Here is a 288358-nt window from a genome sequence, read left to right on the forward strand (position 1 = left end):
CAGAGGCAGAGCCCTGAGGGAGACTTGTCCCACCTCAGTGAGCAATGCATCTCCTCTGCCAGCATCCGCAGGGACAGCCAGCCAGCGCCATCACACATGGGTGCTTATTTGTTGGCTAGAACACAGCACAGGAAACCCTTGGCTAGCACAGAGAAAAGGAAGTGACAGCAATGTCCAGCCTGGTCAGCACAGAACCCAAAGCCCTGTCACTCGTCTGTCCCTGTTCAGATGTGTGCCCAGAATCCCTCAGCAGCCAACTCTAAATGGCCCCTTGGCACCTCCCCAGTCCTTGGTGCTCCAGCTGGGCAAACGCTGCTTGGCTTTCTGCTAAGAGTGGGCCATCCATGATCACTGGTACCAAAGTTCAGGGACTGGGTTTGTCATTGTCTTCTCAAGAACTCCATTGGCACAAGCTAAGCCCCAGACAGCTAGGAGTCATTCACACAGGAGTCTCTGAGCCTCTGCAAAGAGCAAACCACACTTTTTACCCCCTAGGATAACCCTGCAGCTCATAGGGGAAATTGAGGTGCCATAACAAATATTACAGAAAATTCCTACTTTGTCATAGTCTCACCTATAGGATTGTGGGCACGTCTGTGTCAGACGCAACCAGCCTTGTTCCTGTGCCTTTGACCAATTCCATCTCTGAACTGCAGACAGCTCTGTAGTTTTCTTTCTGTTCTCCTTCTCTGTATGGCATACGGTGCACCACCCCCCATTCCAGCCAAATGTTGAATAGTCACTTACTGTCTATCAGTGGTGGTAGGGGGTGGCATTTATTTCAATTGCAATTAACTCTAGTGGGAAACAGCTACCTTTCTCTAGTGCAGTAACTGGGAGACTGCCTATTACTGCAGTTCTGTAAAAGCACTTCAGTATTTCTCAATCGTCGCCAAGGGAATGTTCTTTGCAGCCCCCTGAATGACCAAGACATACCCCTCCCCTGTCTCAAGCCATTGCCAACATCACAGATTTCCCTTTGAATTAGGGTAATGAGGGAGATGATGCATCCAACACTATGTCATTGCCACCTTTACCCTTTGAGGTGGCCTCCAACCCAACGGGGCGAGGTTATTTTCAGATTTGGGTGCATTTTTCTTTGTGGAACCAAACAGAGCAAGCTCCATGGCTCCTTCTCCTGGCAGTTTCTTGGTATATACAACATTCAACAGTGTCCCTCTTCATGCAGGATGTTTACTCAAACTGAAAATTGTAGTAGGGTCACCAATGTAGTAGGTCAGGATTTACTGTTGTGGTGTCCTGACAGGTCTCCTGCTCCATTGATGATGATAACCAGAAGGCTGTGTGCGTGTGTGCTCAGTGATATGAGCCATGTGCCATGTTAACTTGTGCAATTAGTCAACACAGCAGACTCCAGGAGAGCCCCCAAAGACTACAAACCAGATAAGAATCAAAGGTGCCTGGCCCGGTTTATTATTAAGCAAAGTACAGTAATAGTTGTCAGACTCTACTGAACCACTACGCATATATACCTGTAACCAGGGTGCCCAGGCCAGCGGTGCCCTAGGCAGCTGCGTAGCTCGCCAAGGCTCACAGGCCGCCCTGCCTGTAGCAATGGACTCAGCTCAGTCAGTGGGAGGTCCCACTACCCCCTCAGCTGGACAAAGACTGTCCCCCAAGACACTACTTTATATGCAGGTACAAACAAGTTACACATCACTCCTGACGTGTCAGGTTACTACTCTCTGATGCTACTTAGACGCTACCCATCCCCCTGTACCTTGTGGTTCGATCAGAACATTTCTATCCATAATGCTGTCATTGTAGACCCTTTCCTGAACCTGGGTTGGTAGCTGTGGAGCGTGTGGGTACCAAAGTATTTCTTAATTAGCTGGTGGTACCATCCTTTTGGAATGTACCTTTCAACTTATAACCAGTACCAATTACTCTTCTACCCCAGGCCTATTACCACTTACTGTTTTACACTCTCAGCCCTGTTCCTGCCAAGTTCTGTGAGCAGGGGCCACCTCTTGCTCACAGTTTTGCTTTGCTTTATATTAGCCAAGTTTTGTTCATTGTTAGCTAGGCCTCAAACCAGGCCTGTGCTACATGGACTTTGGTTACAGGCCCTCATCTTACTACATCCTCCAATTTGTCTAGGTCACTCTGGACCCTATCTCTACCCTCCAGTGTACCTACTTCTCCCCCTAGCTTAGTGTCATCTGCAAACTTGCTCGTACCCAAATCCAGCTCCTTCAGCCAGCAGGGGCTGTTATGCTTTTCCCGCCCACTCTGAGTAGCCATGTTGCTCTCCTAGTGCCAGCGAACTGTCTGCTCCCCAGCTCTGGGCATCCTTGCAGCCGGACTGGGGAGAACTTCTGCTAGGGAGCTGCCTCCCTCTCCTAGCTTCTCCGGACCCCTCTCAGAGTGCAGGTGGGAAGAGAGACAGATGGGGTTGAGTGCTAGGAGGGCAGGGGCCTGTACAAGGGTACAGAGGGGATGAAGGGTGGGCTCAGAAGAGGGAAATAAGTGGAGTGTGAACAGGGCAGGGTGGGTGTGCAGGGAGGCAAGTAGTGCTCAGGGGTCTCTCCCACCCTGGGACTCAAGGAGTCTCCTCTGAGGAACCAGCTGTGTTTCTGGAGTGCATTTTGAACCCCAGATGATCATAGATAGTCTGGGGCCGATGGGTCCCTGCTGTAGGCTGAACCCTGGGGAGCAATGTGGGGTTCCCCAAGGAGGATCTGGGGCTAGCTTCCAAAACTTTGCTCTGTTTCTTTTCAAAATGGCCACCACCTCCCACTGTAGTGAGACTGTCCTCATCTAAGATAGCCACCATTTCCCTACATCCTTTGCAGGAAGTGAAGAGGACACTCCTAGTGAACACGGACATTACCAGTGGGATGGAAGCCAGACTGCCATCAGCGGTGATGAGAGCAGGTGATTCTAGGGTCAGGATAAGGGCTTGATCTGATATGTGGGGAGAAAGGATTGTGAGGGTGGGGCAGAGCGTCAGACTGGGGCTATCAGAAAATGGTGCCAAAGAAAAGAACCTGGGAGCAGACAAGGCAGCTGTGGGGATAAGAAAAATGAAGTGGGAGGAATGAGATGATTATGAGACCAAGAGGACGGGATAAATTGGAATATTGAGGTAGGTCAGGACTGGAGAGATTCCAGCCTCAAGGGCTAGTGAATATATAATGGGAGCAGCCACAGGCTTTGTGCATGCATTTCAGATTGAATGTTCACCCTTCAGTGATTGTGGGGTAGGCTGCTTCCTGAAGGATAAAGAATCAGAAATCAGATCTAAATCTGTATTTATTAAACAGGCTGATTACATCCTGTACAAACCCAGACTGGCAGATGGGCCATGCCAAACTAAACAGACACTGGCAGCTGCAGGGTGGGGAAGAGGCAGAACACCCCCTACCTGCAGGATTACTAACAGGATGGCAGCAGGTGTCCTGGTACTTCCATGATTGATTGATTGAGGGCAGCAGGGTCTTATTTAGAGTCTGTTAGAAGTGAATCAGCTAAATGGAAAGGTAAGGGGGGGGGGGTGAGATGGACAGGACAGGGGAGTAGATGTAGGTATGGAGTAATGCTTGAGATGGAGAGACAAGGGGAGTAGGAACAAACAGCCAGTCTGAGCGAGGCAGAGAAAGTCTAGTCACAACTGTAGGATGCTCTCTGAGGGTAAGTCTACACAGCAGGGCTAAAGCTGAAATAAGTTATGCAACTTCAGCTACATTAGTTATGTAGCTTAAGTTGAAATAGCTTATTTTGGTGTTTGGTGCTGTCTACACAGCAGGAAATCCAAGGAAGAGCACTCTTCCTCTGACTTCCCTTACTCCTTGTAAAATGAGAATTACAGAAGTCAGAGTAAGAAGTCCTCCAGCTTGACATTATTTTGACATTGTCAGAATAACTGCTTGTAGTATAGATGTAGACTATGTTATTTTGGGATAACATCAGTTATTCTGAAATAACAGTGTGTGCAGATATACACTGAATGTCCAAAGTGCCAAAGGTCCTTGCACTGGCTACTTCTGCCCCAACTGGCTAGTGCTGAGCAGTAAAGGTGATGCTTACTGGATAACCAGTTAGCCAGTTACCCGTTCACATCCCTAATATATATCCACTGACTAGAGCCAGTTACCTTGTCATAGAAGCTAATCAAGGTGGTCAGGCATGACTTGCCCTTAGAGAATCTATGTTGACTATTCCTGATCGCTTTCCCCAGTTCCAAGAGCCTCATAATGGATTCCTTGAGGATACCCTCTATGATTTTTCTGGGGACTGAGGTGAGGCTCACTGGTCTATAGTTTCTTGGATTGCCCTTCTTCCCTTTTTAAAGATGGGCACTGCATTTATCTTTTCCCAATCATCTGTGATCTCTCCTGATCTCCACGATTTTTCAAAGATAATGGCCAAAAGCTCTACAATGATATTTGCCAACTCCCTCAGGACCCTTGGATGTATTAAATCTGGAACCATGGTTTTATGTATATCTAGCTTTTCTAAATGGTTCTTAACCTGTTCTTTCTCCACTGAGGGCTGCCCACCTCCTTAGTATCATAGAATCCTAGGTCTGGAAGAGACCTCAGGAGGTCAAGTCCAGCCCCCTGCCCAAAGCAGGAGTAACCCTAACTAAATCAACCCAGGCAGGGCTTTGTCAAGCCAGGACTTAAAAACCTCTAGGGATGGAGATTCCACCACTTCCCTAGGTAACCCATTTCAGTACTTCACCACCCTTTTAGTGAAATAGTTTTTCCTAATATCCAACCTAGATATTATCCTTCCCATACTGTGCTGCCTAGTGCAGTAGTCTGGGAGATGACCTTGTCTGTGAAGACAGGCAAGAAAAGCATTGAGTACATCAACTTTTCCCACATCATCTGTCAGAGGGTTACCGCCCTCATCCAGTAAGGGTCCCACACCTTCACTGATAACCCTCTTTTTGCTAACATGCCTGTAGAAACCTTTCTTGTTACCTTCACCTCCCTTTGCTAGCTGCAATTTCAATTGCACTTTTGCCTTCCTTGCTCCCCTGCATTCTGGAGCAATATATTTATACTCCTCCCTAGTCACCTGTCCAAGTTTCCACTTCTTGTAAACTTCCTTTGTGTGTTTTAAGCTTACCATGGATTTCTCTGGTAAGCCACCTTGGTTGCCTACCATATTTGCTTTTCTTACTGCACATTGGGATTGTTTGTTCCTGTGCCTTCAATAAGGCTTCTTGAAAACACAGCCAGCTTTCCTATAGAGAGAAAATATCTAACAATGCTATTTGTGCATTACTAGGTGAAAATGTTAGTACTCTCAGTAATAATGGAAAAAAGAAAATAGTATTCAATAAATATTTCTGTTCAGTAGTTGGGGAAAAACAGATGACATAATTTCATCCTGTGGTGAAAATCACATTCTTTCCATTCCACTACTATTGCCAGAGGATGTTAAACAGAATCTCATATCAGACATTTTTAAAATCAGCAGGTCCAGAGAACTGGCATCCAAGAGTTTTAAAAGATTTGTCTAATAAGCTCACTGGCCCATTAACATTAATTTTGAATGTTTTACAATGTTGGAGAAATTCCAGAAAACAGGAAAAAAGCTAATGCTGTATCAGTTTTTAAAAATGCTTGGGATCTAGGATCCCCCGTGAACAGAGGCTACTGTTGTAGAGCAGCCTTTGTCTTCAGGGTGCTTGGCCTGCCATGGACAGAGGCTACTTTGCTGTGATTCCCCCACCCAACCCTCACTGCTGCCTTTTAAGCTGGCTCCACCCCAGCACCAGCTCCTGCTCCCCCCCGCCCCCCCTGATAGTGGCAGCAAGGGGGGGGAAATGCGTGTAGTTGAGAAGATTAACTGATAAGTCTAGGCTAATCAGTTAATCATATAGTCGACTACACGTTGACATCCATAGTAACTGATACAACTTAGTATGGATTTATGAAAAATAGATCCTGCCAACCTGATTTTATAACTTTTTGATGAGATTACAAGTTTGGTTGATAAAAGTAATAGTGTTGATAAATTATACTTAGTCAAATGCCTTACAGAAGATTTGGTGTCACACATTTGGATTAAAATACAAGAATATAAAATTAACATGGCACACATTAAATTGATTAAAATTGATTAATGGATTGGTCTCAACATGTAATTGTAAATTAGAAATTATCAATTGGGTGCATTACTGGTAGGGTCATATGGGGATTGGTTCTTTGTCTTATGGTATTTAAATTTTTTATCAATTACCTAGAAGAAAACATATAATCATCACTGATAAAATTTGCAGATGACATAAAAATTTAGGGAGTAGCAAATAAGGAAGAGGACAGGTCACTGATTCAATATGATACAGATCACTTGATAAACTGGGCATAAGCAAACTATGAGTTTTAATATGGCTAAACTTAAATGTAAATTAAGAATAAAGAACATAAGCTATTCTTACAAGATGGGCGGGGGGGGGGGGGGGGGGGTTCTGTCTTGGGAAGAAGGGACCCTGAGAGAAGTTTGGGTGTTGTGGTGGATAATCCGGTGAACATGAGCTCCCAATGTGACCCAGTGGCTAAATGAGCTTATACAATCCTGTGATGCACAAACAGAAGAATCTCAAGTAGGACTAGACAGTTGGTACTGGTGTGACCATTGCTGGAATCCTGTCTCCAGTTCTGGTGTCTAAGATTCAAGGATGTTGATAAATTGGAGACAGATTGGAGAGGAGCCACAAGAATGAAGTAAAGGATTAGAAAACATGCCTTAGGGTAATAGACCTCAATTTATTTAGTTTAACAAAGAAGAGGTAAAGGGAGGATTTAAGTACCTAAATGGGTAAGAACTTTTTAAACTAGCAGGCTACGTCTACACTGGCATGATTTTCCGAAAATGCTTTTCACGGAAAAGTTTTCCGTTAAAAGCATTTTCCGAAAAATCACGTCTAGATTGGCAGGATGCTTTTCCACAAAAGCACTTTTTGCAGAAAAGCGTCCGTGACCAATCTAGACACGGTTTTCCGCAAAAAAGCCCCAATCGCCATTTTCATGATCGGGGCTTTTTTGCGGAAAACGCTACTTTGCTGTCTACACTGGCCCTTTTGCACAAAAGTCTTTCGGAAAAAGACTTTTGCCTGAACGGGAGCAGCATAGTATTTCCAGAAAAGCACTGATGATTTTACAGGAGATTGTCAGTGCTTTTCCGGGAATTCAAGCGGCCAGTGTAGACAGCTGGCAAGTTTTTCCGCAAAATCAAATGATTTTGCAGAAAAACTTTCCAGTCTAGACACAGCCACAGAGAAAGAGATAACATGATCCAATGGCTGGAAGTTGAAATTCAAATTGAAAATAAAGTGTAAATTTTTAACAGTAAGGGTAATTTACCGCTGGAAAAAATTGCTAACGGTGATCACTGACAATTTTGAAATCAAAACGGGATAATTTTCTAAAAAAACCATGCTGTAGGAATTGTTTTAGGGATCTTCAATATTCTGTGTTATACCGGAGGTCAGATTAGAGGATCATACTGGTCCCCTTTTGTTTTAGAATTATTATGAAGTGTGCAATATAATTAATATAATCCCATCTCGACATTAGTGGATTCTTGATCACATGACCACACTAGTGCTCCATTACCTGGTTCCTGTTTGTGGTTTCTAACACTTCACGTTGTCAGGCTGACAGAGTGTTCCTTCTTTCAGCAGAATTCTGAGTCTCTTTAACAAGAAATTAAGGATGTAAAATCCTGATTAACCAGTTAACTGGCTAAATGTTAGGTTAACCTAACATTTAACCAGTTAACCAACTAAGCAGGATCCCAGGCAGGAGAATGCTCCAGCCTGGCTTGAGCAGGGGCTCCCACTCCCAGCAGGGCTGACTGCTGGCCTTTGGCTACAGGCTGGCTGCTTGTGCAGGGCTGACATCAGGGGACAGAGCCGCGCACTGCGGGCGGGGCCTGTTCCTGGGGAACCAGTTAACTATTACCCAGTAAGCATCAGCTGGTAAGGGTGATGTTTACTGGGAAATCTGTTAACTGGTTACCTGTTCACGTTCTTACAAGACAGGGGTCAGCAACCTATGGCTCTTGGACCATGCATTTCCCCAGCACCGCTTACTAGTAATTTTTTTAGCAGGCTGGCCAGCAGCCTAGCTCAGTCCCGGCCTGCACCTACCCCTGCTGCGGTTCTACATTGAAAGGATATTAGGAGGCAGACGGGTAGGCAGCCTGGCTCATGCTGGGTCTGGGTGCTCAGACCCCTCCCCCCAGACAGGGGCTGCCCGGTGACTACAGAACAGTCTGCTACCCAGTAAGAATTCATGAGAGTAATTGACTAGTCAGTTAACCGATATTTAACATCCCTGTAGGGACCCCAAAGCAGGATTCGCAGGGCTGACAGACTTTCTCAGGACCAAGCTGAAACTTTTGGGGCCAAAGCCTTAGCACCACTGCCTATGGCTGAAGACAGCCCCGGGGGAGGGGAGGAGGTGCAAGGCGTCCACGTCTTCTAGAGCCTCCCAGTCAAACGCGGAATTGGCCTCCCCTGCCTCTTCTAAGATGGCGGCACTGAGCAGTCGTCGCACCCCGATGGCGCATACACCTGCGCCACGACCATGGGGCGTGGCACCCCAAGAGGGTGCAGGCTGTGATATCATGCTGCGGGTGACGTAATCCAGCCGTGCCGCTGGGAGGAATCCACCCATGGCCTTGGCAAATGCCTCTCTCAACATGGCAGCCGCCAGGCCCGGTACTTGCCTCCCCTGCCTCTCCCAAGATGTCGCCGGCTGCAATGTCGCGCGCTCTGTGACGCGCTCCGGGCCGCCGAGGGAAGAGGGGCGGGGGAGCGGCCGAAGCGGCTCAGGCAGCGGCAGCAGCGGGACTGGCCGGGCCCCCGGAGGGGGGGGGGGGATTTAAAGGGACCATGTCCCCGGCGCTGCTGCTGCTGCGGAGGCCGGAGCCGGGCAGGAGGCGGCGGGGGCGGCGGCTGCAGCCGGGCCGCTGAGGAGCCCTGCGGGCCCGGCCCCCTGGGCTCCCGGGAGGCGGGGACGGCGCGTGACCGGGTGAGTGCCCGCGGGGAGCCTGGCCGGCCGGGAGACAAAGCGGAGCCGCGACAGGGACTCGGCACCCGTCCCGGCCTTGCGGGGAAGGCGGTGCGGAGCCCGGGGAGCGGCCCCGTCCGGGGTGCTGAAACCTGGCAGTGTGGGCGGGGACAGGGGCCCAGGCGGCCGGGCTGTCGAGGGGCGGGGGTAGGGCCCAGGCGGCCGGGGTGGGGACAGGGGCCCAGGCGGCGGGGCGGGGAGCGAGGGGAGATGCTGGGGGCCAGGTGTCCGGGGCGCAGAACAGCGGGTGCTGCGAGCAGGGACCCAGGTGTAAGTCGAGAGGTGTAAGAAAGGAGTCTGGGGGCCAGGGGAGATGAGAGAGGGGGGCAGGGACCAGGTGTCTGGTGAGGGGTCCAGGTGTCGGGTGGGAAGGGGAGATGCCAGGGATAAGGTACCCAGGTGTCTGGTGAGGGCAGCAAGGAGGGATGCTCGGGGTCCAGGTGTCGGGTGGGAAGGGGAGATGCCAGGGATAAGGTACCCAGGTGTCTGGTGAGGGTAGTTCTGGGTTTGGGGTCGCAGGTGTTCGAGGTAGGGAAAGGGGACAGTGAGGCAGGGAGGGGAACAAAGGAGGATGTGGAAGGGACAGTGGAGTGAATGCTATGGGGTGAAGTCCCACATGCCTGGAGGCTTGTGTCAGGGGCAAGGATGGAGGATGGCCTAGGCCTGGGAGCCCAGTGTCAGGGATTGCTGAGGTGACTGGGAACCAGGTTTCCCTTAGGAGGGTAGGTAGAACGGGGAATTGGTAGGTGTTCTGCAGTCGATGGTGCCCAGTAGTTGGGAAAATTATGGTGCTCCACAGAGTGAAGAAGCAGCAAGGCTGGTGCCCAGATATGAAGCAAGGAATGCTGCAGTGATAGAAGACAGGCACAGGAGTGAGGGGTAGACTGCTGAGCCAGGGAGGCTGGTACCTGGGAATGGATGCCAGGCATGCTGTGGTGCCAGAAGACAGGTTGGGGGCAGATTTCTGGGGTAGGAAGGGTAAGGAATAGTGGGCTGATACCACTCCAGGAAAGGAAACAAGAGGGAAGCTGATGTAAGCGCTCTCTTCCTGAGGAAGGGAGGCATGGGAGAGAGCCTCCCCTGACACCTATTATGAGCTGTCTAGGGCAGGGTTTGTTTGCCTTGTTACTTGTCCATATGGCTCCTTGTTTGGGCATCCTAGACCTTAACATAATGCCAAAAAGGATGAATATCACCCTACCAGGCAGCAAGTGCTTGGCATAAGGAGGGCTCTGGGATGTGATGGCTTGATACTGACAGGCCTAGCCCATACTTGGATTTTCTCTCTTGAGTTTTCTTCCATTGCTGCTACTGGTTCAACTCCACCAGTGGAAGCATTAGCATGGATACTGTGCCAGCAGCTGTTGGCATTCTAAACATAGCATAATCTAGAGCTGTACTGAGTAGGGTGCTTGAAATGCTGGGGGCTGTCATGACTGCATGCAGTAATGCTCCCAGTTCCTATGGATGGAGCACAGCTGTTGGTAACAAGGGTGAGAATTTAAAGGTGAGCCAAGACAGTTCCAAATCATTTGGCATTAGGTGCAGACCCCTTAAAGTAACACACCAGTGATGGGAGGAGAGAATCTCCCTGTTCAAGTTCTCATGCCTGTCACCATGCTGACTGAACTAGGGATGTGAATGACTAGTCGACTAGTCACTTGCCCCCCACCTTGCTACCTCTCTCAGAAAGAGGCAGCAATGGGGGACGGGGAGAGGAAAGGGTGCTTCAAAGTGGCAGTGCCGTGTGGAGCCCAGGGCCAGACCCCGGGCTCCATGCAGTGTTGCCGCTTTGAAACGCCGCAGGGAGCACAGGGCTGGTGGGGGACCGCTTGAGTCCCCCCTGCTGGCCCCATGCTCCCTGCAGCACTTTTGTCTTTGAAGTGTAGCAACAGCCCGGGGCTGTTGCTACACTTCAAAGGCGGAGGCGCCCTTACCAACTAATCCAATAGTTGATGCAAATTGCATCAACTATTTGATTAGCCAATTAATTTAAATTTAACATCCTTAGTCTGAACATCTTCCAGAAGGCACTAAGTGACAGACTTATCTGTTGGAAGCTTCTTCCTAGCCAGTGACTGGTTGGGTCATATCAGGCTTGCTGATGCAGCCTGTTATAAAGCAGCTTTCAGGGTTGCTGATGGTGCCTGAATGATTAAGTAGGGATGCTGATGTTGGGGATGAGTTGAGAGGGAGGCTGGTAATGCCCAAAAACTGAAGGCTTCTTGTGATGTAGTCAGGGGAAGTGATGAGGATCCTGGCAGGCTTGGTCAAAGAGGGCAACAGTTGGATGTACTTTTAAGGATGTGATGCTAGCAGGGTCCCATGGAGGGAGGTGGCCTCTCTGGTGTTGACAGGAATGCAGTGGGCATGCTCATCATCCTGAGAGGATGAAATAGCTGAATTATTTTGCTTTGTGCAGCCCTCTCCCCCTCATGAGTATAGGAATCTTCATTGTAGTTTGTTATGCAGCCTCCAAACGTGTTAGTTTTCTGCAAGCCTTGGATTTCTGTGTTGAGAGCCAGCAACTGCTTTGGCTGGAATTGGTGGGCTGGCAGAGAGGGAGAAGCTGGAGGGCTTTGGCAGCTGGTACGAGACAGTTGCAGGTTTTGGCATAGAAGGTCATGTTGGGTTTTAGTCCCAGATGTATTTCCTTTTTCTGGGTAACTTGACACTTGGCGGGGAAAAAGGGACAAATTCCTGCTTCTTCACCCCAGTAACTCTTGTCAGCCATTATTTGTCCCAGTGCCTGGCACTGCATGTGGCACTGACAATTGGCATGTTTGGATGTTTCTGCTAAGCTGATCAGCAGTGAAATAATTTGACAGAGTGTAGGAGTTTAAGTAGCAGAGTATAGCCCAATATAGTGAATAGGCCAATTCATTTACCCAGTATCCCTCCAGAGCAATTGTTTCAGGCTGTCTGCAGACTTGGGCATTGCTTATGCTTGGGATGTGTTATGAAGGCTTGGGATGTGTTATGAAGGCTTGGAACCAGAAGGGCTGGAATATTTTTTTATCTGGAGATTGAGGAGAAACTGACTGTAATTACGTAGCAACTTTAAAAAATAGTCTTCTGTTGTGCAGAAATGTTCATGGCCATGGAACCATAGAACCCTCTGGATAGTGGGAAGGTAATGTTGGCATCCTGAGAGGGACAGAGGTGCTTTGGGGGTAACTTTCACAGATAATGTTGTTGAAGTCCCTGAATACTTCTATCTCTGCTTATCCTACTGTAGCATGAAATCTTGAGAGAAGAAATCGCTCCCTGCCAAATTCTTCAGTAAGTTCATTGTCATGGAAGACCTCTGGAGCCAAATTCCCCAAGATCTTTGCACCAAAGAAGCTCAGATAATCCAAATATCAGCAAAGCCACTTACAGCTAAATGCTCAATGTTAGATTAGCCAGCCTGCCTAGCCTCAGTACTTGGATTGTAAGCAAAAGAGAAGAACTGTATCCTTTGGGGGTACATCCCTCTCCAGTTCCAGCTTTGGGGAGTGAAAAGCCTCTTGTCTGCTAAATTCTCTCATTAGTGTGATTTCCGAGAAAGTTTCATGCCATTTAGGGGGTAGGGGAGATGTCTTGCTGCTCATTTGATGTTTCTCTGCGGAAGGAAGTCTTATGGGATCCTGTCTGACTTGACTTTAGCCCCTGATGTGGCTTTGCCATTAAGGGGAGTGGGGAATTGTATTAGGAGCTTCCCAAGTTCCCTGAATTCTCATTAGGTTTGATTCCAGAATAATTTCTCTTATTTTCAACCTCCCTTCATTGACTCATCAATGGCTGCTTTGCATGTAATGTTACATTGCACAGGTTAAGTAATCCAGCTGATGCAAAAGTTAGAGTTCATTGACATTTAAATTGGCATGGGTCTGTGCCCACCTCTCTTATTAAAGGCTATTTTAAACTGTTTGGTGGTGTTAAGTCTGTACCAGGTTGTCACTTGTTCCCAGTATGGAGTGTGTCTTTGGGAAGAAGTGTGTCTAAGAGAAATTCATGAGCCCCTTGATGATCATGCAGCATCTCTATAGCAACTACAGCAAATCTTTCATGGCAGAGTAACATCAGGAAAGTGTTTGTGCCTATTTGTCCTAATTAAAAATAAGTTTAGCACCCTGTCTCCTGCTCCCCTTCCATGTCCAGCTGCTACCTCTTTCCTCCTGCTTTCTTCCATAGACTTTTCTTTCCACCTGGCAGCTTTGGATCTGGTGGTGACTTGCATGTCAGACCTGCTGTTGGCTCTGGGAGCAACCCTTATGCTGATTGTAGGCCATGTCTACACTACAACGCCTATGTTAGCTATGGTTGTAGGACCCTAGTGTAGACACAGCATAAATTGAGAGAAATCCTGTTCCTGGTACATACACTCTGATTCTTTGAACATTAGCTGCATTGACAGGAGTGCTGTTCTCTCAAAATCACTGCACTATTGTTTTTATTGGCATAGCTAAGTTAGGGATCTCATTTTTTTTCTACCTCTCCTACCCCATCATAGCTATCCCAGTTTAAGTTTTAAGTACCTGAGATGGCAGCATCAGTGTCCTGTGTTCTTATGTGCATAGGCCCTCAGAAAAGAACCTGGGTGCCTGAAGAAGCAATTGGAAAGACCTTAGTTCCATGTGACCTCTTGGCTCTCTGGACCAGCAGTATGTGCCTAGTGGATTCCACCATAGAGTATGCAGGGTGGGCAGCATGGGTGAAAAACTTTTCAGATGCGTAAAGGTGCATCTGTAACATTCCACTTACTAAGGTCTGGCATGGAAAAGCCATGTTTGGCTTTTAGGAAAGGAGGTGACTGTCCATACTTAATCATTTCATTGTGGGCATCCCACATGTCCAAGGCCCCTGCCAGCAGGGCATGAATCTTAACATCATTGCCCCGGGCCCTTGGGTTGTCTGCCAATGGTGACTTAACCATTTTAGCATTAAAATTCTCCCAGTTCTGAAGGTGAACGTGGCTGGAAAGAGGGTCCTGATGCTACCATTTGGCAAGAGGTGTTTTGTTGCAAATCTGGGACAAATGTACATCTGTTTGCATGGCTGGGGTGGGCTCTGTCTTGGCAAAAAGGGAAGATAGAAACATTTTTAAATGAAAGCATAGAATTTTCAAAATGCTACAAAAATTGAGTGGTGGCCCTGCAATTGAGGGGTGAGAGACCCCTTGATTCTTAGTTAGGCAAATGTGAGCTTAGAGGATTGTGTTGTATGTTTATGAACTTTCTCATGCAGATTTTCTGGGGAGCTGGTTAGATACTGAATTTTAAAGAGGTGTGGAGGTCACCATATCAACTTCCCACTCCTCATGATACAATTTAAAAACAACTGTAAAGGTGTTTGAGAAGGAAAAATAGTGACTCTCTATAGACACTGGTTTACAAGGAGAGTTTTTGACAAGACCAAGAGGGGAGGAAAATATTTATTTCCAACTAAACAATTATTTCTTGATTAAATGCTAGTTTCTGTGTTCTCCAGAGACCAAATATGGAAAACTTCAGGACAAGCATAGAATTTGTGCAGAGATGGATGAATTAAATAAGAGGTCATGTCTGAAATTGTTTTGCAGCCTTTACAGTAGCAGGAGTTCACCAGAAAGGGATATGTAAGAGACTGGAATGGGAAGACCCATTGCACTCCCAATTTGGCCATCTAGAAACCCAGACTCAAATTCTGTTACCAAGATAGCCCTGTTGATTTTTATGTAGCCATAGTCCTAGAGTGGCTTGGGCTTATCTATGTCCATGGGTGGTTTTTTGTTGTTGTTTGTTTGGGGTTTTTTGGCACTGATACTGCTATCCCAACACAAGTCACACTGGTGCAGTTTGTCTGCGCAGCAGGTTTGCACTAGCACAGCTCTCACTAAGTAGCTACCCTACTGGAAAATCCTGAATGTGAACATGCCCTTGGTTTCCTCCTCCTTTCAGAGGAAACATTTGTTTGGGTTCTTTATGGCTTTTGTGTCACTTGAGTGGATGAAACACGAACAAATTGGGGAGTGTAGACTGGACCTCTTTGGTAGCAGTCCTGTGTTCCCTGTATGCTGTGTGCTTGTACAGCTGCACAGCAGAAGTTCAGATGCCACCCAGCTGATTTGCAGACTGCCCACAACTGGGTTTTTGTTTCTCCTGGTTGTGTACATTTGCACATGTCTCGGTGCACACAAAAAGCTTTATTCCACACATCTGGGAAAAATTAGAGGGAAAATTGGGTAGCACCCCAGCTAAATTTGTCCCATGGCTCTGCACCATATAGAATTGAACATTGACCGGTTGACTTGGAGCAGTAGCACCAGGGAAAGGTTAGGTCTAAACACAGAGGCTACATCTACACTACACGTTTTTGCGGCAAAACATATTAGCATAAGTTGCGACATCATTAGCATATCTTCTGCCGTTCCTTTTTGCGCAAGGGGTTTTTGCGCCAAAATGGAAATGGGTACACTGCTTCTTTTTGTGCAAAAACCCCTTGTGCAAAAAGAAATGGCAGAGAATAGGCTAATGATATTGTGACTTATGCTAATGAATCCTTCATTAGCATATTTTCTGCCACAAAGGGTGTGTCTAGACTACATGGCTGTGTCAACAGAGCCATGTAAAGTAGTTTACGTGACATAGTCAATGAAGCGGGGATTTAAATAATCCCCGCTTCATTTAAAATAAATATGGCCGCCGCGCTGTGCTGACAGTCAGCTGATCCAGCAGTCTGGCTGTCTAGACGCGGCACGGTCGATAAGGAAAGCCTTTGTTGACCGTTCCGGTAAACGAGGCATACTGGAGCGGTTGACAAAGGCTTCCCTTGTCGACCGCGTCTAGACTGCTGTGCTATGCCTGATCAGCTGATTGTCGGCACAGCACGGCAGCCATTTTTATTTTAAATGACTGTCGAGTAAACTACTTTAAATGGCTCCAACGATGGAGCCATGTAATCTAGACACGCCCAAAAACTCTGTGTAGACAAAACCACACTTGCCGCAGTACAACCAGGACCTGACAAACAACGGCGAAATCTACTCACCAGCCCCGCACTGCTCATGCGCAAGACCTGCATTGCGCATGTGCACGCATCCGGTGAACGGCGTGACCAGCTGAAATCTACTCGCCCATGGCGAGTAGATTCAGTGATTTGTTGAGCCCTGAGTATAACTGAAGGTGTGATGCTTGACAGGTGCAATTCTGTGTTTGTGGAAGCTCTTCATGTTTGTCTCTTAATTGACATAAATTAAAATGATAGGAGAGCTATACAGCTGGTGCCTCTGCTGTGTCAAGGAGCTTTGGGTTCATTTGGTTACTTGGGAAGGGAGTACAAGAGGGATTTTGCCATGTAGCAGTGTCACATACTCTCTATTGTTCAACTGACTGATGTGATGTCCGTCGATCATTGCTATGAAATAAAATGAAGTAGCTATTTACAAGTGTATCCCTCTGCCCTTTGAGGAAATACTAACAGAGAACATGATTGCAGTACAAAAGTGAAAATAATTGTTTTCTGAACTTGAAACTACAGTAACTAGTATTTGTTTTCTGGGAAGTTTCAGGACATAAATCATTGTGGACGCAGTTTCTCTGTCTGATCAGTGATTGGTGCATACAATCCTTTCACCCCAAATTTTCACCCCAAATCCTTGGCTTTTATTAAGTGTAAAGCACATATCTCAAATTGTTTAAGCCCCTCAGATATCTGAGATGGTGTTGAGTGGCCAGTAGCAGGTTTCCAGGGGCCAGCCTTTCTCTTAGCCACTGAAGAGGTGGATGTTGAACCCCTAATTTGTCAAAATTCCTTCAGAACAACATCAAATTGCACATACAAACGAATCTCTAACTCAACCAGCAAGCCACTGCTGTCGTCTCTGTCCCTTAGCATCTGCGTGGGGAGGAGACTGTTTTCCTCTGTATACCACGGGATTGGCAGGACTTCTGCAGGTCTTTTTCTTCAGCATGCTGAAAGCAGAGAAAGTGGTGTGTGGGGTGTGCATTGCCAAGCTCCACTGCACAGTGGGTTGCTCAGGGAAAATCCAGTGTACATTGGGAGTAGTTGTCAACGAAACTGGGCAGGTCTATAGGCCATTTTCTCCTAATCAGATTCATAATCTTGGCTCCCGATGTCTATAATTTAAGACCCCTCTGATGTATAATGCTGCAAGTGCATCTTGCCTACTTGCCACCCGTGTCAGAAAATATACTCTGCTATGTCTATTTCATTGTAAGACTCTTGGAAAACCCTCCTACACATTTATATGCTCTAGTGCTATCCAGGATTTCTGATTCAGAAACACAAGATTAGGGCCACTACAGGGATGCCAAATCATTTTGTAAGCTAATGACACTGATGCTCATGTCCTGAATGTTCTTCCAGGAGCTAATTTACCACTGGGCTGCTTAGGGTCAGGAAAACTGTTGACTTGCACATGAAGTGGCCAGGTATCATATATAGGCTTAGAAAAGAACATGTGCCCTGCCTGTGATCCTGCTGCACAAACTAGAACTGGAGCTGTCAAGTTGTTGGTGAGCTCAAATACAGTTTCAGTGACAAAGGAATGGGAAGATACCAGCAAAAAAAAAATCTTATGTTGTCCTAAGTTCCAGAAAGAACAGGGCAGCAGAAATTCACTGATAGATTTTAAGGCTAGAAGGAATCACAATGACTACCCAGTCTCACTTCTTGCATAACACAGGCTAGAGAATCCCACCTACTAATTTCTATATCAAGGCCATAACTTCTTTTTGACAGAGTGTACATATTAGAAGGAGACATCGAGTCTTGATTTAGAGACTGTAAGTGGTAGATTATCCATTACAAGTCCTAGATCAGTTATGGCAAGGATTAATTGCCCTTTGTTGTTTCTTTAAGTGCTTTATTTTTCAGTCTAACTTCAGCTTTTCTGTCTTTGAGAAATTAAAGAGCCCCCAGCTAGTAGACATCTCCCCTGTGGGTACAATCGACTATGCTCGATTTACCTTTTAACCTTCAGGACAAGCTGGTGTCCTGAGTAAATTTCCTAGACTTGCTGGCCTGTTTGGTTTGTTGTTTAACCACTTCCTTGTTCTGGGTTTTTCACTTTCTTAACATGCTGTTTGTATGAGCGCAGGGATTCTCAGGCTTTCTGTAGAGTGGGCACTCCTTAACAAGAGTGCTGGGGATGTATCTCAGTCAGGTGTACCAGGAGGCAAATGGATGGTCTGGCTCAGCACCACAAACAAGCCCATTCATGTTCTCACAACATCTGAATAGCAATTCCAGAACCCCTGTTTTCTGGTTCTCTTGGTAGCACTGGTTGTGTCCACACACTTGCTAGGGAAATAAAATCTTTGGTAAACATAACATTTAACTAGTTAACAGCTTAAAAAAGGGGCAGGTGGGCTGGAGCGCTCCTGCCCACGGTGCGCTGCTTCAGCCGGTCTGGCCTGCTGTGGATGAGGCCTGCTGCCGATTAACTGTAACCAGTAAGCATCACCCAGTAAGGGTGATGTTACCAGTTAACCATTCACATCCCTAAAACTTGCCCTCTCCTGCTGCTCAGGATCTTTGCTGCGGACCACATTCCCAACCACTTTTCCTCTGTGCGTGTGGCACTGATAGAAGGTTATATGTGACTTCCCACAGAAAACAAACTAGCCCTTCCCAAGAAGGAAGGAAACCCACAAGAACTCGCACAGATCCTAGTTATAAACTGAAATTAAAATTGCCCTAACACACATTTTCTCATAACGGGATGTGTGTACATCATGATAGCATGTTTAGTTGATCTCTCTTTTTAATCAGTGCTATTGCAGTTCATTGTTTGTAAAGCACTTTGAAAATTAGGCTGGTTTTATTATGCTCTTTGAGTTAACATCACCATGGAGAATATTTTTAGGGTTGTCTAGAATCTGGGTAATGAAACTTTTTTACATTTTTGGTACAGCCCAATCTCTAGGGGTATGTCTACACTACAGCACTAATTCGAACTAACTTAGTTCGAACTAGTTAATTCGAACTAAGCTAATTCAAATTAGCGCATCTAGACTTAAAAACTAGTTCGAATTAGCGTTTTGCTAATTCGAACTAGTATGTCCACACTGAGTGGACCCTGAACTGAGGTTAAGGCTGGCCGGAAGCAGTGCTGGCAGGGCATCAGATTAGGACTTAAGAGTGTGGAGCTGCTGCCGAGGCTAGCCGAGGGCTGTGCTTAAAGGGACCCGACCCCCACCGCGGACAGACAGTTCTCAGGGGTTCCCTGCCTGCAAAGCAGTCCTGGCTTGGAGTGCCCTGAGTGCCAGCACTCGGCCATCAGCCTTGCTGCACTTGCTGCAGGCTGCCATCCGGAGGGGGGGTCAATCAAGGGGCTTCAGGAGAGCTTCCACTCCGAGAAGCCCACAGAGCCACCCCAGTCCTCCCCATCAGGGGCTCATACCCCAGTCCTCCCTCACCTCCTTCCACTGACCCCTCCCTAGCCCCCCTTCCTGATGTACAAAATAAAGGACACGTGTGTTCAAAAATAGAAACTCTCTTTATTGAACAAAACTTGGGGAGACTGGGAAAAGGAGGTGAGAGAGGGTGGGAGAGGGGAGGGCAACTAAAATGATCAGGGGTATGGAACAGGTCCCATATGAATAGAGGCTAAAGAGACTGGGAGTTCTCAGCTTAGAAAAGAGGAGACTGAGGGGGGGATATGATAGAGGTCTATAAAAGCATGAGTGGTGTGGCGAGGGTGCATAAAGAAAAGTTCTTCATTAGTTCCCATAATAGAAGGACTAGAGGACACCAAATGAAATGAATGGGTAGCAGGCTTAAAAACAGAAAGTTGTTCTTCACAAAGCAAATAGTCAACCTGTGGAACTCCTTGCTGCAGGAGGCTGCGAAGGCTACAACTAGAACAGAGTTTAAAGAGAAGTTAGATCAAGTCATGGAGGTTGGGTCCATTGAGTGCTATTAGCCAGGGGATAGAAATGGTGTCCCTAGCCTCTGTTTGTGGAAGGCTGGAGATGGATGGCACGAGACAAATGGCTTGGTCATTGTTTCAGTCCATTCCCTCCAGGGTCCCTAGTGTTGGTCACTGTCGGCAGACAGGCTATTGGGCTAGATGGACCTTTGGTCTGACCCAGTACGGACATTCTAAGCTCAGGGTTGGGGGTCTCAGTGGACCACCTTGATTTTCATGCAAACCTGCTCCCGGGTGGCCAGGCTGGCAGCTATCCTGCCCTAGACGGCCACTTTCCTGTGCCTAGTGCGGAGGTCGTGGTTGAGGTCCACGATGTCCCCACGAGATCAGGCGGACACCCGCCTCTTGCGGACCCGGGCAGGCTCCTGGGAGCCGCCAGCCTGGTCCTGGGAAGAGGTGGAGGGCTGGGTGGCGGCGGGTGGCTGGCTCGAGCCGTGCCAGGTGCAGGGTCTGCTGGCTGGGTGCTGGCAGGCTTGCACCTGGCATAGGCGCCGTAGCCAGCCTGTGCCCCTTTAAGGGCTCCGGGGCTGGGGGGGGGAGGGGCAGACGAGTTTCCCTGGTGGTGCCCAGAGTGGCCACCAGGGAAATCTGGGGAGGGCTAGCCTCCCACTAGTTCGAATTAAGGGGCTACACAGCTCTTAATTCGAACTAGGCGTTAGTCTTCGTAAAATGAGGTTTACCTAGTTCGAATTAAGCGCTCCGCTAGTTCGAATTAAGTTCGAACTGGCGGAGCGCTAGTGTAGCACCTATCAAAGTTAATTCGAACTAACCTCTGTTAGTTTGAATTAACTTTGTAGTGTAGACATACCCTAGGAAACCTCTTCTGTAGTCAGAGCTGTAAGAGTTCTTGATGTGTAGCCATGTTGGCCACAGGGTAGTGATAATAGGTGGGCGAGATAATATCTTTCCTTGGAGCAGCTTCTTTCTTTGATAGTTGTTCTATTTCAGCAAAAAACCCAGAGGTAGGTCCAACGAAAGGTATTGCCTCACCTACCTTGTCTGTCTAGAGGTCTGAAGAGATGTGCTAGAAATTAGAACTTGAAAACCTTACCTCTTGTTTAAGCTATATGGCTTTTTGTGGCTCTGTGGTGCCATGCACACAGCATGGAGCAAAGGTGCTGGATCGCTGGCTAGTGTGGAACATGGCGTGGCACAATGGGTCAATTAATTAGGTCTCTAGGCAAGGGGTTTGTTTGCTTTTCTTTTCAGAGGCATTGAGTGTTCTCCACTCCAGGTGAAATTGATGGGAGCTGCAGGGACTCTGCATTAAGAGGTTCTTGTCACATACCCTGAACTAGAGGATGTTCTGTATTTATTGTGGTGTCCTTATTTGTGAAACTGGAGTAACTGAAGTGCTGGGGATCCTTGGGTGGAAGGTGCTTGAGAAGCATGAGTCACCCTTCTCTCTCTACTGCACTTTTATAAATACAGCCACTCCCCAACTTATGAACACACCGACTTATGACCATCTGTACTTACGACCATCCTTCCATTAACCCCATTATAATATTTTTGAGTTGAGAACCATGTACGTCAAGTTTTTCGAACAGCGTGTGCAACACGTTTAGGAGTATTTTCAATTTATGATCAAATTGAGTTACGACCAGGTGTTCAGAATGTAACCCGTTTGTAAGCTGGAGACTGCCTGTAGTGACAAGAACTGCTGGTTGCACAGAAATTAGCACTCTAGTCTTCATATGGCAGCCCAATGTCCAGTGTGAAGACTGTTCTCTCCCTCTGTTGGGCTGACAGGTGCTAGAGATGGAAGGCATGATCCCTTGGCAGAGGGGGTGGGGTACATATGTTGTGTCACCTGGCAGTGGCCTCCTCTTACCATTCAAGTGAATCCTTGGTGTTCATGTCCTGTCCTTCAGGGGCAGAGTGTGGGCACTGCCATGTGAGACCCTGAGGACTGGGCTTCAGGGCTCCAGTGAGTGAGAAGGTCCCTTGTGTGTCAGTCTTTGAAGTACTAGGACATGCACAAATCCAGACTGACCTCCCCCTGGGGTTCACAGTATGTGGTGATATGTATGTTCCCGAGGGCCTGGTACAGAGTCTGAAGCACTGAAAATGTGCAGCTCCATCTAGACTTGACTGGCAAGAGCCCAATGGAATCTTAAACATAGGGAAAATACTTCAACAGGTCATTACTGCCAGTATTTCCAGTTTAGTGCTGCACTAGCACACTGTGCATGGGCTCCTAATGGAGTCCAGGAACCTTCTCTGGGTGTCTTGACTCTGGGTGGAATGAGCCTTGCTGCTAAAGACCGCTCTTGGCAAGCAAAGCCAGCTGGTAGAAAAAGGGCAAACATATTGGAAGCCATTTTTTGTATCTTGCTGAGGGTGAAGCTAGACTAGGCAGGAGGAGTGGTTAATCAGACCTGGAGCCTTGCCTCCATGACAGCATTGATTGGGCTCTTCTACTGGAATGCCCTCCGTGTCTGAATGCCTGGTTCTGCGAGTGCTGTAGTACATGAAGACCAAGGATGCAAGAACCAGAAGAGCTGAGACTTAAATAAACACAAGGCATCTCTGTTGTTGGGTGGCTGTCTTCCCCCAGTGTAGGGAAGGAGGGAGCATTCCTCAGTGTGAGTCCTCTCCAGAAAGCTGTGAAAGATACACATGCATGTGTTATTGTTGTGCTAGTATGTGGTTGGTTGGTTGGTTCAGGATTTTTATCCTCCCCTTTTGTAGCTTTTGTATAGCAGCTGGCACATTAGTGTGCAAGGGACAGAGAATCCTAGGGAAACAAGCCAGATCCCATTATATGTTTGTTCAGTTTGATTTCCTCAGCTCCCCACATCCATAGCTCACAGGACTGACGCTTCTTTACATTATTTGACACTTGGTCTCTGCTCATTCCTGGCTCTCAGCTTTGATGGAGACTCTGTCTCCTACCACTTCTTCTAGGGCTCCAGTGCTTTCATGGTTCAGAACTTTTTTTATGTAAATAGCTCCAGGCCATTGTTCCTTGTATGATAATAGCCTCTTAGGAGATGGTGAATAATTCCCTCCCTTCATTTACATTGGTACCTTGAAGGTATTATAGACTTGTGTCTTTCTTTGACTACATAAATTTAGCTCCCTTGTTCCCTCTACTCATGCCTATTCTCTAGCCCTCTGGCACATTTGGTCTCTGTCACTTGTGCTCTCTCTAGCATTCTTTCTGGCTTGTGGAATCATGGTTGTTTGAAGCATAGCCATATGAGAGTTATATATGGCAACCGTATCTCCTCCTCGTTTATGTATGTGATTTCCCCCCTTATATGCAGTAACAACTTTGCCTACAGCACACCATGACAGTAGAGGTGGTGGATGTGATTCTGGGAGCCGTGGTTGTCACTGCTTTTCCCTGAGTGTAGCTCAGGGTCTCTTCATACCCGCTCTGAATGTTTTGTTCATTTTACTGGTAATCAGAGTTGGTTATACAATAACTTTATCTCCAGGGTGATTGATTTGGCTTGGGATCAGTAATCCTCTTCACTACTTCAATATGGATGTCCTCTCATATTGTTTCATGTTGTCGTTGTCTGCACTCTGATCATCAAGGTGGTAAGCCACCCAAGGACCACCCCCCAATAGCAAGTGATGCTAAAAGTGCTTTCTTGTACCTGTGGCTGACCAGGAAGGTGAGTTTCATTGGGACAGATACAAACATAGGCATGGTTATGAATTGAAGGAAAGATCTTGTCACTCCCACTGGTTCAACATATAGTTCCCATTCTGCTAAGCAACACAGGAACCACCAGGAAGGCTGTGGCACTCGAACAGTCAGGACGGATGATGCTCAAGGGAACTGGGGAACACGAACATTCTCAGTAGCTGGTCCATAGCTAGGGAACTTTCTCTCTGTGAGAGATTAGAACAGTCCTCAACAAGTTGCCATCTAGCAAACCTCTTACCCCAGGGGTACACAGAACTTCTGCTGCTGTGCCTGCTTAGGGAGAACTAATCTGTTGATGTGGTGCACCTTTCACCAGCATGAAATGCTATTAAATTGTAACTGCAGGTATTAGTAGCCTCCAGTGATATAAAGGGTGGGAGTGTAGAACATAAAAATACCGGAACCTGTAACAGATGTAGTTATATGGGCTATAGAAAGTTTTGTGCTTTACGTTTTTAGGAGAGTTTACATGCATTGGGTAAACACTAAACAAGAAACTTGAAGATAGCAAATCCTCAGAGGATAACAATGAGTTATAGGAAGTGTGGTGGAAATGAAGAGCAACAATATGTAAAGGAAATGTGCAGTGTTAGCCTGTGAGGGAGGGTCGGGGGAGAACGCATAGTGGGGACCAGTGGAACACACCTGCTCTGCATTACAGCTCATGATAAACACGAGTCGTGTGTATACATACATGTGTCTGTCTGTCACATCAGCAGTGGGTAGCTTGTATCTTCCCCTTTGTCTCCTCCAGCAAAGAGGACCAAGGTGTAGGCAAGATACAGAGGTACAGATATCAGACAATTTCCCAGTCTCTATGTTGGCCATCTGGAGATTTCTTCCACGTCTCTTGTACTGACCTGCCCTTCTCACTCATTAGCCTTTCTTTTCCTTGCTCTGTGTTAACCCTGAGGTCAGGGAATGATGTAGAATCTTGGTAAGCAGGTCAGTCTCTAACAGAGTCCTGTGGTGCTTTGGGCCACTAGTGTGCTGCACTGTTCTTCGCTTCCCCAGCCCTTCTGCATCTTACAATGCTCCTAGGCTCAACAAGCTCTTGAGATAGAAGCATCCATGCTCCAGCGTGGTGCTAGGGAGTACTGTGCTGCCGGAGATGCCACGTTCACAGCTGGAAATGTAAAACAAAGATCCTGACCAGTTGCCTTCTGAAATCTCAGAACACTTAGGGCATGGAGCCAAGAGTCCTGGTTAAATCCCAAATATGGGATGTAGCTGGGTATAGATATTTTCACCTCACGACTGAAACTGCTGCTTTGCCCCACTTGAAGCCAGTCATGTAGACTGTAAAGATGGTGTGCTGAAAGGCACAGTAAGATTCTTTGTCACTATATGATGTTCCAGGTCATGCTCTCGAGCCTGAAGAGAGCCAGGGAAAGTGGAAAAATGTCTCTGCAATTGAAAAATCCTCATCACTTTCTTTTTCTTTTTCTTTTTTAAGACTTTTCTGGCTACAGTTGCCTGTGAATCTGAAGTCCTGATGTTTGTGTTTTCCTGAGTGACACAACAGAATCTGCAAGGAATGGAGAAAGCTGTCTCTACTTCTTCATCGGAGCAACAGAGAGCACATCGGTGTGATGGAGGCAAAGCCGTGTTAATGACATTGGAGTCAAACAAAGAAGATTTTGATGTCCTTGAGTGCCCCCAAGGTGAACAGAGAATAGCTGCCTTTGTTAAAGATGCAAAAATGCCTCTGGAGAGTGCAGCTCTATTGGGAACATCGGTGGAAGGGGGGATAGATCTCAAGGAAGCTGCCTTCTGTGCTTCCGAACACATGGCAGCCAGGAGCAGAGAGGGGAAAGGGAATTCAGGTGCTGATGACATGTACAGCCAGAGGAAGGATCCCACTTTTTTCTTGCCTCTAACCCGCCAGGAGCCAGATGTTGCTTTGGAAGCAAACAATGTGGCAGGTAAGTTCCACACCCTAAAGAGATGGGTGGGACTCAGATACCATTGGCCAGTCAGATCCTCCTTCCCGGGGTCTAGAACGGAGGCCAAAAACCTAGATTGCTGCAGTGTTTAATTTTCATTTAAAAAATGCCCTTGGAATTTTGGTGGTGGTGGTAGCTTTCTAAATGTCAGCACAGCAGCAAGTCTTCCTGAGTCTGCAGACTGCTGCTCATTTTTAGAGTGAGTTGAGGAGACCCTACTTAGTGCAGCTGCTGCTAGTCAGGGCACTGCAGGCTGCAGATTAGAATCCCTGCCACTTTGCTTTGCTGCTGCTCTGTGCAGTATGAGAGCCAGACACAGGTCATGTATGCAGAAGAGGAGGGAGGAGTCTATCAGGAAGCTGTGGGGGAAGTCGAGAGAGTTCCAGCAGGGGAGGCATTCCGATTTATCAAGTATCTGAGCCAGAGTTGCTTAGAAATGAAGCAAAGTCCAGAGACAGCCTCCTTTTCCTCTCCTACTGCCACATCCATTCTGAGAATCTGATGGTTGTGTGTGTGGGAGGAAGGAATATGAGCTTCTCACCTGGCTTGGACCATGTTGGGAAGGGACCTCCTCATTTTTCGTTTTGGCCTCTGGCCAGCTGATGTGTTTTTGACAGTGGACTGTCCCTGGTGATCACCCTGCCTACAGTGGCCATGTTAGTGCCTTAGTGTTACCAGGAGCAGCACGCCCAGTTGATGAAAGCTCCTAGGCATTAGGCCTTTCACTGCTGTTTTCCCTTCTCCCCCATCTCTCCTAGGTTCAATTTCTCCAGAGTCCAGCAACTAGTGGGGTTTACACTGAGCTCTCCTATTTGTAGCTAGGCTGTAGATGCGAGTGCAGCACTGGGCTTCCTTCCTTCCTTGGTGACTAGCTCCAAGATCTTTCCCCTTTGAAGCTGAGTGTTTTGGAAGGGGGAGGGGAGCATGATGACCACACAGCCAAGCTGAATAGGTTTTAGGTTTTCTCAGCTCATGTATTTGTTCAGGCAGCCAGAAGAGAGTCCAAATGTAACATGCTAATTGGCCATTTAGCAACATGGTCATGATCTTCAATTCAGCACCACAGACAGGGAAATAAAATCCAGTGGCACAGTCATGAGCTGAGAGCTCTTGGGAGTTTTGCTTGCCACAGACAAGACTAGCTGCTCGATGTATGACTGTTAGACTTGTCAACCCCATTAATTGGTGCCAGTTGTATGTTGAAATGCTTGTGGCACTTAGCCCCGCTGTCTAGATGTAGCCATTTTGGGATACTGGAAGTATCCCAAAATAGCAATTCTGTGTCTTTAAACATGCCCTTTATTTCAAAATAATAGGTGCGCAGTTCCAGCATCCCTGTAACCCTTGTTCCACGAGGGTTAAGGGACTTGTCAAAATAGTGGTTTATGTCAAAAAAGTGCCAAATTTCAAAATAAGCTGCGTAGTTTGCATAGCACAAATTGCGTAGCTTATTTCAAGGTAAGGGTGATGTTTGCTTAGTGTAGTAAACCTTCTATGCAGGAGGTATCTTTAATTGCAGTGTTTCTGTATAAATCATGTGCTAACAATCCTGAACTGGGAGACCTAATCAGGTTCTTTGCACATCTGTGAATTGCTCTACCTCCCACTGGTTCTCCTTACCTGATTCCAGAACTGGGAGGATAGGCTCCTTTGCCAGCAGGAGGCACTACGAACCTCCGAGAACTTGGAGTGATTTTCTTCCTTTAAATGGAGTTCACAGGCACAACATATTCTGTTGGTTTCAGTCTCCTTGTCACTGTGAAAAGCTGTATGTTCTGGGAACCTGTGGCTTGCCAATTCTCTTTGGGCACTGTGTGATGCCCTCTCACTGTTCAGTTTTGCCTCTCCGATTGCCTGTTTCTATATTAACAACTAAGGAGAGAAGTTCTCTACCTGGGAAAAGGTTCATAGCTAATCATCTGGCCTGGATGTGTGTTATCAAAGAGGTTTCATTCCCTGCCCACCACAATTGACACAGCTCCATTCTTTCCTGGCACAGAAGTTAAGCTTACTGGTCTGTAGTTTCCTGGGTGGTTCTTATTTCCCTTTTTATAGATGGGCACTATATTTGCACTTTTCCAGTCTGGAATCTCCCCTGTCTTCCATGACTTTTCAAATATGGTAGCTAAAGGCTCAGATGCATCCTAGAATACTCAAGGAGCTAAAAGAGGAGGTATTTCATCAGGCCCTGGTGACTTGCAGACATCTAATTTTTCTAAGTGATTTTTAACTTGTTCATTGTTTTTTATTTTATCTTCTAAACCTACCCCCTTCCCACTAGCATTCACTATGTTGAGCATTCCTTCATCATCAGACTTCTTGGTGAAGACCAAAACAGAAGTCATTAAGCACCTCTGCCATTTCCAGGTTTCCTGTTACTGTTTCTCCTTCCTCACTTAGCATGGGGCCTACCCTGTCTGTTACCTGCACCAATTTCTCTATTCCTTCCACACTTTAGGGGTGCATACCTTTACCCAGTTCCTAGGGCTCGAGGTGCAACCCTGTTAATTTAAACACCCACCCTTACCCAATTCCTATGGCTCAGGGCGTAACTTCCAGCAGATTCAGTGGTAAAAGATCCTGCAAAAGAGCCTTACACAGTAATATTTTTATTCTTTATTTATTTACAATTCCCAAGCAAGCAAAATACGCATGCTAAGCATACAGCGTCATGCTCACCAATCCTGATAAAAGCAGGCAGACTTCCCCTGTTGGCCCGGCAAGGTCAGTCTCTCAGGATCTTAGCTGCTGCATGTCACAGTCATGCAGAGGAGGCTGTGTCTTGGAGGTGAATTCTTTCAAGTCTTGCTTGCTTGCTTGCTTGTCATCTTCTTGGACCCCAGTTTATATAGTCCTGCTTAGCTATACCTTAACCCAGTGGTCTCCAACCTTTTGGGGCAGCCGGGGGCGGGGCTGCCGTGCTGCACACCTGGGGGTGGGGCTGCCTGGGTCTGGTGCCGGCCCCAGGTGTGTGGGTGGCCCAGATCATTTGACGGGCGCGCACAAATGCCCAGGCGGGCGCCATGGCGCCTGCGGGCACTGCGTTGGGACCACTGCCTTAACCAATTATTTTAGTATAATTTTACTAACCAATCATAACATAACCAATCATACCCCATCACCTTAGTTGATTTATACCTAGCAAAATTAATTATACAGCAGACAGAAACTGTTACAAACCAGACAGAGATCACACAGACAAACAATAGGAAAGAGGACAATAGTCATAGAATGTGGATTCCACATCCACAGCTATTGATAAGCAGTTTCTTGCCAGACGAAATGCTGTTAACTATGTTTTCCCTAACCATCTTGCTCTGGTTTTTTTTGTTGTTGTTTTTGTTTTTAAATCTGGTGACAGTGGGTGCCATTAGGACAAGGTTGGCTTCTCACAGCTTAGTGTGACACTATTTTAATACTCACATTCCATCTAAATTGCATGTGACTCCAGGCTTTACAGCTTATGGCTGCTGCTCTTCTGTCTGGTTGCAGAAGAAGGCTTTAGTTTAGGCCTTCCAATATGGCTACAGAAAAACCATATTGTTATATGTGGTTGGTCTTCCTCTTGCTTCTAATATATTTATAGAAAGTCTTCTTGTTTCCCTTTATGTCTGTAGTTAGCAAGCTCGTTTTGTACCTTTGCCTTTCTAATCTTGCCCCTGCATACCTGTATTGTTTGCGTATATTCATCCTTTGTAGTTTGTCCTAGTTTCCACTTTTTATATGACTCCTTTTTGATTTTTAGATCATGCAAGATCTCCTGGTTAAGCCAAGGCGGTCTTTTGCCATACTTTCTATTTTTCCTATGCAGCGGAATAGCTTGCTTTTGGGCCCTTAATAATGTCCCTTTGAAAAACTGCCAACTCTCTTCAGTTGTTTTTCCCCTTAGGGTATGTCTACGCTGCATTCTTCTTTCAAGAGAGGAATGCAAATGCAGCTGAGCGAAATTGCAAGTGAAGTGTGGGTTTGAATTTCCTGTGCTTCATTTGCATAATTGCGTCCGGCCACTATTTCAAAATGCCCTATTTCGAAATAAACGCTGTGTAGATGTGGTTATTTTGAGAACTAACCCTTTTGAAATAACCGTTATAATGAGATTTAACGGTTATTTCAAAAGAAGGGTTTGTTCTCGAAATAACCACGTCTACACAGCGTTTTATATTTCAAAATAGGGTATCTTGAAATAGCGGCTGTACGCAATTATACAAATGAAGCCTGGGAAATTCAAATTTGCACTTCATTTGCAATTTCGCTTGGCTGCATTTGCATTCCTCTCTCGAAAGAAGAATGCAGAGTAGACATACCCTATGTCTTGCTTCCCGTGGGACCTTACCTACCAGCTCTCTGAGCTTACCAACTCTCTACCTTTCATGAGGCATACTGGAGCGGTCGACAAAGGCTTCCCTTGTTGACTGCGGTGCATCTAGACTGCCCCGCTGTACCAGATCAGCTTATCGTCAGCACAGCGCGGCAGCCATTTTTATGTAAATGAAGTGCGATTATTTAAATCGCCGTTTCATTTTGCTATGTCTAGTAAACTCATCTACATAGCTCCGTCGACAGAGCCATGTAGTCTAGACACACCCTATGACTTCATTATCACTTTCACCCAAGATGCCTTACACTTCCAAATTCTCAACCAGTTCCTCCCTGTTTATTATAATCAAATCTAGAACAGTTTTCCCCCAGTAGCTTTTTCTGAAATAAAAAGTTGTCTTCAGTGCAGTCCAAGAACTTATTGGATAGTCTGTGCCCTGCTGCGTTAGTTTCCCAACATATGTCTGGATAGTTGGAAGTCCTCATGACCACCAAATCCTGCGCTTTGGATGATTTTGTTAGTTGTTTTAAAAAAAAGCCTTATACACCTCTTCTACCTGGGTAGGTGGTCTGTAGTAGATGCCTAGTGTGACATCACCCTTGCTTTTTACCCCTTTAAATCTAACCCAGAGACTCTCAACATGTCTCTCTCCTGCATCCAGCTCCACCTCAGTCCAAGTATATACCTCCTCCCTTTTTCCCCTGCCTATCCTTCCTGAAAAAAACATAAACAACAAATAGTCTAGTAGCACCTTAAAGACTAACGAAATATGTAGATGGTATCATGCGCTTTCATGGGCAAAACCCACTTCTTCAGATGACTGATTTTGCCCATGAGAGCTTATGATACCATCTACTACCATGTTTTGTTAGTCTTTAAGGTGCTACTAGACTATTTTTTTTTAAGTTTTTCCTGTTACAGATTAACTCAGCTAACCCTCTGAAGCTTTTGAATATTCTTCTTGAGTAAGCTATGTCCTTCTATATCAATATTCCAATCGTGTGTATTATCCCACCAAGTCTCTGTGATACCAATGATGTCATAGTTCTGTTTGTTTATTAGCACTTCAAGTTCTTCCTGCTTATTACCCATACTTCTTGCATTTGTATATAGGCATCTAAGATACTGATTTGATCTTGCCTCCAAGTTCTGCCTTTTCTCTCCTTTTTCTCTGTTGTTATAGCCTACGCTCCCTCCCATTTCCTTGTTAATGATCAGCTTCCTCGTCTAGGGATTGGGATCCTTATTAATGTTAAAAATGTCACATTGTTGATTTTTCTCTAGGAGTATGCGTGCGTGTGTGTGTGTGTGTGTGTGTGTGTGTGTCTCTTTCTCTCTCTTTTCTAGGAAAGGAGCTCAACTTCTTTGAGTGTCATAATTTAAGATCAAGTCTTACTGATGATAATTTTGGATAAGATCTTCCCTTGTGACAATTCAGACTATATATAATTTTTTTATCTGCTTCAGCAGCAATTTGTGTCCAGTTTTCTCCTGGGTGCAAAGGCTGGGAAAGGTGTGGTGCAGTGCTGATTGGATCTGGCCTGGCTAAGGCAGGTGCCCAGGGTTTGATTTGTATCCATTAGGTGTGTGGTGAGAGTTGGAATGGTGCTGGTACACAGACAGCCCTGTAACCACTTGGAATGGCTGAATTCTTGTCCAGCCTGGCATTGCACTTGCCTCTGCTGAATGATAGCCCTGTAAGGCTGCTTTGGATCTCATGTCCTAGATAACAGACCTAGAAGGTCAGCTCTCTCCCAGAAGATTGTATTCTGTCTTTCAAAAAACTATCCACAAAGACTCCAAGATCTTTGGTAACAGCTAGTTTAGTCCCTGTCATTTTATATGTATACAGGCAGTCCCCGGGTTATGTACAAGATAGGGACAGTAGGTTTGTTCTTAAGTTGAATCTGTATGTAAGTCGGAACTGGCGTCCAGATTCAGCCGCTGCTGAAACTGACCAGCGGCTGACTACAGGAAGCCCGAGACAGAGTTGCTCTGCCCGGGCTTCCTGGAATCAGCCGCTGATCAGTTTCAACAGGCTGAATCTGGACTCCAGTTCTGACTTACATACAGATTCAACTTAAGAACCCCAGGCAACTCTGCCTCGGGCTTCCTGTAGTCAGCGCTGGTCAGTTTCACCAGCGGCTGACTTGGGGACGCCTGGGGCAGAGCAGCTGGGGTGCTGCCAGGTTGGTCCAGTAGCGCCCAGAGCGGCGCTGCAGGACCAACCGGCAGCGCCCCAGCTACTCTACCACAGGCGTCCGGAGAAAAGCCTGGTCTGCTGGGGGGGAGGGCACTAGCTGCACCCCCCTCCCGCAGCAGACCAGGGAGACGCGGGCGGCAGACCGAGACGCACCGCGGTCCTGCCGCCCAGGTCCTCCGCGACTTTGCTCCGCGTCTCCCTGGTCTGCTGGGAGGGCCCCTCCCAGCAGACCAGGGAGACGCGGAACAGCTTTTCTCGCCCCATCGGATGCGGGCGGCGGGACCGCGGCGCATCTGGGCGTCCCGCCGCTCCCGTCCTCCAGGGCGAGGAAAAACCCCGTTCGTAACTGCGGATCCGACATAAGTCGGATCCGCGTAACTCGGGGACTGCCTGTAGTTGGGAATGTTTTCCAATGCACATTACTTTGCATTTATCAACACTAAATTTCATCTGCCATTTGGTTGCCCTGTCAGCCAGCTTTGAGAGATACTTTTTGTAGTTCTTGAGTAGTTTTTTGTATCATCTGCAAATTTTTCCCCCTTTTCCTGATCATTTTTGAAAACTTTGAATAGGACTAGTTCCAGTATGGACCTCTGGGGGACACTGCTAGGTACCTCTCTCCATTACTGTAGGATTATTCTATGCTTTTTAGATGAGCTTCACCTCACAGGTCCTGACGTCCATCTTCCTCCAGCAGGGTTCCTCTACCTCCCCTGCCATAGAGCTTTGGCAGCCTCTTTCAGGGAACTCCTTGTTGCTTCTCCTCCCCCTTCTTTACTGTCAGGTTGCCTCTTTATGGTCTCCAAGGGGTTGCCCCACCCTTTTAATCTGCCAGACAGGGAGCACTAGTTCTGGCCAGGTGCAGCTCGTGCATACAGTCAGACTCGCCAGTTGCCTGGGGCGCCGCATTAAATGGGGTGCCCAATGATGACACACTGCCGTTGAGGGCTTTGAATGTGGGGGCACCGATCACGCTTTCTGCCTAGGGCTCCAGTTGCTGGCAGCTTGTCTTGGAGGCGGGAGCGCTGATCGTGCATTCCGCCTGGGGTGCTAGTTGCTGGCGGCTCGTCTCAGGCCATCCCTGGTTCTAGCACTGTGCAAGCTGGACCTGTCCCATTTAATGGGGCTAGCCACCCTGTGACAGAGCTTGTTTAAATACCCCTTGAGACCTTGTCTTCTATACTGTGTGCTCTCTGGAACTGGTACTGTCACGTACTGGGCAGCGTGGGGCCTCTGGTTTCTCCTGTAGGGCTGTGTCCAGATTCAGGGTTTTTTTTTCGAAAAAAGTAGCCTTTTTTCGAAAAAACTTCACCTGCGTCTAGACTGCAGTCACGTTCTTTCGAAATTAAATCAAAAGAACGCAGCTTTTCTTTCGACGGCGGTAAACCTCATTTCACGAGGAAGAATGCCTTTTTTCGAAAGTGCTCTTTCGAAAAAAGGCATTCTTGAAAGCAAACAGGGCATTTTAGAAAGAGAGCATCCAGACTCACTTGCTGCTTTCTTTCGAAAAAGCGGCTTGCTTTTTTGAAAGTTCCGCGTGCAGTCTAGACACTCTCTTTCGAAAGAGGCTTGCAGTCTAGACATAGCCTAGGTAAATGACTGACAGTTTGCAGGCTACATGAAAGCAGGATAAACTCAGTCTTCTGAGTCCTATCCAGAGTCTCACTTGGAGATAAGTTATGGGTCCTCAGCAGTTCCCACCAGACCTTGGTCCCCCATGGCTGTTGCAGAATACACATCAGGGAGTTGTACTCATTAGGAATGTTAACTGGTAACCGGTTACCTGGTAAGTATTACTTTTAAGTTACTGAGTATCTGTTAACTGGTATCCCAGGAGTAGCTGCCCAGCCGCAGGGGGAGGGCTGCTCTAGCCCTGCCAGCCCCCTGCATAAGGGGTGGGAGCTGAGGGCCAGGAGCCATAGCGGCACCCCCCAGCCTTAATCAGCTAAATGCAGTACTAACACTGCATTTAGCTGTTTAACCAATTAAACAGGATCTTACATCGCATACTGATACGTGCTATGTCCTCTGTGCTCTGAATGAATGGTTGCGGTCTGTTCCTCTGCCCTGATAGACTGATGCCATCAGAAATCCCCATCTAGACATGGCCAGCTGAATGCCTGTCCCCCAGGCTTTCCCCTGGTGCTTGCTCTGTTCCCATGAAAGCAGCCCAATTCCTCCCCTGGGGAGGAATTCCTTTTTATATCTGTTATTGGGTAGGAATGGTGTCTGGAATGTGTGTGGCTAGGGACAGGGAGATGTAAGGGCAATAGCCAATTGAAGGGAAGGGATTTACATAATCTGGTGTGTTTAAAAACAAAAACAAACAAACAAACAAACCACCTTTTTGGAAAACTGTACAGCTGTAAATCAATCATAGGTTAGCATCCCAGCCTTCTGGTAGGTTTAGGCGGTGTAACCCTTTCCTATTTTCCAGCAGGGTTGTGGGGTTTGGTTAATGTTTGTAAAGTGCTCTGAGACCTTTGGAAGAAGTAAAGAAAGGGTGATGCGTGCACACGCTTTGGTTTATTATTGTAGGGTTGCTTATAACTAAGGTTAAGATTTTCAGTTATTTTAGTAAAAGTCATGGATGGATCACAGGAAATACACACAAATTTACAGGAGCCTATGACTTATCCATGACACTTACTAAAAATAACTGAGACAAAATGGAGCTGGGCGGGAGGGAAGAGAGTAACACACACTCTTCCCTCCCCACTCTAGCCACTGTTGCCTGTGGCAGCTGAGAGCTGTGTGGTCCCCACTGTCTGACAGTTCCTGTCCCACCACCCTGGGGCTGAAGTGGAAAATGTCATGAAGGTCTCCTGAAAGTCACATAATTCATGACACCATAATGTAATCTTAGCCTAACTCATAACTGCTGGCATTGGTTTTTATTTCAGAAATGTGTGAACTAGGGATGTAAGCAAGTAGTCAACTACATGATAAGCCTAGGTGACTACTCGCATTTCCACCACGAAAGGGGGGGGAGTAAGAGCCGGTGCTTGGGGGGGAGCTGGCTGAAAAGCCAGTTCCGCCCCAGCACCATCTTTGCGGTGCTGCCTGCCTCCCACCTTGCTGCTGCCTAGCGAGAGGGCATGGGAGGCTGCTGCAAAGCAGCCTCTGCCTGCGATGGGCCCAGGCTGGATGATTTTCCAAAAGACCTGCCCTAGGAATTATTTGGAGACCATTTCCCTGGCCTGTATTTGAACAGAAGGTCAGACTGGTCTTACCTGGCCTTGAAATTGATGAAAACCTCCCAGGGTTGAGCCTCCATTCCTGCTGACTTCAATGACAATCGCAGGTGTTCAGCCCTCTGCAGAATCAATCCAGTGTTTGCATTTCCTAGGCAGTTCGTTTTGTTTTCCTTTGGTTGAGCTGGAAGCCACAGGAGTGGGATGTGTATGTTTGGGGCTCTTCTGCTTCTCCGCCCCTTGATTTGCTAAAACTAGGTTTTCTCCTGTTGGAGTGAACTCCTGGTAAAGACCAAGTAGGCTACAAGGACTTTCCTGCCTAATGAGGATAGGTCACTTACATTATTAATGACCTCAGTGAATTGGCAGTGTGGTACAGTTTAAAAAGCCATAGTATTTATTGAATCTCTGGCTTCAGTTATGGCTGTCTGCTAAAGCTTATTTTCCATGATGAGTGTTTATCTTATGAGCTTAGCACTTGTTGCATTAGGATCTTATCTATTGAAGCAGACAGTGCACCACATGAATAAGAACTGGTGTCTAGCAACTATGCACCGTTGGGAGAGTGTGGTGGATTTGTTGAGCCACCAGTACCTTCCATGCTTGAAATTCTGTTTTGTCTTTGGAGGTGTGCAGCAAAAGAAAGAAAGAACACCCTTTAAAATTAGTCTCATTACTAATACATGCTCTGTTAATTTCCAAGGCAGTTTTTACCGTGTTTAATCCTCTGTGTTAAAAACTAAAGGTGGAATTCAAAATAGTGTCATCTAAAGTAGGGATGTGAAAGTATAACCATTTACAAGGTTTAACCAATGAACCTGATAGAGAGGCAGCAGTGCTGCGGTGGCAGACAGGAGCTGCCTCTTCCTGCTCCCTCCCCCTTCCCCACGTGCAGCCATGTAACCAGGGAGTTTTCCACAGTTACACGATTACATAATGCACTTTAACGTCCCTAATCCAAAGACCATCACTGCAAGGAACAAAACTGACAAATTACTGGCATAAACTTGAGTGATTTATGATCACAACGTGTCTCTTACCCCCAAATGCTTTACAAACTTGGGGTTTAAACCTGCTGTCCTGATGAATTTTGAGAACTCCTGAACACCCACTTGCTCAAATCTATGAAATTACTCATGTGAGTAAGGATGGTGGAATCATCCCCTTTATGTATTGGGATTATCTCTGACAGCCAGTGGAATGGGAAAGTCCAAGGCTTCAACATACTAGCAGTGCACATCTCTTTAGGACAGGAAGTGAAGCGGAATGCCAAAGCATAATCCAGTTTGGAGTGTGCCTGAGGATTCCATGAGTTATATTTATGCTCTAACAAAAAGGGCTGAATAGAAGTAGTCAAAACATAGATCGGGAGAGTAAATATGTTTACATGGGCTGACTCTGACCTTGTTGATGCCAAGGGTTTGAAGACCCTAGAAGAGGAAATGGTGGGCTTGTTAGCCATAATTTCCACAAATCACTAAACCAGGGGCATTGCCAGGGATGATGGAGAACATCAGTGAGCAGAGCCTTCAAGAGGAGGAATGATGTGTTAGCTGAGCTTCCTGTGGTAATGAGGAAGATTTAAACATGTAAATGATAATAGTTTGGCTTGGAGGATCCAAACTAGAAGATTCCAATCTAGATGATTCCAAACCTGATTCCATTTTTTGATAAAGCTATAAGCAATAGATTGTCTTGGCAGCAAGGTGCTATAAAGGAGGAGCAGGAAAGAAGTCACCAGGATCTATTGTGTTTAGACCAGTTAAATCTGGGTAACTGTGATGTGATATTTTTCAGCCAGTTTTGTTACATTTCTGTCAGCTGTGTGCAGATGCTCTAAAAACAATCTAAATTGACATAAGCATATCCACATGCATTTACACCACATGGGTTTACACTGTTTGTTTAAACCAGGACAAATTTGTATGTTGCTTGGATAGGATGGAAAGAAAATCTTGTGTATCCCCTTCATGTAGTGGCACACACATAGGCATGGACCATCTCTCTCTACGCAGTGTGTTTAATGGGCTGTGTCACGTTGTACAATAAAGGGTTCTGTGAAGTCAGCTGGACTGAGATTGGAGCATGTGATTGAATGGTAGGAGTGACAACAACTTGGGTTCCTAGGCAAGATAGGAATACAAATAATGATAATTTGATTAGCTCAAGTAGTTCAAGAAGTTTTATTGGTATAACTGTTCCCACATGAGGAAGGTAATAAGCTATATAGTATAAGGCTCCTTTATACCAGTATAAGAGTTCACACTAGGGGTTGTGCTGATATAAGGCCACTGATTTAAAAAAAAAAAAAAAAAAAAAAAGACAGGCCACACCCTAACTGACAGTTATACTGGCACAAAAACTGTGTGCTGCCTGAGGATATGCACACATGGGATGCTCCCTTGTCACTAGTAAAGCTGCAGTCAGGTCCAGTGTTGAGATCTGGGTTCCAGATCTGAGATCTGGTGGAGCAGAGAGGGTGCCCAAAGAAGGCTGAATGGCTCACAAAGGCACATCTTGTAGCTGGCCAGAAGGAACTGGATGCTATAACTAGTAGAGAGCTGGGAAAGGCAAGTGTTCTGTAAGTATGAACTCTTCATAGTGCCTTTTAATAAATACAATCAAATGCAGCATCACATTTGTGTTAAATGCTTCAACAGACTCCATTTTGGGGGAATACAGCAGTTGTGTTTTCCATAGTCAAAGCATTCTGTTACTTAGACAAAATCCAGGCCTGAAAATCTTTTAATTTCAGTTATTGGCATCTAACCACCTCCCATGACACCATGATCTAAGGAGCAGATCTGGGAAGATGTGAGGTTCTACCCATCTCAGTGAGAACTGAGGGTGCTTGGCAACTGGCAGGATCTAGCCCTGATGGATAAAATTTGTGCTCCAGCTGAGTCTAGTCCCTTTTCTGAATGGTTACCATTGGGTGTAACAAGGTTTACAGAAACGGTTGACAAAGGCATTCCCTGTCGACCAATCCATGTCTTGACTGCCATGCTGTGCTGACGATCAGCTGAGCCAGCACAGCATGGCGGCCATTTTTATTTTAATGAAGCCGGGGATATTTAAATCCCGGCTTCATTGACTATGTCGGGTAGTCTAATTTACATGCCTCTGGCGACAGAGGCATGTAGTCTAGACATACCCTTAGTTTCACCCTTCATGGATACCATGGCAGTAAAGCAATGAGCAGGCATCGCTACAAGACTCCATTCACTCACACTTTATTCTGTAACTCTCCTGTACTTTCTAAGACCTATTAAAACATCTTGAATGCAATCCCGTCAGTCTGGGCTTGCCCCCTTTTGAGAGTCCTAGTTTTGGCTGGAGTCAGAGGGGTGGCAAAATTCTACACAGTTGCACTCTCTTGCACAAATACTTTTAACGGAAAAACTCTTCCGTTAAAAGTATTTGTGCAAAATCATGCCAGTGTAGGCGCAGCCATGCAGTGCAGAAGAGGAAGGTGATCGAGCAAGTTCACTCTTCCTACTTAATGTCTCATGCCATCTGATTGCATGTACCCTGGCCAGCCTGCTGTGGCTTCCAGGAGTTCCACTCAGCATGCAGGCGAGGATGGAGCTTTAGGGAGGGTGCCAGGTCAGGCCTGGACAGAGTTTCTCCAAATGACTTGCCCTGCATTACAGCAAAGTGCCTCCCCAGGAGTCTGCATATTATAGGTGATCTGTGCCAAAGGTGCTCGGGCATTAACCCTTTGTTCTGGTGAGAGCAGGGCACAGTTGTGGTGTGGGCAGTTTTCTCCTCTCCAGGTGGGATGGATTGCTCTGAGGATCCATCTATGCTTCAAAAATAGATGTCCTGTAGCAGCATGTTTCAGAGCCTGGGTCCACTGACGTCAGGCTCATGGGGGTTCATGCACAGGGCTAAAAATAAGCCGTGCAAACATTGGGCTTAGGCAGGAGCCCAGACTTAGGGACCCATCCCCCTTGCTGGATTTCAAAGCCAGGGCTCCAGTCCTAGCCTGAACAACTACACTGCCTATTTAGCCCCCTGGAGTGAACCCTTACAGCTAAAGTAAGTTGATCTGGACTCTCAGACTTGCTACCACAGGTGTTTTTTACAGTGTAGACGTGCATTGAGTTCCTGGACTAGGAATGGGACAGACATGTGGATCTTGGTGAGAAGCTGAAAAGATTCTTGCTCTGTCCACTTGTTTAGTGCAAAGCTGGGAGTCCTAAGTGTGGCAGGGACACTGTGGATAGATGCTTGGGTTGTCCTCCTTACCCTCCCTTCCCCCAGCCCTCTCCCAGCAACCCCCTTGCCACTCATTGTCCAATGTCAAGCTCCATCCAGAAGTCCTTGGCAAGAAAAAGGGTGCCTGCAATGTATAACTTTTGGGGGATGGTGTTTGGGGGGCACTGCAGGGAGAAGTTAAAATAGTGGAGGAGATGGAAGAGTGCTGTGGAATACTGTGCTGCCCAGACGAGTGCTAACACATAGATGATTTAGGGAGATGACTACACATGCTTGAGGATGCGTATGAGGCTTATTAGTGTCTGAGGCTCACTTCAGATCCTGTGAATGGGCTTGTTGCCGTAGGAGTAGTATGCGGATCTCTATCAAGCAGCTGCTGCTTGGCTCTGACTTTGAGCATCAGGAGTAGGAAATTCTGAAATGAAGGTTGTCACTGAGGGAGTTCCTGGCCCTCTGAACCCAGATGTGACTTGGCACCTACTCTCAAGTATCGGAGGAATTCCTAAGTCCTCTGTGACCCTCTGTGGCTGCAATGTCAATAGTGTAGGTGAGAAGTAATCTGTAAAATCTTCTGAGTTTGCAGAGTGGTGTGTGCTGCAACCAGTCCTACAGACCAGAATCCACAGGACTCCATCAGGGACAGGGAACATCTGAAAGGACCTGGAGTGTGGTTAGGGAGCACTCGGGGGGGGGGGGCAGAAACAACAGGTTAGATACCAGCTTTAATTTCACCTTTCAGCTCCTTGCTTGTTCCTGTTCACTCGTTTCACCTTCTGCCTCTAGTTTGAATAGTAGCATCTGGCTTGTCTGTGGGCCATGTGGCACATCTTGGGATTTCACTCTGGGTGCTTTACCAAGGGCCACCTTTTCGCTGCTCTCAGCTGGAGGGGACCATCTAAAATGTAGTTTGCGAGATCTGGAGCTTAAAAAAAGGTTTAGGAAGATAGACCCAGAGACTGAAATCGTTCGAGCAACCTAGCCTTCCTGCCATGGATCACAGTAGCTTTGCAATTCTACAGTGAGTGGTGTCCCTGTGGATGCTCCACTCAGGTCTCAGTGCATGCCTGGACCGGGAATCAGATTTTTTTTGTGAGCAGTGCCCCTCGTGCCATGCGTGCGCACTTAGCACCCCACCCCTACCCCCGGAGCCTGTGGAGTGCATGCCTGGCATGAGTCCCATCAGTTCCTTTCAACTGTCCCTGGTGAAGATGGAGTTCAGAGCAGTGCTCTTCTTCCTGACAGAAAAACAGAAATCCTCTATTAGTTTTAAGTTTTTACCTCACAGTTTTACTTAGGTCAAGCTTTCTCAATGTTTACTTGGTGGGGGGGCTAGGGGGCGCTCAACTTTTCTTCTTCGCAGCAATGCCAGGTTCCCCTGGCTTCAAAAAATGCTATTCATGCAGTGACTTAATGCCTACCTCTGATGGCCATGCCTCATGTGTCAAATGCCTGGGAGAGTCTCATGTGGCACAGAAGTGCCCTCATTGCCTGAATATGATGGCAAGGGCCAGAAAAGACGTCGAAATGCTGCTTAAAACTGTTCTCTGGGAAAAGTCTCTTAAGTTATCAAGGGACAAACCAGAGGCGGTGCAGGCACAGCAAAAGCCTTTGGGTAGAGCAGCTTCATCACCCCGCAAAGGCTCTCAAGCTGCAAGGGCTTCCCCGGCATGCTTCCTGTCTGAGCTGCCTAGAGCCTCTCATTCCCCAATGCCATCAGTCTCTGGCATCGCGGAGAAATGCAAGTCCCTGCCAGCCAGGAGAGCTGAGGCACAAACTAAAACCGCCACGTCAACTGGCACCACTGAGGCAGCAGCTTCAGATAAACCACATATGCTTCCTCCATCAGCTCTGGTGAGCTCTCCCTCTGCACCCAATCTAACCGTGCAGAGCGATTTTGACCACCCCGTGGCACCGCAGCACAAGAAAGCGCTGCGCGAAATGCAGCACCTTTAAAAATCTCCTCAGTCTGATTAAAGAGGAATAACTGGCTCACCACGCTCCACAGCACAGGGGCACACTAACACTTCAAAGAGTGGCCCCCACTCGCCTACACTGCTATCCCCAAGATCTGATTATGGAATTGGGCATAGGAGCAGGCTCTCATCAGGCCACTCCTCTCCTTCTCCATCACTAGCTTTCTGGCATTCATACAGGGACCACTCCCTTCAACATCCCATTTGGCCCAGCCACCCATGGATGTATCCCCCACATCAGCTCCTGCCTCAGTGGAGCCCATGGAATACATGGCAAGGGTACTATCATGACTCCTTCCCTATTCTGGCATGATAAATGCAGGCGTGGGGGCCAGCAAAAGTTCCCCAAAAGCTGATCTACCAAGCTTTGGTATAAAACTGCCCCCCAAAATCTTAACCTAGATTTTGGGGATAGAATCTCCGCTACCACTACCCAAGTATTAATACAAAAATCAGGAGAAAGATCACTAGGGAAATCTCATCCCTAAAGTACAAACCAGGACATACCTGCATTTCTATTGGCTGCCTGCCGCCTGGTTTAGGTAAGGGACTTTAACCAATACTAGGTTAATAAAAAGGAAAGAGAAAGAACTTTTATTATCACCACAATATTCCTGTTGCAAGCATAATGACTAAATGGAAAAGTAACAAAATAATATGCTCATGGAAGAGAAATTTACCATGGGCCAGGAACTTAGTTACAAAGGAAAGCAAAACCCAGTTTTAAATGCACAGACATCAGATCCCATTTCCCAAACCATAAAACAATAAAACCTAATGGATTTATCTGAACTTTATCCTACTCTCCTTTCTTCCTTTGCTTAGGATCCTGAACTCAACCATCTCATGATCACTGCTGCCAGGTTGCCATCCACATCTACTTCCCCTACCAATTCGTCCTTGTCTGTGAGCAGTAGGTCAAGCTGCGCATGGCCTCTGGTTGGTTGCTTCAGCGCTTACACCAAGAAGTTGTCCCCAACATTCTCAAAGTTTCTGGATTGTCTGTGTACTGGTGTATTGGTCTCCCAGCAGATGTCGGGGTGATTGAAGTTCCCTAGAAGATCCAGGGCCTGTGATCTGGAAGCTTCTGTTTAGTTGTCTGATGAAAGCCTCTTCTACCTCATGCACCCGATCTGGTGGTTTATAGGAGACACCCACCATGACATCCCTCCTTAGAGGCTGGAGCAACAGGCTTTTCTCCCTTTTCTATACTGGAGCTCTGAGCCATCATACTGCTCTCTTCCATACAGTGCAACTCCTCCACTTTTTGTCTCCTACCTATCCTTTCTGAACAGCTTATACCCTTCCATGACAGTGATCTAGTCATGTAAGTTGTCCCACCAAGTCTTATTCCAATCACATCATAGTTGTTGACTGTCCCAGGACTTCTAATTCTTCTTGCTTGTTTCCCAGACTTCTTGTGTTCATCTACAGACATCTAAGATAACTAGCTGATTGCCCTACTTTCTCAGTATGAATCAGGGGTCCTTCTTTTGTTTCTTCTAGGTATCCTGCTTACCTCAGGGCTTAAGTCACTGCCCCTGATGAACCTAGTTTAAAGCTGCCCTCACTGGCTACGTCTAGACTGACACGATTTTCCGCAAATGCTTTTAACGGAAAAGTTTTCCATTAAAAGCATTTGCGGAAAAGAGCATTTAGATTGGCACGGATGCTTTTCCGCAAAAGCACTTTTTGCGGAAAAGCATCTGTGCCAATCTAAACGCGCTTTTCCACAAAAAAGCCCCAATCACCATTTTCACGATCAGGACTTTTTTGTGCAAAACAAATCTGAGCTGTCTACACTGGCCCTTTTGCGCAAAAGCTTTGCGCAAAAGGACTTTGCCCGAACAGTAGCAGCATAGTATTTCTGCAAGAAGCACTGATTTCAGACAGTAGGAAGTCAGTGTTCTTGCAGAAATTCAAGCGGCCAGTGTAAACAGCTGGCAAGCTTTTCCGCAAAAGCAGCTGCTTTTGCAGAAAAACTTGCCAGTCTAGACACAACCACTAGGTTTGCAAGCCTCTCTTTGTTAGGTGGATCCCATCTCTTCCTAGCAATCCTTGTGCCTGGAACATCATGCTATGGTCAAAATCCAAATCCCTCTCTCTGACACCACCTGCGCAATCACACATTTATTTCCAAAATTCTACAATACCTACCTTGGGCCTTTTCTTTCAACAGAGAGGATGGATAAGAACATAACTTCTTTGAGTGGTGTCCCCGTGGGTGCTCCACTGTAGATGTTGGGTCATTCTGGTGCCGCAGTTTTGAGTTTTCTTGAGCAGTGGTCAGCTGAACCATGCTTGCACGGCACATGCCTCACACCATTTGCACTCTTTTGATCTCTTGTGTGGTCCAGTTCCTTCTTTGCTGCCCACGGTTGCAGACGGAGCAAGCCATCTCTCCTCAGAGAAATCCTGGCAGGAATAGAATAGTTAGCTGTTTAGTCTTGTAGTCAGTTACAGGTTTTTTTTCTAATTCTAGTTGTTATAATTCATTTTATTACTTAAAAAAAAAAAAAAAAAAAAAGAAGAGTTCATTAGTTAGTAAATCGTGCACTTATCCATGCCGGGCTCTCTCGGGTTTTAGAAGTGTGCCACATGCCGTGATGCTGTGCCAGCTTTGGACAGTCATGCCGAGTATATCAAGTGCCTCGGCGAGGTTCATGTGCCTAAAATATGTGTCCACTGTGCCACGTTGACCGTTAGGGCACGTAAGGACAGGGAGATAAGATTAAAAAATTATTTTATTTGACAAAACATTTCAGCTGCCAGAGTATTCTCATAAAGTTTCCGCTCTGCAGTCTCCTAAAGCGGAGAAAAGAAAGGCCGTTTCACCATAGTCCGCTCCAGCTCGAAAAAGAGCCTCGCCAGCTCGGTCTTTACCTTCAGCCAAGGGAGTATCGGTGATAAGTCAGGCTCAGTGGCGTCCAAACCTAAGTCGTGTTCGGAGCTGAAATCGCAACAAAAATCTGCAATGGTGCTGTCAATGGTCGTAACCGTCACCGCTCGGTGGCGACAGCACCTGTGTACAGCGGTACCAACAACATCGGCACCTTCAGCGTCAGAACTGTCAACAAACATATCAACAGCCTTGGTGCTGGCCACTCACGTGCCGATGACCTCAGCACCAATCTTCAGCACCATATGCCTCGTCCAGCCCTCTGGTGCCGAAGAAAGTACCTCAAATCTGCCTCTGTCAGATTGGCGAGCCCGGAACTGCTGATGCTCTCACCAGCGCCGTCTTCTGCACCACCTTCTTCATATTCTCCTCAAATAACGGATGACAGCGGCACATCCCACATGAACAAGCTAGCCACCATTTGCCTAGGTACCGTTTAGCACTGTCCCCTTATACAAGATACCTACCTCATTCTTCTTCAAGGGGATCACCGCGCTCACCCTGTTCCCCGTACCTACCGCCACAGAAGCGGTATGTCATCTCGGCATGTTTCACCAGTCCAATTTTACCACAGACGACATAGCCCAAGATACTATAGATATCAATCTTGGCATGACTCAACCCATCATTGCTATCATCATTTTGAATACGACAATCCTTGCTGCCACAGTCACCTGATCTCCCGTGCTCCCTCAGTTTCCCCACAACACTCACATAGTCAGGGAGTAGCAATGTCACCATCTAATGCTCCCTCTTACAGCTTATCATTCAGAACCCAAGGAAGGTCAACTCTCCGAAGTCGAAGAGCACCCACCAGGTGTATCACCAACCAATCAGTCACTGTCATACCCTGACAAAGTGGTCATACATGGTGACCACTCCCCTCCTGACGACTTGAAGCAGTTTCAGGAGCTTTTTGAAAGGGTGGCTGCATCTCAGTTAATGTGATGTCCTGAGGTACCTGAGAAACAACACAGGCTCCTTAAAATCTCCAGTCCTCGCAACAGGGAAAAGTTGCAATCCCCATAGATGATGACGACATGGAGGCTGCCGATGAGATATGGCAGACCCCAGCTGCAGCAACTCCAACTCACAAAAGAGCTGACAAACGATATTTCATCCATCCAAAGTGACTTGATTTCTTATTTTCCTACCCTCAACCAAATTGTTAGTCCTCAACACTGCTCAACACAGAGCCAAATTACCATAATATAAAAACATGATGGATAAGGATAATAAACATATGGATCTGTATGGGAGAAAGCTTTATTCTTTGGCCACCTTACTCCTGCATATTGCAAACTACGTAGCACTACTCTCCATCCCCTTTACCTCACTTCCCCCCATCTCACCCTCTCCTTCCCTCTTCAGGGACCCCTCTCACGAAGACGTATTTAAACAGGAAGTACAATGACTGCTCAGTATAGGAGCAATGGAAATAGTATCAGAGGACTTCAGAGGCAAGGGGTTTTACTCCCATTACTTTCTTACACCAAAAAAGAGGGAGGATGGCGGCCTATTTTGGATCTCTGCAAATTGAATCGGTATCTTCAAAAGCAACGATTCAAAATGGTTACCCTAGCTTCAATAATCCCAGCATTAGAGAAGGGAGACTGGTTTGCAGCCCTCAACCTGCAGGCTGCCTATTTTCACAACTGTTCACCCCGTGCACAGACGGTTCCTACATTTCGTGGTGGGTACAGATCACTATCAATACTGAGTACTACCGTTCAGCCTTTCGTCAGCACCAAGAGTGTTTTCCTTGTAGACAGCGGCTGATATAGGGCAGGCCGTCTGCTGAAGGGCTTGCTGGCGGCTGCTGGAGGAGGAGGGGGATTGTGATGGGGTGCTACAGCCCCTCACTTTAAATTACCCGGCGCCGACCAGTACGGGCCATGTGGGGCCAAGGGAGCACATGCACGGCTTGCTGAAACACCGTACAACAGCTGAGAGGAGAGACTCCCAGGCATGGTGTGACGTCACGTCATGGACCGGGACTTTAAAACCGTGTGGCCCAGCTTTGCACCACTTGGTTTGGCACGTGGTCTGGAGCCTGGCTGGGATTGAAGCCGCCCTGCAAACTGGAAGGCAGAAGGTGGATGGCAGAGGAAGGGGCTTATGCTGAGGGGAGGGGGGCAGGTCAAGAGAAGAAAGGGGAAGGCACCAAGGGACAGGGTGCAGGAGAGACAAATGCCAGGGGGCCAAGTGGAGACAATGAGAAAAAGGTCAGGAGGGGAGGTGTCTGTGGGAGGGGGAGACAGGGTGATGCTGGGAGAGGAGAGAGTAAGGGCATTAGGGGCTAAAGTGTGGAGTGGGAGGGTCTGGGAGAAGGCTTGAAAGGAGGGGTGGACATGAGGAAGGTGGGGATGGAGCAAGGCATGTATGAGGGCACAGGGGCATGAGGGGAACGGACAGAGGGTGGTAAGGGGATGGGCATCAGGGAAAAAGAGGGCAAAGGGCGCAGGGGCAGTGAGGGAAGGGGGAGGCACCAGGAGGGTACAGGGGTAAGGGAAGATGCAGGTGCCAGGGTATTCTGGGGGTGAAGCAGAATGGCAGACAGCTGCAGGGGAGGGACCAGCACCAGAGGAGAGAGGCAGGACAGGTGTGTAGAGGGAAGTGTTAGGAGAGGGGATGAGCAGGGGTAGCTCACATGATCAGAGTGGGGCTACTGCAGGAGTAGGCACAGGGGGACCCCTTTTTTCTATTTTTTCTCCAAAGGGGGGCCCTGTGAAATTGTGCTGCCCTGGGCCCCACAAAACCCTCATCTGCCCCTGTTCTCAGGCAAGCCATGATTACTTTTCCATTCCTCGATGATTGTTTGGTAAAAGGTCCATCAGAAGTGGAGACACAGTGAATGGTGGCAACAACCAGGGAAACATTCAATCTCTTGGGTCTTATACTCAATGTACAGAAGTCAACGCTACAACCTACACAAACTCTAGAATTCGTAGGTGCCAAGCTAGATTCCGTATCGGCAAGAGCATACCTTCCTATGCAAAGATTCTAAGCAATCCAAGAACTGGTTACTACTGTTACTCTCAGCCCCACAGTTCCCATACTTACCTGTCTTCAGCTTATGGGTAACATGGCTGCTACAATCTATGTAGTCAACCACACCGGTTTACATCTTCAATGTCTTCAACACTGGCTTACGACACTATACGCCCATCACAAGAGACAAGTACACAGACTGGTCTCCCCTTCTCTTCACATCTTAAACTCTCTCATATGGTGCACCAATCCCTGCAATCTTCTAGCAGGCTTACCATTTCATCGGGGCCAACTATCCGTTCATATAACTACCAACGCATCCCTCATCGGATGGGGAGCCCACGAGTGCTATATCAATGCAAGGACAATGGACCATACAAAAGACTATTTTTCATATCAATTTATTGGAACTCAGAGTTGTGTTCAATGCATGCAAGCATTTCGTTATACGCATTCTAGGCAAAAGTGTCAGAATATTGACCGACAGTATATCACCAGTGTATCACTTCTACATAAATCACCAGGGAGGTGCCCATTCTCATGCTTTATGAACAGAGGCGGTCCAATTATGGAACTGGTGCATATGAAACAAAATCACTCTCATAGCTTCATACTTACCAGGAGTAAACAATATCACAGCAGACAACATTAGACACGAATGGGAACTGCACCCTCAGGTCCTCCGGTCCATCTTCCAATGATGGGGTACACCAGAAATCGACTTATTCGCTTCCTACATAAACAAGAAGTGTTGCCGTTACTGCTCCTGAGCAGGCATCAGACCGGAGTCTCTAGGCGATGCCTTCTCAGTTGGAAGGGTCCCCTCTCATACACGTTTCCCCCTATCCCGCTCATTCCCAAGGTGTTGGAGAAGATCGCCAGAGGCAGAGCGACAGTTATTCTCATAGTACTGTTTTGGGCACAACAGATATGGTTTCCTTGTCTGTTTTTGATGTCTCCTCAGCCTCTCTACCACCTTTCAATTCAGTACGATCTTCTGACTCAGAACAGGGGATCCTTACTTCACCCGCAGCCACATCTTCTCCACCTAATAGCATGACTCATTGTTGGTTCCACCAGGAAGAACTACAGTGCATGAACCAAGTAAAACAGGTACTCTTACACAGCAGAAAACAATCCACCCGAATCACTTACCTTCAAAAGTGGCATAGATTCCTCTCTTGGTGCTCTAACAAGCATTTAGACCCCAGAACAGCACCATTATGTACAGTTTTGGATTACATATTGTCCCTCAAGGACACTGGATTACCCCTCTCCTCTTTAAAGGTGCATTTATCAACGATCACTGCCTTGCACAAGCCAGTTGAGGGGTGGATAGTTTTCACTCACCCCATCACAAAGTTATTTATAAAGGGCCTTTCCAACCTATACCCACCATGCAGGCTACCACCACCATCATGGAACTTAGAAATGGTTCTGGACGCCCTTTGAACATCTAGCTACTTGTCCACTCTCTATGATGATGCTAAAGGTACTTTTTCTGCTGGCAATCACTTCTGTTCGCAGTGTCGGTGAGTTGGCAACCTTAATGGCGGTTCCACCATACACTATTTTTAATAGAGACAGTTAGTACTACATCCACATCGTTCCATCATTCCTAAGGTTTGTTCTGACTTTCACATAAACTAACCCATTGTACTCCCTTCGTTTTACCCTAAGCCACACTCAACTACAAAGGATGCAATATCTCATTCATTCAATGTACACAGAGCTCTTGCATTCTATATAGAAAAGACCCAATCTTTCCGGAAGTCAGATCATTTACATGTTTCTATAGCGGAACACAATAAGGGATATCTGCTATCGTCACAACGTGCCCCCAAACTCTGTCTCCTGCATTACGCAATGTTATATGTTAGGGAATAAACTTTACCTCAAACACCTAGAGCACACTCTACAAGGGTGGTGACGACTTCTACAGCCTTTCTTCATGGGGTTCCTCTCAAGGACATCTGCAGAGTGACTACTTGGTATACCAATGACACTTTTATGAAGTACTTTGCAATCTTGAAGGCTCTGGCGAAAGACACTATTGTGGCCTCCGTGGTCCTATTGACCACTGTCAAACCATAAATCCAAGGCCCACCCACTGCTTATACTGAGTACTGCTACACATTCACCTACAGTGGCGCACCTATGGGGACACCACTCGAAGAAGAAGAGGAAGTTACTCACCTTGGTGCAGTAATGACGGTTCTTTGGGATGTGTGTCCACGTGAGTGCTCCACTACCCACCCTCCTCCCTGTCTCAGATTCTTTTTCCTTAATATCTTCCAGATTTTGGGGTGGGCTTGAGGAAGTGGCAGGAGCCGGACCGCGCAAGAGATCAAAAGAGTGCGAATGACATGAGCGGTGCAAGGTGCATGCCGTGAATGTGTGGTCCGGTTGACCACTGCTCAAGAAAACTCCGATCTGCGGCGCTGGGATGATCTAACACCTACAGTGGAGCACCCATGGGGACACACATCTCGAAGAACCATCATTACTGCACCAACGTAACTTCCTCTTGCTCCTCAAACTCCTTGATCTTTCTTCCCAGAACCATGTAATCTGCAGTCACCCACTTAAGGTCATTCTTGGCAGTATTGTTGGCTCCTATGTGAAGAAGTAAGAAGGGGTAGTGGTCCGAGCACATTAAACTTTGAATTTTGCTTTCATCTCAGATGTGGAAACTTTCATTTCTGAACATAATTCTGCTCTGTCCCTATGTTCTACATTATTATCCTTATTGAAAACTGAAGTAAAATTATTAATTTGGTTTTGGGGCCATACCTAGATTCTTTAATCTCTGCCCTCCTTGCTCTATAGCAGCCTGACTTTTTTTTTCTCTCTCTCTCTCTCTCTCTAAATATATCTGGATTACTTCTTACTATTCTGTTTTTAATTTCCTTTACAAATTCTAAGCCAGCTTGATTGGCAATTTTCACTTTCTTTCTAGACTTTCTGATCTCCACGATTGTAGTTATCTTTGCAGGTCAGTTGGTTCCTTCTTCTGTTCCTTGTAGGCTGTCTGCTTACACCTATGAGCTTCTGTAGCCCCACTCTGCCGAATTTCAAGTTCCTGCTCATCAGGGTACTAGGGATTCTCGATGATGTAATTGTAAGGATGATTTTAACATGGGAAAACTGTATTTTCCAAAAGATCAGAAACAACTAATATGGTTTGGCTGAAACTTTCCAAAATAATTCAGTCTGAGGTAGACAGTGGGCATGGGAAATTTCAACCCAAACAGTTAAGTTGCAAAATTATAAGCCACTGAAAACAGGATCTTGTAATGGGAAGTGTTGAAAAGCCTTAATAATGCTTCTCTGTCAAGAGATCATTAAAATTACATTGCTAAGAATTGTAGTGTTGCTTGCAGAACCTTAATCTGTCTCCTTTTAGCCTATGCATTATGATAGTCTCTTTCTCTTTCAAGAACAGCACACAATTTCCCAAATATTACGGTGTGACCATGACAAGCTTCTTCCTCCAGTCTTAGTTATCTTGAAGTATTCATTCGGTCTCAACGCTCTCATTGTCAAGCACCTTAAGAGATTTGTCTCCCACCACAAAAGATTCAGATTCTGCAAGTGAGGCCCTGATCCTGTGATTTACATTAAACAGATGGTTTGCAGTAGTGCTCTGTATACACGTTATAATTGGCAAATTGGGCCCAAAGTTTCAGTTTTAAAACTGCATCAAACATTCCAGGTGTTCAGAGTTCTCTTCCCAGATTGTCTGATGGATTAAAACATGACACTGGAATTACGAATGTCTATTGAGTAAGGTGTTGACTCTTAAATCTAATGTAATTCAGCCAGACATTTTTATAATGTGAGTATTCAATTTTCAAACCAATTTGTATTTTGTTATGGCAATGCTGTGTGCAAATGACCATAGCAGCAAAGGGCAGAAATAGTACTGGTCATTTTTGTCCAGAATAGTGCCCGTTTAATTATTACCCTCGGGCCATATTGTGCCCTCAATCTCTTCTGCTGTTATTGGTAGAAGAGCCTCAGTATGAGTTCAGCCATAATTGCTTGTATCATTTGGTCCTCCCTTCAGGCTGAGTCTGACACCCCTTATCAATGTGAATGTAATTATTCTAGTGCATGAGTATATTACATGAATTGTGTGTCTCTTTCAGAGGCTTATAACTTTAGCCAACATCCAATTTTGGGTGTGGGGAGGGGGAGGCTGGAACAGTCCATTGTTCAAATCTGTCTTGAAGGCACTGAATTTCTTAAACATTGAGGGTGTGTCTAGACTACATCCCTCTGTCAGCAGAGAGATGTAAATAAGACACTTGGAAAGTGCAAATGAAGCTGGGATTTAAATATCCCGTGTTTCATTTGCATAATCACGTAATGGCGCTCTCTCGAAAAAGTGCTATTTTGAAATTGGAACCGCAGTCTAGATGCGGTTCTTTGGAAAATAGAAGCCTTTTTTGAAAGATCCTGTACTCCTCTAAAAATGTGCTTGTGCTGAGGAGAACTGGATTTTAAACCATCTCCCCCCAGCACCAGCTCCTGCTTCCCCTCCCTTGGGGGGTGGCGGGAAATGCAAGTAGTTGACTCGACTAACCAGTAAGCCTAGGCTTATCCATTAGTTGACTTCTTGCTTACCTCTGGCACAGTGAGTATGCTTATTAAGTTTCCAGATGTTGCAAGTGCTTCGGAGGATAGGGTCAAAATTCACAATGATCTGGAGAAATGGACTGAGGTCAGTAGGATGAAGTTTATTAAGGACAAATGCAAAGTACTCCACTTAGAAAGGAACAATCAGTTTCATACATACAGAATGAGAAGTGACTGTCTAGGAAGGAGTACTGCAGAAAGGGATCTAGAGGTTATAGTGGACCACAAGCTAAATATGATTCAACAGAGTAACACTGTTGTGAAAAAAAACAATCATGATTCTGGGATGCATTAACAGGAGTGTTGTGAGCAAGACACAAGAAGTCATTCTTCTGCTCTACTCTGTGCAGATAAGGCCTCAGCTGGAGTATTGTATCCAGTTCTGGGCACCACATTTCAAGAAAGATGTGGAGAAATTGGAGAGGGTCCAGAGAAGAGCAGCAAGAATGATGAAAGGTCTAGAGAACATGACTAATGAGGAAAGACTGAAAGAATTGTGATTTTTTTAGTTTAGAAAACAGAAGACTGAGGGTATGTCTACACTTGCCCCCTAGTTCGGACTAGAGAGGCAAATGAAGCATACCAAAGTTGCTAGTGAAGCATGGGATTTAAATATCCCGCGCTTGATTAGCATATTTGCGTCCGGTCGCCATTTTAAAATGCCGGTAGCCCGAATTAACTCGCCTTATGTAAACGCGGTAGTCCAATCCAAAACCCTTCCCTCGAATTAACTGTTAATGAGGAGTAACAGTTAATTCGAAGGAAGGGTTTTGGATTGGACTACCGCATCTACACGTGGCGAGTTAATTTGGGCTACCAGCATTTTAAAATGGCGACCAGCTGCGAATATGCTAATCAAGTGCGGGATATTTAAATCCCATGCTTCACTAGCAACTTTGGTATGCTTCATTTGCCTCTCTAGTCCGAACTAGGGGGCAAGTGTAGACATATCCTGAGAGGTTTTCCAGGTATCTAAAAGGGTGTTATAAGGAGGAGGGAGAAAAATTGTTCTTCTTGTCCTATCATCAGAGGCCAAGACACAATGGAGGTTTGGACAGCAAGGGAGGTTTAGATTGGACATTAGGAAAACTTCCTAACTGTCAGGGTGGTTAAACAATGGAATAAATTGCTAATGGAGGTTGTGGAATCTACATCACAAGAGGTATTTAAGAGCAGGTTAGGTAGACATCTATCAGGGATGATCTTCTAGACCAGGGCAGCCTGCGGCCTGTTTGTTTGTAGCCTGCAGTGCAGTTTGAGTTTACGTGGGGCTCAAGACACGGTCCACGGGTGGGATCCTTTGAACATGGCCTCCACTGGGAACATGCTCCACAATCGTGAGTCAATATAATGGTTTTCTGTTGATATGCGTTTTAGTAGTTAAATTCCTGGACTGTCATTGCTCATTGTCATATGGGTAGAAATCGGGTAAATATTGCATTGTATTAATATCAGTGGAACAGATTTAAATGGGGCCTGGGTGTTCATGCCCCAAAGTGTGAAATAAGCTATTTGCATATATTTGCATGTATGTGCACCCACACTTAAGTCTCAGCCCTCAGCATGTGCTGTGAGTATGGAAGCACTGGGGGCTACCGTGAAAGTTGAGTAGCCCTGTTCTAGACCGTGTTTGGTCCTGCCGTAAGGGCAGGGACTCGATGACCTCTTGAGGTCCCTTCTAGTTCTATGATTGTATCCCTAATCCAACATGGAGCTGGGGATTAGATTTAGCCTGTATTCTATTGTTTTCTTTTTTTTTCTTACCTCTCCATCTGTGCTTTCTCTCTTTTTATCTCTCCTTTTCGTCTCCCTGACTCATTCACACTCTCTCTCCTGACTTTGTAAGGAAAGATGCCAGCATTATGAGAGGATCTTGTGATTCATCCAAGGGATCTCTCCTGAGTTGTTTCAGGGGCTTGCCGTTGTAGCTAAGAGTGCTTATCTCCTCTCCTGTGGCTCTGGAGAGACCACTAACCCTACGGGGTCTCTTGGATATATAACCCTGCATTCCCCCAGTGGAGGAAGGAAGGGACCCACTCTTGGAATGTTCTCTGTAGTGCTGCCTGTGTAGACAGCTGTTGAGAATTTGAGAGAATGCAGTCCCCTCCAGTGCTGCATCATCTCCTGAGTTGGAACTGTATGTTAAGGCTCTCTGCTTTGCACAGGAATTCTCACACCTCAGCTTGCCAGGGCTGAAGATGTTGCTAGAGGCAGCCCAAGCCCAGTGGGTTGCCAAAGCGGCTCCCTCAGCCAGGATCACTGACACCCAGATCACTCTCTGGGATCCCTAGGCCTCTCTGAGCCAGCAGGACCAGTGCAGGGATGGGGCTGGGACCACTGCAGATCCGAGGGAGTGAGGTGATCTAGATTGCTTTGTACCTTTATCCTTATAGCTTTGACACTAGGGATTTTTGTTTTGCTGTGTGAGGTTAACCAGAATACATAGCTTTTCAAAATCAAAATATTTTAAAAAGCCTACATTGAAGTCCTCTCTCTCAAGAGCTAAAGCCCCATGTTTTGTGAATCCCTTTTTGGGGAAGAAAAGGTGTGTGGGGGGGGGGGGGGGGGAAGGAAGTCCCATAATGGTCATTGCAGTGGAACCCAGAATACCTGTATTGGACAGCACTGCATCGTAGTGTCAGAAAATTACTTATAAATTGTGATAAAGGAGTTCTATAGCCCTTGCCTGGTGACTGCTTTGCAATAATGTCTGAGTTACTGGCAGAATAAACAGATCTCTTTAATTCCCAGATTTCTGCTGTCGCTGTTGTCGCTTGTGACATGTCTCCTTGCTACTTGGAACAGGAATGTGAACACTCCTCTCTTGCTTCACTCAGTTTCCAAATGAAGAAAATATTCTCTCTGCTTCTGTAGGTCTCTTCTATGCAGTGTCTTATGCTGGGGTCTCTGAATTCCTTCCAGGCCACCATGAGAAGTGACAAGATAGCATCTCTTGTGTCTTTCTCCTCAGGGTGGGGAAATTGCTTGTGATGGTTTTTTTTTATTTAATTTTATTTTTTTGGTGTATCTGCTGTGCTCTGTGCTTTTAACTAACAAGGGCAGGTCAAAAATATGCACCTTGCACTTGGAGGTGAGGTTCCTAGATTGCATCAGAATTTGTCCCATAGTTTTGGACAGCCCTGAGAGAGTTCCATTCTCCTGCATAGATGAGTCTCCACCATGGAGTGGTGCCAGAGAGTGAGGTGGGGCAGGGCTGTTATCCCCATTGCACAGAGATGGAAAATGGAGGCAAGGGGAGACAGAGTCTGTGACAAAGCAGGGAACTGAATCTGGATCTCCCAAATCTTAGGTTAGTGCCTGAACCACGGGACCAGCCTTCCTGCCCCGCTGGGATAGCCTGCACCACTGAGTCCTTGGGGACTCAAGCTAATGTTGGGTTTGGGACACCATCCGTGGAGTTGTAGGGACTTTCACTGTTTGTGAGGTTGCTGATTTGGAAGTTCTCTCGTTATCCTTACTGTACTGTGGGCAGCTTATCACAGAATGAGACCATTTAGGTGGGCAAGGGGCCTCAGCGGGCCAGATTCGGCCCACCAAGCAGATGGAGCTGGCCTGCAGAGGCCCTGGGAATGCGCAAAGCCTCCTCCTGTCCTGCCAGGAGCATGTGATGCTTTGAAACGCCGTGAGTTGCTCACAGGGCGGGGGGAAGAGCAGAGGAGGCTTCACGTGCTCCCCGCCCCCAGGCCCTGATTGGCCTGGGGGTGGGGGAGCTTATCAAGCCTCTTCCAGGGTATGGGTGCCTAGTGGGAAGTGGGGCAAAGGGGTTCCCCCACCCCCAAACCAATCATGGTCTGGGGGCAGGGTAGCCCTGCCCCTTCCGTTTAGGCACTGCCCCTTCCGGGGTGGTCCGAGGCTATTTAAAAAATGTTTGAAGTGGCCCCCGGGCAAAAATTATTGCCCATCCCTGATTTAGCCAGTGGCTTTTTCTGTGCCCAGAAGAGATCGTCTCTACTGATGGAATCTCTTCTCTCACCAGCTAGTTCCTCTCAGCCTTCAGAAGCAGCACAGTCTAACTCTAGGTCCTGGCACACTAGGTTTCTGCTTCCCCTAATTAGAAGGAAAAGGGAGAATAGGCTCTCTACACTACAGAGGGATCCTGGAATCTGGCTCCCAGGACCTCTGCTTTAGGGAAGTTTGAAGCCGTGTTGTGTGCCTGTGCTTTGGCAAAGCCCTGTCTCCCACAAGCCTAAATACACAAAGTTGTCTACCTGAACTACGGTCATAGGTGAAGAACCTTAGTATTGCCTCTTAAAGTCTCCCTTCTCCACATATGCGCACACAGGACTGCTCCAGCTTTCTGGCTTTGGAAAAAGACCCTGTTACTGATATGGCTGATGTCTTGTCACCTGGCTCCTTTCTACTGGGCACTGTAATAAGGACCATTCTCTATTGTTCAAAACATGGATCAAGTGGGCTCCAGTTTGCTCTTAAAGTGATTGGCCTCGGTGCCAGAATCTTTAGGTGGAATTCTATGGCCTTTGTGATACAGAAGGTCTTTAAAACCTGTGTTGCTCTTGAGAGCACCAAAAGTAGCTGAATTTGCTTCTATGTGCATATTCCTAAATGGATCATCAGCATAATTCACTGAGCTGCCTAATTCTCTTATATTGGACACAAGCCACTGGTGACTTCTTTTTTCTCTAAGAAAAGCATCTTTCCCTGCCTTTCAGCAACTGGAACATTTTAATCAGGTATCTCATTCCCTGGTCTGCTAGAAAACCGACATTCATGGCATATTAACATGGAAATATTTTTGTTTGCCTTATGTCAGAGTTCCTCTTCATGTTCCAGAATAAGACAGAAGAAAATGGAGGATGATTTTTTGCAGTGGTGACAGCTTTATTTTAAAGGTTGCAGCTCTGTTTCCATTCTAACCCTCATCATCCCATGGTAATATATTTATAAACACATTTATCCTTTTGTTCTTGGTCTTGACGTGGTGATTTTCCTTTTTTAATTTGTTTTCCTCTATAGAATGTTTGAACATAATCCTTAAAGAAGGGGGAGATTTGTTTGGATAAGTGTGAGAGAGATTGAGGGCTGTTTTTTACAGAATTACATGTCACATTGGAGCTAGTTTTCAAACTTCTCTTCCTCACTGAAAAGCTCTTTAAAAGTAATAAGTTTTATAAAAAATACCTAGTATAGTATGGTGCAGTGATTTTAAAAGTTCACTCTCTTATGCATGAGCAAAAACCTGAGGTTTTTGTATCAGTATTGCCTTGGCATTGTGAATTTGGAACTCTACACTTACAGATTTTTACAGAGTACAGCTAGGCACTATCCAAACATATAGTTGGTCCAGTTTACCTCAAGATATGATGCAGTGATTTTTGTTGAATTGGCACATTGTATGTGGACACGTCCTTCTTCAGTTTAAACCTAGCTTGTATTGGTTTGGTTGGTCCCTCTTGTCCCAGTTTAAATAAGTGTAATTTATCCACATGAAAAATTGCCCCAGTTTAACTAAATTGGTGCTGTAATATGATGATGGGTACTGGGGAAAGAGGGAACCATTTCAGGAGGGAACCATTTTGTATAATCAGGGCTCAAGAATACAAGTCAAGGCAGTTTGTTGGTACTCAAACATGGGAGCCTCAGCTAATAATGCCAGCAAATCAACTTGCATAATAAAGGTCTCTTTCTTACAGTGCTGCTTGCCTAATGTATCTCTTTTATTAGTAATGAAACGTATGGTATTGGGCCTGGTGCCACTTGTGTATGTAGACAAGCCCTAGTGTTTTTAGTGAGTCTGTCGTGGGGATGGCTCTAATTCTTAGCTTCCTAGAACATACCGAGAACTTCATGTAGATAAGGAGCCATAACTTGGTTCAGGGACTTGTGCAAAACCAGTTTGTGCCTTTTTATTTGTTTTCTTTTGGTTTTATGAAAAAATATATAATGAGCCCAAATCTCTCTTGCTCTGCACTTTGTATGATTACTTATACCAGAGCATGCCACTATCTATTCTGTTCATGTACTGTCTTTTTGTGCAATTTGCACAGGTGAAAATAAATGCATTGGGTTTTGAGTAATGGCGAATCACACCCAGAGAAAGTAAGAAAGGAAAATCAAGATCCTTGAAGGAACTACTACAATGCAGTGTTAAGGCTATCTACTTGGACAAATATAAATGTTCAGTTTCTGACTGAAATGACCCACATGCCCCTACCGCTAAGCAGTACAAGAGATCTCTTTTTTTCCTGAGATTACAGGTTTGGCTGAAAAAAGGGACTAGTGTTGATGTAATAGATTTAGACTCCTGTAAGGCCTCTGATGTGGTGGTGCATGACATTTTGATTAAGAAACCAGAACAACACAAAATCAATACTTCAAGCATTTAAATTTGATTGAAAACTGGCTTCTGACAAGACTCAGAGTGTAACTATAAACTGGAATTTATCACAAGAAGGGTGTATTTCTATTACAGCTCTATACCTGTAGAGATGAATTTTTTGCCTTTTGCTATAATATTTTTAAAAACCTTTTTGTCAATGATCTGGAAGAAAACATATAAAATAATCTTTGTTAACGTTCACCTTTCGAGAAAGGGAAAGACCGTATTTGGATACAGACTGGCTAACCTAGTGAGGAGAGCTTTAAACTAGATTCGACAGGGACAGGTGACCAAAGCCCACGGGTAAGTGAAGAACGTGGAGACCTGGGAGATGGGTCAGAAATGGGAAGGAGTGTGGGCTATAATAGCAGAGAGAAAGGAAGGAAAAGGCAGAACTGGGAAGCAAGATCAAATCAGTATCTTAGATGCCTATATACAAGTACAAGAAGTATGGATAATAAGCAGGAAGAACCGGAAGTGCTAATAAATAAATACAACTATGACATCGGCATCACAGAGACTTAGTGGGATAATACACATGATTGGAATATTGGTATAGAAGGGTACAGCTTACTCAGGAAGGGCAGGTGGGGGGGGGAAAGGGAGGAGGTGGTGTTTTGTATATTAAAAATGTACACGCTTGGACTGAGGTGGAGATGGACATAGGAGATGGACATGTTGAGAGTCTCTGGGGTAGGCTAAAAGGGATAAAAAACAAGGGTGATGTCATGGTTCTACTACAGGCCACCTACCCAGGCAAAAGAGGTGGATGAGGCTTTTTTAAAACAACTAACAAAATCATCCAAAGTGCAGGATTTGGTGGTGATGGGGGACTTCAACTACCAGATATATGTAGGGAAATTAACACAGCAGGGCATAGACTATCCAATAAGTTCTTTGACTACATTGAAGACAACTTTTTCTTTCAGAAGGTTGAAAAGCGAGGAAGCTGTTCTAGATTTTATTTTAACAAATAGGAACTGGTTCAGCATTTGAAAGTGGAAGGTTAAAGGGATCATGAAATTATAGAGTTCATTATTTTAAGGAATGATAGAAAGGAGAACAGCAAAATAGACAATGGATTTCAAAAAGGCAGATTTTGGTAAACTCAGAGAGCTGGTAGATAAGGTCCCATAGGAAGCAAGACTGAGGGGAAAAACAACTGAAGAGAGTTGGCAGCTTTTCAAAGGGATATTACTAAGGGCCCAAAAGCAAGCTATTCTGCTGCGTAGGAAAGATAGAAAATATGGCAAAAGGCCGCCTTGGCTTAACCAGGAGATCTTGCATGATCTAAAAATCAAAAGGAGCCCTATAAAAAACGGAAACTATGACAAATTACAAAGGATGAATAGAGGCTAACAATAGAGAAATGCAGGGGCAAGATTAGAAAGGCAAAAGCACAAAATGAGCTCAAACTAGCTACAGGCATAAAGGGAAACAAGAAGACATTCTATAAATATATTAGAAGCAAGAGAAAGACTAAGGACATGGTAGGCCCACTGCTAGTGAGGAGGGAGAAACAGTAACAGGAAACTTGGAAATGGCAGAGAAGATTAATGACTTCTTTGTTTCGGTCTTCACCGAGAAGTCTGATGAAGGAATGCCTAACATAGTGAATGCTAGTGGGAAGGGGGTAGGTTTAGAAGATAAAATTTAAAAAGAACAAATTAAAAATCACTTAGGAAAGTTAGATGTTTGCAAGTCACCAGGGCCTGATGAAATGCATCCTAGAATACTCAAGGAGCTGATAGCTAAAGGCTCAGATACCTCCTCTATCATCATTGGAAAATCATGGAAGACAGGAGAGATTCCAGAAGACTGGAAAAGGGCAAATCTAGTACCCATCCATAAAAAGGGAAATAAGAAGAAACCAGGAAACTACAGACCAGTCAGTTTAACTTCTGTGCCAGGAAAGACAATGGAGCGAGTAATTAAGGAATTCATCTGCAAACATCTAGAAGAAAATAAGATGATAGGTAACAGCCAGCGTGGATTTGTAAAGAACAAATCATGTCAAACCAATCTGATAGCTTTCTTTGAAAGGATAACGAGTCTTGCGGATAAGGGAGAAGCGGTGGATGTGGCATACCTAGACTTTAGTAAGGCGTTTGATACGGTCTCACGTGATATTCTTATCAATAAACCAGGCAAATACAACTTAGATGGGGCTACTATAAGGTGGGTGTATTATGTGGCTGGTTAACCATTCTCAGAGAGTAGTTATTAATGATTCACAATGATTCTGCTGGAAAGGTATAACAAGTGGGGTTCTGCAGGAGTCTGTTTTGGGACCAGTTCTGTTCAATATCTTCATCAACGATTTAGATGTCGGCATAGGGAGTACGCTTATTAAGTTTGCAGATGATACCAAGCTGGGAGGGATTGCAACTGCGTTGGAGGATAGGGTCATAATTCAAAATGATTTGGACAAATTGAAGAAATGGTCCGAGGTAAATAGGATGAAGTTTAATAAGGACAAATGCAAAGTCCACCACTTAGGAAGGTACAATCAGTTTCACACATACAGAATGAGAACTGACTGTCTAGGAAGGAGTACGGCAGAAAGGGATCTAGGGGTTATAGTGGACCACAAGCTAAATATGAATCAACAGTGTGATGCTGTTGCAAAAAAAGCAATCCTGTTTCTAGGATGCATTAATATGTGTGTTGGGAGCCAGACACAAGAAGTCATTCTTCTGCTCTACTCTCTGCTAATTAGGCCTCAGTTGTAGTAATGTGTCCAGTTCTGGGCACCACGTTTCAAGGAAGACATGGAGAAATTGAAGAAGGTCCAGAGAAGAGCAACAAGAATGATTAAAGGTCTAGAGAACATGACTTATGAAGGAAGACTGAAAGAATTGGGCTTGTTTAGTTTAGAAAAGAGAAGATTGGGAGGGGGCATGATAGCAGTTTTCAGGTATCTAAAAGGGTGTCACAAGGAAGAGGGAGAAAAATTGTTCTTCCTGACCTTTGAGGATAGAACAAGAAGCAATGGGCTTAAATTTCAGCAAGGGAGGTTTAGGTTGAACATTAGGAAAAACTTCCTAACTGTCAGGGTGGTTTAAACACTGGAATAAATTTCTTAGGGAAGTTGTGGAATCTCCATCTCTGGAGATATTTAAGAGTAAGTTAGAAAAATGTCTGTGAGGGATCGTTTAGACAGTACTGGGTGCTGCCAGGAGGGCAGGGGACTGGACTTGATGACCTTCTAGTCCTAGTATTCTGTACACAGAAATGTACGTTTACATATGACACACAGACTACAGGAGGGATAAATAATAGAGATACAAATCACTTGGGGTATGTCTACACTACCCTCCTAATTCGAACTAGGAGGGTAATATAGGCATACCGCACTTGCAAATGAAGCCCGGGATTTGACTTTCCCGGGCTTCATTTGCATAAGCCGGGCGCCGCCATTTTTAAATCCCGGCTAGTTCGAACCCTGTGCCGTGCGGCTACACGCGGCACGGAGTAGCTAGTTCGGCTTAGGCTTCCACATGGAATGAGGAGTACAGCTAGTTCGGATTAGGAAGCCTAATCCGAACTAGCTACTCCGTGCCGCGTGTAGCCGCGCGGCACAGGGTTCGAACTAGCCGGGATTTAAAAATGGCGGCGCCCGGCTTATGCAAATGAAGCCCGGGAAATTCAAATCCCGGGCTTCATTTGCAAGTGCGGTATGCCTACATTACCCCGCTAGTTCGAACTAGCGGGGTAGTGCAGACATAGCCTTGGTGAGACAGGCACAAGTAAACAAATGTGCATTGTAATACAGCTCAGTATACATACATGCATCTTGGAACAAAGAATTAAGGCCATACTTACTGCCCTTGCCTTTCTGTTTCCTGGGAAGCAGGGAATCTGAAATGGTTTTGGTGGTAATGGTGGATATTCAGCTGAACACAAGTTCCTAATGGGAACTAATGAGATTCTTGGATTCATAAACTGGGAAATGCAAGGTAGAAGCAGAGAGGTTATGTCCACTCTGTATTTGGCACTCATAGGACCACTGCTGAAATCTTGTCTAGCTTTGGTAGCCACAATTGAAGAATGATGTTGATAAATTGGAGAAGATTAAGTAAAGAGCCATAAAATGAGCTTGAATTACAGCACAGGAGGTTTAGGTTGCACATTAGGAAAAACTTCCTAACTGTCAGGGTAGTTAAGCACTGGAATAAATTGCCTAGGGAGGTTGTGAAATCATCACTGGAGATATTTAAGAGCAGGTTGGATTGACATCTATCAAGGATGATCTAGAAAGTGCCTGGTCCTGCCATGAGGACAGCCAACTGGACTTGATGACCTCTTGAGGTCCCTTCCAGTTCTGGTATTCTATGAGTCTATGAAAAAAAAATGATTAAAAAACTTTCTGGCAGTGAGATTCAAAGAGCTCAGCTTAACAAATATAAGGTTAAGGAGGTACTTTGATCATGGTTTATAAGTCCAGGTTGAACCTCTCTAGTCCAGCACATTCAGGATCTTACCAGTGGCGAACCAGCAAATATGCCAAACCATGGCGGTCAAAGTTTTCTAACAATATTACCAGCAATTCCACTACTTACTGAGCTCTTTAAAGACATTAAGACATTCTGTGCTAAATAGCAGCACAGATAACTGACCAGAGCTGGTGGCTGTAAACAAACTTCGAGACTGCAGGAAACTTGGCTACACCTGGACATGTGGCTAACTAAAATCATGCCAGACAACGGATGTTGTTGAACTAGAAAGGTTCAACCTGTACCTACATGAGGAACAAATACTTGATAAGAGTGCTCTTCAGTCTAGCAGAGAGAGGTCTAACATGATCCAATGGCTGGAAGGTGAAACTAGACATGTTATTTCTAGTTTAAATTTGCAGATTTTCAAAAGTGAGGATAATTAAGCTTTGGAACAACTTACCATGAGTTGTGGTGCATTCTGTCCCTGGAAATCTTCTAAATGGCTTTTAAAGGCACATCCTATTTCAAAGAGGAATTAATTCAGGGAAATCTTGTAATATGCAGGTGGTCATACTAGACCAGTGGTTTCAAACTGTGGGTTGGGGACCCTAAAGTGGTCAGTGCCAGTGTTGGTTTTTAGACTTGCTGGGGTCTGGGACCAAAGCTGAAGCCCTAGGGCTCCATCCCTAGGTGGCAGAGCTTAGGTTATAACCGCCACCCCCAGCCTGGACACCAGGGTTTGGGCAGGCTCTGGCTTCAATTCCCCATCTGGAGTTGTGTCGTAACTTTTGTTGGCAGAAGAGGGTTGTGACTCAATGAAGTTTGGAAACCTGTGGAGTAGGTGATCATGGTGCTCCTCTCTGAAGTTATTCTGTGGCTATATTTACTATATGCTGGGCCGGGCCTTCAAGTCGTGTAATGCAACATAGCTTCACTGAACTACACCTGCTCATACTTGTTGAGGTTTGGCCAAGCATGTGCAGTGTAAACACTTTGCCATTGTTTTCCGAGTCTGTGTTTGGATCACGGTCACATTAATGAAGGGTTTGCATGTAACAGATGTTTGGAGAGGGGGGAAAAAAACACAAAACTTCATAGCAGTAGTGGCAACCTGTGGCCCCCTGGGGCTGTGTGTGTAGCTCATGAGACATTTTGTTTACCATTGTGCATACGCCGGTTTGCCAGATTCCACTAGTTTCCATCTGCATAGATTTTTTTTTCCTACTGGTATTACTAAAGCAACACGCACATACATTAAGAGCACCAGAAGTGAGGTGTGTGCTGATTGCACACAATATGGACTGTGAGAGCCATGTGCTCCCTCTGCATCCAATCAAAGCAGAGTATAGGTGTGATGTGCCCCTCAGAGGTGGTAGAATGACTGATCCTTGCATGACTGGCAAGAGCTCTGGGGAATGTTAGATTAATGGTGCTTTATAAATGTATTTGTATTATTTGATTCATCTACATTGATTTTATTAAATTTACAGTAGTATTAGTATGTTGGCTGTTCTAGTAGCTTGATTTTAATTTTAAGTCTAATAGCAGTCTACAGTTTCTTATGAATAATAAGCCAATCTTGTAAATATCAAATATACTATTCATTAACACTTCTCTTATCCTAACACAAATTTTGTTGTTTTTGTGTAACTTTTTATGCTGGGCCATCTTAGAATCATAGAGCTGGAAGAGACCTCAGGAGGTCAAGTCCGGCCCCCTGCCCAAGGCAGGACCAATCCCAACTAAATCAACCCACCCAGGGCTTTGTCAAGCTGAGACTTAACCACCTCTAGGGATGGAGATTCCACCACCTCCCTAGGGAACCCATCCCAGGGCTTCACCACCCGCCTAATGAAATAGTTTTTCCTAATATCCAACCTAGACCTCCCCCACTGTAACTTGAGACCATTGCTCCTTGTTCTGCCATCCGTCACTACTGTGAACAGCCTTCCTCCATCCTCTTTGGAACCTCTGTTCAGGAAGTTGAAGGTTGCTATCAAATCCCCCCTCACTCTTCTCTTCTGCAGACTAAACAAATCCAATTCCTTCAGTCTCTCCTCATAGGTCATGAGCTCCAGCCCCCTAATCATTTTGGTCGCCCTCTGCTGAACCTCTCCAATGCGTCCACATCCTTTCTATAGTAGGGGGCCCAGAACTGGACACAGTATTCCAGATGTGGTGTCACCAGAGCCAAATAAAGAGGAGTAATCGCTTCTCTGGATCTGCTGGCAATGCTCCTTCTAATGCACCCTAATATGCCATTAGCCTTCTTGGCTACAAGGGCACACTGTTGATTCATATCCAGCTTCTCATCCACTGTAATCCCCAGGTCCTTTTCTGCTGAACTGTTATTTAGCCATTCAGTTCCCAACCTGTAACAATGTTTGGGATTCTTCTGTAGCAAGTGCAGGACTCTGCACTTGTCTTTGTTGAACCTCATCAGATTTATTTTGGCCCAATCCTCTAATCGGTCCAGGTCACTCTGAACCCTATCCCTGCCCTCCAGTGTATCTACCTCTCCCCCTAGCTTAGTGTCATCTGCAAATTTGCTGAGGGTGCAATCCATCCCCTCATATAGGTCATTAATAAAGATGTTGAACCAAACTCACCCAAGAACCAATCCTTGGGGCAATCCGCTAGAAACCAACCACCAACCTGACATTGAGCCATTGATCACTACCCATTGGGCCTGACAATCTAACCAGCTTTCTATCCATCTTACCATCCATTTATCCAATATATATTCCCTTAACTTGCTGGCAATAATATTGTGGGAGACTGTATCAAAAGCTTTGCTCAAGTCAAGGTATATCACATCCACGGACTTTCCCATGTCCACCGAGCCAGTTACCTCATCATAGAAGCTAATCAGATTGGTCAGGCACGACTTGCCCTTTGTGAATCCATGTTGACTATTCCTGATCACTTTCCCCTCTTCCAAGTGCTTCAAAATGGATTCCTTGAGGATCCCCTCCATGATTTTTCTGGAGACTGAGGTAAGGCTGACCGGCCTATAGTTCCCTGGATTGTCCTTCTTCCCATTTTTAAAGATGGGCACTACATTTGCCTTTTCCCAATCATCCGGGATCTCTCCTGATCTCCTTGAGTTTTCAAAGGCTCCGCAATAACACTTGCCAACTCCCTCAGTACTCTCGGATATATTAAATCTGGACCCAAGGATTTGTGTATGTTTAGCTTTTCTAAATAGTTCGTAACTTGTTCTTTCCCCACCAAGGGCTGTCCACCTCCTTCCCATACTGCATTGCCTAGTGCATTTGTCTGGGAGCTGACCTAGTCTGTGAAGACAGAGACAAATAAAGCATTGAGTACTTCAGCTTTTCCCACATCATCTTTCACTAGGTTACCTCCCTCATCCAGTAAGGGTCTGTCACTCTCTCTGATCACCCTCTTATTGCTAACATGACTGTAGAAACCTTTCTTGTTATCCTTTACATCCCTTGCTAGCTGCAATTCCAGTTGCGCTTTCACCTTCCTGATAACTCCCCTGTCTTCTCGAGCAATATATTTATACTCCTCCCTAGTCATCTGTCCAAGATTCTGCTTCTTGTAAGCTTCCTTTTTGTGTTTAATCAAGCTTAAGCTCACCATGGATGTCCCCGGTAAGCCAATCTGCTCACCTACCATATTTGCTTTTCTTTCTGTGCATTGGGATGGTTTCTTCCTGTGCCTTTTAATAAGGCTTTTTTAAAATACTACCAGCTCTCCAGGACACCTTTCCCCTTCATGTAAGCATTCCAGGGAATCCTGCCCATCAGTTCTCTGAGGGGGTCAAAGTCTGCTCTTCTGAAGTCTAGGGTGTATATTTTGCTACTCTCCTTTCTTCCTTTGGTCAGGATCCTGAAATCTACCATCTCATGATCACTGCTTCCCAGGTTGTCATCCACCTCAACTTCCCTTACTAGTTCCTCCCTGTTTGTGAGCAGCAGGTCAAGCTGCGCATGGCCCCTGGTTGGTTCCTTCAGCACTTGTACCAAGAAGTTATCCCCAACATTCTCCAAAAACTTCCTGGATTGTCTGTGTACTGCTGTATTGGTCTCCCAACAGATGTCAAGGTGATTAAAGTCGCCCATGAGAACCAGGACCTGCGATCTGGAAACTTCTCTCAGTTGTCCAAAGAAAGCTTCGTCTACCTCATCCACCTGATCCTGTGGTCTATAGCAGACACCAACCACAACATCACCCCTGTTGCTTCCACCTCTAAATTTAACCCATAGTCTCTCAACAGTCTTTTCTCCCTCTAAATACTGGAGTTCCGAGCAATCCTACTGCTCTCTTGTATACAATACAACTCCTCCTTTTCTTGTTTCAGCAGAGGTATTTTTGACTTTCATGTCATTTAGAATGTAATCCACTTATCTTTCTTAGTATCTGTAGTCCAGTAAGAAAATGTCTATATAGGATCTTTCATATGGAACATCCTAAAGCATTTTACTGATCTGAGTATAATTTTGCTTCCTACCCTGCAAATGCAGCCATCTCCAGAGTGAGGAAGTAGCAGCTAGTTTAATGGCAACACTTACACAATCTGTTTTGGAAAAGAAATGAAGAATCCAACTTCCAGTAGAAGATCCAGTATAGGGTTTAGTTGTGACCCATGACGAATAGAGCTTTGGCCATGATGCACAGCGGCATTAATATCTGTTATGGCAAAAAGTGCCACAAGATCTGTGACAATGGGCAAAGAGTTTTGCTGATTTTAACTGACTGTTCCCTAGACCTGATTATTGATGCAGAGCTCCTGATTGCCTTAATTTAAAATACATCTGTGTCTAGCAAATAGGATGCCTGGGGGGATGGCTGGAAAGGAAGCGTGCAACATGCATGCCACCAGCAGAACCATGCAGCAGTTGGTAAAATGCTTATTCATCACAATGGCATTCTTTGGCTAAGTTACTTGGAAGTGGGGTGAGTACTTGGGCTTGTCAGCTCACCCTGCTTATGGGGGATGCCTTCCCAAACTCTTTTCTCTTCCTCTTGATTAGCAGCCGAGCATGCACACCGCCAGGATGGTCCCTGATGCGGAGGAAAGTGTTTTAATCGTGCTACTGGTAGCAATTATCCAAACTCCCTAAACACCTGCCATGCCAGTCTTTCAGCATCTAAAAATAGCCTCCTGTCCCAACCACAGCACTGAAGAGCAAGTGCATACCTCATGCTGTCATTCGCGCTAACCAGGATGCATTTTAAAAATAGTCTGGTGGGGGCATTCCAGGCAGAGGCTCTTGCCACCTTCCCTCTTTAGAGCCTCAAAGTAGGATGTTCCCAGCTCTCTCGGCCAGCAGTGCCACATTACAAGGCTATTCAGCGATGTTACACAATCGCTCTATTCCTCTTCAAAAGCCCTTGTAGGAAGATGCCTGCAGGCCAAAAAGGAGCTGTGCATGTCACTTACAGCTCAGCATAAAGCAGGAGGCTAGAATGTGGCATTAGCCATTCTAGATCAGACCACTGGCCTATGCAAGCACATCTTGCCTCTGTTAGTGACCCACACCAGATGCTCCCCAGAAGGGCAAACAATTCCCCAATCCAAACCCAGTTGAGTGTGTAAGATTGTGGGGAGATAGTAGGGAACATGGAGTAACTTTCTTCTAACCCATGCAATGAAGTTAATGCCTGAAGTGCAAAATTAGATTAATCCTGTATGTGTCACTTTGCAAGATGTTCTTGCTGTAATATTTTACCTCTTCTTAAAATTTTGCTGCAACTAGTCTTGGGGGAATTCTGCACTTTTACTATGACTCTAAATGCAACAATTGCAGAATTCCCTCAGGACTAGCTGCAACATTGCTCTCTGAAGTCCTGGAGTGCTGGGAAGAGTTCTCTAGATAATTTTGTTATGACAAACTGCATAAAGTTATCTAGAGCCTGTACTGAACAATTATTAGATGGAAAAAGAGAGGCGTTTCTAAATATTTAACAATAATTCAGCAATTAGAACATGGTGCAGTATATCCCATAGGGTATGTCTACACTTGCTCTCTCTCTCGAGATAGGGATGCAAATATAGTGTACCGAAATTGCTAATGAAGGGCAGGATTTAAATATCCCGGGCTTAATTGGCATAATTGCGTCCAACCGCCTTTTTGAAAAAGCATTAATGCGAAATAAAACGCCCTGTGTAGCAGCTTTGTTTTGAGAGAGAACCCTTCTCTCGAAATAACTGTTACTCCTCATACAATGAGGTTTAACAGTTATTTCGAGAGAAGGGTTTTCTCTCTAAATAACGCTGCTATACAGGGCGTTTTATTTCGCAATAATGCAATTTCAAAATGGCGGCTGGACGCGATTATGATAATTAAGCGCGGGATATTTAAATCCCGCACTTCATTAGCAATTTTGGTACAGTACATTTGCATTCCTTTCTCGAGAGCGGGAGCAAGTGTAGAACATACCCTTATTGTTTCTACCATTTATCTCATTCACCTTAAGTAATTTTTATGTCTGTCTGCTATTCACTATAAAGTGTTTTTTGATTGGAACTATGGAAGGCATTATAGCTCCTTACACTGTAATCAAACTATGCTCTCCTTTGTATCCCGTATAGATTATGTCAGTCACTATGTCCTCTTGTCACACTGTGTATACTGCTCCCTGAGTAAAGGCCAAAATCCCCTCTTTCCTTTCCTTGCCTGGTCAGGTGCCATGTTTTGGCAACATAGAAGGGAGATATCATCATGGAGCCAGGAAAGCAATTGTCTCTGAGGCTTGTAAACCTACTGGGTCCATCTGGAAGACAGAGGAAGATGACGCAACCTGCAGTTCATAGGCACCCCCTGCAGCTCTGGGAAGAGATTTTACCCCATTTATACTCTGATGAAGGATGAGCACCCTAAGAACCTGCATACATACACTTGGCAACAGCCAAATGAAATCACTGTTTTATGGCAGCCCTTCCAGATGATTATAACCAAAATGACATTTCACAATAAGTCACTTCTTGGAAGTTAGTCAATTGTGACTATCCTACCATTTATAAGGCACAGCAGACTTACCTAGTGTTGACTAGGTCCTTCAGGGCAGGACTGTTTGAATGGGGACAGGGAAGGGTGCAAGAGGATGAGCGCGAAAGGATGTGAAAGTGATGGTGGGGTGTGTGGAGAGTCTCAGGGTGGTGGGTATTTGTCCGCCAGGGGCATGTTCTCTCCTTAACTTCACTGGAACATCACTAGGCAGGTTAACAGCCATAAAAAGAACACATGCATGCCCTTGTATGTGGATTTTGGGAGAGAGATGTAAATGGGGAAATTACTTGGGAGAAATGGGGAAAATGCCACTGACTTTTTCTGTTATGGAAGATTATCCAATATGGGAGGAGACGGTATAGTTATTTTTTTAAAAAAAGAAAAGCATGTTTAAATCCTGCAAATACATAAGAACTGCCATACTGGGTCAGACCAAAGGTCCATCTAGCCCAGTGTCCTGTCTGCCAACAGTGGCCAAATACCAGATGCCCCAGAAGGAGAGAATACAATAAGTAATTCTCACGTGATCCCTCCCCTGTCACCCATTTACAGACAAACAGAGGCTAGGGACACCATTCCTACCCAACCTGGCTAATAGCCATTGAAGGACCTAACCCAATGAATCTCTTTAGCTCTTTGTTTTTTTAACCCTGTTAAGGTCCTAGTCTTCACAGCATCCTCTGACAAGGAGGCCTATAGTGCACTGTGTGAAGAAAAACTTCCTTTTGTTTGTTCTAAACCTGCTGCTTATTAATTTCATTTGGTGATCCCTATTTCTTATATTGTGGGAATAAGTAAATCACTTTTCCTTATTCTCTTTTTCCACACCAGTCATGATTTTATAGACCTCTGTCATATCCCCCCTCTTAGTCTCCTCTTTTCTAAGATGAAAAGTCCAAGTCTTTTTAATCTCTCTTCATATGGGACCTCCCCCCTCACTCTGTGGTCTCCCTACAGATACATTAACTTTAAATAATTTTTAAATTTTAGGATCAGATTTGCCAACATGCTCTGACTGTCTTATGGCATGTTGAAGTAGCACAAAGAACCAGTATGTACTGGCTAGTTCTTGCATCTACTATGTATAACTAAAGCAGTGCAGAGCACCCCAACTTTTCCTCCACCTCCTCCCCTGCATCACTCTGATCCTTAGCAAACACAGCCCTCTGTGTACACATTTTGACAAAGCCCTGGTTGGGTTGATTTAGTTTGGACTGGTCCTGCCTTGGGCAGGGGGCTGGACTTGATGACCTCCTGAAGTCTCTTCTAGTCCTATGATTCTATGATCTCATCCTAAAATTGCCCTCTGTTTTGCACTGCCCCCATGCCTGTTCACATCAACTCTCTCATTTCCCCTCCTTCCTGCACTCCACATTGACTTCATGCAATGGGTAGGTTTTTTAAGAAAATATTTAGGATTAATGGTCATTTAACTCCATAAGGGGAAAGTTTCATTGGCAGCTGAGGCTGAAGACAAATTCTGTACTTCAGAAAACTTGATGGGGAAGTTAAAAATGAGAGTGAAGCTATTGCTGGGTCAGTTGAGCAACTTTCTTCAAAATGGCCACCCCCTGACTTGCCATTCTTCTTAATGGGAGTGGTGGTGGACCCAACAGCACAGGAGTAACTATCTTTGCTGAGGGCAGTGTGGCTTCACTGCAGGGAACATGTCAGCATTTTGGAAGAAGGAAGTTCTTCATGGAATTCTCTGTGGGAACATACTGTTCTTCAGCCTCTGTGGGAAACATGAACAGTCTGATCTTTTATTACTGAGAATATAAGAATGTCCATACTGGGTCAGATGAAAGGTCCATCTAGCCTACACTATCCTGTCTTCTGACAGTGGCCAATGCCAGGTGCTTCAGGGAATGAACAGAACAGATAATCAAGTGACCCATCCCTTGTTGCCCATTCCCATTCCTGTTGTCTAGCAGACAAAAGTTAGAATAGTGATAGAAATGTAGCCGTGTTAGTCTGGGGTAGCTGAAGCAAAATGCAGGACAATGTAGCACTTTAAAGACTAACAAGATGGTTTATTAGATGATGAGCTTTCGTGGGCCAGACCCACTTCCTCAGATCAAATAGTGGAAGAAAGTAGTCACAACCATATATACCAAAGGATACAATTAAAAAAAATGAACAAATATGAAAAGGACAAATCACATTGCAGAACAGGAGGGGGATGCGGGGGGGGGGGGGAGGAAGGAAGGTAAGTGTCTGTGAATTGATGATATTAGAGGTAGGGAGAGTGGGATGTTTGTGAGTTAATGGTATTAGAGGTGATAATTGGGGAAACTATCTTGGTAATGGGTGAGATAGTTCAAATGTTTGTTGAGTCCATCTCACCCATTACCAAGATAGTTTCCCCAATTATCACCTCTAATACCATTAACTCACAAACATCCCACTCTCCCTACCTCTAATATCATCAATTCACAGACACTTACAGTGAACCCTCGTTTATCGCGGTAGATAGGTTCCAAACCCGACCGCGATAGATGAAAATCCGCGAAGTAGGATCCTCAAAGCCTCGGGGGAAGGCTTTGAAAGCCGCGGAGGGGCTCCGGCGGGGGCGCAGCCCAGGCGCGCCTGGGATGCCCCCCCGCCGGCTTCCCCGGAGGCTTTGAAAGCCGCGGAGGGGCTCCGGCGGGGGAGCAGCCCAGGCGCGCCTGGGATGCCCCCCCGCCGGCTTCCCCGGAGGCTTTGAAAGCCGCGGAGGGGCTCCGGCGGGGGAGCAGCCCAGGCGCGCCTGGGATGCCCCCCCGCCGGCTTCCCCCGAGGCTTTTTAAAGTTTTGGTAAGGATCAATTTTATGTTCACAGTACAGTGAACCCTCGCTACTTCGCGGTTCGACCATCGCGGATTCACGTATATACATAATGTAATGAAAAAAGTCCGCGAAGTCGTGAATCCGCGATGGTCGAACCGCGAAGTAGCGAGGGTTCACTGTACCTTCCTTCCTTCTCCCCCCCCCCCCCCCCGCATTCCCCTCCTGTTCTGCAATGTGATTTGTCCTTTTCATATTTGTTCTTTTTTTTTTAATTGTATCCTTTGGTATATATGGTTGTGACTACTTTCTTCCACTATTTGATCTGAGGAAGTGGGTCTGGCCCACGAAAGCTCATCATCTAATAAACCATCTTGTTAGTCTTTAAAGTGCTACATTGTCCTGCATTTTACAAAAGTTAGAGACACTTCAGAGCATATTTTTGTATTCTAGCTTTTGATGGATTGAGCCATTGGTGGACCTACCCTCCATGAAATTATCTGTTGATTGTTTTAAACTGTCTTATAGTCTTGCCCTTCAAAGCATCCTTTGACAAGGAGTTTCATCCTTTGGCAAGTATGTTGTGTGAAGAAATACAGTACTTCCTTTTCGTTTTTAAATCTGCTGCCTATTAATTTTATTTGTTTTTAAATCTGCTGCCTAGCTCTTGTATTATGAGAAGAAAATAACACTTCCTTATTTACTTTCTCCACACCATTCATGATTTTATAGACCTTTATCATATCCCTCCATCTTTTTCCAAGCTGAAGTGTTCCAGTTTTATTAATCTCTTCTCATATGGAAGCTATTTCCCTTTTCTGTATCTTTCCCAATTCTAATGTATCTTTAAAAATAAGGCTACTGTATCTTCACATATCTTCAAGATGTGAGCACATCATGGGTTTAGAGCAGTAGTCTCCAACTTTTTTAAGCATAAGATCACTTTTTTAATTTAAGTGCAATCCAGGATCTAACTCAAACAAATACCCTTGCCTCACCTCCTTCCCCCTCTTTCTCCTGAGGGCCCCCCCTGCTCCTCTGTCCTCCAATTCTCACTTTCATCAGGCTGGGGCAGGAGGTTGTGGGGGTTAGGGGATTTCAGGCTCTGATCTTTAGTCATGAGGTTTGGACTGTGGGAGGGGCTCCAGGCTGAACCTAGAGCAGAGGGTTTGGGTATAGGAGGGGACTCAGGGCTGAGTCAGGGCTTCAGGATGCAGGCTGTGGCTGGGCACTGCTTATGTCAGGTGGCTCCCAAGTGATGGTGCAATGAGGCTAAGGCAGGTTTTTGCCCACTCCTGAAAGCGGCTGTGCAATTATTCCTAAGGGGAGGGGTAGATGGCAGGCACTATCCATCTGCAGGCTCTATCACCACACTGTCCATTCCCCATTTCTGGCCAATGGCAGCTGCAGAGCCAGTACCTGCAGGCAAGGGCAGCATGTGGAGAACCCATGTGCCACTGCTCCTGGGGACAGAGGGATGTACCAGCCAATTCTGGGAGTCACAGTTTGTGTTAGTCCCACTAAGCTGCTGGACTGTTAGCAGCTGATCTCCTGATTTTGCTGCAGGGGCTTCCAGGAAACTGAGCCCAATTCCAGGAGACTCCTAGACAGTGTCCTGCACATGGGTAGATAAAATTAGAGGGAATGAATTTTGTTATGTGCACCAATAACGAGTCAATATGAAGATGTGGACCACCAGTAGAAACCATAATCCTAGATATAATATTTTTTTAAATTACCATTGTGATAATTACTCAAGCCATAACAAGTTAAGCATTTTAGAACTCACTACTCAAAGAATTAAATTTTCTTATGAGAGAGAAATAAAAATTACGAAATGCACAAACCAGTGAAAAACCTAAAATAACACACTTAGAAAGAAATAACACAAGTATGTGTTGGGTCGGGAAGTGAGTGTGAAAGTCAGAGTGTGTTTCTCAGTCTCAGAGTTACATATTTGTCTGCAACTTTAAAAACAGGGAGTAGTCCTGTGACATCTTAGAGACTAACATTATATAGTATCATGAGCTTTTGTGGGCAAAACTCTCTTCTTCATATCATCTCATCTGAAGAAGTGGATTTTGCCCAGGAAAGCTCAGGAAACTATTTATATGTTTTTGTTAGTCTCTATGGTGCCACAGGACTCCTTGTTGTTTTTAGAGTGCGTTTGAGTGAGTGACAGAGATTCACATTGCCCCTTTAAGTACGCCAAGCACATTCAGACATGGGAACTTGCTGACTGCTGCTCCCACCCGAGCCCTGTCATATCCCCCCACTATATGGAAATAGAGTATGTGGGTGAGCGTGAGGGGACACCCTGACATCAGCTTCTCCCTCTGCTACCTCCCTTACCCTGCACAGCAAGAAGGAGGTTTGTGGGGAATAGCTGTAAGGCAGAGGGCAGGAGCAGCTGAAGTGCCAGCGCATTTGATGGCCTCCTAGCCAGACCAGTCAGGATCCCTTATCAGAGGTTCCAGGACTGACCACTGGTTTAGAGGCAATACGATATTTTCCATCTTATTCTCTATCCCGTTCCAAACATTTTGTTAGCTTTTTTGACTGCAGCTGCACATTCAGTGGCTGTTTTCAGAGAACTATCCACAGCGACTACAAGATCTCTGTCTTGATGGGTAATAGCTAATTTAGACCCCATTACTTTGCATTTATCAACATTACATTTCATCTACCATTGTGTTGCCCAGTAATCCAGTTTCATGAGATTCCTTTAGAACTCTGCAGTTTAGTTAAATTTAACTATCTTGAGTTGTTTTCTATCATCTTTAAATTTTATCACTTCATTGTTTACATTTTGCCACCGAGTGCTGCAGCTGCCCATCACATGGTCCTGCCAGCCGGGTGGCTGCCAGAGCTGGAACCAGGGCCATGATGAGGCTGCCCTAGTAGGGTTAGTCTCACTGCGGCTCCAGCTCCAGCCGCAGCACACCCCATTGCCCACTGGTCCACAATGCAAGTTGGTTTTTAAACTGGCTCCCCTCGCAGACCAGGTCCTGCCTGGCACCCTGTGCTGCTGCCTCTGATACAGAAGCAGCAGTACGGAGTAGCAGGGGGCTCCTCGGGAGTGGGGCCGGAGTGCACTGGCTGCTGGCCTCACCCCCGGGAACTATAGAATAATCAAGTAACTGATAAGAATGAATTAGGTTAACTGACTTTTCAGTTAACCGATATTTAACATCCCTATTAGCTATAGTAGTACTTGCTTGGTCCTCTTACTATATATGTTTTTAATTTGGAGTATTCATTTAAATTGAGCTTCTATTATGGTGTCTATAAAAAGTTTCCATTCTGCTTGCAGGGATTTCACTTTCAGCACTGTACCTTTTTGCCTCCTATTTAACTTCCTCATTTTTGTGTCATTCTCCTCTCTGAAATTTAAATGTTACTGTGGTGTGCTGCTGTCATGTTCCCTCCAGGGATGTTAAATCTTATGTTATGGTCATTATTACAAAGTTGTTCAGGTACAGATTGAACCTCTCTAATCCAGCGCTCTCTGGTCCGACAACATCCATGGTGTGACATGCTTTTACTTAGCCAAAAGTCCACTTGTCATGGGTGTGGCCAAGTTTCCCACAGCCACCAGTCCTGGCTCTCGTTGTTCTGTACTGTTATTTAGCTCTACTTTACCCCCTGAATGTCTGCTAAGAGCCCAGTAAACAATGGTAGTGTTGACAATGCTGCCAGACAATGTTGATCTTCTGTGGTTTAGTAAATTCTCTGGTTTGGCTTCGGTCAGATCCTGATGGTGCCGGACTGGAGAGGTTCAACCTGAATATTCATCTCTTGGACTAAGAATGTTAAAAAGTGGGTAATTGGCTAATCGTGTAGTTGATACAATTTGTATCGACTACATGATTAGTCAATAAGGGAAGGCACTCTGTCCTGGCTCACGATGGGTCCAGGGGCTACCCCTGCTGCGGCTCTGCAGTTTAAATGTAGTAGGAGCTGGGCTGCCTGCCTGCCCGTCCGGCTCCTACTACATTTAAACTGCAGAGCCGCAGCAGGATTAGGTCCCAAGCCCTGCTCACTTCCAGATCTGGGACCACCTACTGCTGCAGCTCTGCATTTTAGTGGAGGTAGCTGCCGCAATGGGTGTAGCTCCTGGACCTGGCACAAGCTGGGACTGAGCTAGACTTGCTCAGCCCCATCTCATGCTGTCCACCAGGGTGCAGCCCCTGTCCACCAGGGGGTCCCAGCAGGGAACTGGGACCCCCCCTTCCCCCTCCCCCGCAGACAGGGCTCCTGCCGGAGCAGACTGTGTTTGCAGCCAGCGTGCTTCGTCAGCAGCCCCTGTCCACAGCAGTCGGGGCTGGCCATGGACAGGGGGTGATTCATGGGATACGGAGCAGCCTCTGCTTGCAGTGAGCCTGAGGCCTCCGCAGGCAGAGGCTAAGAGGCTGCTTCGTGGCAGCCTCCCCTACCTTCCCTGCCCCCTTCCCCCCCCCCCACTGTTGCCTCTAATGGAGGCAGCGCGGTGGTGGAAGGGAGGTGGCAGGCAGCATTGCAGAGATGGTGCTGGAAAGAACTAGCTTTTGAGCTGGATCCTCACAGCACTGGGTCTGGTTTCCCCCCACCCCTGCTGCAGAGACAGCAAGGGGGGGAATTTGAATTCCTGTTCTTCATTTAGAATTAAATCAAGAATTGCCTCTCCTCTTGTGAATTCTAGGACACTGACCTGGAAGCCACAAGGAGAGAGAAAATTCTCAAAATTTGTTTCACATGGGATTAAATCAAGGATTAACTGCTCCAAGATCTAATTGTTTAAGGTGTCAAGAAACTTTATCCCTACTGTCCTGAGGTGACATGTACCCCGTCAATAGGGGCATAGTCTAAATTGCCATTATTATTATTATTATTACTCTCATTTTATTATAGCTTGTCTAATCTGCCTGACCATTTCACAGTTACTATCACTATTCTGATCCCTACTGCTATGTTCTTATTAATTAAGTATGGAATTACAATCTAAAGAGAGTCTATGGTACAGTTTGGTTCATTTAAAAATTTTACCTGACAACACTTTCTTTGACATATAATGCCACTTCTCTACCAGCATGATCTGTTTTGTTCTTCCAATATATACTGTCCCATTGACTGTCCTCATTCCACCAAGTTTCTGTAGTGTCTTTTATATCAATATCCTCCTGTAATATGAGGCACTCCGGTTCACCCACCTTAGTATTTAAATTTCTAGCGTTTGTGTTTTAAGCACTTAGAAATTGCCACTTTTTAGCTGTCTGCCATTGTGATGTGATTGAATGGAAATCTTCCTTTTTTGTTTGATTGTTTCTCATCAGATCCTACTTGTGTCTTATCACCCATCCTCTCTTCTTTATTGGAATTGGAGAATCTACATTAATAGATCGTACCCTAAAGAAAATTTCTGTCCGAACCACATGCTGCTCTGCACCTATCAGCTTTCACCCAGACCTTAGTTTAAGAACTGCTCTATCATCTTTTTAATTTTATGCACTAGGAGTCCAGTTCCATTTTGGTAACTGGGATGGTACTTGGTCCTGATGTGAAAGCAGGGGACTAGACTCGATGACCTTTCAAGGTCCCTTCCAGTTCTATGAGATAGGTATATCTCCATATATTTTTTTATATTATTATTATTATTATTTATTATTTGGTAGGTGAAGCCCATTTTCCCCATATAGACTCCCCCTTTACCTAAAAGTTCCCCAGACCTAAATCCATCCTCTGCACACCATTATTTCATCCACACGTTGAGAACATGCAGTTCTGTCCATCTAACTGGCCGTGTGTGTGGAACTGGAAGTATTTCAGAGAACGCTACCATGGAGGTCCTGGACTTCAGTTTCTTACTTAGCAGCCTAAATTTGCCCTCCAGGCAAAAAGGGACAAAATCGCTGCCTCAGTGTCAAATTTCTTGAAAGACCTGTTCTTTAGTTAATTTTAACTCATGGTGAGAATAATGACACCTTACTATGTGGGAAAAAAGCCACAATCCTACAGCTGAGGACAAAGGCTGTCTTGATTAAAAAGCCAACCTGTTAAAGGAAGTGAAGGCAGTTATGTTTATATAAAACATAATGAATACAAGATACATTTGAGAGCTTATGGAAATGAGGGTTCCTCTTCCCCTGTCCGGTGTGAGGTCTCTAAGTCAGATAACATTTATAACACTTTGTACTCCAACAGCTAACAAACTGCATTAATTGAATTTTGGGACAATCAAAGGCACATCTCAATTACACTACATCACCTCTTCTAGTTTTGGACAAGGCAGCAGTATCTCTTCTGCTATGGGTGACCCTAAGGGTATGTCTAGACTACATGGCTCTGTTGACAGAGCCATGTAGATGAGTTTACTAGACAGAGGAAAATGAAGCGGCGATTTAAATAATCATCGCTTCATTTCCATCAAAATGGCCACCGTGCTGTGCCAGTCAGCTGTTTGGCAGCACTGTGGGGCACTCTGGACGCTCCGCGGTCGACAACGGAAGCCTTTGTCGACCGCTCCGTTATGCCTCGTGAAATGAGGTTTACCGGAGTGGTCAACAAAGGCTTCCGTTGTCGACCGCAGAGCATCCAGACTGCCCCGCTGTGCCGCCAAACAGCTGATCGGCACAGCGCAGTGGCCATTTTGATGTAAATGAAGCGGCGATTATTTAAATCGCTGCTTCATTTTCCTATGTCTAGTGAGTACATGACTCAGGCTGCGTCACTTTTGGGGGGGGGGTCATTGGAACGCGCAAGCCTCTCCACCACTACACTCTTCTGTCCTGCTCAGGTTGTACAAAGAGGTCAAGAACTAACAAGATCTCAAGTATTTTTTACTTCTGTGCCATGGCGTGCATGCAAACTTCACTTCTGGCTGGCTTTGTAAGCAATTATCTCTGTCTGCCTGACGATTCCAGTGAAGAGAACAGCTTTCTAAGGCCTCAGTAGCAGCTAGCAATACCAAGAGGAGGAAGCTGAGAGGGATCTTTCAAGCATACCACAGCAAGCAGGCGTGTTGAAATCTCAACTGAACCACAGAGTCTGTCACAGGTTGATCCTTGTGAATGATTCAAGCCAAGTTAGCGTCCGGAAGCCTAACACTACTTCCAAGGGCCTGCTTTCACTGCAGCCATTGGCAAGACAGAAGGGTGTCACTGACATGCAGGATCCCATACCTGATAAGAGAGATGATGAAATTTGGAGAGAAAGGAAATAGAAGTCCGCATGTGCTACATTCAGTGCCAGTATAATCTGAGCAACAGCTTCCGCAGAGCAATGACCATGCTGTGAAAGCTGATGAAAACTTCAGAGATGAAACCAAACAAGATAAGCCTGTGCTGAGTCTATATGCCTTTTGACTCGCATGACTGGAGCGCTGTCATGGAAGGGTATAGGCAGTTCAGGAAGAACAGGCAGGGGAGGAAAAAGGAGGAAGAGTTGCACTATATGTAAGAGAGCACTATGATTGCTCTGAACTCCAGTATGAAGAGGGAGAAAAACCTGTTGAGAGTCTATGAGTTAAGTTTAAAGGAGCAAACAACAGCAGTGATGTTGTGGTTGGTGTTTGCTACAGGCCATCGAATCAGGTGGATGAGGTAGATGAGGCTTTCTTCGGACAACTGAGAGAAGCTTCCAGATCGCAGGCCCTAGTTCTTGTGGGGGACTTTAATCACCCTGACATCTGTTGGGAAACCAATACGGCAGTACACAGGCAATCCAGGATGTTTTGGAGAATGTTGGGGATAACTTCTTGACACAAGTGCTGAAGGATCCGACCAGGGGCCGTGCGCAGCTTGACCTTCTGCTCACAAACAGGGAGGAACTAATAGGGGAAGTAGAGGTGGGTGACAACCTGGGAAGCAGAGATCATGAGATGGTAGATTTCAGGATCCTGACCAAAGAAAGAAAAAAGAGTAGTAAAATACACACCTTGGACTTCAAAACAGCAGATTTTGACTCCCTCAGAGACCTGATGGGCAGAATCCCCTGGGATGCTAACATGAAGGGGAAAGGAGTCCAGGACAGCTGGCAGTATTTTAAAGAAGCCTTAGTGAAGGCATAGAAAGAAACCATCCCGACGTGTAGAGAGAGAGGCAAACATGGCAGGAGACCGGATTAACTTACAGAGGAAATCCTTGGTGAACTTAAGCACAAAAAGGAAGCTTACAAAAAATGGAAACTTGGACAAATGACCAGGGAGGGGTATAAATGTATAGCTCGAGAATGCCAGGGGGTTATCAGGAAGGCGAAAGCACAAATGGAATTGCGACTGGCTAAGGATGTGAAGGATAACAAGAAGGGTTTCTACAGGCATGTTAACAAGAAGAAGGTGACCAGAGAGGGTGTGCGACCCCTACTGGATGAAGGAGGTAACCTAGTGACAGATGATGTGGGGAAAGCCGAAGTACTCAATGCTTTCTTTGCCTCTGTATTCACGGACAAGGTCGGCTCCTGGACTTCTGAGCTAAGTGACACAAGATGGGATGAAGATGGACAGCCCGTGGTGGGTAAAGAACAGGTTAGGAACTATTTAGAAAAGCTAAACGTACACAAATCCATGGGTCTGAGGGTACTGAGGGAGTTGGCAAATGTCATTGAGGAGCTTTTGGCCATTATCTTTGAAAAGTCATGGAGATTGGGAGAAATCCTGGATGATTGGAAAAAGGCAAATGTAGTGCCCATCTTGAAAAAAGGGAAGAAGGACGATCCAGAGAACTATAGGCCGGTCAGTCTTACCTCGGTTCCTGGAAAAATCATGGAAGGGATCCTTAAGGAATCCATTTTGAGGCACTTGGAAGAGAGGAAAATGATTAGGAATAGTCAGCATGGATTCACCAAGGACAAGTAATGCCTGACCAATCTGATTAGCTTCTGTGATGAGGTAACTGGCTCTGTGGACGTGGCAAAGTCAGTGGATGTGATATATACCTTGACTTTAGCAAGGCTTTTGATACAGTCTCCCACAATATTCTTGCCAGCAAGTTAAGGGAATGTGGATTGGATAAATGGATGGTAAGATGGATAGAAAGATGGCTAGAAGGCCGGGCCCAGCAGGTAGTGATTAACGGCTCGATGTCAGGATGGCGGTCTGTTTCTAGCGGAGTGCCCCAAGGTTCAGTTCTAGGATTAATATCTTTATTAATGACCTGGATGAGGGGATGGATTGCAGATGACATTAAGCTAGGGGGAGAGGTAGATATGTTTAAGGGCAGACATAGGGTCCAAAGTGACTTAGACAGATTGGAGGATTGGGCCACAAGAAATCTGATGAGGTTCAACAAGGACAAGTGCAGAGTCCTGCACTTGGGACGGAAGAATCCCAAGCATAGTTACAAGCTGGGGATCAACCAGTTAAGTAGTAGTTCTGCAGAAAAGGACCTGGAGGTTACAGTGGATGAGAAGCTAGATATGAGTCAACAGTGTGCCCTTGTAGCCAAGAAGGCTAATGGCATATTAGGTTGCATTAAGAGGAGCATTGCCAGCAGATCCAGAGATGTCATTATTCCCCTTTACTCGGCTTTGGTGAGGCCACATCTGGAGTATTGTGTCCTGTTCTGGGCCCCCCACTACAAAAAGAATGTGGACACATTGGAGAGGGTCCAGCGGAGGGTAACCAAAATGATTAGGGGGCTGGGACATATGACTTATGAGGAGAGGCTGAGGGAGTTGAGTCTGTTTAGTCTGCAGAAGTGAAGAGTGAGGGGGGATTTGATAGCAGCCTTCAACTTCCTGAAGGGAGGATCCAAAGAGGAGGGAGAGAGGCTGTTCTCAGTAGTGACAGATGGCAGAACAAGGAGCAATGGTCTCAAGTTGTGGTGGGAGAGGTCCAGGTTGGATATTAGGAAAAACTATTTCACTAGGAGGGTAGTGAAGCACTGGAATGGGTTACCTAGGATAGTAGTGGAGTCTCCAGCCCTAGAGGTGTTTAAGTCTCAGCTTGACAAAGCCCTGGCTGGGTTGATTTAGTTGGGATTGGTCCTGCTTAGAGTAGGGGGCTGGACTTGATGACCTTCTGAGGTCTCTTCTAGCTCTGTGGTTCTATGATTGACACATTGGGTAGAAAATGTCAGCCTCTACTAAAAAGACAATGGACTCTTCTGCCACTTGTCATTTAAAGGTTTTTTAACATTGGATGGAACAATTCAGTATTCCAGGGCTGAATGTGATACCTTACAATGTGGTTGCTGAAAAACAATTAGCTAGGAATAAGATCAAAATGACATGTTCCTGCACTCTGTATTGTATTACCAGATAGAAATACCAAAGACTGGATAGAGAGGGCCTATGAGGTGTGGTGAAGGAAGACCCAGGTTTGTGGTGAGAGAGAGAGAGCATAAGTGGAAGACTGAATGGCTATGCAATCTAAAATCAAGTTTGTGTAAGCATGAAGTAATTGCAGACCTCATTACCGATACCAGTGGAAGGAGCTGCTGAAGTGTTAACATCATTCTACATGTGTAAGTTTGTCTTGAGTCTGCACTGAGATTGCAGGTTGACTCTTCCCTCTAGCACAAATACTCATGAAATGAGCATATTTAACTTTTGGCCAGGACATCTTGATATTTGTTTATTTAATTAAAAAAATGTAAGTTTTAGGCTAAGGATTTGGTTTCAAAGGAGCTGATGGGAATGAACCATCTAACTTCTGGATTTTAAAGGGATTTGAATATCACATCTCATAGGCTGCTTGTAAAAAAAACCCATGTGAGAATTTGTCAGCACATTCCATAGAAACAGTGTGAACCTTGTGCTTGGTTTTGTACAATACACAAATAAGCCAATTAGGGATTTAAAATCCCATTTAATTTGTTAAGCAGGTAAACATTAGAGCATCCCTCCACGCACAGAGAGCCACCTGTGGTGGGTGGGAGGCTGCTTCAACCCTCTCTGGTTAACCTTAACTGGTAAGCATCACTGGTTAACCAGTCACATCCCTAGAGCCAATCCCATCTCCAGAGAGCCAAACACTAGGGTCACCCTACCCATCCTGGCTAATAGCCACTGATGGATCTAATCTCCATGAATTTATCTAGTTCTTTCTTGAACCCTGTTACAGATCTGGTCTTCACAATCTCCTCTGGCAAGGAGTTCCACAGGCCGACCATGTGCTGTGTGAAGAAAAACTTCCTTTTGTTTTAAACCTGCTACGTATTAAATTTCATTTGGTGACCCCAAGTTCTGACATTATGGGAACAAGTAAATAACTTTTCCCTATTCACTATCTCCATACCAGTCATGACTTCTATCATATCCCCCCCTTAGTCTCCTTTTTTTCTAAGATGAAAAGTCCAAGTCTTTTTAATCTCTGTTCATATGGGATGTGTTCCAAACCCCTAATCATTTTTGTTGCCCTTTTCTAAACCTTTTCCAATGCCAGTGTATCTCTTGCAATCACATCTGTACGCAGTATTCAAGATGTAGGCATACCATGGTTTTATATAGAGGCCTCTGTCTTATTCTCTGTCCTTTTTTTAATGATTCCTAACATTCTGTTTGCTTTTTTGACTGCCACTGCACATCATTGAGTGGATGTTTGCAGAGAACTATCCACAACAATTCCCAAGATTCCAGAAGACTGGAAAAGGGCAAATCTAGTGCCCATCTATAAAAAGGGAAATAAGAACAACCTAGGAAACTACAGACCAGTCAGTTTAACTTCTGTGCCAGGAAAAATAATGGAACATCTGGAAGAAAATAAGGTGGTAGGTAACAATCAGGGTGGATTTGTAAAGCACAAATCATGTCAAATCAATCTGATAGCTTTCTTTGGTAGGATATCAAGTTTTTTGGATAAGGGAGTGTGAAAGGGTCCGTCCCCCTATCTTGGGGGTCCCCCTTTCTTCTTGGTCCTTGTCTCGGCTCTCCCGACCGTGCTCCCTCAATCAGCGTAGCCGTGACCTCCTTACACGATCACCCTGCTCCGGGGTTGAGGGGGGCCTGGGCCTGCCCTCTCTCCAGGCCCCAGCCCAGGGCCCTAGGGTGCGGGGAGGGGGGGGTGTCCTTTCTGTACGCCACCCACCTGGCTGACAGGGCTAACCGCCTCAACGCATCAGCCCGCAAGCAGTTCTCCGTCCGCCTGCCCTGGGCTGCTTCCTCACCCCCGAGCATCCTGGCTCTCCCTTAGCCCTCCGCTCCTTTAGTCCATGGTCCTTCCCCTTCGATCCTCGACTCCCGCCCCCTCCTCCGCCTCTTCCCTTTTATGGCTGCCGGGCCCTCTCTTGTGCCAGCGCCGGCGTCCGGGGCCGGCTGTCCTTCCCCACCCTCAGTGGCGCCCTGCCTGACCTGCTCCTCACTGTGCCTGTGTCCGCGCTACAGCTCCCAGAGTCCTAGGTGCATGTGCAGCCCGGGGACGAGCTGCCACCCGCCGGCTCCACTTCTGCTGCTGGCTTTGCTCTCGCTGTGGAAGGGGGTGGGAGCGACTCGCCTGGCTCCTGGAGGGGGTCTAGTGGCAGGGGCGCACTCAGTTCCATGACCCCATCACAGGGAGAAGCAGTGGACGTGAAATACCTAGACTTTAGTTAGGCATTTAACATGGTCTCTCTCAACCTTCTTATCAATAAACTAGGGAAATGCAGCCTAGATGGGGTGGCTGTAAGGTGTATAACTGGCTGGATAACTGTTCTCAGAGAGAAGTTATTAATAGTTCACAGTCATGCTGGAAGTGGGGTTTTGTGGGCCCCTCTACGCTCTGAGGTGGGGCCAAAAATGAGGGATCCAGTGTGTGGGACCAGGCTGTCAGTAAGTGAGATAGGGATGGTAGTGCAGAATCTGAAGGGAAAGAAGTGTACAGGAGCAAACTGGGGGTAGGTGTCTGGTATCTGGCCAGGGTGCTGGTGGGGGGTCAGACCAGAGGGCAGCAGTAGGGTCCTGGTGAGTATCTGGCCTGGGGCCACAGGCCAGGGTGTTAATGGGGGGTCTGGCCTGGGGCTAGGTGACAGAGTGCTGGTGGGGGTCTGGCTAGGGGACAGGGTGCTGGTGAGGGTCTGGCCAGGTGGGAGGGAGCAAGGTGCTGGTGAGTGTCTGGCCAGGGGGCAGGTGTCAGGGTGTGGGGGTTGACCGCGGGAGAGGGAGCAGGGTATTGATGGGGGTCTGGCCAGGGGGAGGGGGCAGGGTGCTGGTGAAGTGTCTGGGCAGGGAGCACAGTGCTGGTGGGGGTCTGGACAGGGGAGAGGGGGCAGGAGCAGCTCGGCTGGTACCTAGGGGTCTCCAGGGTTGTGGATCTCTGAGTCAGGATCTGCAAGTAGCACTAGAAGAAGTGCACATGCAGCTCTTTTAAGAAATCCAGCCGCTCTGGGTCCTGGGGAGGGGGTAAGCCAAGCATGGAAGCAATACTGTGTTGCCATTTAGATTGTCATTTAACAACTTTGTTTGCCAAAAATGCTTGCTAACAATCCTGAATCCAATTTCAATATTTTTTTTCAAAAAAAAAATCAATATCTTAGCCAAAAACAGAAAATTAAGTTGACAGTTATTTGTGACAAGTTTGGTTTGGGGCAGGGAGTGGGCCAGTTTTTATCAAGAAAAAAAAAATGTTGACGGCTTTCCTATAGCCCTGTTACTGCTAAATAGAGTCCTCCAACAACTGTAATATGCTCATCTGCTTACTAGTGTATAGAGTGACCATATGTTGTACTAAGATTCTCTTGCTTTTGTTCCCAGTGAGTCAGTATAGCTTTTGCCAGCCCAGAGGTTGGGCAGCCAATGTCTTGCATTTTCACAATGTTTTGTCCAACTTTCATAAAGTAAATACATGGTTAATATGAGTTTAAAAAGGCCAGGGACACTTCCTTGTGAAGAGTCTGTGCAGCAGATCATGCTAGAGCTGTGAAAATGTCAGTTTTTGATGGAACTTTAGATGCAGTGATTTATCATGTATTTCTGGCAGTGCCCAAAATGTGCTGTTATTGCTAACGTATTTCCAAACAAAAATAAGGCAGGACTTCTGTAACATTTCTGTGCTACCTTAATCTAGATGAGATGATTCTGTACTGACTTCATTTTGGTCACTTTGTGCTATACTTAGGAATAAAACTAGGGTTATATTTTCCCACTGTTTGGAAGCCCAGCTTATTAAACTGGATAATGCTATTGATCTATTTACAGTATAAGGTTGATATAGATTTGTAACTAACATTGAGACTGATGCCCACTATACATTTAAAACTGAAAAGTGGCTTTGTAAAAATGACATGGGTTTCCAACTCTACTGTGTCTCAGTCAGGGTGGAGCACCTTGTGAGGTGTCTTCATACTAGCTCAAGGTCACAGACTCACAGCTATCCTATATTAGTTATTTTAAATAATATTTCTGATAATCTGACAATAATTTAAAGTTATTTCTTTAAAAAACACCCTTACAAGTTATGTCGCATCGAAAACAACTTTCTGGGTCATAAAAAAGAAAACTGAAAGATGAAAGGATTAGCTATCCAAGCACAGAAGGGTTCTATACTTAAGTTTGTACGCCATGAAAACAATGGAGTTGATCAAGATCATCAAGTAAGTGGCCAAGAAAATTTTTATGCACACGAAGCTCAAAAAACGCAACACACAGAACAATCATTTGAAACAGATGCAGACACAAAACAAGAAATTACAACAGTTGAAACTGTACTAGCATGGGATATAGAGTACATTGGCACATGGCTGCAATCTTTAAACAACAAATTCCGTGCCCTTATACTTGAGAGAAGCCCTGTGAGAATAAAAGGTTTTGAATATCCTAAAGACATTAGAGGTAGGAAATTCACAATTTTAAGATCGCAATCATGGGTATTAATGATTGGAAAAATCTTAGTCACATATTACCGCAACATGAAAAGGCACAACACCACATTGAAAGTATGGACAAATGAGTGTAAGGTTAAAAAATCAGACCACTCTTGATGCCCAAAATCAAAGATTGCTGGAGTCAGAGAAGCAGCATTGGTGTCGTGTTCTTGAATGTCTATTATGTATTGTTGAATATCTATCAGCAGACAATCTTGCTTTTAGAGGAAGCATTGAAAAATTATTCCAGCCCAAAAATGGCAATTTTTTGGGCCTTGTATAACTGCTGGGAAAATTTGACACAGTGATGAGTGAACATCTCCGAAGAGTAACTGAAAATGAAATACATGACCAGTGTTTGGGACCAAGAATTCAAAATGAGTGATCATGCTAATGAGTGATAAAGTGACAGAGAAAATTGTTTCATTGGTTACCTTGGCAAAATATTTTGCCATAATTCTAGATTGCACTTCGGACATAAGTCATCAAGAATAGATGTCGTTAGTAGTGAGATTTGTCGACATTTGTGATTCAGCACAGATTACAGTTAAGGAATCGTTTATCACATTTTTAGAAGTAGAAGACACTACAGGTTTTGGACTTCTTCAAGCTCTCCTTGATGAACTAAAATGAATGGGATGTCCATAATGAACATTAGAGGACAAGGCTATGATAATGGTGCCAATATGAGAGGATGCATTTCTGGCGTGCAAGCTAGATTGCTGGCAGAAAATCCACTAACCTTTTTTGTTCCATGTGCATGCCACAGCCTTAATTTGATTTTGTGTGATATGGCCAAGTCTTCTGTAGAAGCTATATCTTTTTTTGGTTTGCTGCAACACATTTACGTGCTATTTTCAGCTTCCACTCAACGATGGCAAATATTGAAAGCACATGTCAGTGGTATTACCGTTAAGCCTTTATCTGAGACATGCTGGGGAAAGCAAAGTAGAAAGTGCAAAAACATTGATATCTCAATCTGAGGAAGTTTACGAAGCACTGATTGCTATTTTGGAAGAAGCCAGAGATCCAAAAGCTAAAAGTGAAGCACAGTCTTTGGCCTCTGAAATATCCATCTTCAAGTTTCTAACATTTGTCATAATCTGGTATGACATTCTTGTTAAAATCTCAAGTGTAAGCAAAATAATGCAGAGTCCAATGATGCAGCTTGATTCAACACTTACCTTACTAAACAACACATGAGACTTTTTAGTGAAATACAGAGAAAATGGATTCAAAGAAGCATAGGTTACAGCAAGAGAGCACTTTAAAGACTAACAATATAGTTTATTAGATGATGAGCTTTCGTGGGGCAGACCCACTTCTTCATATCATATTCTGAAAGTGAATTGTCATGACCATATATAACAAAGGAATACAATGAAGAAAGTAAACATATTATAAACTAACAAATCAGATATTAGAACAGAAGTGGGGGCGGGGGGCAAGGAAGAGATAAGGAAGGAGGAAATAGCTTATTGTAAGTCAATAAGTGGCTAATCTGGAGTTAGTATGACTATCAATAGGTGGGGAAGCTGTCTTTGTAATTTGTAATGTGTAAGGTGATTAGCATCTTTATTAAGGCCCATGCGCAATGTGTTGAGTTTAAGCATGAATACAAGTTCTGAAGTCTCTCTCTGTAATCTGGTGTTAAAGTCTCTCTGAAGTAAAAACAAAAAACAGGGCTATGTAGCACTTTAAAGACTAACAAGATGGTTTATTAGGTGATGAGCTTTCGTGGGCCAGACCCACTGCCTCAGATCAAAAGGAAGTGGGTCTGGCCCACAAAAGCTCATCACCTAATAAACCATCTTGTTAGTCTTTAAAGTGCTACATAGTCCTGTTTTTTGTTTCAGCTACACCAGACTAACACGGCTACATTTCTATCACTATTCTTTGAAGTAAGTTGCACATTGTCAGGTCTTTAAGGGAATGGCCAGTTAGATTACAATGTTGACTAACAGCTTTTTCTGTGTGGAGATGTCCAATGTCTGATTTGTGGGCATTAATTCTTTGGCAAAGTGACTGAGCAGTTTGTCCAATATACATCGCAGAGGGACATTGCTGGTACGTTGCATAAATCACATTGCTGGACATACAGGAATATGAGCCCTTGATAGTATAACTGACATGGTTAGGAACAGTGATGGTGTATCGAGAGTAAATATGTGGACAAACTTGGCAACAGGGTTTGTTGCAAGGGAAAGTTCCAGGGTTAGTATTGATGTGGTATGCCCTGTGGTTGTTAGTAAGAATCTTCCTGAGGTTAGGTGGTTGTTTATAGGAGAGTATAGGTCTGTCATCATCTCGGAGTGTAGTACAGGCAGTCCCCGAGTTACGCGGATCCGACTTATGTCGGATCCACAGTTACGAACAGGGATTTTCTCGCCCCAGACGACGGGAGCGGCGGGACACCCGGTCCCGCCGCCCGCATCCTCCGGGGCGAGAAAAGCTGCTCTGCGTCTCCCTGGTCTGCTGAGGCGGGGGAGAGGAGCCAGATCAGCGCCGCGGTTCCGCCCGGGTCCTCCGCGGCTTTGCTCAGCGTCTCCCTGGTCTGGAGACCAGGGAGACGCTGAGCAAAGCCGCAGAGGACCCGGGCGGGACCGCGGCGCTTCCAGATCAGCGCCTAGGTCTCGCCTGGGTCCTCCGCCGCTTTGCTCAGCGTCTCCCTGGTCTGCTGGGCGGGGGACGCAGCTAGTGCGCTCCCCCTCCCCCAGCAGACCACGGAGACGTGGAGCAAAGCCCCAGGCCTGTGGTAGAGCAGGTGGGGCACTGCCGGTTGGTCCCGCAGCACTGCTCCTTGGCGCTACTGGACCAACCCAGCAGCACCCCAGCTGCTCTGCCCCAGGCGTCTCCAAGTCAGCCGCTGCTGAAACTGACCAGCGGCTGACTACAGGAAGCCCCTGCCCCGGGCTTCCTGGAATCAGCTGCTGATCAGTTTCAGCAGCAGCTGACTTGGGGATGCCTGGGGTTCTTAAGTTGAATCTGTATGTAAGTCGGAACTGGCGTCCAGATTCAGCCGCTGTTGAAACTGATCAGTTTCAGCAGTGGCTGAATCTGGACGCCAGTTCCGACTTACATACAGATTCAACTTAAGAACAAACCTACAGTCCCTATTTGTAGCTCATCACCTAATAAACTATATTGTTAAAACTATATTGAAAGCTCATCACCTAATAAACTATATTGTTAGTCTTTAAAGTGCTACATATTTTTTCCTTTTGTTTTTCCAAGATCAGACTAACGTGGCTACCTCTCTGTTACTTTACTGTATATGTTATGTACACATCCATAGTGATAAGTTTTGGTATCCTGCAGAGGATCTTTCATTTGGCTGTTCAAATTCTATGAAATCATGGCAGATTTCAGTGACCAGAAACATCACAGGGAGTTCAGCCAATATCCAGAGATGTGTCATGCTTCCTATATGTCTGTGTTCCAGTGGTAAACAGGGCTTCCTGATCTCTGCTAACTGGGGCAGCCAAGTGCTAGTCCATGTGGGTGAGCCAGCAGACACTGTTTACTTAGGATTGTGCTCTGCTGTGGACAGCATGCTAAAACTCCAATTCTACCTGTAACGGTGCTGCCATGCCTCACCCTCCTCTGGGGAGGACCCTGGCTAGAATCTCAGTAAAACTTGGTCAGAATCTCTCAAGAATAAAGAGTGGAAGAAGATGGACTTGTCTCTCCAGTGTTCCAAATACAACAGGATTGCTGGGAAAACACAAACTCATGCTTAGGTACTGCAGGGACCGTTTATGAGCGATTTTGTTCCTTCTGTCACTTTACCTGAGTTGCTGGAGATGTGAAAGAGATGCTTTAGAAAATGAGCTTGAGAGGTGCCAAAGGCTGTATTGAATAAGTCTTGATGGGGACAAAATGGAAGAGCAATGAATGACTTTGTAGGGTGGAGAGGGGCACTAGATGAATGGGAAAACTTAACATTGGCTCTTTAGGGAGTCAAAGAGTATGGGACTGTTTTGCTGTGGCTGCAGTTGGAGTCTGCTGGGTATTGATACCACTCTGCTACCTAGATCAGTGTTTCTCAACCAGTGGTACCCTTAGAGGTATTGCAGAGAACTCTGGGGGGTACATCAACACAACTGAAATTTAGAGAGAACTGATTTTTTCTTTTTAAGTTTTACAGCGCTTTATTTTTTTTTTACATTTTACTTCCAAAAATTTTATCGCCCGCCTGGCTAAGATTAAGTTGTTTAAAAAAAGGTGTTGCAATGGTAGAAAAAAAAATTGTGTCTGGTACTTATAATGTGTGTGTGAGTGAGAGTGAGAGAGAGAGAACTACTTTATAAAAAAAAGGTTGAGAAACCCTGACCTAGATCGTTTACAGCTAAGCATCTCACAGATGTGTGATAAAAGACAGTGATACATCTAGGCCAGCTAGTACTGTTAACCTGCATAGATTTCTATGTGCTTGGGAGAAACTGTGAAGGCTGGGAATAGTCAGCAGGGCTGACTGCCACCATGGGCCCTGGTGCAAGGTGTGCAGGAGCCTATCTCCATGCCTTCAGAAGGGGCGGAGCCTTGGGGGGGAAGGGGCAAGGCTAGGGCAGTCATCCCTGAGCGCTGCCTGGAGTGCAGCACTGCCCCCCCACCCCTCCCCCATTCTCAGAAGGCAGCAGAGCAGTGCTCCCATAACAATTCACTGGCCACAGTGGCAGCAGCCAGGAACTCCAGGCCCCTTTGAAATGCCAGGCCCCTGTGCAATTGCCCCCTTCCCTCCTCAGTCAGCAGGCCTGAGAATAATCTAAGCAGTGGCTAAATGATCATGAGTCACTAAAACCACATCCTGTGTGCTCATTGTCTGCAGAGATTTGAACCAAGAACCTCATGACTGAAAAGCAGGAGTTCTTGTTGCTGTAGCTAACCCCGGGGGCAGTAGCAAACTCATTACTCTCAGGATGTAGTTTGGCTACTAGAGGGGGACAGCTCCATCCATTGTAAGTCTGAGTGACACAAACACTGATTAGAAATAAAATTATACTCAAACACTGGACTCCTCCGGGGGATTGGACAATTAAGTGCTTATTTTGCTGCCAAGTTGACATAGAATCATGGAAGATGAGGCTTGGAAGGAACCTCAGGAGGCCATCGAATCCAGCCCCCTGCTCGAAGAACCAGCCCCAACTAAATCATCCCAGCCAGGACTTTAAGTCTGCCTGGCCTTAAAATTCTCTAAAGATGAATATTCCACCATCTCTTTAGATAATCCATTCCAGTGCTTCAGTGGAATAGTTTTTCCTAATATCCAACCTAGAGCTCCCCCACTGCAACTTGAGACCATTGCTCCTTGATCTGTCATCACTGAAAACAGCCTTTCTCCATCTTCTTTGGACACCCCAACCCCCTTCAGGTAGTTAAAGGCTGCTATCAAATCCCCCTCACTCTTCTGCAGACTAAATAAGCCCTGAGCCTCTCCTCATGTGTCATGTTCCCCAGCCTTCTAGTCATTTTTGCTACCCTCCGCTGGACACACTCTCTAATTTTATGGGAGGCCCAAAACTGGATGCAATACTCCAGATGTAGCCTCACCAGAGCTGAATAAAGGGAAATAACCACTTCCCTATATCTACTAGCAATGCTCCTACTAATGCAGCCCAGTATGCCATTAGCCTGCTTGGTACAAGGGCTCACTCTTGACTCCTGTCCAGCGTCTCATCAGTTGTAATCCCCAGGTCCTTTTCTGCTGCCTAGCCAATCGATCCCTGGCCTATAACAGTGCTTCAGATTCTTCCATTCTAAGTGCAGGACTTGTCCTTGTTGAACCTCATCAGATTTCTTTTGGCTCAGTCCCCCAAATTGTATGGGTCACTCTGGAACCTGTCCCTACTCACCAGCGAAGCTACTTCTTCCCCCACATCCAACACCACCTCACTTCTTCTTTTAGCATAAACTCCATCTGTTCTTGCTATATGTTGCTGAAACCACTCCATGAGAAGTCTCTACCTCAAAGTGCTCAGAGGGTGCAAAGGAGAGCAAGTGTGGAACATATGAATGGTTCAGGTCTCTGTCCAAGGCAGGATCCCACAGCAGCTGGGTTTCTGAGGTGGAATATGGGTTTAGAGGAGCACATGCACTGTTTACAATACAGCGGAAGGTGGGATACTGAGGTAGAGGTCTCCCCTGGCAAGGCAGCGGCTAGGCACCATGGTGATGATCTGTTTCAGCATGGCAGTTCTTGGTGGAGAATGCTCAGGCAGGCATCAGACACAAACCTCGTGCCTTCTTACTCTTAATATAGCACCCCAAGAGGAGAGGAGTAGTAGTTCAGTAGTGCACTGAGAGGGGCTCCTCCTACCGCAGGCTGTGAATAGCCGGCTAAGCAATAATACTGTGTGCAGGAAGAGGAAGGCTGTGATTTCAGGAGAGGCAGAAAACAGCTACTGTCTGATGGCACACTTGCTACTGCCTGCCCTCTGGCCAGAGCCACTAGTCAGGAAGTCTGAATTCAGCAGCCAAAGTGCCGAAGAGTTAGGTCACAGGTTCCCTCCATGCTTGTTTAAACCCAGTGAGACCTTAGTGTGTGTGCTTCTGGAGAGGAGTGTGGCTAGGCAGCTTCACAGAGCTGTAAGACATAGGCTACACTAACTTGTTTTTTGGGTAGTCCCTTTGTTACTGTCCTTTATCAATTTGTTTGATGCTTTACACAATAATATGTAAACAGGTCAGGGTAGATCCAGAGTTCTCATTGGAACTCCTGGGGCCAAGCACTGTATGGAGCCAGAGAGAATCCCTGCTGTGGAGGTCTGGGGCCCAAGGTGCCAGGTACTGTACAGACTGAGAGATGATTCCTGGCCCATCGGAATTGCCATCAAAACCAGATTTTTAATCATTTATAAAGCTACTAGCACACTTACCCAGCATTGCTTGGGTCCTTAAGGCTCAGGGCTGGTGGTATGGGGTGCAGAAGTCATGGTTGGGGGGGGGTGAGGAGGAGCTCTGGACAGGGGACTATGTGTGTAGGGGAGGGCAGACCGAGAGTCATACCAGGGCTACTTTGCTCTTTCCCCTTCCTGTCCCTGTCAAGGAGCAAGAGCAAAGTGCACAGCTCATCTGACCCTTGTGCTCCCCAGAGTGAGGAATACAGCAAACTGTGCACTTTCTCCTTGCTTCCTCACTAAGGGGAACAGCGAACAATGCTCCTGTACAAATCTGAGGTGGGGCGCTTCAGCCCCCCTCCCCTCCCATAGGCCACTGAGGCGGGTGGAGGCTCAGGCAATGGGCATTCCCAAACCTGGGCAGCGGGGTGCCTCTAGCCAGCTCTTTTCACCTGCCTGGTGATTCTGTCTTTTTTTTTCTATATAGTTCTATGAAAACCAGTCCCATTCCAGGCACATCCCATTGTCCTGGCACAACCAAACCCTTATCTGGCTTTAAGTTATGATAAGAGGATGCTATGTACCAAATTTGGTGGTCCTAGCTTTTACCGTTCATGAGGTGTTCTTGAACAGACAGACAAACAGACATATTCTCTGTTATATAGTGGACTGTGAAGCTGAAAACAGCAACAGCTAATCTTCTGTCTTCCCAAAGTTATTGCTGGGGGAGGGCAGCAGCCCTACTTGCTGTCTGATAGAGAGGGAGGTATCCAGGGCAGATGCTGGAACTAGAAGAGGGCTAATGAAATAAGCACTGTAGTAGCCCCCTCTAGGTTGCATTTCCCTAGTTTATTGATAAGAAGGTCGTGCGAGACAGTGTCAAATGACTTACTAAAGTCTAGGTATTCCACATCCTCTGCTTCTCCCTTATCCACAAGGCTTGATATCCTATCAAAGAAAGCTATCAGATTGATTTGACGTGATTTGTTCTTTACAAATCCATGCTGGCTTTTACCTATCACATTATTACCTTCCAGAGGTTTGCAGATGGATTCCTTAATTACTTGGTCTCTTATCTTCCCTGGCACAGAAGTTAAACTGACTGGTATGTGGTTTCCTGAGTGGTTCTTATTTCCCTTTTTATAGATGGGCACTATATTTGCCCTTTTCCAGTCTTCTGGAATCTCTCCTGACTCCCATGACTCTTCAAAGATGATCGCTAAAGGCTCAGATAATTAGCTCCTTGAGTATTCTAGGATGCATTTCATCAGGCCTGGTGACTTGCAGACATCTAACTTTTCTAAGTAATTTTTAACTTGTTCTTTTATATTAACTTCTAACACTATCCCATTTCCACTAGCATTCACCATGTTAGGCATCCTGTCACCATCCATCTTCTTGATGAAAATCGAAACAAAGAAATCATTAAGCAGCTCTACCATTTCCAAGTTTCCTGTTATTGTTTCTCCCTCTTCACTAAGCAGTGGGCCAACCCTGTCCTATGATAATGCAAATATTCTCCTGGTGCAAAATTTCAATGCACTTTGCCCTTAATTAGTTCCCACCTCCCAGGAGCATTGAGAGGCAATGCCCATGTAAGAGATGTGGAAGTGAGGAGGCAGAAAGTAGAACAGAACCCAGGGATCCTGACCCATAGAGCACTGCCCCAGCCATTAAATAAGACTGCCTGAAGTTATACCATGCTGAGAGATGGTTTTATTTTATAAACATGTTCCTTCTCCCATGGTCTCTAGTCATTGTACGGCATTGGGTCAGTGTCAGCATTGAAAGCCTCTTGCAATTGACACTGTTGTTGGCGTGCTTCAGAGAAGATCATCCTACAGACATGCTGCCAACTGGCCTGAGTCTGCCTTGTGGGTTCAGGCATCCACCTGAGGCAAGGAGGAGAGATGTTAGCTAGTTGGCTGTTGCATACATGCCCTAGTGTGTGACTGGGTGGCAGAGCAACTAGGGCATTGCCAATAACAGTGCCAGGAGACAATAAAGGGGCTGCAGGTTCCGTAACATGAGGCCCAGTATGGCAGCAGTTTGTCTTATTCAGCCAGGAAATGTGCCCTGTTTACAAAGTGCATGTCTGAATCCTAGGGACTCCACCCCATCTGGCATAGGAACAGCTTGCAGCTTAGACATTAGAGGAGGTGCTAAACAAACCAGAGCAAAGAAGAGCAGGTGGTGCCTGGTATGTTGCTGTTATCTCAAGATTTCTTTGGTGGATCTAGCACCTTGGCATGGCTACAGAAGCAACAGATGAGCCTATTTGGAGGTGGAAGAATAAGTGGAGGAAGGGCTCTCTACAGCAGGTACACAGCGCTTCCCATATCCTGGTAGAACGTCTATCCCACCTTTTTTAATTGTTGTATCTGAGTTGTAATGTATTCTTAGCCATTGTAGCTCAAGGAGAGAGAGACTTCTAAGTTGGCACTGGAATGCAGGCCTGACTTGGAATCTCTGCTTTCATGGTGTTCGTGGATATTGCAAAGAGAGGATAGGAGACTGCTAGTAATTCAACCATTTGTTTTACATTATCATGTCCACTCTTGCAATCCAAATGATCCAGAGCCAACAGAGAGATAGGCAAATGTATATCTGCAGACACTGAAACCTACATCATGAGGGCCAGGGAAACGGAAGAGCAGAGAGAGTCTGTTCCTGGAAATGAACAGAGACCCAAATAGACACTCTGAGTAGATGTGCCAGTTGTACAAGCACAAATGAGAATCACTATGAAAAGACAGGCTAAGGCACTGATGCAGGAATGTGTTAAGGATGAGAGGGAGATGTGCAGGGGGCGTAAACTGATCCAGTAGGAATTATTTAAAGGAACACAGAAAATTCATGCTGCTTTGTCCCAGAATCTGTATGTGTCATGCTCTTATCATATATGTAGTAGCCCAATGTCTATGACTCTGTAACGCTGAAATGCTGGCTGTTTCCTCTGTGGGGCGCTGTTGCCTCCCGCCATGGTGCTCAGCTGACTTCTGCGCCACTCAGCCAAGCCGCCGCGGGGGAGCAAGCAGCCGTTTGGGCTCCCCCGTGTTGGCCCGGCTGAGCGGAGCAGAAGTGAGCCGAGTGCCACGGCGGGAGGCAAAGTGGGGCGGGGCAGTGATGTACGGCATGACAGTGGTTCCAGGCCCCGCCCCCTGGCCGGGGAGAGGGCGGGGGAATGAGAGGGAGAGGGAGGGGGAGGACAACTGGGAGGCTGCAGGATCAGTGCTGGGGTGAAGGGAAACTGTGCAGGGCGGCAGCTGGAGCTCATACGCAGCCGGGCTGCCGCGTGGGAGCAAGTGGTGCAAACAGCTGCTAGGGCTCCACGCTCCCCATGGAGGAGGAGGAGGAGGAGAAGAGAGAATGAGAGGCAGGAGGGGGAGAAGAGAAAGAGAGATGGAGAGAGAGGCAGGAGACGGAGGAGAGCTGAGAGATAGGGAGGCAGTAGCAGGAGGAGGAGGAGGAGGAGGAGGAGGGAGAGGGAGAGGGAGAGACACAGAGAGAGAGAGAGAGAGAGAGAGACACAGAGAGAGAGACAGACAGACAGACCGGAGGCTCAGGAGAGAAGACCGAGAAAGAAAGGGAATAGGACGTGGAGGAGAGACCTGAAAATTATGTTTTGTGACGGGCTAATTGGCTAGTACTGATAGAATCATAGAATACTAGGATTGGAAGGGACCTCGAGGTCATCGAGTCCAGGCCCCTACCCTCATGGCAGGACCTACTACTGTGTAGAGCATCCCTGATAGACATTTATCTAACCTACTCTTAAAGGGTATGTCTACACTACAAAGTTAATTTGAATTAACAGCTGTTAGTTCGAATTAACTTTCATAGCTTCTATACATACAAACCGCTAGTTCGAACTTAATTTGAACTAGCGGAGCACTTAATTTGAACTAGGTAAACCTCATTCTACAAGGACTAACGCCTAGTTCAAATTAAGTAATACAAATTAAGGGCTGTGTAGCCACTTAATTTGAACTAGTTGGAGGCTAGCCCTTCCCAGGTTGCCCTGGTGGCCACTCTGGGCCAAACCAAGGAAACTCTTCTGCCCCCCTCCCGGCCCCAGAGCCCTTAAAGGGGCACAGTCTGGCTACAGTGCTTGTGCTAGTTGCAAGCCTGCCAGCACCCAGCCAGCAGACTCTGTACCTGGCACGGCATGAGCCAGCCACCCACTGCCATCCAGCCCTCTGCCTCTTCCCAGGACCACGCTGGCAGCTCCCAGGAGCCTGCCCGGGACCGCAAGAGGTGGGCGCCCGCCTGGTCTAGTGCAGAGATCGTCGACCTCATCGAGGTTTCTGGGGAGGCCTCCAACGTCCACGACCACCACACTAGGCACAGGAATGAGGCTGTCTAGGGCAGGATAGCTGCCAGCCTGGCCACCAAAGGCCACATGTGAACCCAGGAGCAGGTTTGCATGAAAATTAAGTTGGTCCAGTGAGATCCCCAACCCTGAGCCCTGAGCTTAGAACATAAGAATGGCCGTACTGGGTCAGACCAAAGGTCCATCTAGCCCAGTAGCTTGGCTGCCGACAGCGGCCAGCACCAGGTACCCCGGAGGGGATGGACCGAAGACAATGACCAAGTGATTTGTCTCGTGCCATCCATCTCCAGCCTTCCACAAACAGAGGCCAGGGACACCGTTCCTATCCCTTGGCTAATAGCACTCCATGGACTCAACCTCCACGAATTTATCTAACTTCTCTTTAAACTCTGTTATAGTTCTAGCCTTAACAGCCTCCTGTGGCAAGGAGTTCCACAGGTTGACTATGTGCTGTGTGAAGAACTTTCTTTTATTAGTTTGAAACCCGCTGTCCATTCATTTCATTTGGTGTCCTCTAGTCCTTATATTATGGGAACTAATGAAGAACTTTTCTTTATTCACCCTCTCCACGCCACTCATGCTTTTATAGACCTCTATCATATCCCCCCTCGGTCTCCTCTTTTCTAAACTGAAAAGTCCCAGTCTCTTTAGCCTCTCTTCATATGGGACCTGTTCCAAACCCTTAATCATTGTGGTTGCCCTTTTCTGAGCCCTTTCCAAGACCAAAATATCTTTTTTGAGGTGAGGAGACCACATCTGTACACAGTACTGAAGATAAGGCGTACTATAGTTTTATACTTCCCCTCCTTCTTCCCCTGGCTTCCTCCTTCCAGCTCCCTCCTCCCAGGTTTCCCCCTCCCCTCTCCCACCTCCTTTTCCCAGTCTCCCCAGAGGTTAATCCCCCTCCCTTCCAGTTTTGTTAAATAAAAAGAGTTTCTATTTTTGAACACGTGTCCTTTATTTTTTACATCAGGAAAGGGGGGCTAGGAAAGGGTAAGTGGAAGGAGGTGAGGGACGAATGGGGCATGAGCCCCCAATGGGGAGGACTGGGGTGGCTCTGCAGGCTCCTTGCGGTGGAAGCTCTCCTGCAGAGCCTCCTGGTTCCTGACAACCCCCCTGATTGACACCACCCTCCCTTCAGGACTGCTTTGCTGTCCCTCATTGAGTTAGACAAGCAAGCAGGGAACCCTGAGAACTGTCTGTCCGGGGTGGGGATCGGGTCCCTTTAAGCACAGCCCTCGGCTAGCCTGAGGCAGCAGCTCCACGCTCTAAGTCCTAACCTGATGCCCTGCCGGCACTGGTTCCAGCCAGCCTTAACTTTGGTTCAGGGTCCACTCAGTGTGGACATGCTATTTCGAAATAGCAAAACGCTAATTCGAATTAATTTTTAGGTCTAGATGCACTAATTCGAATTAGCTTAGTTCAAATTAATTAATTCGAATTAAGTTATTTCGAATTGGTGCTTTAGTGTAGACATACCCAAATATCTCCAGAGATGGAGATTCCACAACCTCCCTAGGAAATTTATTCCAGTGTTTAACCACCCTGACAGTTAGGAACTTTTCCTAATGTCCAACTTAAACCTCCCTTGCTGCACTTTAAGCCCATTGCTTCTTGTTCTATCCTCAAAGGTCAGGAAGAACAATTTTTCTCCCTCCTCCTTGTGACAGCGTTTTTCAGGTATCTAAAAGGGTATCATGTCCCCCCTCAATCTTTTTTTTTTCCAAACTAAACAAGACCAATTCTTTCAGACTTCCTTCATAGGTCATGTTCTCTAGACCTGTAATCATTCTGATTGCTCTTCTCTGGACCTTCTCCAGTTTCTCCACATCTTTCTTGAAATGTGGTGCCCATAACTGGACACGGTACTCCAGCTGAGCCCTAACCAGCGCAGAGTAGAGTGAAAGAATGACTTCTCGTGTCTTGCTCACAACACCCTAGAATCACGTTTGGGTTTTTTGCAACAGCATCACACTATTGACTCATATGTAGCTTGTGGTCCACTGTAACCCCTAAATCCCTTTCTGCCGTACTCCTTCCTAGACAGTCGCTTCCTATTCTGTATGAGTGAAACTGATTGGTCCTTCCTAAGTGGAGCACTTTATAGTCGTCCTTATTAAACTTCATCCTATTTACCTCAGACCATTTCTCCAATTTGTCCAAATGATTTTGAATTATGACCCTATCCTTCAAAGCAGTTGCAATCCCTCCCAGTTTGGTATCATCTGTAAACTTAATAAGCGTACTCTCTATGCCGATATCTAAATTGTTGATGAAGATATTGAAGAGAACCAGTTCCAAACCAGACCCCTATGGAACCCTACTTGTTATACCTTTCCAGCAGGATTGTGAATTGTTAATAACTACTCCCTGAGAATGGTTATCCAGCCTTTTATGCACCCACCTTATATCAGCCCCATCCAAGTTGTATTTGTCTAGTTTATTGATAAGAATATCATGTGAGACTGTATCAAATGCCTTACTAAAGTCTAGGTAGATACCTTGTCCACCGCTTCTCCCTTATCCACAAGACTCGTTATCCTATCAAAGAAAGCTATCAGATTGGTTTGACAGGATTTGTTCTTTACAAATCCATGCTGGCTGTTCCCTATCACCTTATTATCTACCAAGCGATTTCCTTAATTACTTGCTCCATTATCTTTCCTGGCACAGAAGTTAAACTAACTGGTCTGTAGTTTCCTGGGTTCTTCTTCTTTCCCTTTTTATAGATGGACACTAGATTTGTCCTTTTCCAGTCTTCTGGAATCTCTCCTGTCTTCCATGATTTTCCAAAGATGATCACTAAAGGCTCAGCTACCTCCTCTATCAGCGCCTTGTGTATTCTAAGATGCATTTCATCAGGCCTGGTGACTTGCAGACATCTAACTTTCCTAAGTGATTTTTAATTTGTTCCTTTTTATTTTATCTTTTAAACCTACCCCCTTCTCACTAGCATTCACTGTATTAGGCATTCCTTCATCAGACTTCTCGGTGAATGCTGAAACAAAGAAGTCATTAAACATCTCTGCCATTTCCAAGTTTCCTTTTACTGTTTCTCCCTCCTAACTAGCAGTGGGCCTACCCTGTCCTTGGTCTTCCTCTTGCTTCTAATATATTTATAGTATGTCGTCTTCTTTCCCTTTATGCCTGTAGCTAGTTGAGGTGCAATAATAGCTGATAAGGAGGTGCAATAATTTAGAGCAATGGCCATTTTGTGACTGTCCTATTAAGCTCCTATTTCTTCCTAACCTTTTCTCAGGCATCTTTTCTGCAAGAATAGGGAAGGAAAATGAGTCCAAATGAGAGGCACTCACAGGAAAATTCCTCCCATGCCCTACTCTGATTGGTATATTAGAACTTAGTGCAGCTTGTTGCTGTGTAATAAAGTTTATCCTTTGTGTACTTTGCAAAGGAGCAATACTGCCCGTAAACAACTACTCACCTGTTTTTTTGTTATTGTCGTTTTTTCACCTTAGACTGGTTTAATTTTTATAGTTCTCATGCCTAAAAAGTCTCCATGGCCTAGAAAGGAAAGTGTTAACATCTTCTGTAACCTCATATCCTCTGTGTTCCTGTAGTGGGGCACTGTGTGAAACCATGGGGGGGGGAGGGGCGGGGCGGGCCGGCCGGGGGAGGGGCGACTAGACCCAGGCTCAACTGATCACAGGGGACAAATAATGAAAAAAAGGTCAGGGTGTGTGGGTCAAAGGTTCAACATAAGGGAATCGGATGGGGACACTGAGCAGAGAACCCTGGACAGCGCCCTCAAAGCTGTCAGTGGCACCAGTGGACACTGCCCAGTGGAACTCTGCCTGGATACATGACACTAGGGAGTAACAGAAGTAGGCCCCACAGTCACAGAGAACCCCCTCATCCAGCATTCTCCTCCTGGTATTGTCTATAGCGGCTTTCACCAGGGCCAGGAGGAGGTTGATGAGGAGGTCTCGCGACGCATGATTGGAATATTGGTATGGAAGGGTACGGCTTGCTCAGGAAGGACAGACAGGGAAAAAAGGGAGGAGGGGTTGCCTTGTATATTAAAAATGTACACACTTGGACTGAAGTGGAGATGAACGTAGGAGATAGCTGTGTAGAGAGTCTCTGGGTTAAGCTAAAAGGGGTAAAAAACGAGGGTGATATCATGCTAGGAGTCTACTACAGGCCACCTAGCCAGGTGGAAGAGGTGGATGAGGCCTTTTTTAAACAATTAACAAAACTATCCAAAGCCCAAGATTTGGTGGTGATGGGGGACTTCAACTATCCAGACATATGTTGGGAAACTAACACAGCGAGGCACAGGCTATCCAATAAGTTTCTGGACTGCATTGGAGACAACTTTCTGTTTCAGAAGGTTGAAAAAGCTACCAGAGGAGAAGCTGTTCTGGATTTGGTTTTAACAAATAGGGAGGAACTAGTTGAGAACTTGAAAGTGGAAGACAGTATAGGGGACAGTGATCACGAAATAATAGAGTTCATGATCTTAAGGAAAGGTAGAAGGGAGACCAGCACAATTGAGGTTATGGATTTCAGGAAGGCAGATTTTGATAAGCTCAGAGAACTTGTAGGTAAGGTCCCATGGGAAGCAAGACTGAAGGGAAAAACAACTGAGGAGAGTTGGAAGTATTTCAAAGGGACGTTGTTAAGGGCCCAAAAGCAAACAATTCCGCTGTGTAGGAAAGATAGAAAATATGGCAAAAGACCAGCTTGGCTTAACAAGGAGATCTTGCATGATCTCAAAATAAAAAAGGAGTCATATAAAAAATGGAAACTAGGACAACTAACAAAGGATGAATATAGGCAAGCAACACGGGAATGCAGGGGCAAGATTAGAAAGGCAAAGGCACAAAATGAGATCAAACTAGCTACAGGCATAAAGGGAAACAAGAAGATCTTTTATAAATACATTAAAAGCAAGAGGAAGACCAAGGACAGGGTAGGCCCACTGCTTAGTGAGGAGGGAGAATCAGTAACAGGAAACTTGGAAATGGTGGAGATGCTCAATGACTTCTTTGTTTCGGTCTTCACCGAGAAGTCTGGAGGTGTGCCTAATGTAGTGAATACAAGCAGAGAGAGGGTAAGTTTAGAAGATAGGATACACAAAGAACAAGTTAAAAATCACTTAGGAAACTTAGATGTCAGCAAGTCACCAGGTCCTGGAGGTATCTGAGCCTTTAGCTATGATCTTTGAAAAATCATGGCAGACAGGGGAGATTCCAGAAGACTGGAAAAGGGCAAATATTGTGCCCATCTATAAAAAGGGGAATAAGAACAACCCAGGAAACTACAGACCGGTCAGTTTAACGTCTGTCCCAGGGAAGATAATGGAGCAGGTAATTAAGGAAATCATATGCAAACACTTGGAAGGTAAGAAAGTGATAGGGAATAGCCAGCATGGGTTTCTGAAGAACAAGTCATGCCAAACTAATCTGATAGCTTTCTTTGATAAGATAATGAGCCTTGTGGATAAGGGAGAAGCGGTGGATGTCATATACCTAGACTTTAGTAAGGCATTTGATACGGTCTCGCATGATATTCTTATTGATAAACTAGGCAAATATAACTTAGATAGGGCCACGATAAGGTGGGTGCATAATTGGCTGGATAACCGTAGTCAGAGAGTTGTTGTTAATGGTTCTAAATCCTGCTGGAAAGGGATAACAAGTGGAGTTCCTCAAGGGTCTGTTTTGGGACCCGTACTGTTCAATATCTTCATCAATGATGTAGATATTGGGATAGAGAGTACGCTTATTAAGTTTGCAGATGATACCAAACTGGGTGGGGTTGCAACTTCTTTGGAGGATAGGGACATAATTCAAAATGACCTTAGCAAGTTAGAGAAATGGTCAGAGGTAAACAGGATGAGGTTTAATAAAGAGAAATGCAAAGTGCTCCACTTAGGAAGGAACAATCAGTTCCATACATACAAGATGGGAAGCGACTGTCTAGGAAGGAGCATGGCGGAAAGTGATCTAGGGGTCATAGTGGACCACAAGTTGAATATGAGCCAACAGTGTGATGCTGTTGCAAAAAAAGCAAATATGATTCTAGGTTGTATCAACAGGTGTGTTGTAAGCAAAACTCGTGAAGTCATTCTGCCGCTCTACTCTGCACTAGTTAGGCCTCAGCTGGAGTACTGTGTCCAGTTCTGGGCACCACATTTCAAGAAAGATGTGGAGAAATTGGAAAGGGTACAGAGAAGAGCGACAAGAATGATTAAAGGTTTAGAGAACATGACCTATGAAGCCAGGCTTCATGAACTGGGCTTGTTTAGTTTGGAAAAAAGAAGATTAAGGGGGGACATGATAGCGGTTTTCAAATATCTAAAAGGGTGTCACAAGGAGGAAGGCGAAAATTTGTTCCTCTTGGTTTCTGAGGACAGGACAAGGAGTAATGGGCTTAAAGTGCAGCAGGGGAGGTTTAGATTGGACATTAGGAAAAAATTCCTAACTGTCAGGGTGGTCAAATATTGGAATAAATTGCCAAGGGAGGTGGTGGAATCTCCCTCTCTGGAGATATTTAAGAACAGGTTAGATAGACATCTGTCAGGGATGGTGTAGACGGAGCTTGGTCCTGCCTTGAGGGCGGGGGACTGGACTCGATGACCTCTCGAGGTCCCTTCCAGTCCTATTATTCTATGATTCTATGACTTTGTGGGGCCACGGATAGTGTGCGCAAAGATAAAAAGGTGTGGGGGAAAGTGCAGCCAGAACCTCAGTAAGAGGTGGAATAGGGGCTGCAACCTGGCGCATTCCAGGTACGTGTGCACCAGGTTTTCCCTCACGCTGCAAAAGGGGCAAGTATCAGTGATAGGGGTGAACCGCGCCAATTACACGCCTGTGCTCACAGCTCCGTGAAGGAGCTGCCAACTGATGTCCCCGATTGGCTGTGGATTAGGGTAGAGAATACACTGGCCCATTGGGGTTCCCCACCCTCCACAGGTCTTAAATAATCCCGCCACTTGGTTTTAGGGCAGGACACAAGGGTGAAGAAATGCAATGTGGAGCACCAGCGTGTACAGATGGTTCCTAGAAGCAGTTCAGAAGCAGACCGGCTGCAAATCTGGCAGCCAGATGGGAGTCCAGGGATGGGGAAACCAGAGGGGTCCACAGAACAGGGGCCTGATAAGGAGAGATGGAGGGCCTGCAGTAAGGGGGAGTGGGGCGTACCCTCTTACAGGGCTCACTGCAGGAAATCCAGAGCAGGCTGTGACAAAGCCGCTTTCACCTCCTGGAGTACACGCAGAGAAGTCTGTGGGATGGAGAGCCCCATGCACTGAGCCAGCGCTTGGGGATCCACCCAGTCCTCCCTGTCATAGCCCAGGAGGTCTCTGACCTTGGTGGTTTCTGCCAGGATCAGCCTCCGGCGCACCAAGGGAGACTCCACCACTGCACACACGTGCCTGGATTGTGGAACAGGGACTCTACGAGGAGGTCTGCTCCCTTGGTGGCCACAATGGCCCTGGTCACTGAGAACAGCTTCCAGGTCTGGAGGAGTTCCTGGTAGGATTCCAGCAGCTCTGAGAGGTCTTGCGGAAGCCCCTCGGATGGATGAAAAAGAGCTGCCGATCATATCCGAGCCCCTGGAGGCGGTGGACGAAGGTGTGCGCCAAAAGGCTCCACGCCGGACTACCTGCACTATACAGGAGTCTCTGCAGGGCCTGTAGGTGGAAGCTCCGGACCTGGCTGCACATGCAGACCAGGTCTTGGCCCCCCTCCTCCTCCAGGGGAAGACACAGGACCCCTGCAGAGACCCAGTGCATTCCTGGCCAGAAAAACTCCAGGGCTATCCTCTGGCCAGGAGTCTGGAGTCTGTCCAGGACCTCCAGGGCCAGGCTCAAGGTGTTGAGCCTGTGCCAGAGCATGGACGGGACTGTTGTAAGGATACAACCTCAGTCAGAATATACCTCTGACCCCACAGCAATCCCCTCCTTCAGGAGCTTCTTTGCTGGGCCAATAAAAGGAATTGGCTAATTAAGAGAGGTTGCTTTTAAAAATGAAGTTCTGTTCACTTCACTTGATCAAGACCTGCTTCTTGAGTGTATGCACAGATCATTCTTTATTTGCACATAAGCTGTTTGTGGGTTTGCTGTCAGTCTGGCTGCCTTAGTGTGCCACTGTTCACTTGCTTTCACATGTTATGCAAAGTGCAGCTTGCAGATAAATTAGTGGCTATTCAATGTTATGCAAAGTTCCAGCTCAGCAGACACATCCATCTAGCTTTCAGTCTTCTGAGCATAAGCTTCACCATCTCCCCCCACCTAGTGAATATATCGCTCAATCTGTGTATCTGCTGTGGCAAGGAGAAATACAAAGTCATCTCCAAGCTAAAAGGGAAGCGTGTCCATGCTCTTGCTGCCTGACACCTCTGCAATATTTCATGTTGATCACCAAGCTCTCCTGCCTTGTGCTCTCTCCCTCCAGCAGGGCTAGGTGGAAAGGTCCTGAAATGGCTCAGGACTTTCCTTGCACAAAACTGAAGCAGCAGTTTTAGACCTGTTCAGTATTCATACAGTGCCTTTCTGGGAGAGCAAGTGAGGCAGAGCAAGCTGACGTTATTTTGAAATAACATAGTCTGCATCTACACTACAAAAAGTTATCGTGACGTAATGTTGAAATAATGTTGAGCTGGAGGACTGCTTACTCCGACTCCTGTAACCCTCATTGTACGAGTACGGGAAGTCAGGGGAAGAGTGCTCTGTCTCGAAATAAGTGCTGTGTAGACAGCGCCAAAGTCTAAATAAGCTATTTCGACTTAAGCTACAGAATTAGCGTAGCTCAAGTTGAGTAGCTTATTTAGAGTTTAACCCTGCTGTGTAGATGTGCCCTTAATGTCCCAGCTAGCATGATTGAACTTCCCTAATGCAATATGGCAGTATAGCGAAGACCCGTGTCTGTGTAATGGCATTTTCACTCTTGAATCTTCCTGTAATTAATAGAAAGAACATAAACTTGAGAGCTACTGTTGCTGTTGAGAGCAGCATGTAAAGTCTGCATTCAGTCTCTCCTGTAAAAATACACAGACCCTATTCTTATAGCTTATAGAAGTTCTCCTTGGATTACCATAGAGGGTAAAACTGAACCTCCTAAATCCAAGACATTAAACTCCCTTGTCTCTTACTGTTTCCAAGAAACCAGAGTTTGCAGGGAGTGCAGCCACATGCTCATCCAGAGGAAGATAAATCACTGCATGTTTTCCTCTAAAGGACAGTTTCTATAAATAGGAGCCACGCTGGAGTTACCAAGAACAATTGGGAACCACCTCTGCCATTGTCCTTCTCTCTTAATCCGTGTGCTCTCTGTTGCTCCATACCTACGTGCCTGTCTCCCAAATGCCGTCTATGCTCCGTATATTTTGAAAGTCTTTAAATCTGCCATTTGGAGCATCAGATTTTAAAGATTGCAGCTTCTGTCCCCTCCCCTGGATGTTTCAAACTGGGCCAGTTGGTGACTCAGTTTCCCGAAGGCTGCCCATCTAACATGATCTGCAGTTTGTTACTGGGCTCTCCTGTTGTTCCACTTAGACCAAAAAAAAAAAAAGTATTTGAAACATATTCTCTCTAGTTAGTTCCTAGGAACATTATCTTGTTGGTGTTGCATTCTCAAGCCAGACTTGATCACAGAATGGAGCAAATCCAGAGTGAGCCCAGAGACTTCACTGGGGCCACTCTGGTTTTAGACTGGAGTAAATGAGATCAGAATTCAGTATTCACTCTGGGAGATGCTTTTGAATTACAGGCAGGATTTTTAGGGCTGAGCTTTTCAAAGTGGTCTAGAGGGTTTGGGACTCTGGACATGTAAGCTCCATTAATCCAATATCCTCCTGAGGCTTTAAGTAAAAATTATTTTCTTTGAATGACCACAGCATCTGTGCTCCTCGCTTTCCTACAACAGCATTCTGGACTCTGCAGCAGCTTGGGGTGTCCTGTTGCTAAGTTGTTTTATTGCACAGTAAATGTAAATGGCACTTCATGAAACACATGCAAGATCTTTGAAAGTTACAAGCTTGCAGCTTTTGGGTTTGCTGTCCTGCTAACAGAAGAAAGCAAACTACAGGCACTAAAAATACAGACACAACATCAATGAGAAGGGTTGGAAAGATCCAAATTACTCTCTTTCATGGAACAAGAGGAAGGAGGCTGCACCCCGTTAAAGGTCTAAAGTAGCTCTACGAGGTCTGAGCCTGCATCTGCACAGGGTGCTCTGACTCCTCTGTAGTGCCACCTTTGCTGAGAGGCATCATACCTCTGCCAGGCTGGCAGCTTCCCGTTTCTCGCTGTAACATGGCTTAAAGCTAAATATTAAAGGATCTATCACTAGTAATGGCCCAACTCCCTTGTATAGTCAGTGTTAGTGGTTGCTGCAACCTGTGGTTGGTGGTTGTTTCATTTCTGTTTGCATTGTTAGATGGTCAGTAAATCCTCTGGTTACTATGTAAGAGTCCTCTTCTGATTAACTGGGTAATCCAGAGACATAGTTGGCTTCCTTGTTAGAGCCAGGTAGTTACAGGAGACTGTGATGGACAAAGGCAGCACTGTAGCTGCTAGGAGAACTGTGAACTGAGACGATAATGACCCAACCAAGCTCATGAGTTGTTGATTTACCATAACAAGGATATAAAACCTTTTCCCTTTGGTGACAGAGATCAAACAGGGGTGCTAGGATGGGATCCTGAAACTAAACAGGAAGTGAGGCAGGTTTAACTAACTACTCTTCTGACTCCTTGAGCCAGCCGCATCACAGGGTAATTCTGGCAAAGTGAAGACTGGTATGACCTGGACACTGGGGCCTTGGATCACCCTTGCCCTGCATCTTGGATAGCCCTGACTCCAGGACAAAATGGCTGTCAAACGCTATTAGCTCAGAATGGTGGCATTTTCCCCCTTTGCAGTGGTGTAAGTGGCAGCAGGGCTATGGAGAAACAGGCTCTGGAATTCTGCACTGCATTCTACATATAAGACAGCCCTTGCTTTGTGAAAGCTTCAACATTTGTTTCAGAGGGGATTTAGGCCTGGAGCATGTCTCACCTATGCTCCATAGAATGTACCGGCCTCTAGCTAGGATTTGCAGAGCCTTGCGGGTAGCGTAGGTCTGCACTGTCTAAGCCCCTGTCTGTATACTGGTTCTGCCATCACCAGTGGAGCTACATTGTGTGTCCTAATGTGGATGGGGTGCTGGTGCCATTGTTAAGATCATAAGAGCTGTCACACTGGGTCAGACCAATGGCCCATCTAGCCCAGCCTCCTGTCTGACAGTAGCTTTTGCCAGAGCTTGGTAGGGAAAGTACAGAATGAGGCAGTTGGAATGATACACCCAGCCTTCCCCTCTTAATGTCTGGCAGTCAGACAGGCCCACCAACGGGGGAAGAGGGAACAGGACAGTTGCCCTGAGGCTCAGCAACTCAAAGGGGCCTGGGACTCCTGGCTGCTGCTGCTGTGGCAGTGGTGACAGCTGGAGCCCTGGGCCTTTAAAATCGCCGCCAAAGTGCTACATCGCATGGCTCTATGGGCAATAAGGGGCAGCGCTTCACCCCATGTGGTGTTGAGGGCTGGCTGCCCTGGCTTTACCCATTCCAGGAACACAAAGCCCCTGCCCCACACCTTGCCCAGGGGCCCAAAGAGGCTGCCGATGCCCCTGCAGTCAGAAGTTTAGGGTTGTCCCAAGCATGAGTTGCACCCCTTACCATCTTGGTTAATAGCCACTGATCTGTCCTCCATGAACTTATTAGGGATGTTAGTATATAGCCATTTAAATGATTGATTAATAAGCCCAGCCTTATCGGTTAACCCATATGACTACATGTGCATACGCACGCACACCGTTGATGCCTCTATTAAGGCACTTCTCAGCTGACCCTGGGTCCTGGGGAAATGCCATATGGAACCCAGGGTCAGCTGGGGATCCCGGATTCCTCTGGGGAGTCCCTAGCTGACTCCGGGCTCCGCTGCGCTGCCACTTTGAAATGCCAAGGCAGCATTTCAAAGGGGCAGCCGCTATACAGCTGAGCCCGAGATCAAAGGACATTCAAAGGGGCACCGCTGTGGAGCCCAGGGTCAGCTAGGGACTCACCAATTGATCCTGGGCTCTCCATGGCATTTCAGCAGAACCCAGGATCAGCTGAGGAGTGCCTAGCTGACCCCGGGTTCTGGGGAAGTGCCGCACGGGGCCTGGAGTCAGCTGGGCAGTCCCCAGTTGACCCCAAGCTCCACGTGGCATGCAATGCAGCATGGAGCCCGGGGTTAGCAGGGGACTGAGAGCAACAAAAATGATTAAAGGTCTAGAAAACATGACGTATGAGGGAAGACTGAAAGAACTGGGCTTCTTTAGTTTAGAAAAGAGAAAACTGAGAGGCGACATGATAGCAGTTTTCAAGAATCTAAAATAGTGTTACAAAGAAGAGGGAGAAAAATTGTTCTCCTTAGCCTCTGAGGATAGGACAAGAAGTAATAGGCTTAAATTGCAGCACGGGAGATTTAGGTTGGACATTAGGAAAAAGTTCCTAACTGACAGGGTGGTTAAATACTGGAATACGTTGCCTAGGGAGGTTGTGGAATCTCCATCACTGGAGATATTTAAGAGCAGGTTGGATAGACATCTATCAGGGAAAGTCATGGTGCTTAGTCCTGCCATGAGGTCAAGGGACTGGACTTGATGATCTCTCGAGGTCCCTTCCAGCTGTAGGATTCTATGATTCTATCACTTTTTCCACACTCGTTCATAATTTTATAGACCTCTATCATATTTCTCCCAACCTCCTTAGTTACCTCTCTTGAAAGATGAACAGCCCTAATCTTTGTAGTGTCTCCTGATATGAAAGCCTCAGGCATCTTTGTTGCCCTTCTTTGAACCTTTTCCAATTCCATTCTATCCTTTTTGAGTTGCGGGGGTGGGGGCATCATGAATTCATATGGCACTATAGCCTCTTATTTTCTATCACTTTCTTAATAGTTCCTAACATTGTTAGCCTTTGTGACCTGGGTGGGGAGAAGGATTGTCCAGGGATTAGGATACTGGGACTTGGGAGAGCTGGATTCAATTCTCTATTCAGTTACAGATTTCTAGTGTGTCCTGGGGCAGGTCATTCACTCTCTGTGCCTCAGTTCCCTTCTTTGGCTATGTCTAGACTGCAAGCCTCTTTCAAAAAAGCCTCTTTCGAAAAAGAGCATCTAGACTGCAAGCAGTACTTTCGAAAAAGCAAGCCGCTTTTTCGAAAGAAAGCAGTGAGTGAGTCTGGATTCTCTCTTTCTAAAAAGCCCTGTTGGCATTCAAGAACGCCTTTTTTCGAAAGAGCACTTTCGAAAAAAGGCGTTCTTCCTCGTGAAATGAGGTTTACCACCGTCGAAAGAAAAGCCGCGTTGTTTCGATTTAATTTCGAAAGAACGCGGCTGCAGTCTAGACGCAGGTGATGTTTTTTCGAAAAAAGGCTACTTTTTTTGAAAAAAACCCTGAGTCTGGACACAGCCTTTGAAATAGGGATAGCAGTGCCATCCTGCCTTCCATGGGTTTTGTGAGGGGATTGTGAGATGACCAGGTAGGATGCTATTGGAAGGAGAGGAGGCAGATGTGTACCAAAGATTGAATGGGCATGTTGTGAGGCCTTACTATGGTTTTCTCTGAGTTACCTTTGCTCATCTGAAGTTCTCTTGAACTTACAGCACTTTGATCCCTGCTTGCAGTAGGCATGTTTGGTAAAATGGGACCCATGTATTGGGATGTACAATAGCAGGGCACTGCACTGATGACTCCTAAGCCCACAGTAAGATGGGGTTGGCAAAACAGCCTCTGGAAGTTCAATATATAACACCCATTAAAGTTAGTCATTTGAGCATCTAATTCCTTTGAGCCCTTGGACATCCCAGCCTTAAAGGCTGCTCACATTGTCCATATCTCCACCAGGCACAGCCTCCATGGCCTGGCACACCCGTGATTTATTGTGGATGCTCATGAAATAGTTTGAACAGCTTCATCCTGTGGCTGGCTTTTGTGCTCTTGGGTTAAATGTTCATCCCCATAGGCTGCATTTGGAAATCAAGTGAGAAGGCTGTGAAGGAAGCCAGGCATTGAGTATATGCATTTTTTTATTTTAAATTGCTTGCTTCGGGAATTATTATAATGTATATATCAGACCATTGGTGCATGGGATTAAACTCTCGTTAGTGTGAGTTTATAAGTGTTCCAGGAATCACAGCCTGGCTGCTGGAGGGGAGAAGATACGGCAGAAGGAGGGGGTGGTTATCTGCCAGGAAAGCTTTTAAACACAAAATGGCATTATTCAAAATGGCAGCAAAGAAAGCAAGATTTGGTCCTGATTCCTTCTCTCTGTTGCAGATGAGCCCGATCCTGCCCTCTGTGGTGCTATCCCGACCACAGCTCACAGGAACGAACTCTGGTAAGTGCTGATGCTCCTGGGATAAGTTGCATATTCGTGTCATTGCTGCTGAACTGATCCTGAGGACTTTCAGGAGGTAGTAAGAGCCCTGAGCAGACCCACACCACCATTCTCCTTCCTGGCCAAAGAGGCACTTCCCTTTGGAGCCAGCCAGTGCCATTCCTTGCTGTTGAAAAACATCTGGCATCTTATTCTCATTCTTGCCAAGCCAGGGCTGAATGAACGTCCAACCCAGATGTCCTGCTTGATGGCATCATTGGGCCTCCAAGCCCTGCCTTTGAACCAAGTATGAGAGACTAGGGTGAGGAATCAAACCCAACTCTCCTGATTACATCTCACAAATGACCTGTGTTTCCCATGCTGATCTGCTATCAAGTGGCTTTGGGGTGGGAATGAGGGTGCATGTCTTGCCATTCAGTCTCTTGCTTTTTCTTGTTTTTTTTTCATCCCCCCCCCCCCATCCAGCAGCTGCCTGCATGCATATTACCTCCTGCGGAGTTCTCTGAGGCCAGATGGTGTACCATTCCTCTCCATCCCATGCTATGATTACCACAGGAGGGCTGCCTGCAGCCATTATCGCCTGAGGCTGGCAGTGGTAACAGAGATTTAAGATTGATGGAGGGATGTTCAAGGAGCATCTGTGGAACACTATGGAGAAAGCATGTCAGATATTGTGTGTCACACTGTGGCACTGAGGATATGGCTACACTACAAGCTTTTTCCAGAAGAGGAAATGCAAATGGAGTGCTCATTTGCATATGTCACTCTCATTTGCATTTTCTCTTCCAATCCTTTTTGCAGAAGAGGTTTTTGCGCAAAAAAGTGCTGTATAGACCATGCATTTTTTGAGGAAGAATGGCTCTTGCGCAAAAGGGAGATTTTGCGCAAAAACCTCTTCCGCAAAAACGATCAGACGAGAAAATGCAAATGAGAGCACGACATATACAAATGAGCACTCCATTTCCATTTCCTCTTCCGGAAAAAGCTTTTAGTGTAGCTGTAGCGGGAGTGATAATTCTGAAGGCTAGTACAGACCACTGACCATTTAGAATCTCCCTCTTACCCTGCTTAAGCATCGTAATTGGTGCCCAGCACATTTTAATGGGTTTATTTTAGTATCCAGTATTACTCAGTGTCCTAATCCTTCCTGAGCTAGGAGTTTCCTTAGTGAGTTATTCTTGATCATGTACATGGGGTTTGCAGTGCATATGGTACTCACCTTTTCTTAGTGACTGTGAAGAAACTTTCTCTTCCAACCAGCTGTTACTTTATTTTATTCAAGCAAAGTATCTTACTGAGTTGGAAGAATGGATGTGAATTTGTGCCGAGGGCAGGTTTCTTAAAGAAAATAGCAGTGCTGTGTGGGATTCCTAAGTGCTTGGCTAGGGATGTTGAATATTGGTTAATTGAATAGTCAATTAACCTCATGAATTTTTATCAGTTATTCAACTATTCTATAGTCCCAAGGAGTGGGGCTGGCAGCCAGTGCACTTTAGGTGCACTCCCAAGGAGCCCCCTGTCACTCCGCGTTGCTGTCTCTATCAGAGGCAGCAGTGCGGGATGCCAGGCAGGAGATGGTTTGTGAGGGGAGCTAGTTTAAAAACCAGCTCTCCTTGAGGACCAGCTGCCTGTCACCCCATGCTGCTGCCTCTGGTATGCCAACATCTTGAATACTGCATACAGATGTGATCACCTCATCTCAAAAAAGGTATATTGGCATTAGAAAAGGTTCAACAAAAATGATTTGGGGTTTGGAATGGCTCCCATATGAAGAGAGATTTAAAAGACTTGGACTTTTCAGCTTTGAAAGGAGGAGACTAGGGGAGGATATGATAGAGGTCTATAAAATCATGATTGGTGTGGAAAAAGTTAATAAGGAAAATTATTTACTTGTTCCTATAATATAAGAACTAGGGGTCACCAAATGAAATTAATAGGTAGCAGGTTTAAAACAAAAGAAAGGAAGCTTTTCTTCACACAGCACATAGTCAACCTGTGAAACTCCTTGCCAGAGGATTTTGTGAAGAACAGGACTTTAACATTGTTCAAAAAATAACTAGATAAATTAGTGGAGATTAGGTTCACCAATGGCTATTAGGATGGGTAGGAATGGTGTCCTTAGCTTCTGTTTGTCTGGAAATAGTGACTGGAGAAAGATCATGTGACGATTACCTGTTGTGTTCAATCCCTCTGGAGCATCTAGCATTGGTCACTGTTGGCAGTGCTGGTATGACTGTTCTTATATTCTTACAGAGGCAGCAGCACGGAGTGGAAGCAGCTCCTGTCCGGAGCAGGGTCTGAGCTCCCAAACCCAGTGTGAGCCAGAACTGAGCTGAGTTGCCTGCCCTCCTGGCTCCTAGTACAGTTTAAATGCAGAGCTGCAGTGGGGGTAGGTCCCGGTCCCAGCGCAAGTCGGGACTAAGCCATGCTGCTGGCTAGACTGCTAAAAAATTTACTGGCAGGGGGAGTGGGAAAGAAATGCATGTAGCCTGTAGCATTAACCTATAAGCTTTTGCATGTCAGTTAATTGATTAATCAACTATACTATTACATCCCTAGACTTGGCAGCTGTTCTATTCTTCTCCCTTCATAGAATCATAGAATACTAGGACTGGAAGGGACCTCGAGAGGTCATCGAGTCCAGTCCCCTGCCCTCATGGCAGGACCCAGTACTGTCTAGACCATCCCAGTTAGACATTTATCTAACCTGCTCTTAAATATCTCCAGAGATAGAGATTCTACAACCTCCCTGAGCAATTTATTCCAGTGTCTCACTACCCTGACAGGAACTTTTTCCTAATGTCAAACCTAAACTCCCTTGCTGCAATTTAAGCCCATTGCTTCTTGTTCTATCCTCAGAGGCCAAGATGTACAAGTATTCTCCCTCCTCCTTGTAACACCCTTTTAGATATTTGAAAACTGATGTCTTGTCCCCGCTCAGTCTTCTTCTATAAACTAAACAAGCTCAATTCGTTCAGTCTTCCTTCATAGGTCATATTTTTGAAACCTTCATTTTTGCTATTCTTCTCTGGACCTTCCTCAGAGGCCAAGATGAACAAGTTTTCTCCCTCCTCCTTATAACACCCTTTTATATATCTGAAAACGGCTATTATGTCTTCTCTTTTCTAAACTAAACAAACCCAATTCCTTCAGTTTTCCCTCATAGGTCATGTTCTCTAGACCTTTTAATCATTCTCATTGCTCTTCTCTGGACCCTCTCCAATTTCTCCACATCTTTCTTGAAATGCAGTGCCCAGAACTGGACACAATACTCCAACTGAGGCCTAACCAGCACAGAGTAGAGTGGAAGAATGACTTCTCGTATCTTGCTCACAACACACCTGTTAATGCATCCCAGAATCATGTTTGCTTTCTTTGCAACAGCATCACACTGCTGACTCATATTCAACTTGTGGTCCACTATAACCCCTAGATCCCTTTCTGCCATACTACTTCCAAGACAGTCGCTTCCCATTCTGTATGTATGAAACTGATTGTTCCTTCCTAAGTGGAGCACTTTGCATTTGGCTTTATTAAACTTCATCCTATTTACCTCAGACCATTTCTCCAATTTGGCCAGATCATTTTAAATTATTACCCTATCCTCCAGATTAGTCACAACCCCTCCCAGCTTGGTATCATCTGCAGACTTAATAAGCGTACTTTCTATACCAATATCTAAATCGTTGAAGATATTGAAGAGAGCCGGTCCCAAAACAGACCCCTGCGGAACCTCGCTTGTTATGCCTTTCCAGCAGGATTGTGAACTGTTAATAACTACTCTCTGAGTACGGTTATCCAGCCAGTTATGCACCCACCTTATAGTAGCCCCATCTAGGTTGTATTTACCTAGTTTATTGATAAGAATATCATGCGAGACCGTATCAAACGCCTTACTAAAGTCTAGGTATATCACATCCACAGCTTCTCCCTTATCCACAAGACTCGTTATCCTATTAAAGAAAGCTATCGGATTGGTTTGACATGATTTGTTCTTTACAAATCCATGCTGGCTGTTCCCTATCACCTTGCCACATTCCAAGTGTTTACAGATGATTTCCTTAATTACTTGCTCCATTATCTTCCCTGGCACAGAAGTTAAACTAACTAGTCTGTAGTTTTCTGGGTTGTTCTTATTTCCCTTTTTATAAATGGGCACTATATTTGCTCTTTTCCAGTCTTCTGGAATCTCTCCTGTCTCCCATGATTTTTCAAAGATGACAGCTAGAGGCTCAGATACCTCCTCTATCAGCTCCCTTGAGTATTCTAGGATGCATTTCATCAGGCCCTGGTGACTTGAAGGCATCTAACTTTTCTAGGTGATTTTTGACTTGTTCTTTTTTTATTTTACCTTCTAAAACTACCCCCTTCCCACTAGCATTCACTATGTCAGGCATTCCTACAGACTTTTTGGTGAAGACCGAAACAAAGAAGTCATTGAGCATCTCTGCCATTTCCAAGTTTCCTGTTATGGTTTCTCCCTCCTCACTGACCAGTGGGCCTACCCTCTCCTTGGTCTTCCTCTTGCTTCTAATGTATTTATAAAAGGTCTTCTTGTTTCCCTTTATTCCCGTAGCTAGTTTGATCTCATTCTGTGCCTTTGCCTTTCTAATCTTGCCCCTGCATTCCTGTGCTGTTTGCCTATATTCATCCTTTGTAATTTGTCCTACTTTCCATTTTTTATATGACTCCTTTTTTTATTTTTAGATCATGCAAGATCTCGTGGTCAAGCCAAGGCGGTCTTTTGCCATATTTCCTGTTAGATAATGCTATCCTTTCTCATAGTCCTTGTCCTCGCTATGAGATAAGGTCATATTTATTAAGGTTAAATTTTAGCGCTTGATTTTGTAACATCGAAGGTACACATCCCCACTGTGCATAAGAGTTTGATGTAGTGCATCCCCAGTAGGCTGGCTACCATCAACTCTGACGGCAATGCATAGTGGGTAGCTATCCCACAGTTCCTGCCACCCCTTTGCATTGTAGGATAGGCTCCCAGTGTCCAATGGGACCAAAACAGTGCAGCAGGTGGTTCTGAGTTTACATATCAGCATAAATAATCTGGAGAAAGGTGTAAACAGTGAGGTAGCAAAATTTGCAGATGATATTAAACTGCTCAAGATAGTTAGGACCAAAGCAGTCTGTGAAGAGCTTCAAAAAGATCTCACAACTAGGTGATTGGGCAACAAAGTGACAAACAAATTTTAATGTTGATAAATGCAAATTAATGCACATTGGAAATATAATCCCAGCTACACACACAAAATGATGGGGACTTTGGAGTCATTGAATGAATGTTTTCAGAGAATTATCCACAATATGCAGCAGCAGTCATAAAAGCCAACAGAAGATTAGGAATCATTAAAAAAGTGATAGAGAATAAGACAGAGAATATCTTACTACCGCTATATAAATTCATGGTACCAGGAGCGGCCCTAGACGAGCTGCTGGCAACTGGTGCCCTAGGCAGAACACGCGATCGGCACGCAATTGGTGCCCCCGCCTCCAAACCCCTCAACGACCGTTTAACTTGGCACTCTAGGCAACCACCTAGTTCGCGCCTATGGACAGGCCGCCGCTGCATGGTACGCCCACATCTTGAATACTGTATACATATATGATTGCCTCATCTTAAAAAAAAGATATATTGGCATCAGAAAAAGTTCAGAAAAAGGCAACAAACTTTATTAGGGATTTGGAATGGGTGCCATATGAAGAGAAATTAAAAAGACCGGGACTTTTCAGCTTAGAAAAGAGGAGCTAAAGGATGATAAAAGAGAGGTCTATAAAGTCATGACCAGCATGGAGAAAGTAAATAAAGAAAAATTATTTACTTGTTCACATAACAAAAGAACTAGGGGTCACCAAATGAAATTAATAGGTAGCAGATTTAAAACAAGCAAAAGGAAGTTTTTCTTCATGCAGTGTACAGTAGCTGTGGAACTCCTTTGCTAGAAGATGTTCTGAACACCAGGACTTTAACAGGGTTCAAAAAAGAACTAGATAAATTCACAGAGGTTAGGTCCAGCAATACTTATTAGCTGGGCTCGTCGAACCGCCGCTCGCCCCGCTCGCCAGCCGCGCTGTCCGGCGATCTGCACAGATCGCCCGAACCCGACTCTTCCAGGTTACAATCTACTCACCACGGGCGAGTAGATTGTATAATTTGTCGAGCCCTCCTTATTACCCAGGAAGGGTAGGAAAGGTGTCCCTAGCCTCTGTCAGAGGCTGGAAATGGATGACAGGAGTGGGATCACTTGATGATTACCTGTTCTGTTGCCCCTCTGGGGCACCTGGCATTGGCCACAGTTGGAAGACAGAATACTGGGGTAAATGGGACTTTTGTCTGATCCAGTCTGGGCATTCTTATGTTTCATAATGCACTAATCTCCTCCTTTCCCGCATGCTTGAAAGCAACAGCAAACAATCTTTCTGTGTCCTGTTTTCCTTGATTATCCATGCAGATGCCATAGCAGGGCAAGCATGGACCCTGTTTAGCAGCAAAGTGCTATGGCAGTCAGCAAACATCATGCCCTTTATGCTGTAGTATGTTTAGAGCCTATCCAGGGCCCTCCAGAGCAAGGAAGAATGTGAAGAGAACATGAACAAATACTTGTGTGAAGTACTTGAGTAGCTAGCAGATGCTGCCAGCATTCGATCCTCTGGACACAGTGGAACACTGGTTCTGGTACTGTGAAACAAACACAAACTGGTGGGACCACATAGTGATGCAGCTATGGGATGATCAGCAGTGGCTGCAAAACTTATGCATATGGCCACTTTAATGGAACATTGCAAATTGCTTTCCCCTGCCCTGAAGCACAGGAATACCAGAATGAGCCATGGTCTGACAGTAGAGAAGCGAGGCGGCAATAGACCTGTGGAAGCTTGCAGTGCCAGACAGCTACTGGTCAGTTGGGAATCAGTTCGGAGTGGGAAAATCTACAGTGGGGGTGGCTGTGAGCCAAGTAGCCAAGGCGATCAATACCCTTCTGTTGCAGAAGGCAGTGACTCTGGGAAACATGCAGGATAGTGGAGGGCTTTGCCATGATGCAGTTCCCTGACTGTGGTGGGGCAACTGATGGAACACACATCTCTGTCTTGACACCTGACAACTTTGCCAAAGAGTACATTACCCACAAGGGGCACTTCTCGATGGTGTTGCAGGCACTGGTGGATCACAAGGGCCATTTTACCAATATCAATGTAGGATGTAGGGAAAGATGCGTGATGGTGCATCTTTAGGAACTCTGGTCTCTTCAGAATGCTGCAAGATGGAACTTTCTTCCCAGACCAGAAAATTACCATCAGAGACACTGAAATAGTGATGTAGACTGGGTCTCCAAGAATCACTATCCCATGCTTCCATGGCTCATGAAGTCGTACAGAGGCAGCCTTGACTGCCATAAGAAGCAGTTCAACTATAAGGTGAGCAAGTGCAGAATGGTGGTAGAATGATGCTTTTGGACATTTAAAGAGGTTTTGCAGTTTATTGACTAGAACTCAGTGAAAGGAATGTTCCCATTGTTGTGGGAGCCTGCTGTGTGCTCCATAACATTTGTGAGTCAGGAGGCAATTTTTATGGCCAGGTTGGGGGTCGAGGCAGAGCACCTAGCTACTAATTATGAGCAGCCAGAGACCAGGGCAATAAGGAGATCACATCAAGGAGCACTGCAAATCAGAGAGGCTTTGAAAAACAGCTTTGTGAACGACCAGACAGCAATATGACAGTCACATATGTTACTCTTGAGGCACCCCCTGCATTAAGTGTGCTTGCCTGTAAACTTATAAGCCCCTATGCAACACAAGTAATGATACTGTTGTTGAGAAATCATTTATATTTAGGGAACACAAGGAAGCAGGGACAGACAAAAGCAGTTCAGGGTGAGAGCTTCGGGCAGGGGGAGGGAGGCAAAGCAGCATATTACAGTCCCCCTTTTCAGCAATCACACGGGGTGAGAATGATAGCTTTTTGTTCTGGGGCACAGCCCTGGGGGTTGAGAGTACGGCTGCCCTGGACTCCCCCATGTTCTAGGGTATCTTGGGGTATGTCTACACTACCCTCCTAATTTGAAGTAGGAGGGTAATGTAGGCATACCGCACTTGCAAATGAAGCCCGGGATTTGAATTTCCCGGGCTTCATTTGCATAAAGCCGGCCGGCGCCATTTTTAAATGCCGGCAGTTCGAACCCCGTGCCGCGCGGCTACACGCGGCACGGGGTTCAAACTGCCGGCATTTAAAAATGGCGCCGGCCGGCTTTATGCAAATGAAGCCCGGGAAATTCAAATCCCGGGCTTCATTTGCAAGTGCGGTATGCCTACATTACCCTCCTACTTCGAATTAGGAGGGTAGTGTAGACATACCCTTGGAAAGGAGGCATTGGAACTTGGAGAGAAGTTAATGTAGTTCAGCATCAGCCAGAGGGGGTCTCTGTGCATCTGATACTTCTTGAATCTATTAGGCACGACACCAGCTCTGCCATGATCCTCAAGACGGTCTCCTATGTCTGCATTTTGCGTACCCTGCATGCTTTCCTGTCCTTACGCTCCACTTGCATCTCCTTCAGCGGTGTTCTCCTCCGCCTGTTTAATTGCACCCTGTCCAAGCAGTTGGATTGCATTTGCTCATCCTCATTACATTGTGTTAGCCGAACAGCCGGAGGCTGCTGCTGTTGCACTTGCTGAAATGAAAAAAGTGAAGGCCAGACTTTACAGGAGATACATTGTGGAATGTAGAACCTAATCTCTTAGCATAAATGAAGGTCTGACCAAGACCATAGGCATGTGTTATGTACAAGGCTAAAGTTATGTTTTTAAGCACCCTAAGTAGCTGGACTCAGTCTGGTGGTAGGCATGGTATGGGACAGGTTGGGGCTCACTCTTTTGCTTCTGCTTTGAAAGCATGAAAGCATTTGAAAGCACAGTGCTTGCAAATAGCGGCTCCCGCAGCTATGTAAGCATCTTCGTTTGCAAAGAGCAGCCATGGTGGCGCAACAGCAAGTATGTTAAGCACCCTCCATGTGCCAAGGGAATGCAAATTTCCCTTCTCACAAGAGCCTGCAGGTGAGAGTGGAAGGTGGCAGGGTAGAGGCTCAAGCTATGCTTTGTTGGGGATGAGCAAACAGAGGTGTACTGGTGTAGTACCAGTTACACAGCTTCCCCTGTTTCTTCCAGGCTGCTACAGGCGATATCACATAGGCTCCATCTAAATTATCAGGGTTTTGTGGAAGAAGAAATGCAAATGAAGCTCTCATTAGCATTTCTTGCACTCCCATTTGCATATTCTCTTCCGTTACTTTTTACAGAAAAAAACGCAGTGTAGACAGGGCCATTTTGCACATAAAAACCCTTTTGTGCAAGAACCCTTATTCCTCATTTTTGGAGGAATAAGGGTTCTTGCACAAAAGGTTTTTTTTGTGCTAAATGTCCCTGTCTACACTGTGTTTTTCCCCACAAAAACCTCTTCTGCAAAAAGGATTGGAAGAGAATATGCAAATGAGAGCATGAGAAATGCTAATGAGTGCTTCATTTGCATTTCCTGTTCCGCAAAAACCTGACAGTGTAGACAGAGCCATAGAGTGCTAGGGAGCAGATGTTTACTGAATGTGGCCAGAAACCACAATGTTGCAATGCTTTGTACTGCAGTGATGCCAGAGCACTCACTGCTGGCTTGGTGAGAGAAGGTGTCCTGCCATGGAGAATGGATAAAGCAGCTTCCCCAGAAACCTTGGGAGAAGGCTGAAAGAGTTCCTCTGTGAGAGCTTTATGGAGATGCATAGGGAGGATTCCCACTCTGTCTACAGACACAATAACAAGCTGTTCCGGGAGCTCCTGCTATGTGGGCAGAGTGGCTGCCACAGTTCACACCCAATTGCCTTAACCCACTTGTAGCATGATTAAAATTGTGAACTCACCAGAAGCACCCTCCCCACTATCAGGACCAGCAGCAAGACGTCCTGGGAGGAGGGGGATTGTCTCCAGTTAAAAAGATCCTGGTTACTGGTGAGACTGGATGGTCCACTTGCCTGCTGACCATTCTCCTCTTCATCAACTGTCTCCCAAGCTGTTGCCAGAGGAGTGTCTTGAGAGGAATCCATGAACTGGGTTGGGACTTTGGTTGGGTTCCCCCCCAGACTTTTCACATGGCACTTCTTGGTTTCCCTGGTGTATCCTTTTTCCACCATGCTCTGTGCGTTCTTGGCATAGATACCAGCATTTCTTTTGCTGCTTTATAGTTCTGCCTGTATTTGCAGAGGGAGCAGGAGTGGTTCAGAGAGTTGAGCAGCTAGACACTGGCAGAGGGGAAACAGGAGCTTGATCTGATCCATAGCTGCCCTTGTGTGGTGTCCACAGGCACCTCTTTTTAGATTTCCGCATTTCCTCTGCCCCCAGGGTTCAAACTTTAGCCATGGCTGACCTATGGGATATTCTTCTCAAAGCCTAGTCCCTTTGAGCATCTGCTCCCCTTCTGCCCCTTCCTACCAACAGCTATATTGGCAATAAAAAGCCTTTGACCCTTCCAAAATTGGTACAACCACCAGTTGTAGGCCATAGGGATCATCTGTGAATGATGGAGATTGTTAATGTGTCCCCGCAAGACTGCCACTGCCTTGGCAGCAGTGCCTTCGTGTTCACTTAATACAGATGGGATATGGCCCTCAATATCCTGGCAGGTGGTTAGCCCTGTTCTGTAATGTGCCTCAGTGTAAAAAGAGAATGTGTGTGCCCTCTTTAGGGCATAGTCTCTCTACTTTGAGTCCCCACCAAGATGTGAAGGGATGAAAATAACCAAGAATTTATCTGTAAACCAGCCACCAAGAGAGCTTTCCTCTGAACAAGCACTGGCAAGAAGTGTCTGGATTCAGAGATGGTTAAAGGGTGATTTGATTACTCTGTAAATACCTACATCTTCAATCTAGCAGAGAAAGGTCTAAGCATGCTCCAGTGGTGGCAGTTGAAGCTAGACTAATTTAGACTGGAAATAAGGTGTAAATTTTTAACAGTGAGAAATAACTACTCAAGTAACTTACCAAGGATCTTGGTGGATTCTCCATCACTTACCTTTTTGAAATCAAGATTGAATATTTGGACTTGTCTCCACTATGCCCAAGGATCAATGCTGCAGTGATCAATTCATCAGCTGTCGCTCTATCATATCTGCTTAGACCTGATAAATCGATCTCTGAGTGCCCTCCCATCAATGCTGGTTCTCCACAGGATGAGAAGAGTAGCTAGTGTTGATGGGAGAACAACCCCTACCAGCTTTACCGCGCATAAGATGCAGCAGTGAGTATGTTGACTTCAGCTATGCTGTTTGCACAACTGAAGTCACATAGATTAGATGGCAGGGGGCTAGTGTAGATAAGGCCTCTGTCTAAAAACTCTGCACTAGGAATTATTGTGGTGCAGATCTCTGGCCTGTGTTACGCAGGCTGTCAGTCTAGATTATCGTAACCATCCTTCTGATCCAAAAGGCAAGGTGCTAAGTGTAGTACTTCAGGACAGTAAATGCAGGAATTACTGGTGTGGCATCCTGACATGTTTTTCAGGTTCTTTTTTTCCCTACATTAAGGACCACGTCTGCACTATCCATTGAGCCTCACTAGTTCCTGTCTGGCCTCGTAATAAAATATCTGTCCTCCCACAACAGCAAATATCCATGGGCAGCTTTGGTGGAGAAAGGGATAGAACTGTCTAGAGACCCTCTCTGCAGAGGGTGGGATGGATTTTTGAGCAGGGAAAGGGAAAATTTTGTTTGGATGGGTTGAGGCAGGAATCCAGGAAGTGATGATGGTAATGTTCAGCTTGATTTCAGGAAACCCTTTCTCGCAGGGCCTCTTTTATTCTGTGGGTCAGCCTCTCTAGAGGAGCTGCTAATGCTCTTGGAGTAGTTTGAAATGAAACTGAACCAACCCCTTGAGACTATGCAGAAGAGATTCATTTTGCACATGGCATTGGGAGGAGGTGGAATAGGAATCCGTCCTTAGTATCTTTGATTAACAGATCAGACTTGTTAATTTTAAATGGACTACATACAGGGCAATCCTGGTGATATTTTCTGGATTTTATTATGCAGGACCTCAGACTAGATCGGAGTGGGCTAAAGGGTCTCCGCGGGCTTCATCCGGCCCGGTTTATCTAGCTTGCAGGGGTCCTGCTGCTCCCCCGCCCCAGGACAATCAGGGAGCACAATCAAGTGGTTGACTCTGAGCTGTGCGCCAGAGGGTAGGGAGCAAGAGACTTCATGCTTCCCCTGCCCCCAGACCAATCAGGGCCTGTGGGTGGGGGAAGCATACACAGTCTCCTCCCACTCTGCAAGGGGCTCAGCAGTTAGTCAACCACCAGATGCTGCTCAACTGGCTGGTGACTCTAAACGCAATGCTTCCTTGCAGGGAAGGGGCAGATTTCATGTTCTCCCCCTGCCCTCAGGCCCTGATTGACCTGGGTTTGGGGGAGGGAGGAGGTGGGGGAGGGGGTATGCGAAGTCTCCTCCCACCTCCAGGGGCATGGGCACCTAGAGGGAACCGCCAGCTGTTCAGACCCAATCAGGGTCTGTGGGTGAGAGAGCACAGAACTGTCCTGGCCCCTTCCCTTCCTCCTGAGGCTCTGCCCCTTCCTGGGTGACCCAGGGCCACTTCAAAAATTTCTGAAGTGGTCTCGGGTCAAAAATTATTGCCCACCCCTGGACTAGATCTAATACTTTCTTCTGATTTTAACAGCTATGAAAATGCAGTGGTATGTTTTATATAAGCAGAAGTGTTTGCACCCATCCTTTAACTAGCTAATAAATGTCAAAAATTATTTGCAGCACCGGGAATGAAGAACACGTAGAATTCAAGAAAGGGTTTTACAGAGCAGATTCCAGGGGTTCAGCAGAGCTAAGAAGCATGACTGTGTCTGGCAGCACATCATGGGATTGTTCCACTCTAGAGACAAGAGGAGGTGACTTAAGCGAAGAAAGCACTTTAGAAAGACTCTCGGGTTTGAAGGACTCAGCAGGCTCCAAGGAAGGACAGAATGTAAATCCTTCACACCCAAGGGAGTCCACGTTTGCAGTGGAGTCCGAGAGAGTGAATACTTTGCAGATGGACACTGATCAACTGGAGAGTGACTCTGAGGCCTTGAGCACTCACAAGGCCACAGCAGAAACTTCCATACCCTGTGCTGGAGTATGTTCTGTTAGCGGAGAGGGAAAATATCATAAAAATGAACCAAAGCAACTTGAAGCCTTCAGCAAAGAGCACTTAGATAAAAAAAAGAAGGGCATTCAGAGGTTTGACTGGATTTCAGGGCACAATGAGAGTCGAAGTCCTCACTATAAAGATATAAATAAGCCATCAGATGTAGCAACTAACTTATCCACCAGAGGACAGGCTATTCACGAAGTGCCTAGTCCATTGATTCTGCCAGTATTCAGAAAAACGCTAAACCCAGCCTTGAGCAAGTTGAAAACTGTGGAGAGTGCATCCTTGCACAGGAGGGGTCTGGCAATGGAGGCCCATTTGAGTGACCTGAGTTCTCGTAATGCTGCAGAGTGGACATTGCAAAAGCCAAGTCTCCAGATAAATGCAGATCTTACTGTTAGCAAACAGTCATGGACAGTAAATGCAGAAGACTCTGTGGAGCGAATCCCAGTGATGTCTCTAGAACAGACTCCCTGCAGCTCCTATGACATTGAGATGAGGCCATACATGTGCAATGTCTTGCTAGAGGAGCAGGGCAAGGACGAGCTTGGCCCAGAGGAGGATCCCACTGTGTACACATGCATTGAATGCAGCATTTACTTTAAGAAAAAGGAACACTTGATGGATCACATGCTTCAGCATAACCGGGGACCAGGGCAGGACCAACACAGAGATGCAGTTGGAGGTCAGTGTCAGTTCTCCTGTAATGAATGTGGATGGGCATTTGGGGACTCTGGCTCTCTGGAGCAGCACAAGAGGCTTCATCAGGAGTCCAGGGAGAAAATAATTGAAGAAATCCAGAAGCTCAATGAGTTTCCAGATGAAGGTCGGGAAGCCCGGCTGCAGTGCCCCAAATGTGTCTTTGGAACCAACTCCTCTAAAATTTTCGTCCAGCATGCCAAGATGCACGTCAAGGAGAGGAAGGACCAAGGCATGAAGAATGTGAATCTCTTTGGCAGTGGAGAAATGCATGACAGCCCGGTGCACAACATCTACAAACACTTCACACCAAATAAACACCCCCCTGTGCAGGTGCAGCCACACAGCAGCAGTAAAGGACTCAGCACCTGCATGCTCTGCAGCTTCCCTGCCCCCAATGAAAATATCCTAAAGGAACACATGAAATATGCCCATTCCCATCTTTCTTGGGACACAGAGTCTTTTGAAGAGGATTCTAATCAGCCTGGAACTAGCCGAGATGCCTACAGCCCTGCTAAGCCAGGCCGATTTTCAGACACGGATTATTTTGGAAAAGCAGAAAGACTGTTTCCCCAGCCTCACCGAGAAAGCACATCCCATTATGAATCTGTCCATAACTTTGCCATGGGTCACCAGAGACTTAGTAAAAGCAATGGGGCTAATAAAAAGGACTTCCAGACGTCAGGGTTTCATGCAAGGAAAGCAGGTCCATACAGTGCCCTGCATAAAAATTTAGGGCTGTCCACCCTTACCTCAGCAAAAATGTATTCTCCTTTTGCCTTGCAGCAAATAAAAAAAAGAAGCACAGTACACCACCTTGAGATTGAGGGGGGCAATGTCAGGAGCCCTCCTGGGGGACTGGAGGAGCTCAAATGGAGGCACAAATGGGCATCAGCAAATGATGTTGGGAGCATGGAAGAAGAAATTTCTTTAACCACAGAAATAGATCTAACTGAAAATAGAAGCTTCAAACCTTTTGCAATTCCTCAGTCTGCTTTGGACCTGAAGAGAACTTTCAGAGACACCTTGAAAGTAACAGACTCTTCTATAGCATCAGAAGAACAGCAGTATCAGCTACGGAAGATGGTCCCCATTGTCCTTCTGGAGGAAATGAACCTTCATCCCCAAAATGCAAAGCAGCCAAAGGGGAAGCTGTACAAGAAGAAAATAGTTCCTTCCAAGGAGTTCCTGATGGATGAGGCCCTCCCCTTAGATATACTCCTGCTTGACTCCCCTCTAGAGGGTTCCCTAGAGCTAGATGACCTCTTGGATACAGACTCACCCATGCTGAAGAACGAAGAGAGGAAATGCCCATACTGTCCTGACAGGTTCCACAATGGGATTGGCTTAGCCAACCATGTGCGGGGCCACCTGAACAGGGTGGGTGTGAGCTACAATGTCCGTCATTTCATCTCAGCAGAAGAAGTGAAAGCTATTGAGCAAAAATTTTCCTTCCAAAAGAAGAAGAAAAAAGGTAGTATGTATTCAATTTATTATTATTATTTTCTTTTTTTCCCCCACGATTTTTTAATTCCTCCCACTGAGGATGGGTATGTATATTATAGTAGCTGTCCTGAATCTTGGAATCTCCCATCACAATACAGCATCCACTCATGGCTTTTTGATCTGGTTAAGCTTTTCTGTTTTGGCATTACTACCTGGCTATGGCTTTTACCATGTTATGTGCAGTCAAGTCCTGCCTCAGGCTTCCTACATCTGGAAATATTTGTTAGCTGCTTTTAATATTGGTTAGCTGTTCCTGGATGATACTGACAAATTGTCCTTCTTTTTGCAGTTGCCAACTTTGACCCAAGTACTTTCAGTTTAATGCGATGCGAGTTCTGTGGGGCTGGTTTTGACACACGTGCCGGTCTGTCCAGCCATGCCAGAGCCCACCTGAGGGACTTCGGTATCACCAACTGGGAGCTGACCATCTCCCCAATTAACATCTTAAAGGAGTTGTTGGCCAAATCATCCGAACACCCTATGCTGCAGTCTGCATTAGGAATGGAGCCTTCATCCCCAAACCGAGAGAGGGAGATGCATGGGTTTGGACACCGAAAAAACATGACTTCTATGTCTGAATGCAGCATTCCACGGTCTCCTTTATCCCCGTTCCCACCTGCCTGGGGAGATGAGTCCATGCAGTCCTTCCGAGATGGTAAGCAAATTTTGAACTTGCCTTATAAGCCAAAAAGTGTATTTACTGCTAATTTAAGGCCAGATCTTTACATTGAGTAGAACTTGGAAGGAGGGGATGATTTGCAATGCAAGGTTCTGCTCAGCATGAGTAAAAGTGGCAAAACTGGGCCCCTTGTTGTTAATCTCCACCGATAGGTTGTTATCTGTGTGTCTTGAGATAGACAAAAGCTTGAGTTGTGCTAATGAAATCTGACACTAGCTTTGAAGCAGGCAGGGAGATCTGTGGTGGTGGAGCAATAGACATAAGAGAGTCTGCCTTTCTCTTCATACACAGCACAGCATCCTTGAAAGCTCTTGTGGAGAGACCCAGGTCTTACCACCTAGGAGCTGTCAACTGTATTTGAAAGGGAATTAATTTTTTTTATTAGAAGGACCAGTCTCCTTAGGTTTCTGTCACTGAAACCTAGAACCCTGGAATGAAAGTTGGCCAAGGGGTTTTTTTTCCCCTCACTAGGTAGAACTTTGATAGTAGGGGAAATGGCAAAGTTGAAGCCATTGAGACAGTTCGGTGCCTTCCAGTTATGTATGTATTCTGCTAGCATTCAGCTGTGTGCAGGGTCCATGGCCTGAGAAGCTGAGCATTTGGGCTGCTTCCCATCTCCTTGAGTCTACCATAATTCTGAGGGACAGGTAAGAGTTCAAAGTACCTATCAGCCACCCCCCCAGAAAACCATATTGCTGGTCAGCCCAGCCTGATGAACTTGATTCTCTAGATTGGTGGATGCACAGGTGAGAGAAACCCAATGCCTTGATTTTTAAAAATATCAATCTGAAACTGGGGGTGCATTAATCTAGACCTGTCATTCCCATTAACATACGAATGGGTTATTTTGGATGTATATTCCAATCTTAATTCCAGAATTCTGGCTGTAGGGAACCAGTGGCTACCCAACAAATCTCAATCCCTGTAATCTCATGTTCAGTAGTGCAGTCCAAAATGTAGCAGAATTTTTCTGTACATTCCTGTAGCAAAATGGCTCCCAGGGTTGCAGCCTCCAAGCGTCTTGCAAACACTGATTTATCCTGGTGACCTGCCTTTCATATTGGCAAGGATCACTATGCCTGTTTTACAGCTAGAGAAATCAAGGCGCAGAAGTACTAAGAGATTCCACTAAAGGCTCGCATGGCATCTATAGCCAAGTCTGGAACTGAACCGAAGCCTCCCAAATCTCCATCCAGTGCCTTAAGTAGAGACCAGAGAGTGGGGTAGCTGCCTGGCTACTTCAATAGGATTCCTGGATACAGAAACAGAGTATGTCAGTGCTGTCGCCCTGTGGAGTTTTGCCATCCTCTCAAGGTTACATATTGGTGTGAACTAGAGTAAATGGTGGATTTGAACTTGAAATCTTTAAATCAAGATTGGAGGACTTCAGTAACTCAGATGTTATGGGTCTATTACAGGACTGGGTTGAGAAGGTTCTGTGGTGTTCAATATTCAAATCAGACTATATGAGTGCATGAACTTCTGGGTATCTGTAGACTGCCTAAGATTTCCAAAGGGTTCCGCGCCTTCCATTTGAAATTTTTTAGGGATCCGCACATGGAAAAAGGTTGAAAATCACTGCTAAATGACCATGATGATCCCTTCTGGCCTTAAAGTCAGTGAATCTGACCCCTCAGCATGTAGCCCTTCTGCTGAATGGTGGCAGAATTCTGGACCTTGCAAATCTGCTTCCTAGTAGAGGATAAACTACTGATACAGAGTTTGGATCTCTCCTAAGTATGACTTGCTTTATCTACCCACGCACACCAGTTCTGGGGCAGAGGCAGTCATAGACAGCACACAGGGAAATCTCTTATTTGAGAATCCTCAGCTCACCTGCTGATATCCAGTTTTCAGGAAACTTCCCTGTGAGGGCGGGGGACTGGACTTGATGATCTCTCGAGGTCCCTTCCAGTTCTAGTGTTCTATGATTCTCTGTCCCAAGAATTTGTTCCAGATGCAGAGAATAAAACAGAGAAACTCTCTTCTATGCTACAGCTTCTCTCCAAGGATGACAAAAACTAACAATAATACATTTCTTCGCAGATTTGAAAACTCAGTAAGAGATACTGTGTATGACAGCATTCTCTGATGACTCTTGCCACAGCAATAGTACCCTGGCAACTTTCTCAAAGTTCTTGAAACAGATAAAAAAGGATGGTCCCTGGCACTCCAAACTAGCAGTTACCTTAGTTGTCTTTGGTTAAAATAAGGAATGTGCAATGTGGGGTGTCTGGGCATGCTTCTCATGCCCTATCTGTATATAAACAGGGATGGGCAATCATTTCTGATGGGGGAGCACTCTTAAGTATTTAGTAAGTGATCAAGGGCCACACTCTTAATGGAGGAGCTGCGGATTCTGGGATGGAGGTTGGATGCAGAAGGAGTTGTGACATGGGGCAGGAGACTTGGGTGCAGCATCTGGGAGGGAGTATGGGTGAAGGAGAGGATTCTGACCTGAAAGAGGGGATGTGGACTCTGGGAGAAGGTTGTGACCTAAGGCAGGAGTGTAGGGATTTGGGTTGTGATTTGTGGTAGGGGATTGGGATGCAAGGTCTGGGAGGGGTTTGTAACACGGAGGAGGGATGTAGAAGGGGGTGTAGGTGCAGGAGCAGGGCTGGAGAGGGTTTGGGTTATATGGGATGGGGTACAGGAGGGGGGCAGAAGGCTTGGGGGAGAGAGGAGCTAGGGTGCCAGAGGTAGGCTCTGGCCAGGAGACACTTACCTGGGTGGATCCCAGCCAGCAGCCCAGCTGGTTCCTCAGCCAGGGTTCCTGCCTTGCATGGCTGCAGGGGCCATGTGTGACTCTGAATGCTGGGAGACCAGCAGGGGAAGGGTACTTCACACTCTGCCTGTCTTGCAAACAAGCAGCTGCCATTGGCTGGTTTCTGGAATGGCAAGATTGTGCTGTGGCTGGGGGCAACGCATGAAGTCCCCTCTTCAGTCCCCCAGGCTTGCAGTATTCAGAGAGCTGCTCTGAGAACAGGCAGGGAGCCTGGCGGAGGTTCTTGGGGGCCAGATCTGGCAGCTTGATGGGCCAGACTCAGACTGTGGGCCATATTTTGCCCATCCATGATATAGGTTTCTTTAAGATGAATATAAATGAATTATCTGAAAAATACAGATCTACTTGACAAGTGGAAACACTAGATACATATAGGCTTGTGACTGGCTGCTAGTAAGATGTGAGCCACGGGCTTGTCGTAGACACAGTGCTATGATCCACTGCTTAGGTGTACCTCCAACAAACGTTTGTAAGCAGTTTGGTGTCTTAGAAATGTCATTGTCAAGTCACATGTTCCATGAAAAACTGCAGAGATGCTTTTCTAGTAAGTGAGGTTGACTTGCCTAGAATGCTGTGATGATCTTATTTAAAAGTTACTTCCACTCCCAGAATGTACGTGTTCTAATTAATAAATTAAATGAATGGAAAGGGAAGATGCCTCAGTTAGTTCAGTCGCAATCATTCTCAATGAAGAGAAATTTTAAAAAATGGGAGACCCTGATCCTCACTTTGACTTTTCAGTGTAGTTCTAAGTTATCCAGATTCCCCTTCTCCAAAAATTCTAGTTATCCAAAACAAGTAGCCTGAAGTAGCCCGATGTTAGTTAATAGGGTTTCTGCTTATTCAATCACCCAGTTAACCAAAACTTTCAGATGTCCCCAAGCAATTCCCATGATCAGGAATGTAATATAAATGCAAACAATGCTAGAGCCTGAGCTCTCCTGAGCTTTTATTAAAGCTCTGATCCGCTTGTTAACTCCAAAGTGGTGTGGCTAGGAGAAAGTGAATGTTAAGTGATACAGCTGTGGTCAAAATCCAGCAATAAGCCTTGTTGCTCTGAAATCAGGGCAAGAGGATGACAGATCCTTACGTCTTGGATTTAAATATTGCTTACTTTATTCTGCTTTATAGTCTTACTAGCAGACTTACCCAGCATTGCCTGGGCCCTTCAGGGCAGGACCTTGGGGATGTGGGGGTGGTGCAGGAGGCTGGGGGCCAGAGGCATGTTCTATCCCCTCTCTTCTCTCCCCAGGCCAAATTATGGGCTGGAGGCAAGAATTACTGGGTGCTGTTTTCAGGCAGGGTTATGTAGAAGGTCAGACCAAATGATCATAATTGTCCTTTCTGTCTTAAAATCTGTTTTATTGTAAAGTCATCTGAACAAATAAATATAAAGGGGAGTGGAAATAACTGATCAGACCCATGGCAAGAGTTTTAAGTTGGATCCAATCAATAAGCACTAGGGACATGCATTTGGATGGAAGAACATGAGGTATAAATAGGATAAGAACATAAGAACGGCCATACTGGGTCAAACCAAAGGTCCATCTAGCCCAGTATCCTGTCTGCCGACAGTGGCCAGCACCAGGTGCCCCAGAGAGGGTGGACTGAAGACAGTGATCAAGCAATTTGTCTCCTGCCATCCTTCTCCAGCCTCTGACAAACAGAGGCCAGGGACACCAATTCTATCCCCTGGCTAATAGCCTTTTATGGACCTAACCTCCAGGAAATTATCTAGCTTCTCTTTAAACTCTGTTATAGTCCTAGCCTTCACAGCCTCCTCTGGCAAGGAGTTCCACAGGTTGACTACATGCTGTGTGAAGAAGAACTTTCTCTTATTAATTTTAAACCTGCTACCCGTTAATTTCATTTGGTGCCTTCTAGTTCTTCTATTATGGGAACTAATAAATAACTTTTCTTTATCCGCTCTCTCCACACCACTCATGATTTTATATACCTCTATCATATCCCCCCTCAGTCTCCTCTTTTCTAAGCTGAAAAGTCCCAGTCACTTTAACCTCTCCTCATATGGGACCCGTTCCAAACCCCTAATCATTTTAGTTGCCCTTTTCTGAACCCTTTCCAAGGCCAAAATATATTTTTTGAGGTGAGGAGACCACATCTGTACACGGTATTCAAGATGTGGGCGTACCATAGTTTTATACAGGGACAGTAAGATAGTCTGTGTCTTATTTTCTATCCCTTTCTTAATAATTCCTAGCATCCTAATTTGCCTTTTTGACCACCGCTGCACACTGTGTGGAAGTTTTAGAGAACTGTCCACGATAACTCCAATATCTCTTTCCTGATTTGTCATAGCCAAATTAGCCCCTATCAAACTGTACGTAGAGTTGGGGTTATTTTTCCTGATGTGCATTACTTTACACTTATCCACATTAAATTTCATTTTCTGTTTTGTTGCCCAATCACTCAGTTTGGTGAGATCTTTTTGGAGTCCCTCACAGTCTGCTTCTGTCTTGACTATCCTAAACAGTTTGGTATCATCTGCAAACTTTACCACCTCACTGCTTACCCCTTTCTCCAGATCATTTATGAATAAGTTGAAAAGGATTAGTCCCAGGACTGACCCTTGGGGGGATACCACTCGTTACCCCTCTCCAATCTGAAAATTTACCATTTATTCCTACCCTTTGTTTTCTGTCTCTTAACCTGTTCTCAATCCAAGAAAGGACCTTCCCTCTTATCCCATGGCCACGTAATTTACACAATTACATGTGTAATGTAATTACGTGATGGTGCAAAATATGATATGTTCTGAGTCAGGATTGAACCAATGGTTCAAAGGGAGAATTGTGCTGCTGGAGTTCTCATTTTTGCATGAAATATAAAAGGGCTTGGCCATGGTGATAACTTTAAACCGCACAGTGCCTTTTCTGAGTAAGGACATTACCCTGAGTGCCAGGTCAAATTCCAACTGAGAAATTATTCTGCATCCCTGAGTTTCCCCCACTCCATTTTCAAGTGGCTATTGTATTTTTTCACTTCCTACCATAGCCTTTTGTGCTCTGTTAAATAGTTGCCATGTATCACCTGACAGCAGATTATGTTTAAGTGAAAAAACTACGAATTGTCCTGCAGCAACTTAGAGACTAACAAAAAAATGTACATGGTGGTATGAGCTTTTGTAGGCACAACCCACAGATGAATGGAGTTAAGGGGTCAAAGTTGCAAATAAATAGCAGAGAGAGGGCATGGGGACGGAAAAAGAAGAAAAAGGGAATAATATTGTCAGTTAGAGTGTCCATGCTAAATGAAGCTGAAGCTATGTCTACACCAAGAGGTTTTTTCTGGGATACCAGAGGTATCCCTGAAAAACTCCTCCACGTCCAGGGAACGTGTCTGCTCTTCCGCTTTTTTTTTGTGGAAGAGCAGATGCGCTCTTTCAGAAGCCCTGTCTTCCTCCTCTCACGATGAAGAAGGGCTCTTTCAAAAGAGGGGTTTTTCCGAAATTTGGCTCAGTGTAGATGGGCCAAATTTTGGAAAAGCCTCTTCCGAAAAAACTATCCGAAAAAGGTAGGCAAATTATGGAGCGCATGAGCACACACTAGACTCTCCCTGCAGGCTTCATACTGAACTGCCTTAACCAGAAGGCAGAAGGGTCCACCATCTTCCATTATGACTTTGCTGTTGGCCCACCCCAGCTTGTCTATCTGAAGCTCTTTATCTCTTTTTTTGTAAGCCTTTCCATCCTCTCAGATGCCACCTGCAGGCTTAATTTTAAGCTCTTCTATCCTACTGCTTCTGTTCACAGGCATGTGTGAGCACCACTGCTGCCATCATCTAATGCAGTCAAAAGCCTGCCCTTGCTGACTTTGCTAGCATTACAGAGTCTGTTCTGCTAGGCATCCAACATTCCCTAACACAGTGAGATCAGAAGGGATCCTTTTCAGTAGTTTCACTCAATAGTGGAGTGCAGTCATTCATGACATCTGCAGCACATCCATGGGAAGATAGCTCATGAGTTAGCATTGACTCAGTGCTAGCTCTCGTGCACCTATTTCTGTTAATGCTTCATGCTCTTCCTCCATGGTTTCCCTCATGCAGGAGGCAGAAGTCCAGCTTCCCGCTCTTTCTCTCTGTGAGGAATGAAAAGTTACTCATGAGGGCAGGGAGTGATCAGCACTGCTGTGCCTATCCAGAGTTTGTTTAAACAGGGTGTGCAGTGACCTTTCACAGCAAGTGTGTGCACATGAAATCCAAGATGGCAACTGTGAAGGGAGAATGCTAACCTGGGCCCCTTCCCTCTGAAATGAATTACTTCCACTGATTTGGATTTCCAGATATCAGATATACCCTACACTCTGGAGAACTTGACTCTTAAGAGGACCCTGTGAATTTATGGTCAGCAGATCCCAGACAATTCACTTCCTCCAAAGCCCGTACATTAGATTAGATTTCTTAATCTAAAGTAATAGAACTTATTCCTGGCTCCATATCTCCCAGTTCACTTAGGCCAGGTCCACACTCCAGGAGAAGGATGGCTAAAGGTATGCAATTCCAGCTATGTAAAAAACATAGCTGGAGTAGACCTACCTTAAGCTGTGCTTCAGTGCCATCCTCACAGTGGAAAGTCAATGGGAGAAACTCTCCCAGGCTATGTCTACACTGCAGTTATTTTTCGGAAAAAGGTACACAAATTATGAACAGTAATTTGTGTACCTTTTTCTGATTCAAAAAAAAAAAAAAGAAAGAAAGAGGCTTTTCTGACATTTGGCCCATCTTCATGGGGCCAAATGTGGGAAAAACCTCCTCTTTTGGAAGAACCCTTATTCCTCATTTAAAAAAAAAAGTGGATGCATTCGGGTTACCTTTGGTATCCCAGAAAAACTGTGTAGTGTAGACATAGCCCCATTGACTTCCCTTACTCCTCGTGAGATGTAAGAGTTCTGGCATTGACAGGGGCACCTTCAGCATTTGATTTTAGTAGGTCTTTACCAGACTTGCTAAATTGAATTCCTGAAGATCGATCACTGCAGCATTAATCTTCCAGGAAGTGAAGATGTGGCTGGGGACACCAGTGGCAGAGTGCCAGCTAATTCCATGATAGGTCTGTTGCTGTTACCTGCACAGCATGTGCCATGTTTGTCTTCCTCCCAGAAGAAAGAATGGATTTCATCTGCACTAAGTGCAAGCTGGTCGCCATTTCAGAAGAAAAAATTAGAGGACTTGAGGCCCAAGTATCGACCCTACATTCTATCAGAGAGGATGAAGACTTCCTCGATAGAAGGCAGCATTTAATCCTGCAGGCACAGCATGCTGAAGAGCCAGTTAGGGCAGTACAGGACAAGGAAGAGAACTGGCAGCATGTAACCTCTAGAAGGAGAAGGCCAGCTCAGGTATCCCCCATTCCTGTAGAGGTAAATAATCGCTATCAGGCTCTCTCCGCAGGCACTGCGGTGGAGAATGCTTTGGCAGGGACCTCTCAGGGAAGAAATCAGAAGGGAACACCATCTACCGGAAGGCATGGGATTCAAAGTCTTAGGGATGGGGGTTCCACAACCACTACCCCCAAAAGAAGAAGACGGGTGGTGGTGGTCAGAGACTCCCTCCTAAGACAGACTGAGTCATCCATGTGCCATCCAGACTTGCAATCTTGAGAAGTGCGCTACCTATCAGGAGTTCGTATTCAGGATGTGACTGAGAGTCTTCCCAAAGTGATTAAATCTTTGGATCACTACCCGTCTCTCCATGTAAGAACTAATGATATGTCCAAGAATGACCTTAAGTGAGTCACGGCACATTACGTAGCACTGGGAAGAAGGATCAAGGAATTTGAAGCGCAAGTGGTATTCTCGTCCATCCTTTCAGTTGAAGGAAGAGGTCTGGGTAGGGATCGTCGAATTGAGAAAGTAAATGCATGGTTGCGACCGTGGTGTTGGAGAGAGCGCTTTGGTTTCTTTGACCATGGGACACTGTTCCGGGCACAAGGATTGTTAGGAAGAGATGGGATCCACCTAACCAAGAGAAGAAAGAGCATCTTCGCGGGCAGGCTACCAAACCTAATGAGGAGGGCTTTAAACTAGGTTCGTTGGGGGATGGTGACCAAAGCCCTGAGGTAAGTGAGGACACTGGGAAGAATCACAAGGAGTGTGATTCATCCAATATGGCCTCTTTTACCTTATAATAGTGAAAGGCGTCTTTACTGCTGAGGCCTTGATATATGAGCTGGGCTTGGCCTGTCAAGTACGGCGCCACGAGGGTGGCCCAATGGGCTTTGGGCCACTGTGGCCACCCGCTCGAATGTCACTAGGAACGTCTCAGGGTCATCCTCGGCCGACATCTTGGCTAACCTAATTGGTAGCTGCCTGCTGGGTCCCTCGTCTTCTTCGTCTGTGGGCCCACTGTCCCATCTTCCCCAGTCTGCCTTTCTGGCTTGTTGCCACCATTTCTCTTGTTGCTCCGTCAATTCCGGAATTAATTGCCGTTGCTGCTCCTGATGCTAGGAGGAGAGCTGCTGCACCAGCTGCTTCTGGCTTTCCAGGGTATTTGTGGTCTCCATCCTGGTCCCTCTGCCTGGGAGTACAACCTGTTAGTCCTCACCCCGTTACCCTCAAGGGGTGTACTGCACCCGCATTCTACACCACATGTCTGGGGCCCAGCCACAGGAGCACCCCCCCAAGGCTGGGGCTCCCCTTCTTGGCCCGGACCCCATGCTTACTCTGGCCCCCACGGGGCCCTGATCAGGATCCTTACCCAGGGCCAATCGCTCCCGGGTCACCAGGGCACGGTGTTGAGCCCCCTCGTGCCCTCTCCATGCACCGGGTTAACAGTCAGTCAACAGAGAAGGGGGGTTTGGGCCCTCCCACTCTCCAAACTCCAGCCCAGGACTCTTTCCCGTGTCCTATCTGGCAGGGCTGCAGCCCGAAACGTGCCAGCCCTCAGGCTTCCCAGGCCCGTCCTGGACTGCTTCCTCCCTCACTGATCTTCCCAGGCGCCTTCCTCTGCCCAACTCCTTCAACTCACCCGAGGTGTTACGCCACACTCTCGGTTGTCTGCCGACCTCTCGGTCGGGTCTTGCCTCCAGGAAGGGAGAGGGGTGCTGGCCTCGCCCCTTCTATGACGGCTCCCACTGCCTCCCCCTTCCCAGGCGTCCATCCGCCCTCTTTATAGTCAGCCCCTCCGGGCCCTTGCCAACTCTCCCAGGTGCAGCCCATCCGGCCCTTTGCTCAGTGCCGGCTGCCGCTCTGTTGGCCCGCCAATCAGCTGTTCAGCCGGCTGCTGCACAGCTGATCGCGCTTGTGTTGCTGGCTCACTCCCCATCCCCCGGCGTGCTAGTGCGGGGCTGTGTCGCTCCGTCACAGGGTGATGTTGTGGTTGGTGTCTGCTATAGACCACCAGATCACATGGATGAGGTAGACGAGGCTTTCTTTGAATAATTGAGAGAAGCTTCCAAATTGCAGGCCCTGGTTCTCACTGGCAACTTTAATCACCTTGATATCTGTTGGCAGACCAATACAGCTATACACAGACAATCCAGGAAGTTTTTGGAGAATGTTGGGGATAACTTCTTGGTACAAGTGCTGAAGGAACCAACCAAGGGCCATGCGCAGCTTGACCTGCCGCTCACAAACAGGGAGGAACTAGTATGGGAAGTAGAGGTGGATAACAACTTGAGAAGCAGTGATCATGAGATGGTAGATTTCAGGATCCTGACCAAAGGAAGAAAAGAGAGTAACAAAATACACAACCTGGACTTCAGAACAGCAGCCTTTGACTCCCGCAGAGAACTGATGGGCAGGATTCCCTGGGATGCTTACATGAAGGGGAAAGGAGTCCAGGAGAGCTGGCAGTATTTTAAAGAAGCCGTATTAAAGGCACAGGAAGAAACCATCCTACTGCGCAGCAAGAAAAGCATATATGGTAGGCGACCAGATTGGCTTACTGGGGACATTCTTGGTAAGATTAAACACAAGAAGGAAGCTTACAAGAAGCAGAAACTTGGACAGATGACTAGGGAGGAGTATAAATATATTGCTCGAGAATGCAGGGGAGTTATCAGGAAGGCGAAAGCGCAATGGGAATTGCAGCTAGCAATGGATGTGAAGGATAACAAGACCGGTTTCTACAGGCATGTTAGCAATAAGAAGGTGATCAGAGAGGGTGTGGAGCCCTTACTGGATGAGGGAGGTAACCTAGTGACAGATGATGTGGGAAAAGCTGAAGTACTCAATGCTTTCTTTGCCTCTGTCTTCACGGACAAGGTCAGCTTCCAGACAAATGCACTACACAACGCAGTGTGGGGAAAGAACAAGTTAGGAACTATTTAGAAATGCTAAACATACACAAATCCATGGGCCCGGATTAATGCATCGGAAGGTACTGAGGGAGTTGGCAAGTGTTATTGCAGAGCCTTTGGCCATTATCTTTGAAAACTCGTGGAGATCGGGAGAGATCCCGGATGATTGGAAAAAGGCAAATGTAGTGCCCATATTTAAAAAAGGGAAGGACAATCCAAGAAACTACAGACCTGTCAGCCTTACCTCAGTCCCTGGAAAAATCATGGAGGGGATCATCAAGGAATCCATTTTGAAGCACTTGGAAGAGGGGAAAATGATCAGGAATCGTAAACATGAATTCACGAAGGGCAAATCATGCCTGACCAATCTGATTAGCTTCCATGATGAGGTAACTGGTTCTGTGGATATAGGAAAGTCAGTGGATGTGATATACCTTGACGTTAGCCAAGCTTTTGATACGGTCTCCCACAATATTCTTGCCAGCAAGTTAAGGGAATATAGATTGGATAATGGACTGTAAGATGGATAGAAAGCTGGCTAGACTGTCGGGCCCAACGGGTAGCGATCAATGGCTCGATGTCAGGTTGGTGTTTGGTTTTTGCGGCGTTCCCCAAGGATCTGTTCTTGGACTGGTTTTGTTCAACATCTTTATTAATGACCTGCATGAGGGGATGGATTGCCCCCTCAGCAAGTTTGCAGATGACATTAAGCTAGGAGGAGAGGTAGATATGCTGGAGGGCGGGGATAGGGTACAGAGTGACCTGAACAGATTAGAGGATTGGGCCAAAAGAAATCTGATGAGGTTCAACAAGGACAAGTATAGAGTCCTGCACTTGGGATGGAAGACTCCCAAGCATTGTTATAGGCTGGGGACCGAATGGTTAAGTAGCAGTTCTGCAGAAAAAGACCTGGGGATTACAGTGGATGAGAAGCTGGATATGAGTCAACAGTGTGCCCTTGTAGCCAAGAAGGCTAATGGCATATTGGGGTACATTAGGAGGAAAGATCCAGAGAAGTGATTATTCCCCTTTATTCAGTGCTGGTGAGGCCACATCTAGAATATTGTGTCCAGTTCTGGGCCCCCCATTATAGAAAGGATGTGGACGCATTGGAGAGGGTCCATCAGAGGGCGACCAAAATGATTAGTGGGCTGGAGCACATGACCTTTGAGGAGCGACTGAAGGATTTGGATTTGTTTAGTCTGCAGAAGCGAAGAGTGAGGGGGGATTTGATAGCAGCCTTCAACATCCTGAAGGGAGGTTTCAAGGAGGATGGAGAAAGGCTGTTCACAGTAGTGACAGATGGCAGAACAAGGAGCAATGGTCTCAAGTTACAGTGGGAGAGGTTGGATATTAGGAAATACTATTTCCCTAGGAGGGTGGTGAAGCACTGGGATGGGTTACCTAGGGAGGTGGTGGAATCTCCATCCCTAGAGGTTTTTAAGTCTCGGCTTGACAAAGCCCTGGCTGGGCTGATTTAGTTGGGATTGGTCCTGCCTTGGGCAGGGGGCTGGACTTGATGACCTCCTAAGGTCTCTTCCAGCTCTATGATTTAAGACCGCTGAACAAGTTTATAAAGCCTGAAAAGCATGATGGTGAGTCCAGCAACCTTTAGTGGAGGAATGGGATTTGTTTCAGCCTTCACTCTACAAAACACCTACTTCCATGTAACTATTCCCCCACTGCACAAGAAATGCGTGTGTGTGATGGGGTGGACTAGATCTAGAGGCTTCACCTTGCCCCAGAAAAGAACAGAGGAGTAGTCCTCTGGGCAGCCTAGAGTGGCTATTGGGTAGCAGCCAATCAGAGGAGCTGCTGGAGCAACCAATCAAGGGCTGGAAGGGCCATATGAAAGGAAGCAGGAGGGACAGAGCACGCAGTTGCTGTGTGGAACTTGAAGAGCAAGGATGGCAGACAGCTCATTACAGGCAGCACTGAACTCAAGGAAGGCTGCTGAAGGCTAGGTGCCTGGCTAGCTAGAAGAGCAGCAGAACCATGGACAGGTAAGTGTAAGTAAGCTGAGCCCAGGGGACTGATCCTAGAACCTTGTCAGATCAGGCAAGGGTACCGTGATGGGCCCTGCTGGTTTGGTTGAAAACTGAGCCTAGAGAGGACTTCTAGAAAGAACACCAATTGAAGCTACTAAGAGGGGCCCCTATTGGGCTGTTAAAGAAGGCTGTATCTCAAGGGAAGAAGCATTGCTGCTATGGCCCCATACCAGGGCTGAGCGAGAACTAGACACTGTATACCCCAGAAGAGGGAGGGGGAGAGGGACAGTGTGATTTGGCCCAAAAGATGAATCACTGAAGACATGCTGATGAACTGAGAGCCAGGAGAAACCTGTGAGAGGTAGTGCCACCCCATTGTAAAAACTGAAAGAAAAGCAGGCTCACACTCAACCAGAAACGGGGCACCCACAAGAAGTGGGTGCAGCCCCATTCAGAAGCGAACGATTGCAGGCATTCGTGGCCAGAGAATAGCCACTTGTGAAAGGAAAATGCCAATGCCTTTTACGATTCACCATAGGCCAAGATAACTTTCAGTATCAAGTGTTCCCCTTTGGCCTACCTTCAGTCCCAAGTAGTGATAGCTTACCTTGAGCAGAAGGTAAACCTGGTCTTCCTGTACCTAAATAGCAGTGCTAACTTCCACCCAGAACCTTGCTCTGTTCCAGGAGTTTGGTCTACTACTGTAAAGAAATCCATGCTGGTACCAGTTGAAAGGATATGGTTTGTAAAGGCATACTTAGACGTCTTGACAGTCAGAGTGTCTTTACATGGATTTGTGACCTTGTCAGGTGGGATGGGACAGTTCAGGGAAACTTTCACACCATAGTAAGGAACTATCTTCTGTTTGCATATGGCAGATTACACATTTTGTGGCCAGTCACTGCTTCCAGATTGGCTCCAAACAACATACTTTCCAAGCAGGGACACAAGCAGGTGATGGTGCCCTTGCATGTTAAAAAGAAAGAGGGGCATCAATTGGTGGAAGGAGCAACTCAACATTTGTCATCTAACCCCATCAGTGACTTTAACAACTGACACATCCCAATTAGGATAGGGAGCCCACTCTTCTTTTCGTGAGGTGGAGGCGTTGGAGTTGCCACTTCTTTACTGACACCTTTCTTCTTCCATGGAAGAAGACTATGTCTATATCTTTCCCCCAGAACCCCTAATTCTGAATGAGATCAGACAGGATGAAGCCGAAGTTATCCTCACAGAACCAAGCTAGCCAAGATCAAATCGGGTACCTTTACCTACTTCAACTGCATGCAACTGCCAAGTTCCCAACCATTCCTCCTTTCCTATCTTAGGGCACAGGTCATATGCTTCACTCCATCCTAGTGATTCTGTGCTTCAGGGCCTGGCTCCTGAATGGTTTTGAGGAATAAAGGCTTCTTGTTCTACAGCTGTACAGGAGATGTTATTAAACAGTAAAATCATCAAACCAAACTGCTTACCTGCAGAAATGGAAGAGATTTGTCCAGTAGTGTAGTTGTTGCTTCCTCCAGCCTGAACTGGTTTCCCTTTTCCACTTCCTAGATTGCCTGCTGGATAGAATCATAGAATAATAGGACTGGAAGGGACCTCAAGAGGTCATCGAGTCCAGCCCCCCGCCCTCAAGGCAGGACCAAGCTCCATCTACACCATCCCTGACAGATGTCTATCTAACCTGTTCTTAAATATCTCCAGAGAGGGAGATTCCACCACCTCCCTTGGCAATTTATTCCAATATTTGACCACCCTGACAGTTAGGAATTTTTTCCTAATGTCCAATCTAAACCTCCCCTGCTGCACTTTAAGCCCATTACTCCTTGTCCTGTCCTCAGAAACCAAGAGGAACAAATTTTCGCCTTCCTCCTTGTGACACCCTTTTAGATATTTGAAAACCGCTATCATGTCCCCCCTTAATCTTCTTTTTTCCAAACTAAACAAGCCCAGTTCATGAAGCCTGGCTTCATAGGTCATGTTCTCTAAACCTTTAATCATTCTTGTCGCTCTTCTCTGTACCCTTTCCAATTTCTCCACATCTTTCTTGAAATGTGGCGCCCAAAACTGGACACAGTACTCCAGCTGATGCCTAACTAGTGCAGAGTAGAGCAGCAGAATGACTTCACGAGTTTTGCTTACAACACACCTGTTGATACAACCTAGAATCATATTTGCTTTTTTTGCAACAGCATCACACTGTTGACTCATATTCAACTTGTGGTCCACTATGACCCCTAGATCCCATATCAAAATGTGATATGAAGACATCTGGATTATCCATCAGTTCAGTCAAAGTACACCAGCAACCATATCAGCCTTTCATCCCTCAGTTAAAGAATTCTCCCATTTTATGTTTTGCGTCACCCAGTATCATCCAGATTTACTAAAAGTCTGGGTAATCCCTCCCCCTACATCAGACATTCTACCCATCTTGAGACCTCAGTATGGTTCACCACCACCTCACCAGAGCTCCATTCAGACCAATGGCAATTTGTTACCCCTTTAATTAACTATGAAGGCAACCTTCTTAGTTGCTATCACATCAGCCTGTTAGGATTACAGTGACTGGAACCTTGTCGGTAGTTCCCCGCTGACCCTTTATAGTGTTCTTTAACGGTAAGGTCGTCTTATGTGCATATCCTAAGTTCCTCCCAAGAGTTACATTGGACTTTGACCTTAACCAGTCTATCTGCCAGTATTTTTTTTAACCTCATAGTCTCAGCAGAAATCACATCTCCACACCTTGGACGTTTGAAGGATTTTGATGGCCTTTCTGGATACGACTAAGCAGTTTAGGAGACTGCCAAGATTTTATCTCCATCACAGCTACATCTAAAGGAACAGTTGTCACTCCTCAAAGACAAAAGAACAATCAGATTGTATCACTACCTGTAATGAGTCTGAAGGTGCTCAGGTGAGAGCCCATTCGCTCCGATCTCAAGAAACATTGATTGCATTTCTAAGAATGTTCCAGTATCTAAGTAATAGAGATGTAGCCGTGTTACTCTAGTCTAGTCTAGCTGAAACAAAAAACAGGACTATGTAGCACTTTAAAGACTAACAAGATGGTTTATTAGGTGATGAGCTTTCGTGAGCCAGACCCACTTCCTCTGGGTTTGGCCCACGAAAGCTCATCACCTAATAAACCATCGTGTTAGTCTTTAAAGTGCTACATAGTCCTGTTTTTTGTTCCAGTTTCTAAGATGTGTAGAGTTGCCAATTGGGCTTCAGTTTCTACATTTTCAAAGTGTTACTTCTTGCTCCATTCCATCAAATCATAAGCAGCACTTTGCTGTGCAGTACTGTCTTCAGTTCTGGACTGTTCTAAGCTCCCTCCTCCTTCTGGGGATGCTGTCTGGAAGCCTGATGAAGTAGAACACCCACAGGGACACGCGTCTCAAAGAACTACAGTTACTGCCCAAAGTGAGAAACCCTTTCATCTCCATGTCCACTGAAGGCGCAGGACAAGTAGTAGTAAATGAGTTTAATGAGCAGTAAGAGAGATTTAGATCAGATATTCAGAAAAATTTGCTAAGTATAAGAATAATTAAGCTTTGGCATAGGCTTCCAGAGGAATTGTAGAATCCCATCATCAGACATTTTTAAGAAGAGGTTAAACAAAAACCTAGCAGGAATAGCTGTTTTACTTGGTTCTGCCGCAGAGTAAGGGTCTGTAATTGATCTCCCAATGTTTCTTCCAGTCCTACATTTCTGTGATTCTATGATCATAAAACACCACTGTGGAAGAGTATGTGGCCAACAATCTATTTAGATCAGGGTTGGGGAAAGCTATGGCCCACAGGCCAGATCTGGCCCCCAGCTTACTTTGATTCTACCCAGATTCTAAGCCTCAGTGCCCTTGAGTTGAATGTGAGTGAAGGGAGTGTCTTCATTTGCATAATCTATTCGAGCCAGTTTTGTGCAAGAGTTTTTGTGCAAAAACAAGCAATGTGAACGTTTCCTTTTTGTGCAAAAACCCCTTTTTGTGCAAGATCCTTGAGACATAAGGATTTTGCACAAAAAAGTGTTTTTGCACAAAAAGGAAATGTCCACACTGCTTGTTTTTGTACAAAACCGGCTTGAATAAATTATGCAAATGAAGCACAACAAAATGCTAACCAGCGCTTCATTTGCATACTCTCTGCTGGCAATGTAGATATAGCCTAATATGTCATAGGGCGGTTTTTAAAGTTATAGACCAGGGGTGTCCAAACTTTTTTCAAAGAGGGCCAGATTTGATGAAGTGAACATGCGTGAGGGCTGACCATTTTGCCTGACATTCTTTGAACCATTAAAATTAAATGCAAATTAACTATTTTATGCAAAGTTTATTGCAAACAGCATACTTTTCATTTCGTCACATGGATGACAAATCTAAACAGGTGTTAAATCACTCTGCCTTTCATATCTGAAGGCCAGATGAAAAAAAAATCCAAGAAGCTGAAATATATGTCAGGAACATTGTAAAGTACATTACATATTATTGGTAATAAAGGTTATCTGTCAACTTTTAAGTTCAAAAAATATGAACAGGAACATAACACCAAGTATACATGTTGTGTCCAAAGATATTTATAACTGATTTAGACCAACTGACATTAACTGAGATTTTACAATGTATTCATCTCAATACATATGGATTCGTTGGGGGCCATAAAAGATAGATATTGCCAAATTACCTGTGGGGCCGTATTAAACCGGAACACGGGCCGCAATTGGCCCGCGGGCCGGACTTTGGACATGCCTGTTATAGACTAACCTGGCTACCTCTCTGAGACTTTCAAATTCCTTCTGAACTTCTATTGTAGGCTGATCTCAATGCATAGGTTAATTGCAGCAACCCTATTAATGGTAAAAATGCCTTTGTGGCTAGTGTGTACCTCGAACTGACCCAGGTAACACTAAACTTTCAGTTAGTGCACACTAGCGTGGCTGCTCCAATCCAGGGTTAGGGTTATAAGTCTCTTTAGAGATCAGTCACCTTTGCTCACCCTTTGAATAATGTTTAAATTTGACAGTGTTGCAAATATTGAGATTAACAGTCCATTCCTATTTGTGAATGTGGTGTTTGGCTGGAGAGCCCAGGAAATAGCTGCAGCAAAGGTGAATTTTGTCTGTCTCCTTTGCTTCAAGATGTATTTCCAGTGAGTTGTATGTTTTTTTCTTATGCTTTCTGCTTCTGCTGCCCCATCTGCTCTCTCTCTGCCATTCCTGTGTCCTGAAAACAGGCATTTTTATGGTGCTTTCCTTTTCTCATTGGGTGCTTTCTTTGCTGCTACTTGCATCGTACTTTCTGTTACTTTATCACTGGATGGGGGCCTGTATTTCTATCAGTATAATTTCTCTTGACCAGTGGAAGTGCCTTGTTTAAAATCCCAACTTCTCTCCTATGTGCTTCCTTGCTGATAGCAAGGTTGCAGCACTCTGTGCATTCACACATGCCTCTTTCTGTGGGTTTCCACATGCTTTGGAAAAAACACACACTTGCTAGTGTATCTTACTTTTGGAATGAAATGCTCAACAGTCTTTTCTTTGAATACTGTTCCTATGGGTGGTCCACTGTAAGTGCGCTTGCATCCCTGCACTTACTCAGAGAATAGTTTCTATTCTGGCTGTACATATGCTGTCTTCCACCTCCGCAACAAGACTAACCAATGCTGCACAGGCGAACTGCCCTGTGTTCCTTCTCAGTCATCTCTGGCAAGAGACAGAACTATTAGCACTCCGTTCATCAGATCATTCTTTCTCTCTAGATCTTGAATATTTAATTCCTATAGAGGTGGGTTTGTTTAGGTTTTTTTTTTAAGTTTTCTCTTTCTTCTTCTTCTTCAAAAAAAAAAAAAGACTCCAAGAGGGGATTTAATGTGATTCACTGGGTGCCACTTATGCAAGGACATCCCTGTAACAGACAAACATTCACACTGCATCTGTTGCCCTGGGGAAATCGACATTTCCCAGAAGTATAGGCTCTGCCTAAAGCTTAAGTCAAGATTTTGGAAAAACCAGGAACTGAGACTAGAACGCCTCATGAGAGGCAGCTCTTCAGGAGTCATTCAGATGGCATGATTCTTCCCTAAAGCTCTCAACATCTAAGGTCTATGGACTGAAGAAACAGACATGGAACCCTCACATGAGGCTTCACAAAAGAGAGCCATGAGTCCTCAGAGCAAGATATGAGCTAGCCAGAAAAACTCATAGGTGTATTTGGTATCATCGGTACTTACACGCTCCAAACATGGTACCCACAACTCAAGAGGTTGAAGTGGCCGATATCGTTGACGTGCCTAAGGACCTGATGGACATAAGCATTGAAGCAATGGTACCAACTTATAAAGGCCAGGACAGAGACTTCACTACAGCCAACCACATGCTGCTGGTATGAACATTTCTATTGGCATGGAGAATAGCAAGCCATCCACTTCTGTGCACTCTTTACAATCCTTTCAATGCCATCAACCCATTGCTCACAACTGCTGGCACTGAGTAGGATAGCATCATCGGAATTCAGACACTCTAAGGACCTCCTGGTATATGAGATACCCAGCAAGGGAGACTCTGGTATCAGGGCTCCAGTATAGAATTTACTTTGGACATGGGAATCTCCACAAGTACCATTGGTGAATCTGATAGTGAACACGAGGAGGCATAACTCTGACAGCATTTTTTTGGGGACATGATTCAAAGCACACTCAAACATCATCTCCAAGATGACCTAGTCTTCTCACATTAAATCAGCTGATTAACCTCTGGACTTTTTACTCTGTCTCATTGTGATAACAAGGAAGCTATTCTGCATACACTCGATGCTAGGAGAGCCCTGGCCGTTTACCTGAATTTAGGAAATCTAAATTTTTCCTCTCCTTTGCAGAAAGGTCTAAATCATAGAAACATAGAGCTGGAAGAGACCTGAGGAGGTCATTAAGTCTAGCCCTCTGCCCAAGGCAGGACCAATCCCAACTAAATCAACCCAGCTGAGACTTAAAAGCCTCTAGGGATGGAGATTCCACCACCTCCCTAGGTAACCCATTCCAGTGAAATAGATTTTCCTAATATCCAACCTAGACTTACCCCACTGTAACTTGAGACCATTGCTCCTTGTTCTGCCATCCATCACTACAGAGAACAGCCTTTCTCCCATCCTCTTTGGGTGTAAAGGAGTAGCAGTATCATCCCAGACTGCAACTGGGTCTCAAAATGTATCAAACATAGCTATTGGGTCACAACACTGTACCTCTGTCCAAAATCTGCATACACTCCACAAGGTCAGTTTCCTCCTTTGTCACCTTCCTCAAGAATGTCCTTGTCTCTGAAATCTGCAGAACACTCACCTGTATATCTGAGCATACCCTACAGAACACTTTTATGCAACTCCTGGTGACTGTTTCTGGCACACTTTGGCTCTGCAATATTGTTATCCATAAAACTCTACTCCAAAGCCTGAGCGTCTCCTCGTTAGAGATACTGACTGGAGTTACCTACATTGTAGCACTCAGAGGGCCACTACTTGAAGAAGTTGTTACTTTGTGCAGTAACAATGGTTCTTCAAGATGTGTGTCCATATGAGTGCTCCATCACCCACCCTCTTCCCCTTTGCTTTAGCGCTCTTGTCAAGGTGATAGAGAAAAAAAATCAAGGAGGGTTTGCTTGTGTAGCATTGGTTAGCCTTGTGGGGCAGACAGCACGTATGCATCCAGGTACTGCTACCAAAGTTCTCCAATCAGCAGCACAGGTACAGTGGAGCACCCACATAGACACACATCTTGAAGCACCATTACTGTGCAAGGTGAGTAACTTCCTCTTTAAGAAATATGTATTTCTTCTGATAAAGGCAAATAATTTTCACTTTCCATTGCACAAGTTAGTGTGATTTGGATTTAAGGTTCTTAAGCAGCTTCATAGTTGAAAATCCAGCGAAGCACCTGTTACGTTCAGACCATTATATGGATCATAAAAAGGGGATGTTGGGGTGCATCCCACTTTCTTTTCCTTGTATTTATGCAGGTCCAAATTGTGCCACTTCTTGACATCATGGGGCCGTTAATGCTGCAGGTGCATCCTGGGAGCTGTAGTAAGTAAAGGTTGTATTGGTTGCCCTTGCTATGCTATGCTGGCAGACTGGCATAGGATTTAACATCAGTTTCATCCCCTGGAGCTGCTGAGAGGAGGGCCTGTCCTTTACTTCCTTGCCCCTTTCTTGGCAGTGCAGGTGGGGGAGAGGAGAGACATTAGCTGTCTACTTCCTACTGCCAGGCTTCGGCCCAAGGCAAGCAGAACCGTATGCCCCTATTTAGCACCTGTTTCAGGGAAAGGCACAGGACCGCAGAAGCCAGGCCGCAGTGCAGGCCAGCTCACATGGGGAAAAGACAAGTGGGGCAGGGGTGAGAACCAGGATTTCAGTAACCCTGGAGCAAGGGTATAGAAGGGGGGACTAAGGGGTCCTTTGGCAAAGTCCAGGGCGCTGCCCTCGTGGCAGAAGGCGAGTGATGGCTGGGGCACAGCCCCCTCCTCACACTGCCCAGGCACCACCAGCCAGGCGCGGCCTCAAGGCCCCTGCCAGCTCCCGGGGGCTCTGCAGCCTGGCTACTCGCCAGGGCTTGTGTGGGCCCTACGCGAGCTCGGCGCTCTCCTGCTCCTGCCTGCCTACGTGCGTGGCAAGCGTCTGCGGCTCCCGCCTCGAGGGCTGGGTATCGATTGCTCGGCAGTGGCCACTCCCGTCTCTTCAACCTCCCCCAACCCCGGTTCCTGCCTGGCTTTGTGGGTTCTGGTTCGGCGGCGGCCGCCTAGGGGTGGCTCGGCACTCGTCTGCCCCGCCTGGCCTGACGCGGCTCGGCGAGCAACTGCCCCGCCTTGTGGCCGCCCTGCATGTGCCGGACCCAAGATGGCGGCCTCCACCTCCTCGCCGCTGAAAGTGACAAAAGCGGCGGCGCCGCCGCGGGCCCGGGAGCAGGGCGGGGACGGGGACCCCGAGCCGGAAGCGGCGCCCGAGCCCGGTGAGGACCCCCCGCTATTCCCGGGCCCGGCGGCGGGAGCGGCCCCACCCAGCCGGGCGGGAGAGGGCGCCGGAGTGGAGCAGGCCGCCCCCCCCCTTTCCGGGCGGCGGTGGGTCCGGGCTCGCTGGGGGGCGCCTGCTCGGCCCCTCCCGGCAGGGAACGCGCGGGCCGGGGCAGGAGGCCCAGTTCGCTTGTCGCCCCCGCCCGCCAGGCCGGGCTCTGCCCAGCCGCCCCCTTGGCACTGAGCCCGAGCTCTGTGCGCTCCCTTCGGGCTCTGCACAGCCTGTGCCCCCTCCCCCGGCCTGACAGTCCGGGCTCCGTGCGCTTCCCTTCGACTCGCCGTATTTATCCGACCGCCCGTCCCTGCGCTGATAGCCCAGGCTCCTCGCACTCTTTTGCCCTCCTTCCTCCTTCTCCAGACTGGCTTGGGATTGCTTCCCTGCACTGACAGCCGCGTGTGCTTGCCGACACCAGCCCCTCCCCCCCTTCCTGCCCCGGTCCATCTTTGTCCAGCTGCCCCTCCTTGCACTGACAGCTGGGGCTCAGAGCACTCCCTGCCAACGCCCCAACCCAATAGCCTGGGTTCAGACCAGCCACCTCCCTTGCACTGACAGCTTCATACTCCCTCCCCAGGCTCTGCCCAGCCTGTTGTTCCTCCTCCAGATTGATTTGCTGGGCTCACTCCTCCAAGGCTGTAGTTCCATCCACCACCAACCCCTTTGTATTGATAGGCCCCCATCTTTGCCTCCTCTATTCTAGGAGGCTGTGCTCATCTCCTCTCACATACAAAATACATGCTGACATGAGGACTGTTCCCACTATGCTATCTTTTGGAGAACTCTGCCTAATTCTTTTTTCCCCTGCACACTGACAGGCCAGTTTCACTGGTTTCTTGCTGTGCCTTCCTAGTTCTCTGCACTGACAGGCTGGGCTCATTACTTCCCTTCCTGTACACCTGGCTCCGTCCAGGTCCCTGAAGCCAGGCCCAATGTGCCCCTTCCCCCAAATATAGTTGCAAGTTGAGTTTATTGCCTTCCCCTTACACTCCTGGTTCAGTTCCATGCTCCTCCACATTGACAGGTTGGGTTTACTGCTCCCTACTTTGACCACAAACTTGGCTCCCCTCTAGGGAGGAGGGGGTTCCCAGGGCTTGGCCCCTTCTCATGGATGAGTTTCATTGAGCCCAGCTTTATTTTCTTTTTCCCTGATTGTGCTTTCCCCGTGAAGAGTAGCTCTAACAAAATTAATCTAGGAACAGAGCAATTCTTTGAGGGTGTCAACAAGTATGTGGACAAGAGGGATCAAGTAGATACAGTGTACTTAGATTTCGAGAGAGCTTTTGACAGGATCCCTCACCAAAGGCTTTTAAGTAAAGTAAGTTGTCATGGGATAAGAGGAAAGATCATCTCATGGATTGATGACTGGCTGGAACAGGGGTGGGGAACCTTTTTTAAGTTGGGGCCGCTGACCCACAGAAAAATCAGTCTGGGCCGCACAGAAGTGAGGAGGGGGGAAACCCTAACTGGCCCCTGAATAAAGAGAAAGACACTCCCCACATACCCTTCCCATACCAGAGGTTGGGGGGGCCAGCCTAATAGATTGTTATCCAGCCCGACAGGGAGGCAGTGGGGGGTTGGCGCACCAGCTCAGGCTCCCCAGTGTTATGGGGGGCCCCTCAGCATTGGGGGCTGGATCCAGGCAAGATGAAGGCCACATCCGGCCCCCAGTCCTTAGGTTCCCCACCCCTGGATTAGAAGATAGGAAACAAAAGGTAGGAATAAATGGTCACTTTTCTGAATGGACGAAGGTAACTAGTGGTGTCCTACAGAGGTTTGTACTGGAACCAATCCTATTCAACATATTCATAAATGATCTGGAAAAGGGTGTAAACAGTGAAGTGGCAAAATTTTGGCGATGATACTAAACTGCTCAAGATAGTGAAGACCAAAGCAGACTGTGAAGAGCTTCAAAAGGATCTCACTAGGTGACTGGGCAATAAAATGGCAAATTAATATTAATGTTGATAAATGCAAAGTAATGCATATTAGAAAACATAATCAAACTATAAGTATAAAACAATGGGATTAAATTAGCTATTATCAAACAGAGAGAGGTCTTGGTGTCATTGTGGATAGTTCTCCGAAAGCATACACTCAGTGGTGCAACAGTTAAAAGTGCAAAAGAGAATAAGAATCATTAAAAAATGGATAGAGACTAAGAGAATATTTGATTGCCTCTATATAAATCCATACACCCAAATCTTGAATAGTGCATACAGATGTGATCATTTAATCTCAAAAAAGATATCTTAGCATTGGAAAAAGTTCAGAAAAGGACAAGAAAAATTATTAAGAGTTTGGAATGGCTGCCACATGAAGAGAGATTAAAAAGACTGGGATTTTTCATTTTAGAAAAGAGACTAAGAGGGGATATGATAGAGATCTGTAAAATCTTGACTGGTGTGGAGTAATTGAATAAGGAAAAGTTATTTGCTTGTTCCCATAACATAGGAAATAGGGATCCCCAAATGACAATAATAGGTAGCAGGTTTAAAACAAACAAAAGGAAATATTTCTTCACACAATGCACAGTCAGCATCTGGAACTCCTTGCCAGAGGATGTGCAGGCCAGGACTATAACAAGGTCCAAAAAAGAGCTAGATAGTTTCATGGAGGATAGGTCCATCTGTGGCTATTAGCAAGGATGAACAGGAATGATTTGCTAGCCTCTGTTTGTCAGAGTCTGGGAATAAGTGATAGGGGGATTGCTTGATGATTCCCTGTTCTGTTCATTCCGTCTGGGGGCGCCCGGCATTGACCTCTGTCAGCAGACAGGACACTAGCCTAGATGGACCTTTGGTCTGACTCAGTATGGCTGTTCTTATGCTAGGCCAGATCAGGGGTCTTTTGTTCCTGACAGCAGCCAGTGCTCTTAAAAGGAAGTTGCAAGAAAGCCTGTAGTCGAGAGCTGTAGACAAGTCAACAGCTTGTGTATGGAGGAGGCTACTTCCTTAAGCCCCACAACTAGGAGTTGCCTGTTATCCTGGAGTCAAGACGATTTATATGGGGTGGTGGGAGTCAGCTATTGCTGATATAAATCCTGGATGCCTTTGATATATAATCAGCCTCATATCATCTTATGGGATTTTATATATCATCGCTATGATGCCCACGCATCAATCTCAGGGAGCAACGTGAATATTTACTAACAAGTGCCTGATTTTTAAAAACTTTTGTCTTGTTTTGTGTCTTTGGCTAGTGAAGGGGGCTAAGATGTTTCTGCAGAAAGTAACTAGTTCCCAGTTTGAGGAAATGAAACAGAACAGAGGAAACTGATGTCACTCTCAGAAACTTTGAGAGTCACAGAGACAGCTCTTTAGTTAAACTTAACCCAAAGAAAAGGCTTGAGTCATTTTAATTTATAAAACTAACCATAAAAAACAAACGTACCAGCTTTTTCCTGCTATATAATAAAACAGCTAGAGCCCTACCTTGCATGTTCAAGCTGTCAAAATGATAGTTTCTTGTTCTCTTGCTTTAACTATTGTTAAATATTCAAGGGACAAGGCAATAACTTTTATTGGACCAATTTTGTTGGTGAAATAGACAAGCTTTTGAGCACAGAGAGTGCTTTCTTAAGCTCAAAAGCTTGTCTTTCACCTACAGAAATTGGTCCAATTAAAAAAAAAATCCCATTTCCTCACCCATGGCATGTCTCAGATTTCCTGAGCGACAAAATGCTAAAAACTTATTTAATGGCCCCGTTCATCTTTACAGATGTATGATTATTGTGGATGTGAGGTCACAGTTGAGTGTTGCAGCTTTTTTATGACTATAAAAGCCAATTATGGACAAACAGATTTTATCAAGTTGAGTGCAACAAAAGGAGCTTTCCTGCTGACCATGGCTAATTGCTCTTTTTTTACTTTGCCTTTTTGTTTTTTGTGTAGAGAGCCATTTTATGTTCTATGATATCTATCTCCAGACTGGATCGCCAACTTGAACAGCCTTCCACTTGGGCTTCTCAAGATTATGGTGCAATACCACAGTGTTTTAGAACTCTCTTGCGGGCATCTTGAAACCTTAGTCTTTGATCCTCCTTTAACTCACCATATAAGTCTTTCTTTCATCTTGCATTCTATGCACATGACCTAACCAACAAAGACTATCAGGCTAGAGATTTATGCCCTCATTAGCACATCTTCATTGATGATTTTATCTTGCCAGGTGATACTAAGACTGGATCTCAGGCATTATAGATGGAAGCTATCGAGTCTTTCTTTTTGCCTGTTGTATGAAGTGTCTCTCTCACTACTGTGAAAGAGGATGCTGACTATGAAGGCTTTCTGAATCAAGATCTTAGTCTTTGTTGTTGCCTTGTTCTTCCATGATCATTTTTTGAGGCAACCAAAGCTGGTGGCTGCCTTCCCAATCTGTATGTCCAACTCCTCATCCAATGACAATATCTTGGTAAGAGTAGCTCCCAGGTAACAAAATGAGTCCAGGGTTTGGAGATTGGTATCACTAAGTATAGTGGAAGGCTGATATTCTGTATCTTGCCCCATGCTGCTTTTTTCACACTAATGGTGAGTGCAAAAGTTCGACATGCATCTTGGAAACATTGTATGAGCTCTTGTAGGTAAACATCACTATAAGAAATAAGAGCAGCGACATCAGCACAAAAGAATTCTCTCAGAGCAACTTTTTGCACATCAGTCTTTGCTTTCAATCTAGCAGGGTTGAACAGCTTGCTATCAGATGACTATGAAATAAACATGTTCTACGTTTTAAATGCATAGCTGAAAAGTATTGCAAATATTCCAAACAATGTAGGTGCCAGGACACGTCCTTGCTTTGCTCTGCTTTTTCTCTCAAAACTTTCAGAGGAGTTTCCTTCTAATACATTCAGTATTTAAGAGCCGTGGCTTATTCCACTGTAGTTGGACACTGCTGCAAATTCCCTTTTGTGTTACAGTGAAGTTTTTTCTCTAAATGACCATTAAGTTAAGGTTTTGTTTTGTTTTATGGCTTCTAGAAGTAGGTACAATAAAAGTGATTTTTTCCCCTTCATTTTATTTTGGAGATTTCCTGTGCCCTGTCTGTTCATGTCATCCTTAATATGTGCTGCCTGCTCCTCTTTGATCTCTGTGACTGCTCCTCTTTGATCTCTGTCCCATCTGTCTATTCATATACCCCCTCAAAACTTTTTTTATTCAGCCTGGCTCTGTGTAATCTCAGCTGAGCCACTGAGTGCTTCCCCTCTCCTTCTGCCTCTCAATGAAAATAAAACAAAAATTACAAAAACAACATAAACAGTCCACCTGTCTGTGATTAATGTTCCCTTAGAAGCAATGTAACAATCCCATTGTGTTCTCTCTTCCTTATGGTCTCTTCCTATGCCTTTAGCCATTTACTATTATAAACACTACTGATCGTAGTCCTTGTGTTACTATCAAGACATCAGTAGGACTGTTCATATGTGCTACCTGTGGTAGCTAGTGGTCACAGAATTGTAATTTCCTCAGGCAGGACCTTTTGGCTTAACTGTAAAATGCTATGGACATTAGTGACAACTCACTAGCTACCAAGAAACAATGTGACCATCTTTTTGGTTTGTGCTTGTATGGTGTTAGGTTCAGTGGTGTCCTAGTCTATGGCTAAGGCTTATTGGTCCAAATGCTGTAGAGACAAGAAGATACGAAATGTGTTTTGTGCTGTGCAGCAGATACCATCATTCCATACCACTATTTGTTCCCCATGTCATTGCTGATAGCATGGGAAGCTTACACTGGGGATTTCTGGATATTCAAGTGATGACTTGACCCCTGCATTTGCTATTTGTGAACTATAGTCCCTATTCTGTTAGATCTAACATCATCTGTTGGATATAAATCTGCCTATTGAAAACTTGTTTTTCCATTAATACATAGCATTAACTGGGAGATTTTTTTTCTCTTTATTTTTGGGTATCTGGCTGATAACATGGAGCTAATGAATACCTTTTAATTACATGTGGAATGGTTTAACTTCTATTCACTGTTTTCCTTGAGTGAGTTTCAGTAATGCTTTACTGTTTACAGCTCAGACTGAATGTTTCCTTCTCTTTGTGGCAGTTATGGCCTCTGAGGAGGAAGAGCTGGTTGCCATGGAAGTGGGGTCACCACCCATCCCAAAGAAGAGTACATCAGCTGGGCAGCTGGATCCGACTCCAAGCAGAATAGGGACCAAACTGTCTCCTGAGCCGCCTGGAAACAAGCCAGACCCCCAGGATTCCAAAAGTGAGTGTTTTCTGGTAATGGCTCAACTTCATCCTGTATTTCTGCTCCATAGCTTCTCCTGTTGAGGTGGAAACACTTTCTCAGCTTTTTCAGAGGAACCCCAGGAACCCTGCTTTTTATTCTTTGTTGCATGGAATTTTTTTTTAATTAAGCTTTTTTGTACATGAACAAATTATTAACCAAAGTTATGACTTACAAGGCATCTTGCAGTCATGAACCAGCACTCAAGAATGGTCCTACAATAGCAAGTCAGAGGGTGTGACTAAATGGAAAGCTATCCATAAAGAGAAAACTCTATTGTGTTGAATTATTGGTAATTACACCCACTGTGTGCCAGTCACTTTCCAAAACTTTGAGAAGGATGGTCTCGTTGCCAAGAATTAAGAACAGGGAAGGCTTTTATTGCTTAATTGTTACCCAGACTCCACATTCCTGCTTTTATTCCTGTCTGTGATTTGATAGACAGCAAGTCATGTTAAAAATAAATGAAAATGCCTTGCATATGTCTGTTTCCCTGTTGCCCAGAACTGTGGAGCATTGTCATTGATGTGGGAAGGTTCTTGCAGTTCAGACTTCTTCCAACCCCATCATTACTGGGGAAAGAGACTCTCTGGGGTGTGAGCAGGTGGAATTTTCAAGTAATCTCTCTTAAAAGCACTGGACAAGCATCGTTGAGTTCTATTGAAATCCTTCTTCATTCAAAACAGCATCAAACATGCCCTCTTTGAGAAAGGAAAGGAGCTGGCAGGCCAGCTGGGCCTCTGCGCCTGGTCACTGGGTGGGATGATAGAATGAAAGGAGTCATGTTGACAACTTGCCATGAGCTGAAGGGCTGGCTCTAATATGAGTATATTGGAGGGGATTGCTGCCAACCTTGTTTTCAGTACTCTAATGTGGGCTAGAAGTCCCAGACTGCAGAACGTGATTTTGATCAGAGCAGTCATGAACAGTTTGCCAAACAACACAGATTGTGATGGAACATTGCATAGCCCCTTAGGCTATCTGTTCCACTGTGTTGCCAAGCAGGATAGTTCCTTGATGCCTTCAGTTCCCCAAATGTGGGTTTGTCCAACACCGTAGCAGGAGGCTGCATGATCAGGAAGAGTTTCCTCATGTCTGTCCTGAATTCCTGCCCTTACTGGAAGATATTGCTTTAGTTACAGTCCCTTACAGCTTTGTAAATGATTCCTCACTAACCTGGGTGTTTGTACCTTTCAGGTGTCTTTAAGCAATTATGTCTTTTCTCTGTCCTTTTTAGAGCTCACTTAAACAGTCTGCCTGACTTCCGTCCCTCCAGCTCCTCTGTCTTCTCCTGTGTCTGGGTTTGCTGCTGATGAGATGCCTAGAAATGTACACAGGGTGTTAGCTCAGTTTGCACCGTATCTCTGATTGTAGGTCACAAAGAGGGCCAGGCACTGCACAGAGCAGCAGAAACTCTAGGGTCCATTTTGAAAAGGAATATGAGTGCTTCTGAAAACATCTCTGGCCTGAGAATTATACTGTAATCTAAGAAAACAATACCATGAAAGAAAAACAGTCCTGGTTTGGCAAAGCCCTGGCTGGGATGATTTAGTTGGGGTTGGGCCTGCTTTTAGCAGGGGCTAGACTCAATGACCTGCTGAGGTCTCTTCCACCCCTGGGATTCTATGTGAGTGGGAAAGGAGTGCAAGGTCAGCAGCAAAGTTAACAGCTACAGAGAGGAGACCAAGATCTGCTGTCCTGTTTCTGCCATATCACACTGTGGGCTTGTGCCTGATGTGTCACCCACTTCTTCTCATTCCCAGGTTATTGCTGGTTATTGCATTACACAGAGGCCTTGGTCAGGCTTTAATGTGCTAGGCACTCTACAGGCAAGTGGCCCAAAGGCAGTCCCAGCACCTGAGTGCCCCCAGTTCAGGGTTCAGAGAGGGGGCAACAAGGCAAAAGGAAAAATTGGTATATTTGCACAAGCAGTCTTGGGAGTAGTTACAGTAGTTTAGAATTGCACTTTGGAATGGGGATTGCTTCCGGGCATTGAGGACAAGGGAGCCTGGCATGAGCCATGAGTGATCATGCGCTGCATCTTGTGAAGCCTTGTGCCTCACTAACAGCTGCTCTTCTTTTTCAGCTCAAAACCTCACAACGTGCGAGGTCTGTGGTGCCTGCTTTGAGACCCGCAAAGGGCTATCCAGCCATGCTCGTTCCCACCTGCGGCAACTTGGTGTGGCAGAGTCTGAGAGCAGCGGAGCTCCCATCGACTTGCTCTATGAACTGATGAAGCAGAAGGGCAAACCTGACAGCAGCCCAATGTCCCCAGCCCTCAGCAAAAAATCCAGCTCCCCCAAAGAAGGCACAGGCAGCTCCCCACGGCCAACACTGCTGTCTCTCAGCAAGACAGGCGACCGCTCACCAGAGCCCTCCGTGAACAAAGCAATCAAGTCCCCACCAGGCTTCTCCTCAAAGGGCCTGTCACAGCCAGGATCCCCCATCCTTAAGAAAGTGCCACCCACGCTCTCGGGATCCCCCTCTCTGAAAAACCCTGAGGACAAGACCCCAAAGCTGTCCCTGAGCCCCTTGCAGAGCTCTCCGAAAGCACAGTGGCCACAACCCGAGGAGGAAGGGCCTTTAAATCTAAGTGAGTCTCTCTACCTTTAGTGGTCCCCACTAGATGTGTGGCAAGAGAGCTGAGTGTGTGGGAAGTTGCTGCCCCAAACTCGATGCTGCCGGCTTGTTGGGTAACCTGCTACAAGGTGTCTCTGCACTACCCTGTGCAGAGAATGGGTGAGGGCTCTCTATTTCAGCCAGGGGTGGGACTCAGTTTAGCAGTCAGCAGTTTCCCAGTGAGGTCCTGTAGGGCTGCTGCTGTCTAACTTGGATATGCCTTGCAAATATCCACAGGGCAGTGAATCCAGCCCGGTTCTGGGCTGCACTTTGTCTTGCAGAAAAGCGTATGGCTCCTTTCTGCTCTCTGGAGGAGAAGTGCTAATCAGAGCTCATTGTGGGAGATGATTGTCATCTGTTTCTGATTTAAGTGGTGTGCGTATCTTCGCTCCTCCTCTGCCCAAAGTCAGTGCCCCTGCTACACTGACCGCTCTCCATGGCCCTCGGCAGCTCCTACCACATTTCTCTCCAGCCAGAAAGTGGAGCAGGCCACCTCCTGTGTGTGTTTGTACCAGGGCAGCCAAATTGGTTGTCCATCTTGCTATTTCTCTCCGTGTGTGCACCAGCCATCACACCAGTCCTGTTTGGGGAGCTAAGCAAGTCTGTAAGCCATGTGCCTGATCCTATGTTCTGGGATAGTTCTCAGAAGGAACTGTCCTGGAAGATGTCCTGCTGCCTTCCAACTTCAATCCAAGACTCTGTATAGCTGTTCCCTGCAATGCCCTGTATCTGTTGGGAAGCAAAGGGCATTCTGGGATACAACAGCCCATCCTTAGTCTGACTTAACTTTGCCAACTGACTAGTTTTCCTTTTCTATAAAATTTGAGCTGAGATACTTCCCCCCCCCTCCAGCCAGACTGAGGCAGTGCAGGGATTGATCAGTGCGGCATGATTGAGTTCTGAGAAGACTCTTCAATTCTGCAGAGAAAGCACAGGTGGATTTTCTCGGCAGCTCTTGTCTAAACTGGGTTGCAGCAGTTGAATGTCAACTCTGAGCGAGAGGTGAAGCATCAAGTGCTGACTGCTTGTGGAATTAGCAACTGGAAATAGTCTTAAATGTACACAACGAATTACCCATTGCTCCTCCAGCCCACATACATGCACCACACTCCTTGCGAGGACTCCTGTGTCAGGGCAGTCCATTGATTTACACAGTGTGAATGCTGCCATATCTAAGCTAAGCAGAGTGTGGTTTGGAGCAGAATATCAAGTTTAATATTCCTCTTCTAGGTTTTGTAAATAACAGTAGTTCTGATCTGACAGAACTGGACTGAACTCCTCTCTCGGAAGTGGGTAGCAGCAGCACAAGCTGTTGCATAGTCCCCTGTTCCCAGGGTCTCATCTCACCTGGGATGATCTTTAGCACTAAAAGGGAGTTTGATGTCTCAGGCACATCCAAAGCACATCCTCAGTAGCACCTGTTTGTGCTGGTGTGCTTTATTATTGTCCATTTGGATCGGGGCTTTCACAGACCAGCCATCCTAGCCAGGCCCCTACAGGCAAAGAGTTCCATGTCTCAGTCTCCCTTGCTGTTGTTCATCAAGGTTTGTGTCATTCCAAATGGTCAGCTGACCTTTATCTATCACTTTAGTGAACTCATCCACAGCCTAGTTTACCTGAGCACTGAAGCCCTGAATCCATTCTGATTTAGATGTGGTTGATTCTGCTGCTCTTGTTCTGCTGAAAGAAACAATTGTGAAAGTGACGGTCTCATGCCCTGGCATCCTCGTGTCTCAATCCTCTTCTGCCCAGTTACAACAACCAAGCCTAGATTTCTCAGTTATGCAAGTCATTGAGATGGCAGTTGGCCCATGTGTTAGCCTTCATGTAGGCTGCTGGGGTCTGGCTGGTCAATCTGAGCTCAGCCATTTTGGGAGTAGCCAGCCGTATACTTGAGTGCAGATTTCAAACCAAGAAGTTTGCCATTACCTTGTCATCTTATGTGCTTGCTTGACATTGATAGACTTGCACAGAAGAGACTGCTACTGTAAGTGCATGTGGCAGTTTGTCTGCAGAAATTTTGCATGAACTTTGTGAGCTTTTAATGATCAACACACCAGTTCTGCATGTGCTCAGTAACGACATTCTGGTCTTCACTCTCAGCCATTCAAGTGAGGAGTCTTTCCCAGTGCCTCAGAAAGCCCTATCCCTTGTTAATCTCGCCTTGCCTCCTGTGGGATGGCCTTGCAGAAGTCACCAACTTCTGGAGATGAAATCCCTTTTAAAAATCAGATTGCGTCTAAAATGAGGTCTGCAGTATTCTCTACTACTTAGCAGGGACAGAGGAAGGAGAATGCCTGAAGCTGGTTGTATTTGGTTCTGTACCAGTGTCGACATTGCACAGCAAGCATGAGGAGTCTGTGTCCCCAGCATGGTTTTAAGGTTTGCTATTGCAAACAGCTGGGGCTAGGGTACACCAGGCATTAGCACTTACCTGAAAGTTTGGTTTGTAGTCCCATCCAGTTGCAAAATGTTGGACTTTAAAATCATTCCATTCTGATTATCTTCCTGCTGTTTCCCCATGTGAAATCTTACCCAATTATAGCAGCCGGTACCATTGGGGTCACCTAGAGCTGAAACTAGAGCCTTATGCCATCTGACACTTTGGCGTTCCAGCTTTCAAATGGCGTAAAGTGCTAATCTGTGAATCTAGTGATTCCTGGCATGTTGGCTATTGAAGTGATATGGGAAGGACTGCTTAGCTGAAGGAGCAACACATAGGTTTTCAGGAATGGTAACATTCTCCAGAGACTGCTCCTGGGCCAGCGAACAGGAAATAAGAGGTTGATCCCTGGTTACTGTACGCAGCCTTTGGCTACCACCTTCTAAAGCTGCTTGGCACATGTGGTAAATGGAGACACAGAAATGATGAAGTTCTGAAAGTCAAAGTTTTTGATGGAATTCCAGCATAACCCCCAGGGAACTGCCACAGCAGTGCTGCCTGGGCCAGCGTGAAAATGTACCTTTCCTTTAGGGCTTCCAGTTTAAAATCGCTAGAGACTGAAGCGTATATCCTCTTCATTGGAGAAACAACCCAGGCCACTTGAACCAAGTCCCTATTGGGTTGTAACTGGTGCTTGAAAGACATTTTCAGTGACCGTATGTATTATGATCAATGTGTTTTCTTTCCGCAGCTGTAGATAGTGACTCGGGCAAAGACATTGACTGCCAGTTATGTGGTGCCTGGTTTGAAACCAGAAAGGGGTTATCGAGTCATGCTAGAGCCCACCTGAGACACCTGGGAGTGAATGATCCAGATGCCAAAGGCTCTCCAATTGATGTTTTAAATGACCTCATCCAAAGTGAAGACTTCAAAAGCCGTCTTTCCTCTCTCCTCCCTAGTGAGAGAAAATCATTAGTGGAGGCTGGGAGCTTGGACAGACCCAGCCCCAAGAGCACAGCTGCAGCATCACCTGCAACAGGCATGAAACAACCACCAAGGCCTTTGGGCAAACAGCCAGCCATCCTCTCACCTCACTCCCTTCCACCATCCAAGAAACTGAAGCCACAAACGCACAGGTTGTCAGCTGAGGCCAATCTGCACAGAAAACAGGGCCTTTCCTCCAGCGCGTACTGGGCTTCAGATGCTGGGATGTCTCCACTCAACCTCTGTAGGTTCTCTCTCATCACTGCTTCCTCTTCCCTCCTCCTCTCCCCCTTGTTTACATTGAGCAAGGCCTGGTGCCACTCCCTATCATGGCTTCACCGTAGTGTGGCTAACGCAGGGAACTGGACATCAAGACTCCTGGGTTCTGTTCCCAGTGCTGGGATGGAGTGTAGACCAGGAGCTTGGGAGTCAGGATTCCTGGGTTCTGTGTCAGAGCAATGACAGAGAATCAGCTGGGCTCTTGGTCACACCCCTTTTGGTTTTCCTTTTCCCCATAAAGTGCTCTCTCCTACCACTTTCTGAGCCAGCTTCTGTGTCCTTCCTCAGTCAGGCACAATCCCTCATTCCTACTCCAGTCCTGAGTAGATAACACAGCCCAACCCTTTCCCTTCCCAGGTAACACCGGGCACCTGCTTGGGCCCCGTCAGGAATCCTCAAGTCAAATGGGTTCTGACTGCTTGGCCACCCCGGGGGGCGGGGGAGGTGGAAGACCAAGCCATTTGCTCCTCTCGTATTGCAGAATGCCTGTTGTCTTGTGCAGACTGAGCTATCTTGGTACTGCTTGATAGACAGGAACTGCTGAATTTTCTAGGGAACTCAGAGGCCTAACCTTACCGTGTGTCATGGTGACTTGGTGCCTGAACCCTGCTAGAAAGCCCAGGGCTGTGTGTTTTCATCTTGGGTTGAAATTGCCCTGCCTGTCCTTGGCAGCAGGGGAATCAGCCTCTCTTGTCCTTTCATTCCAGGCTACTATTCATCAAGTCTGGGTGGGGGTTTCTGTTTCTATTCTCCCCTTAACTTGGTGCAAAAAAGGGGGTGGGTTCTGCTTTCCCCTCCAAACGGGGAGGGATAATAAAGACTGAGGTTAGTTTGTGCACTCTCTTCTCTATAAACTGGTGATGTAATGCTGATTGGCTGCTAAGCTTTCCCCATTTCAAGCAGCCTGTAAGACAATTTGTAAATTGCATCCACTCACCGCTAAGCATTTACCTCCAGGAAATTGCATGGCTCAGACCGCAGCTTGCTTATGGTGGCAAAAATATATATACTGCTTCATGTTTTTATTCCTCTTGCTCCTTCCAAGCACGCACTGTGAAATCAGGATTCCTGGATCACACTGCAGGCAGGAGATCTGCAGAAGCCAAGGGGAAATGGGGTTAAGATCCATTGTGTTTGAAAGAAAAGTGCTCAGCATTTTGATTAGTCCAGAGGGAACAGGACACACTTGGTGTAGCTGCTGGGTGGACAGCAAACCAGCACACAATACCTCCCTGGGTGACCAGGCTAACTAGACAGCTCATTCCAGTGTCTGTGGGAAGTAGATTCAAACAAGTGTGGAATATATGTCTTCATCCGGGCTCTAGCATGCCTGCTCGTCCCCTTCCTTCCCTCAGCATGCAACACACATGAACACCCGCCTCCAAAGCCATGGGCAAGCAGGACATGCACACAAAAGAAGACACTGAAGTAACTGTATTCTCCCAGGCCTGGACCGCAGCTCCTACTGCGACCTTTAGCCACAGTGGTGGCTGTGGCTAGGCTCACTGAGTGCCTGCTCTCTGCCCCTGCCATCAAAGCCTGCCCCATGTGCTCTGTCCTCCCTGCACTGCCCTTGTCTATCGCATTTCCCAGGGATCGTTTGATGGTTTGATTCCTTTCATTGAGATCAGCTTTGCCATTGTCTTGTCTTCTGGTGCACAGTGTGTTTGCATTGGGCTGCCCTGTTGGGGGGATTGGCCCTGCTAATATTTCAGTGCCCCAGCAGCGTAGGGCCGTGCCTGCCAAGTGCTGCAGTCAATGCACTTTACTCCTTCTTTCAGCCTCTGGATCAGAGCCTGTGCGGGACATCCGGTGCGAGTTCTGTGGCGAGTACTTCGAGAACCGGAAGGGGCTCTCCAGCCATGCCCGGTCCCATCTGCGCCAGATGGGGGTGACCGAATGGTATGTCAACGGCTCCCCTATCGACACACTGCGGGAGATCCTCAAACGCAGAGCTCAGTCCCGGGGCAGCACCACAAATCCACCAACCCCAGGGCACAAAGCCATGACCAAGACCGTCATCGGCAACATGGGATCGCTGGAGCTCCGCAACCCAGGAGAAATTCATGTGCCCTCCATGCCCAAGAAGGTTCAGCAGCCAGGGAGTCCCATGGGACACTCTCCTACCTCCTCCCCACCCCCAACAGCCAGGAAGATGTTTCCAGGGATGGCGCCTCCCTCTTTTCAGAAGAAGCTGAAACAAGACCAAATGAGAATGGAGATCAAGCGAGAGATGATGTCTGGGAACCTCCATGGTGAGCCCCATCCGTCCGACAGGGCCTGGTCTCCACGGGAAGAGCTGTCCCCTCTGAACCTCTGTAAGTGTGAGCAGCAACATTCCTGCCAGCATGGGGGGTGACCGAGCTCAGTGATCGCCTGCCGTAGTAGGCAAGAGCAGGGGAGGGAGGAGGAGAGAACACAGCAGTGTTGGGCTACAGCAGCGGGCTGGGAGTCAGGACTCCTGCGATTGGTTCCCAGCTCTGCCACTGATCACTCTGGGCACATTGGTTCCCTGGCTGTTAATTGGGAACAACACTTCTCTCTCATGGGGGGTATGTGACAGTGGTGGAAACGTAGTTTGGGATCCTCAGGTGCCATACTGCTGGGTGTCAGGGATAGAAGGCTGCAGTAACCTTGGTTGGTAGATCTGCAGCATGCGGGTTATGGGGTGGTGCCAGTCTGAGGACTCCAGCTGGGCTGCCACTTGGGGGGCTCGAGGCACTCCTTTCTCCATCTCTGCCCCTGCAGCCTCCCGTGCTGACCCTGTGAGAGACATCCGGTGTGAGTTCTGCGGCGAGTTCTTCGAGAACCGGAAGGGGCTGTCCAGCCATGCCCGGTCCCACCTGCGCCAGATGGGTGTGACTGAATGGTCTGTCAATGGCTCCCCCATTGACACACTGCGGGAGATCCTCAAGAAGAAGTCTAAGCCCTGTATGATCAAGAAGGAGCCCCATGCTTCCAGCATAGAGTCCCTCAAGCCAATGGCCGAGGAAGGTGCAGTTCCCAAATCCCCTGGGAAAATGCTGCAGGCCATGTCCCTCCCCTCTCTGGGTGGAAGGACGGGGAAGCCTAACCCTGGAGGTTCTAGTCTCAGCAGGGAGATCCCACTCTCGCCACTCACCAGCAAACCCCACGGGGGCTTCCTGACTCCTATCTCCACAAAGCGGCCACTGCAGGAGGAGCGGCTTGGGGGCCATGGTGAAGTCAAGCAGAAGACCTACATCCAGACCGAGCTCCCCTTCAAAGCCAAGGCGGCTCATGACAAGCCCGCACACACATGTAAGTGGGGCTGGGGGGAGGGAGAGATCTGAGGCATGGCCCCATCCTGGTGGGGGAGAAGGCAAAGAGCCCTACAGTAGAGAGCCATGCCAGGGCCCCGTGGACGGGTGGAAAGCTGTGCTGGGGTGTTTAACATTTTCCAGCACTGAGAGATTTCCTGATTCATTCTCTCCTTTGCTGCCCCATGCCCAGGAACCAAGAGAGCAGAAGGGGTCTGGGGAGTCCACTGCTCCGAGCTTTTCATCTGGTGCCACAAAGCTGCAGGTTGCACGAGCAGCGTGCCTAGTACTAGAGGAAGTTCTGAGTCCTTACCCGTGCATATCTACACTGAACCTGGAAGTGGCTTTCCAGCACAGGTAGACAGATACGCTAGCTCTGCTGAAGCTCACAACAGCAGTGCAATTGGGTTTGCACAGGCAATGGCTTGAGCTAGACACTTGGATACACACTTGCCTTGACTATCTGGTATACCCAGATGGCTAGTTGGAGCTGACCACCTGGGCTATTTGGGGCTACACCACTGTAAACATAAGACCAACCAGACTTGGTCAGGCCAAAGGTCTGTCTAGCCCAGTATCCTGTCTCTCAACAGTGGCCAATATCAGGTGCCCCTGAGGGAGTGAACAGAACAGGCAATTGTCAAGTAATCCATCCTCTGTTGTGTTAAGCATTTCCTTTTATTTGTTTTAAACCTGATGCCTATTAATTTCATTTGGTGCCCCCCTAATTCTTGTACTCTGGGAAAGGAGTGAATAGCTCTTTTTTATTGTCTTTCTCTAAGATAGTCATGATTTTAGAAACCTCTATTATATTCCACTTAATCATCAATTTTCTATGTTGGAAAGTCCCATTTTAGTAATCCCTCCTCATATGGCAGCCATTCCGTACCCCGAATGATTTTTGTCGCCCTTTTCTGAACGTTTACTAATGCCAATATATCTTTTCCACACATGCACACAGTATTCAAGATGTGGGAATACCATGGATTTATTTAGAAGCAATAAGATATTCTCTGTCTTAGTCTCCATCCCTTTCTTAATGATTCCAAAGCTCCAGGGAGTAGCCTGCTTTTTTTTTTTTGTTACTACCGCTGCACATTGAGTGGATGTTTTCAGAGAACTATCTAAAATTTCTCCCTTAAGTGGTATCAGCTAATTTAGCTCCCCTCATTTTCTGTGTAGAGTTAGGATTATGTTTTCCAATATGCATTACTTTGCATTTATCAACTTTGAATTTTATCCATCATTTTGTTGCCCAGTCACCTAGTTTTGTGAGCTCCTTTTGAAGCTCTGGTCTGCTTTGGTCTTAACTATCTTGAGCAGTTTAGTATCATCTACAGATTTTGCCACCTCACTGTTTACTTCCTTTCCAGATCATTTATGAATACGTTGATTAGGATTGGTATTAGTACAGACCCCTGCAGGACACCACTAGTTACTTTTGTCCATTCTGAAATGTGACCGTCTATTCCTACCCTTTGTTTCCTGTCTTCTAACCAGTTATCAGACCATGAGAGGATATTATTATTATTATTTATCTTATTAATTTATTCCCAACCCTCCTATCCCATCCCATGACAACTTACTTAACTTTAAGAGCCTTTGGTGAGGGATCTTGTCAAAGGCTTTCTGGAAATCTAAGTATACTATATCCACTGAATCCCCCTTGTCCACTTGCTTGTTGATGCCCTCAGAGAATTCTATTGGTCAGACATGATTTCTCTTTACAAAAAACATGTTGACTCTGTCCCCAATAAATCATGTTCATCTGTGTGTCTGATAATTCCATTCTTAATTATGGTTTCAACCAGTTTGCCTGGTACTGAAGTTAGACTTACTGGCCTATAATTGCCAGGATCACCCCTAGCGCCCTTTTTAAGAATTGGTGTCACATTAGCTATTCTCCACTTATTTGGTACAGAAGTAGATTTAAATGACAAGTTACAAACCTCAGTTAGTATTTCTGCTATTTCACATTTGAGTTCCTTCAGAATTCTTGGGTGAGTGCCACCTGGTCCAGGTGACTTATTATTATTTAGCTTATTAATTTATTCCCAACGCTCCTGTAATGACACCTTAACCTTCGACCATTCCTCAGATTTGCCTAAAAAGAATGCCTCTGGTTTGAGAATCTCCCTCTCACCTTCACTCCTGAAGACTGATGCAAATAATTCATTTTATTTCTACACAATGACCTTATTGTCCTGGAGTGCTCCTTTAGCATCTTGATCATCCAGTGGCCCCACTGGTTGTGTAGCAGGCTTCCTGCTTATGATGTGTTTAAAAGAATTGCTATTACTTCTTGAGTTTTGACTAGCTGTTCTTCAAATTCCTTTTTGACCTTCTTAATTATATTTTTACACTTCATTTGCCAGTGTTTATGCTCCTTTCTATTTTCCTTACTAGGATTTAACTTCCACTTTTAAACGCCTTTTTATTTCACACTGCTTCATTTAGTTGGTTGTTAAGCCATGGTGATGCTTTTTTGGTTCTCTTACTATGGTTTTTAAATAAGCATTTACATTGAGCTTCTATTGTGGTGGCTTTGAAAAGTTTCCATGCAGCTTGCTTTTTGCACTGTCCTTTTAATTTCTGTTTAATTAGTCTCTTCATTTTGGTGCAGTTCCCCTTTCTGAAATTAAAAGTCACAGTGTTGGACTGCTGTGGTGTTTTTCCCACCACAGAGATGTTAAGTTGAATTATATTATAGTCACTATTTCCAAGCAGTCCAGCCATATTCACCTCTTTGCCAAGATCCTATGCTGTACCGAGTATTGTAGGTGCCAGAACCAGCTGCTCCAAGAAGCGGTCATGTAAGATGTCAACATTTTATCTCTGCATCCCGTCCTGAGGTGATGTGTACCCAGTCAATTTATGGATAGTTGAAATCTCCCATTATTCGAGTTTATTTTTATAGCCTCTCTAATCTTCTTTAGCATTTCAAGGCCATTATCACCATCCTGGTTAAATGATCCATAATTAATCCCTACTGCTAATGGGATTTATTTATCTTACTAGAGGATTTACCTGGCATTGCTTCGGCCTTAACTAGGGATGTAAAAAGTTAACTGATAGGGGCCGGAGCACCGGGCAGAGGGCTGTTGCAGCCCTGCGTGACCTGCTGGAGCAGCCCCTGCCTGTGGCATGCCCAGCCGGCCCTCCCCCACCCCCACCCCCACCATATGTTACACACCCTAGATTACATGTACTGTGGGCTCGGTAATATAAAGCTTTTTAGTGGTTATACAGTTACATTTTTAACCTCATTTTTCATCCCTGTCCTTAACTCAAGTTACTTTTGTTTTTCTTCTTTTAAATCATTGCTCTGGAGTGGGGCTGGGGATGAAGGGCTCAGTTTGCATGCTGCCCTTGGGAGAGCGGGCTGCCCCAACTCCCTCTCACCTCACCAGCTTGGGGCCAGGTGAGAAGTGCTTCTCTATGGCCGCTGCAGCTCCAGCGGGCACAGCCAATGGGGGGGGTGCATGTCTCCCGGCTGGGAGGGAAACACACACAATATAACCATTCCTGCTACCAGACCCCTCCCTTTCTTTTTGATGAGAAACAGTCTAATTCCAGTCATGTCCCATTGTCTTGGCACGACCAATTCCATGCCTTGCTTTAAGCAATGAGAAGAGGAAGATGCATTCCAGATTTGGTGGTCCTGCTCTTATTTAGGAGGAGATGAACAAACAGACTCTCAGAAGCGACAAGGAGTCCTGTGGCACTTTATAGACTAACAGATTGATTGGAGCATAAGCTTTCGTGGGCAAAGACCCACTTCGTCAGATGCATGTAATGGAAATTTCAGAGGCAGGTATAAATATACAGGCATAAGAAAAGAGTATCAATCAAAAGTAACGCTAGAGATAACGAGGTCAGTTCAGTCAGGGAGGATGAGGCCCACTTCTGGCAGCTGATGTGGAGGTGTGAACACCAAGAAAGGAAAAACTGCTTTTGTAGTTGACTATCCATTCACAGTCTTTGTTTAATCCTAAAATGATGGTGTCAAATTTGCAGATGAACTGTAGCTCAACAGTTTCTCTTTGAAGTCTGTTCTTGATTTTTTATTTTTTTTTGATGGACAGATGCACATTTCTAAAATATATGAGACTATGGCATGGAATTACTACACATAGGGCTCCTATGGAACAGTTTGGTTTGCTGAAGATTTTTACTTAATTTGATTTACATCATTTGCTTTCCTTCACATATAGTGCCACTCCCTCAGCAGCATGACCTGTTCTGTCCTGATATATTTTGTCCCGTGGTATTACTGTCCCCCATTGATTATCCTCATTCCACCAAGTTCCTGTGATGTCTAATATATCAATATGCTCATTCAAGGCACTCTAGTTCACCCATCTTATGATTTAGACTTCTAGTGTTTGTATACAAGCTCTTTAAAAACTTGTCACTTTCTAGCTGTCTGCCGTTACATGATGTGATTGAATGGGACTTTTTTATTTGACTGTTTCTTATCAGATCTTACCCAGCCCAATCAGAGCTAGCACATGCCTGTCTACCTGCACTGGGAAGTATCCTCCCAGAGCAGACCAGCCCTCAGAGGGAGCTGGCTGAGCTCCAGTGTGACCACCCGATGGCACAGGCAGTTTAGCCCCTCTCATGGCAGGGAGCAATCTGCTTCTTCCTGCTGGATCCTAGTGCTTCAGTGTGTCTCTGCCTTCCTGCTGCTGGGTGGTGCCCGCCTGCCTGCCAACTGCTGCCTAGGCCCCTCGCAAGCTTTCACTCCCTGCTCTCTTCCTAGCCAGTGAAGCCTGCTGCGAGCTCTGCGGCCTCTACTTCGAGAACCGCAAGGCACTAGCCAGCCATGCCCGGGCTCATCTGCGGCAGTTTGGTGTGACTGAGTGGTGTGTGAATGGCTCCCCCATCGAGACGCTGAGCGAGTGGATCAAGCACAGGCCTCAGAAGGCCGGAGCCTATCGCAGCTACATCCAGGGGGGCCGGCCCTTCACCAAAAAGTTCCGCAATTCATCCCACTCACGGGAGCAGGACGGCCCGGGGAAGAGGCTGCCCCTGGGCCTGCAGCCGGGCGCTGTGGCGCTTATGAGCAAGAGCCTAGTGGGTGAGATGGGACACAACGAGCCTGGCAAACTTCTGGATGGGGGCAGTAGCAGCGAGCGACCCATGGTCACCTCTCCGCTGTCGCTGGTGAAGGTGGAGGAGCATCGCCAGAACATCAACAGTGAGTTAGAAGCAGCCGCTTGTTGCCTGGGGGCTCCCTCGGGGTGCTGTAGGCTGACAAAGCCTGGGAGACCCTCGTCTGGCTCTTGCACCTCCTGCGCTTCCCCCAGAGAGGGAGGAAGGGAAGGGAGGGAAGGATTAGCCCACAGGATTAGCCCATCCTGTGTTCCTTGTCCCCCCCTCTCCCTCAAAGCCAATCCACTGTGTGATGTTGGAGGAGGAGAGGTGGGATCCATGGGTGGTGGGTGAAGCTTCCTCTTGGGGAGGCTACCTCTCTGCCCTGCCTCTTCTGGCCGAGCCCATGGCCCTACTTGCTGTTCTCCAAGCCCTCCCCAGGGGGTGAGAGCTCAATCAGGGCCACAGGCAGGGGATGAGAGCTTGTCGCCGGCCAGGACCACGGTGGACCGTTCAACCCTGGCTAGAGCCCCAGGCCAAGAGTCCCTCCCTGCTTCCATCCGTGGCCTTCCTGTCCATGTCCCCATCCCCATTCCAGTCCCTCTTCCCTCTGAGCCCCTTCACTCCTTTCTGTCCCTCCCACTGCAGCCCCAGGACTGAAAGAGCTCTGTGTCCCCACTGCAGTGGGGGAGAGATTTCTGGGGTCCCAAATTAGCCCAGGCCCTTGGCCACAGGTCCCGTGGTCCCATGTGGTAATCTGCCACTGGTTCAACCACTTTTCTCAGGCAGCAGGAGGTTTGTGGGCGGTCAAGCCTCCATTCCACATGATGCCTGTGGTGAGATCATACAGCCAGTCTCTGGGATGGGGTGCAGAGGTCTTATCAAGAAGGTGGAGTTTAGTAAACTCAGGGAGTTGGTAGGTAAGATTCTACGGAAAGCAAATCTCAGGGGAAAAGCAATTGATAACAGTTGTGAGTTTTCCAAAGCGCACAAGAGCGAACTATCCCACTGTGTAGGAAAGAGAGGAGGTATCACACAAGACCACTCTGGTTCCCAGGAGATCTTTGATCTAAAAAGAAAGAATCCTACAAAAGATGGAAACTGGCTCAAATTACAAAGGATGAATATAAACAAATAGCACAAGTACATTGGGACAAAGTTAGACAGGCCAAGGCACAAAATGAGCTCAAACTTGCTAGAAACATAAAAGGGAAACAAGAAAACATTCTACAAATGCGTTAGAAGCAAGAGGAAGACTAAGGACAAGTAGGATCATTACTGAATCGGGGGGGGGGGAAATAACAACAAAAGTGGAAATGGCAGAGATGCTTAATGACTTTGTTTCAGTTTTCACCAAGAAGGCTGATGGCAATTGAACATCTAATATAGTGAATGCCAGTGAATATAAGGTGGGATCAGGCTAAAACAGAAAAAGAACAAGTTAAAAATACCTTGGACAAATTAGATGTTTTCAAGTCACCAGGGCCTGATGAAATGCATCCTAGAATGTGCAAGGAGCTGACTGAGGAGCAATCTGAGCCATGATCTTTGAAAAGTCATGGAAGATGGGAGAGATTCCAGAAGACTGGAAAGGGCAAATATAGTGTCCATCTATAAAAATGAAACAAGGACAACCTGGGGAATTACAGACCAGTCAGCTTAATTTATATACCTGGAAAGATAATAGAGCGAAAGCAATCAATGTGCAAACATCTGGAAGAAGATAAGGTAATAAGTAACAGTCGGCATGGATTTGTCAAGAACAAATCCAGTCAAACCAAACTGATAGTTTCCTTCGATAGGGTAACAAGGCTTGTGGATGAGGGGAAGCAGCAGATGTCATATAGCTTAACTTTACTAAAGCTTTTGAAACTGCCTCCCATGACCTCATAAATATAACACAGTTGCAAAAATGGCAGACATAGTTCTGAGATGTATTAGAAGGAGTCCCGTAAGCAAGACACAAGAAGTCATTCTTCTTCTTTGCCCTGATTGGGCCTCAACTGGAGTACTGTGTCCATTTGTGGGTGCCATCTTTCAGGACCGATGTGGACAAGTTGGAAGAAGCCTGGAAAAGAGCAACAAAAGGTCTAGAAAGCATGACCTATGAGGGGAAAAAATGGGTTTGTATAGCCTAGAGAAGAAAATATTGGGAGGGGACATAACCCTTTTCAAGTACATAAAAAGTTGTTACCAGAAGGAGGGAGGAAAATTGTTGTTTTAAATCTCTGAGGATGTGTCTACACACAATTCTTATTTCGGGAGAAGGATGCAAATAGCGCTGCACATTTGCATACTTCCTCCAGTTATTTTTTGGAAGATGCTCTTCCGGTATTTACCCGTGTCTACACGTGGCCGAATTTCAAAATAAACTCCTTATTTCTCCTACAATAGGGGTTTATTTCAAAATCCGGCCACATGTAGACACAGGTAAATACCGGAAGAGCGTCTTCCAGAAAAAAACCCCGAGGAAGTATGCAAATGTGCAGCTCTATCGAAATAAAAATTGTGTGTTAACATACCCTGAGAGTAGGATAAGAAGCAATGGGCTTAAATCACAGCAAGGGAGGTTTAGTTTAGACTTTAGGAAAAACATAACAGTCAGGGTGGTCAAGCACTGGAATAAATTGCCTGGTGAGGTTGTGGAATCTCCATCACTGGAGCTATTTAAGAGCAGGTTAGACAGACACCTGCCAGGGATGTCTAGATAATACCAAGTGCACAGAGGACTGAAGTAATGACCTCTCGATGTCCCTTCCTGTTCTATGATTCAGTGAATCTTGTGGCCTGTGATGCTGTGTTCTGAAAATGCCTCTTCTGCCCTAGAGTTTGAACGAAGACAAGCCAAACCTCCAGAGACTCCCCTCTCCCGAGAGGAGGAGGCCAGCGACTTCCAGCAAAAAATGGAGGAGACTCGCCAGCCTCCTCCCAGGATGAGACCGGTGCCGTCACTGGTCCCCAGGCCTCCGCAAACCTCCTTGGTGAAGTTTGTGGGTAACATCTACACTCTGAAGTGCAGGTATGTCTGCAGTGAAGGATCCATGCTCCCAATCTGGTGTGTTAGATGGCAGCCAGTCCCCTGCACCTCTCAAGGGCAGTGACAGTGCAGTAGAGTCCCCCTGTGTGAGCCATTTGGTATCTCTTCACAATGATTCCTAATGCCAGTGGCTTTCCCTCAGCCTGCTGTTAGCGCCTTTCCTCCTGTGTATTCACAGCCAGCACCAAACAGGCCTGGCTAAGGGACCCTTCCTTTTAAATTCCTTCACAGCATTTGCCGTGTGTGGGATTTAAAGGAATGTTTGGTTTCCAGAAAGTGCTATTTCTTTCTTCAGTGCTGAGGCCAGTGGTAGCTGCTTCCCCCTACGCTGGCTTCTCTAGATGCCTGACAATCAATGCAAAGTCCTGACAGTTCATTAAGTAGATCCCCAATGTACTGCACTTGTCTGCATCACCTTTCCCCTTTGTTTGCTCCATAGAGTTGGGCTGCTGTGCCCAGAACAATGGGGCTGGTCCCAACTGAAGCCATAATAGAAATAAATAAGCAAGGTCTGATACTGTTCCCCTTTCCCCTCCCCTGGGTGTAGGTTCTGCGAGGTGGAATTCCAGGGCCCTCTCTCCATCCAGGAAGAGTGGGTGCGGCATCTCCAGCGACACATCCTTGAAATGAATTTCTCCAAAGCAGACCCCCTGCGCAGTGAGCCAGAGGCCCCCGAGGTGCAGGCCGTCGCTGAGGCCCAGTAACGGAGCCCGCTTCCCAGCGTCCCTCTGCCCCTCTATTGAACAAGCACGTTTCTAAAGGAACAAGCTGAAGGACTCTGCTGCAGATAGTTACGGAGGGGGGATAGCAAAATTCTTACTCCTGGGCTCTGCAGCCTCCTGGAGTCCAGCTGGAGTCCAGCTTCCCCTGTACTGACTCACATTGCAGGGGGGCAACATTGAGCACTACATGACACAAGACATTCTCCTGGGGGAGACGGCCATTCCAGACGGGAGCTTGGACTCAACTGGTGCTCCTATGAAGCAGGCTGCACAGAATCCTGAGACGCTTAAGCCATGCTCCCGTCGTAAAGGGAGGGTGTGAAATGAGATTTATTTTTCCCAGTTGGGAACGGGAACTCCCTGCAAAAGGGGGTGGTTGTGGGGATCCCTCTTTACTTCTAATGAATGCAGATTAGTCCAGAGACTCTGATCGCAGGGAGGGGGAGCACACATTTGCTCTGTCATGATTCAGGTTTTGATGAGAATTGCAAATGTGACAGTGCATCAGGCCATCGATAATGAGAGGGGGAGAGAGGAGAAAGCAACTCTGTGGTGGTGAATGTTGTTAATTATGTATATGGCCCTAGAGTTAATGTATATTCAATTCCTTAGACAATGATGAATTTAGTTCACGTAGTTGTCAGAGTCCATTCTGATTGGGTTGCGCTGCATGTTATCCATCCCCTTCCCCCAGACAATGCATCGTTGGTCAACTTCATCCCACTCATTAAATGGCAAGTCATGGATTTACTGATCCTCCACCTGTCTCGTCCTGTCTACATTCATTCTTTCCCTCCCCCAACTCCTTGCTCTCCAGTTGTCCTAACCATTTCACTTGAGATTGTGTAGTGCCCAGTGGTGACCCAACACTAGCGGAAGGAGTGGCGTTAGGCTACACACTGCCTTCCTGTCCTTTTTAGCCTTCGATTGTAGAATGTCTTAAGGTCTCTGCAGTGCGACCTCCTGCCCCACCAGTTTGAAGGGTGGGTGAGTAAACTCCTGACTGAGTTCAGGCATGTGAATCCCAGCCAGGTCTGTCCCAGGAGGCATGACAGCGAGTGTGGACTTCCAGGGTTCTCTGGCAAAGTTCTGAGTGCTGCTAACACTCTTCCTGCCGATTCAGACTCCAAAACAGCAACAGTGCTGGTTGCCAGCTGTCTCCAGGAGAACCTGGATGTTCTCCATGCAGCCCTGGGCGCTGTTGCTTTTTATGTCTAGCTGCATAGAACCTCGACTTTTTTAACTCTAGTTTTGTGTAGAAATAACAAGCATTCATTTTTATTTGGAATCCCAAGCTGAGCAGAGCTTGGAGGGAATTTACCTTTTAACTTTTTTCATTGGGCATATTCTGGTTATTAATGTACCTAGGAATATGTAAATTAGATTAAACTTCTCTTCTGGAAACCAAGCCAAGCACCCTACCGTGTGTGCGTTTATATTATCCAGACAGCACCCCCTTCCCCTTTCTCAGAGCTTTGTATAGAGGACCATCACAATTTGGGCAAAATTCCTGCTTTGATAGATAAACCCAGTTGGGAATTTTCTAAGAATTGTTACCTCATTATTTACTGGCCATAAAAAGTATCAGATTTCTGTACTAGCACAAAATCTCCCCCCACATATTAGTGGTTCAGAATGGAATGGCTGCAGAAGGCAACATTTAAACTAGAGTAACCAAAACCATGTCACCATAATTCATGTTTCTTCATTACCGTGAAATGCACCAGTTCTGGTCCACAGACTCTGATGCTAGAAGGGACTGCTATGACTGGTCTGGCCTCCCCATCAGAGACTGTGGAATTTTTCCCAGGAGCTGGATAAAAGCCAGGGCCGGATTAGGGGGGGGCTAGCCGGGCAGCTGCCCAGAGCGCCAACCTATGGGGGGCATCTGATGGCATCTGTAAGGGGCACCCGGCCGCACAGTGCCCCTTACAGCTGCCATCAGGCACCGCACGCCCAGGGCCAGGGGTTGAGCAGCACCCCTTATAGCTGCCATCAGGCGCCGCTCACCCGATCGCAGCTGTAAGGTGCACAGCACGCCGGGGGGTGGGGCTGCGCATGCGTCGCGTGCCTGCTGCCCAGGGCGCAGGAATGGCTTGAGCCGGCCCTGAAAAAGCATATCTTCTCCACTGAGCTAATCTCATAAATCAGTGATTAAACACCAGTTTCCACTCACAGGATTACCCAACTACCCAGAAAGGAAAGAGTGGCATTGCCTCCGCTTACTGCAGGTGTCCAAAAGCAGCCAGCAGTAGGATCCACCATGGACACTCCACAAGTTCATGCAGCACACGACTAAGGCATGTCCATGTTGCAAGGAGCTCAGATGGATAGAAAGGACCCCTAGGAATGCTGGCTTCAGCCTCTGTGCATCTCATCAAGGCCAAGGCCTCTTCCCACACAGAGAATTTCAGCCAGCGTCTTCTGTATCTTGTAGCTGCGCTGGCGCATGTCTGTTCTGCTGAGAGCTGGGCTTGCCTATTCATCTGAGTTGCGATCAGAAATCACGTCTGTTTGCTGCTGCCTCCTGCTCCATGGATCTGGGTTGGGCAGAGAAAAAGTCAGATCTGATTTCTCAGCGACCTGAGCTGGCCTCAGAGGCCTTTTCCCACTTCCATCCCAGAGCAGTAAAATCCTCACAGAGGTGGGCCACGCTGGAGTGTTACCTGTGGACAGCGGGGCAGGGTGAACCCTGGAGCTCTGCCAGAGCCCTCAGCTGAAAACTTAGCAGCTTACCTCCCCCAGCTCCTTGGGCCGGTCCAGCTGCTCTCTTTGGGGAGGGGTGACTTTGGGGAGTTGGATTTGAATAAACCCTTTGTTTACTGTTGGGGTGGGGGGGGGGGCTTTGCATAATTGTGCCTGCTGGGCCCCATTCTCAGAGCTCCTCTGAACTTTCTTTAAACGCACAAGGAAATCCAACTCCCCAAAGTAAAAGCCTTTGAAAGGGTGAGCTCTGAGCTTATTTTATTCCCTGTGGCTGTCCAAGGGAAAGGGGCCATGATATTGCTTGTAGTTTGGGACTGGAGAAAAGGGCTAAGACTGCACAAGGCAGCCTCTTGCTGGGAGGCTAATAGTGTAGTTAGCAGCACCTTGAGAGCTGGCATTGGGCTCCTTGAACCACCACCACCCTGCTATACCAAAGGCCAGCTGATTGCAGAATTGCTGTGGCTGAGCCTCTACAGCCAAAGACAGGAGCGGAGGGGGGTTGGCTGCATGAACTAGGGATTTTGCGCCTGGCTGGTGGGCAGGACTCTTCCAGCTTGGGTGGGAGTGGAGCCGGTACTTGTGCTAGCCTAGGTAGATCAGGCCATCTGCATCAGGTTGCAGAGCCGGAGCCTGCCACTTGCTCACTTACCACCTCCAGCCACTAGGGAGGCTTGGAAAGAGGCTGTAGCCTCATCTCCTCAGTGCTGTCTGAAAGGAATTCCCACCAGAGCCCCTTTCTAGAGTCCTCTCCACCCCATTGTGCCAGCTGTGCCCAGGGGCTGAGTGCAAAGTGTTTGCAACCCCACACTGCAGGGGTTGGGTGTTCTGCCTTGAAGCTGATGCAGGGCTTTGCTTAGTGTTTGAGAGCAAGCTGTGCCCTGGTTGCACACCCCACACCATACATTGCACCCACTGGCTGGAACGGGAGATGGACGTCAGGGTTATGTCTACACTGGCGGGTTCTTGCGCAAGAACACGTCCACATGGCCATGTGCTTTTGCGCAAGAGCATCCATGGCAGTGTGGATGCTCTCTTGTGCGAGAAAGCTCCGATGGCCATTTTAGCCATAGAGCTTTCTTGCGCAAGAAACCCCTGCCGCGTGTCCACGTTTCCTTCTCGCGCAAGAGAGCTTACACTGTACTGTAAATCTTGTGCAAGATCCCGCCAGTGTAGACGTAGCCCAGGTCTGCTGACATTCTCAAAGGGGTGGAGCTAATCCAAAACCAGAGAAGTGAGTCACATTGCACTGCTGCAGCAAGGACCTAGGGGATCTGATGGTCCACAGCAAATGCACTGGAGTTTTGCCCAGGACAATCCTCAGTCTGAGAAGGGGGCAGGTGCAAAGGCTGAAGGGAGCCACTGTGGCAGAAGGTGGATGGTGCAATCAGAGATGACCTGTAACTTTTAAAGGGGGTCACACTTCAAAGGCAGGAGGGTGGCATGTGTCCAGCTCACATTTTGCCTCTGGTCTCATGCCAGTCCCCCAACACCTCCCATACCCACTCCTAGTTAGCACCACCTGGCCCCACTCCCCTCACAACCTTCCCTGCTCCTTCCATCATCTCCCTAGCGCGGGGGGCAGTCCGGACACCTACTGCTGAGCTGGTAACTGCAGCGATGGCAAGGAAGGGACAGAATTCAGCGGGCTTCCCCTTGCTCGCTCTGGCCCACCTGTGTTGCCACCCCATCTCTTTCCTCCAGGTGCCTTCTAGTGGGAGCACTATGGGCTGGTGCCTTTCTCAGATCTCCCTCTGCCCAGCTCCCACCCAGGCAGAAATCTGGAGGGTGACCCCCCCCCCAGCTGCAAGGCACAGGGCAGGGGTGCAAAAGGGCAATTGATGCTTGTGTGAACTGAGTGGGTGGATGGGCAAAGGGAGAGGTGCAAAAAGGTATCTAAGGAAACATCAGTATCAGTGCAACTGACACTCCCATGTTACTTCCTGCTCTGGGTCCGGACCATTGTGACCGGTATCCCGCAGCCCCATCCAGCACAGGGACTATATGGCCCCACTTCTCAAACCCCAGCTGTGCGTGATGCCCCTAACTCCCAGCAGGGCCCCAAGGGCAGAGGCTCTCTAGTTCGGGGGGGGAGGGGGCATGAGCTCTGCCCTGCGTACCCATCGCTTTGGCGCATGAAGCCATCCTCAGGTCAGCCCATCTATGCGCGTTCCCCTGGCTGCCTGCTCCCATCCCAGAGGGGCATGCTCAGCCTCAGGCAGGTTAATGCTGCACTGGCATGGGGCCAGCAGGCCTCCAGGTGGGCACAAGGTTGCTGTTTCGTGTCTCAGCCAAGGCAGTGCTGCACTGTTCCGTCAGCGCCCCTGTTAGTGCGCTGACAGGGCAAGTCGCTCCTGGGTGGGATCCTTTCTCCTGCTGCCCAAGTCACGTGACCACAGCCCCACCTCTGCTTCCAAGGTCTAAACCAGGTGTGGGGCCCCTATGGCCCGGAGGCTGGCCCCACCCCCTGGTGTGCCTGGATCTGCCCAACAAAGCTCAGGGCACACACCCCCAGCTTTGGGGAGCCCCACCCCAGAGCCTGAGGGGCACAAAATCTAGTACCCCGGCCCTCCCAGGCTCTGGGGTAAAGGGGAATGGGGGAGTGTCTTTCTGCATCTCAGTCAGGGGCCATGTCAGTGAGGTGGCTTTTGGTGAGGCCCCTGGCTGATTTTTCAGTGACTGAGACGATTCCCCACCCCTAGTCTAGATCCTTCAGGCTCTGTAGCCACTTGGATGCTTCAGAAGGGACTCAAGGACATAGTGTCTCTTGTACGTGTCGCTGGTGACTCCATGGCCTGCTCCTTCCTTAGTGGCATCCCTCTGTTTTCACAGCTGGCTGGCAAGCTCAGTCCTGCCTTCTGCAGGGAAGCTGCTGCCCAGCCAACTGCAGAGATGGCCTCTTGGAGCCATGGCTGATGCACAGGGTGTAAAGGGCCAGGTGCTATCAGCTCCGCTAGTGCCCTTTGCGTATTTGTTATCAGGCCAGACGGGCATTGCTGAAACTAGCAACTTGACCAGGCACGTGCTCCTCCTAGTTAATCGCCAAGCTGCAGCCTCTCGTTTCTGTTCTTGCTGCCACAGGAGGTCCCAGAAGATCTACACTGCATGTGCATCCTGACACTCTACCTTCCTGCTGGTCCACACCCAGCCCTGCGTCTTCTACCTTGCTTCTGGCCCTGTTGGCAGTATCTGCCTGGGAGAGTTTCCAGCTGGTCCCCCTCCAGGAGGCACTAAATACCTCATCCTCAGGATTAACATCTGCTCAAGGACCATGTTTGTGTTCGGCTCTGGAGTGTGGCCAGCCGGCCAGGAGCCAAACTGCACCCGAGCAAACAGCTGCAACGTGGGATGGCCAGAGCGCAGGGCTCTTCCAGGTCCTGGGAGAGGTACCGAGTCACTGCATCGGGCATGTGTAGTTATAGTGTTTCCTCATTGCCCTCGGGCTCAGGCACAGGCTACACAACATTAGGTCATTGTGAGCCACCTTGGGTCACCTATTTGTGCATCTGCTCATAAATCTGTCTCCGCCAACTCAAGAATACAACTGCAGCTATGCAATAAAACCACTTCCCTGAACTGCTGTGTGCCACCACCAGCAACATACTGAGTGTGACGCTTTGCAAACCATGTCCACCTCAGCAGTCCTCCAGCAGCTGTCCCACAATGCCCCATTCCCAGCAACAGCTTTGTCACAATTGCAAACTTCACTGCTGAGGTCATGGAGGCTGGAAGTCGAGCCCTCACCTTTAATGTTTCCTGCTTGTTTCTGAAGGGCCATTTCTTGATGGCCCGGGTTGGTTCACACGCCTAGCACTGCTCCCTTGTTGTGTGCAGCTGCCCAGCAGACCAGTTGACTCCAAGCACTAGACGCAGCCCTGCCTGCAATGCAGAGGAGCTATGGCATCACCCTGCCTCGGGAGCAGAAGGTGGGCAGGCACAGCTACAGAACAGCTGCAGAAATGTGGATTGCACGGGGGATGCACATGACAGTGTCCAACATGAAAGCAAAGCAGCAGCAGCAGCAGGCGGCACACCACAGCCAGGGAAACTAACAGTCAGTCTGCTGCTGGATCAGAGCTGTCAGCTATACTAGGCAGAGACCCCCAGCACCCCACAGAATCCATTCCTGTGAACAGGAAGACATGGCAGTGCGGGGAGGGGCAGCTATGCCGCGAGCCAGGATCTGTTCAACAGACCTGAAAGTGTTGCCAGTCCCTCCAACCAGCAATAGCCACTGCAGGCCCTGGGGAAAGGCAGAAGGGGCAGCCTGCCCTCCCCCACTTCCCCCCAGCCCCAGAGCCACATGGAGCAGTGCTCTGGCCATTGCCGCTGCCCATCCTTCCCTCCCCCCATCAGCAGGCCTCCCTCCACCTGAGCACGGACAAGCCCTAGGGGAGAAAGAGCCTCAGGTAGGGGTGTGGGCATGTTCTCTTACCTGGGACAATCCATCCCCACGGTAACAACACAGCAATCGATGTTTCATTGTTTTACTTGTCCAGGCATGTCAGAGCAACAGGGCTGGAGCTGGCACGTGTGTGCCATCCCTCTGCAGGATTCGATGGGGAGCACACCACTTTATGGACTTAGGCATGTTCTTCGCATCCTCCCGAGAGATCTCAGTCCATGGCGAAACACTGCAATCCCCTCGCAATCTGCCCCATGGGGTGGCAGGCTTATCTCCTCCCATGCCACTCCAACAGGAGTCCAGCTGGCTTCATCACAGTAGACAGGTTTGGGCAGATTCAAGATGCCAGCAACAGCCTTGCTTTCACCCTGTGCCACCTGCCTGCTGCCATCCAGAACGCTCCCACCACCACCAAATAGCAGCAGAGGCTCCCTCCGTAGAAGGGCTGGTGAGGGCTGTTGGAAGCGGCAGAGAACTCTAAGCTGAAAGGAGGCTGGGCCCTTCCTCCTCTTGCCAAAAGACAGCCTGGGGGTGGCCAGAGGAGGGATGATTTCTGGCTGGCTCCCTGGGAGCAGCTAAGGGGCACATCTCTGCTCTCCCCAGCAGCGGATGTAGGCACCATCATTCTCAAGGGACTACTCCCTACATGAGCCAAGATGGACAGAGCTCTGCCTCCAGCTGAGCATGGACAAGCCCTATGGAGGAAAAGAACCTGAGGCAAGGTGGGCAGTGCAGATTCTGGATCAAGAACTGGAAAACATCATGACACTCAGTGGATTTCCTGGGGTGGGGGAGGGATACATCACTCAGCAGAGCTCTCTCTAGGAGGCCAGAGAACATCTGCGTTGTACTGTGCTCAGATAGTCGGTTTCCAGCAGAACGACCATGGAAACTGGGCTGGAACATCCTGCAGTTCCCTTTACAGATGTGAACCCTGCAGAGCAGGGTGGTGACCGAGGGATGCACCGGAATGGAAAGAGCTCTGAGTTCTAGTTTAATACTCAGGGGCAACTGGTTACGAAGGGCACAGGTGGCTCACCAGCCACGTAGAATCATAAGGCTGGAAGAGACCTCAGGAGGCCATTGAGTCCAACCCCTGCCCAAAGCAGGACCAACCCCAATTGAATCATCCCAGCCAGGGCTTTGTCAGACAGGGACTTAACCACCTCTAGGGATGGAGATTGCACCAGCTCCCTAGGGAACCCATCCCAGTGCTTCCCCACCCTCCTAGTGAAATAGTTTTTCCTAATATCCAACCTAGACCTCCCCACTGTAACTTGAGACCATTGCTCCTTGTTCTGCCATCCACCACTACTGAGAACAGCCTCTCTCCAGCCTCTTTGGAACCTCCCTTCAGGGAGTTGAAGGCTGCTGTCAAATCCCCCCTCACTCTTCTGTAGACTAAATAAGCCCGAATCCCTCAGCCTCTTCTCATAAATCATGTGATCCAGCCCCCTAATCATTTTTGTTGCCCTCCACTGGATTCTCTCCAACACATCCACATCCTTTCTGTAGTGGGGGCCCAGAGCTGGATACAATACTCCAGATGTGGGCTCTCCAGAACCAAATAAAGGGGAATAATCACTTCTCTAGATGGGCTGGCAGCGCTCCTCTGAATGCATCCTGTCGTAGGGTGTCCTGCCTGCCCCCTGCGGGGCATCATCAAGCCTTCAGTGACCCCTCAAATAGCATTCAGCCCTGCACGCATCAGTTCCACCCACTTTCCCAAACCTCAGGGCTGTCGAACCAATTTTCTAACCCAACCTCTTGCTAGTCAAAGCTAGCAACCCTCCCTTGGCCAGCTTAAACCTCTCAGCTCCAAGGCGGGGTTGGTACGCCCCGTCACGCACCTCAATTTGTCATAAACCTGCTTGGCTACAAGGGCGCCCGGCTGACTCATGTCCAGTGTCTCATCCACTGTAACCCCCAGGGCCTTTTTTTCAGAACTACTGCTTAGCCAGTCGGTCCCCAGCCTGTGACAATGCTTGGGATTCTTCCGTCCCAAGTGCAGGACTCTGCACTTGTCCTTGTTGAACCTCATCAGATTTCTTTTGGCCCAATCCTCCAATCTGTCCAGGTCACTCTGGACCCTATCCCTGCCCTCCAGCGTATCTACCTCTCCCCCTTGCTTAGTGTCAGGGGCGAACTGGCCCAGCAGGATACCGGGAATTTCCTGGTGGGCCATCCGAAGGGCTGGAGGAGGAGGGGGATTGTGACGGGGCACTGCAGCCATGCACTTTAAATTCCCTGGAGCCGGCCATGCATGGGGCGCGGTGGGACCGAGGGAGCACATGCGCAGCGTGCTCAAACACTGCGCAACAGCTGAGAGGGGAGACGCCCAGGCGTGGCGTGACATCACGGCCCGGGGCTTTAAACTGCCCAGCCCAGAGTTGCACTGCATGGCCCAGCTCCAGGCCTGGCAAGTGGTCTGGAGCCCTGGAAGCAGCTGGGGCCAGGGCCGCGGGGACTTCTGGGGCCCAATCACAGACTCCAGTGCCGCAAACTGGAAGGCAGAAGGTGGGGGAAGGGAAGGAGGAAAAATAAGTGGAAAGGGTGGGTGAGAAAGGGGCTTGTGCTGAGGGGAGGGGGCAGGTCAGGAGAAGAAAGGGGAAGGCACGAAGGGACAGGGTGGAGGCGAGACAAATGCCCGGGGGCCAAGTGGAGACAACGAGGAAAAGGGCAGGAGGGGAGGTGTCAGTGGGAGGGGGCACAGGGTTATGCTGGAAGGGGAGAGGGTAAGGGCACTGGGAGCTAGAGGGGGAGGGGGAGGTGCTGGGAGAAGGCTTGAAAGAAGGGGTGGGCAGGAGGAAGGCCGGGATGGAGCAAGTCATGTGAGGGCACAGGGACATGAGAGGAACAGGGGCAGAGGGTGGTGAGGGGGTGGGCATCAGGGAAAAAGAGGGCAAAGGAGGTGGGGGCAGGGGCAGGGGCAGTGAGGGAAGGGGGGCACCAGGAGGATGCAGGGGTAAGGGAAGGAGCAGGTGCCAGGGGATTCTGGGTGTGAAGCAGAAGGGCAGACACCTGCAGAGGAAGGACCAGCACCAGAGGAGAGAGGCAGGGCAGGTGTGTAGAGGGAGGTGTTAGGAGAAAGGATGAGGAGGGGTAGCTCACGTGATCAGAGTGGGGCTACTGGAGGAGTGGCACGGGGGGAGAGAAGGGCTGGTGGAGGGGGGCAGATCGCAGGAGGGCTGAGGGCAGTGAGAAGGGCAGAAGACAGGACAGCAGAGGAGGGTGAGGGGTTGGGGGGCAGCAGGCACCAGGGGAGCTGATGGAGCAAGGGGAGGAGACATGGCAGCAAAGGGAAAAGGTCGAGGTTTATAAGATATTTATTAATAACTTTGGTGCCATAGTGGCACATCCAAACAAGCCACATGAACTCAGTATTAGTGCACAATACAACATTCATTCTTCTTATGGGAGGAAACTCTTAGAGGGACACTTCCCCCAGCTTCTCAGCCCCCTCCACCTCCTCGTTAATGTCACGCACATTGGGTAATGCAATTGCAGGATAGTTGCATGAGGGGAGTTTAGTGGGGGCCACACTAATCCCTGTTGGTAGGAGGATGGTGGGAAAAGTCTTTAGAGAGGGGTCACATGACAGCTTTTACCTCTGGTCGTGTGTCCATCTTGCCCTGAGAGTGTTACCTCCAGAGGCCTGGCTAATGTGGGTCAGGGGAGTGGTTAACAGGGGTCAGAGGTGTGGCTAATGGGGGTCAAAGAGTAAATTAAAAAAAAATTCTTTGATGTGAAAAAGTGGGCCGTTCTCAACCCATTTCCTGGGCCTATTTTGAGTGCCAGTCCACCCCTGCTTAGTGTCATCTGTGAACTTGCTGAGGGCGCAAACAAACCCATCAGCCTGATCATTAATAAAGATGTTGAACAAAACCAGCCCCGGCACCGACCTTTGGGGCCTTCACTTGAAACCGACCACCAGCCAGACATCGAGCTGTTGATCACTAGTCGTTGAGCCTGCTGAGTGCCCTCGCCACATAACACTTCCTTGCACCGCCGGGAAAGGGCCAGGACCCCTCCCCCCACCTCAGGCCCCACCTTCTCCTAACCCACCTGCCTCTTCTCCATTCTTCCTCCACCCCACCTTTTGCCCAAGTCCCCTCCTCCGAGCAACTTGCAGCAGCATGGGGGAAGCACAGCACCGTGACTTTGCTCCTGTGGCTGTCAGCCACGTTGCTCTGCTTCCCTCTGGTGCATGCAGGGTGATCCCCAGAGCCATGCAGCCTGAGAGCGGAGCTGTGTTGCTTCACTTCATCCCTGCTGCTGCCTGTGAGTGCGGGGGCCCAACGTCTGCTGCAGGCACCCCCTCCACTTGTTCCCTGGTCAGCCCAGAAGCTCTGGCCCCTCCTGTCCCCAGCTTAGGGGCCCCTTGTACCCCCCTCACCTGTCTCCAGTGCTAATAGTGGAAGTTTTTAAAAATAGGTTGGGCAAACACTTGTCAGCTGGAGATGCTCCCGTTTAGTTGGTCCTGCCTCTGTGCAGGAGGCTGGACATGATGAGCACTCAAGGTCCTTCCAGCAGACACTGCCGTAACTCAGAAGCAATCTTTGGGACTAGGAAGCCGAGATGCGTCCATTGCCCTGAGGCGTTCAGATAACATCTGTAGGGGTATGTCTACACTACAAAGTTAATTCGAACTAACAGCCGTTAGTTTGAATTAACTTTCATAGGCGCTACACAGGCAAACTGCTAGTTCGAACTTAATTCGAGCTAGCGGAGCGCTTAATTCAAACTAGGGAAACCTCATTGTACGAGCAGTAACGCCTAGTTCAAATTAAGTAGTTCAAATTAAGGGCTGTGTAACCACTTAATTCGAACTAGTGGGAGGCTAGCCCTCCCCAGCTTTCTCTGGTGGCCACTCTGGGCACCATCAGGGAAACTCGTCTGCCCCCCTCCCAGCCCCGGAGCCCTTAAAGGGGCACGGGCTGGCTACAGTGCCCAAGCCAGGTGCAAGTCTGCCAGCACCCAGCCAGCAGACCCTGCACCTGGCACGGCATGAGCCAGCCACCCGCTGCCACCCAGACCTCCGCCTCTTCCCGGGACCAGACTGGTGGCTCCCAGGAGCCTGCCCGGGGCTGCAAGAGGCGGGCGCCCGCCTGGTCTAGTGTAGACATCGTGGACCTCATCGAGGTTTGGGGGGAGGCCTCCAACGTCCACGACCTCCACACTAGGCACAGGAAAGTGGCCGTCTAGGGCAGGAGAGCTGCCAGCCTGGCCACCCAGGAGCAGGTTTGCATGAAAATCAAGGTGGTCAAGTGAGACCTCGACCCTGAGCCCTGAGCTTAGAACATAAAAATATAAGAATGGCCGTACTGGATCAGACCAAAGGTCCGTCTAACCCAGTAGCCTGTCTGCCGACAGCGGCCAACACTAGGTACCCTGGAGAGGATGGACCGATGACAATGACCAAGCCATTTGTCTCGTGCCATCCATCTCCAGCCTTCCACAAACAGAGGCCAGGGACACCATTTCTACCCCCTGGCTAATACCACTCGATGGACCCAACCTCCATGAATTTATCTAACTTCTCTTTAAACTCTGTTATAGTTTTAGCCTTCACAGCCTCCTGCAGCAAGGAGTTCCACAGGTTGACTATTTGCTTTGTGAAGAAAAACTTTCTGTTATTAGTGTCAGGGACTCTAACCCAGACGTCTCGGTTCGTTGTCTGACCGCAAAGAGACAGGCAACACCAGCAAAGTCCAATCACAAGCTCTTTATTGAAGAGTGCACACAACAATAGAGAGCGGCCCGTCTCCAAAGAGAACCAGCCCCGATTTTAGTAACAGGTAGGCTTATAAAGACAGTTCCGTCGCGTCATAAGCTCTTCACCCAAGCCACTTACCCCCCTTTCTAGAAACTTTTAATATCTATGCATATCTTAGCCAACTATACATTGTGGCCAAAAGCGCTTCATAATGCATCAGTAACTTTCTTATCAATCACAAAAGGCAGGTACCAGGAACAAGGAGACAAAAGAGTCGGGTACAAACAAAGGGCAAAAATAGGGAGGTAAGATTAGCGAAGAGGAACAAAAACAGGGAGTTACTGACCAGTTCCCAGAGCAAACCATTCTACTTACAGTAGGTACAAATATATAATTTATCACTATCTTACTTTATAACCTAAGCCAGCATGGAGGGTGCGCCTCTGATTGAACCACATTCCTGGTTCTGGTCAAGAATACCCAGAGGCCTACGTAATTAGCCTTTGTTAACGTTCCTTAGCATAACGTTGACCAGGCCTTGTTTTCCTGGTCCCAACATTAGTTTGAAGCCTGCTACCCATTCATTTCATTTGGTGTCCTCTAGTCCCCCTCAGTCTCATCTTTTCTAAGCTGAAAAGTCCCAGTCTCTTTAGCGTCTCTTCATATGGGACCTGTTCCAAACCCCTGATCATTTTAGTTGCCCTTTTCTGAACCTTTTCCAAGGCCAAAATATCTTTTCTGGGGTGAGGAGATCACATCTGTACACAGTAGTGAAGATATGGCGTACCATAGTTTGATACTTCCCCTCCTCCTTCCAGCTCCCTCCTCCCAGGTTTCCTCCTCCCCTCTCCCACCCTCTCTCTTCCCCTCTCCCACCTCCTATTCCCAGTCTCCCTGAGTTTTGTTCAATAAAGAGAGTTTCTATTTTTGAACACGTGTGTCCTTTATTTTGTACATCAGGAAGGGGGGCTAGGGAGGGGTAAGTGGAAGGAGGTGAGGGAGGAATGGGGTACAAGCCCCCGATGGGGAGGACTGGGGTGGTTCTGCGGGCTCCTTGGGGTGGAAGCTCTCCTGCAGCCCCCCGATTGACCCTCCCCCCCGGATGGCAGCCTGCGGCAAGTGCAGCCGGGCTGATGGCCGAGTGCTGTGATGTGCCGAGTGTGGGCACTCAGGGCACTCCAAGACAGGACTACTTTGCTGTCCCTCATCGAAGTAGACAAGCAAGCGGGGAACCCTGAGAACTGTCTGTCCGGGGTGGGGGTCGGGTCCCTTTAAGCACAGCCCTCGGTTAGCCTGAGACAGCAGCTCCACACTCTAAGTCCTAATCTGATGCCCTGCTGGCACTGCTTCCGGCCAGCCTTAACCTTGGTTCAGGGTCCACTCAATGTGAACATGCTAGTTCGAATTAGCAAAATGCTAATTTGAACTAGTTTTTAGGTCTAGCTGCACTAGTTCGAATTAACTAATTTGAATTAGTGCTGTAGTGTAGACATAACCTAGGATACTAAATCTCTACTATTAAGAGCTGTAGTGCATTGTGTTCATCTCTAGCGGGGCAGGAGCATGGGCCATTATAGCAGGGATAAGGAAAAGAATATGCCAGGATTATAAGTTACAGCATGGATTTGTCAAGAACAAATCATGTCAAGCCAACCAAATTGTTTTCTTTCGCAGGGTAACAAGCCTTGTGGGTGGGGGCTGTTAGCTGTAGTATGCCTTGTCACTAGTAATTCTTTTGATCCTGTCTCACATGACCTTCTCATAAACAAACTAGGGAAATACAACCTAGATCTGTGGTCCTCAAACTTTTTACCATGCATCCCCCTCTTGTTCCTGTCCACATCCCCACCACCTGCTGCTAGGGGCTGGGAGCAAGGCCAGGGGTGGGATGGGAGCTAAGACTACTGGGCAGCAGCTGGGGGTTTGGCTGGGACTGGAGGTAGGGTCAGGATCGGAGCCCCAGATGGGGGCCAGAACTGTGGCAGGGCTGAGAGCCATGGGGTGCAGCGTAGGCTGCAGCTGGGAGCTGGGAGCAGGGTCGAGAGATGGGGCCATGGCTGGAGGAAGAGCCAGGAGTGAAGCCACAGTCAGGGCTGGTGAGAGCTAGGGGCAGAGTGAGCCTTGGTGGTGCTCTCTCCCTGATCTCTGTTGGAGCTGCCCTGGGCCGCAATGTGCCCCCCCCCCACCTACACACTGAGAACCACTGATCTAAAGGAAGACTACCCCAATCAAGCACCCCACTAGCACTGGGGGGCAGAGCTGCATATAGAGCACAGGGAAGCTGATGCCCTTTATCAATAAAACCAAGTACTATGTGGAAGAGTTAGTCAGGAAGCTGCACCAAGTACTAAGCCAGCTGTGGCCCCCCAGCAAAGTGTCACTTGCAGCTGGTTCTTGTTTTGTTCCTATGCCCTCTCCCATCAGCATAGGGAGGCTGTGTCTAGACTGGCAAGTTTTTCCGCAAAATCATCTGATTTTGCGGAAAAACTTGCCAGCTGTCTACACTGGCCGCTTGAATTTCCGCAAGAACACTGACGATCTCATGTAAGAAATCAGTGCTTCTTACGGAAATACTATGCTGCTCCCATTCGGGCAAAAGCCCTCTTGCGCAAATCATTTGCGCAAGAGGGCCAGTGTAAACAGCACAGTACTGTTTTCTGCAAAAAAGCCCCAATCGCGAAAATGGCAATCGGGGCTTTTTTGCGGAAAACCGCGTCTAGATTGGCCACGGATGCTTTTCCGCAAAAAGTGCTTTTGCGGAAAAGCATCCTGCCAATCTAGACGTGCTTTTCCGAAAATGCTTTTAATGGAAAACTTTTCAGTTAAAAGCATTTTCGGAAAATCATGCCAGTGTAGACATAGCCCGAGTGTCTACACTTACGGGCTACATTGGTGCAGCCACACTGCTGTGGGAGTAAAGTGTAGACATACAATGGCACAGCTAAATGCAAGGTGAGCCAGGCTGTGCAACATAAGCAGTTATAGTAAGAGACCATTCCATGTTGAAATGGACAACAAACCCCTTGCAGTCATACAACAATATGGGTGGGGGGTAGTGGACTACAGATTGTTACAATGAGCCATAAATCCAGTGTCTTTACTAAGGCCACATCTTTGCTTCCCGGAAGATCAATGCTTTGGTGGTTGATCTTCTAGAGTTCGATTTAGCAGATCTAGTAAAGACCAGCTAAATCAAATGCTGAGGGCGCCCCCATCAACAACAGAACTCCTACTCCTCATGAGAAGTAAGGGACGTCACTGAGAGGCTGTGCCTAGACTGGCAAGTTTTTCCGCAAAACCAGCTGCTTTTTCAGAAAAACTTGCCAGCTGTCTACACTGGCTGCTTGAATTTCCGCAAGAACACTGACGATCTTATGTAAGAAATCAGTGCTTCTTGCGGAAATACTATGCTGCTCTTGTTCGGGCAAAATTCCTTTTGCGCAAAAGCTTTTGCACAAAAGGGCCAGAGTAGACAGCTCAGATTTGTTTTGCGCAAAAAAGCTCTGATCGTGAAAATGGCGATCGGGGCTTTTTTGCGGAAAACCATGTCTAGATTGGCCACGGACGCTTTTCCGCAAAAAGTGCTTTTGCGGAAAAGCGTCCATGCCAATCTAGATGCTCTTTTCTGCAAATGCTTTTAACGGAAAACTTTTCCGTTAAAAGCATTTGCAGAAAATCATGCCAGTCTAGATGTAGCCAGAGAGTTTATCCCATTGCACTCCCCCTGTGAGGACAGCACCAAAGCTCGACTTAAAGTATGTCGACTCCAGCTGTTTTTTATGCAGCTGGAATGCGTTCCTTTAGCCAACCTTTGGCTGTAGCGTGGGCCTGGCCTTAGTCCATGATTTTTTTGCACCTAGCAGAGTTATGAATGTCCGCTCCCGTGCTCGTCTTTTGCTAGTGTTGCATGGATTTCCCGTGAGAGTGAGGGTTGAGAGTGTATGGAGCGGTTGCTTTGTGCAAAGTTCTCCCCCTGGGGGGACAGGCTGCTTTGTCTTTTATCACCTGTCTCTGGGAGTTCATTCCAAAACATAGTGGCTACATCTAAACTGGCATGATTTTCCGCAAATGCTTTTAACGGAAAAGTTTTCAGTTAAAAGCATTTGCGGAAAAGAGCATCTAGATTGGCACGGACGCTTTTCTGCAAAAGCACTTTTTGTGGAAAAGCGTCCGTGCCAATCTAGACGCACTTTGCGCATCAAAGCCCCGATCACCGTTTTCGCGATCGGGGCTTTTTTGTGCAAAACAAATCTGAGCTGTCTACACTGGCCCTTTCGCGCAAAAGCTCAAAAGATCGTCAGTGTTCTTGCAGAAATTCAAGCGGCCAGTGTAGACAGCTGGCAAGTTTTTCCGCAAAAGCAGCTACTTTTGTGGAAAAACTTGCCAGTCTAGACATGGTGGCTGTGTCTACACTGGCCATTTATTCCGGAAAATCAGCCGCTTTTCCAGAAAAACTTGCCAGCTGTCTACATTGTCCGCTTGAATTTCCGGAAAAGCACTGACGATCTCATGTAAGATCATCAGTGCTTTTCCGGAAATACTATGCTGCTCCCATTTGGGCAAAAGTCTTTTTCCGAAAGACTTTTGCTCAAAAGGGCCAGTGTAGACAGCACAGTACTGTTTTCCGCAAAAAAGCCCCGATCGCGAAAATGGCGATCGGGGCTTTTTTGCGGAAAACCGCATCTAGATTGGCCACGGACGCTTTTCCGCAAAAAGTGTTTTTGCGGAAAAGCATCCTGCCAATCTAGACTTGCTTTTCCGACAATGCTTTTAACAGAAAACTTTTCCGTTAAATGCATTTTCGGAATATCATGCCAGTGTAGACGTAGCCAGCCAGTTTGTCTGGGGATTGTCTGCCCACATAGCTGTTACTGGGGCAAGTTAGTGCACAGCCTACCCCCATCTGCTTTGCCTCTGTTCCCACCTTTTGCACAGAGTCTAGGACATTGCAGACAGGGACAGGTGTCAGGCACTCGGCCCCAGATCTGTGTAAGGGAGAATTCCTCAAAAGCCTCCAGCCAGGTGGAACAGCTGCGGCAGCAGAGACTTTCAAGCACCATCACATGGCCTGCTCCAGTTTATACTGCAGACATTTTTATCCCTCTTTGCTGATTGGCTACTGGCTCTAGACGCTTTCCTAGTTCTATAAAATCATGACTGGGGTGGAAAGAGTGAATAAGGATAAGTTATGTAGTTATTCCCATAACACAAGAACTAGGGGCCACCAAATGAAATTAATAGGTAACAGGTTTAAACAAACAAAAGGAAGTTTTTCTTCATGCAATGCATGTTCAGCCTACAGAACTCCTTGCCAGAGAATGTTGTGAAGTCAAAGACTACAACAGGGTTCAAAAAAGAACTAGATAAATTCATGCAGGTTAGGTCCATCAATGGCTATTAGCCAGGGTGGGTAGGAACGGTGTCCCTAGCCTCTAGTCAGAGGCTGGGAATGGGTGACGGGAGAGGGACTGCCTGAAGATTCCCTGTTCTGTTCACTCCCTCTGGGGCATCTGGCACTGGCCACTGCAGGAAGACAGAATACTGGCCTAGATGCACCTTTGGTATGACCCAGTCTGGTCAGTCTTATGTTCTAACACTCAGACTCTATCTGCTCCTCTCAGTGCTCCTTCCCCCCATATGCGTAATGATGGGCCTACACAGGCCATGTCTACACTAGGAAACCATTTCAAAATAACTAAATTTGACTTAATAACTCCTATATTTACAAAATTGAAATAATGTGTCCCCCACTAGGGGGAAGCCTTGAGATTAATCCGAGGCAAACTCCTTCAATATGAGCACACAACCTCGACTTAGAGCCCCAGGAAGCATGGGCATAATTAGTTTAAATTACTCTCAGGAGTAGTTATTTTGGAATTGTGGTTCCGGAGCATCTGCACTACTGCTATTTTGAAATTAGCATTATTCCCTGAGGAAAGCAGTACAGATTTCAAAATAAGCAGGCCATTATTTCAAAATAACAGGCTTGGTAGTGTGGATGCTTTGCTTATAAATTCAACCTAAGGGAGATTATTTCGAAATAAAGCCCTAGTGTAGACCAGGGATCAGGGTATGTCTACACTACAGCGCTAATTCGAACTAACTTAGTTAATTCGAACTAAACTAATTCGAACAAATGGATCCAGACTAAAAAACTAGTTCGAATTAGCGTTTTGCTTAAAGGGTCCTGACCCCCACCCCGGACAGACAGTTCTTAGGGGTGCCCCGCTTGCAAAGCAGTCCTGGCTTGGATTGCCCGGACTACCCACACTGGGCACATCACACCACTCGGCCATCAGCCCGGCTGTACTTGCCGCAGGCTGCCATCTGGAGAGAGGGGGAAATTGGGGGGCTGCAGGAGAGCTTCCACCCCCAGAAGCCCACAGAGCCAGCCCAGTCCTCCCCATCGGGGGCTCGTGCCCCATTCCTCCCTCAACTCCTTCCACTTACCACTTTGAAGTAGGAATAAGACCCTCCGGAAAAGGGCGCTTTTTCTGGAGGATTGGGGCCAGTGTAGACGCTCTTTTCCGGCTTTTTTAAAAGCCGGAAAAAAGCGGCGGACATTTTTATTTAAATGCCGCGGGGGATATTTAAATCCCCCGCGGATTTCCCTACGACGACTGGTGAAATTTACATGCCCCTTCCGGAAAAGGGGCCAGTGTAGACGTAGCCTTAGTGTTTAAGGTGCCACTGGACTCCTTATTGTTTTTGGTGAAAAAGACTAAAATGATTACGCCTTTGAAAATTACATTATTCTTAAGCTAATCAAACCGGAGTTCTTTTACTTGCCTCTCTAAGCTCTTAGGGGTCACAGTCATCAGTGACTTTTTTTTGTTACTATTCTTCAAGCTCCATCTCCTGGAGTCCAGTGATCACAGAGAGTTTCAGCATTTACATTAGCCCCATTTAACATTAGCCCCCATTTGTCCCCCTGCCAAACTCTGCATACCATTTCAGAGTCTGGCGGGGGAGGGCAACTTTAGCCATGATTCCAAGGGCTATTTCGGCATTTGAAAACTCTAGTAAGATGATTTAGCAGTTTAGCCCTGTGTCTAATTCCTATATAAAAGAAAAACAAATAATAGACCCACTTAGCTCTAATAATAACTTGTTCTAAAGTCTCAGAGGGGTAACTGTTAATCTAGCACCTTAGAGACTAACAAAAAAATGCATAGTATCATGAGCTTTCACTTCTGATGTAATTTGGGTATTGGCTATAATGGCCCATCCAGTTAATGTCTTTGTTCATTCTTTGGTTAAATGTGTCAAATTTGCATATGAAGGCCAGTTCCACAGTCTCTCTCTCTCTAGTTGGTTCCTGATATTAAAATTTTAAAATATATTCTTACTTTGTTACTAACGCTGCAGAGAGAGAGAGAGACCCCATCAGAACACCTGGATTCTAGCTCAGCTCTAGGACAGGAGTGGAGTTACAACAGAGACGGATATATCTGGGTTCTATGTAAGAACATCAGAATGGCCATACTGGGTCAGAGCCATTCTTATGGAATTGTGGCTCCGGAGCATCTAGATCAGTATCCTGTCTTCTGAGAGTAGCAAATACCAGGTGCTTCAGAAGGAATGAACACAAACAGGCAACCATTGAGTGATTCATCCTGTCACCCATTCCCAGTTTTTGACACACAGAGGTGAGGGACATGCAGAACATGATGTTGGATCTCTGCTCACACTGGCTACTAGCCATTGAGGATCCTATTTTCCATGAAATTATGTAGTTCTATTTTGAACCCAGTTATAATCTTTGCCTTCACAATATCCCCTGGCAGAGTTCCACAGGTTGACTGTGAAAAAAAACTTTATTTTGTTTGTTTTAATCTGCTACCTGTTAATTTCATTGAGTGCCCACTAGTTCTTGTGTTATTTGAAATAGTAAATTGATTTTATAGACTTCTATCTCCCCTTAATCATCGCTTTTCCAAACTGACAAGTCTGTCTTTTAATCTCTCCTCATATGAAATGTGTTCAGTACTCCAAATAATTCTGTTGCACTTCTTTGTATCTTATTGGCTTTGAGTGCTTCTGTAATACCATGATTGTCCCATAATCCCACTGGTTGTGTAGATTCCTGCTTCTGATATACTTAAAAGAAATTATTACTTTTTGAGTTTTTGGCTAGCTGTTCTTCCAAATTCCCTTTTGTCCTTCCTCATATTTTTACACTTCATTTGCAAGTGTTTATGTTACTTTCTATTCCCCTTACTAGGATTTAACTTCTGCTTTTTAAATGATGCCTTTTTATTTCACACTGCTTCTTTTACTTGGTTGTTAAGCCATGGTTTCGTTCTCTTACTATAGTTTTTAGTTTGGAGTATGCATTTAAGTTGAGCCTCTATTATTATGTCTTTGAAGTTTCCATGCAGGGATATAACTTTTGGCACTGTACCTTTTAATTTCTCTTTATCTAACCTCCTCATTTTTGTATAGTTCCCCTTTCTGAAATAAAATGCCATAGTGTTGGGCTGCTTTTCTCACCACAGGAATGTTAAATTTAATTATATTATAGTCACTATTTCTAAGTGGTCCTGCTATATTCACCTCTTGGCCCAGATCCTGTGCTCCACTTAGGACTAATTCAAGAATTGCCTCTCCTCTTGTGGGTTCCAGAACCAGCTGCTCCAAGAAGCAGTCATTTAAGGTGTCAAGAAATTTTATCTCTGCATCCCGTCTTGATAACAATATGGGGATAGTTGAAATCTCCCACTATTATTGAATTTTTTATTTTTATAGCCTCTCTAATCTCTCTCAGCATTTCACAGTTACAATAACTATCCCGGTCAAATGGTTGATAATATATTCCTACTGCTATATTTTTATTATTGGAACATGGAATTACTGTCCATGAAGATTCTGTGGAACAGTTTGGTCCACTTAATATTTTTACTTCATTTCAGTTTTACGTTTTCTTTCACTCAAGCTTCGTCTACACTACATGCTTTGCCGAAAGAGGCAATGCAAATGAAGTGCGGATTAGCATTTTCTCGCGTTTCATTTGAATACTCTCTTTCGTTCCATTTTTGTGCAAGGGTTTTTTGCACAAAAACAAACAGTGTGGACATTTCATTTTTGAACAAAACCCCCTTTTTGTGTAAGATCTTTATGCCTCTCCAGGTTTTTGCGCAAAAAGGAAACGTCCACACTGTTTGTTTTTGTGCAAAAACGGAATGAAAGAAAGTATACAAAAGAAGTGTGAGAAAATGCTAATCAATGCTTCATTTTGCATTGCCTCTTTTGGCAAAGCATGTAGCGTAGCTGTAGCCATATAGGGAACGTCTAGACTACAGGCTTTTCATAGAATCATAGAATCATAGGACTGGAAGGGACCTCAAGAGGTCATCGAGTCCAGCCCCCCCGCCCTCAAGGCAGGACCAAGCTCCACCTACACCATCCCTGACAGATGTCTATCTAACCTGTTCTTAAATATCTCCAGAGAGGGAGATTCCACCACCTCCCTTGGCAATTTATTCCAATATTTGACCACCCTGACAGTTAGGAATTTTTTCCTAATGTCCAATCTAAACCTCCCCTGCTGCACTTTAAGCCTTGTCCTGTCCTCAGAAACCAAGAGGAACAAATTTTCTCCTTCCTCCTTGTGACACCCTTTTAGATATTTGAAAACCGCTATCATGTCCCCCCTTAATCTTCTTTTTTCCAAACTAAACCTGTCGACAAAGAGCGTCTAGACTACAGCCAGTTCTGTTGACAAAGCAAAGGACAGTGTAGATGCAATAACGCCATCTATTGACAGAGCTCTGTCGACAAAAGGCGTTAATCCTCGTAGAATGAGGTTTACCACCATTTACAAAATTGACGAGTTCTGTTGACATTATGTCAACAGAACTCAGCGGTAGTGTAGACGCAGGTATAGTTTTGTCGACAAAACCCTGTAGTCTAGACACACCCATAGTGCTACTCCCCCAGCAGTGCAACCCGTTCTGCCCTTCAGATATATTTTGTATCCTGGTATGACTGTCTCATTGGCTATCCTCATTCCAAGACATTTCTGTGATGCCTTTTATATCACTATCCTCCTTAAATACAAGGCACACTTCTTCACCCATCTTATTATTTTGATGTTTATTGTTTGTATATATACACTTTTAAAACTTGCCACTTTTTAATTGTCTGCCATTATTTGATGTAATTTAATGAACTCTTTTTCATGTGATTGTTTTTCATCAGATTTTACCTGCATTTTATCATCTTCCATTCTCTCTGCCTTACTAGTACATAAAGAATATCCATTAATAGACCCTCCCCTAAGGGAAGCTTTTCCCCAACCCTCAGTTTACAACCATTTTAAATGTACATGCCAACAATCTGGTTTAGGCAGAGCCCATCCTTCCTGTGTATGTTCCCCTTTTCCCCAAAGTTTCTCCAGTTCTTAATAAATCTAGCCCTCTGCTCCCTGCACCATTGTCTCATCCACACACTGAGACCATGCAGTTCTGTCTATCTGGAACCTGCGTGTGGAACTGGAAGCATTTCAGAGAATGCTACCATTGAGATCCTGGATTTCAAACTCTTTCCTACCAGCCTAAATTTGGCCTCAAGGACCTCTCCTATTCTTCCCTATGTCATTGGTCCCTACATGTACCACAAGCATTGACTCCTCCCCAACACTACACATATGTCTATCTAGGTGTCTCAAGAGATCCACAACCTTTGCACCATACCATTCTCTTTGTCATCACAAAACCAGCTATCAGTGTTTCTAATAATTGAATCCCCCATTACTAATGCCCATCTCTTCCTAATAACTGCAGTTCCCTTCCACGGAGAGACCTTCAATGCAGGATACCATGCATCATCTGGAAGGAGGGTCCCAACTATGGGATCATTTCCCACTGCTCCAGTTGGGTGTTCTCCTCCCCTGAGCCTGTCATCCTCCTCCACAGCACAGGGGCTGTCTGACTGGGTAATGGAACTGTTTTATAAAGTCCCGGAAAGTCTCCTCTATGTACCTCTCTGCCTCCTTTAGCTCCTCCAGTTCAGCCACCCTGATCTCCAAACCCTGTACAAGGTCTCTGAAGGCCAAAAGCTCCTTGCACCAAATGCACACATAGGCTGTGTCTACATTGGCAAGATTTTGCATAAAAGTGTATGCTTTTGCGCAAAAACTTGCTGCCTGTCTACACTGGCCACAAGTTCTTGCGCAAGAACACTGAGGTTCCAGTGTAAGAAATCACGGCTTCTTCCGCAAGAACTATGATGCTCCCCCTCAGGAATAAGCCCTCTTGCGCAACTGTTCTTGTGCAAGAGGCCAGTGTAGACAGGCAACATGAATTTCTTGCGCAAGAAAGCTCTATGGTTAAAATGGCTATCGGGGCTTTCTTGGGCAAGAGATGCTTTTGTGCAAAAGCACATCTCTCGCGCAGAAGCACATGCCAGTGTAGACGCTCTCTCGCGCAAATACTGTAACACAAAACTCTTAAAGAGTATTTGCAAAATCTTGCCAATGTAGAGGTAGCCAGACCGTAGGCACCAGTGCACCCGGCTACATGCTAGGCTGGGTGCACTGAGCTAGCGCCCCTCTGCTGCGGGCTTCTGGCTGCAGGGGCTGTTCGCTCCCAGCGCTAACCCTTTCCTGCTCGTGTAACCCCGCGGCTGGGTCTGGGCGTAGGACAAGCCCCTCGGCCCCCAGCTCGGCGGGGGAGGGGCTCACGCCCCAAGCTGGCGAGTCTGCATTTGCTCCGGGGTCTCCCAGGTGCTGCGCGGCCAGGGCTGGAACGCGGCGGCTCGGCGAACTCCCGGCCTCTGAGCCGCATAACCATAGAGCTGCCCGGTCCTCCAGCGGCTAGAGAGGCCCGGAAGTGCCCTGCACGGGGAGCGGGTTGACGAGGGACTTCCGGCGAGTGCGAACGGGACGGGTTCCCTGCGCCGGGTGAGTGGGGCAGCCCCCCAGCCAGCCCGCCCCGGGGGGCACCGCCCTGCGGGACCCCCCCCTCGCCCAACCAGCTCGGGGGGGCGGGCACGGCCTGCGGGGACCCCCCCACCCAGCCGGCCCCGCGGGACCCCCCGGCCAGCCCCCGCCCAGTGCCGGGAGGGCCCAGATCCAAACCCGGGACGGGGGCTCCGCCCTGCAGGGACGCTCGTTCATCCCTCCCACGGGGCGGGGTGCAGGCTCCTGCAGGGACCCAACCCAGCCAGCTGTGGGGATGCACAGCCCCCATCCACGTGCCACTCAGCCAGCTCCAGGGCAACGTGGGGGAATGCACAGTCCAGCAGGGTCCCCTGCGGTTCAGCCAGCTGCATGAGAGACTAGGGGAGTGCGCAGCCCGGCCGTTCGCCCTTCGCAGCCAGAAGGGGGAGGCGCATCCACAGCCCAGCAGGGTCTCCCAACCGAGTTCTGGGAGTGCACAGCCCGCATCCTGTCACCTCATTTGACTGTAAGTCAGCCAGACAGCTTACTCCATGGCAGCACAAGGAGTAGGGAGGAGAGTTTAATCGATGAACTGAGAAGCTCATGCTTATCAGTTAAACTCTGCCTGCCTGGGGAGTCAGCTTCCCCCGCCGCAGGTTCTGCAGGCTCTGTCCCAGCATATCTTGGGTTCCAGCAGCCGGCTCTGTAGGAGCCAGCTGCAGAGCCCACAGTGAAACCTCCCAGAGAGTGTGGCCAGCAGCCTCTGCCAGCCTGGCTCCTGGGGAGGTGGGTTTGCTGCTGCAGCAAGGCCTCCTCCCAGGAACAGCAGGGGCTGCTGGCACCACTGGCACCACTCTTGACCCTGATGGCTTTGGTAGAATGCTGGATTTTTTAATGCACTCACTGACAATTGGGGGGAAAGGGTCAAAGAGATTATTTGGGGGAAAATAGAAATTTCCAAGAAAGTTTTGCTCTTGAACCTTTAAGAACACTCATATTACAGGTCCTCTGTCGCCAGGTATTCAGGATTTGTAGCACCCTCTGCCCATGTATTCACAGATGAGAGCAAGGCCTGCTGAGATTAGAAGGCTATAAAAGTCAAGCCATTGTAGCATTGGTGGAAGGAGATCTTTTATGGGGTGAGGTGGAGGGGAGCGTGGCTATGGCTTTATCAGTCCCAGCTATATTTGTTGGCACTAGTCCCTCCTTTCATCTATGATTTGTTTTACTTCTCCTTCTCATAGGCTCTTCTTGCCTTTCCTGTTTGGGCAACACTGTGCCTGGTCTGTTTGTATAGGAGGTAGGGATGTTAACAAAAGTGTATTTGGGTAAACATTTAACTGCTGAATTTTTAGTGGTTACACGTTTACATGTAGGGGGGCAGGTGGGAGCTGGTGCTCTTAAGGAGATGGCTTTTAAGCACCAGCTTCTGCCTGGCCCTCCCCCTGCTGCTACCTCTGATACAGAGGCGGCAGCCCTGGGGTCGGGTGGTTCCATGAGAGCCAGTACGTGCAGGAGCCAGCTTGAAAGCTGGCTTCCTGTGTGTACCAGCTCCTGTATGTTTTCCCCCCTCACACACACCCCACCTGTCCACGTTACCTCTCTATCAGAGACAGCAGTGTGGGGGGAGGGTCAATCAGCTCTGCAGGAGCCAGCGCTTGCGGAGAGCCAGCTTTTAAGCTAGTTTCCTCTCCCCAAGCACCGGCTGCCTCCTGCCTCCCTGTGCTGCAGCTTCTGTGGCAGGCAGCAGTGAGGAGGAGAAGGCAGCTCTGCAGGAGTCTGCACCTGCAGGGAGCCGACTTAAAAGACAGCTCCCTGTGGGCACCAGCTCCCACCTCCCCCTCTTGCTGCCTCTGATACAGAGGCAGCAAGGGGAAGGCATGTAACTGTTAGAATTAACTGATGAGTCCAGGCTTATCGGTTAATCATTTGAATGGGTATGCACAAATATGCCTACTAGGAGATTCAACTCACTTCTCTGTCACCAGGGCCACAGCTGTGCCTCAGTTTCTCCCATCTGTAATGATGTTGTCCCAAACCACAAGTATTCAAAAACTGTCAGATTCCCCCCACAATAGAATGAGTGACTTAAAAAAACAGAAAGCAGACTTATCTGCCTTCTTGTTTTTGAGCCTTCAGGCTGCACAAAAGCACTCATTTGTATTTTCAAGCAGTTCTGTGCAGCCTGGTGTCCTGGAAATCTCTTTGAAAAAATTAAAGCTGAAATTTCCATGTCACCTCTTAATTCCAGCCAGCAGGGCTTTAAAACAGACACCCAATAGCACACAAAAGTTGGGAACATCTCACACCCCTTCTCCCCCAAGTTAGTGTTCCAAAGTAGCCTGATTTCCCAGGTCCTGCTTTTTTAGTGGCCTAAAAATATTCCAATACTTGGCACTGGGCACCCAACTCTAATCCCATCCACATTTTATCCTTTTGCTTCTATCTGCAGACAATCTAGCCTCCCTTGGATCACAGCCAGTCTTACACCACTCAGCTGCAGGGCCCCTAAGCCCTCATGCTGAACTCTGATGACAGCCCTTTCTCTTTGCTGAACTCTTGGCTTTCTCATCAGTGTACAGTCATCATCCCAGGCAGGTTCGTCCTCTAAGCTCTTGCCAGAAGAGACCAATAGCCATAGCTGCTCACCCCCTAAATATCCCTTTCTCCATTACTACTACAGCTTGATTTTATATCCATCTAATCCCAGCTGACCTTGCATTGAGCCTGTCGAAAGGTGAGTCCTGTGCCCACCAACTCCCAGAATGCCTGGCTTTAAAGGGATGGAGGCTTTGTAATAAGAATGCCCCTAAAGGACAATGTTCCTTGTTGGGGACAACAGCAAAACTTCTTTGCAGATTCCCATTTTGATTCCCCCCCTCTCCCTCCAAAAAATCTGTTTTGCAGTGTCTCTTTCCATCCACACCAGGTATCAAGTGAGTGAATGATCCCTGGATTAGGGATGTTAAATATTGGATAATTGATTAGTTGAGTAACCTCATGAATTCTGAGCGGTTAGTTGACTCTTCTGTAGTCCCTGGGGGCAGGGCCAATAGCAGTGCAGGGTGCCAAGTGAGAGCTAGTCTGCGAGGGGACCCAGTTTATAAACCAGCTCCTCTTGCGGACCAGCTGCTTGTTGCCCTGATAAAGAGGCAGCATTGCAGAGATGTCAGCCGACGGTCAGGGCAGTGACTGGTGTGTGTGTGTGCGTGCTATACACCCGAGACTTCAACTGCTGAGACCGGGGTCCCTTGCAGCGGGCAACCTGGAGGAGGTTGACGAGCGCCCCAATAAGTTTGCAGGGAGAGCTTATTACACTTCAGATTTTAGCTGCTAGAATCTGAGATTCCTTCGCAGCGGGCAGCCTGAGGGAGGCTGAGAAGTGCCCCAATGGATCTGCCACCTGGGAGTGACACAAATCCAAACGCCTAAGCTCTCCCTATATCTGTCCCTTAAGACCGGCTAAAGTTCTTTTAAATTGTGCCTGGTTCTGTTACAGCAACTGAAGGAGTCAGGTTAAAGCTTAAACAGTTACAGGTTTATTGAGGAAGCTTATAAATCATATGGTTGCAATGGCTATTGTTCTATTTCTTAACTGCTAGCAAAATATAGATCTTAAAAATGGTTACAAAGAAGATAAAGATAGGAAAAACAGAAATAATAGTACCAAGTAACAGCTTAACCTTTAAAGAGCTCTAAGTCTGTGTACACTTAAGACAGAGGACCACATCCAGGTACAATTTTTACCCCCTTCTGTGCCTCTCGACTCCAGCGTGTCAGGCCAGGGCCAGTCCCTCAATTCCTAGGAAAGACGAAAATACGAGGTGGGCATCCCCATAGAACCTCGGGAGGTCAAACACCTAACCCGACCAGCAGGTAGAGGGTAGAATGACACTCAAAAGTGAGTGTCCTGCTGTACCCATATTTATACCCATGGGGTCACGTATTTCTCTTTCTTATCTGTGATGCCAAATGGTGCTGGTCTGTCTTTTGTGAGACCAGTTCTTACAAGGGAGTTGTGAACTTACTTTACACTTGTAAGAGAGATAACTAAATTGGAAGTACTGGGCATTCTTTTCTCAGTGGGAAATTCCTCTTCCAGGGACTGTGTGTTCGTATCAACATGGGTGTCAGCCGGGTACTTCTCGCAGCCTCGAGGCCAGCTTATTGCCTTAATCGTTCTCTCCTCATATCTATGCTTTCAGCTTCTCAGGATCAGATGAGCCAGCATAGACTATGCTGATTTTATTGCTCCTTCTCTTTCCTGTATGCTTCAGGAACCTTAGAGAGTCAAAATAAGATGGATGAGATGGGGGGGGGGAGGGTTGTCTGGCTACAAGAGAGCAGCCCCTGTCTGTGGGGTGGGAGGGTCTGAGCTCCCGGGCCCAGCACGAACTGGAACCGAGCTGGGCTGCCTGCCTGCCTGGCTCCTAATACACTTTAAATGCAGAGTCAAGCAGAAGTAAATCCTGCACCAGGCTGCTGGCCAGCCTGCTAAAAAATGTACTGGTTGCAGGAGGGGGAGGGAAGTACGTGTGGTCTATAGAATTAACCTGTAAGCTTTCACTAATCGGTTAATCGGTTCGCTGACTACAGTATTACATCCCTAGCCTGCAATCTCTTTTATTTCAGCAGATGGGATCATGAGTGAGAAGGAGGTGGAAAGTCCGCTGCAGGGAGGTCCTGAGGAAGAGAATAGACCCAAAGGGAATATCCCCTGGAAAGGGATTCCAGAGAATCCTGGTGGGTCGGAGTTGTTGGAGGAAAACTGCACAGAGGAGCAGCTTCTGGGCAGATCCCCACCCTGTAGGAGAGGCCTCCAGTCCAAGGAGAAACGCTACAACTGCACTGACTGCGACAAGAGCTTCAGCCAGAGCTCCCACCTCATCCGGCACCAGGGCACGCACACGGGCGAGCGCCCCTACAAGTGCCCCGACTGCGGGAAGAGCTTCACCCAGAACTCCAATTTAGCGCAGCACCAGCGGGTGCACACAGGTGAGCGCCCATACCAGTGCCTTGACTGCGACAAGAGCTTCACCCAGAGCTCCCACCTGACAGAGCACCAGCGTGTGCACCAGGGTGTCAAGCCCTACAAGTGCACCAACTGCAACAAGAGCTTCAGCCAGAGCTCCCACCTCCTGCGGCACCAGGGCATCCACACGGGCGAGCGCCCCTACAAGTGCCCCGACTGCGGGAAGAGCTTCATCCAGAACTCCAACCTGGTGCAGCACCAGCGCATCCACACGGGCGAGCGCCCCTACAAGTGTGGGGAGTGCGGGAAGAGCTTCAGCTGGAGCTCCAACCTCATTGAGCACCAGCGTGTGCACACGGGCGAGCGGCCGGACAAGTGCCCTGACTGCGGGAAGAGCTTCACCCGCAGCTCTGCCCTCATCCAACACCGGCGCATCCACAAGGGGCTGAGGCCCTACAAGTGCATGCAGTGTGGGAAAAGCTTCAATAAGAGCTCCCACCTCATCCGGCACCAGGGTACCCATGCGTCTGGAGAGCTGCCCTGCACATGCACCAGTTGTGGGAAGAGCTTTACTCGGAGCATCCAGCAGCGGCCAAGGCCGCACCACTGTGCTGAGTGTGAGACACGCTTCTCCCACATTGCAGGAGGCCAGCCACGGGCTGACATAGCAGCAAAGCCCTACAAGTGTGGGGAGTGTGGCAGGAGTTTCGGGCGCAGTTCGTACCTGGTGCAGCACCAGCGCATCCACACGGGTGACAGTCCCTACAAGTGCGGGGACTGTGGAAAGGGCTTCGGGGCCAGTGCCCACCTCACCCGGCACCAACTCAGCCATGCAGGTGACCGGCCCTACCGATGTCCTCAGTGTGGAAAGAGATTTGGGGAGAGTGCAAAGTTGTTAAGCCACCGTCTGAACCATGTGGGTGAGCGCCCCTACCAGTGTCCTGACTGCGAGAAGAGCTTCTGCAAAAGCTCCCACCTGGTTAGTCACCAGCGCACCCACACTGGAGAGCGGCCCTATCACTGCACGATCTGTGGCAAGAGCTTCTTCCAGAGCTCCCACCTCATCCGGCACCAGGGCACGCACACGGGCGAGCGCCCCTACAAGTGCCCTGACTGTGGGAAGAGCTTCACCCAGAGCTCTAATCTTGCCCAGCACCAGCGCATCCATACGGGGGAGCGCCCGTACCAATGTACCGACTGTGGGAAGAGCTTTAGCTGGAGCTCCAACCTTATAGAGCACCAGAGAACCCACCTAGCACAGAAACCCTGAACATGCCGCTAGCTGAGCAAACTCCCAACACTGAAGTAAACATCTTGGGGCCATCCGGATGTTTGATGGGGCTGAAATTACTGGGTATACAATGCCAAAGAATAAAAACCCACCGCAGGAGTTAGACTTCTTCACACTGCCAGACACAGTTGCCCGGCCCAGCCTCACCTGTTGCAAGATCTAGGTGATGATCCCATTTGCCACAGGAGCTAAGGAACCTGTAACAAGGGATGTGCTGGGATGGATTGGCATGGAGCCAGGAAGTTAGCACTAGGGAAAGCACACTAGATCTTCCATTGCATCTCCTTGGGGCCAGATCTGTAGAGCTGCACAGTTCAATGAGGGAAAGGTTTTTATGAAAGCTGGGAAATTGATTCACAAGGAATGAAGCACATGGATGAAGAACACAGGGCTTACCAAACTGATTCATCCTCACACCCCACCTCCAACAGGAGCCAGTATCAAATGATGCAAGGAAGATGTAAGGCCCACAATAGCAGATGTGTAGTAATCTGCCCATCCCCCCATTGGTCTAATCCTGCTCTCTGATGGAGATTGACTAATGTGCTAAAGCAGGAGATTTAATATCTATTTGCAGATGTCATTAATTGTGAGAAATCTGGATAGTCTTGATAATCAGAAGATTTTAAAAAATTAAAACCAAGGAACCTAGCAGCCCAAAGGGGCATTATGTTACCATTCTCAGGGGGCTGAGATGATCAGAGAGGCCTAACAGAGTCAGGTACCCAGATCTGATGAGATTTAGGTACCTAATTCTCCTGAACTCTTTTGAAGATCCCAGCTTCCTTTAATAATCATGTTTCTTCCCCTACCAGGGTGCTCTGCACAGCAACATGAAGCACCAACAGCAGCTCACATGGACCATGTGAAAACAGAAGGGCCAAGGCCCATGGAGATACATGGAAGAAGGTGGCTGATGGATTGAAATACCCTGCAAAAAGTGTTTTCAGATATTTTTTAAAAGCTGAAGGAGGAGGCAATGCTCTGAGAAGCAAGCTCATACCATCATTCAGGGGTTCTTTCACAGCACGGGTCACAGTTTAGAAATAAGGCTGTCTTGAGGACTGTTCCTCTTCCATTTGTGATCGCATGGACTGCTACCCCCCCTCTTGTGTGGTAACCAGTTACCCAGCAGGGGGCTCCTCTGGCTGGGCCTGACCCAGCCAAAGCAGCCCCCTACCTGCAGCGTGGTGTGGTGGGCTTGGCCTAGAGCAGCCCACAGCACGGTGGACCTGGCTGGGCTGGAGTAACCTCTGCCATGGGGTCATGGTTAACCAGTTAAATATTCCATTTCACTGATTCACTTTTGAACTTGGGATTTTACATCCCTAATTAGGAAAGTGTGTAATGCATTTTAGCTCGTTTGGACCAGATCCTCCAGGACGTTAGGTACCTAATACTGTGGAAAATGTGGGCTTTTGAATGCGATGTATAAGGTGGAAATGGAAAAATGAGCTAGCATCACATAACTAGCCAGTTCATTGCAGACCACCATCAAGTGCTTGGCATCCATGGACCTCAGGGCTGGAAACCACTGCCAGGCTGGGAACAACTGCCCACAGGAAAAGCACAATCATCTGCCACTGGGATGATGGCAGATTTCCTAGACTGGGTGGTATCCAAGTTCAGCTACTCATCAGGCCAAAGTCTCAAGTACATCTAGGGCCTACACTGTTCTGCCCTTGAAAAACAAGCAGGATCACTAATTGGTAACTATAGTGCAGATCAAAGCCAATCATGTGAACATGGAGACATGAAACTCAGAAATCCTAAGCTTCCAGCCAGCAAAGATGCCACATCTGGGCATGCATCTGGCACCATTTGCTGGGGGGGAAAGGTCTAGTAAAATTGCAGAAAATGAACACTGAACAGGTCTCTGTGTAGAGAGGAGATTTTGTAGAGGGGGAGCATATAGCATAGGATTCTCTGATTTCAAAGGTAATCACAGAACTAGCAGGGAAAGAAGGACTTTCAAGAATCTGCTGTGAAACTTTCAAGAATCCACATCTTCCCAAATTGAAATCCCTGGACTCGGGGTGGGAGGGAGGGTAATATCCAGAGGAAAACATGACGTTATGGCTACTGTCTCCTGTAAAATTGCTAGTGAGGACAAACTCTTCCCTCTGAGGAAGTTAATTCATAGATTTGAAGGCTACAAGGCACCATCATGATCTGACTCCAACAATACACAGGCCAGAGAATTCTAACACAGACACGAGAGGCACAAGAGGATTTCCACAATTAAAATTGCTCTAAAACTGGTGAACTAGTGGCAGACTTGGAACATGGATGCTACTTGTAGACTGAGCAGATAGCAGTGACAAACTTGAATCCAGAGAACTATGTTTGCCAATTGATTTATGCCATTCTTGCTGCTGGTAACGATTTATAATAGTGATATAATGCTTTGTTTCTGATAGCACCCATGATGTGTGGGGTGCTACAGGTGTGCACAGACACAAAATAAGGCTCTTCCCTTGCTCCAAAGAGCTTACACACATCAGAGATAGAGATTTGAAAAACTGAAACCATTGACCAGGAGGTAGTCTAATTTTCAGCTTTGAAGGAGCAATCCTACAGATGCTGCTTTTGTTTCCGATGTTACTCTGATATTGCATTTATTGCTGTAGATGGGCGACACCAGGACAGGTGGGACAAGGATAATCAATAAGCTGAAGTGGCATGATTGCTTCATTCTCATAATTATACTTATCTAAATTTATCCCAACCCTATGCACATTCCCTTGCATTAAACATTGGTATTTTCTGCTATGACTTTCTCCTGCTTAGACAGCAGATATTGAGCCTATGAATTTAAGTGCTTAACTTCCATGGATTTCAATATAGCTGGGCCGAATTGTAAAGAGTTTTGCATCCGTATTAGCTAATCTGTCCAGGAAAAACAATCAGCTGAAAATGAGCTAGGGGTGGCAGTGAATGGGGGCATGGAGCAGGGAAATGGAGTCCCTCAGTATGCAGGACTTAGGAATTCACACCTGGAACAGCTTCAGTTTATACCAGCATGACCCACTGTGGAAGAGCTGGTACAATGAGAAGAGAACAGGGCCTTTAGTGCTCTGCCAGACATGGAGACAGTACAGCCAGAATTTACCCATAGCCGGAGTCACAAGTTCAAGGCCAGAAGGGACCATCAGATTGTCTAGTTGGGGTGTCTCACGTTACAAGGTTTAATTTTTGTATCCCCATGTCAATATGTCCCATTCCATGATTGGTGTGAGGGTACTACAAAACATGAGGCTCATTTCTTAGTACCAGAAAGATGCAGGAGGAGAGTCAGAGAAGAGCAGAAGAGGGCCAGGGGCAGTTGATTAGTAGATGATTGGTAAGGACTACATATACATAGCTTGTCTGAGGGTATGTCTACACTTGCACTTGCCTGACAAAACTTTTGTTTCTCATGGGTGCTCCTCCACCTCCCTGAATGACAAAGTTTTGATATGGCAAATGAAAATGTGAATGCTGCTTAGTTGGCAGGGGAGCCACTCTTGGGGGGTGAAAGTATTTTGCTGGCAAAAGTGCTGACAAACTGATTTCACATACTGACTTTTAGTGACAGGGCTGTCGACACAGCCTTGTCGCTAAAAGTTGCATACTGTAGAGATACCAGTAAGTATGGAGGGAGATCAGACAACTAATGGAGAGGTAGGATAACTCTTTAGGTGTCTAAAGGCTGCAAATAACAGCATTATTTATGATGTCACAGAGGAGGGAGAACTACAAGTGTGAAATAAGCTACCTATCAGAGACAGTTCCTGTGGCCATTAATTCTTGTTGGTAGAATAGTTTCAAAGTGAAAGCTTCAGCATTAAAATTAGGCTGCAAAAAACAGCCAAACAATAAATAAATAAAAAGCAAACCACTGGGTAACAGTGATCCCTCTAATTCTTTATGTTCCTGTGTGGAATGAATTTTGTTATATGCATTATTATGGAGATGATGTACAACACAGAAGTGATGTGCGACATGTCACCTCCATATTAACGCACGTAACAAAATTTTGCATGGATGATCTATGGGTTGGGTGGGACCGAGGAGTTTGGAGTGTGGGAAAGGGCTCAGGGTTGGGGAGATGAGGGTTCTAGCTGAGAGTGTGGACTCAGGAACGGGGGTGGGGTGTTTGAGACGCAGGAGGGATGTGTCAAGCTGGGATCACAGTATTGGAATGTGGGAATGGGCTCAAGGCAAAAGTGCAGGGTGCTTACTTGGGGCTGCTCCCTTTTGGTAATGGTGGAGAGAACAGGTGGCTTTGCATGGCTTGATTCCAGCCAATGGGAGTTGTAGGGACAGAGCTTCCCAGTGTTGCGGCTCCAGCAGAGAAGTGGGGGATAGAACTGTGGTGTGCACATCTGCCTTTCCCCCCACCGGTAAAGGGTGGCTCAGAACACAGGGGCTTTATGGGCTGCAGCCCTGGACTAAGGGAGCCCCCTACTGGGTCCAGAGGAGAGCACCTGTTCCGCTGCAGCAACTCCCTGCTGCTGAGTGGGGATGTTAACTAGTGATTAATTTACTAGTCGAGTAATCGATGGACTTTCCATCGACTACTCAAGTCGATAGACACTTCCGTGTTCTGTCTTTGAAATACACAAGAGCCTCAGAGACCCACGCTGGGCCTAAGCTCCATGCTGCGCTTCCTATTTGAAATGCACAAGAGCCTCCGCTGGGGACTCTTGAACATTTCAAAGCTGGCATGCCGCATAGAGCCTGGGATCAGCTGGGGATTCCCCAGCTAATCCCGGGCTCCAAGCCGCTTTGAAGTGCTGCAAGGAGCCTGGGATCCTGGGCTCTGCACAGCATTTCAAAGCGGCAGTGCCGTGTGGAACCCAGGATCAGCTAGGGAGTCCCCAGCTGACCAGGCTCTGTGTGGCGCTACTGCCTTTAAGTACCTCCCTCATCTACCCCCCCTTGCTGCCTCTATCTGGTAGAGGGAGCGGGGGAGTGAAGGGGAGCGACTAGTCGACTGTCCTGTCGATTATCTGATAAGCATTTGGTTATTGGATAGTCGACTAGTCCTTTACATCCTTGCTGCTGTGGCCTGCCACATAACAGGCTTTATGAATTCTCACTGCCTGGCCTCCATATAGTATGCCTCTTTATTCCCCAGCAGGCTCTTATCGTGATTGAGAGAGAGAGGTCACAGACGAGGTAGAACCTTGGGATAGTACTGTACATGGAGAAGAGAGTCCATCACTGCTCATGCCTTGTTCTACATCAAAGAACTCACAAGTGAAAACTGCTAGTGCCGTAATTTAAGAAGAAGCACTAGAGTATCAACGAGATGTGACAAATGGAAACAGCTTTTGGGATACTACCTTCCATGTACAAATGAAGCAATATTGGCACAAAATGTGAGGATGGTGAGTGAGATATAAGAGGTGTAGGGGATTCAGTCCTGGAGTGATTTGATAGAAGAACATGTAGTTGGGGTTTGAACGACAAGAGAAAGAAGGATGCTTCAGGATCAGTCTATGGTATTTGGACACAGGAATAAGAGAATTTTTTAACATCTTATTAAAATGATTGCACGATGAGTATCCTACAGATGCCTGCTGCTTCAAATAGGAGTTTCTGTTTTTACCAACATTATTATTTATTATAATTATTTGTCTGTTCTGGTAGTACTGAGATGTCTTAGTCATAGATCAAGGCCCCTCTGTGCCGGGTGCTACATAAGCACACAAAACTTAGATAATTCTTATTCCCTTACCCCAAAAATTTACTAAGTAGAGGGCCAAATTTTGTTCTCATTGACGAGAGCAAATCCAGAGTGACCGATACTGCAGTGATGGTCACAGTATAATGACCTGAAAGAATTCACTAACCGCAGTGGAAATTCTTTGGATTTTCACTAGTATCACAGAGGAGAATTTGGTCTAACTCTATAGGGATAGCAATGGGAGAAAATATGCTAAATACTCCTGTAGAGAACTTCTTGTCTGTTTCTCAGATTATTGTTATGGCAGATGACAGTGGATGATGTAGTTATTACACAGTGTTCTGAATTACTTTACCTAGAGTACGTCTACACAGCAGGGCTAAAGTTGAATTAAGCTACACAACTTCAGCTACGTCAGCTGTGTAGCTTAAATCGTAATAGCTTAATTCAGTGTTTGGCGCTGTCTACACAGCAGGAAGTAGATGGAAGAACATTCTTCCTTCTACTTCCCTTACTCCTTGGCTACGTCTAGACTGGCATGATTTTCCACAAATGCTTTTAACGGAAAAGTTTTCCGTTAAAAGCATTTGCGGAAAAGAGCGTCTAGATTGGCACGGACACTTTTCTGCAGAAGCACTTTTTGTGGAAAAGCGTCCGTGCCAATCTAGACGCGGTTTTGCACAAGAAAGCCCCGATTGCCATTTTCGCAATTGGAGCTTTTTTGCGCAAAACAAATCTGAGCTGTCTACACTGGCCCTTTTGCACAAAAGCTTTTGCACAAAAGGACTTTTGCCCGAACGGGAGCAGCATAGTATTTCCACAAGAAGCACTGATTTCTTACATGAGATCGTCAGTGTTCTTGCGGAAATTCAAGTGGCCAGTGTAGACAGCTGGCAAGTTTTTCCACAAAAGCATACGCTTTTGCGGAAAAACTTGGCAGTCTAGACACAGCCCTTGTGAAATGAGGGTTGCCATGAGTCAGAGTAAGAAGTCCTCCAGCTCGACATTATTTTGAAATAAAGGCTTGTAGTGTAGACAGGCACTATGTTATTTCAGAATAATGTCAGTTATTCCAAAATAATGTTGCTGTGTAGATGTACCACTAGTGTGCAAGCAGACTAGGATGTCTTGTCAGTTTTGGCTCTATGGAGGCAGTTTTAGGAAAGAAGGTGCTGTATGAATAGTAAGAAAGTTTGCTTTCTGCCTTTGAGCTCTGACTGGAACCAGTTCTTGAGGAAGAGTTGCTGGAGCCTGGGCTTAGGTGCTTGGGCAAAGATTCCTGGGAGAAGAATTTTCACTGCATGCTCTCTGAACATTTATTTAAGACTGGTGTTTGTGTGTCAATAAAGTAAGTTACATTATAACAGTATTCCAGATCTTCCTCAGTTCACGAGATGTAGAAATCAAAGTTCCATATATTTATTTATTCTCACTCAACAGGAATCACTAAATTCTCCCTATTTAGCCCAAAGGTGTGTGTGGTCACTCTGTTTTAAAAGGGCAATTGTGTCCCTTCATTTTTTTTTCTCCCAGTGGATGGAGATTTCAGAGTAGTTTTTTCTCCTCTCATTTACTAAGGATTTAATTTGCTCAGTGGGTTCGTAGTCAAGCAATTACAGCTTAGCATATATGAAAATATAGTAAAGGTTGACAGCCAAATTCAGAGGTGGTGACCAAGGTGGCTTAAGGGATTCTTATGAGGATAATGTAAACTAAGGTAGCTGCCATCCCACTTTACACCTCCATCCAAATCTTTGGCTTGGAGGTGTAAAGTGGAGTCTTTGTCATGTCAGTTATCAGGAAAGATGTGGAGAAATTGGAAAGGGTATAGAGAAGAGCGACAAGAATGATTAAAGGTTTAGAGAACATGACCTATGAAGCCAGGCTTCATGAACTGGGCTTGTTTAGTTTGGAAAAAAGAAGATTAAGGGGGGACATGATAGCAGTTTTCAAATATCTAAAAGGGTGTCACAAGGAGGAAGGAGAAAATTTGTTCCTCTTGGTTACTGAGGCCAGGACAAGGAGTAATAGGCTTAAAGTGCAGCAGGGGAGGTTTAGATTGGACATTGGGAAAAAATTCCTAACTGTCAGGGTGGTCAAATATTGGAATAAATTGCCAAGGGAGGTGGTGGAATCTCCCTCTCTGTAGATAGTTAAGAACAGGTTAGATAGACATCTGTCAGGGATGGTGTAGACGGAGCTTGGTCCTGCCTTGAGGGCGGGGGGCTGGACTCGATGACCTCTTGAGGTCCCTTCCAGTCCTATTATTCTATGATTCTATGAGTTATACTAACTTACATGACTATGTAGACCAGGGAAACAAGTATAAAGGAGTTTAACCTAATGCCTCCTTTAATGCCATCTGACCAGGCAGTCAACTGGCAGATGGCATACAGGTAAGGTCAGTCCTATGGGCAGATCTTTAGCATTTGTTCCCTCTTTTTGTCTGTGTTGGCCAGACTCCATCCCAGGATTTCAGTTCGTGTTGGATATCTAGATTCTATTCCCGTTTTTAAAAATGTGCTATTAATGCTTTAATTCCTGTGCTATTGCAGTGTCTCTCCATATGAAATAAAACCTACTCCAGCATACCAATTTTCCATCCTAGTATCCCATTTCAGATGCTGTGTCATTTGTCTGCTGTCCATTCTCCATTTGGGATTTCTTATGGGTTCTCCAGTTGTGTTCTCAAAAAAGTTCTTCTGATAATCCCTGAAGATACAACTACTCATTTCAGGGGGCAATATGTATGGTCCCAAGCCATTTACTCATAGATTGGGTTCCAGTTCCCTTCCTCCCACCCTGTCACTGCTAGAATATTTTTATTAAAATTTCCTACATTTTATAGATTCTAAAGCCAGAAGGAACCATTATGATCATCTGCTCTGACCTCCTTTTCAACACAAACCTTGCAACTTTCCTAATGTTCCTACTAGGGATGTAAAGGACTAGTTGACTATCCAGTAAGCAAATGTTTATCGGATAGTCGAAAGAATAGTCAACTAGTTGCTCCCTCTCCCCTTGGTGCCTCTATCACATAGCGGGAGCAGAGGGGGTACTTAAAAGCAGCAGCACCACACGGAGCCTGGGGTGAGCCGGGGAGTCCCCAGCTGATCCCAGGATTCAGGCGGTGCTGCTGCTTTGAAATGCCACACGGAGCCCGGGGTCAGCTCAATCCTCAGCTGACCTGGGGCTTAGTGCAGCGCTGCTGCTTTGAAATGCTGGGTGGAAACCAGGATCAGCTGGGGAGTCCCCAGCTGACCCTGAACTCCATGCTGCGTGCCAGCTTTGAAATGTACAAGAGTCCCCAGTGGGGGCTCTTGTACATTTCTAAGCAGAAGTGCCCATATGGAACCCTTAGCAAGACTTCCTGCTGACCCTGGGCTCCACGCAGCGTTCCAACTCTGAAATACACAAGAGCCCCCGCTGGGGACTCTAGTACATTTCAAAGCTGGTCTGTGTGCAGCCTGGCGTCAACAGGACTTCCCGCTGATCCGGGCTGCACGTGGAGTTCCGCATTCCTCCTTTGATTTCAAAGCCTCGAGCTGGGCTCTTGTACATTTCAAAGGCGGAACACGGAAGTGCTTATTGACGAGTCAACTAGTGCTTATCGATTATTTGAAATTCTATCGACTTCTTGACTAGTAAATTAATTGCTACTTAACATCCCTAGTGATCTTGATTTAAAAATCATTGGTGGAGAATCCACCACAATCTTAGATAAATTATTAATTTTCTCTCTCAAAAATTCATGCCCTATGTCTAGTCTGTATTTGTCTTGCTTAAAGTTCCAGCCATTGGCTCATTTTAGACCTTTCTCCAATAGCATGTACAGCCCATTTATATTGAGATCTGTCAGTGAGCCCTTCTGTGTCTCTGCAAGTCCATTTGTTCAAGAACTCCTAAACAATAAGAGCTAGACCCACCAAATGTGGTATGCAGCTTCCTCTTATCCTAACTTAAATCAAGGTCAGGGTTTGGTTGTGCCAAGAAAATGGGAAATGCTGGGAATGGGAATGGGAAATGCTGGGAATGCTGTTTTCCAGAAAATGGAAAGGGAAGGGCACAGAGAGGAGGGATGTAATACTGAGAACATCCACTGGGGGCAGCTAGTGCAAGAGATGATTGGGGGCACTTGGACCACCAACAGAGTGCCGTACAGGGCTGGAGGCTCTGCCATCTTGCCTATTAGCAGACCAGATAAGTAGTCCCTCTGCTCCAAACCCTTCCCCCTCAGCCCTTTGCTGCAGCACCAAAGGTAGGGAAGGCCCCTGATAGCCAGGTGGGCTGAGGGGAGAGAAAAGACTGGTGGTGGCTAAGGAGAGAAGGTGCGCTGGGGGAAACAAATTCCATGCTGGCTGGCGGGGTTGGGAGGAGAGAAGGCCTCTGCCAGCTGCAAAAGCTGGAGTGGGGGAGAAAGCCCCACCAGATGAGACCCCCCCATTCTGAGCCCCTCCTCACTCCCTAATCTTCATTTCCTTGTCCCCCCACAACCACAGCCTTCTGCCCCATCTCCGCTCCCCCCATTCCATGACCCTGACTCCTGCACTCCCTACACTGCCAGAGGACTGGGCAACACTGGGTAAGTCTTTTAGTTATTAAATACGAGCAGAAATACCCAGCATTGCCTGGGGAAAATATAGTAAAAGGTGCGATGAATGAAGCACAGCAATGACGTTGAAAAAGCTACCAGAGGAGAAGCTGTTCTGGATTTGGTTTTAACAAATAGGGAGGAACTAGTTGAGAACTTGAAAGTGGAAGACAGTATAGGGGACAGTGATCATGAAATAATAGAGTTCATGATCTTAAGGAAAGGTAGAAGGGAGACCAGCACAATTGAGGTAATGGATTTCAGGAAGGCAGATTTTGATAAGCTCAGAGAACTTGTAGGTAAGCAAGACTGAAGGGAAAAACAACTGAGGAGAGTTGGAAGTATTTCAAAGGGACGTTGTTAAGGGCCCAAAAGCAAACAATTCCGCTGTGTAGGAAAGATAGAAAATATGGCAAAAGACCAGCTTGGCTTAACAAGGAGATCTTGCATGATCTCAAAATAAAAAAGGAGTCATATAAAAAATGGAAACTAGGACAAATAACAAAGGATGAATATAGGCAAGCAACACGGGAATGCAGGGGCAAGATTAGAAAGGCAAAGGCACAAAATGAGATCAAACTAGCTACAGGCATAAAGGGAAACAAGAAGAGCTTTTATAAATACATTAAAAGCAAGAGGAAGACCAAGGACAGGGTAGGCCCACTGCTTAGTGAGGAGGGAGAAGCAGTAACAGGAAACTGGGAAATGGCAGAGATGCTCAATGACTTCTTTGTTTCGGTCTTTACCGAGAAGTCTGGAGGTGTGCCTAACGTAGCGAATACAAGCAGAGAGAGGGTAAGTTTAGAAGACAGGATACACAAAGAACAAGTTAAAAATCACTTTGGAAAGTTAGATGTTAGCAAGTCACCAGGTCCTGATGAAATGCATCCCAGGATACTCAAGGAGCTGATAGAGGAGGTATCTGAGCCTTTAGCTATGATCTTTGAAAAATCATGGCAGACAGGGGAGATTCCAGAAGACTGGAAAAGGGCAAATATTGTGCCCATCTATAAAAAGGGGAATAAGAACAACCCAGGAAACTACAGACTGGTCAGTTTAACGTCTGTCCCAGGGAAGATAATGGAGCAGGTAATTAAGGAAATCATATGCAAACACTTGGAAGGTAATAAAGTGATAGGGAATAGCCAGCATGGGTTTGTGAAGAACAAGTCATGCCAAACTGATAGCTTTCTTTGATAGGATAACGAGCCTTGTGGATAAGGGAGAAGCGGTGGATGTCATATACCTAGACTTTAGTAAGGCATTTGATACGGTCTCACATGATATTCTTATTGATAAACTAGGCAAATATAACTTAGATAGGGCCACGATAAGGTGAGTGCATAATTGGCTGGATAACCATAGAGAGTTGTTGTTAACGGTTCTAAATCCTGCTGGAAAGGGATAACAAGTGGAGTTCCGCAAGGGTCTGTTTTGGGACCCGTACTGTTCAATATCTTCATCAATGATGTAGATATTGGGATAGAGAGTACGCTTATTAAGTTTGCAGATGATACCAAACTGGGTGGGGTTGCAACTTCTTTGGAGGATAGGGACATAATTCAAAATGACCTTAGCAAGTTAGAGAAATGGTCAGAGGTAAACAGGATGAGGTTTAATAAAGAGAAATGCAAAGTGCTCCACTTAGGAAGGAACAATCAGTTCCATACATACAAAATGGGAAGCGACTGTCTAGGAAGGAGCATGGTGGAAAGGGGATCTAGGGGTCATAGTGGACCACAAGTTGAATATGAGTCAACAGTGTGATGCTGTTGCAAAAAAAGCAAATATGATTCTAGGTTGTATCAACAGGTGTGTTGTAAGCAAAACTCGTGAAGTCATTCTGCCGCTCTACTCTGCACTAGTTAGGCCTCAGCTGGAGTACTGTGTCCAGTTCTGGGTGCCACATTTCAAGAAAGATGTGGAGAAATTGGAAAGGGTACAGAGAAGAGCGACAAGAATGATTAAAGGTTTAGAGAACATGACCTATGAAGCCAGGCTTCATGAACTGGGCTTGTTTAGTTTGGAAAAAAGAAGATTAAGGGGGGACATGATAGCGGTTTTCAAATATCTAAAAGGGTGTCACAAGGAAGAAGGAGAAAATTTGTTCCTCTTGGTTACTGAGGACAGGACAAGGAGTAATGGGCTTAAAGTGCAGCAGGGGAGGTTTAGATTGGACATTAGGAAAAAACTCCTAACTGTCAGGGTGGTCAAATATTGGAATAAATTGCCAAGGGAGGTGGTGGAATCTCCCTCTCTGGAGATATTTAAGAACACGTTAGATAGACATCTGTCAGGGATGGTGTAGACGGAGCTTGGTCCTGTCTTGAGGGCGGGGGGCTGGACTTGATGACCTCTCGAGGTCCCTTCCAGTCCTATGATTTTATGATTCTATGACATTAACATGGCATATTTTATTGGAAATCTATCAGAGAAAAGTATTACTTTAAGAAATTAACATCGCTAGTGTGCTTACAAAACAACAAATCCCATAGGGTCTCTCTTCTCAATCCCCACAAATCAGGAAGGCCCATCTTCCCTTAAAGACTCTTTGCAAAGCAATGTCTGCAGCCTCCTTGCCAGAAGCCCTGAGAAATGGAGGGGATGTCTCCTGGGTTCTGCAGCAGCAGCAAATCACTGCTCCCCAAGTAGCCACTCCCCGAGTGCCATGGGGAAACCTGAATGGACTTCCTAATTGCAGCTGGACTGGTTGCATTGATCAGACAAAGCGAAAGACCTTCAGACCAGGTGCAATTAGTGATATCTAGATGATGAGAACATGCAGCACCTGAATGTACCTGTTATAATGAGAATAGACTGTTCTGAGTGTAGCATTGTGATGGCGTGTCAGGGACCCCCTGACCCTGATCCACAGCAAGATGTGACTCTGCCAGCCAGTAGTATAGAGAGGGTTTATTGCTTCTCTGAGATACAGCACAACCCACATTCTTGGAGTAAGGGGGCAGGCAGCCTCAGACCCCTTGGGGTAGGGGTATACTGGTCCCTGAGCCCCCAGCATTCCGCTTAGTCTGTCTTCATCATGTTTTCCAAGCCTAGACTGCCCCTTCTCAAAAAACACAGAACACATCCCCCAGGTAGCCACACCCCTTCCTTTGTTTAAATCCCTTCCCCTGGTCAGGTGAGAAACCTTCACTGGGCATTGTCTATGAGCTGGTGCTCAGGGGCAACCCTTCCCATGCTGGACAGTGCTCACAGACAGAGGCCAGTAGGGGTCACCCACAGCCCACACAGCAACCAGTGAATGCCCAACAGAGTGGGCCCAGGGCCACTAGAGCAGACAGTCCCCAACTACATCACAACTGTGTCCTCCTCAGGCTCCGCAGTGCTCAAAACCTTGTCCTCCTACCCTCCTCCTCTTTGTTCTGTGAACTGAATCCTGCAAAGTGAACAATGCCCATGGCACTTGCTGATAACACACACAGCCCAAAGGAAGGCAAGTGGTGGGATGGCTTGTTTGGGTGTGGGGGGAGGGAAGCAACTTTAATTTCCAGAAGGGGTTCAGTTGGAACCTGGCTGTGTGAAGATGTTGAGAGGCTGTGATAGCTGGAGGCTTCTCCCAGCCACAATTAGCAAGGCTAGACCCCAGCCAGCATCAGCCACATTTGGGTCTGTCCTGGAGACCTGCTGGTGCCCTAGAATACGGGAGGTTGCTGATTCTCTGCCCCACTGCAGCCTCTTCCCCATGGGCTTTCCCTTGATGGCGCTGCAGGTGCCCACATTCTTTATCCTTTAGGATCTCGTAGTTGCAGTTTGTGACACGCTTAACAGAAGAGTCCAGCAAATACCTATGATCAGGTGCTACTAAAAACTATCAGTGGGCTCAATTGGGGATCTGGGGGAACGGATTTTGAGATTTCAATCACTGGATTGGTTATGTTAGGAAACCAGGAGTATCTGTGGAAAATGTCGTGTTTCTATGATCAGGCACTACTAAAAGGTAATTATCAGTGGGGTCAATTCGGACTCCAGGGGAACCGATTTTGAGATATAACCAATCCAGTTATTGAAGTTAGGAAATCAAAAGTATCTGTTCAAAATTTGGAGTTTCTAGCTCTTAACCGTTTCAGAGATCTTTCAGGACAAACAAACTTTCGGAAATATTTAGAAGATTTGTTCCCCATAGTAGTACTTGTAGATTGCAATAAAATCACCCTTTAACCTTCTCTTTGGTAAGCTAAATAGAGGGAGCTCCTTGTGTCTGTCTCTGTAAGTCATGTTTTCTATAACATTAATCATTCTTGTGGTTCTTTGAATCCATTCCGGTTTATTAACATTCTTCTTGAATTGTGGGCTCCTGAACTAGACACACAATTCCAATAGCTTTTGCAGTGGTGGGTAGTAGCGGCCGTTAGCATTTTAATCACTATGTCAACTCAACCTGATGTCAGTGTACACTGAAGCACTATGAGTAGTTGTGGTGGGTTAGATCACAGAAGTGTGCTGATCAAGCCACTGATGCCTGTTTTCCTGCTTCCTGGGCCTCCCCACCAGCCTGTCTTGCTGGGGCAGCTGCTCTGGTCTCCCCCAGCGAAGGCACAGAGCTGGGGTTACTGCCCCTGCAGAGACACCCTTTGAATTTGCTGGGCCGCAGGGCAGCTGCCCCTTTTGCTCCTCCGGGCAGGAGGGCGCACAAGGGCAGCAAGGCTCGGGACCAGCCACGTTCGCCCCGGGGGCAGGGAAGCGGAGCCGGAGCCGGGTTTGCAGGCCCATAAACGACTGGTGGAGGAGAGGGGACTTGACAGCTGGCCTGCCCCATGTCCCCGCGGAGCCACCGTAGCCAGGCTGCCTTGGGTCCCCGCCCTACGACGGCGCCGTGCCGGCCTGCCTGCCATCCAAACCAAGGCGGAGAGCAGGATAGCGCCTGTGCCCTGCCTCTTGATCGACAGTTGTCGGAGCCAATCTCCCCAGCCTGGCTTCTGCGTTGAATGACTGACAAATATCTTGACCAATGAGCTGTTACAATCTTTTCGATTGACGTCAATGCCTGCCTTTAGGGTGCGGAATGCTCTTGATTGACATTCATCGAGCCTATGGAAAGTAAGAGTGATTTTGATTGACGTCTTTCATCTAACGGGAACCCAGCACTGGGGGACGGGAGCGAGGAGGGACGTGGCTGGCCCGGCCGCCAATGACGTGCAGGTGGGCGGAGCAGCGCGTCCAATGCGGTCGGGAGGCGGGGCCGGAGAGCTGCCGTTACCGTCTGTTGCAGGAGGCAGGCGCGGGCTCGCGGTGAGGTGCAGCCGTTGTCATGAGCTACTCAGGTGAGCCGCGGCCGGGCGCAAGATGGCGGCTGCCCGCTCCTCCCGTCCCGGCCTGCTCTGAGCTCCGCTCCCCCCCGGGAGCCGTGGGGCGTGGCCAGAGGCCGGCCGCGCAGCGCTCCTGTGGCTGCGGGGGAGCCCGGCCGGTACTGACACAGACATGCCACCGAGCCCCCCCAGCTCGGGGCCGGGGGCGACCCTGCCTTGATGCGCTCTGGTCCCGGTTCCAGTCCTCTGGTGCATGGCCCGCAGGGTGTCAGCCCGATCCCCTGCTGCACACGGTGTGGGGGCCCGACCTGTTGTGTAGGGCTGTGTGGAGAGCTGGTATTCACCACGCACCAGACAGCAGCAATGCCTGGGGACACCCCCGCGGACATCACCCATCACCTGGCGTCGCATGGGCTTTGGCCATACGGGTGGCTATACAGCGGGGAGGGTAGTGCTGCTGTTGTTTACACACCCACTCTCTTTGCACGGGCTGTTAGTGAGTGGGTATAATAATTGGAGGAGGTGCTGACATGATTTCCTCCTATGTGCAGAACTGGTGTCAGTATTTGTGTAATGAAGCACTGGAAATGGTCTCCCTCTGTCAGTTGTGAGTTATACAGACGGTGAGGTACAGGTGGAAAGATTGTACCCTTATCTTACTGTCACTGCATCATCTTGGTAATGCTGGAAGAAATGTACCTGGCTTCCTCACATACATTCACCATCATCTGCCCTTTCCACCTCCCACCATTGCATGGGCTTTGGGGGGACGTGTAATAAGCAAGGAGAAGATAACACCAATATCTCTGACTGAAGAGCGGGATTGTAATAATAAGCAGGTTGGCACAGATTCTTCCCTTTCCTTCTCCCTACTTTTCTCAACTGATGAGCTCAGGAGATGAGATTTATTCTCAGGGTGACAAGGCATATGGGATTCTGCATATGAGAGGAAGCATCAGTCCCAGCTTCCCCTACCCTCTGTTGAAACAAAAGAAAAGCTTGTTTAGTTGAAGTAGTCTCCTGTGCAGTGTATCAGGATTAGGCTGGGAGCTCAGAATTTGTAACGTTGCTGCTTTTTGCTGCAGGTTTGAGATTTTTCTTCCTCAGTGTGATTGCAATAACTGCCATTAGGTGCTAGGTTACATTTTGCATTAAATAAAATGGGGTGAGGAGGAAGACAGGGAAAGTACTAACATTAGTGATACAGAGCAGTGTTTCTCAACTTTTTTTATGAAGTACCCCTTTTAAAAAAAAAAAGTACCCCCAGTATCTACAGTTTTCAGACACACACAATTTTTTTCTACCATTGTAACACATTTGTTTAAATAACTTAATCGAAGCTAGGCAGATGATGACATTTTTGGGTGTAAAAAGTACAAAAATAATAAAGCCCTGTAAAATTTAAAACAAAAATTCAGTTTTCTCCAAATGTCCGTTGTGTTGATGTACCGCCCAGACTTTTCTCAAGTACTGATACTCGGACCACTGGTTGAGAGAGACTGATATAGAGAGTGTAACACAGTAATACCGTACTGCAATTTGGACAAATTAACATTATAATCAAGTTTGTAATTCCTACATTACTTGACACCTTTGTGCCTAAATATAAGGGGTTCATTTTGATCAGTGGTAAAATCTCTCACTAAGACATCCCATTTCCCAGTTGTGCACTGTGATAACTGGGCACAGTATTGCTCCCTTTCTTCCCTAAGGTGGCAGCCTGTTCCTTGTTGTGCATGTATATCAGTGATTCTCAACCATCAGGTCATAGAACTAGAATTTCCTACAGATAAGGTTAAATGTAAAAGGTGTTTCCATTTGTTATGGTTGTGATGGATCTTATCAATACAAATTGCTCCAGTTAGTAGATTTATTGACACTGACTCATAGGCAGGGCTCGACAATTAGGGTAATCTACTCGCCCGTGGCGAGTAGATTTTAGCCTGGCATGGTGCTGCAGTGCGATCAGCGCATGCACAGCGTGCCAAATCACGCGGCTGGCGAGTGGGGCTCACCGCCACTTGTCAAACCTTGCTCATAGGGGAAAGTCGTACTTATAGAAATGTTATGAACAATTTTTGCTTGATGTATTTTTAAATACTAAATGATGGAGTTGACATGCAATGACTGTGAAAACTGACTTCAGTCATACATAACATAACGAGAGGATCTTAGAACTTGTTGCTGCTGTATGTCAAACTCACTAAGCACTTCCAGGTCATTATATCCGTCCCTTTCTCCCCTCATTAGTTTTCGGAATGCCACCCCCACATCCATCTCTATTTGAGGGAGTCTCTGCAACCCACACTTAAATTGGGGGTTCACCTGCCTTGGTGGCTCTGAGTGTCCTCCCACCATATGTAAAGAAGTAGAAAAAGCAAACTAACTTGCTCTTTTTGTTGCTGAAACAGCACTCAAGGTTTTGGAATGTGGCATTATAGAAGAAAGGGTTGGTCAGGGAGGCATCAATGGATAAAAGTTGAAAATCACTATTAAGCAGTATGGTGAAGAGCTTTGATGTAGTGTAAACTGAAAGAAACTATAGATTTTTTCTAGTCTGTTACACAGTTTGTAGGGAAAGTCTTCGTTTTTGTGCTTCCAACTAGAAATAGGGTAAAATTGATGTGAAGCATGCATCTCTAAAGTTAAAAGAATCATAGAACACTAGAACTGGAGGGGACCTTGAGAGGGCATTGAGTCCAGTCCCTTGCCCTCATGGCAGGACCAAACACTGTCTGTCATCCCTGATAGATGTCTGTCTAACTCGTTCTTAAATATCTCCAGAGATGGAAATTCCACAACCTCCCTAGGCAATTTATTCCTATGTTTAACCACCCTGATAGTTAAGAAGTTTTTCCTAATGTTCAACCTAAACCCCCCTTGCCCGTTGCTTTTTGTCCTATACTCAGAGGCCAAGGAGAACAATTTTTCTCCCTCCTCCTTGTAACACTCTTTTAGGTACTTGAAAACCGCTATCATGTCCACTCTCAATCTTTTCATTTTCTAACTAAACAAGCCCAGTTCTTTCAGTCTTTCCTCATAGGTCATATTTCCTAGACCTTTAATCATTTTTGTTGCTCTTTTCTGGACCGTCTCCAATTTTTGCACATCTTTCTCGAAATGTGTTGCCCAGAACTGGACACAATATTCCAATTGTGGCCTAATCGGTGCAGAGTAGAGCAGAAGAATGAATTCTTGTGCCTTGCTCACAACACTCCTGTTAATGCTGCCCAGAATCATGTTTGCTTGTTTTGCAACAGCATCACACTGTTGACTCATTTAGCTTGTGATCCACTATGAACCCCCTAGATTCCTTTCGGCAGTACTCCTTCTTAGACAGTCGCTTCCCATTCTGTATGTGTGGAACTAATTGTTCCTTCCTAAGTGGAGCACTTTGCATTTGTCCTTCATCCTATTTACCTCAAACCATTTCTCCAGTTTGTCCAGATCATTTTGAATTATGACCCTATCCTCCAAAGCAGTTGCAACCCCTCCCAGCATGGTGGTATCTGCAAACTTAATAAGCGTACTCTCTATGCCAACGTCTAAATCGTTGATGAAGATATTGAACAGACCCGGTCCCAAAACAGACCCGGTCCCAAAACAGACCCCTGCGGAACCCCACTTGTTATGCCCTTCCAGCATGATTGTGTACTGTTAATAACTACAGGAGGCCCCCGACTTGCGACATGATTGGTTCCGGGGGAAGCATCACAAGTTGGGGACGTCATAACTCAAACTCTCATTTATGATAAGCGCTGTCGCTGTTGTAAATGCGGGCCGAGGATGCAAGTTGGGGGTTTTCAGCCCCTCCTGCACTTACAAAAATGGTTCCAAGTATGGGGGTCAGAACTCAGGTGATCGCAAGTCGGGGGCCTCCTGTACTCTCTGAAAAGTTGAAGTTTTTCAGGATATATTCTTTGGTTGCCATCTTGTAGTTTATTACAAATATTAAGAGCAAAGTTATTTGCAATTTTTAAGAATCTAGTAAATTCTACTAATAGATCTGCAACTTGAACAAAAATGTGTTACTTGAGGTTGTCTGATTTCATTGTGGAATTTTGAAACTTTCATCTGAGATCTATGTTAAAGGCTCAGATTCCTCATGGCACTTGCAGTTTGGATTCTGTTGCGAAAAGCTCAGTGTGGTGTCAGCCATGTGCAAATTTGCATAGATCCTGCATTCTGAAGTGCTGAGTATTAATGCTTGCATGGATTATAGGATTACTTCTTCGGGGGGGGGGGGGGGGGGGAGGAAGAGGAGAAATGGTAGTGGCTCAATATATGTATATATATTTTATTAGGGCTATTGATTGCAGTTAACTCCTGACATTAATTGCGATTATTTGCAGCTTTAATGGCAATTAAACAATAGAATACCAATTGAAATGTATTACATTTTGGGGTGTTTTTCCTACATTTTCAAATATATTGATTTCAGTTACAACACAGAATACAAAGTGTTCAGTGCTCACTCTTACATCTCTATTTTACAGTGCAAACACTTGTAATAAAAATATAAGTGGCTAGCTGAGTTGTTGACTACCTGATAAGCAGCAAGGGAGGACCAGGATCCGGTGCTGGGGGGAGCTGGCTTAAAAGATGGTTCCCTCCAGCACCGTCTCTGCGGGGGGCCAGTAGAGGCAAAGGTGCAGCGAGAGATGCGCATGTCGGGAATCAGCTGATTCCTGGCTCACGTCTGGTCCCAGATGCTGAGCCTCTGCTTTTTAAAAGAAGAGCTAGGTAGCTCTTACCACATTTCAAAGGAAGAGGTGCAGCCGGGATAGCGAGTGCCCCACCCAACATCTTATTGACTAATCGAAATTCCATTGACCACTTGATTAGTTGATTAATCAAAATGTAACATCCCTATGTAGTACATTCTCTTGATCAAGAAAGGACAACTTATAAATGTAGATTTTTGTTGTTGCATAATTGTACACAAAAACAAAACAATGTAAAATTTTAGTGCCTACATGTCCAATCAGTCCTACTTGTTGGGTGCTGCTGATGACCAGGCCTTGGTATAAGATTCTCCTTACATTCTAGCTAGAATTGCTAAAACAATCATGTTTGTTTACTTTTTTGGGAAATAGTGCTGCCATCTACTTTAAAATGTCGACTTTCTGTTGTAGCGTGGATGTAGCCCCAGGTGATTAAAATCAACATCAATCTGTACTGCTTTGGATCATTATTGAGCGGAACCTGTCATCAGCATGGACACATCCTTTGGAATTGTGGCTGAAGCATGAAGGGACATGTGCATCTTTAGAACATCTGGCATATAAATACCTTGTGGTGCTGGCTACAACAATACCTCGTGAATGTTTGTTTAGACTTTCAGGTGACACTGTAAACAGGAAATGGGCAGCATTATCTTCCACAAATGTGAACGCACTTGTTTGTCTGAGTGATTGGACGAACAAGGAGGAGGACTAGGTGGACATATAGGCTCTATGTTGTTTTGTTTTTGAATGCAGTTATTTTTATACATAATTCTACACTAGAAAATTTAACTACAGTATTTGAAATTGAAAACACTGGAATTGAAAACACTGTTTTTTTTACAATGCAAATATCTGTAATAAAGTGAACATTGTACACTTTGTATTCTGTGTTGTAGAATAATAAATTTTAAAAAGTAGAAAACATCCAAAAATTAATTTCTTATTGTTCAACAGTGCAATTAATACATGTTCAGATTAGTTTTTTTATTTCAAATAGCTCATCTCTGGAAGAATGTGTGCTGACTTTCAAGCTAGATAAATGTGGCATGACACAAGGAATTGGTTGACTTTTGGTAACTAACTGGAATTATGACTTTAGGAATTGGATGCCAGAAATTTCCAGTTGCTAACACAGAGCTGGAATGCTATGGGGAAGGCTATGGTGCTGCAATTGCTTGCACACACAAGTGTGTGGTAGGAGATATAGTGAGACCAGGGGTGCTGGTAGAAATTGGGGGTTTCTTGCACTTAATTCACCAGTCTTCATCTAATCCAAATCAATAGTTTCTTTTTGATGTCTCTGTCCTTGTAAAATACTGTAAACAAACCTCTAATGAGGGTACAAGATAAGACTGGATTAACAAATACAAAACAAGTTGCTAGAGTGTGATTCCTTCCCTTCCAGTCCAAGGTGAAGCTGTGATCTTGGCCTGGGGCGAATAATAGATCTCATTCCAATCAGCATCCGTCTGTAGATTTTGAAAGACAAAACTCCCCAGTTCCCAGTTGGAAGGGTATCTTTGCAGTCACAAGTGCTAGAAACTTGAGCTTTGATTACAATAGCATTGTATAGAAACTAATGAGTAAGAAAATTAGAGCATTTTTCCTACTTCTTGTTGTTATGTAGGACCTCCCTCCCCTGGAACAGGGACTCAGCAGTGAGGCTGTACCTGACTGACATAGCACAAGGGCCAGAACTGCCTCAAACACCTTGGGGCCTTGCCCCTCTGCACTCGGCACATCAGCAGAGGAGTAGAAGGTCCAAGTGTGAAGGAATTAGTGTGCATGGATCCAGATGGTGGGAAGGAAGAGGGTTCTGTGTGGAGCACTCTGGGTGAGGGAAGCTCAGTGGGGCATTTGGATACACAAAGGAGGTTCCAGGTGCAGGGCAATTGGATTCTGCGAGATGGTCCAGATAGGGGAGATGGAATTCAGTGCAGGAGTCTAGCAGTGGGGCTTGCTGGGGTAGGGTGTGAGTGCATCTGGTTGAGGCTCAGTTTGGGGTCTAGGTGCAGATGGCTCATAATGGTGGTCCAGGTGCAGAAGATGTGTTTGTCAAGGTGGGGGTTCAACAGGCCTGCTTAATAGGGGAACCCTCGCTGCTGCTACCATCACTGGAATTTCTTTCCCCATCCCTTTCTCTACTGTCTCTTCCCTTCCCCTCATTCCCACATCCTGTCTCTTCTCTCCCCCTCCCCCGCTTCTTCCCCATGGCTGGCATTTATAGTTGTATAGAATAGTGTATGGCTCCCAGTCACAGAAGAGGGAAATGACTGGCATTAGGAGGCGATATCCAGCTGCGAAATCAGGTAGCCCTAGGTGGCGCTCTCCTTCATCCAGACAGCTCTGTGCTCACAGAAATGGAGGCAGTAGCATGTGTCCCTTCCCACCTGCTGCCACACCTGTGGGGGGTAGTGTCCCTGTCCTCCCTAAACTATGCCAGTGGGAGGCCCTCCCCTCTCCTAGTGATTTCTCTGCTGGCTGTTTTAGGCGCTGGATATCACATGCCTGTAGGAGGGGCACATGCGTGCTCTTGCAACTTTTCTTTGCTTCCCCCTTCCATCATTATTTGCCGGGGACATGCACTGTGGTGAAAATTCCCTTGGAGTAATATATCGGTATGTCAAACTCTCATCTCTGTTTAGGAGGATGTATCCAGCGTGATATGCTCCAGCTTATTTGGGTGCTGGTGATGACCAGGCCTTGGTATAAGATTCTCCTTACATTCTAGCTAGAATTGCTAGTATTACCATATAATTTGGGTTTTGACCACTTTTTGGTCTTTTTCTAGGTTATGGCAACTGGAATTCTGGCACAAACAGAGGCAAGTATAGTAAAATCTTAATACATCATCATAAACCAACATAATTTAATGTAGTTGGAAAAAAGAGCACATTTTCACAGCTTGAATCTGTTCCCCCATGTCTAAATAATATCCTTGTAGGTCACATGCAATTCTGTTTGTCAACATTGCACATAACTATTGCAGTCAACTCTAGTGCAGGAACAAAACCAGATCCCAGAAGTTCGACAGTGGATACAAACTGTGCTGTTTTCCTTCAGTCTTTTTGTCTGATATAATTTCTCTGTGAAATGGCATTAAAGATTAAAGTGCTATCATAGCGTGCTAGAAGACTGAATTCAATTTTGGTGCCAGGAAGACACACAAGAACAGTCATATTGGGTCAGATCAAAGGTCCATCTAGCCCAGTGTCCTGTCTGCTGGCAGTGGCCAATGCCAGATGCCCCCGTGGGAGTGAACACAGCAGGTAATCATGTGATCCCTCTCCTGTCATCCATTTCCAGAGAATCAGAGGTTAGGGACACATGGCTAATAGCCATTCATGGACCTAACCTCCATGAATTTATCCAGCTCTTTTTTTAACTGTGTTAAAGTCCTAGTCTTTGCAACATCCTCTGGCAAGGAGTTCCACAGGTTGTTTGCGTGCTGTATGAAGAAAAACTTCCTTTTGTTTGTTTTAAACCTGCTACCTATTAATTTTATTTGGTGACCCCTAGTTCTTATGTTATGGGAACAGAGAGACACCACTCTCTACAGAAAACCCACTGACTCATACAGTTACCTACATGCTTCCAGCTCCCATCCAGAACACACCACATGATCCATCATCTATAGCCAAGCCCTTCGATGCAACTGCATCTGCTCTAATCCCACTGACAGAGACCAGAAACTTCAGGATCTCTACCAAGCATTTATAAACCTCAACTACCCACCCAGAGAAATAAAAAAGCAAATTGAAAGAGCCAGATGAATACCTAGAAACCATCTACTTCAAGACAGACCCAGGAAAACCAACAATGAACACCACTTGTCATCACCTACTGCCCCCACCTTAAACCTGTCCAATACATTATCAATAAACTACAGCCTATACTGGAACAGGATACTAAATTCCAAGAGGCTCTGGGAGACAGACCCATAGTCTCCTATAGACAACCACCTAACCTCAAGATGATTCTTACCAACAACCACAGGACATACCACACTAATACAAACCCTGGTACCATCCCTTGCAACAAACCCCGTTACCAGCTTTGTCCACATATTCACTCTGCTGATACCATTATTGGACCTAACCAAGTGAGTTATAAGATCAAGAACACATATTCCTGCGCATCCAGAAATATAATTTGCTATCGTGCCGAAAGTGTCCGTCTGCTATGTACATTGGACAAACTTCTCAGACACTTCGCCAAAGGATCAATGCCCACAAAACAGATATTAGACAGGATCACAAAGAAAAAACAGTTTCTTGCCATTTCAACCAGAAAGGACATTGTCTCAACAACTTGATTACCTGCATCCTGCTTCAAAGGCCTTTTAAAACTACACTTGAAAGAGAATCCTCTGAACTGTCATTCATGCTTAAATTTGACACTTTACGCCTAAGTTTGAATAAAGACTCTAATTATCTTACCCATTACAAAGATAGCTTCCCCAATTATCACTTCTAATATCATTAGCTCACAGACATTTACCTTCCCCTCCCATCCCCCTTCTGTTCTGAAATTTGATTTGTCCTTTTCATATGTGTTCATTTTTTTTAATTGTATCCTTTGGTATATATGGTTGTGACAATTTTCTTCCACTATTTGAGCTGAGGAAGTGGATCTGGCCCACTAAAGCTCATTACCTAAAAAACCATCTTGTTAGTCTTTAAAGTGCTATATAGTCCTGTTTTTTGTTTCAGCTACACCAGACTAACACGGCTACATTTCTATCGCTAATCATTTTTGTTGCCCTTTTCTGAATCTTTTCCAATGCCAATTTTTTTTTTTAAATATGAGGTGACCACATCTGTACTCAGTGTTCAAGATGTGGGTGTACCATGACTTTATATAGAGGCAATAAGATATTCTCTGTCTTACTTTCTTATTCACACAAATGGCAGTGTGTCTGCATTTAGACCCAGACTTGAAACAGGCCATCGTGCATAATATTTGTCTTTTTCCAGGGGCTGGGCTCACTCTGTTCAGACTAGAGATGTTAAATTGCAGGTAATCAGCTAATCAAGTAATTGTTGGAATTGCCAACGATTAGTCAGGAAACTGCAGAATGGGGTTAGCTTTGAGTTCGGCTCTTGTACATTTCAAAGGAAGAGGCACAGAGGTGAACCTGTGCTAGCAGGGACTGCTTTGGTCCCCACTGGCATGGGTTCCTGCTGCCTCTCTCCCTTTAAAATGTACAGGATTTGCTCACTCAAAGGGAGAGAGGCAGTAGGAACCTGTTGGGCCTCTCCCTTGGAAGTGTACAGGAGCTGACTGCGGCTCCTGTAAGTTTCGAAGGGAGAGGCGGTGCAGAATAGTCGATAAGGGGGGTGCTTGCTAATCAAGTAGTTGGTGGAAATTCCATTAATGGAAATTCCATCCACTATTCGATTAGCTGATTAATTAAAATTTAACATCCCTAGACAAGATAGAGGGAAAGTGAGAGATTAAGTTAATTGTCCAATACGTTTCAGGTAAATGGTATATCAGGACTAGAACTGAGGTATCCTGACACCAAGGTAAGTGCTCTGTCCACTAGTGTTTCTCAACCTTTTTTTAATAAAGTACCTGCTTAAAAACATTATAAGTACCCCCAGTACCTACAGTTTTCAGACACACACAATTTTTTTCTACCATTGCAACACATTTGTTTAAACAACTTAATCATAGCTGGGCAGGTGATGACTTTTTGGGTGTAAAAAGTACAAAAATAATAAAGCCCTGTAAAACTTAAAACAAAAATTCAGTTTTCTCCAAATTTCAGTTGATGTACCCCCCAGACTTCTCTCAAGTATCCCTGAGGGTACACATGCCACTGGTTGAGATACACTGCACTAGCTCATGCTATCTCCTAGAGCAGGGCTACTCAACTTTGGAAGCTCTGGGGACCACGATTATACTCACAGCACATGCCAAAGGCTGCAACTAAGTATGCAAATAGCTTAAAGATTCATGGTGGTGTAGCAAGTTTGTTTTCTTTAATGCAAAGATACACATTGGTTTTCCATTTATCTCTGCAAAAGCAAATTCCATCTCCCAAACAGGATTGAAAACCCTGTGTTCATCCAACAATTTGTTGCCATTTTTAATGCTTCTTTTTAAAAAAATTAATGGTATACTTCAGGTTATGCATTTCTTGGAGTGTTTTTACTGTAAAAAGAAAAGTTTCCAAGCCAGAGAGCTGGGCAAGTTAGGCCAGACATGAGGGGCAAAAAAGGACAGGTGCCCAGGAGCCTTGTCCTGGATTCCCAGCAGGGCTAATGTCCTCACATGGGAAACCGTTGCTCCATGCAGGATGGAGGCAGGACTGCCTGGCCATGGCGCTGGACCCAGGCATGGCCAGTGTGAGTCAGTCAGCACCTCTCAGGTTCTGCCCACAAGGCTAAGCATCCAGCACTTCGCACGTTGTCCTGGTGCTCCCAGCACCTCCTCCTTGAGGGCTAGAAACACTGACACCCTGTACCCGTCTGTTCCAGCCAGCTCATCCACTTGCATCTTTCAGTGCTCACCCCTCCTAAGAGACGCCTCACCGCTGTGGAGTGTGTTCCCAGAGGCCATGTTCAAAGAATCCCACTTGTAGGCCGCTTGTTGAGCTCCGTGGGCCGCAAACAAATGGGCCGCAGGCCGCATGTTAAGCGGCCCTGTTCGAGAGCTATTACATATTGTTAAACTACAAAAGACATTAGAATATAGTACATCTTGCAATATTGTCTGTTTCACTTACTGAATCACTGTTTGTTCACAATACCTTTTTGATTCATAAAAGCAGATTAGCAAAATGCCGTTAGTTTATATGATACTAAGTATCCTAGATCTACAGGGTTGGTAATAGGATATGCTGATGGGCAAACTAAACAAACCTTAGGAAGTTAGAAGTGGGGGAAACAGCATAGAATATTGGTGCCATTTTAGTTAGTTTTCTGTCCCTTATCTGCTCTGTAAGTAGCTTGACATGTTGCATCTGAAGAAGCTATACTTCCTCACCCCTGAGATAGCAGAACTGAGCAGGCCATTTCCCTCACTTATGTGTGGGCAGAAGAAGGAACAAGTGCCTTGAACTGTATGGGTGCTGTTCAAAATTAATATGGGGTTGTTATCCATATTTAGAATTGCACAAATTTCTGTGGATCTCTAGAAGACTGGACCCCAGATACAGTGATATTATCCAGTTCAAACAAATCACTACAGTTATAATATGAACTATCTAGCTTAAAGGCATGAATTTTACTTTGTCTTTATTTGGTTATGAAGTCAAACATAACTGGATATGGATATACAGTACAACTTCATGTCAAACTGACATAGAGATGGACCCACTTTGAACTAAACGAAGCGTGTCCTAAATATGTTACCTTGTATTATCTTCTCATGCAACCTGCATTCTTTACACATACCTAAATGTCCATGCCATGCTTGCTTTTCTTTCTGAGGGTGACTGGACCATGTTCTCTCTGGAATCTGCTTTTATTAGACAAGTGGATTACCATGGAAGCAAGCTGCAGTGTAACAAATGCAGAGCCCTTATCCACGAATGAAAGCAAGAATGAAAACTGAGGGTTAAATATTAGTTGGGGCAGATTATAGACAGCTGGGATTTTATTTTAAGTTTTCTCCATGCATAGGCAACGCATAGGAGAGACATGATGGGGCGCATGCCCCCCATGCCATGGGTGGGAGGGGTAGGGACCAGCCAACAGCAGGTGGGGAGCCTAGCAGGAAAGTCTGGTTTCCTGTAGCAGGGCTCTCCTTCCCACTCACCCCTGCCCCACAGTCACTGGCAGCAGCGGGGCAAGTGGAGCAATGGCTCCAGCTCGCTGCATTCCTCCAGCAGATTCACCTGGTGGAAGGGTGGGACTGCCCTGTATCCCCCCACGGGAAACGGTGCAGTGTGGCTGGGGGAGCAAAGTGAGCTAGGGCCATGATGCTCCACTTGCCATGCCAATGCCACTGAATGCGGGGAAGAGGGGGAGAACCCTGTTGCTGTGTTGGCCCCGCTAGCCACATCACTTGGGGGAGAGGGAAGAAGGTGGAGGAGGGGTGGGACCTAGGACACAGGGGCATTGTCCTGGCCCTGCCTAGGCTGGGAGGGAAATGTGTGCCCTCCTCCCACTTCCTTCACCAGTCACTTCTGCCTTCATGTGTGTTTTGGCCTTCAAGTCCCGGTGTTGGTTACACTAACATCTTGGCAGGTATACTGTAAGAGGGGTGGGCTAAATGTAAACTAAAGCTATCATCTTCTGAGGGGAAGGGGCACTCTTAGGACTTCTGTGTCTGTGGTTGGATAGAAATATTCACTCAGCTGCTTGACTGGAAATCTCAATGACGCTTTCTCATTTCAGGTTATGAGGGTTATAGCTACGGATATGGATATGGTCAAGATAACTCTGGCAATTATGGGTATGGTATGGCCACTTCAAATTCTTGGGAAATGCCTAATTCAGACACAGACCCTAGTGCTTCTACGGGTGCAGATGCTGTTATGGCAAAAATTAACCAACGCTTAGATATGGTATCTCATCTGGAAATGGACACAATGCAAGGAGGACATTATGGCACAGGTGGAGACAGGTAAGTCTAGAGATCAAGAAGAAAAGGTTCGATACTAGACAGGTTAGTGTCCCTATTTGAGGGAACCATTAGTCTAAACTTCTGTTGACTATCAAAGTTGCTCTCTCTCCCATTTTTCCCTCCTTTTGACCTGATTCTCATTGTTTCTTCACACGTTGGCTCTCAAGAGGAACAGGTGGATGAAGGGAATTGGATCAGCAGGATTTTCCTTCTTTTGTTTATATTTTCAAATTCCCAGTTTGAGGGCTGAAGTCTTAATAGTCTGGTGAGAGTTGAATTGTGATGCAACTTTTATAGCAGTAGTAGGATTTGTTTAACTTGGAAAAAAAATTCACAGAGTGAAACTGGAGATGAATAAAGAAAGGATTCCTTAATACAGTAAAACTCCATTGGTCCGGCATCTGATGGTCCAGCACTCCTGATGGTCCAGCACCATCAGGAACCCGGAAGTGCTCCGGCTTCCCCGATTCAGCCGCTGCTGAAACTGACCAGCGGCTGAATCGGGGAAGCTGGTGGCAGAGCAGCTGGAATGCTGCCTGTAGGTCCCATAGCGCTGCCCCTCGGCGCTGCGGGACCAACCTGGCAGCACCCCAGCTGTCCCCGATTCAGCCGCTGCTGAAACTGACCAGCGACTGACTCCGGGAAGCCTGAGGCAGAGCTGCTCTGCCCTGGGCTTCCCAGAGTCAACCACTGGTCAGTTTCAGCAGCGGCTGACTTGGGGACATCTGGGGCAGAGCAGTTGGGGTGCTGCCGGGTTGGGTCCAGTAGTGCCGAGGAGCAACGCTACCAGACCAACCTGGCAGCACCCCAGCTGCTCTGCCGCAGGCGTCTGATTTAGCTGCTGCTGAAACTGACCAGCAGCGGCTGAATCGGGGACCCCTGGGGCAGAGCCAGACTATCGGAAGGGGGGCTATGAAGGGTCTGGGGTGGCATCCTCCCCACACCACCCTAGACCCTTCATAGCACCCCCTTTCGATAGTCCGGCATATCTGATAATCCGGCACCCCCTGCATCGTAAAGGTGCCGGATTATTGGAAGTTTACTGTACTTCTGTTCCTGGGAGCCTACAGATGGTATTTAATTTCCATAGCATTGCCACAACATTCATTCGCCTGTGTTTCTCGTTTTTAACTTGACTCTTCTTCTAGAAGTAACGTTGTTGTTCCAGTTTTGAGTTATTGGCTGGAAATATAGTACAGATGTCCAGGAAAGAGCAAGTGAGGTTTTGACCATGTTTTTAATAAGAATTATATACAGTGCATAAGGATTTCTCCTTATAGAGAAATTATTCTCCTTCAGAATTATATGCAGTGTCACAAAGATTTCTCGTGTTAAATTTCAAAATGAGTTTTTCTGTTAAAAATATATATTTTACAATACATTCTAGGTCTATATGAAATGCTAATTGATCCCAGAAAATCTATTTTTGAGTATTTTTACATTTGAGTATTTTGCTCATGTACAAGTATTGATTTGAACAATAGCATGTTTATATCCATGTAAGGGAAACATCTATTTTATCAAGAACTTTGAAGTTTAAGTCTGCTATTGTCCAAACATTAAATAGGCAGAGACATTGTCATAATTACTTAAACTAGATTCTATGTGATGTAAGCAAACCAGAACCTCTTCTCTAGAATGAAAGCATAGTTTGTTAGTAGTGAGAAATATCATGTAAGAAGGTCTTAAAGAATAATGAAAGTATATGTTGAGTGAGTTCTCGTTGTTGGCAGTCAGCTATTGCTGCATCTCTGCTTTGTTTTAACTAAGTTTTAAAACTAAATAAATAAACTTTTTTAAAATAGTATCACAAGAACTTGGAATATGTTTACCAAAAGTATAATTTAATAGTAATTACTAGTTACAATATTCAAAAGTCATTACATCTTAAAGTGCTACATTACATCTTAAAGTGCTATGTTAACTGTGTTTATGGAGTCAAGTATCAGAGGGGTAGCCGTGTTAGTCTGAATCTGCAAAAGCGACGAGGAGTCCTGTGGCACCTTATAGACTAACTGAAGTGTAGGAGCATAAGCTTTCGTGGGCAAAGACCCACTTCGTCAGATGCATGTAGTGGAAATTTCCAGAGGCAGGAATAAATATGCAGGCCAGGATCAGGCTGGAGATGACCAGGTGGATCCAATCAAGGAGGATGAGGCCCACTTCTAGCAGCTGATCTGGAGAGTTGATTGTGTCAAACTTAAAGATGAACAGTGGTAGAGATGTAGCCGTGTTAGTCTGGGGTAGCTGAAGCAAAATGCAGGACAATGTAGCACTTTAAAGACTAACAAGATGGTTTATTAGATGATGAGCTTTCGTGGGCCAGACCCACTTCCTCAGATCAAATAATGGAAGAAAACAGTCACAACCATATATACCAAAGGATACAATTTAAAAAAAATGAACACACATGAAAAGGACAAATCACATTACAGAACAGAAGGGGGATGTGGGGGGGGAAGGAAGGTGAATGCCAGTGAGTTAATGATATTAGAGGTGGGGAAGGGGAAATGTCTGTGAGTTAATAGTATTTGAGGTGATAATTGGGGAAGCTATCTTTGTAATGTGTAAGATAGTTGGGGTTAAGTCCGGTGCGGAGGGTGTCGAATTTTAGCATGAATGCCAGTTCAGAGGATTCCCTTTCAAGTGCAGATTTGTGATCTGATATTAGGAATGGCAACATACAAAAACCTGTAGGGGAACACTTCAATCTTCCTGGACACACAATTGCAGATCTAAAAGTAGCCATCCTGCAGCAAAAAAACTTCAGGACCAGACTTCAAAGAGAAACTGCTGAGCTACAGTTCATCTTTAAGTTTGACACAATCAACTCTGGATTAAACAAAGACTGTGAATGGCTTGCTAACTACAAAAGCAGCTTCTGCTCTCTTGGAATTCACACCTCCAGATCAGCTGCTAGAAGTGGGCCTCATCCTCCTTGATTGGATCCACCTGGTCATCTCCAGCCTGATCCTGGCCTGCATATTTATTCCTGCCTCTGGAAATTTCCACTACATGCATCTGACGAAGTGGGTCTTTGCCCACGAAAGCTTATGCTCCTACACTTCAGTTAGTCTATAAGGTGCCACAGGACTCCTCGTCGCTTTTGCAGATTCAGACTAACACGGCTACCCCTCTGATACTTGACTCCATAAACACAGTTTTGTGTTTATGGAGTAGAGGACAAATGTATGGTAGACTTCCCAAAGTTTTAAGGAATTACTCCTCTGAAGTCTTGCACCAAATGGATTTTGGTGGAGTACTCTGTTTTAAAAGCATTCACATAAAGTACATCAGAGTTTTTGTTTGAAAAATTATCCTGGAGAACAAATATTTGATAATTGAGTAATTTAATTTAGCAAACAAAGGTAACAAATTGAAGCTAGATGAATTTAGATGGAAATTGAGGTGCAAAATTCAACAGTGACGGTACTTACACCAAAACCCTTGTTAAATTGTTCCAAAGTACCATCACTGAAAACGTTTCAATTGAGATTTAAATAGAGGATTTTTTTTAAAAGATACAGTAGGGAAGTTCTTTGGCCTGTAATACATGAGACCATAGATGATTACAGTGGTATTTTCTGGCCTCATCTATGAATCTGTCTCTTTCTTGTAAGGAGTGGAAAGGACTGCTGCAAGACAGCAGGTGAACAGTTTAATAGACTAAACTCTTGGGTTCTAATTTTGTAAGATGAGAACTTTTAATAATGTACCACAGCTGGAACAAATTCAGAGTAGGGATGTGAAAGTTTAACTTGTAAGGGCTGGAACAGCTCCCGTGAGGACCACTGCAGACAGGGGCTGCTCTGCTGTCCATGGCAGGTGCACCCCAGCCCATGGGTCCTCTCCAGCCTGGCTGCAGTGAACAAAGGTCTGTTCCAGCTCAGCTATGGCAGCTCGGTTAAGTGGTTTAAATATTACATTTAACCAGTTAACCAATTAAATGGGATTTTATGTCCCTAATATAGATATCACACAATTGATGACATCTGCTTCATGCTGTCATGATAAATGATACCTGGCTGCTAACCCAGCCCTGTTAACTTTTCTCCTGCAAGATCTAGATTATCAACTATCCAGAGTGACTGTAGTAGGACAAAAGATCAGTGATTTAGAAAACAGCAGAGTTTAGCTTTGTCACATTTCCTAAAAAGCAGTGTGTCCTAAAAAGGGCTGTTCAGTTGCTGCAGTTGAAAACTCTGGTTTACTGTAATGGGCATATGTAGCTTTACCATCTGAGGATTTTTAGTAGTCTGGATGCTTCTTCTCATATCAGTTGATGGAATGACTTGCTTTTTGTGGCTGTGGAGTTAGTGTGTCTTTCCCCTTCAGCTATTATTTCCTTTCAAGACCTTGCTATAAAGCATAATTACTGTGATTTGTGTCCCAGTGGTCAGTGCGTGTTTGACTTTCTGTGTTCTTGTTTCCTTTGTAATGTTCAAACCTGTTTGTGTTCTGTCCTGTTGGGTGTGGATTTCCCTAATGCTGTGGCTCAGATGGTAAAGTAGCATGTTGTCCCCTAAAACTTGGATATGTCCTCTTTGCTGTAAATTGAGTCTGTCAGCCACTGCATAAGGCGTACAGAGGCACTGTTTTAAAACACAGAATTTACGTCTCAAACGCCTCTGCAGGTTTCATCCTCGTTAAAAGCTGGTTTTGTGGAAACAACAATGACCAGTAATAAGTCTTAAGTCATGAAAGTTAACTTAGTAAAACACTTCAAGAGACACATGCTCAACCAAAAAAAAGTACTCTTTTACCAAAATAAACATCCACATGAGGAGGCTTTACTAGTATAACTGTTAGCTTAAATTCACACAGGCTTTCTTGTGTGGAGAGGGCCTAAATCAAACTGCTTCCTCTTGACAATTGAGTGGGGGAAGAAAATCAGAACTGCTACTTTGTGGCCTACCTGGCTCTGTATTTGTCCTTAACTATAAAGATTGTACAGTCTGACTTAAGTGTAGTTAAATAGAGGTTTGGTGGTAAAAGTATTACATTTAAATAAGAAAATCTGAATGTCTGCACAGTTGAAAATCCACAGCTACCGCTAACTGAGGAACCTTTGCTCAGCTTGCAAACTTTTCTTTTTTAAAAAGATTTTAGGGTGTGACACAGTAATTTTGAGAGAAATTTGAGGATTAGTTTGGTGTGAGCTTCCCAGTGCTTTGGTTCTTCAGTGATGGACTAAGATTGAACTGAATCCCTGTTGCTCCTTGACATTTTATTTATTCCCTTCTGTATCACAGGGAAAAAATCCCATGTTGAAGGAAACCTCTGAGCCTTTTTTCTATAAATGAGACAAACAGCTCTGTTGTTTTTTTTGTTTAACCTCTCTACTGCCATTTCTTGGCAGGCTCTAATATGGTGCCTTACATGCTACTGACTGGATTCCTTGCTTGCTGTACAACTCTTGCAGGTATGATACATATGAGTCCTACGACTCAAGGTCTTCACTGAACGACCGTGATCTATACAGATCCGGCTATGATTACAGTGAGGTTGAACATGACACCGACAATGCCTATGAAGGTTGCTATGACAGCTTCTATGGGAACCACAGGGACCAGTACCAGAACAGAGCACGGGACAACTTTGGCCAGCGGGGTCAGAACTGGGCCAGAGACAGTCGAAATAACAGACCTATGGCATCTTCATATTCCGGGCACATGGGCGGACAATGGAATGAGCTGCCACAGCCAATGGGGGGGCGGGGCCATGGCCCCCATGGCTCCTCTAGGCTTCCATCCCTCTTCTCCCACAACATTATCCCAGAACTCAGCATGTTCCAGGGAATGCGAGGTTTCTCTGGAAACATGCGCTTTGGAGGAGGCGGCATGAAACAACGAATGAGGAGAAACTGGAAAATGTGGGACGCAGATTTTAAAGTAAGTACCTGTGCAATCACTTCCCACCCCTTTACCTCGTATAGAGACTGTTCACTTCCCAACAAACTACAGCGTCCTGCTCTGGAATGCCATCTTTGGTTTCCACAATATAATTCGTACCTCTGTGCATTATTTGTTTAGCCTATTGGTGTTCTTTCTAAATTATGCGAAGAGGCCACATTCATTCATAGTGAAGTCTTAGCATCTGAAATATTTAACTTTGACGCTTTTATTGTAAAGCTCGGAAAGTAAACATGCTATAGTTTTGTCGTTTAATCTGATATGCTGGGGGAAGGTGGCTGTGAAGGATTGTTCCAGCTGATCTGTCTTAACTGACTTTGCCTGTCAAAAGTATAACTGCATTTTCAGAGTAGTTTAGTTCAATATAAAGCCTTTTTAAGGAGGCTTAATGCAGACTTATTTACTGCTGACAGGGGGATGGTCTCAGAAAGGCTGATGATATTTTCCTTTCTAGTCACAGAAAAAGAAAATCAAGAAGGATCCTACTGCTAAGAAAAGAAAACAAACTGACAGCGCTGATGAACCTGACAGCAAGGCAGCAAAAACTGATGGCTCTGACAACTCTGACTCAGAGAATGGTAAGAACTACTCTGGTGACTACTAATGAATTGTCTTAGTCATGTGACGTTATTAAAATACTTTTGAAATGTCAGAGCCTAACTACTTCCTGAACAATTGCTCTTCCACATTTAATTTAGTGACAAAGTTATTAATACTGTTTTTGGCTGAGCTAGCCAACTGTTATTTTTTGTATAGTGACAATTTGTGCTGTGCTTTTCAGAGGAAGGGACTGAAGGAGAAGCAGCAGAGAAAGAGGGCTCCAAAGCTGTAAGTGAAACTGAACACTTGCAATTGACAGCAAAGATCATAGTGCTTGAGGGAAGTGGGTGAGTGGCCATGAAAATAATATTGAGAATGTTGGGGTAGCAGCATTAAAACCAAATTAATCTTCCTGCAATGTGAGTAGGAACCACTTCTTAACTTGCAGTTGCAGAGAGGTGGGATTGGTGGGGAGGAAGGGGAATTGGATCCTCGTAGTAGAAAGCATAGTTTAGGCAGGATTTACATATTTTGTATTGCAGTAATATCTGCAGATCCCAACGGAATATTTGGAGCACTGTACAGATGCATAGCATGACAGGTCCTGCTCCAAAGAGCTCAAAATATGTGATTAGAGAGTTTATGAAATTGACTGGGTAAAGGAGGAGAAAACCTGGAGATCAACAGTGTGTGGTACTATTTGCAAACTGCAAGCTAAATGTGTTCCTTAGACAGCGAACCCTGATATCTGAAGTCAGGAGGGAGAAGGATGGTTAAGAGATGTAAAACTAGCATGCACTCGTTTTGTGTAAGACAAACAAAAGTTGCAGATAGCCATTTCTGATAATCACATTTGTATTTTAGGAAGGTGAAGATGAAGAAGGAAAAGATTCTGAGAAAGGTGAGTCTGAATGTACTTGTGTGAAAGCATTGTTTGGAAATGAGCCAAGAACTTTGTCATCACAGGATGTGCAAGCCTCTGTATAGCATAAACCTTCTGCCAATGAAGGCTCTGCTTTGGAGGAAATGGCTCCAAATAATATTCTATTGACTGACTTGGTTCAGGCGCTGCCTTGCTCCTTTTGACCTGTGGCTTGTACACAAACCTCAAAGATGTGGTTTATGATTATCTGACTTAAAGCTCTAATCTTTCATCGCTCTCAAGCTTGCACTGGTTTCTGTACACAGTATGTAATCCTTAGGGAATATCAGTCTGCTGGTACACTGCTAGGCCTAAATTAGTGGGAGGGATATTGCAGGTCTGGATTGAAGTATTTTAGAAAACAAGGAAATCCAGCGCAGCATCTCATGTGAAATGTATAGTGTATGTCTCTTTTATGAAGAAGTGGGGTCCCATGGACAAGGTAGGATGATCAGTGGGTACGACACTAGCTGAGGAGTTGGAAGACCTGGGTTTAAATCCTTGCTCTGCCACAGACTTGTGGCCTTGGGTAAGTGTCTTAGTTTCTCTGTTCCTCATCTGTAATATGGAAATAAAATAGTTCCCTGTCTGATAAAACTATTAAAGATACTTAGACCCCAATTCTTATAGTATCTTAGAGAAATACTAGTTGATTGACTAGACTAGAGTCAGTTGGATAATTTAAGGTGCCAACACTGTTTTGGCAGATGAGTTGATTAGAGAAACATTGTGAGAGGACACCAAAGGAAGAACCAGTCTAAATAGAAACCTGTTAGCACAGTATCTAACTTTTAATTGCTATCAGTGGAATACAATAGCAACACTTAAAAGCATTTGAGAAGCCTTGGCTGGGAAACCAAAGGGCTACTTCAGGTACCATTTCAGTATAACAATGGAAGCTACTTCCCCGTCTTGAAAAAACTGTGGTGAATTCAGTTCTTATTTTCACTGCCAACTTTCATCTCTTGTGTTCCATGTGTACAGAAGCCAAATGGGTGAGAGTGGTCGCCTCTTAATGTCAGACTCACACATAGTCTAAACTGGGCCATCTTTTCCCAGTACAACCAGGAGCATTGTATCACCACCAGAAATTATGGGTTAGGAAATTATCAGAAGAGGTATTCTATCCTCATCCTGCTCCAGCTCAACCTTTCTGAAGTCTGGGCCAGAGAGTGATGGAACATCTGTTAACAGATTAACAATTTAAATATTTGGCCTTTAATTGGCCAAAAGCAAGAATTGTTAAGGGAGCAGCTCTTTCCAACACTCAGCTGTAAATTGGTCAGATCTGAGCTATATGTCAGGTTAGCTACAAAACGTATCTCGGTGAATCCTCTTAATCAGTTGGTGTCCACAAATAGTGCCCTGAAACACAACCTGCTTTATACATTTAGGTGCTTTAACAATTCAAGAAGAGATCAGTCAAATCAAGCGCAAATTGCAGGCAGGCAAGAAAACTCAAGAGAGGCAGAAAAAGAGGCATCGGGATCGCATGGTAGAAAGGTACATCTTCCTCTTCCAGTGACACAGTGTACATCCTGTCTAAGAACTCTGGGAGGATTGCCTAATGTTTAGAACATGGACCTATGCATCTGGGTTCTGATCCTTGTCCCTGGCTCTACCACTGACTTTTGTAAAACCAGGTGTAGTTGCCTGACCTTCTCTGTACCAGTCTCTCCAACATCTGTAAAACTGGCTTACCTCATGGAGAGCTGGTAAGGCCAAGGCATTACAAAAGTACAAAATATTGTTAGCTAATTACAGAATAGAGAACTCGAACCAATACTTCCCCCCTCTGTGAATGATATTGCTGAGACCCGTGTTGGAATATGGTGTCCAGTTCTGGGGTTCATGCTTTAAAAATAATTTTGGAAAATTGAGGACTGTTTAGATAAATGTCACAAGAACAATTCAGACTGAAAACCTGCCTTACAGTGAGGCTCAGTCATCTCTTTAATAAACCAAACAATTAGACGAGAGTCCTCTCTGTAAGCCCTTAATACCTACACAGGGAGTTCTCTGACCCTAGGGTGCGTTAATCTAATAGACCAAAGCATAATGATATCCAGTGGCTAGAAGCTGAAACTTGAAAAGTTAACACAAAATAACTTGCACAACTAATAGTGAAGGTAATTAACCATTGGAGCAACTTACAGGCTGTGATGGATTATGCATAATGAAAAAAATCTTTAAATCAAGACAGACATCCTTCTTCAGATCTTCCCTAACTCTTCCATATATTGTTGTGTTTGATGTAGGAATTATTGAGTGCAATTTACTGCCCTTGGTGATACAAGATGTCAGACCACTTAATGCTAATAGTCCCTTCTGACATTAAAATATGGCTAAAACATGTAGGAAGGATGTGACCATTCAAACCAGGAGTAACACCCGTCCTCTTGAATAAGCTGTGCTCTTTAACTCTACCCCTAAATACAAATAGGGAATGACTAGTCTTTTCAAGCTGGTGGGGAGCCTGGAATGGAACCCAGGAGCTTGGGAAGTTGATCTCTTACTTCATTCTAACTTTCTCTTGGTAGGATACAGTTTGTTTGTTCTCTGTGCAAATATCGGACCTTCTATGAGGATGAGATGAATGCTCATCTGGAAAGCAAATTCCACAAGGAGCATTTCAAATTTGTTGGAACAAAACTGCCTCAGCAGACTGCTGACTTCCTTCAGGTGAACCTTTTGGTTAAGTTTCTCATTTATTCAGGCCATTACAGTGTACCTCTATTACATGTTGGTTGATGAGACTGTATAGTTCAGATAGTCAAGACTATAAAAACTTAAATGTTAAACTACAGGTATGATTAGAGCACAGGACTGGACATTATGATCTGAGTTCTTATTCCCAGCTCTATACCAACTGTACTGTGACTTGAGCATGTTACAATTTGTAAAGTGCAAACAGTCTTTGACTGCTTTCAAGAGAAGAGTTAGGGCTGGATTAAAGGACTGTAAGGTGTTGAAATATTTTGATGAAAGGCATAACTGCAGTGTGGAATAAAATACACTAGGGATGTTAGATATTGTGTAATTTGAATAGTCGTATAACTGCATGAAATATCAGTGGTACCTCTTCAAATGAGGTCCCTGTGGGTGCTCCTTTGCTGATGTCCGGTCGTTCTGGTGCCACAGATCAGAGCTTTTCCTAACAGTAGCTGGTCAGGCCACACGTGCACAATAGGCACCTCATGCCATTTGTGCCTTTGCACTGCCCACGTGGCCCGACTCCCCTGTTCCTTTGTAACTGCCCTTGGTTGCAGACAGAGCTTGAACGCTCTCCTTCTTCTCAGCTTACCTAGAGATAGAAAATATAGTTATAATTAGTTAATTTCCCCTGTTTGTTACTTAGTTATACTCATAAAAAAACCCTTTCTCTTCATGCACATAGTTTTAAATGTCCCTTTTTGTTTAAAAATGAGAGGGGGGAAAGAGAGAGATGAACAAAACCGCCACAGAACAACTGGAACAGTTAGTCTATTTTGCCACAATGCTGGGTTCCCCTGGATTTAAGAAATGCAACACTGGTCGCAAGCCCATGCCAGCCTTGGATGACCATTCCTCATGCATTCCTCATGCATCTGTTGCCTGGGAGTGACACACATTCCCCAGAAGTGTGTCCACTGCTGTAGCCTCACAGTCAGAGTGCGCAGAAACAGGGAGCTGCATCTCCGTATGCTCCTCTTTGATAAGGCACAGACTCCCTGGGTAACAACAGCCAGGCTGTGTCTGCCAATACCCAGAAGAGACTGGCTAGTTTCCCTTCAACAAAGCTGCCCACGAAGAAAATGTTTTTACCACCCAGGGTCAGTACAGGAGACAACCTGGGCACATCAGGCAGCAGATGCTGCCATGCTGCATCAGTAACAGAACTGAAGTCTTCTCAGACTTAAATGCACCGCCTAGAGCAGCACAGATGCCAGGGAACCGGACAAGCCTTTAGCACTGCAGGTACCGACTAAAACATTGGCACCACAAAAGGCATGATCAAAGTTCACCAGACCTTTACCATACACACCGAGCCTGGAACTGGCACCCTCCTCACCGGCACAGATGCCCCCTCAATCAGCACCACACTCAGTGGCACTGCTATAGATGATACCGTGGTTCGGCACTGTTCCTCTTTGGGCAGAAACGACTGCGACATGCTGGTGCCAATTTCAGTGCTGCGCTTGACATTAGCGCAAGGCACTACTTCGAAACAGCCATCTCCATCCCCTCGATCGTTGAGACAGTCTCCTTGCTCACCCAGATCACTGACTGAGCTGGAGGATGACTTGAGGAGTGTATTTGCTTCCAAATATTCTTCTCCTGCCAAATCACATGCACCTTATGATAGACACACATCACAATACCCTCATCATGCTCCATGGTTCTCAGACTGGTTTTATCATCCACATCATTATCCACACTGTTGGTCCTCTTGGCATCAGTGGTCATCCTCAAGTCATTATTTAACCACACCCTCAACACCTGCTGACAGACCTGTCATAGCCTCTTGCTCTCACAGCCCTCCTCCAACAGTGGACTTGGACACCGAAGAGGGACAAATCATGGATGAGGACGATGCTCAGCCCCTCGACACTTCACCGACTGACCAATCATCTTCCTCGCCTGATGAAGTGGTGATCCTGGCTGATTCATCACCGACGGATGATTTGAAGCAATCGAAGAATTATTCAAGCAAATTGCCACTAGCCAAGAGGTTAGCCTTTTAGAGGTTCAAGGGAAACAACATAGGCTCCTAAAGAATTTACAGTCAGCAGCCAGGCCAAAGATAGCGCTGCCAATTGATGAGGCAATCATAGAATCATAGAACCACAGAGCTGGAAGAGACCTCAGAAGGTCATCAAGTCCAGTCCCCTGCTCTAGGCAGGACCAATCCCAACTAAATCAACCCAGCCAGGGCTTTGTCAAGCCGAGACTTAAACACTGCTAGGGATGGAGACTCCACTACTTCCCTAGGTAACCCACTCCAGTGCTTCACCACCCTCCTAGGGAAATAGTTTTTCCTAATATCCAACCTGGACCTCTCCCACCACAACTTGAGACCATTGCTCCTTGTTCTGCCATCTGTCACTACTGAGAACAGCCTCTCTCCATCCTCTTTGGAACCGCCCTTCAGGAAGTTGAAGGCTGCTATCAAATCTCCCCTCACTCTTTGCTTCTGCAGACTAAACAGATCCAACTCCCTCAGCCTCTCCTCATAAGTCATATGCTCTAGCCCCCTAATCATTTTCGTTGCCTTCCGCTGGACCCTCTCCAATGTATCCACATCCTTTTTGTAGTGGGGAGCCCAGAACTGGACACAATACTCCAGATGTGGCCTCACCAAAGCCGAATAAAGGGGAATAATGACATCTCTGGATCTGCTGGCAATGCTCCTCTTAATGCAACCTAATATGCCATTAGTTTTCTTGGCTACAAGGGCACACTGTTGACTCATATCCAGCTTCTCTTCCACTGTAACCCCCAGGTCCTTTTCTGCAGAACTACTACTTAACTGGTTGGTCCCCAGCTTGTAACTATGCTTGGGATTCTTCCGTCCCATATGCAGGACTCTGCACTCGTCCTTGTTGAACCTCATCAGATTTCTTGTGGCCCAATCCTCCAATTTGTCTAAGTCACTCTGGACCCTATCTCTGCCCTCAAGCATATCTACCCCTCCCCCTAGCTTAGTGTCATCCGCAAACCTGCTGAGGGAGCAATCCATCCCCTCGATAAAGATATTGAACAAAATCGGTCCTAGAACCGAACCTTGGGGCACTCCGCTAGAAACAGACCGCCATCCTGACATCGAGCCGTTGATCACTACCCGCTGGGCCCGGCCTTCTAGCCATCTTTCTATCTATCTTACTGTCCATTTATCCAGTCCACATTCCCTTAACTTGCTGGCAAGAATATTGTGGGAGACCGTATCAGAAGCCTTGCTAAAGTCAAGGTATATCACATCCACTGACTTTCCCACATCCACAGAGCCAGTTACCTCATAATAGAAGCTAATCAGATTGGTCAGGCACGACTTGCCCTTTGTGAATCCATGCTGACTATTCCTAATCACTTTCCTGTCTTCCAAGTGCCTCAAAATGGATTCCTTAAGGATCCCTTCCATGATTTTTCCAGGAACTGAGGTAAGACTGACCGGCCTATAGTTCACTGGATCATCCTTCTTCCCTTTTTTGAAGATGGGCACTATGTTTGCCTTTTTCCAATCATCTGGGATTTCTCCCGATCTCCACAACTTTTCAATCATGGAAGCAGCCGATAAGGTATGGCAAACACCAGCCTCAGCCCCTCCCACCAACAGGTGAGCTGACAGAGCTGACTTTGTTCCTTCCTAGAGCATGGACTTTTATTCTTACATTTACAGCCAAATTTGCTAGTGGTTGATGCTGCTCATCACAGATATAAATTACTCCAATTTAGGATCTCTACCCAGGATAAGGAACATAAATCCTACCTCAGTCTTTTTTTGTAGGAAGATGTATTCTTCCTTTACATTACAGATGCAAATAGCCAACTACACCAGTAGTAGAGTGGGTTTTTTTTAAAAAATGAGAGGGGGGAGAGAGGGGGGTTTTTTTTTTTTTTTTAAATGAGAGGGGTGGGGCTGTCAGGCAGTGGACTCCTGGTCCCATTGCCAGGGAGCCCCCTGCCGCCTCACGCTGCTTCCTCTATCAGAGATAGCAGCACGGGGTAGCAGGCAGGAGCCAGTTCACAAGGGGAGGCAGTTTAAAAACCAGCTCCCTGTGCAGACCAGCTGCCTGTTGATACAGAGGCACCAGTGCAGGGCAGCAGCAGTCCTTGTCTGCAGGGGTTCCAAGCTCCCCATGCGCAGAGAGTGCTCCAGCAAAACAATGGAGCTGCTTCCGTCTGTGGTGAGCCTGAACCCGCTGCAGACAGAGTCTGGTCTGTGGCAGCAGCCTCTGTCGGGGGGGTCCAAGCTCCCGGGGGACAGAGGCTGGTCTGTGGCAGCAGCCCCTGTCCACAGAAAGCATCATCCCCATCCAGACAGGTGCTGCTGCCTCAGTCCAGCCTCTGTCTGAAGCAGGCCCAGGCTCTCCGTGGACAGGGGCTGCTCCATGGCATGCTGGAGCAGCCTTGGTCAGCATTGAGTCGAGGCTGCCGCAGATAGAAGCTGCTTTGTGGCAGCTTCCCTTGATGCTCCTCATCTCCCTGCACTGCTGTAGAGGCAGCACCACGGAAGGAGGAAGCAGCTCTTGTTACCTGCACCAGTTTCTCTATCCCTTCCACGCTGGAGGGACACACACCTTTACCCAATTCCTAGGGCTCAAGGTGCAACCCTATTAATTTATACACCCACCCTTACCCAATTCCTAGGGCTCAGGGCGTAACTTCCGGCAGGATCTTTAGCCACTGAAAGAGCCTCACACAGTAATATCCTTATCCTCTATTTATTAACAATTCCCAAACAAGCAGAATACACATCCTAAGCACACAGGGTCATGCTCACCAATCCTGATAAAAGGCAGGCAGACTTCCATTGTTGGTCAGGCAATAGCAGTCTCTCTGGTCTTAGGCTGTGTCTTGGAGGTGAGTTCTGGTTTCCAGGTCTTCCTCCTTCCTCCTGGTCTTCTAGCCTTTTCGTCCTTCTGTTGTTTCTGATCTTCTTCTTCTCCTTTTTGAATCCCAGTTTACAGGCAGTCCCCGGGTTACGTACAAGATAGGGACTGTAGGTTTGTTCTTAAGTTGAATTTGTATGTAAGTCGGAACTGGTACATATTGTAGGGGAAACTCTAGCCAAACATTTCTCCAGAGCTCAGTTTTATTCTCCCATACCTCACTTCCCTCAGTCCTTTATTCTCAAGCTGAGGTGTCTGCTGAGAAAAGCCGCTCCGCGTCTCCCTGGTCTGCTGGGGGGGGCGCTAGCTTCACGTCTCCCTGGTCTGCTGGGGGGAAGCAGCTAGTTGCCTCATCCCGTTTGTAAGTAGGGATCCGATGTAAGTCGGATCCATGTAACCCGGGGACTGTCTGTATATAATGAACCCTGAGTCTTGCTTAGCTATACCTTAACCAATTATTTTAGTATAATTTTACTAATCAATCGTAACAAAATTACCTAACCAATCATACCCCACCACCTTAATTGATTTACACCTAGCAAAATTAATTATACAGTAGACAGAAACAGTTACAAACCAGACAGAGATCACACAGTCAAACAACAGGAAAGTATAGTGACAATGATCATAGGATGAGGAGTCCACAACATTCTCTATTGATAAGCAGTTTCTTGCCAGACAGAATGGTGTTACTTAAGTTTTCTTTACCCATCTTGAGATGTTTCTTTATCTGGTGACTGTGGGGGAGCTATCAGGACAAAGTCCCCTGCTCACAGCCTGGTGTAACATTTTTTAATACAATTTAGATGGAACTGTGAGTATGTGACTCCAGGCCTTTCAGTAATGGCTGCTACTCTTCAGTCTGGCTACAGAAGGCGGCTTTGGTTCAGGCCTAGAACAGGCCTTCCAACATGGCTACAGAAAAGCCGTATTGTTACACACTACAGAGCTGGTGCTGAGAGGAGCTGGCTCCCCCTATCACGGCAAGGGGGGGGGTCCTCAAGCCTGCCTGAAAGCCAGATCCCCATGAATATCAGCTCTAGCCTGCCCCCTTTACCCTCCACACGGCTGCCTCTCTATCAGAGGCAGTAGCTCGGGGGAGGAGGGCAGGCACAGGCAGATCTGGTGCTCATGGTGAGCCTGCTTAAAACCCGCCAAGGGTTATCAGAATCATAGAAACATAGGGCTGGAAGAGAGCTCAGGAGATCGAGTCCAGCCCCCTGCGTAAAGCTCCCCTACGTAAAGTCCTAACTTAATTATGTAGTCGACTACCCATTGATATCCCTACAATATAAGTTGTGGTTTTTGCATTTTTGAATTCACATTTATCTAGAGTGGTCAGATGTGTAGCTGATGATGATGATAAATATTTTTGTACAATACAGGATTATGTTGCTAACAAAACAAAGAAAACTGAAGAACGCCGCAAAGCAATTGAAGATATTAATGCAGTTATCCAACAGATCTATAAAGATCAAGATCTTACCCAAGGTAAGAGCAAATCCCTTCATCTTCATGGTTTTGTCTTTTGTGAAGCTACCTAAATGTACAGCTTTCCTCGGAAAATGGGAAAAATAAAAGCCATTGTGAGGTGCCTTGTTTGTGTTATACTGAATCTTTAAAATGTGCCCAGTTCACAAGCAAAGCTTGGTTAAAACTGAGATCTGAGAATCAAACTTTGTTTTTGTTACCACTAAAGATTTAGCAAACCAGGCTATGTTTTTGGAACCTGTACAACCTAATTACTGTTGCAAATCTGTCCCACTAGTGCCATGTAAATTGTAATATGGCAAACAAGGCTGATAAATAAGAAGAAATAAAATTAGCTCTACAGCACCAACAGGAGTAAAGTATTTTTGTTACTTAAATCATCTGATCCTATTCAGAAATGGAGTACAGTTGAGGCACTTTTTTTTCTCAAAGTAAACTTCCAGAATGGAGCCACACTTTAAAAAGCTATTAATGACGCATGGAAAACTTAAATATTTATTAGGAATGCGTATCTATAGCTGGTGTTACTCTGTGCAAGATGGGAACTCCTTTTCCCCTATTTATGCTCTAATAGTTACTTTACATGCTAAAATAATTTTTCTAATTTCAGATAAGCGTAATCATTAGATTAATATACTGGAGCCTTATTTCTCATATGTTAGAGTAAAATTTAGAATTCTAGACGAGTTGCTCAGGTCCTTAATTCAATTTTTATTATTTGGAAAATAAAATGAAAATGTCCATGCATTGTTGTGGGATGGGGTTGGAGATGAGTGGTTCAGAATTCAGGCTTCCCTGGAGAGAGAGGATTATTCCAGCCCTCTCACCACAGCAATTTGGGGCCAAGTGAAAAGCGCCTCTCCATGGCTGTTGCAGCAGGCACAGCTAGGGAGGGGTGCATGTTTCCTGTCTGGGGCAGGTCCAGGTTCATCTGCCCCCTGCACTTCCCAGCCAGAGTGAGGAATGCAGGAAACTGCACTTTCCACTAATTCCCTGATTAAAGGGAACAGCCAGTAATGTTCTTGTATGAATGGGGGGGACCTTTGCCCCTCCCCAAGGGTGCCTGGAGGGTGGGAGTCAGGGGAAAGGAGCTGGCTGGGGACATGCTCCCACCCTATCCAGAGGGAGGGGAGGTGCCACCTCCAACCAGCCTCTTTCACCTGACTGGTGATTCTGTCTCCCTTCTTATAAAACCATACAGAAGCAATCCCATTATGAACATTCCCATTTTCCTGGCACAACCAAACCCTTACCTTGCTTTAAGTTATGATAAGAAAAAACTGTACTGAATTTGGTGGTCATAGCTCTTACCATTTAGGAGTTCTTGAACAGACAGATGGATAAACTCTCTCAAATATGTAGTAGATAGTAAATGGAAAGCCATACCTCTTTCTAGCAGAAATGTCACGGAGGGGGTGTAAACAGGAGGGATGAGTGTACAGTGGTGCTCAACCTTTCCAGTACCCATTTCAGGAGTCTGATTTTTGTCTTGCATAACTCCAGGTTTCATCTTACTTTAAAATTACTTGCTTACAAAAATCAGAAACAAAAAGGCTCACAACACTCTATTAGTGAAAAAAATGTTTACTTTCTCATTATTACCATCATAAAATAAATCATTTGGACTATAAAGTACTTTCATGCCAATTTATAGTGTATGGAGCAGCATAAATAAGTCATATGAAATCTTAGTTTGTACTGACTTTGCTAGTGCTTTTTATGTAGCCTAGCAAATATCTAGATGAATTGATGTACCTCCTGGAAGACCTCTGGATATCCTCAGGGGTATGTGTACCTTTGGTTGAGAACCACTGACATAGTAGACAGCTGCACCAAGGCTCGCTTGGTAATGACCTAGCTGGAAACATTTTGGATACTATAGTCTATATGCTGATGAATGTTACTACTCACTGTTGCATCTTTGTGGTGTAAAGCCTTTGTGGGTACTTTGGGCCTCAGCCATATTAGCTATCTTTATTGGTCAAGACTGAGCATCATATTGTAGGAAACAGTCTCCAGAGGTGCATGAGTATTTTAAAAAAAAGTGAACGTGTAGAACAAGCTGCAAAACTCCCTCAAGTGCATGCAATGTGGCTACCACAGCAGGTGAACAAAGCTCCTGTCTCTCCTCAGATATTGGCATGGAACACTTTATTAAAAAGGTGGAGGCTGCTCATTGTGCTGCATGTGACCTCTTCATCCCAATGCAATATGGAATTATTCAGAAGCACCTGAAGTCCCTTGACCACAACCACAACCGCAGAGTAAGCATGCAATTGGTTAAATGTGGCATATTGGCTTTTATATACACATGCTATAACTGGCTGGGCAGATGTGGAGATGGACTTACTGCTGGTTGCAGGGTTTTAATAAAAAAAACAAGCTGATAAATGCTAAAAACTTGATAGGATTACATTCATACAGCCTATGGGGTATATGGGAAAATGGGACCTAAAAATCAGGAATAGTCTTTTTAAAGCTTTCTACAGTAGCAGTCTCTATATGGCAACAGCTCACAGTTGTGATACTGCAATGTGGTGGTCTATTATTGTAGAACACTGATCTTGACTCTTGTAAGTGGTCAGCAAAAAAGTAATCTCTTCATATTTTGTGGAACAATGATGTAACATGCTGTCAGGATACCATGTCTTCTATAACGCACTGGCTGTAGAATCCATTCTGAGATGTTCTGGCTTTTCTTGTATTAAAAAGATCCTCCTATGTTAAAAAGCCTTTCTCAATCTGCAAACAGATCATCTGAGCAGATGGCTGAGAATTGTCCCATATCGCTAAAGGAGGTGTGGATTCTGAAGCCCAGTGGCAGTTTAAATATTGGCACTTACGCATGTTAGCAATGGAATGGCTACCAATTAATAATGTGCCAGATATTGAGAGTGCAGTGAGGTAGTTGAGTACCTTGGAAGCCACTGGCAACAGAAGACTTGTTCAGGTGCTCTATGTCCCTCTACTACATACGCTTTATCAGAGTTCTCATGTTGCCTCTGCTGCTGCCCATTAAAGGATTGAAAAATGAGAATTTCTTCCTGGTGCTAAAAAAAACAAACTACATTCCATCTGTGCCAAAAGTCACATCCCCATTACCCCACTCACTTAACCTCTAAAGCAGTGCATGGTCAATACAAATTCTGAAGCATGCTGAATTTACCAACACTAAATTTGGTGGTAAATGATGGCAGATATGTCTGAAAATCAAATTTCATATCTATAGTCACAGCATGTCTGCACTAACTGATAAACATGTGGCTAGAGGCAACTGCTGAAGTGTTACAGGACTCAATTCCAAAAACTTCTTTAAATACTCTTCTTCCCTTTAGGCCATGATGGAGCAGTCCAAGAAATCCTCTTTAGTAGTTGCAAGAAGTATTCTCAATAACAAACTAATCAGCAAGAAATTGGAGCGGTATTTGAAGGTAAATACTTACAAAACAGTCTTGGGTTGGTTTGAGCAGAAAGCCACCCAGCTTCTCCATTACAGATTTTTTTTTTATTAGCTGCATTTACAGACTGTTTCTTGCTAGCTAGCTTTCATGCTGATATTCCAAAGTACTTTTCCAGTAAAAGATCAGATCCCCAAGGGTTAGCTGGGTGGTGCTCAAAGACATTCATAGTATGTCTAGCTTTCTCATCTCTACTGTCTCCCATCTTTAATATTGCTCCTAAATCCTGCGTGAAGAGGTTTAGACTCTTCCTTTAATATTTTCAGCTTAACGGAATAGCATTTAGGCAGTTTGCTATTATCATTATTAGTCTTTTATTGTTGGTATTAGGGTTTGAGTACTCAAGATAGTATATACTTTCAAGAGCTACTAATTTGATTTCCCTTGGTGCTGTAAACAGTTGGCTAATGTTACAAGGATTTCTGGGTAACATGCTCAAGTTAAACCTAAGTATTTGATTCATGTGCTCTCCCATAGTTCAGACAATGGGCAGCAAGTTCAGTGGACCCATGTTGCCCAGGCACCAGGAATGTTCCTGGTCTGGGACCCAGCTTCACCAAATTTTGCTTTCCCAAATGTATCTCCTACCCCTGCCTGCCTCCCACTAGTGATTTTTAAAACAGCCTGGGGCCCCCTAGTGCTCACTCTACTCAGCTGCTGGCATGTCCCTGCTGCTCCTAGGGGTGTGTGTATCCATGAATTGCCTTCCCCCTGAATACCCCTACAGCCAATGGGAAAATGTGGGGGCAGCAGCACTTGGAAACCCCTGCCTCCCCTTGCCTAGGAGTTGCTGCCAGAGGTTGCACTAGATAAGTGCCACGCCCTCCTCCTACCCCCAAACTTCCTCTCAGGGCCTGCACCCAGATTCCCTCCCCACATTCCTTCCCAGAGCCAGACCCATCACCCCTTCCTGCATCCCACATCCCTGCCACAGTCCTGAGCTTACACTCAGCACCAGAGCTCCCTCCCAGAACCTTAGGCAGATGAAGGAAAGGACTTAGGGTGGGGGAGAGATGTGGATTCTGCACACCACTAAAATTTCTGCAAACCTACCGCCCTGGTTAAGACTATCTTTGTGTGTTAAGATATGGCGTGGGGAAAGGAGAATGGGGTTGAAGATGGTAACAGTGGTTACTAGCAGCAGTCCTGCTCTCCCTTTTGGAAAGTGATATTGAACATTAAGGGAAACAACATAACCCTCCTTTGAGCGCTGTCCCTATGGGTGCTCCACTTGAGGCGCTGGTGCATCCTGACGCTGTTGATCAGATTTTTGGTAGCAGTACCTGGTTGGGACGGGCATGCACAGTAGCTGTCTCACAGTGCCATATCTAGCATGCACCCAGCCTGACTCCTTTTGTTCTCTCTCAGCTGTCCTCTACCAGAGACAGAGCTCTTCAGCAATGTGAAGAAATACTATACTAGAAGTTAGATTATTTAGTAAGATTCAGTTACTAGTAATTACTCAGTTTAGAATTAAGTTTCAGTTCATTCCAAAAAGAAAATAATTCACTTCCATTTTTCCCCCATCCTAAGTTACTTCTACAAGGGATGTCAAAAATATGCCTGGATCCTCAGATTTCAAGAGATGTTGTTTGTTATACGACGCAATGCATCTGCTCTTTAGGTGAGCCGTGCATAACACAAAAGTGTGATTACTGCAGCAACCTGAAAGCCCAAGTGAGGAGAGACAGGTATCTCCTACTTCAATTCATCTTAATTGAGAAATCCACAATGCCCACGTTGGATCCTGGACAAGGGACTCTCTGGACACATCCTTGGTAGACAGAGCAAGTGCCAATTCCTCTATTTAAAAAAAATGAGGAAAAAGGACACATTCTTCCCAAGCAAAGGACTATTAAAAAAGTGGTTCCTACTGAGTTCTCTGCCCTCTGTCAACCTCAAGCAGAGTGAGCACCTTTGATGCACTGGACACCTACCACCATCTGTACAGGGACCTCAGCTGGGAAGGGAAAGGAGTCAAGTTGTAGGCACAAAATAGCCTCCTCCATTGCACCAACTCCTATGAAGGACACAGTGCCACAGCCTTTGCCACTGGGGATGCCTCCATCAACTTCATTGGAACCACCCACAGAGATAACAAGGGTGGTATCACCAGCACCAGCTAAGGCCACACGCAAACGATTGCCACCAAGCATCTACCATCTAAAGCATTGGCACAGAAAGATATAACACCAAAAATAACAGCACTGCATAAGGCTGACATGGGAGTAACTTCTACTTCCAGTTCTCCTCTGTTCGGCACCAGTGGCTCACCAGCATTAACAACCAGATTCCATCACTACATTACCATTTTCCAGCAAAGACTAGGAGGATCTTGAGGAGACAGTCTTCTCATTAGGCTACCTCTCACAATCAGGAACTGGGCCACCAATGTTCCACACAAGAACCAGAGAGCAACTTGCCAACAACATGCATCCTTGACTCACCAATCCTTGGATGCACTTCCCATGCCAGTGTCTATGCAGTGGCCATAATGGGATCCATGGGCAGCCTACTCTATCTCATTTCTCCAAACCTCCCACTCCTCAAACAGAGACTTAACAACAGCCTCATTAGCAGAGCCTTCAGAGGCACCAGAGAAGAATTGGAGATCACTCACCTGCTTACAAATCATGATAGTCTCCAGATGTGCACTTTCCACTGCTGCAGATGACTTTAAACATGTTCAGTTTTTCAGGTGGGTAGCATGCAGGCAGAAGATTCTGCTGGAAGAGAAAACTAACACCAGCTTTTAAAAATTGTACATACCTCTTCTACAGCAAAGATAGCCTTCCAAAAATGATGCCTTGATGGAACGAGCACAAAGTGTGGCAAACACTCACCATTATTCCTCCGACCTGCAAATGTGCAGACAGAATATATTAAGTACCTAATAGAGCCATGGACTTTCTTTTTTTCACACCAGAGCCCAATTCCATAGTGGTAGATGCAGCCAACCAAAGTGGTAAACAACTGGAATCCCAATTCACACCTGGACAAGGATTGGAAGAGGGATCTATTTGGACAGAAAGTCTGTTCTTTGGCAGTTCTGCAATTCCACACAGCCAATTACACAGCATTGTCAGCAAAAGATAACCATGATAATTACTGAATGAGTAGCTTGGTGAAATCTCTTGAGGATAAGAGGCAACAATTCCAAGCAAGAGACAGCTCATAGCTAGAACAGTGCTTCAAGCATCCCTCGACATTGCGGCCATGGCCACACACAAAATAGCAATAGATGGCGTTGTGGGAGCATTAGATATCCTGTGAGAAATACAGACTAAGTTAGAAGACCTCCCCTTTGATAGGGACAAGCTGTTCTCTGCCAAGATGGATGAAGTCCTACATTCCATGAGTGACACTGAGTTTTGATCAGGTACTTAGGGCTGGGGGTTGAAGTGCAGGAGGAGGTGTGGCCTTTGGGGAAGAGCTGGGATGAGGTCTTCAGAGCTGGCAGGGGGTTGGGGTTTATGCTTACCTGGGCAGATCCCTGTTGGGGACTGTGAGGAGGGGTGCTCCCCCCCACCAGCTGTGGCAGCTTGGTGCTGAGGCCAGCAGGGAGGGGCTTCCCTCCTCCGCTGGCATGGCAACTTGGTGCCCCCTTGGGTGGAGGGGAGTCTTGGCATCAGGTGTGGCAGCATTTTCAATCTGGTTGCTCCATATGTCGCAGTGTAGGACTGTTGATTAAAGGAGAAACATATTTTTTCTGGTGCAGTACATATAGTACAGAGGAGCAGTCCTTGATTCTACTCACCCAAGGCCTATGTCCCAAAAGCCTGATTCTGCATTACATCAGACCTAGTCTCACATATGAAAGCCCGCACCACTGCTCATTTATGCTTGAGGCTGTTGGGCCAAATGGCAGCCTGCACAGCTCCATGTTCAGCCCCTACAGGTGTGCTGGCATTGGTCTACATCATCAATAGACAAACATAGGCCAGATAGTCAAGATTCCAGATCACATTCTGTCGTTGCTTTTCACTTAGTGGTTGGACCTTGCATCAGTGTTGGAAACAGTCCCCTTCACAACCGTATCTCCATCGGTCACCTAGGTCTCCAATGCTTTGGATTGGGGATGGAGAGCCCATCTGAGTGATCTTGGCGTGCAAGGTCATTGAGTTGCAATCTCTGTTTGCCCATAAATGTAAGGGAGCTCAGAGTGGTACACTTATCCTGTTAAGCTTTCCTGCCTCTCATAAAATGTAGGGTGGTTTAAGTCCTAATGGACATTATTGCCTCTATGTTCTACACCAATAAGAAAGGTAGAGCCTGATCCTCAGCCCTTTGCCAAGAATTCCTTAGGCTTTGGAACCTGTGTTCAGCAGCTAGAAGCATTTTGGCAGATCACCTTAACAGGACCTTCTCTTCTCACCACGAGTAGTCGCTCCATCCAGTTAATCAGCATCATTTTCCAAAGGTGGGGGAACTCCCCAGGTAGACTTGATTGCAACCAGGTACAACAGAAAGTGCTTTTTGTTTGATTGGCGGGTGGGGATTGACAGAGGCTCCCAGTTGGACACTTTCCTGCTCCATGGTTGGGGCCTCTGAACACCTCCCCTCTAATGCCATTAAGAGTATCTTTGTGAAGATCAAGAAGGACAAAGCAAAAGTAATCTTCATAATGTTGGCTTGGCTGTGCTAGTGCTGACTTGGTTGTCTGCTGGACCTCTTCGTGGCCACCCCCTTAACCACTCCAGCCAGACTTGTTGTGTCCTAACCATGGCAGACTGTTGCATCTGAACTTGACAGCCTTACTGCTGCATGATTGAACGTGCATGACAGGCTGTGCTTGGCCAATGCCCAACAAGTCTGGCTGGGTAGCAGAGCAACTTACCTGGTAAAGGAAACTGTTTGCATGCTGGACTTAGAATAAAGGTGTTTGAGCTGAGAGGGACCCGTTACAGATAATCCTGGATTACCTCCTGCATTTTAAACTCCAGGGTCTGTCTGTTTCATCTCTTAAGGTCTGTTTGGTGGTTATTTCAGCTTTTCATCCTTGGCTTAAGAGCGTGTCAGTTTTCCTCCACAACATGACTGCCAGGTTCCTCAAGGACTTACAGTCTGCCCTCACTTCAGGGACACTATTCCTCCATCTTGTGCTGTCATGGCTCACAGGTGGGAGGTGGGAAGCGTCAATCCCCTGGCTGGCTTCCTGCTTCTTCCTCCTCTTCTTCTTCTGGAAGGTCACTTTCTTGATAGCAATAACATCTGCCAGCAAGAAGAAACTGAGAGCACGGGCAGCCCGTGAGCCTAGGCAGACTAGGCGGTCTCCTAGGGCTCCGCCAGTCCAGGGTGCCCAATGATGATGTTACAGGGCGCCCGATGATTACGTCACAGCCATTGACGGCTGAACAGGTGGGGACGCCGATTGCGCCTTCCTCCTGGGGCTGGCCTTCCTCAGGCGCCTTCCTCCAGCTGGCCTCAGGCCACTCGTGACAGAGTATGTAGGCCCTGGTGGCACCTAATATACCAGTGTGAGATCATGGCTCTCAAGGGGGCTCTTCAGCCATCCCTACAGATCAGAGGTGGGCAATAATTTTTTATGGGGGGGGCCTCTCCAAGATTTTGGAAAGTGGTTGAGGGCCACTTTTCTGCATGGCACACGGAGCAAGCTGGAGAGCCTGCCTGGGGCTCCCCGCTGCCTCCACGGGCTGGATCCATTGGTTTGGTGGGCTGCATCCGGCCTGTGGGCCATATTTTGCCCAGGCTTGGGCACAATAGCACAAACACAAAAATCGCTGACTGTGCACATACCTAGAATGGAATGGACATGAGCAACACATCTTGAACTACACCAGTTATGAAATGTAGGTAACCATTTTTTCCACATGTGGGGATTCATAGAATACTAGAACTGGAAGGGACCTCAAGAAATCCTGAAGTCCAGTCCCCTGCCTCGTGGCAGGACCAAGCATGGTCTGTATCCTCCCTGACTGGTATCTGTCTAACCTGATCTTAAATATCTTCAGTGATGGAGATTCCACAACCTCTCTAAGCAACTTATTCCAGTGTTTAACCACCCTGAGAGGCAGGACGTTTTTCCTAATGTCCAACCTAAACCTTCCTTGCTACAGTTTCCAGTAGTCCCCAGCGTGGTGCCCGCGGGCGCCATGGCACCTGCCGGGGCATTTATGTGCACCTGCCTAGTGCCCAAGCTATTCTTGTGCCCCGGGCACCCAGTGCATGTGCAGCCCCTGCCCCGGGCGCGCAACGCATGCACGGCCCTGCCCCCGGGTGCCCGGCAGCCCCAAAAGGTTGGGAGACCACTGGTTAAGCGCATTGCTTCTTGTCCTATCCTCAGAGACCAAGGAGAACAATTTCCGAACCCCCTCCTCCCTGTGACACCCTTTCAGATAACTTGAAACCGTTATCATGACCCCTCTCAATCTTCTCTTTTCCTAACTAAACAAGCCCAGTTCCTTCAGCCTTGCCTCATAGCTCATGTTTTCTAGACCTTTAATCATTTTTGTTGCTCTTCTCTACACCTTTTTCAGTTTCTCCACATCTTTCCTGAAATGTTGTGCCCAGAACAGGACACAATACTCCAATTGGGGCCAAATCAGCCCAGAGTAGAGCGGAAGAATGACTTCTCATGTCTTGCTCACAACACTCCAGTTAATGCATCCCAGAGTCATGTTTGCAGATTTTGCAACAGTGTCACACTGTTGACTCATATTTAGCTTGTGGTCCACTATGACTCCTATATCTCTTTCTGCAGTACTCTTTCTAGACAGTCACTTCCCATTCTGTATGTGTGGAATGGATTGTTCCTTCCTAAGTGGAGCACTTTGCATTTGTCCTTATTAAACTTCATCCTATTTACCTCAGACTGTTGTTCCAGTTTGTCCAGATTATTTTGAATTATGACCCTAACCTCCAAAGGTGCTGTAACCCCTTTCAGCTTGGTATCATCTGCAAACTTAATAAGTTTACTTTCTATGCCATCATCTATATCGTTGATGAAGATATTGAACAGGACTGGTCTCAAAACAGACCCCTAGGGAGCCCCACTTGTTATACCCTTCCAGCATGACTGAACCATTAATAACTATTCTCTGAGAACAGTTATGCACTCACCTTATAGTAGCCCCATCTAGTTGATTGATAAGAATATCATGCGAGACCGTATCAAATGCCTTACTAAAGTCTAGGTATACCACATCCACTGCTTCTCCCTTATCCACAAGGCTTGTTATCCTTTCACAAGAAAGCTATCAGATCGGTTCGACATGATTTGTTCTTTACAAATCACCTTATTTTCTTCTAGATGTTTGCAGATGAATTCCTTATTTACTTGCTCCATTATCTTTCCCTGCACAGAAGTTAAACTGACTGGTCTGTAGTTCCCTGGGTTGTTCTTATTTCCCTTTTTATAGATGGGCACTAAATTTGCCCTTTTCCAGTCTTCTGGAATCTCTCCTGTCTTCCATGATTTTCCAAAGATGCTAGCTAGAGGCTCAGATACCTCCTCTATCAGCTCCTTGAGTATTCTGGGATGCATTTCATCAGGTTCTGGTGACTTGCAGACATCTAACTTTCCTAAGTGATTTTTAACTTGTTCTTTTTTTATTTTAATGTGAGCTATTTGCAGTACACAAATGAGCAGGAATGGGAACATGATAGCTTTAATTTCCAGAGTAATACACAAGATATAATATAGAGTTCATTGGTTTATACATACACCCCTAATGTGGTGATCAGTACGCTATACATGCTCCTGCGGAATCTCCTCTAACAAGACAAAGGCCAGATTCTTCATCTGAACCTGGTCAAACTTCATCTGAAGGCCTGATTCCTCTATGGCTCCAACACAAATAATTAACATGCTCTGAACAGGTTTACTAACCAGCAGAAAGACATCCACTGATGCACCATACCTACAGAAATGGAAGAGGTTCTCCATGTGCTGCTGAAACAAATGCATAACTGCACGTAGAGCATCATTTCATTTGATCTTGGAGTACATATTAGAAATAATTTGACACTGTTACCCTGGGCTTGAATAAAGACATTAATTGATTGACACGTTACAAAGCCAGTTTCTCCCGCCATTAACATCTGCATTTTCACATCAAAAGCTATGAATGGGACACACCCAGCCTGCTTAATTAGCCTCATTAACATGCATCCTACAATGACAGGTACAGGCAGTCCCCAGGTTACATGAATCCGACTTACTTACAAACAGGGTGAGGTAACCCCGCACTAGCTGCTTCCCCCCAGCAGACCAGGGAGACGCAAAGCTAGCGCCCCCCCCCCTCCGACCCCCTCCAGCAGACCAGGGAGACGCGGAGTGGCTTTTCTCAACAGACACCTCAGCTTGAGAATAAAGGACTGAGGGAAGTGAGGTGTGGGAGAATAAAACTGAGCTCTGGAGAAATGTTTGGCTAGAGTTTCCCCTACAATATGTACCAGTTCCGACTTACATACAAATTCAACTTAAGAACAAACCTACAGTCCCTATCTTGTACGTAACCCGGGGACTGCCTGTACTTCTGCTGTTACATAATCTTGGTTTCTGTTATTTCTGCTTCAGTTCACCTGATGAAGTGAGTTTTATTCATGATTCTATATATTTGTTAGTCTCTAAGGTGTCACAGGACTACTCTTTGTTTTCAAAGTTACAAACACATATTAGAAATACATTAGAACTAAAGTAATCAAGTACATTTATAGTACTCCCTAGCAGCCATAGCTGCTGTCCATTATAAGATCAGTGGTATTTCAATATTCACATACCTTATCAGTGGTTTCTCCATGGGAATATGAAATATGTACCCAGAAATATGCAGCTCCATGCTATCATGGGATCTAAACCACTTGAAACTTGTTCTCTACTACACCTCTCATCTAAAGTTGCATTCCTGGTTGTGATTATTTCTGCACAATAGATATGTGAAGTAGAGACTCTCATGGCCCACCATGAGATGCTGTATTTTTCAAAGATAAAATGACGCCACACCCAAAATTTAACCCAACGTTATCTTTTCTTCTCAGACAATCAATTCATTTTACCTGTGTTTTACCCTAAACCTGATGAGACTACACAAAAGATCATGTTCCACACTCTAGATATGCATTAGCATTACCTAGATAGAATGAAACCAGTCAAAAAATTACACCCCACCCCCCCAAAAAAAGAGCAGAAAGGTCAAAGGGGTTTCAAAACAAAGAATTTGAAAATTGATCTCAAATTGTATTCACCGATCCTCTCAACAACAAAGAGAACTCCCCATTGGAGATCAGAGCCCATTCAACCAGATCGGGGTCAACCTCAACTGCCTTTTAAAATAATGTACCAATTAGAGATGTCAAGCCACCACTTCAGCATCTGAACACAGGTTCATTAATCACTACAAAGTAATGCAAGGCTCAGACACAATACTAGGCCTAACAGTACTATGTAGAATCTGAACCCCAGACACCTAAAGTGGAGCACCCATGGGGTCAGCAATCAAAGAAGCAGCGAGGATTACTCACCTTGTGCAGTAAATGAGGTGTGTCTCAGTGCTCCACTACCCACTCTCCTCCCCTCTAATTCAGAATGTGTGTTAAAGTTGGAGAAGAAACTGGGGGTTTGGGCTGTGCATATGATAGATGAGGCACCAACAGTGCCACAAGCCAGCTACTGCATACATGTGTTCTGACCAGGCAGTGCTACTGAAAATCTCTGATCAGTGGCACAGGGATGCTCCGATACCTAAAGTGGAGCATCCACAGGGAGATGCATCTCAAAGATCTTCAGTTACCGCACAAAATGAGTAACTCTCTCCTTTGTGGGTGGGGGCCAGTGATCCATGTAAATACAAAAACTTGTCATTGGTGCCAAGGCAATAACTGATTCATGGGTTGGGACTGTCTCAGAAGTCCAGGACTGGTACCAAAAAGTCACCACTTGGCTAATACCTTGCCAAACACAAGAGCTGGGAACTAATATTATGCACCATGTTAGAAAGCCTGGCTTTCCACTGGTGGCAACATTTGTCCATAGTATTGCTGATCTATGGTGATCATGGTTTGAGATCTCGTCTTTCTGTTAGTACTTAAAATGCCTCTATCACTGGCATTCTAACAAGTCTTGTATCTTCCTGACTTCCATTAAAGCTTGGTTTTTAGTAGTATTTTTCCAAGTACAATATGGATAGCTTGGAATCCTCTTTTTAGATTAGTATCTAATTCTACTATGCATACATTTATTAAATGTTAGTTGCTTAAATTTCATCAGAATTGGAAATGGGTTGCAAGACTAGACCCTTGGCTGTCTGAAATCCCCAGTATATACATACATCTAGTGTGGACAGTCAAAACTGCAATAAGCTGCTGTCTGTGCCAGTGCAGTTCACCCAGCTTTGAGAGAGGGTGATTTGCCTCAATGCACATATTGGTTTATAATAGTTTTGCCGGTTTGCATCAGTACAGTTATATTGCTGGCAGTAACTAGGTGAATTCCCATATAGACAAGGCCTGATAAAAAAATTCTAAGACCAGGGGGTTGAAAGTTTCACTTCATATGTGATCCAGAACAAATGTCCAGTAACTCGGCTTCCATTGTCAGGCAGAATCCAAACCCTTAGTGTCCCCCTGTTCCTGACATCAAAACAACTCAGCTTTCAATAGGCCTAGTATACAAAGTCTTTTTATTGTTCTGGTAACTTCGTTGGCCTGAAAGCAGTATGCTTATATCAGTACAAGCATGGCACTTAAATAGTTATTTGGACCTTGCAGGGAGAAGAAACAACAGGGGAGCAATGAGTTACAGTCAAATAATATAAAAATAACTCACAGTAACAAAGCAAATATAAAGTGCCTTCACAGTACACTGCTATAAGGCTCGCTAACTTACAGCCAACTAGGGATAAACTCTTTGGTTCAGTACAAATATTTTTAGGTCCAGAGAACTTCCAAGTGCTGGTCCTAGCCTAGTGATCAGAAATGTTCATGCCTTGCAGGAGGATCTTATGTACCTGGAATTTGTGTGAAATTAAGTGAGAAGGTCTTAGTGAACATCTGCCAAGAATCTATCCAAATACAGCTTCCAAATATTTCTGTCTTAACTTACAGGGTGAGAATCCTTTCACAGATGATCCAGAAGAGAAAGAGGAGCATGAGGAAGGAGAAGGTGGAACGAGTGGAAATGCAGAAGAGGGAATAGCTGAAACAGCAGAAGAAAACAGGAATGAAGAAGAAAACCAAGATGAAGAAAATCAAGATGAGGAAAGCCAAGACCAAGAGGAGAACCCAGGAGCAGAAACAACTGAGAATCACGGGGAGCAAGAGGAGATCCAGGCAGAGGCACAGGCAGAAGTTGAAGCAGGATACACAGAGGAGAAGAATTCACAAGTTGCAGAGGAAACCCTCACAGCTGAGAAGAAAGAGCAGTTGTTGGAGGGAAGGGAGGAAGAAAGCAAAGGAGTTATTGCAGCAGAAGAGGATGAGCCTGTGGAGTAGACTCTGGATGGGAAAGCTGATATGTTTAAGACACAACATTAAGTTTTCTTTTAAAAACTATCTGTGAAACTTCATAGTATGTTTTTGATTATCCTTTTACTAAACTTTCACTAGTTATGGCAGTTGAAAGCCTCTATCTGCAAAGTGTTTTTGGAAATTGGATTTTTTTTTACCAAACCTTCATTTTAGTAGCTAGGTTTTGTGTAGTCCAAGTTTTTAGATGGCTTTGTATGAGGAGAATTTCCTGTGAGCATGTGTACAAAACAAATTGTGCTAATGCACCGTGTACTACATCACAAAATGGAAGATTAAACCTCTTACTATCTTCTTTGTGAAACTTTTTATATATTTAAATAAAGTGGGTTGTCCCTTAGCCAGCCTTCCTGGAAGCGTAAGGAGCCTTAAATCCACCATTTAGAATTCTTCGCTGTATGATATAAGAGTCTGCATAATTTTCATGTGATTGATTGTAGTACTCTTCCCAATGTTTTACTCTTCCTTTTTTAATGCAAAGCAAAAATAAGTGGTTGTTGACATTGTATTGTTTGTAAAATGCTTTCATTTAAAGGTGAATGTTTTCAGTGAGTGGAGATAAAACACTGCACTGAGATTATCCCCTGTGTTCGCCTTAATTTCTGGAGGTGGAGGTGAGTAATATCTGCCCTGGTAATATTCCTAGTAGGTGGAGAGCATGAAATGAGGTTGTTCTAAACTGAAACTGTTTAGTAACTGTGCTCTAAGACCTGGACTTAACTCATTTTTTCTGCTGATTTGGCAAATTCATTGCCCTTCAGTGTTTTCTCATCTCTAAGGCTACTATAACCCTTCGGAGGTTTCCAGCTGAATGGTGCTTTGTGAATATTTTCAGGTATTTCCAAAAGTTATCACAGGTTGGTCACTGACATTTTAATTCTGAGTCTATTCATCAGAGTCACAAATCACAAGGTTTCCATGATATTTTAAAACTAACCCCCTGCACATCTCTGCTGGCTTATGTTCCGTTATGGATGCATGTGCAAAAAGGAGACTAGGGGATATACTATTGTGAGACAATCTGCCTTGAGTAGGGATGTAATAGTATAGTTGATTAACTGATACGCTTTTGCTTATCGGTTAGTGCTATAGACTTCATGCATTTCTCCCCCCCCCCCCCCCTCTCCCCACTCAGTAAATTTTTTAGCAGCTTGACTCAGTCCTGGCTTGTGTCAGGTCCGGGACCAACTCCTGCTGCAGCTCTGCATTTAAAGTGTATTAGGAGCCAGGTGGGCAGGTAGCCCATCTCAGTTCTGATTCACGCTGGGTCTGGGAGCACAGACTGCCCCCTGGACAGGGGCTGCTGCCACCCAGCATTGCCGGCCCCACCCCCACTCTAGAATAGTCGAGTAACCGATAAGAATTAATGAGGTTAATTGACTATTCTATTAACTGATATTTACCATCCCTAGTGGGGTGCCCACCCAATTCAGTCTTAAGTTGCTAAACTATGTGTATGCAGTGGGTATAAACACTATCTATATAGCATTAAATGCCCCAAAACTTCATTAATGCAGAGTTCCAAGTTGCTCACTGCAGCCTTTTGCCCTCTATAAAGTGGAGAATGGCTATACATCTGAGAGAAGAAGAAATAAGACACATACCATCCCTGCAATTCATTCTTAGTTTCATTTTGAGCAACGCCCCAACGTGCCTATAATGTGTGCTAGCTCTCTGCTCTTATCATGCCATAGCACACTAGGAACAGAGCACAAAAGCATTGTACACCTTTTGAATATCTATGGCTACAGCAGAACTCAAGCTGAGGAGCACTAGACAGTTGCTACATTCAGACACTGATTATACACACATTACCCAATTTTTTGTACATTATTACCCCTTCACCCTTGCTCTGAGGATTCCTTCTGAGACACTACTTTGACTTACCCCTCACCAAGCCCTGGAGATGCCATTCTGCATGGTGCCAGACTGCTGACAAACTCCACAGCAAGAAGACACTTGAGTGCATATATGCAGGTGCAGCCTGCAGGGCAGTGGTGAATCCTTCAGTACATCTAGTCATATCAGAGTAACAGCTCTGCTATATTGCTCTAACTAATCCCTCCACCATCCCATGCTGTTATGCTTAAGGTTGTGTGATGGGTTGCATGCATTTCCTGGTTTTCAGGGGTTTATATTTAGCCATTCTCAACATTTTGGAAGGGCACGTGGCAGTGCTAGACAATCTTAACTCTGTGTTAATGCAATTTTTGGATAATTTCATTTCCTTGATTTAAAAAAGTGAACTACACCATTCCCTTCTTCCAGAGCTCAGTTCTCTTCTCCCACTGCCTCTGGCTCCTTGCCAATCATTACCCTGGCCACAGAATGCCCTGCTTGCATGTTATGGAAAATAGATCCTGTCAGATTAATTTGGTATCTTTCTTTGAAATTACAAGCTTGGCTGATAAAAGTAATGCTGTTAGACTTTTGTAAGGCATTTGATACTTCATAGTTTGATTTTAAAACTTGATATAAAAACATGGCACACATTAAATGGATTAACCACAGGCTGATGGAAAGATCTCAAAATGTAATTGTAAAGGAGGGATCATTATTAGGTGCGTGTGTATGGTGAGGTACCACAAAAATCCATTCTTGGCCTTGTGTTCTTTACTGTCTAGTTGGTGATAAAAATGGTAATCATAAGATCACCAATGATAAAGTTTGCAGATGACAGAAAAATTTGGTAGTAAAGAGCAAATTGATACCAGGCAAACTGGATCACTTGATAAGCTGGGAACAAGCAAACTATGCATTTGAATAGAGCTAAACGTAAATGTGTACATCTAGGAACAAAGAATGTCAGCCATACAGGATGGGGACTCTTTCCTGGAAGGCAGAAAGATGTTGAAGTGGTGGTGGATAATCTGCTCCTAGTTCAATGCTATGGCCAAAGGGCTACTGTGATCCTTGAATGCATGAACAGGAGAATCGCAAGTGGAAAAAGAGATTGTATCTCTTTGGCACGGGTGTGACCACTGTGGGAACACTGTGTCCAGTTCAAGCATCTTTATTTCAAGAAGGATGTTGAAAAATTGGATATGGCTCAAAGAAGAGCCACAAGAGTGATTTAAAGGATTAGAGAACATGCTCTATAGTGATAGACTCGAGAAGCTCCATTTATTTAGGCCTAGTCCACTCTACAAGGCGTGGCAGATATAAGGTGACTCTTGTCAGCCTAGTTATCCATTTGTCTATGCTAAAATTTGTCTTCTGCTAATCTAAGTACTCTCTTATAACAACACAATAACTCCTCCCCGCAGCATCAGTTGACCAATTTATGTCAACATACAGTGAGTGTAGACACTGGATTAGTTGTCAGCCTTAACTGTCCTGCAGCAGCTATCCCAACCCCAGCTGTCATGACCATCCCCATGACAGGGATTGCTCTGATCAGTTTTTTGAACTCTACTGCCAAAGGGTCACAGAGTCCTCCCCAACTCCTCACTTTAAACAACCCCTTCCTCATGTTTTTAAATGCCTTGTCCTCATTGCCTACCTCTGAGTACAGCTAGCAGCTCACCTTTGTTGAGTACATCTGACCATACTGGTTCCATGCATGCAGGAAAGCTACTAGAGACATTCCTGGCTGGAGCAGGTGAAAAGTTGTGGATCTCGCCCTGTTGGAGAGACAAGGCTATGCAAGCCCAGAAATGGAACAGCTGTCAAAATAACAACACTACATGCACAGGAGGTGCTGGAAGAGGGATATGATGGTTGAACAGCAGTGCCATGCCAAAATGAAGGCACTTCAGGTATACCACAAGGCAGATCTGCCACTTTTACAACAAGCTACATGCCATGTTTGGCAGTGACCCCACCAGCACTCTGCAGATGACTGGACACTTGGGAGGAGCCCAAGGCAGAGTCCCTGACCACAAACAGTAAGGGAGCAGAGGAATGCAGCAGGCGACTCAAGCCATGCCATGAGCTGTTTGAAATGCTGCTAGAGTCAATCCAGGCGAGTGTAGGTGAATCTGCTAAAGAGCAGGAAGAGAGCTTGGCTGCTCACATGAATTATTCCTTGCAATAGTTTTTTGTCCCCCCTTCTTGCCAAAACGTCATGTCCCTTCCCCATTTAAAAATGTCATTCACCCCACTCACAAGTTTACACAACAGAAATAGAGTTCTGATTATAAAATACAGGACTATGTAGCACTTTAAAGTCTAACAAGATGGTTTATTAGATGATGAGCTTTCGTGGGCCAGACCCACTTCCTCAGATCAAATAATGGAAGAAAATATTTTCTTCCATTATTTGATCTGAGGAAGTGGGTCTGGCCCACGAAAGCTCATCATCTAATAAACCATCTTGTTAGTCTTTAAAGTGCTACATAGTCCTGTATTTTGTTTCAGCTACACCAGACTAACACAGCTACATCTCTATCACAGTTCTGATTATGTTATTGTTACAAAATACAATGGAATAAATTCAAAGAGTTCTATGACAATCAGTGTTCTGTGCTCAGGCAGAGGCAGCACAAACCTAGACTGAATACACTTTTCATTTGTGTTTCTTGTTGGGCTCTGCAGAGGGTGGGGAATACTTTATCTGACTAGGGATGACCCTCCAAGCCTCTTCAGTGATCCTGATGAGGCTTTCCTGGATATACGCTGCAGTCCTTTCCTGAAGATTGGTAGGGATGGCAGCCTTGTTTTTTCCACCACTCAAAAGACCTTCCCATACCACTCAGCAGTGAGTTTAGCTGACACTATTGAAGTAAACAGGCTAGTGGCATATGGCTCTGGGTGGCTTCAGGATGCCAGTAGCAGCTGGATTCTGTGAGCCTTTATCACCCTCAAGAATATGATGCCAGCCAAAATCACCACTGCCTGTGATGATAGCGCCAGTATTCACTGCATTTTCCCTACATCAGTCCTCAGGGAGGGGCACCTAAAGTGTATTGCTTCCATGCAACAGAACCTCCCCCCAGCTCACACTCACTCTGGTTTGAGCTGCAGAGTAATGGTGTCATGAGGCCCTCTAAAACTTAAGTGCAAATTAGCATTTATGCGGATAATGTAAGGGAATTTGAGACATCTTTCCCTTTCTGTTGTGATTGCAAATCTAATGGTTCATTTATCTGTTTTCATCCGCAGCTGCTGGAGTGCACCCTCCATGCCTGGTAAATTCTGACCCTTATCAGGAGGAGAAAAAAGGGCTAGTGAGGATATATTCAGCAAGAGACTCTATCCTTGACTGCCCATTGAACAAGGACTTGGAGGACCCATCTGAATGCAGCCAAGGAGAGACTGAGAATGGAAAGAGCATTTACTGCAGGGGAAGCAAAAGAACCAATAGGTGCATCGGGTTTGCTCAAATGTTACCAAGCATTATTTGACCTGCATGCCCAAAAACCCTGGGCTCAGCAGCCTGTGCACTTCCAACACACCATGCAGCATCAAGATGTACGTCCTTACCCCCTCACACTCCATGCTAAGCAACGAGCAGCACAATAGTTGCACGTATACTGCTGACCTCTAGAAAGTGCATGCAAAGCTGTCCCACCCATAGGATGGTTTGGGGTAGCTGCCCCAGGCCATGCTTTTTTGCAAACAGGGGCAGCTAATAGAGAGTTTTGTGAGGGAGTTCTCCAGGTGAAGGAGGAGCTGTTACAGGACCCTTGAGGTAAGTCACTGTCTGTAATGTGTATATTTGTGTTTGGGGATTACTTGCTAGTTACCTGAAAGAAACTGTGTGCTGAGCTTGTGTGCCTATGTGTGTGTTTGTAGATTCAAGTGCTGAGCTGTTTGTTTATTTGAAGGACCAGCTAACAGTTGGAAGCTGTGAGCTTGTTCATGAGGATTTGAAATAGGCATCACGGAAACTTGGTGGAATGAGGACAATCAATGGGACACAGTGATACCAGGGTACAAAATATATTGGAAGGACAGAACAGGTTGTGCTAGCGGGCGAGTGGCACTATACGGAAAAGAAAATGTAGACTCAAATGAAGTAAAAATCTTAAATGAGCCAAAATGTTCCATAGAATTGCTATGGATAGTAATTCTGTGCACCAATAATAAGAATATAACAGTAGGGATATATTATCAACCAGATGATCAGGACAGTGATAGTGACTATGAAATGCTAAGGGAAATTAGAGAGGTTATTAAAATAAAAAATTCAATAATAGTGGGGGATTTCAACCATCCCCATATTGACTGGGTACACATCACCTCAGGATGGGATGCAGAGATAAAATTTCCTGATCCCTTAAATGACTGCTTCTTGGAGCAGCAAGTTCTGGAACTCACAAGGGGAGAGGCTATTCTTGATTTAGTCCTAAGTGGAGCACAAGATCTGGTTCATGGAAACTTTTCAAAGACACCATAATAGAGGCCCAACCTAAATGTATACCCCAAATTAAAAAAATACAGTAAGAGAATCCAAAAAGGGCCACTGTGGCATAACAACCAAGTAAAAGAAGCAGTGACCAATAAAAAGACATTTTTTTAAAAGTGGAAGTCAATCCTAGTGAGGAAAATAGAAAGGAGCATAAACTTTGTCAAATTAAGTGTAAAAAAATAATAAGAAAAACCAAAAAAGATTTTGAAGAACAGCTAGCCAAAAACTCAAAAAGTTATAGCAATATGTTTAAGTACATTAGAAGCAGGAAGCTGGCTAAACAACCTGGACGATCAAGATGCTAACGGAACACTCAGAGATGATAAAGTCATTGTGGAGAAGCTAAATGAATTCTTTGCTTCAGTCTTCATGGCTGAGAATAGTGGGGAGTTTCCCAAACCTGAGCCATTCATTCTTTTTAGGTGACAAATCTGAGGAATTGTCCCAGATTGAGGTGTCATTAGAGGAGGTTTTGGAACAAATTGATAAACTGAACAATAACAAGTCATCGGGACTAGATGGCATTCATCCAAGAGTTCTGAAAGAACTCAGTTGGAAAATTGTGGAACTATTAACTGTGGTTTGTAACTTATCCTTTAAATCAGCTTCCATACCTAATGACTGGAAGATAGCTAATGTAAAGCCAATATTTAAAAAGGGCTGTAGAGGTGATCCTGGTAATTACAGACCGGTAAGTCTAATATCAGTAGTGGGCAAATTAGTTCATACTATAGTAAGAAATAAAATTGTCAAACACATAGATGAACATAATTTGTTGGGGGAAGGTCAATATGGCTTCTGTAAAGAGAAATTAGGCCTTACTAATCTGCTAGAGTTCTTTGAGGGGGTCAACAAACATGTGGACAAGGGGAATCTAGTGGATATAGTGTACTTAGATTTCCAGAAAGCCTTTCACAAGGTCCCTCACCAAAGGCTCTTAAGTAAAGTAAGTAAGTTGTCATGGGATAAAAGGGAAGGTCCTTTCATGGATTGATAAAAGACAGGAAACAAAGGGTAGGAATAGTACATTTCCAGAATGGAGAATGTTAACTAGTAGGGTCCCCCAATGGTCTGTACTGGGACCAGTCTTATTCCACTTACTGATCAATGATCTAGAGAAAGGGGTAAACAGTGAGGTGGCAAAATTTGCAGATGATACCAAACTGCTCATGATAATTAAAACCAAAACAGACTGTGAAGAGCTTAAAAAAGATCTCACCAAACTAAGTGAGGGTATGTCTACACTACCCTGCTAGTTCGAACTAGCGGGGTAATGTTGGCATACCGCACTTGCAAATGAAGCCCGGGATTTGAATTTCCCGGGCTTCATTTGCATAAACTAGGCGCCGCCATTTTTAAATCCCTGCTTGTTCGAACCCCGTGCCGCGCAGCTACACGCGGCACGAACTAGGTAGTTCGGACTAGGCTTCCTAGTCCAAACTACCATTACTCCTCATTCCACAAGGAGTACAGCTAGTTCAGATTAGGAAGCCTAATCCGAACTAGCTACTCCGTGCCGCGTGTAGCCGCGCGGCACGGGGTTCGAACTGCCGGCATTTAAAAATGGCGCAGGCCGGCTTTATGCAAATGAAGCCCGGGAAATTCAAATCCCGGGCTTCATTTGCAAGTGCAGTATGCCTACATTACCCTCCTAGTTCGAATTAGGAGGGTAGTGTAGACATACCCTCAGTGTGCTGCAGCAGTCAAAGAAGCAACTAGAATATTAGGAATCATTTAAAAAGGGATAGAGAATATGACGGAGAATATCTTATTGCCTTTATATAAATCCACGGTACGCCTACATCTTGAATACTGCGTACAGATATGGTCTCCTCATCTCAAAAAAGATATACTGGCATTGGAAAAGATTCAGAGAAGGGCAACAAAAATGATTAAGGGTTTGGAATGAGTCCCATATGAAGAGAGATTAAAAAGATTTGGACTTTTCATCTTAGAAAAGAGTACACTAAGGGGGGATATTATAAAGGTCTATAAAATCATGACTGGTGTGGAAAAAGTAATAAGGAAAAGTCACTTTCATCAAACAAGGACATTCCACTATAAAAGTAGGCTGCATAATGGGATGGGCCACCTATATACTCCCAGAAGAATCTGCTTGTATATGAAAATAAAAACCCCTCCAACTGCACACTGTTAGTTATTACGCCACACTAAAACCAGTGTGGGGTATCATTAAACAATCACAATCCATGCTCAATAGGAACCACCTCCTGAAAGAAATTTTTTCTGAACATCCTCTTGTGGCTTTCAAACAACCCCCTAGAATCACCAAGCTGATCATTGGAAGCAAGGGTCCCACAGACCAGGGACACCAGATCCTGACAGAAAACAGATGTTTTCCATTGCTATGATGATCAACATCTTCTACAACACACCTTTTGAGATTCATGGTGTCCTGCATGTGCCTGTTATATGTGGTGTCCATCATGTAGTGCACTAAATACCTCAATGGCAACCCTGTGAGTGAAATGAGACAATTGCTGTTCTCTCGAATGAGCTCACACAAGAAAACAAAGACAAAAACAACGTGGGTGAATACTCTGCCCGAAGAGATCACACCATATCACCCTGTCCTAAAAGGAAACCTGCACAACGCCTTCAAGAGACAAGTCTGGCAGTTTTAGTCGTAACTTTTCTAGACACTACAAATCATGGATTGACTAAAGACACTGGATGTATGGCTTACTACAGTTTTATAATCCACTAAATTCCCCACCCCCCCAGCTCTTCCATGCATCCCCCTTTTCTACCATAGGAGCAGAGAGATGTTAACTGCCTTGAATGGGCTACTGAAATGTGTGTTGAACACTTTTGCTGAACAATCTGTCCCACTTTGTGTTTTTCTGTGACACTGAACTGAAGAAGAGAGCTGTGTAGCTTGAAAGCTTCTCTCTCACTAACAGAAGTTGGTCCAGTAAAATATATGATTTCATCCACTTCGTCTCCCTGGGACCAACATGGCTACAACAGCAAAAAATATTTTTGTGACTTTCAGTGTGCCAGATGTTTTGTGATGTCTGTCAATTTACAGTCTGTAAAGAGCAATAACTAGAACTCTAAGCTATGGAAAGTGCAACCTCCCTAAATAACATTTAGGGTGAGAAATTACATTTTGTAACCTGTTTCTTTAGTGTATTCATCTTAGTTAGCATGTTTTGTTTGATCTGCCCAGTAATCTGCTTTGTTCTGTTCTCTGTCCCTTACAATCACTTAACATTTACCTTTTGTAGTTAATAAATGTATGTCTTGTTTGTACTCTAATCCCATTTGTACAATTCATATCTGGGGGAGCAAAAAGCTGTACATATGTTACCCCCAAAAAAATCCCACTGGAGACCACCCAGAGTTACACTAGCATGGGTTTATTGTAAAAGGAATTAACACTCCACTATATGCACTACCGGGCTAAACTAAAGCAGTTAGAGCTGTCACTAAAGGTTTAAACTAAAGGGAAACTAAAGGTTTAAACTAAAGGGACAAACATCACATACACCTTCATTCATTCCTGCCCTCAGGCACTCACACAGGCATATGGGTATCAGAAGGAGCCAAGGCATGTGGATTCTGAAGGGTCTGTCTGCTGATCATGGCTGGGGAACTGGTCAGGGAAGAAACTGGCTGCTGCTTCTCAGAAAGAAAGAGGATTTCTGCCCTGTGCACTCTCCTATTACTGCCTTTGTGCAACCCCTGTGACTCATCCACACACCTCACCAGGAAGCATTCCCTGACTTCCCTTGATCCAGCAGAGCAGCAGTCTTCTTAAGTGTCTGATAACTCATCTGGCTCCACGTGCTCAGCCTTGCATTTTCTAGTCCCAAACACACAATAGTCTACACTTCCACACACACATTCATATCTCAGAGGAGAATGCAGCTTAGAGCAAGTTACAAGTAAAGTGGCTGGGAGTTACAAAGATTACAAAGTTGCAAGACTCAATCATCAAGCTTACAGTAAGTTTCTAAACTTATAAAGTAAAGTTGCTGAGCATTACAAAGTTGCAAGGTTTTACAAAGATTACGGTGTTGCAAGGTTTAAGATCACAAGGAGTTGCAGAGTTTAAAAAGCAATGCAGCTGAAACACAGCTTCAGAGAATTATTTACAAATCAACAGTAATGAAGTGACTTAGACAACGTCCCCTGCCCCGCCCTGCCCCCCCAGCAGTGCAGTCAGCAGGAGGTTTTTGCCAGTCTAAGTGTTGGCATGACCTTACAGTTTAATATTTTTCCAGAAAATCCATGTGTAATAGCTTGGGCGGAGGCTTTTATGCAACAATATCTCTTCCCACATTGAGGGAGAGGGTGGTTTTTATGAACTTGTATTGTGCAGATCTCTCTCTATAAAGCTCAAGACAATATTTTTGGTTTACTTCCCAAGGGGAGGGATGCACACAGGAGTGCTGGGTGAATCCTGGAGCTGAATCCTCTCATACAGAACTGACTGCAGGCTGAGTCTGCAGCTGGGTGTCACTTTGCCTGAACATGTGCTGAAAAGGAGATTGAGCACCTGGCAGAACAATCCAGTACAAAGGAAACTCAGGCTGGTAAGGGGGGTGGGGGGAAATGTCCAACCTGTCATAGTCACTTCCCCTTTTTGTAATTTCTTCCAACTTGCTGGAAAGATCTTTTGCTGAGTCATGAAAATAATGAGTCATGAAATTATATTTCTGAGTCATGAAAACAATGGTAAACATCACATTTCAGAATGGAGAGTGGTAACTAGTAGTGTCCCCCAGCAGTCCATACTAGGACCAATCCTATTCAACATATTCATAAATGATCTGGAAAAAGGGGTAAACGGTGACATGGCAAAATTTTCAGGGGATACAAATTTGCTCGAGATAGTTAGTACCAAAGCAGACTATGAAGAGCTTTAAACGGGTCTCACAAAATTAGGTGACTAGATAACAAAATGGCAGATAAAATTTAATATGGATAATTGCAAAGCAATTCATATTGGAAAACATAATCCCAACTATATACATAAAATGATGGGGATTAAATTTGCTGTTTCCACTTGAGAGATATCTTGAGGTCATTGTGGATAGTTCCCTGAAAACATCCACTCAATGAGCTGCAGCAGCCAAAAAATAAACAATAAACAGAATGTTAGGAATCTTTAAGATAGGGATAGAAAATAAGACAATAAAGCAATCTTATTACCTCTATATACATCAAAAAAGATATTGTAGCATTGGAAAAAGTTCAGAAATGCGCAACAAAAATTATTAGAAGCAGGGAATAGAGATGTTAAGTAGTGATTAATTTGCTAGTTGAGTAGTCCATGGAATTTCCATCGACTACTCATTAGGGAAAGGCTCACTTCATGGTCTCAGCGCAAGCCCCCCAATTCCCCTGTTGCTGCTCTGCACTCTTAAAGGGACAAAGAGGAGCTGGCACGCAAAGATGCTGACTCAGTCTTTGGTCCCTCACCGGGTTTCAGGACAGCCCTCTCCCGTGCTGCCACTCTGCAATCTGAAAGGGACAGAGAAGCAGCAGCTGGTCCTGCGGGTGTCTCACCACAGGTCCCACCACTCCCTCACCCCACTGCCTATCCTGCAGGTCTCTTTCATTTTAAGAGTGCAGAGTGGCAATGAGGAAATGGAGAGGAGGTTGGGGGATTGTGCTGACAGAACTCCACGGGATGAGGTGCTGCTGCTCTGTTCCTTTAAAAATGCAGAATGGTAACAGGTGGTGGGAGGGCTTTTGCTGAGACACCCATGGAACTGGCTGCTGCTTTTCTGTCCCTTTCAGAATGTAGAGTGGCATTCTGAATGGGAGGGCTGTCCTGAAACCTGGCGGGGGACCAGAGAATGAGCGAGCATCTTTGCGCACCGGCTCCTCTCTGTCCCTTTAAGAGTGCAGAGCGGCAACGGGGGGCGGGGTGATGATCGAGTAATTGATGGTGCTACCCAATAAGTTCCTGCTTAATGGCTACTTGACTACTCATTCACATCCCTAGCATGGAACAGCTGCCACATGGAGAGATTAGTAAGATGGGACTTTTCATCTTGGAAAAGAGATGACTAAGAGGATATGATAGAAGCCTATAAAATCATGACTTATGTGGAGAAAGTGAATAGAGAAGAATTATTTACTCCTTCCCATAACACAAGAACTAGGTAGCAAGTTTAAAAAAAAACCACACAACTTCAACGGTTACATGTTTATACAAATGTTTGCTAACATCCCTATTAGAGAGTAAGCCCAGCCACCCTGCTGAGAAACCTCATTTCCACTGCTTGTACCTTCAATCTTGTCCTTTCAGTCATTACCCAAAGTTCTTGACCATAGGTGAAAATGGGGATGTAAAGTGACCTGTAAACCAAGAGCTTCAGCCAAGAATTCAGCTTCCATTTCATCACCACAGATTGGTACTGCACTCATATCACTGCTGTTGCACCAATCTGCTGATTGATCTTATGCTCCCATTTGCCATAATTTGTGAACAAGACTCTTAGATACTTGAACTCTTCCAGTAATGGCAGCTACTCCCTTTCACCTGCGGACAGCAGTCCACTTTCTTCTGGGAGAGGATCCTGACCTCTAATTTGGAGGTGCTGAGTCTCATGGAGTGAAATGTTCAAGTGCACATCATAGATCACAGTTGGAAGAATCAAGAAAGACATCATCTGTAAACAGCAGAGATACCATCTCTGAGTCCCCGTACCCGAAATACTCCACAGCTCAGCTACACTTTGATATCTTGCCCATGAAATTCACAAACAGGAGTGGGGACCCTTGATGGAGTCCAATACCTACCTTGAACAAATACGACATAATGCCAAGAATACGAACACAACTCTCACTGAGAACAGAGGAAGTAGATAACATGCAAAAGCAGCACTGGCACCTTGTATTCCTGACACTTTCACAGGATATCTTGAGGAATGATGTCTTATGCCTTCTCCATGTCTACACAGCAAAGGTAAACTAGATTAGAAAACTCTCATGACCTATCAAATATCTGCAAGACAGCAAAGAGCTGGTCTATTGTTCTGTGGCTGGGACAGAATTCACATTGTTCTTGGTGTAACCTCCTCTCCAGCACCCTGGAATAGGCTTTGCTGGGGATCCCATTATTGTTGGGCCAAACCCTTTTGTGTCCTTTCTTTAAAGATTGGGACCACCACCCTGATTTGCCAGTCCAGAGGTGCTGCACCTACCTTCCATGCAACATTGAAGAGGTGCATTAACTATGTCACCCCACCATTGTCCAGCGCTTTCAACATCTGCAGGCAAATCTCATCCAACCCTGCTGTCTTACCACTATGAAAACTCCCAATTTATCAACCTCAGCATCAGAAATAGATCTGATCTCATTTAAGGTTTCCTGTGCTCTCTCCAGAAAGGAAGCCATGGCTACCAGATTGAAGACTTCTTGATAACAGTCTTCAAATATGTTATAAAAAAAGAGTGGGATCAGTTGTTCTCCATGTCCACTGAAGGCAGGACAAGAAGGGCTTAAACTGCAGCAAGGGAGATTTAGGTTAGCTATTAAGAAAAACTTTCTAAATATAAGGGTAGTTAAGCTCTGGCATAGACTTTCAAGGGAGGCTGTGGAATCCTTGTTGGAGGTTTTTAAGACAGGTTGGACAAAAACCTGTCCAGCATGGTCTAGTTTTACTTGGTCCTGCCTCAGCATAGAGGGGGGCAGGCTGGAGTAGGTGATGATTAAGGTGCCTAATGCCTCCAAAATAGCCAGAATAGTTGGTCTCTATTAAAATGTTTCTCGTATTTTTCCAGGTTGTCTCCAGAATCAGGATATCAATACAGACCAGTTTCACGGGCTTGCTGCTGTTCATATTTTCTGAACACATAATGTGCACCTCTCACATTTCCTGCAAACATTTTCAGTCTCTGAAAGAGTTCCAAGGTTCTCTCTAACCTCAAATTTCTAAAATCATCCTGTGGGGATGGCAGCACTAATTGGGTTCACTGATCTTAGAGGGTCTGCCATTATTCAATGTAACACTCCACTAATCTGTTTGTCATTTTCTGAACAGTAGTTTAGCCTCTGGAGAGGGCAGAATAATTGCTCCTGGAACTCATCTATTGTTTTTAGCCAGTATCATGTAGGATAGTACTGTCTTGCAATTGAATTTCTTGCCAGCCAGTTGCACTGAACCTAGGCTATGGTGATTGAGCCAGGAAACCATAGAGAGTGCCTCTGCTATAAATTGCCCCAGTATACATCTGTTCCACATTAAAGTCATTGACACTTGTAGGAACTGATGCATTAAAGTTCTTCCATTCCCTGCTCGTAAGTCAGGCAAAAAAACATCCAATTTACACAAATGCAAGTCAGCCGTGGGGAAAAAAATCCCTGCTTTAAGTTGTTTCTCTGTAAGTCCAAGTTTTTTAGAAAGCTAGTTGTACAAATTTGGAGTTAGCTGGGCAAAAGTCTCCTCAGATACTGACACCTGAGTTAAATATTCCTATTGCTCTAAAACTCATCTAAAATAGGAAGAGTGACTTTAAAACTAGTATGCCACAAAAGGAGTTGGGGTGCAAATTTGGGGCTGTTTGTGTGATGGGGCCTTCCCTATGCTTTATGAAAATATGTTTCTGAATATGCACAATTGATTGTAGATTTATTATCAACATGTTCATGTTGGGAAAGGCCTATTTCCAGCCCATTAGGAGTAACAAGGTGTTACCCGCACAAATTTCCCAATCCCTTCCACACCTTTACTCAGTTCTGAGAGCTCAAGGTGCAACTCTGTTAATGTACACACCCAGCCTTACCCAATTCCTAGGGTTCAGGGTATAACTTCCCACAGGTTGGCAGGATCTTTAGCCACTGAAAGAGCCTCACACAGTAATATTCTTATCCTCTATTTATTGACAATTCCCAAACAAGCAGAATACACATGCTAAGCACACAGTGTCATGGTCACCAATCCTGATACAGGCAGGCAGACTTCCCCTGCTGGCCAGGCAAGATCAATCTCTCTGGATCTTAGCTGCTACACATCACAGTCATGCAAGAGAATCCGGGCAGCTCTGGTCTTAGGCTGTCTCTCGGAGGTGAGTAGTTCTTCCAGGTCTTCTCCCTTCTTCTTGATGTTCCTTCCTGTTCTTGTTTCCCTTTGCTTTTCTTCCAGTCTTTTGCTTCTTTTCTTCTGCTTCTATTACTTTTTGGACCCCAGTTTATATAATGAAACCTGAGTCCTGCTTAGCTATACCGTAATCAATTATTTTAGTATAATTTTACTAACCAAACAATTACCTAACCAATTATACCCCACCATCTTAATTGATTTACACCTAGCAAAATTAATTATACAGCAGACAAAAACAGTTACAAACCAGACAAAGATGATACAGTCACACAATAGAAAAGTGTAATGAGAGTGATCACAGAATGAGGATTCCGCAACCACAACTATTGTTAAGCAGTTTCTTGCCAGACAGAATGGTACTTAAGTTTACTTTACCCATCTTGAGATCTGTTTCTTTATCTGGTGACAGTGGAGGGCTAGTAGGAAAGCCTTCTCACGGCCTGGTGTGACACTATTTTAATGCAATTTAGATGGAATGTGAGTATGTGACTAGGCCTTACACCTAATGGCTGCTGCTCTGCAGTCTGTCTGCAGAGGAAGGTTTGGTTCAGGCCTACCACAGGCCTTCCAACATGGCTACAGAAAAACCATATTGTTATAAAGGAAAAAGCCAAACACAGAGCAAATAGCCCATTAGCAAGAGACAGTTGAGTGGGGGAGAACTCTCTTTCCTGCAGACGTGCTACAAAGATGTGTGACTATGTCACCTGATGCTGGAATCAAGGGCACTATTTCGGGGGAGGGGGGGCCGTCAGTAGCCATGCTGTTCAGGACACGGCTTGCTTTTCATCCCGTTCTCTGGACTATTAGGCTGTGTCAAGACTGGCCAGTTTTTCCGGAAAATCAGCTGCTTTTCCAGAAAAACTTGCCAGCTGCCTACACTGGCCGCTTGAATTTCTGCAAAAGCACTGACTTCCTACTGTAAGAAATCAGTGCTTCTTGTGGAAATACTGTTCTGCTTCCGTTCAGGCAAGAGTCCCTTTTGTGCAAAAGCTTTTGTGCAAAAGGGCCAGTGTAGACAGCTCAGATTTGTTTTCCGCAAAAAAGCCCCGATCGCGAAAATGGCGATCGGGGCTTTTTTGCAGAAAAGCGCGTCTAGATTGGCACGGACGCTTTTCTGCAAAAAGTGCTTTTGCGGAAAAGCGTCCGTGCCAATCTAGACGCTTTGTTCCGAAAATGCTTTTAATGGAAAACTTTTCCGTTAAGCATTTCCGGAAAATCATGCCAATCTAGACGCAGCCTGAGAGAGTGAGGGGAAAGTGCTTGCAGTCCATGCACACTTCTCATACCTGGCTGGTGAAGGGAGCTCACCATGGCTGCCCCCCCCCATCCTCCCGAAATGGTGTCCTTAGCTGGAATCCATCTTGAATTTTGTACCTTTCCACAGCGGTGTGGGGGAAAAAAATCAAACAAAGGCTTCCTGCCCTAAGGAAAGTGTATATAAGGCAAAGGAAGTAAACAATTATGGTATTTAGCTCGTTTTACAAACTGCCTTCCCACCTCAAGAAAATACATGAAACCAGCTGGAAACCAAAGTCTCATAATTATAAGGGTGGAGGAGAACTGCTGGACACAGGTCAGAAAGGACATTTCTGGCCTGAGACGGACTTTACCTGAAATAAGAAGTAGGGTGGGAACTTACAAGTTTTCTTCATTTATCAAACTTAGTTTGCGTGCATTATTTTCTTTAGTAACCTACATTGTTCTGTCTGCTATCTCTTATGAAAACTTATGTCCTACCTTTTATACTGAATAAAACTCACTTTTATTAATAAACCCAATGTAAATAATTGTTATGGGGGGGACGACAGCTGTGAATCGCTCTCTTTCATTGAAAAAAGGAGTGAACATTGTATGAGCTTGTTCTGTATAAAATTTTATGCAGCGCAAGACATTTATCTGGGATTCTGGTCCCACCTGGGAGCTGTGGCAAGTTCCTATGGACATGTCTACACTGGGGAATTATTTCAAAACAGTAAGGCAAGCATCCACACTCCAAGCCTGTTATTTCGAAATAATGGGCTTCTTATTTCAAAATAACTCCTCCTTATAACAAGGAATAAGCTTATTTGAGTAGTGTAAATGTAGCCAAAGACTGAGCCTTTCCAGAACTAAGCTGATCTCAGTATCTGTATTACTGTGCTATGGGATATGACTCCAACTCTGTACCAGTGCTGGAGGAGATCAGAGGATCTATCTCAAAATGGATTGATTTACATCAAGGAATCATGATTTAAATCATCCCCAAAAGATCATTGATTACTTAAATCAAGTTTTCCACTGATACTTCACATTTCTTAAAACAATGGTGCAAATCTGATCACTAAAACATTTTATTTACAGCTCAGATGTTGTAAAATGTTGTACTAAGAGGCTGCATCTAGCCTGGCAACTTTTTGTCTACACTGGCTGCTTGATTTTGTGCAAAAGCACTGACATTCTACTGTCTGAAATCAGTGCTTCTTGCGCAAATGCTTTGACGTTTCCATTTGGGCAAAAGACCTTTTCCGGAAATATTTTTGCGCAAGAGGGCCAGTGTAGACAGCTAAAAACTGTTTTGCGCAAAAAAGCCCTGATGGCGAAAATGGTGATCGGGGCTTTCTTTGTGGAAAAGCATCCGTGCCAATCTAGAAGCTCTTTTCTGCAAATGGTTTTAACGGAAAAACTTTTCCATTAAAAGCATTTGCAGAAAATCATGCCAGTCTAGACGTAGCCAGAAGGTATTCTGTGTGATTTTATTTTTAGATAAGGATTTTTAATAATTTAGAAAATGGTACATAATACTCATAACCTGTGTCAAGCTGTAGATGCAGCAGCAGTACATTGGAAATGGTAAGAACTAAATCATACACACAAATACAATAGCACTTCTATTTTATTAAACTAAATTTTAAATGTTACATAAATGACTCATATTTGCAGCAGGCTCCTGAGTTGCTGTCTGTCCTTAAACTTTTTTTTTTATTTCAAAAATTAACAACTTATAGAGAAGTCCTCAGAATGTTAAATGGCTGCTGTCCTTAAAACTTCTATTACTAGAAGGGCTGCTCCAGTCTTGCCAGGGCCACCCACCTTGCAGGGCTGGCAGCCGCTCCAGCCCAGATGGGTATAACAACCAAGGAGGGCTGGTAACTGGCAGGCCAGTGGGCTGGGAACTGCTCCAACCAGGCTCACTGCACCATAGTGAGCCTTTAAGCACCCTGACATCTGTTGGGAAACCAATATGGTCGTGCACAGACAATCCAGGAAGTTTTTGGAGAATGTTGGGGATAACTTCTTGACACAAGTGCTGAAGGATCCGACCAGGGGCCGAGCGCAGCTTGACCTTCTGCTCACAAACAGGGAGGAACTAATAGGGGAAGTGGAGGTGGGTGACAACCTGGGAAGCAGTGATCATGAGATGGTAGATTTCAGGATCCTGACCAAAGGAAGAAAAGAAAGTAGTAAAATACACACCTTGGACTTCAAAAAAGCAGATTTTGACTCCCTCAGAGATCTGATGGGCAGAATCCCCTGGGATGCTAACATGAAGGGGAAAGGAGTCCAGGACAGCTGGCAGTATTTTAAAGAAGCCTTATTGAAGGCACAGTAAGAAACCATCCCGACGCGTAGAAAGAGAGGCAAACATGGTAGGAGACCAGATTGGCTTACAGGGGAAATCCTTGGTGAAGTTAAGCACAAAAAGGACGCTTACAAAAAGTGGAAACTTGGACAAATGACCAGGGAGGAGTTTAAATGTATAGCTCGAGAATGTTATCAGGAAGGCAGAAGCGCAAGTGGAATTGCGACTGGCTAAGGATGTGAAGGATAACAAAAAGGGTTTCTACAGGCACGTTAACAAGAAGAAGGTGATCAGAGAGGGTGTGCTGCCCCTAATGGATGAAGGAGGTAACCTAGTGACAGATGATGTGGGGAAAGCTGAAGTACTCAATGCTTTCTTTGCCTCTGTATTCATGGATAAGGTCAGCTCCTGGACTTCTGCGCTAAAAGTGACGCAAGATGGGATGAAGATGGACACCCCGTGGTGGGTAAAGAACAGGTTAAGAAAAGCTAAACGTACACAAAGCCATCGGTCCGGACTTAATGCATCCGAGGCTACTGAGGGAGTTGGCAAATGTCATTGAGGAGCCTTTGGCTATTATATTTGAAAAGTCATGGGGATCGGGAGAAATCCCGGATGATTGGAAAAAGGCAAATGTAGTGCCCATCTGCAAAAAAGGGAAGAAGGATGATCCAGGGAACTATAGGCCGGTCAGTGTTACCTCGGTTCCTGGAAAAATCATGGAAGGGATCCTTAAGGAATCCATTTTGAGGCACTTGGATGAGAGGAAAGTGATTAGGAATAGTCAGCATGGATTCACAAACGGCAAGTTGTGCCTGACCAATCTGATTAGCTTCTATGATGAGGTAACTGGCTTGGTGGACATGGGAAAGTCAATGGATGTTATATACCTTGACTTTAGCAAGGCTTTTGATACAGTCTCCCACAATATTCTTGCCAGCAAGTTAAGGGAATGTGGATTGGATAAATGGACGGTAAGATGGATAGAAAGATGGCTAGAAGGCCTGGCCCAGCGGGTAGTGATCAACGGCTCGATGTCAGGATGGCAGTCTGTTTCTAGCGGAGTGCCCCAAGGTTCGGTTCTAGGACCGATTTTGTTCAATATCTTTATTAATGACCTGGATGAAGGGATGGATTACACCCTCAGCAAGTTTGCAGATGACACTAAGCTAGGAGGAGAGGTAGATACACTTGAGGGCAGAGATAGGGTCCAGAGTAACTTAGACAAATTGGAGGATTGGGCCACAAGAAATCTGATGAGGTTCAACAAGGACAAGTGTAGAGTCCTGCATTGGGACGGAAGAATCCCAAGCATAGTTACAAGCTGGTGACCAACCAGTTAAGTAGTAGTTCTGCAGAAAAGGACCTGGGGGTTACAGTGGATGAGAAGCTGGATATGAGTCAACAGTGTGCCCTTGTAGCCAAGAAGGCTAATGGCATATTAGGTTGCATTAAGAGGAGCATTGCCAGCAGATCCAGAGATGTCATTATTCCCCTTTATTCGGCTTTGGTGAGGCCACATCTGGAGTATTGTGTCCAGTTCTGGGCCCCCCCCCTACAAAAAGGATGTGGACGCATTGGAGAGGGTCCAGAGGAGGGCAACCAAAATGATTAGGGGGCTGGAGCATATGCCTTATGAGGAGAGGCTGAGGGAGTTGGATCTGTTTAGTCTGCAGAAGCGAAGAGTGAGGGGGGATTTGATAGCAGCCTTCAACTTCCTGAAGGGAGGTTCCAAAGAGGATGGAGAGAGGCTGTTCTCAGTAGTGACAGATGGCAGAACAAGGAGCAATGGTCTCAAGTTACAGTGGGAGAGGTCCAGGTTGGATATTAGGAACAACTATTTCACTAGGAGGGTAGTGAAGCACTGGAATGGGTTACCTAGGGAAGTAGTGGAGTCTCCATCCCTAGAGGTGTTTAAGTCTCAGCTTGACAAAGCCCTGGCCAGGTTGATTTAGTTGGGATTGGTCCTGCGTAGAGCAGGGGGCTGGACTTGATGACCTTCTGAGGTCTCTTCCAGTTCTATGATCCTGTAGGCAGCGGAAGGGGGGCACTTCAGCCCAGTCAGACTGGAGCAGCCCCCTGCCCGAGGGATCCCAGTTAACCATAAAGTTTAACAGGTTATTTGATTAAACAGGATTTTACATCCCTAACTACTAGCTCTCATCTTCCCCACTCCATCATTTTGATGCAGGTCTGTCGTATATAATTCTATTTTAGCTATATTTAAGTTAGGACAATGTTGTAATAGTTTAGCATTAGGCAAATTGCTTGTATTTTCTTGTATTTGTATCTGATGTTAAGGACAAGAACAGACCCTTATGATTATTACTTAAACTCAGACTTGAGATGAATATTGTGAAAAATGAAAAGTCTGTTAAAACTGTAACTTTATGTCCTTGCCCAAATGCTGACATTGTTTGCATATTAATGAAATCTTCCTGTTGTGTGAATGAGGAATGTATGTGTTAGGAGAGAAGTAGGAAAGCCATCACCAGATGT

General features: G+C 46.0%; 3 protein-coding genes and 2 long non-coding RNA genes across 21 annotated transcripts; 4 read left to right on the forward strand and 1 right to left on the reverse strand.

Moving 5' to 3' along the window:
- The first annotated feature begins 8619 nt into the window (after positions 1–8619).
- WIZ (WIZ zinc finger) lies at positions 8620–176423 on the forward strand. 10 transcript variants are annotated; one of them, XM_075902128.1, is made up of 13 exons: positions 8773–9017; positions 25092–25560; positions 112811–112871; positions 125680–128231; positions 128550–128915; positions 157078–157242; positions 159350–159856; positions 163017–163493; positions 165310–165846; positions 166277–166807; positions 171572–172009; positions 174730–174922; positions 175488–176423. In XM_075902128.1, exons 2-13 carry the CDS (start codon positions 25173–25175, stop codon positions 175642–175644), a joined length of 6372 nt encoding a protein of 2123 aa, XP_075758243.1. In that variant the 5' UTR covers positions 8773–9017; positions 25092–25172; the 3' UTR covers positions 175645–176423. The 10 variants fall into 10 exon arrangements, with proteins under 10 accessions (XP_075758250.1, XP_075758247.1, XP_075758248.1 ...); XM_075902129.1 differs by having other exon boundaries at positions 8774–9017; positions 125680–128228; XM_075902130.1 differs by lacking the exon at positions 163017–163493 and having other exon boundaries at positions 8774–9017.
- On the reverse strand, positions 40551–48113 carry LOC142818946 (uncharacterized). The gene is made up of 4 exons (XR_012896636.1): positions 47999–48113; positions 43648–43905; positions 41998–42052; positions 40551–40752 (listed from the first exon to the last, which is right to left on the reverse strand). It is a non-coding gene; the product is annotated as an uncharacterized LOC142818946 (long non-coding RNA).
- Positions 176424–200278: 23855 nt separating the features above from the next.
- Positions 200279–210518, forward strand: LOC102456533 (uncharacterized). Of its 6 annotated transcripts, none has more exons than XR_012896637.1 (3): positions 200334–200893; positions 205000–207090; positions 207446–210518. XR_012896637.1 is itself a non-coding variant. In XM_075902141.1 (2 exons), the coding sequence occupies exon 2, from the start codon at positions 205011–205013 to the stop codon at positions 206607–206609; it is 1599 nt and encodes a 532-aa protein (XP_075758256.1). In that variant the 5' UTR covers positions 200279–200388; positions 205000–205010; the 3' UTR covers positions 206610–210518. The 6 variants fall into 6 exon arrangements, 4 of the variants coding, with proteins under 4 accessions (XP_075758256.1, XP_075758257.1, XP_075758254.1 ...); XR_012896638.1 differs by having other exon boundaries at positions 205000–206793; XM_075902141.1 differs by having other exon boundaries at positions 200279–200388; positions 205000–210518.
- Positions 210519–222032: 11514 nt separating this feature from the next.
- On the forward strand, positions 222033–267202 carry AKAP8L (A-kinase anchoring protein 8 like). 3 transcript variants are annotated; one of them, XR_012896639.1, is made up of 14 exons: positions 222033–222177; positions 229681–229713; positions 235238–235466; positions 240889–241357; positions 241833–241956; positions 242160–242206; positions 242783–242819; positions 244235–244343; positions 245381–245522; positions 251815–251920; positions 254054–254184; positions 255256–255351; positions 256912–258757; positions 266443–266579. XR_012896639.1 is itself a non-coding variant. In XM_075902143.1 (13 exons), the coding sequence occupies exons 1-13, from the start codon at positions 222165–222167 to the stop codon at positions 266827–266829; spliced, it is 1923 nt and encodes a 640-aa protein (XP_075758258.1). In that variant the 5' UTR covers positions 222038–222164; the 3' UTR covers positions 266830–267202. The 3 variants fall into 3 exon arrangements, 2 of the variants coding, with proteins under 2 accessions (XP_075758258.1, XP_075758259.1); XM_075902143.1 differs by lacking the exon at positions 256912–258757 and having other exon boundaries at positions 222038–222177; positions 266443–267202; XM_075902144.1 differs by lacking the exons at positions 229681–229713; positions 256912–258757 and having other exon boundaries at positions 222041–222177; positions 266443–267202.
- A 3931-nt stretch (positions 267203–271133) lies between these two features.
- On the forward strand, positions 271134–286405 carry LOC142818947 (uncharacterized). Its single transcript, XR_012896640.1, has 2 exons — positions 271134–271502; positions 271966–286405. It is a non-coding gene; the product is annotated as an uncharacterized LOC142818947 (long non-coding RNA).
- The last annotated feature ends 1953 nt before the right edge of the window (positions 286406–288358 follow it).

Source organism: Pelodiscus sinensis, chromosome 19 (genome assembly GCF_049634645.1).
Source record: "Pelodiscus sinensis isolate JC-2024 chromosome 19, ASM4963464v1, whole genome shotgun sequence".
Lineage (NCBI taxonomy): Eukaryota > Metazoa > Chordata > Testudines > Trionychidae > Pelodiscus > Pelodiscus sinensis.

Excerpts from the sequence above, each read along its gene's own strand:
- WIZ (XM_075902128.1), top strand. The coding sequence starts at position 25,173 with ATGGAGAAAGCTGTCTCTACTTCTTCATCGGAGCAACAGAGAGCACAT. Across the intron at positions 128,232-128,549 it reads AAAGAAGAAGAAAAAAGGTA|TTGCCAACTTTGACCCAAGT; the intron begins GTATGTATTCAA and ends TTCTTTTTGCAG. Across the intron at positions 157,243-159,349 it reads AGACCCCCAGGATTCCAAAA|CTCAAAACCTCACAACGTGC; the intron begins GTGAGTGTTTTC and ends CTTCTTTTTCAG.
- AKAP8L (XM_075902143.1), top strand. Across the intron at positions 242,820-244,234 it reads AGGAAAAGATTCTGAGAAAG|GTGCTTTAACAATTCAAGAA; the intron begins GTGAGTCTGAAT and ends TTATACATTTAG. Across the intron at positions 244,344-245,380 it reads CGGGATCGCATGGTAGAAAG|GATACAGTTTGTTTGTTCTC; the intron begins GTACATCTTCCT and ends TTCTCTTGGTAG.
- LOC102456533 (XM_075902141.1), top strand. The coding sequence starts at position 205,011 with ATGAGTGAGAAGGAGGTGGAAAGTCCGCTGCAGGGAGGTCCTGAGGAA.